Source organism: Danio rerio, chromosome 7 (assembly GCF_052040795.2).
Source record: "Danio rerio strain M-AB ecotype USA chromosome 7, GRCz13ab, whole genome shotgun sequence".
NCBI lineage: Eukaryota > Metazoa > Chordata > Actinopteri > Cypriniformes > Danionidae > Danio > Danio rerio.
Window position 1 is genome coordinate 26,331,702 of NC_141027.1, and position 288,358 is coordinate 26,620,059.

Genomic DNA, 288,358 nt, shown 5'->3' on the forward strand with positions numbered 1-288,358 from the left:
ATGTTTGCTAAAACCGTGCATGGTAGTTGATCAGTATTCTGGTTAGTAGATTAACCGTTAGATATGCACATTGGTGAGAATCTACGGTTAATAATAAACACAGAAATCTACACAACAGACAATCAGATCACTGTCTACGTCTAAACTATGTGTCTTTACTTACAGCGATGAATGTTTTCTGCTGTTTTTCTAGCGCCATATGGAAAGAGGGAAAAACAAAAGGTCTCATGTGGAGAAATAAATGCTCTTAGAGTGATACCACAGTAACATCAAACTCAGGTCATGAATATTACATGCAATAGGGATGGAACGGTTTCATGTAAACCATGGTAAAATTCAGATTGTCTGTATTTATGTATTATTATGAAATAAAAGCAATAGTAATAATAGTAATTCAATTTATTATGCATTTTAATTACTGTTAAAACTAGGGCTGCACAGCATCGATATCGCAATGTATACGTCCACAATAGTCACTTCGCATAGATATGTACTATGCAAGTTATTTTTATTTTAACATCTATAACCATAAAGCATGCACTGTTTCACTTTTATCTTTGCTTTATTGCATTAATCTATGCTTGTAGTTTGTTTATTACAAGTTATGCAGGATTCACTGCTTTACAAAATCATCCCAATCAATCAAAATGAACACGTTTGATGAGACTTTAGGCACCAATTCTCATTATTGCTTATTAGCATGCATGTTATTGAGATATTGGCTGCTTATTAATACCTATAAAACTCCATAATCGGCACAAGCTTATTCTACATCCCTAATGCACTAAGAAAACTTACTTAATATCTGTTAAGGAGCAAATTAGGCAAAAGTCACAGGTAATGGTTTGCTAATAGCGAGAATTGAATCTTATGAAGTGCTGAATTTATAAATCCTTTCCATACTCAACCATTTGGTGAAATTGTTTAGATACAGTGGATATATAAATGGATATATATATGTAAATGGATGTTTCCCAGTACTGGGTTGCGGCTGGAAGGGTATCCGCTGTGTAAAACATATGCTGGATAAGTTGGCGGTTCATTCAACTGTAAAGAGCTCTGAACAATAAAAGGACTAGGCCAAAAAAAATGAATGAATAAAATTGTCTTGTTTGTAACATTAATAATGAAATTTTATTGAATTATTTATATGTTTTTTTATTATGCAATTACCTGAACACTGTTAGACTCGAGAAAACAATAAAACATTGTTTATTTAAATTGTATCTTTTTTTAATCATACTGATATCTGCTTGTAGATCAGTTTATTGTATTTTATTCAGATGCACTTCACTATAGAATCATCCCATCATCAATCTAAATTTATTCATTCTTTCCAAATAGAAATATTCAGGACATCTGGTGAAATTTTATTCATATCGCAATATATACTGCAAAATAACAAAACATCATAATGTTAGATTTTTTCCAATACCGTGCAGCCCTCAAAACATTCTCTACGTTTTTTGGTTTAATCAAAAACTAGTGTTCTCTGAATGTTGCAGGGAGGTTATTGTGTAACAACCCAATGAGAACCATCCATGAATGTTCTCTTGTTGTAGAGGGAACGTTCTACGTACCTAAAGAAAACTTTTCTGGCTTATCAAGGGAAACATTCTGGGAAATAAAAATTGTTAGCCGAGCTGGAATTTCAGACAAGCACTGTACAATAATATCCCTTTAGTCTTTTCTTCATCTAATATTCATTGATGTTGTATGATGTGCTGGATATTATCTCTAACAGCAGCATTTCCTTCCCTACTTAACCGATTAAACAGAGGAAACACGCTGTGCAATTTTTCTATAAATGAATATTTCTGAGACAATGACGACGATAACCGCAATGAAATAAACAATGTGGGGTTAAATGCAAATATTGTGTGACTCACAGTTCATCAGAAGCAACTGGATAAGCGTTTCCGGGTCGAAATAAAAGTCAAAAGACAACTTTAATGCAGTATCAGTTCATATCCGATGAAATATGAAGGAGATACTCCGTATGGACGCCGAGAAGTGAATATTGCGTTCAGCTTATAAATAAACAGGGTCGAATTAACACGTCACAATCCAGCTGTCAAACTGACCGGTAGTGAACAAACGTTTTATAATCTATAACGTTTCATGATTTATGGTGAGAGATAAAAACCACACAAAGCGTCCAACCTGGGGGTTTGGGTTTACGTTACCAGAGGCCCGACAGGTGAGATGTGAATCTTCAAACAGGTTTGAGATGTCTAGGTGGCTGACTATACAAACTTAGCTTTAGCTAGCTAGCTCTGTCTTGAAAAGTGCACATTAATGTCGCTGTAAAAGTGTAACTTACCATTTCGACGGCTTGTTGAGAGCAGTCGGGTAATGTCTGTGAACAGCAAACCGCTTTTTGGTAAATGCCGCAGGATAAATATCAGTACATTTCTAATTGACTGCTCGTAGTTTCAGAGCCCCATTGAAGCAGACCGGAGAAGCGCTGTCCGATTCGCGGACTCTTTTGAGTCGGATCTTTTCAATTGAACCGATTCGTTCACGAATTTTTGGACGAAGAACGAGCAATTAATATTAAAATCAAACTTAACAGCTATGACAGTTAAGCCGTTATTAAAATGTTATTTATAATCCGCACTAATATCTATCGTATTGTTTACACATAGCCTACTATCTGTTATTACTTATTCAGCAGAACCAGTTTAAGTTTAATGGGTATAAGTACACATTCTAAGTGTCCCTAGTAATATTTTTTTGCAATATTTTATTTATTCTATTAAATAGGGTATGAGTGTCAAATAACACTATAAATAAGAAGTGCATTTCATATCTAATGAATAAATACTAATTTAATAAAGAATAACAAATTTAATAGTTAAGTGTATTGAATAAAATAGTTACAACAGTATTAAGTTATCAAAAAGTTGTAGCTTGCTAATGAATTATTAGTATGAAATATTTACTACTCAGAATTGAAATTCATAAATGTGAAGGATAGATTGCCTTATTCAATGACAAACATATGAAAATAGTTGTATTTAATCTAGGCTATTAAATGAGTTACTATATTAAATGTGCAATAGTTTGCCATAATCAGTAGTGTCATAATAAACAGCAGTATGTGTCAACAAAGTTTTATAGTATGCTTTTACAACTGAGATGTCCAAACTTTGGCCCGCAGGCTAAAGTTGGCCCATTGTAACTTTTGATTTGGCCCACCATCCCATCTGAAAAGAGGCAGAGAATGATGGAGAGGGTTGGGGCGAATTCCTTTAACAGAGATTTTTATTTCTGATTTAACGTAACTTTTATGTTTGTTTGTTTTCTTGCTGAGCTACAACAAACCAAACTGAAAACTAATGACTCAATTAAATGCTGTAAATAAATATTTTTTAAGGTGCAGCCTGACTAGTGTAACACTGTGATTGTTTTTACTATAAGAAGTTCGTTATAAAATTAATAAATATTCTGCATTAGTTAATATTATAGAGCAATGTTTTCTAGTTATTTTTAAATATTAAATACATTATTAAATCACCATTGGCAACTTTTATTTAATAGAGTTTGGTATATTAAACTTTAGCCCACCACGCTCAATCAAGACAAAAAAAAAAGTTTGGCGACCCCTGTACAGCACAGTTGATTATAACATGACGTAAAAAAAAACCTATTGAATCGGTTTCTTGAATCGAACTGTTTGGAAGAACCGACTCAACGAAATGAGCCGGACTTCCCGTCACTACAGAGCGGCAGGTGGCGTCATCTCCACCAACTGCAGCGCGCATGCGCTTTGCGTATTCCTGCCTCAAAGCTGTCTTGCAGAAAGTCCTCGTGCTGCTTTAAAAAAGAGAAACTGATTTCTGCTTCCAGCAATAACTAGCAAACGTTTTGTGTTTCAATCGCAAAGTAATGAATCAGCTTTACAGTCTATCTTATGAAAACAGTTTTACCTCTTCTCTGACATAAGGCCAAGATATTCAGATGTTGTTGCCATGACAAAACAGGGGGCTGATTCAGGTTGCCATAGCAACGGAGATAGGCTAAGTCAAATAAGTTTAATCTGTGTATGATAAAGGATAATCCACACTCCTGCTGCTCATTCGCAGTCACACAAATAACGGCAGCTCACCACAACGCTATTTGTACTGCAAAAACACCTTTCAGCTCGTGCTAACCAGTAATTTATCTAAAACTATTAGTCCAGTGGTCTGCCTACGCAATTCATGCATCTAAATAGGGCTGTAATGTATTTGACTCTTTACCGTTGCCAATCTTTGAACACAAGATGTCGCCAACTCAAAGCCATTTAACGGGATAGTTCACCCAAACGTGAAAATTCTGTCATTTATTCACCACTTGATCCAAACCTGTTTGAGATTCTTTCTTAGCTGTTGAACATACAAAATTATTTTTTGAAGAAAGCCTGAAACCTGTGATCATTCCATAGTATTTGTTTCCTATGAAATTCAAATGTTTAAAATAATAATAATAATAATATTAATAATAATTCCTTATTTAGCGCTTTTCTGGGCATTTATGTGCTTTCCTCCTCATCCACCATACACCACACAACAGCTGATTGGTGGAGAGGAGACAATTATGATATGGGGGAGAGAGGGTTAGAAGGCCATGATGGAGAAAGGCTAGTGGGCAAATTTGGCCAGGATGCCAAGGTGAAAGCTTTTTCGAAGGACATCTTGGGATTTTTAAGAGTGAGGACCTTGTTTTAACATGTCGTTTGAAAGACAGCGCTCACCGAGCAGTATAGAGTCCCCGTCACTATGGGTTCAACAGAAGTAATTAACTCATAAGGTCTGGAACCACTTGAGGGAGAGTATATATTAATTATATATTTCCGGTAAATAACACGAAAGCACTTTGTGGTCGCATAGGGTCACTTTTATTACAAAAAAGAAACAATTTTAATAAACAGTCTTCAAGAAAATATGGCCTTCGACAATAAATTAATATAAATACTGTAAAATACAACTTTACAAAAATATAAAAGCACATTAAACATTAGACTGAACACAAGCGTACAAATAATTCACTCTTCAAACTGTTAGTGCATGTAGAACCTTTCTACTGAGGCTTCAAATTCATGTTCATTCATCCTTGATGTTTCAGATATATGCCTTAAATGGTCATTATTTGTTTTCATTTTTATATTTTATGTCTTTCGTCCAGAATACATAATGAATAACCATATATACACATTTGGCAGTCCAAGCTATGCTGAAATAGCAGATACAGAGGGTTCAGCATTCTCCAACTTCATTTTTAAAAGAGACTTCTTGTCTTCAGTAGTAAGTTGCGGGCAGACACGTCTCCTCGGTTCATCTGCTTGTATGGTTACTTCTGGCACAACCTTGGTCTGTTAGTATTCCTGGGGCTGGGTGAGTTGACCGCTAAAGAGCAACGCACCTGTGAAGTTAAGCAGGGGATATTATGAATGAGGAAGCCAACTAGCAATCAAATAAAATGTACACTGGGATCTATCCACATTCATCAAGATTAAATTGTAAGTAGAAACACATTAAATGAAAGCACAACTGACCAGTGGGTTTGTGTTGAATGAGGAAGAAGAATGGCCGGTCAAGTGTGATTTCCTCCACAGCCATACGGGAGTAGATGACGGCCGCTGTGGAACCACAGAAATAATGTAAAAGATGCATTTTGGTGAAACTACAGCAATTAATATTTCTAATACTACTAAATCTCTGTTGCAATTAAGAGTTTATACCTGTGGCAGATGAGCCTTTGGTTCCTTCTTCATTCACTTCAAGTTTTACTCTCTGAAGGACCTTGGATACACATAAAGGTTCCTCAGCTGGTGGAGGAAAAGGAGAGAGAAATTATTATATTGACAACATATCAGCTAGGGCTGTGTGATATATCATTTGAGCATCGATATCACAATTTGTGTATCTGCAATAGCTACACCAGAGCACATGAGAATTGTGGAGTCATTACATTTTAATTATAATACAGTGAAAGTTTATTAACTGTGTGTGTTTTCAAGGTCTGTGTGCATTTTAAGCAAGTTTAGAGCATTTGGTCACAAATTATTATTATGTTTGAACAGGGTATTCGCAGGGTCTTAAAAAAATCTCAAAAGCTGAATTTTAGGCCTTAAAATGCCTTAAACTTGCTGAAATGTTGTGTTTAGGGCTTAATTTTTTACAGGCCTTAATTTCCTTTGTTCATGTATAGCTAACCAATCTGGCCATCAACACCCATACAGTCACCAACAATCCATCTCAATAAAACTTTTACCTTTTTATTTAAAAATGGCATTTAATTACTTTCCTTACACATTTGCTTAAAAGTTCTCAGTTTATTTAGTGCTGAGGACACTGGTCTTAAAAATGTCTTAAAAAGTCGAAAATTTAACTTGATGAATCCTGCAAAAACCCTGTTGTTGCTTTCACAAAGATGAACTGAATTTAATTATTTATTCAACAAGACTATACAGCGTAATTGTACATTTGATCATTTTATTTCTGTACCTGAATTCTGTTAAACTCCATTATTTGTATCTTTGCTTATCTATGCTTATAGTTTATTTTTATTTGTTCCCAAATGCTCATCTGTAGATCCCATACAAAATCATCCTAATCAATCAATCTAAAATTGTTAATTTTTCTAAATAAAGCTATTCAAGTGATCTGGTTAAATATCGCAGTATAAATAGCAAAACATATAAATATCAAAATATCTATTTTTTCCAATATTGTGCAGCCCTAATATTAACTAAATGGCTACAAATGTTCCCAAACAAAGCTGTTAATAATTCCTAATACTCACTAGTAATGCGAGAGAAATCAGCTCTACTCTGGCTGAAAATGTCTCCAAGACCCATTCTGCTCAGTGTGGACTTCAGATCAATTTCAGTATCCATGGAGAACCTGAAAATATAACATAAGTTAGGCCTCCTATTTTACATGTTCATCATCACAACAGAAAATCCCAAAGCTTACAGAAATAGATCAAGTTGGTTACCTTGGAATAGACAGCTGTTTGCTTATCTTCCTCATTTCTTGTCTCCACTGGTGGATCCTGCTGCTGCTCAGCTCTTTGTTCAAGGCAGACAGAGGCACGTCCTTCTCAAAAGGTGTCACCAGGAGCATACTTATCGACTCCCCCTCATAAGGTATCTCGATGACGTCATAGTCCACGCCATCCTTAGACACGAACTCACCTAAAATAAAACAACTTTGTAAATAACAACAAAAGTTCTTGTTTTCTCACTAACCCATCACTGAAATTCTTTGAAACTCACCATAGTTGAATTTTTGAGTGGTTGTCATCATAGGAACAGATACAGCACTGCCATTGACTGTGTGGAAGAGCTGCTCTCGAGTGTTTCTGGGGTCAAATGGTGTCTTCCAGACCCCGTGGAAGTGCAGGGCATTCAGGAGGACTAACCGTGTCAGTTCACTCAGCACTCCAGATGGGAGGAACTCAGAAATCATTCCTAGGATGATGACAACAACAAACAAGTTTAGCATCTTATATAGCGTATGGTGAGCTTATATTGGCACGCAATCCTTTTTTATCCAAAGAGTTGTACAAATGAAGAATATCAAAGGCAGTTTAGTCAAAATAGCATACACACCACCAGTGTGGTCAGACGTCCAGGAGTTGATCACCTGCCTGGCCATCTCTGGCTGGCTGAAGTCTATCTGGTGTGGGACGCTCTGGAAGGCTTTGCTCAAGCTGCGCCTAAAGACCTTTTCCAAGATGATCTTCCGGTCAACCATGACCCCGCTGGCCACCTCCACTCCATCTTCACTGGCCAGATCTCTCTGAAGAAGCCTCTGCAGTTTGGGCATTCCTCTTTCTGTCGGAAAGAAAGAGAAAAGCAACATTTACATATCACATTCAGAATACATTTTTATTTAACAACATGATAGTTTTTGTTTAATCTGAGTCGCTTTTATTTATCTACCTTGCAGAGAGTAGCCCATCTTGGAGGCGAGCAGTTTTAGAGTAGCGCCATAGGCACCCATCTGAGCCATTCCCAGCACCGAGGCGATACCATATGGAGAGAGAGCCAGATTTCGATCTGGAGCAGACTGGACGGCTTCAGCAAACACCTGTAGCCCAAAATCTGTCTGTTTGTCCTGGATAAGGTTGCACAAGCTTGATGCGCAAAGGGCAAAGATCAGTAGCACACTCAGGCTCTGCATTCTGAATATCTATTGAAAAAGACAGAGAGAGAGAGAAATGTCAGCGATTATTGTATATTTCTGGGTGACAGTGAGGGTGTGTTCACTTAGCATATTGTTCAGGACAAAAAATGTTTCAACCTCCTCCAAAAAGAGAACAAGCTCTTTACTTTCCCTTGTGAAAATTCTCTCTCATGTGCAAGACTCAACACCAACCACTCAAACGCAATACCACGCCGTCTCTGTTTGCTTGTCTTGACTCACTCATATCTGGCGTGTTTATGTAAAGACTACCATAGCACATAATCTTTGACTTTAAACACTAAAAATGACAGTTAACCCAATGCTGAACATTCTATCATCATTTACTCACTATTAACATGTTAAAAATTTAGGGTTCTTTCATTTATTAAACAATTTGATTATAATATTATGATTTTAAATTATGATATTTTGATGAATGCTGGAAACCTGCAACATTTGATTTTAATATTTGGACAGTCAATAGTTACAGGTTTCCAGCATTCTTCAAAATATCTTTTTATCTTCAACTGAATAATAATAATAAAATAATAATAATAAATAAATAAATAAATAAAAAAAATAATAAAAAAAAATATATATATATATATATATATATATATATATATATATATATATATATATATATATATATATATATATATAAAATCATGAAAGTATGAAACCACTTGAGGGAGAGCAAATTGAGTTAATTTTCATTTTTTAAAATGTGGGAAAACCCAATTTTAAAGTAAATTATTTTTTGGTAAAGTGTACAGGTCAGACCACCTAATATTTAGCTTTAAATTATTAATAAATATTAATTGCTTTTTGCACATGCTTTTTACCCCCAGAGCAAACCAAAATGTCTCCAATTAATCGATCACAAGTGAATGTTACCAAAATTGTACTAGAAAAGTTTGACTCTCGACTGAATAACAATCAGCCCATATGTAACATTAAGCCTACGAAATGAGACAGAACAAGAACACAAAGTTACCTTAAAGATGCTTTACTTCTGTAGAGTTTCTCTGTAATCTCTGTAGATGTAAGGCGTTACTGTGATCATCCAATGCAGTGGAAGCCTAGAGCTGCTCTGTGTGCCTGCCAGGAGCTCGGTCTCTATTTAAAGGACTCTTGTCCTCCCCCTCAGACGCGCACGCACTAGCGGAAGTTATGATGTCATATCGTCTGCTTTTCATTCCCGCTCTCCGCTTTTCACACAGACAAACATAAACACTATTTTTTCAACGGTGTCTCTCCCCCTGTCTGTCTCTCCTTTCATTTTTACTAGACTGTTAAACAGTTAAGTCATACATTTAGTCTGACAGAGACAGCAGTCACAGCACCTCGTTCAGTCATTAAAACTTTGTAAAGCGTTTGTTTAATAAACAGTGTTGAGTACAGGGGCGCCCCCAAGGGGTGGCCAGGGGTGGCCACGGCCACCCCACGGTAAACTCTGGCCACCCCTGTGGCCACCCCAATATAATTTTGCTGTTGACATTATTGATTTAAATGTACTTATAAATTCCCAATATTTAAATAAATAAATACATAAAATGCAGTCACTAAATTATTGTTGGTGTTACTGACCTAGCTCTCCCCCTCTGGTTCAATGCTGGTGAAAGCAAACTGACGCATGCGCGCAGAAAACCATTCCCGCGCGCCTCACGCACTCCTGTGTGAATCCCGGTTGGTTGTTTCCATGCACGCCAATAAAATAGGCGCCGCTCATGTGCCGTGAAACCGGAGTAACAGCCTTTTGTGCAGAGGTGTAGGCACGCAGCGAGTTTTTAAAGTCGACTAAAGTTTATATAATATGATGATTACTAAACATGGCTTTAAAGCAGAAAGGATGGATAATGAGTCAGGGAGGTAAGACTTCATAACATGATTTCTCAGCCATGATCTGGTCTAAGACCACAGATAATTCTTTAGAATTGTTATAATTAATTTTCATGCAAAAGGTTTCTTAAGTGGTCTTGGCATATCACTCCAGTTGTTGTTTTATTATGTTGTTTGTTATGTTTATTAAATAACAAATCTAACAATTCAAGGGAGGTGGGGTGTATGGGGTGGTTTGCCAGGGTGTCATTTAAACTAGAACCGCCACTACCCTCCCCGATCGTCGTTGACAGCACGCACACACCTTCAATAGACAACAATGGCAATTTAATATTTACCTTAAGGTACAGTATATCAATAGAAGAAGCTGCATTAATAAAATGGCTCAAAAACTAATATGGATAAATGATATTATTAGGTAGGCTATAGTGAGTGTGTATATAGAAATGCCTTTTGTTCAGTTTGTTCATTTGTTTGGGTTATTATTTACTCATTATTCTTTCTTTTTTTTCGGCTTAGAACCGCCAACCTATCTAGCACATTTTTACACAGCGGATGCCCTTCCAGCTGCAACCCATCACTGGGAATAATAAACTCATTAATCTTCATTAATTTTAGACTTGTCATATAACGTATGATGTACAATAAAAGCATGTAAAAAAAGAGTATATATATATATATATATAATATATATATAAAGTGTTTTTAAACTAAACATAGATTTTTATTTGGTTTGACCATGTACTTCCTGAATTATTTCAAGGAATAAATTGCAAAATTTAAAGAATAATTAATTAAATGAATAAAAACTACATTATTTCATTTACCAGAAACAAAAATATAACATTACACTGAATTCATTATTTTTTTAGTGTGCCACCCCAAGATTTGGTGCGGTCTCTTCTGGCCACCCCTAAGAAAATTTTCTGGGGGCGCCACTGGTTGAGTAAATCTTAATCTTTTAAAATGCCTTCACGTTAAAACAAGTGACCTAGTGTTACTTTAAAAAGTAACTTATCCAACAATGTCAATGAAGCACACCATATCCATTTGTGTTTCTGTATGTATTAATAGTATTGTGCTTATTTTATTCCAGATTAAAATAAAATACAACAGACAGACTAAAATGCTCAGCTTCACACAATCGATTTGTGTTGGAACAACATGAAAGAATTAAATTTACTTTTTAATTTTTACTATTTTATTTGGATTAAACATAAACAATTGTCCCAAAAACTCAAGAATTGTGTTGTTTTAGCTCATTTTAAATAGGTAGTTTGAACAAACACCAAACATGTAGAACGACAGACAGACAGAAGGACGGAGGGATGGACGGACAGAGTCCAAAAGAGATCATTGTAGATAATAAATAAATAAATAAATAAATAAATATATATATATATATATATATATATATATATATATATATATATATATATATATATATATATATATATATATATATATATATATATATGTGCAATTCACTTAATTTGAGAATCACATAACTTGATAATAATATCAATTAATTTTATATAATAATTCTGTCCAGAACAAAAGATGTGTGAGAAGGCACACTGAAATTAATTTTAATAGAGCTACATTGACAGAACTGGATGAGCTGACATCTATGTATGCACCAAAAATAAAAGTTGACCTAATCCATCTTATTATCACACAGTCCAGCTAGCAGCCTCACTATAAATATATAGTCTTCATCTGGAGCAATTGAGAACATTAGAGCAAACCCACTGACTCACCTTTAGGGAAAAGTGATGCATCACATGACCATACATGGCTCTACCAAACACACACATTCCTTCACACACACTCATAAAGAAAGGCCACATTCCCTGAGCATAAGGAATAGTTTGGCGTATGGGGACAAAAGGACTGGAGACATGGAAAAACTGATGATGAAATAACTTCTAAAACTTTCAAGTCATGTCCTATGAGCCCAATGAGCTTCATCATCAAGACCAAACATGCTCAGGGAATTCTGACAAATGTGTCTGCATTGAAACATGCCTACAAAAACAGGTAATTCATTTAGGGAATGTTAAAGTACTTACCAACTGCTTTAATGGAATACAACATGTGTCTGCTTAGCAACGAACTGTAAAGGCGAGAGCTTTGAACCAGACAATGAAGTGTCAAAATGAAAATTCATAGGCCATAAAGTTTGTATACACTGTAAACATTGTGTCATGCTTTAATCGAGTTCACAGATGTTTTTGGTTTTCATGCGAGTTAAATGCATTGTTAAATCTCCCTCGCCTCTCTGCCTTAATGCATTTACATGCTTGATGTCTTCAGGATTTACAGTCATCCCCTTTAACGGCCTACATATAAACTACAATTAGTACTGTCATGGATAATTTTATTAGCACCTAAACAATGACATAATACAGATGTGTTACTGTAACTTTAACTCCCTCAACATGTGTCATGTTTCCCTGTCAACAGAGTCTCGCCTCCAGTAAACCAATGTATGGAACTCCATTTCTCACTGAATAAGCATGAGAGCTCAGTTCGCTCAGTTTCACTGTAACCACAGGCAACCATCCAAGAAACATTTGGGAAAGGAACAAGCCAAAACCACATTTTGGACAATTTGGAGAACTTTTTATGCAATATACAAATACTCCAGATTCCGGCCCAGAGAAGAACAAAATGAGAGTTTTTTTATTAAACATAAAAATAATACTAATCAGCAGAATGATGTGTTATTCTCATCTAGTGAAAATTTATTTTTCTTTACATTTTCTATGGTCAATATAAGTTTGTGTGAAAAGGAAAGGTTTGGAGTTTTCTCCTTTTGACAGAAATCTGGCTCTAATTGACTACCATCAGTAAAAGTGATGGTATTTCCTGAATTTAGTTGCAACATCTATTATGACAAACAGACTAACATGTGGTTGTTTCATAGATCTCTTTCTCTTTCCCAGAAAACAGAATTCAACTGATCTGGTGTATGTTTTTTTTTTTTAATTAACCTAAACAATACAATCTTCAGAAAAGTTAAGAAATCAATATTTGGTGGAAAAACTTTCATTTTAATATCACAACAAATGACAACAATTATTATTTTCTTAAAAATTAAATAAAATAACATGTTATGTAACAGTTTAATGACTTTTAATAACCATATTTTTTTATTTTACATTTACAGAAGAAAACAAATAGACATTTTATTCAAATACAAAACTAATGCAGAGAATCTTTTGAAGGGTTTTTTTTTTTACGTCTGTAGAACAAAATGTAAATAATATGACAATATCCAGTCTCTCTCTCACAGAAAAAACTCATTCTGTGCAGTTTTTTAGGCTTTTGAGAAGTAAGGACATCAGCAATATCCTTATAATTCACCATGTCGTGTAATACATGTGCCATACCTATATACACAACCTGACAAAAGTCTTGTTATTGATCCGAGTTGTAAGAGCAACAAATAGTAACTTGACTCAGTTGATCATTTGGATAAGTGGCAGAAGGTATGAATCATCTGTTAAACTGCATCCCAATCATCACAAATACTGCAGAAGACCTATTGGAACCCGCATGGACCCAAGATTCTCACAGATATCAGTCAAGTTTGGTGAAGGAAAAATCATGGTTTGGGGTTACATTCAGTATGGGGGAGTGCGAGAGATCTGCAGTGTGGATGGCAACATCAACAGTCTGAGGTATCAAGACATGTGTGCTGCCCATTACATTAAAAACCACAGGAGAGGGCAAATTCTTCAGCAGGGTAGCGCTCCTCATACTTCAGCCTCCACATCAAAGTTCCTGCTTGCAAAGAAGGTCAGGGTGCCCAGTCACCAGACATAAACATTATTAAGCATGTCTGTGGTAAGATGAAGGAGGAGTCATTGAAGATGAATCCAAAGAATCTTGATGAACTCTGGGAGTCCTGCAAGAACACTTTCCTTGCTATTCCAGATGACTCTATTAATGTTAAGTGACAAGACTTTAATCTAAGCAACTTCAGACCTTACTGTCCAAATTAAATAATGAAAAATCAAGGCAGGATTGTGTTTTATTTTGGTAAAATAAGCGTATTCTGGAGGCTTTGCCTTTCATATAAACCACTTCTGATGCCAAATGATCAGATAGATGTCAAGTTATTATTTGTTGTTCCTAAAACATGGCTAGGCTACAAGTATTTTGTGAGTGTATGTACACCACCTCCATTGTCATAAAGTATCTCTAAACACATATTATATCGCCTTACCCTAACCCCACCACTAAACCCAACCTTCACAGGAAACCTGTTGCAAATTTCGATTAGATTTTTAACAGCTTTGAAGTACAAGGACACAAAGTATGTCCTCATAAACCACCTCAACATTGTAATAGTTTTACCAATGTAAATTTACAAACTGTCCTCTTAAACCACCAAAAACCAGTACACACAGAAACAAGATAAAGTTCAGATTAAAGGTTGTTTTGAAAGTGTCATAGGATAAAAGAGTCATTTATATGTAAAATATGTCAATATATATATATATATATATCAAAATGTCAAAATTTCAAACACTCCAGAACATTAAACATGAAATGAAATCTCTTCTATTAGAAATGTGCAAAACAAACATAAATGAATCACCAGTACACTGTGACTTATGGTTGGGTATACTGTTCTATGTCTTTTCTCACCCTGACCTTCTCATTTGACCTTTGCTTTAACCACAGCACTGTTATATTCTGTTGTCAGGGAGTAACAACAAGCAGAGTAAAAATAAATATTGAAGCTTTTGTTTGTGGTCTTCATGACTAATCAATGATAAACTTAAAGTGAAGAGTGGGTGACGGACAGCAGATGTGGTTAAGATGGCCCTAGAGGAAACACCACACGTGGGAGCATCTTTTGCGGAGAGATGAAAAAAATCGTAGGAATCTCAAAATTAAAACCAACACGCCTTCAGAAACATGAAATCACTTTATTAGAGCCATCGAGGAGTATAATTCTTATGTGCTGATCAAATATAGACTTTGCTAATGAGTTGAAAAAGGAAACACAGATAATGAACTTATGTCTACTCTTGGGAGGATTGTTACAGTTTATTTATATCTGCATTGCACAAAACTTCTGATATCTCACGTGAACAACACAGATCAAATTTTTTATGCAGTGCCCATGGAAAATGCCAGCCATGCTGAATAAGGCTGTCTCTAAACCAGTTCATGTGGATTTATCTATTCTAGACTAAATAAGGGCTGATGTGATAACAAACAGGGAATTACGAAAGTCAAATGTTCTCCAGATGTGCTTTTGTTCCATCTTTTGAGTTCAGTTTTTCTACTATTTTTTTTAAATAAGCAAAATTAGCATTTCTTAAATACACTATATTTCTATCCCTCGTCACTTCTTTTTCACTCCTGTCAAACATTGCAAACAGCCCCAACTTTATGGCCTTCATGACATCGGAGCTTCTCTTTTCTATTGGCAAATCGTTTCTTTTTTAAGGTTTGTCTTTATTCCGTTTATAAAGGTAATTTTTTCATAAAATTGAAATGATAAGGAAGGAGGAGTAGACGACGGAGCTAATTTTCTAACATGTAAGTAAAGTGAATAGCACTCACACAAAGTCTAACAAGAAGCTCATAAGAACTTTAGATACTGGTAAGGGCAACAGCCCCTTTTACACATACAGTCCTTTCCTGAATTTGACGCCAGTTTTCCGGAAAGAGATCAAGAGTGAACAGACTCGTTTTGAAAATATTGGTAAATAAGTTTCGGTAATTTTTCGGATATTTACCAGTATTACTGAGTGAAAGGGGCTATTGACAGGGATCATGATTAAGACTGGACACATACACTAGGAAACACAGGAATAATGCACAAGGACTAATCACACTAATGACACGCAAAAGGAAACAAAGCAACCACATGACAAATCTTGGTAACACTTTGTTTTGATGATCCATTTGAGTTTTAGTAGACTGTCTGCTTAATATCTTTTAATACTGCTCCTTCAACAGACATTTAACTGATTATAAGAAACTTTGCAAGTACATGTCAACTTACCCTAACCCAAAACCCAACCTAACAGTTTACTTATAATCTAATGAGAATTAGTTGACATGTAGATGCAATGTAACAAACGAACCATTAAAATAAAGTGTGACCCAAAACTTTAACTGGATCCTCATTTATTTGATCATAACTACATTAATTTATTTCAACAAATTTACTACAGCTGCTTCGCCCATTGCATCAAATGACATTCCACCATTTCTGAAACTCAGGCCTTCCAAAAAATCCCAAATTTAGCATCATAATTTAGTTTCATAATAGTCTTCCCTGTGGTGGCTTTCGTATGCATTAAGCTATTATGATCTTTCGGACTTGAACATACCGTTATCTAATAAACACTCATGCGGCTCTTTATTGGGTCACCTTTGAACTACTCATTAATATGTATTGTTAATGTCTTGTAAATATTCAATCAGCCAATCTCATAGGAGCAACACAATGCAATTAGTTCAAGAAGATCTTCCAATCTAAGAACGAGAATCTTTGCCAGGATTTTTACATCTACTTGAAGAAGAGAGATAGGACGGTAAGCCCTACACTCCAATGAATTTTTATCAGGCTTTAATGGAAGAAAAATTGATCCCTGGTGCAAAAAAGAAGGGAGATACCATTAATTAAAGAGTCTTAAAAAACAGAGGGAAGCAAAGGCAAATTCTGAGGCCCCGGAGATTTTCCACTTTGCATTTGCGCAATAGATTTTGAGATTTCATTCATTCATTCAACATGCAAACTGCACTCAGAAACACCAACTGACCAAGGCTCGAACCAGCGACCTTCTTGCTGTGAGGTGACAGCGCTACCTACTGCGCCATCGCGTCACCCATTTAGAGGTTTCATCTAAGCTAATTTTCCTGGTTTATCATCAAACTCTTAAACAAGATGTGGAATTTGAGCAAAAACTGCTCTGTGGAAAAAGTTTTATATTCAGATTGCAAAAAACTGTTAGCAAAAAAACACAATTTGTTCAGAAAGCTTTTTATTACACTCCCAAATGTAAACAGAGTGAGACATTTTTTTCTCCACATAAATAATCTTTAAGTGTTTCCCAAATAAGGATGAAGAAATCCCATCTGTTGAATTGGTTTCAAGAAATAGAGAGAAAAATTGATATTTTCTAAAATAAACTCAACAAAATAGCTCTTACATATTTCAAGATGATTTTCTGAAGTTCAAACCGAGCATCAGAAGAAGGAAGAAATTTTGTTTTAGGGTATTCTGAATAAACTGTTATAATTATTTCACTGCTATTCCACCATTATAAAACTGCTGATATACTGGAATTGTTATCACACACAACCATACAGACAATATTTGAATGAAAACGCCTTGTTGTTGCCAGAGGTCAGAGTGCAATTAGATGAGCTACAGCAGCAGAAAAACACTGGTGACACTCCTGTCAGCTAACAATAGACAATTGAGCCTACAATTCACACAAGCTCAAAGAAAAAAGGGCTGCCTGCTCAGATTAGTCATGATTTTTTGCTGTGATATTTGGATTGTAGGATCAGAATTTGGTTTAAACAACATTAAAACGTGGATTTCCAGCCTTGTATTGACAATTCAGGTGGTATAATATGTAGAGGACATTTTCAATCCGGACCAAACTTTACATTTTTTTATTGAATTTTTAAAACCAAAATGAGGTACAACTTGGTACTGGCAAAATGTACGTACTCTTATAAAGTGTTGAGTGTATATCAAACATCTCAATATATTATGACAACCAGCCAGATGGGTTTAGGAAGGGTCAAAGTTACAGTCTGATTCTCTGGAGTTCTGTTTTCTGATCATGAGCACATGAGTAAGAGGAAAGAGCTGAGTGAGTGAGTGAGTAGAAAGATGAACGGATGTCAAAGAATGCTGTGTAAGTGGAACATGGGGTATTCCCTGACCCCAGATCATCAGACCACAAAGAAAGTGATGATTTACACCTCGACAGATCATGACTTTACATTCTGCAAAGAAAGTGAAAGTCAATTCAGCAAGAAAATGTTCAGTATGTGTTTTAAATAGGACTGTTAGAGGTAGAACATCAAAGTAATTCTATAAAATAAAACAAATCTTAAAATAGAAAACAGAACAGAATGTGTTTGTCCCTTTATTCTTTTCTTTTTTTTTATTAGTGATACATTAAAATAGTGTTATAGTTTTAGGGAGCTAGGTGACTTTTTATTTTAGACTGACCAGAATATAGAAGAGTGAAGAGTATTAGTAATAGAAGGTCAACAGTTGACAAAAAGTATCTTCAGACAACATATATTTACAGAGAAGAAAACAATTATTTATCATGTCACCATTTTTCTCAGAAAACATATTTCTACAGGTGCTGTTGAATTAAAATTCACCCCGGATGTTGGTAACAACTAAAGAAATCCACATATGCAAAGAAAACAAATTGAATTAGTTGACAAATGAAGTTATGTGTAATGAAATGACGCAGGAAAATAGAATTAAACACATGAAGAAAGGGAGGTGTAGAAAGGCAGAGAAAGCCCAGACAGCAGCTGAAATCTGTCAGTAGTTCTACAGCAACCCTCAGCCCTTCCTCATTGTAAAATAATATTAGCTGCTTCAGACCAACGTCTACATTTCCAGCATGATGAAGATAAAGCCAGGGTGGACATTTCAGCAAGACAATAATCCAAAGCACAGCAACGGAAAATCAAATGCTTTCAGAGAAAGAAAATCAAGCTGTAGAATGGCCCAGCTGTAGAATGGCCCGTATGCTAAATAAAGATCAGATTTGATAGATGAGACTCACAGAACCCTCAAAACTTTTACACTTTGTTGAAGTCTGTGAAAAAAAAAATCACGCCTGAGCAATGCATGTGACTTCATTCTCCATATGAGAGGGGTTTTTAAGCTGCCATCACAAAAAAGCCTTTTATATAAAGTATTTAACATGTTTCAGTAGTTCAGCCCTTTCTCCATGTGTCATTCCATTGCTATTAGAAATAACTAATTTTACTGATTTGTTTTGTTTTGTTTTATTTTTATGTTTGTATTGTTTAGGTTTAACCAAAATCTGGTTCAATTCCACGTCAACAGCTCCTTTAGAAATAATATTTCCCAGAAAAAACATGACATGTTCAATACTTGTTTTTCCTGCCACACACAGACACAGACACAGACACAGACACACAGACACAGACACACACACACACACACACATATATATATATATATATATATATATATATATATATATATATATATATATATATATATATATATATATATATATATAATGTATGTCATTGTTTATTTACCCTTGACCAGTTTTTTGTTTTGTTGAACACAAAATAAGATTTACTGAAGAGTGTTGGAAACTTTTAACCACTGACGTTCATAGGAAAACAATGGTTGTTTCCAACATTCTTCAGTTATCTTTTGGCTTCAACAAAGCAAGCAAGGGTGAGTATATGATGACAGAATTTTCAATTTTGGGTAAACTATCCCTTTAAAGCTATAATACATGAACTAATACAGACACAAAAAGCTCTTGCTTATTGACTGTGCCATCACAGCACTACTTTAAGCAACAGATTAACCACAACTTCCCTGTTATTTAATAATTTGGTGTAAATGATCATCTGAGTTTTATTTCTGAACAGTGACTGCATCTAAAGAACAAAACTCTTGCCAAATGGATAAGGTACAGGATATGACCAATCAGGAGCGAGCATTGCCTTAGACAAAAACATGTCCTGTGTCTCACCCTTGAGCTCCAAGAGCCACAACAATTTTAGATATCAAGGTCTACAAAAACAGCCCAAACCTTGAGAGCTTGAGGTGACAAACAGGAAAATTGAGCCATCAAATAGGACATGCCATGAACCCTTTAGCGTTTACACTAAACTGCATGTTTCTGTGAATGTGTGATGGGTGTTGCTGATGGGAAGGGTGGAATTTTTTCGTAGGCCAGACAATGACTGAGTATTTTGAAATAGATATGCTAATGTTTTTCTGTTGAGAAATGTCAAGCAGGCATCTTTTACTCAATGCCCCAAGTATGTGTAGATATGAGAAAGAAACCTTCGGGGACTTTAAATGTGTCTTTTTATTTTTGTATATATAAGTTGAGCATGATTTACGATTTTAGAGCATCTCTATCTTTTGAAGGTGAGACATTGCAGAAAAAAAAATCATTGTTTTTATGCACCTGTCAAGTTTAAGATTTTGGCCAATAGAAAAAAAAACATATATACTCACATTTGTACAGCTATCTTTATGGGGACTTTCTATTAATCTATAGATTTTTATAATGTACATACTGCATATTTTATACCCCCACCCCTAAACCCAACCCTCACAGCAAACATTCTGCTTTTTCCATTTTTAAAATACTTCATTCTGTGCAATTTATGAGAAAAAAGTGTCCAAAAGTATATATATATATATATATATATATATATATATATATATATATATATATATATATATATATATATATATATATATATATATATATATATATATTGAAGAGGTCAAAATTGACTGGTATTGCTGTAATTTCAGGGGCAACACACAGGCACACACACACAGTCATGTAAAAAAAGAAAACACCATATTGACCTTATTTTACAATAAGGAAGTGCGCTCGTTTTTGTGATGGTTTTAGAGCTTTTGATTCAGTTAACCATGGAAGTAATAGGAATAATGAATGGCAGAAAACGTCAACTTGGTTTGAGTGTGTAGTTAAGTGTTTTCATGATGATATATAAAAAGTAGAATAATATAATAAGCAAATATCAGTTTGAAACATCAAGCAGCATAACAAGCTGTTTTTAACATCTAACAGTCAATGGAAGTAATGCCAAAAAGTTAGTTTTCCTGATCAGGACATAATAAAACATCATCTGGTCCTTGGTGGGTCTTAACATTTGGAAAATAAAAACTCATATGAACATGACTGGATGTTTATCTAGAGTAGGGGTATCATGTTTAAATGATTTATTTATATTTAGAGTTGAAATCAGAATTATTAGCCCCCTACGTATATGTTTTTTTTTCAATTTCTGTTTAGAGAGAGAAGATTTGTTTCAACACATTTCTAAACATAATCATTTTTAATAACTAATTTCTAATGACTGATTTATTTTATCTTTGCCATGATGACAGTAAATAATATTTGTCTAGATATTTTTCAAGACACTTCTATACAGCTTAAAGTGACATTTAAAGGCTTAACTCGGTTAATTGGGTGAACTAGGCAGGTTAGGGTAATTAGGTAGGTTATTGTACAATGATAGTTTGTTCTGTAGACTATCAAAAAAATTAGCTTAAAGGGGCTAACAATTTAGACCTTAAAATGTTTTTAAAGAAATTAAAAACAAAGAAATTTGTTTTTATTATAGCTGAAATAAAGCAAATAAGACTTTCTCCAGAAGAAAAAATATTATCAGACATGCTGTAAAAAATTCCTTGCTCTGTTTATTTAGGAAATATTTAAAAAAGAAAAAAAAATCAAAGGGGGCTAATAATTCTGACTTCCACTGTTTATGCCAAATGTTAAATGTCAGAAATCTCTGTAAGTGTATGCTGTAAATGAAATTTCCCTAAGGGGACAAATAAAGTTAACTAACTGACATACAATAATAGTTTATTTAAAAAAATTATGGAAGCTAAGATTGAGAGACCATGGGACACAGTATGATTCAGCTGCCTGTATAGAGCCATTTTAATCAGCAATTATTTAAAGTTTTATAGTAAATTCCCAGGTCATTCTGGATGATTTTTTTCTCACTGTTCTTTTAAATGTTGTTCTAGTTTCCTGAGGTTTGTGGGTTTCTGTTTCTGCACAGAATTTCAGTCAGTATGAGGTCTGGGCTTTGACTGGTTTATTGCAACACCATCACCATGATTTATTTTTTTGTTCTAGAGGTCTTATGGTTTGTTCAGTTGCAACTATTCAAACTTTGCTGCCATGTTTTTAGAAAGTAGAGGCTTCCTTCTCAATTCAAACATGCCATACTGTCCAATTGACAATAAAAGTGATTTGATTTTACTGTCATAAACTTGAGTTGTCTGTTATTGTTTTAAAATGTCTGATCTTAAGCTGAGATGAACCAATTCCTAACATCCCATATTTGCTGGGATGTTAGGAATATTAGTGTGTGTGTGTGTGTGTGTGTGTGTGTGTGTGTGTGTGTGTGTGTGTGTGTGTGTGTGTGTGTGTGTGTGTGTGTGTGTGTGTGTGTGTGTGTGTGTGTGTGTGTGTGTGTGTGTGTGTGTGTGTTTTCAACATTTCCACTTCCTTACTGTAACCACTTACCTAATAATTAACTTCCTAAGTGTGGAATAATGGACTTCTGATTGTTTGGAAATAGACGTACTGCCTCTCAAAAACCGATGACAGAAACAGTTGCTTCTCTGAGATCATTGCTGATGTTGGCATTATGCTAAAATAACAAATTGACAAAACATCTGATTTAATAGAAATTCTTACACTCGCCGATGATCAGTTAATTAAATAGATTTGAATAGCAGTGCTATGGTCATGTGTAATTAGACTTCATCTTCAGTGTTCAGTCTTTTGTACAAGAGATTACACAGCCTTATTTGCATATTTACCTAACATTTTACAAAATTTTCATTGTTAACAATTTCCAGAAGAATTTGCAGTAACTTACTGTAAATCAATTACAGCAACCATACTGCATTTACAGCTCCGTTTATCCTGCTGTATATGTATTTACAAAATTTGATGAATATCTTTCCTGTAACATATACAGTAATTCACAATGCAACTTTAAAATACAATAAAATATTGCAGAACTGTCCTACAGATACAAAAAACTTTATTGGTGTATAATAAAAAAAATGTTAGCATTTCTTAATGTAACCAGTCTACAAGTAAGATGATACTATTTTTTTTTACAGCACTTAAGGTTTCATTGTCAAGTACTCACACATATCTAAAGAATGATTATGTACTATGAATGTGAATGATGATCAGTTTTTTTTTTCTTCACAATTGTCATAATTTAACGCCAAGACTTTTGAGGGGATCTGACAGTAATGTCGCTTCATACAAGTGTGAGGAACAGTTTTTATTACATGATTTCTACTACTTGTGTGTAATTACAAAAAATCTTGGCACTTGGAAATCAGTTTTGAAAAGTTTGCATTTGTAAATGTGTACAGCTAAATCAAGGCTGCCAACAAGAGGCTTTTTCTTCCAGGTTACATAACTGAATGCATAACTTGGCAGAACAAATATATCTGGCAAACCCAATACACCAAAAAATAAACATCTGACTATACTAGTGCCTAGAGGCTGTATGCAAGAGATAATTATTATTCTGGAGATTTGAGAAATGATTCAGAGCCAGTCTTGTGTGAACCTGTTTTGTGGTTGCGGTGCCAGGAGTGGAAACTGTGGTTGCTGTCAAAGAACAAACTGTGGTTTGAATCTTCTCCTCATCTGCACGCATTTCCACAGCCTTAGTGATACTTCTATTACATACACAGACTAAAAAACCATGAATGTATTACTTTATCTTAATAACACTAAAACAGACACACAGAAACCCCTAATGTATTTGTAGGTTAAAATGAAAGCATTTTGCAAGTGTGAATAGTAAAGTACTTTTACATTTTGGGTGACAGTAAGTTTAAACTTTTTTTACATTGTTATTTTCAAAGAAACCTGAAAAAAATATATATATCAAAGCTTTATTACCTGTCAAAAATTCCATTTGAGCACTGAATCAGCATTTTAAAATGATTTCTGAAGCATATTGAATATTAGCCCCCTTTCATACTGTATTGCTGTAAAATTACCAGAGTGATTTTTACCTGTAAACTTTAAAATGCATTGCTTGCACTCAGCAGAATTACAGCAATTTACTGATAATGTCACAAATTCTCCTTTTGGAAAATTCATTATTTTTTGAAAAGGTTCTGTTCACACATTATCTATGCACAGTGATTAACTGGTAATTTTCCAGGGAAAAATCAGTTTGTGTAAAGGGGTTTTTACTTTTATTGGAGTTTTATTTTTATTTATACGAAAAAAAGTCACACTTTATTTTGATGGTCCATTTGTTGAATTTAGGTTACATTGCATCTACATGCCAACTAACTCTCATTAGATTATAAGTAGACTGTTAGGTTGGGGCTATAGGTTGGTGTTAGGGTTGGGGTAAGGGTTAGGGTTAGTGTAAGGTGACATGTACTTGCAGCATTTCTTATAGTCAGTTAAATATCTGTTTAGCAGCAGTATCAACAGATATTAAGCAGACAGTCTACTAAAACTCAAATGGACCATCAAAATAAAGTGTTACCGAAATAAACAAAATATTATTTATGATATATAAAAAAAAATATGAAAGTACGGTTCCCACATTTTCATGAACAGCAGATTCAATGACTTTCAAGAACTTTTCATTTGAACTTTAGGGACTTTTAAGAACGTCTAATTTTAAATTTTCAATAGAATTTTCAATTGAATTAAAATTTAAATCAAGCACCTTTGTAATTCATACCCCAGCATATGTAGCCCCATGAAAGTCCTTACTGGAACTGTTAATAGGGTACATGCTGAGCTATTGTTTTTCCCATACTAATAAACTTCCGGTGACCTGTTGTTGTGAGCTTTTTATTTTATTTTATAAGGTTTCTTTTGCAGCACCCATGTTGTAATGTCATTAAAATACAATCAGTTAAAGAGATTTGGCATTCATTTAGTTGCTCAAATGTAAAACGAGACAATAAGCCGTTTACTCGTATGTGCCTGTCAGAATCGGCAGGCTAGCGCAGAAGCTCCATTGAATATACTGGGGTAAAATAAATGCTCATATTGTAAAGACATGGCAGGGAAAATGTAATTTAATGCTGTGCTTCTTGTACAATCTGAGACCCACTTTATGTCAGATATCACTCAGCCAGTGGAGATCGCTGATTTTAAAGATAACAGACATTAAACGTGCCGAATTTGCAGAGGCATACAGTTTACCGGACACGATTAAACCAGGTTACTGTCAAATTTAAAGTCCTATTCGCATGCTTTGGCATATACCCTATTTAACATTTCACTTACACTTAATATTTACACTGAAAATGTCAAGTAATTTTCAAAAAGTTTGACCGTTTTAAAAAGTCATATTCAAAGAACTTATAATGACAAATAATAATAATAATAATAATAATAATAATGAACTAAAATCTGGTGATAATTAAACGCGGTTTCTGAAATATTGACAAAAATGTGCTCTATATGTCAATGTTATTGTGCAAAATTAAATTTAAGATTTTTAATTTAGGAATTTCTCTGTTTTTCATCCTGTATTTAAGTAAAACTGTTGAAATAAAACCATTAACAAATTTAGTCCAAGCAATTTCAAGGACCCATGTTTGTTTTTAAGTACTTTCCAGGCCTTAAATCCATTCACTCTTTTAAGTACTTTCAAGACTGTAGAAACCCTGTATCCATCATTGTTAATGTAACACAGTTTCAATATTGTATAATCTATTGTTTTTAATTTTGTGTTGAGGTGTCTGGCAAGACATTCTTCATTATAGACAACTAAATTGTATTCAGCTAAAGTATAAAGGAAAACAAGAGCATTTGTGAATGAGCTGCATTACTGCAGAATTGTATTAAACATTAAAGATACAATAAATAAAATATCTATATAAATAAAATAAAATACATTTTAAGAGTCCAGATCATGCCACTTTCAACTTCTATGGTTATTTCACATTTTCACATACAAAGAATCAGTTTTATTCTTTGAGTGTCTTGTTTGGGGAATCTGAACACTTTTGGTACACTTCAGGCACACATTTCAGGCACTAATATATAATCTTTACATGCCAATATGTTTCTTTAAGCAACCATTATGGAGACTTTAGGATCAAACTTTGCCTATTGAAAGACAGACCTCTCAAGCACACAGATTAAATCCAAACAAACGCAGACTTACTCAGGTCACAAGATGTAGATACACAACTTAAACCAGTCTTAAACCCTCACCAATAACCCTTACAGACACATATCAAAAAGACATCTTCGTGATTTCAAATTAACTAGAAGACAAACATTGCGCTCTAGACATCACATGCTCGCCTGCAGCATGTATGTGCGTGTATATGTATGTGTATGTGTGACTCAGTGTTTGCAGTCTGCACGGGAGCTACTGAATCACACTGTTCTGCAGTAAATATGCTGTTGTTTGTGTTGCTCTTATCTCTTCTTACCTTGATTCAGCTTGTTTCCCCACACTCACTGTCTGGACGGTTCAGGAAGTGTTCATCAGTCTGGAGAAGGAAATATCATTAATTGGCAACATACTCTCTGTACACTCACAATGACTTTTGACACGCTTATTCGGTTTGGAGTGTGACTCGGATTGAGTCATCAGCAGGTACAGTATAGTATTTTTATTATTTATATACTTATTTACTTATATAGTATGAGTAAAGAATTTTTTATTATTTCAAATATTTCACAAATCTAGCAGAACCAAACAATTAAATAATGTAAGTTTACATTTTAATGTATACTTACTTACATTTCATCATTTGGTAAAAAATGTAATTTAAATTTTTTCCACTTCATCAAAAAATGACTACAAATGTGGTAATGTGGACAAATTAAAAATTAAACTAAATAACATGAAACGTAGATAGCGTGGTGAAGCAATGACATTAATTGAATTATGTACTTTAACTCAAAACGGGATCATGAAAGGAGCATTCAAAACAGGCCCGTAGCCAGCCTGATGAAAGGGGTGTTTTTTTTTTTTTTCAAAAAGTGGACCATTTTGTAGTTATACGCCTCAGCTTCTATTTATATATGAGATTTAAATACTGCATTTTAGTGACATTTTAAGCCGTTCTTGTTTTTTTTTTTTTTTTGCTGAAATAGCTAGTCAGATGTCATCATAACCACACTTTTTGATGTACTAAAAATACTTACTAAAAATTTGCAATAAAGAAAAATTAAAACAAGTATTATATTTAAAATACAAATTTATTATATAGATGATTAAGAAAAAATAGGAATCTGAAAAAAAGTTTAAAAAAAAATTTGCCTACTGTCATTTATTAGACAAAAAACAAACTGTCCAGCACATTCAACTGTCCTTAGTCACAATTTGGGCACTGCATTAAAAAATAATAATTAAAACATAATAATAACAATAATAATAATAAATAAATAAATAAATAAATAAATAAATAAATAAATAAATAAATAAATAATAAGAATAATAATAATAATTAATAAGAATAACAACAACAATATTAATAGCCGTTTCATTCCGCTATGGTGACCCCAGTTTAATAAAGCGACTAAGCTAAAAAAATGAATGTATGATTGAATGAATAATAATAATAATAATAATAAAAATAAAAATAATAAAACAATAATAATTAATTTTTCTTAATTTTTCTAGCCTCTTTGGTAAAAAAGTACATTTGAAAATTTCTGGATATCAACAATAGCCAAAATATATTTAAATTCATTTAATTTGTTCGCAATGAACACAACGAAAGAATGTTTCTTATCGTCTTTAGCATTAAAAACATATATCTGGGATGTTTGGTTTAATCTTGTTAAGTTTTTTGGGTGTGATGCAAGTACGCATTGCCCAGTTATGTTGGATCATTTTTAAATCTAGTATTAATTGACAAGTTCTGTGCTTAATTCAATTAGTTTAATACACAAAGGTTTAGAATGTGTTAGTAGACTTCCTTTGATTGGTGTCAACAAAAAGAAGAATCATAAATAACTAAATAAATGAATTATGCTGCATGCACCTTATAAAATGCGTCTGTATAATCTAAATATGGGTGAATGTTGTTATTTGATTAAATGTGTGAGTTTATAAGTTCATTAACAGTGAATTGAACTTGAGTAAACTTTGCATATTTTGTTACTTATCAAAACTTTTACAACTTCACCGGAAATAAAAACTCATGCCCTTACCATTGTTGTGAAGCACAGAAGCAATAAGCATACTGTATTACTGTGCATTGCAGTGCATAATTCCTTGTTAAATATGTATTTAATGGAGAGCAGCCTTGCATAAGACCTTATTTAATCCATTAAAATGCTTGCTCATATTTTCCCAGTGCCCTAAGAGGTGACTACAAAACCATGATGATTCACATGGACTCTTCTGTGTGCTTAAGGCAGAGTGGAAAAAGATGGATCCTTGAGATGCCAGAAACACCACAGAAGACATACTGTTCTACCAAGGACAACCTGGGGAAAGTAAAATGTTGAGTTGCTTTGCCAACACACTCACACAAACAGGAGGTCACTGCCAAACACACAGTACACAACACGTGCAGCTGCCTCTGCTATATTAATCAGAGACATGTGAAAATATTTGTGCGAAAAGAAACAATGCATGGAAAAAATCGACATGAAGTCAATCCAAACAAGCCTGAGAGGAGCTCTGTTTTGGGAATCCTGACCTTCTGCTGAGCAAGCTCAATTCTGTGTGAAGTGATTTTTACAGCCTACTATGACGCTAAAGCTGTGCTGACTGTATTGAATTTGACAATAAAGTCACTGATTAGCACAGTTATTAATTTGTCAGTAATGATTTGATTTGTTCTCAGTATCTATGCATTTTTCCCCTAAATCACAGAAATGTCTATCAACTGTCAAACTATACATGCAGACCTTGAAAATTTAAGCCAATCCAATCATAGCAGTGGATGTTTACTTCTAAATCTACAATTCACCATTATTATTTATTGCTTTAAAAATTATGTTTTTTAAAGTAAAAATAAAATGAAAAGGTGAGAAAGAGTACAAAATAAACACTGTTACCCCTTTAGGTCCTGTGAAGTGCTTTGAAATGTGCATTTTTTATTCAATGTTGTGATCTCAACTGAAAGATAAATCGAGGGCGGGGCATAAATTAGCCCCTTCCCTTTAAAAAACAGCCAATAGCGTTTAGTTTTTATCACAGCTCTACCAGTGGTTGAGGTCTAGCGTATCAAATAAAAAGAAGTCTTGAAGAGGCGGGGCATGTCGGATACTAGAGAGCATTTGATTGGCTAAGATTTGATGAGATACTGAAGTATGAGGTGACATCAAAAAAAAAAATGCTGATAATTCAGGCAGTTTTATTTAATTATTTTTAATTTATTTATAGATTCAGTTTTTGTTATACTGTATCTTCTAAACTCACTGTTTTGGATTTTATTCCAATTTGATCCTCCTTACACTGGCTGCCTGTTAAATTCTGTATTGATTATAAAATATTGCTTCTTACCTATAAAGCTTTAAACAATCTAGCTCCTGTTTATCTAACAAACCTTCTGTTACAACCTGCTTTTTAAGATCTCGAAACTCAGTGCTTCTGGTAGTACCTAAAATAGCAAAGTTGAGTAAAGGAGATCAAGCTTTCTCATTTATGGCTCCTAAACTTTGGAATAGCCTTCCTGATAATGTCCGAGGTTCAGACACACTCTCTTAGTTCAAAACTAGATTAAAGACCTATTTATTTAGTAAACCACACACACAGAATGCATCACATAATGATATGACGCATGAGTGTGGTCAATACAGGTGAGTGGGCTTGACAAACCACCTATATAACACACTCCTCCAGTCTTAATGTAGCAGATATTCTGTTAGAAATACTCTTATGCTTTACCACTTTGTTTCACAAATTGTTGATGCACTTCATTTTTGCATCTATTGTTTATATACACTATGAGCAGCAGCTACGTTCATTTATTCTCTATTTCCACCAGGGGATACTCATCCCGGGGCCTCTAGAGATTATGCAGTGCCATTGATGCGATCCAAGACCTGTGAAGAAATGATGCCAAGGTGTCCATAATCCTGGACCAGGCCATATCCTGAGCTGATGCTGCAGCGGTCATGGAGGAGCGGAGAGCAAGAGGCTTATTCCTGAAAGACCACAGTGACAGACAATTCTTGGCATTGATCTCGTGGGCCAGCCTGAACACCCGCTGGTGACCTACTCACACCTTCAGTTCTCCACGATGGATGTTCACCGGCCAAAGGAGAAGTGGTCACGCTAAACTGAGCTTGGTTTCTCCAGAGGTTTTTTCTTTCACTTTCGTCAATTAGTGAAGTTTGTTTCTCGCCACTGTCTCCACTGGCTTGCTCGGTTTTGGAATTGTGGAGCTGCGCATCGATGGATTTGCTCTTCAGTGTTTGGACTTTCAGCTGTGAAATTTAAACCAACTCTGAAAACTGGACTGACAGTTTCAATTCACTAGAACTTTTATGTTAAGCTGCTTTGACACAATCTACATTGTAAAAGTGCAATGGAAATAAAGATGAATTGAACTGAATTTGAAGCACACTAGCTTATACATATCCTTAAAATTAACAAACTGAAATCAACATCTAAGAGTTTTTATTTTAATTTCATGGGACCTTTGAAAATGTGTATACTGAGCTTGTCACTTGCTTTGAAAAAACAATCATATTCAAACAGCACACATTCAAAATGATTCCACCACTGTTCATTTCTCATTTAAATGTGTTTATCTACTAGAATTACTTTTTGACTGACTATAAATGGCATTTTAACAGACAGGTTTATGAAGGTTTGAACTAAAGCACGATTTGTTATTATATATCTTAACATAAATACCCCATAAATACTGTGTTTGTCTTACTCTCAATTTCCACACGCAAAATGACATGGAGCCTGAGTCTGATTTAAAAAGTCCAGTTTATATTTGACTCACTGTAAAAGCTTTGTTCTTTGTTTCAGTTATTTTTCTTATCGGCATTTCTATTGCATCATACAGCCTTATGGTGAAATTAGTGGGGTTTTTATATGCATTTCAGACGAAAGGAGTGATTTTGCAATAGTGAAACTACTCTGTGTTTGACGCCACTAAGTCAGAAACATTTGCGCCGGGTAACCTTCTAATGTTTACACATTTCAGAATAAGCAACACAAATGTAAAAAAATAAAAATAAAAAAATAAAAAGAATATGTTTGCTCGGAACAGAATTATCTATAAAGCAATATGCTAAATGTTCCTTAAGCTGCCAAAAGTGAGCCCTTTCTTCAAATATATTGGTGCATTTAATGTTGAATTTCTAAGCAAATTGTGTGCTTGAACGATTTTGAATGAACGCTAGTCAATATACAGTTGAAGGCAGAATTATTAGCCCCCTTTGAGTTTTATTTTTTTTTTTAAATATTTCCCAAATTATGTTTAATAGAGCGAGGAAATTTTCACAGTATGTCTGATAATATTTTTTTTTCTGGAGAAAGTTTTATTTGTTTTATTTCGGCTAGAATAAAAGCAAATTGAATTTTTTAAAAACCACTTTAAGTTCAAAATTATTAGCCCCTTTAAGCTATATATTTTTTCAATAGTCTACAGGACAAACCATCATTATACAATAACTTGCCTAATTACCCTAACCTGCCTAGTTCACCCAATTAACCGAGTTAAGCCTTTAAATTTAACTTTAAGCTGTATAGAAGTGTCTTGAAAAATATCTAGTCAAATATTATTTACTGTCATTATGACAAAGATAAAATAAATCAGTTATTAAAAATGAATTATTTAAAACTATTGTTTAGAAATGTGTTGAAAAAAATATGAAAGATAAACAGGGGGGCTAATAATTCTGACGTCAACTGTATAATGAAATAATAATAATAATAAATTATTTCTCTTTACCTTATTTTTCTCTGCATAAAGTAGACCTAAATCCCATATTTTGAGAAAAGCTGTATTTTTTTTTTTTTTTGCCAAGAAAAGTCAGTTACCAAATTTATTGTGTTTCTCTTCCAATATTACATTCCTAGTGCTTTATTATGTTCCTCATAGTTTAATTAAACTTTTGGTCTGATGTGTGTGTATATACTGTTCTGTAGGAAAAAATTTATTCCAGAAATAGTAGTAATAAAGTGGAGACAACACTTCAGATTCAGCAGAGTTGGAATAAACCCTAAACAATCTTAAACTCAAATAATTATACTGTTTTAAATGTTGCCTTTAGACTTGCCTTTTGATGTGAATGAAGTTGCTCCTGGGCTGTTGACACAGCGGTTCTCTCTATCTCTCTATGTCAATGCAGTTTCCACACCATTGATAAGAGGGTTCTCTGTGCCACTTACCCATCCCAGGGAGATCATGCAAACTCCACACAGAAATGCCAACTTACCCAGCTGAGAGATACAGCATCTGGTCAGTTGGTGCATATATATATATATATATATATATATATATATATATATATATATATATATATATATATATATGTTCATAGTTACTACAACCTGTATATAATGTTCATAGTACATCCATCTGTAAATATCCTCATAGTTTTTTCTATAATTGCCCTTTAAAACTTATACCTGTATGCGGCACTTGCTGCCATTGCACTCCTGGTTTGACCTTAACTGCATTACCTTGTACTTATACATTTGTGATGACAATAAAATCTAATCTAATCTAATAATCAATTGTTATTTATTATGCTTTATTAATAACGGCACACTTGTCTGTGATTTCACACTATGAATTTGTAGCGCATTACAAATAATGAGCTGGAAAATAAAATACTGCAGCTAAAAATAGTCAAGCAGGAATGTTAAACATATTCCAGAATGATGCATAGAACTTTTAAGTAATGACTTTACACTGCACCTCTGGGACATTGTGGTGCACAGGATATTACATCACTTGGAAAACCAGTGGCTCTGGGAGAAATTAGAAAAATGTGTAGAGAAACAAAATGTAGAGTGGAATCATCCGGAAAAGAGGAGAGGGGGGAAACATCTGGAAGCAGTTAAGCATATGGAGATCAAGCTTAAAGAGATAGTTCACCCAAAATGAAAAGGAAATCATTCAATCTCCCTTCTGTGGTTTTAAATATCTATAAATGTTAAAGTCAAAAGAAGATGTTTTGAAAAATGCTGGCTACTGGGGCCTGTTCATTCATATTTGGGGAAGAAAATACTATAGAAGTCAATGGGTCTCAGTCAGTAAGTAATGTTTCAAACATTTTCATATGTGTTTTTTTGTTTGAAATTCAAACAGCAGTGAGTAAATGATGACAGAATCTCTTAAAAGTTATTAGGCCTGAGAATTGTAATACCACAGTTCTAAAATCCAGACATTGTCATATTAGAACTATTAAAAACCCAGGTAGCAAAAAAATATGGCCCAGATTTGGCATAAAGCTGGCACAGCAAGCAATTATCCGGCACTGGCATACAGCATGTGGTCAAACATGGAGTTTGGCAGAGGTGGCACACAAGACTTGGGCCAGATATCAAATGTAGTATTTGGCCCAGATTTTAAAAATGTATATGTGGGCCATGTAAGTTTGGCCTATCTTGACCCACTTTTAAATTACATTTAAATTATTTTTGAGTAAAGAAAAAAATCTTCTAAAAGTGCAGCCATAAAGCGAAATGCTTCACGAGTCCATCAAAATTATTCCAGTCGTAACACACACCAACACATCAGGCCCAGTTATGGGTTATTAATTTGGCTGAGACATTGCCCAGATATGGTCCATGTTTGGCCTTTGTATGGAAGCCAGACTTGGTCCAATCATGGACCGTAATTCACTGTGGCATGTGGACCAAGCAGAAGCTGATTGTGTGGGCCAGGGAAATGTTGCTATGAGCATGAAGTTGAGAGCTAAGATGATACCTAATTATGGGCATGTTACTTCTTTCTCTTTGTATCATAGTAATGTAGTGTGACAAACTTGGATTGGCTGTGTGATGCTTCATGTAGTCTAGTTATCACCTTCACTTGTTGTCCATGTGGTAGATCTGAATCTTCACTTCTTCTGTGATGATTCAAGCTTACAAAAAAGCAGAGCGCCGGTGAATAAACCGAGTGTGAAATCTATTAGGATGAGAAACGACTTTAAAATTCCTGAGCGATGCGCCTGATGAAGGGGATGAATGAATAATTCGTGGTCGCTCTTTATCTCCCATAGACTCTATTTCTGGGATGGCGACATCAGTGAAAGTTACTTATGGAAAAAACACGGTGACTCAGAAATGCGCTTGGATTATGTGTCTGTATTGTTCCTCTTAGTAAGTTAATCGTGTGAGTGTTTTCACGCAAAACACGTTGGTTAATCGTGATTTCAACAGGTTCACGTTATTGTGTGTCAGACTGTGATAAGGCCTAACCACAAAACATTACTAAGCTCTGCGTTTCTTGCATGTTGGTGGTCATTGTAGGCGTGCTGCCACCGCGTGGATGGAGCGTTATTAACAACCGAAATAAGAGAAATAATACGGTTTCTTTGACTGGGATTCCGTGAATTTGTTCTTTTATCGAATTTCTGATTAATGTATCTTATTTAAGCGGCTTCAAAGTTGATTGAGGATATATATTTAAAGCTTATAATCCACTTAAATGTGGCTTAGCTGGATCGCACATCAATATTACGGATTGCGGCGGGAAAGTTCCGACGTTTCTGGATTAAAAGTGTGATACTAGAGTTGAAATATTTGAGCCTAAAAATTTCTACAGGATTAAAAATTTATTCTGAACGGATAGGACGTTCTTGATAGCAAAATTCCGACTCGCCGACACAAGGCGCCGTGGCTTAGTTGGTTAAAGCGCCTGTCTAGTAAACAGGAGATCCTGGGTTCGAATCCCAGCGGTGCCTTTTCGTATGTCAGTGTTTTGAAATGTCAGGATATCCATTGGCTGCGATACTCTTCTAGATTATTTTGACTATGCTTAGAATAAGCAGTGCCTTTGTGGCGATTTTAAAAAATGATTTCTATTGTGACATCAGGAACTGTATGTACAAAACATTCTTAACATCTTATCACACTTATTTGACAAAATTACTGAAAAAATAACAGAGGGCAACACGGTGGCGCAGTGGTTAGTGCTGTCGTCTCACAGCAAGAAGGTTGCTGGTTCAAGCCCTGGCTAAGTCAGTTGGCGTTTCTGTGAGGAGTTTGCATGGAATGGTTTGCATGTGGGTTCCCTCCGGGTTTTCCAATTTCCAAAGACATGCACTATAGGTGAATCAATAGGCTAAATTGTAGTGTATGTGAGAGAGTATGGCAGTTTCCCAGTGATGGGTTGCAGCTGAAAGGGCATCTGCTGCGTAAAACATATGCTGGATAAGTTGGCAGTTTATTCCGCTGTGGTGACCCCTGATAAATAAAGGGACTAAGCTGAAAAAAATGAATGAAAAAAGGAAGTCAGGTTTGGAATGATGAGTGAGATTTTGGGTGAGATTTTATAAATATTATGTGAAGCACACATAACTTTGGTTTGGTTTGGTCTTGATTAGATGACAGCAAAACTTGTTATTTTAACACACTGCAAGCAAATTCATGGAAAGTTTATTATTTAAAAAGCAGCTTATGACAACCAACAAGATTAGTTATCCAGGGGGACTCTTAAAATAATGTTTTGATGAGAAGTTTTATAAAAATAGATGCAAAACATATTAGTCAAAGTATTAACAAATTTCTAAAGTCCTAGTTTGACTTGGTGTATGTCTGGTGTATAAACCAAGTCCACTGCTCTATGTTTATTAGCACCTAAATGGTCACGTTATTGTTTAATCATAGCTTATATTTGTTTATTAACAGCCAGAGGCTTCTGCAGCTGCTGGCCGTTCACATCATGCACCTTCCACTCCATGTTATCGAGGACAGTGAAGTTGTGGGTCTTGTAATTGAGCATGTCTCGGGCACGAAACACCTTGTTGGATTCGTACAAGTTGCTCCAGTAGCGGGGCAGGGGCTTGAACCCCCCGAGATGGGCGAGCTCGTCATTGTAGGCCCACTGCTCTGAATCCAGTTTAAGAATATGACGGGTGGCGATTCCACGGGCCCGACGGGCAGCAATGTCCAGCTCGATATCCTTTTCCATATCTTCACGTGATGGCAGACGGAAAGAACCATCCAACACTGACAGGACAAACTGAGACTGGGGGGAAAAGTCAGGATTTTGTTTTATTTAAAGCAACTTAAAGCAAAAGAATAAATTGTTGGTGAACTCAGTTAACTAACCTGAATGTGGAAATGTGGGAAAGGGCATATGGCTCTGCAGATGCCCACAATAAAGAGGGACGGGTAGGCTGGAGGAATTAGGAACTTATAGAGGGGCCAGACAAGGTGCTCCTGCACTTTTACACCCACTTTCTCATCTAGGAATGGGAAGGTGAAGTTGTAGCCAGTGCAAAACATGAACACTTCTGGATTGGCCTTCTTGCCATCTTTGAACTCCAGAGTGCCATCGTCCAGCACAGAGGTGACCGGAGGAGCCTGCTGGACTCCAGGAGGAAGAGGACATGTCAAAGGCTTCTGTCCATGACTCAAAATCACCTGGAGACAAATAATGATTCATCTCTATTATTAGTGTACTATAATATTGTTTTCAACCACATTTCTAGAGGACCACCAGCTCTGTTTCTGATACAGATCATCAGCTCATTAGCAGAGATTGAAAGACCTGTAATGGATGTGACTGACAAAGGAGACATCCAAAACATGCAGAGCTGGTGGTCCTCCAGGAATGTGGTTGAGAAACACTGCTATGATATATACAGTTGATGTCAGAATTATTAGCCCCCTTTGAGTTTTTTTCTTTTTTAAATATTTCCAAAATGATGTTTAACAGACTAAGGAAAATTTCACAGTATGTCTGATAATATTCTTTCTTCTGGAGAAAGTCTTATTTGTTTTATTTTGTCTAGAATAAAAGCAGTTTTGAATAAAAAAAATAAATTTTAAGGTCAAAATTATTAGCCCCTTTAATCTATATATTTTTTCAATAATCTACAAAACAAACCATCATTATACAGTGCCTAATTACCCTAATCTGCCTAGTTAACCTAACTAGTGAAGCCTTTTAAATGTCATTTTAAGCTTTAAGTATAGAAGAGTCTTGAAAAATATCTAATCAAATATTATTTACTGTCATCATGGCAATGATAAAATAAATCAGTCATTAGAAATGAGTCATTAAAATTATTTGTTTAGAAATGTGCTGAAAAGATATTCTCTCAGTTAAACAGAAATTGGGGAATAAATAATTCTGACTTCAACTGTTTACTGTATAATACTATACTACTATATTGTTTCTCAACCACGTTCCTGGAGGACCACCAGCTCTGCACATTTTCCATGTCTCCCTAACTAAACGCAGCTGATTCAGATCATCAGCACATTAGCAGAGACTGAAAGACTTGTAATGGGTCTGACAGACAAAGGAGACATCCAAAACATACAGTGCTGGTGGTCCTCCAGAAACGTGGTTGAGAAACACATATAGTATACTATAGTATTATATAATATTCGATATAAGCATATGGTAGTATATAAAATAAACATATATAAACTAAATAACATAACATGTTGATGTCCTTTGTCAGGAATTTGAGCATGAATAAATAAACATTACTGGCTAGAATACATTGCAAATCTCTCTTAAAAGGCAATTGACAAATTACTACAATATAGGGCTTTTCATGTTGCGTCTAACTCTGGATTACATTTAATAAAGGAAGGAAAACCTTTCACACTTGGTAAAGGAACATTTCACACTTGTAATTTAAAGCGTGGTTAAACCAAATTATTCCCAGGGTTAGGATTTTGTGCTGTAAACCTTCTGCATTATGGACTCTAACCTAATGTGGGAAATAATATGTTATTGAATGGTTACAAAAACCAACCAACTGTCAAAAGAGTGCCTAATAATTGCATATTTTTGCCAGTCACGAAAAACACTGTATCTAGTTTTAGGGTCTGAATTGGATTAGATTGTGTTAAATTGTGTTATCTGGAGTGAAAAAGAGAGTGTTTTATTCTTATCTTTGTAGTTTGAAAAATCTATTCAAGAAAAACTTGATAGCAGTTTGCAATCAATGATCTGATGCTCAGAGCCTTTATGGAAACATGTTGTGTTCATGTAGTCATTGCCATGATAAATCTCCATTAAAGATTTGCACTAAATTTGTAAGATATTTTCAAAATGTAAATTACTACTGTAGTGCTGTAATGTAAAAACAACTGCAAACAAATGCAAATGAAACCTCCTTTGTAATCTTTTCTCTAAGAAAAATAGCAAAAGTCATGATGACGGTTGTTGCTTGATTTTTTTCAATACTGTATCACAGCTAAAAATGTAATCAATTGTGTGTTATCCAAGGCCATGAAAGCCAATTTCTCAAAAACAAAACAAAAGAATCTTGTATATCAGGTGACCTGTAAATGTGGGGGGGAAAGTGTTTCTTTTGCAGTATGTATGTTTCTAGATTTGCATGAAAAACACAACATGAAATGCAAAAAAAAGTACAATAAATGGAAGTTCTGCAAAACTGTTGTGAGCAATATAATAGTTAATGCAAAAGCAAATAATGGCACCTGACAACTCCCAATACACAAAACCTACAGAGAGGCAACTAGTGTCAACATGTTCAGACAGTAAATTGGGTGGGAAATTGCAAAGGACATGCGCTGCATTCTAACCCTAAGTCAAAAATGTATAAATCGTTGATTATCATTATTATTATCATCATTATGAATAGATGAACAATATAATCACTTTAAAACACCTTGGCATTAACGTTGGAGAGCTCCATGGCAATATCCAATCCCGAGAGACCAGCTCCCAGCAGCACCACTGACTTTCCTGCCAAAGGTTCAGCACTACGGTAATCATGACTGTGTATCAGCGCCCCTAAATAAACAGACAATTGGACATGTACAAGTAGTTCAAATTACAAGCTGTACAAACTAGAAAACATATAAAGCACACTCCTCGAACCAAGACTGCTTAATAATTTGCAATATTTTCATATAAATTACAAGAACTTCAAACCTGATCAATTATTGAATTATGCTTACTAGACATACAGTTGAAGTCAGAATTTTTAGCCCTCCTGTTTATTTTTCCCCAAATTTCTGTTTAACGAAGAGCAGATTTTTTTCAACACATTTCTAAACATAATAGTGTTAATAATTCATCTTATTTGTAATAAATCTAAATCATTTGTAATAGCTGATTTATTTTACCTTTGCCATGATGACAGTAAATACAGCTTAAAGTGACATTTAAAGGCGTAAAGAGGTTTATTAGGTTAACTAGGCAGGTTAGGGTATTTAGGTAAGTTTTTGTACGATGATGGTTTGTTATGTAGACTGTCGAGCTTATAAATAATAGGGGCTAATAATATTGACCTTAAAATGGTGTTTAAAAAATGTAAAATTGCTTTTATTCTAGTCGGAATAAAACAAATAAGACTTTCTCCAGAAGAAAATATATTATCAGACATACTGTGAAAATTTCTTTGCTCTGTTCAACATTATTTGGGAAACTGTGAAAATTTCTTTGCTCTGTTCAACATTATTTGGGAAATATTTAAAAAAGAAAAAAAAATTCAAAGGGGGGCTAATAATTCTGACTTAACCTGTATATAAACACAATTAGCTCACTGTTAAATGTGAAGTAATATAATAATGATTAACCAAAATTGGATCTACTCCCAACCAGAGCTAAGCTTCTTTCAAAAGCATTTCTCAGTAGACCACCGATCTGATAGACTGATAACATGTTGCAACAGTAACAGAATTACAGCTTTAGGAATCTGCAAGTCTCAGCACATATCGAAGTTGTTTTGCCGCTAAGCACACAGATACTTGGTTCGCAAGACATCAGATTCTTTTGATTGACTCTGGAACAGCAAGAGCCTATTACGCAATACATGAAAGCAAAAACCTTTGAATTTCTCCAGTCCAGGTATTGCAGGGATGTAGGGGTCATAGAAATGTCTGCAATAAACACACAAAAGTCATTTGTAAAACTCAATTTGTAAAAAATGATCTCCTTTTATTATATAATAGAATCATACCCAGGACAGCTGGCACAGTATATGAGTGAAAGTGCAGTATAGTTTCATTGCATCATTAGTTACTGTTTAATCTCCTGTACCCGATGTCCTTATTGATCCAGGCATGTACATTTTAACTATAGTGCAATGTAGGAAGCTTTTCTGCGTGTTGCTGAGCACTTACCCGTTACACACCATGACAGCATCAAAGCGCTCTGTAGTGGATTTGCTGTGGTCTAAGCCATTATTTGAGGTGACGTTCCATGCCAAACCATTCCACCCATCCTTCACGGAGACTGGGTTCACTGAGGCCACTGAGGTCCCAAACTTGGTGGCAGAAAGAATTACACAAATTAATACTCTTGTATACAAGTATCCACTAACTCTCTAGTAATTTTCCACAATTCCCGTAGACCATCAGTGAATATACCATAAAGATAAGGTGTGTGATTTCTGACTGGTCATAAACAGCACAATTAATGATTATCTATCAAAACTTTGGAAAAAAAGCATGAACATGAACAACCAGGTGAGATTAAAAAGAGAGAGAGAGAAAGAAATGAGAAATGTGTTGTGTCTCACTTGTATGTAGTCCCGAAGGCGAAAATGATCACAGTACTGCTCAAGGTACTTTCGTACCTCGGTGTGATGGACGAAAGAAGAGAGGTGTTTTGCAAAAGGAAAGTCAGGGAAAGACATCACCTCTTTGGGAATATTGGTTCTGTAAAGCGAGAAAAACAAATGACATTATAAAACTACAGTACCACTTACTAGAAAATATATTGCAGTTTTAGCCGTTTCAACAAGTTGCAATTATTTTTACTATTACTATTAACACTATTATTATTATCATTATTAAACACTTCACCTTTAGTACAGAATGGAAAGAAATGTAGCAAAAACAATATATATGTGTGTGTATGTATACAGTTGGGATCAGAATTATTAGCCCCCCTGTTTATTTTTTGCCTCTATTTCTGTTTAACGGAGAGATTTTTTCAACAAATTTCTAAACATAATAGTTTTATTAACTCATTTCTAATAACTTATTTATTTTTTATCATTATTATTTAATTTATTTTATCTTCGCCATGATGACAGTAAATAATATTTGACTATATATTTTTTAAGACACTTCTATACAGTTTAAAGTGACATTTAAAGGTTTAACTGGGTTAATGAGGTTAACTAGGCAGATTAGGGTAATTAGGCAAGTTATTGTATAATAATGGTTTGTTCTGGAGACAATCGGAAAAAAAAAATCTTAAAGGGGCTAATAATATTGCCGTTTAAATGTTTTTTTGTTTTTTTTTTAAACACTGCTTTTATTCTAGCCAAAATAAAAACAAATAAGACTTTCTCCAGATGAAATAATATTATCAGACATACTGTGAAAAGTTCCTTGCTCTGTTAAACATCATTTAGGAAATATTTAAAAATTTATATCATGCAGTGTGTGTGTTACTGTGCAATAAAACTAACTATTTCACTTACAACCACCATATAAAGAGATAAATGCTGGCCCTGAACATTTCACCTGAGGTCTCTGTACATGCTGCTGTGAATCGGTGAGCCATCTTCATAGTGTCCCACTTTTTCCTCATAGACCCAGGTTCCTCCGATGTTCTTGGTGAGCTCGTAGACCACCGGCGCCGCGAAGGTGTCCGGGCGGGAGAGCAGGTGACGGGCAGCGCAGAGTCCCGCAGCACCGGCGCCGATAACAGCCACACGCAGCTTCCTTACGCCGGGCATTGTACAGCACACTACGGGTATGAAACGGAAAGTTGACACCTGTCAAAACAGACGAAAAACACTTTGGTTAAACCAGTCTGGGTGGAGGCAGATCACAGTGATTTTAAATCCCGCATACTGTAGGATATGAAGCTGGTCTCTACAGCTGTCCTCGGACGACCACCAGCACCGGGATCCGTCAGTCTCTCAAAGCGGACGAGACTCAATACTCCGCTAATTTTATCGAGTGCGCGCTGGAATCTGTCCAGCTCACCGGCAGCTCAATCATGTTAACCCTTTGTGCTTTGATGGCACTTCTTTTTCATAGCAAAAAATAATAATAATAATAAATAAATTAATACTAATTTAAAACTTTTTTTTTTTTTGTACCTATTTAGAGAGAAATGTTGCATGTGAAGAATTTCTGGAAGACCCTAGGCTACATAGGAAGTCAGTTTTACATAGGAAGTCAGGTGATCTCTCGACATGAGACAAGCTTTCTTTTTTATCAAAAATATCTCAAAAGTCTAAAACTTGTGCTTGGGTTGCCACGTCCACGGCAATTTGGTTGCTTTTAAACTGTTGCCATATTTTCTTGAGATTCTCCCCCTTCTGGAATGATAACACTGCGCTAAATCATGAGTTTAGTGAAGGAGGTGAACTGCCTTTTACACATAAATTAAGCTGTTTGACTACTAGCATAAATCAGGGTACTGACTGTCACCGGTTATAGTCAATAGGTGTCAGTGTTTCACATGCTTTTACGCGTGCATATGGATCTGCATACAGTATTGTAATTTATTATGAATAATAAGGCAATATTCAAGGGAACTTTACTTTTTTTCAGTGAATGCCCACACCTAAGGCCAAACTGCTTCTGGATGTAGAACTACTTTAGCTGTGCATTTATCTGAACATAGCTTAAAATATTCATCAGCCAATTTACAAATACATCTGATCAACTTATGAGTGCCAAATGAATAATAATTATATCTACATGATAAAATATTAGAAAATAAAGCAACATGGGTTGTAACGGACAAGAGGCGAGGCCCGTCGTCAGTTATTATCCAGAAATCAGTCAGAAGTTGTTAAAGAGTTTTTACTTTGATATTTTGCTCAATTTGTCAAATAACTTCAATTCAGCATACACTGATACAAAAGTTTAAGATGTTCTAGTGGATTTTTAGATACTTGGATGAACAGTTATATTTTCCTTTAGTTTTGTTTTTGTGCAAACTTGGCAAGCCTTTAGTACTTCAACTCACAAACTAGCTTGCATGCAATTACCACCTTACTTTCCAATCTTTTTTTGTGGGAATGAGCACTTTTGTGAATGCTAGCATTCTTGTGGAGCTAATGGCTGCAATTTTTACTTCCTCAAAATAATAAATTATCGCTGCGAGCAGGGTTCGAACCTGCGCGGGGAGACCCCATTGGATTTCAAGTCCAACGCCTTAACCACTCGGCCATCGCAGCACCGGTTCATAAACAGGGAACTTCCTGTTTTGTTGTTGTTAAACTACACAAGGCGTACTAGCTGTTTACAAAACAGAACACAACATAATGGAACCGCGAACGGTCCGGTGTAAAATAGATGTAACATCAGTCAGCCTTTGCTAACCCAAATGCACACCGAATTCTGTGATAATGTTAAAATGATTTTGAAATAAACTATTTCCAAATCATTAAACAAGGTATTTTGTATTCAGAGACAATCGAGAATTAATCGTACCGTAAAATGAGGGTGAAAGAGGCAGCTTCTGTGGACCTCCAGAAAACAGACACTGGCCTACACTTTTAGCCGTTTTATCGAGCGCGTCACGTGACACCTTTGGTTGCCAAATGCCCTCCCCGAGTATAATTTTGGACTCAAAATTACGCACTGGGCAATTTTTAAATCAATAAGCCAGTTTGTTTCTATACTATTTTAAAATGAATAAATTATTTGCTACCCCTCAGTAAATGAACGGTTTCTTGTAAATAATTAAGATATCTGAAAGTAACAAGTTACGAGCTCGCGTCATGGAAACTTCGTGAATGCAGGGGTTTCGCACTGACCCCAGAGACATCTACCTTATTACAGCCCTTCTTATTGTTGTACTGGGAACTAGAAGACTCTTTTTGTTTTTTTTCCATATCATCACCATTTAAGTCTATAGCAAAACCTACAGATTTCTTCTTTATCGGCTCCTATAAGCTAAACTCAAATTTGATTCCCTTGTGTCTTTTTGTAACTTAAATCATAGAAGTTGTGCATATTTTGAGATCTGAATGTAACAAATTAACTTTAGCTGCAGATATACAGATACAGACGGACAAAGCCTAACTGTCAATTGTCATATACAACAATGCTTGTGCGAACACACATACACTCCATTAGGTACACCTGTTCAACTGTCAAATATATATATATATATATATATATATATATATATATATATATATATATATATATATATATATATATATATATATATATATATATATATATATATGTATATATATAATATTTAACTGCTATTAAAATATATTATTAATTAAACCTCTCTTCATAAAATTTATTAAGGTAGCTAAATTTAATAGTTAGACCTGTAGAGAGGGGTTTGGGTGGTTTGAAAGAGTCGAAGTATTAATATGTTTGAATTTTTCTTATTAATCAAATGGCCAAATTCTGACTGAGGAATGTTGAATGTACTGGCCAGCGTATTGTCTGTAGGCTTCGGTCCTTCATTTAAAACAAGTTTTAACCTATTTCTAAAAAAAAAAATACAAAAATTTGTAATGACATATGATAATACATTTGTATCTTAAAAATAAGTATCTTTTGACATTTTTTATTCTAAATTTTCATTATTTATAAAATTGTAATATATAACTTACAGTTTAAATTCCCATGGGTCTGATAGTGTAATGTAAAATAATGTTTACTAACTGACAAAGAAAGAGTTTAATAAATACTTCTGTTTATTTTAGCCATAGTGCAGATGATCTCATATATCTGTATTATTAAAGGATGGAGCACAGGCTGTAGTTTTTCCGTTCCACCACATCCCAAAGGTGCTCTATTGGATTGAGCTCTGGTGACTGTGGAGGCCATTTGAGTACAGTGAACTCATTGTCATGTTCAAGAAACCAGCCTGAGATGATGCATGCTTTATGACATGGTGCGTTATCCTGCTGGAAGTCGCCATGTTTTGATCCATCAGCCGACAAATCTGCAGCAACTGTGTAATGCTATTATGTCAATATGGAACAAAATCTGAGGAATATTTTTAGTACCTTGTCGAATCGATGCCACGAAGGATTAAGGCAGTTCTAAAGGCAAAAGGGGGTGTAACCCAGTACTAGTCAGGTGTACCTAATAAAGTGGCTAGCGAGTGTATATATAAAACACATATAAAAAATTACTTTTGATTTACAATGGCAAGCTATATCTAAAAAGTTCCGTGCATGCATGTTTCAGTCATCGTCCAGTAGGCGGAGGTATTTCACAGACATAAGGATCCATAATGCCTGGATCAACAGACATGCCCATTTTGATGTCAGCATCATGAAAAATTTAGAAAGAGAAATTATACAGAAAGCATTCATTCATTCATTCCTTCATTTTCTTTTGGGCTTAGTCCTTTTATTAATCAGGAGTCCAGCTGCAACCTACCCTCACACTCTCATTCACACACATACACAATGGACAATTTAGTTTATTCAATTCACCTATACCGCATGTCTTTGGACTTGTGGGGGTAATTGGAGCACCCAGAGGAAACCCACACCAACATGGGGAGAACATGCAAACACCACACAGAAATGCCAACTGACCCAGCCGAGGCTCGAACTAGCGACCTTCTTGCTGTGAGGCGACATTGCTACTCTACACAGAAAGCACATTTAGTGCAATTAAATGTTCTAATTTAATGTTTTAAATAACTAAGTAAGTAAAATTATTATTACATCATTTACAGTAATATTTTTTTCAACATATTTTCAATCAGAAACGAACAAACTGGTATCCCATAACTTAAAGTCTTTGATATTATATAAGCCAAGTTTAGATTTCTAATTGTTTTCTAAAGTAGTTTATGCAGATGTAATGCCGAATACAAATATAAAAGTCAATATATAGCTAGGAAAATAAAAGAAACTGCTTTAAGAAAGACAAACAAAACAGATACTAGTAGATACTAGTGTTTTGAACTATTCTAGTAAAGTGTATTATACTGTGAAATTCTTCTCCACACTGTAGTCATACCATCGTGAACTACTTAACTGTAATAAATACTGTAGTAAACTTTAGCTTTTACTACAATAAACTGTGGTGTACTGTAGTATAATATACCATATAGTCATAGAAAACTACAATATATGCATTTTCCTTCGGCTGAGTCCCTTTATTCATTTGGGGTCACCAGAGCAAAATGAACCACCAACTTATCCAGCATAAGTTTTACACAGTGGATGCCCTTCCAGCCAAAACTAATTACTGGGAAACATCCATACACACTCATTCACACACATACACTATGGCCAATTTAGCTTACCCAATTCACCTGTAGTGCATGTCTATGAACTTGTGGGGGAAACCGGAACACCTGGAGGAAACCCATGCGAACACGATGAGAATATGCAAACTCCATACAGAAATGCCAACTGACCCAGCCGGGACTTGAACCAGTGACCTTCTTGCTGTGAGATGACAGTGTTAACCACTGAGCCACCATGTCGCCCTATATAAAATATATATCATTTAAAAACACATATAATTCAATAAGACTTCCATATAAACAGTTTTTGCTATAGTTGTTCGCTGTAAACAGAAAGGTAACACAATAGCGACAAACATATCATAATGTGATTTAACATTGGGAACAAAACAAAGCCCTATACTTGCACTACAGTCTACATATATAACCAGCCACATATACAGTATAATTGATCAATCTAGACCTAAAATAAATAAAATATGCCTGTTATGTGATGCTATTCCGCAGTAGCTATAACAGACTAATAAAGAATAGGGTGAGTCAGAAAGTGACCCCGATGGACTGTAATGACAGTGGTCAAAAGTAATATGCCAATTCAATTTGTGACTAAACTGGTCAATAAATGTGTCCTTACAGCAGGTCTGAGCGAGTGTGAACCGCACCCAGAGTCACACACACACACACACACACACACACACACACACACACACACACACACACACACACACACACACACACACACACACACACACACACACACACACACACACACACACACACACACACACACATACACAGATCAGCCAAGTGGACCTTTTTGTACAAAGATCAATGAACTCTATCCACATTTCACAAGTGCATTGTTTAGTTCTGTTGCTGGCAACCATATACGGCATAATAACCAAACGCAATGCCAATTAAACCTTTACAGCATTTTATACACGCTACAGCCGTAAAATTGGAAAATCAGATCAGCTTCTGTTAATGAAGGTTCTTTAACAATACCATAGAAGTAAAATTGAAATGCTGATTTAAAACCACAAAAGAGAAATTCAGGTTTCCAGTCAGTGTGTGTCATTAAAAGCTGCTCATGTCCACTTTGACTTGAGATTCTGCAATTTACTTATTTCCTTTTTTTTGGAAACAACAAGACACATTATCACATTGAAGTGTGTCTGCAACAACATTCAGTTAAACACAATCAAATACAAGTAAACTCATTAAAAGTGTTTGAAACTAAAGATTGCTCTTTCTCAAACCTAGAAAGTTTACAGCAGATTTTTTTAGCGTCATGGCCCGGTTTTTCAAAAGTAATCCACTAGGATTTTGGATAACGGATTGGATCAAATCTTTAAAATGGGTTTTCACAATCCAGACCAAACCTTTAAGTTGGGGGTTTCAGACCTTTTTTGTAGGATTTGGATCACTTTGATCTAATAAATGGTTCAGCGTGGATTTCATGCTCAAAATGTGCTGAATACTTAAACAAATGTATCAAATAATACTATAGTTGGATCATGCAGTACCTTACAAGATATCCTATTAATTAATAAGGTTTTAATTGTATTTGTTTATCCATCAGGCTACAATGATTAGGTAGGCTTAAACGTATTAATCCTTCCGGTATAGGCCTACACTCTCAGAAAAAAAGGTACAATGAGGGTACAATTTTGTTCCTAGAGGGAACAAAATATAAAATTGTACCTTTAAAGGTCCCATATTGGTCCTTAGGGTACAATTTTGTACCCAAATGGGCTATAAAGGTACAAATGTCCAGATTTAGGTTTGAAAGGTACATTTTTGTACCTTTTATAGCACATTTGGATACAAAATTGTACCGTAAAGCACCAATTTGGCACCTTTAAAGGTACAATTATATATTTTGTTTGCCTATAGGAACAAAATTGTACCCTCAGCTCATGATAAGATCAAGACACTATATAACACTAATTTAAATGTATTAATACTAAACATTAATACTAAAATACATAATTTAAAAATATAATAAATAAATAAATTGATTGAATTAAATATTTTAATAATAAAAAAAAATTTCATGTATTTAAATAACATTTTTTTTCTCAAAAATGTTAATAATTTAATTTATAATTGAATGTAATTTTAATAATTAAAAACGTAAATACTGGTCTTTGCTTACTGTTTAAGACCCTATAGTTTATGGGATGTAGAATAAGAACCATGCAGAGTGACAACATCTTCATACAGGTGGTGATGTTGCTGTCTCTTTAAGAATTTGGCTTGTTGAGACGTTATAGTAGTGTTTGTTACTGAGGCGGTCCGTCGAGTATGCTGGCTGTTTACACAGAACTTCGCACGCTTTTCAAAGAAAAGTCTATTTTGGAGTCCACACTTTTCAGGTAAGAATGTATTAAAGATATATTTTCATTCTCATTTTTACATGTGAAGCCGTGTTCTGTTGATTTTGTCTGACTCTCGGGTCTCGGCTTTCCCCCGCTTTAAGTGCTCCGGGCTGGCCTGCAGGATGGAGTTTGCTAATATGTCTGCAGCTTATTAAAGAAGTTAATACAATGTGATATCGAAGTCACCGAGGGACATAACGTTATAGACGGTGAGTACTATATGCTGTTTGTTTTCTCGGTGTAAAAGTTCCCTTTATCGCCTACGTTACGTATTCGCGCCTTATATCTTACGTTACGTTGCTGCTTTATTTATAAGTCTTGCCACGGCGGAATATAATCGCAACCCAAATAGCAAAATACACTCGGGCCAGCAGAAGCGAGCCGACGCTGCCGTATCCGTGCACCGGAATCAAGCCGTGACCCGTGAGTAATGTGCGGTGTGGCCCGGAGCTCGCGCGACTAAAGTTTTCATATACCTTGATATAAAACCTTTTGTTATTATTAATACTGGAAATTTGTAATTATCGATAATGTTTTATAATTTGAGGCCATTTTTCTAGCCACGGTTGACCGCTGAAATGTAATTTTAGACGGTTATATAAGTTACACCGCCATTTTGTGAAAAATCACAATTTTGTCACTGACAAAGCGACTGATTATGTAAACGTGGCTAACGTTAGTTACAAACGTGGCGTGTGTATGCTTGTACATATCTTCGTTTCAGTGTCTAAGTTACATTAATGTTGAGGAGTGTCCACAAACTCTCATGTCCAGAATTGGTGCTTTACTATCGTTTAACGTTATACTTATGTTAATGTAGAATTATTAACATACCATGTTGTATAAATCGACGTTTTAAGTTATACTTTGTTCTTTAATGTAATAATTTGTCTCATCTGTTCTGAAACTGGTACCTTGAGCTATTTTACCTATTTTATTAATATCTCAAAATAAATAAATAGTTATTGCTTTATCTTATTGCTTTCCAGAAGTTTTTGAAGTTTCCAATTGTCTTTCAGGACAAGATTGAACAACAGAATGCAGCCTAACAGCATCAGACCAATGAAGGCATGTTATATGAAAGCATGGCTAAGTTACAAGATGTAAGTATGTCTCATTATCTATACCATGGTTTTAATGGCTTACATACTATTTTAAATTTGTAGGTTTTTACTTACAAACAACAATAAGTGTACACCCACATGTTTAAAATTATTTTCTAGGTTTTCATCGAAAGATGAGAGATCAACTGAAGAATGCTATGGACCTGACTCTAAGGTACTCTTTCTAAACTTTCTCCACTTGATTAATATTATTTAATTCTAGCTTTGGATGGATTCATTCATATTTGTTTGTATGCCACATCTTATGTTCCAGGAATTGACTTTACAGCAGCACTTCTCATTTTGCCAGCCTTGTTAAGCGAGACACTTCAACATTTCGTTGTGCTCCGGTGCGTATGTTGTTTTCTGTTTAGTATATGCTGTGATAAATGCATTTTAAAATGCTTGATATTCTTTATATTAGGATGACGCAGTGGGTAGTGCTGTCACCTTACAGCAAGAAGGTCGCTGGTTCGGCTGGGTCAGTTGGCATTTGTGTGAGGAGTTTGCATATTCTTCCAGTGTTCGTGAGGGTTTCCTCCAAGTGCTCCGGTTTCCCCACAAGTATAAAGACATGCGCTATAGCTGAATTTGGTAAGCTTATTTGTCTGTAGTGTATAAATGTGTGTGTGAATAAGTGTGTCTGGATGTTTCGTAATACTGGGTTGCAGCTGGAAGGGCATCTGCAGCATAAAACATATGCTGGATAAGTTGGTGGTTCATTCCACTGTGGCGACCCCAGATTAATAAAGGGACTAAGCCGAAAAGAAATTGAATGAATGAATGAAATTTATATTAGTCTTTTAATCTGTGATACTTTTTTTTTTTTTTTTTTAATCAGTGAATATTAATTATTTTACTTTCTATGCATGTTGATTTTCTCTTCATCAGTTATAGAGTGAGGGATATTAATGTAATTATTGCTTTGTCATTTACAGTGAACCATCTTCACCACATCCAACAGTTCAAGTACAGGAGGAGGCCACTGACTGGACAACTGTGTTAACAAGACGAGTCACGGCAGTCTTCAGAGTTGATGGGATTGCGATTGGCCGGGCTAATGATGTGGACGAATATACATTTTTGACATATCCATCTTATTAGAAGAACACCTTGATGTTTCTGCAGTGGAATGTTTTGAATGAACGGTGGACGGTGACAAGCCTCGATCTACTCCAGTTACCAGAGTGATCAACCTTGTTTTTTGTTTCTCGACATGCTCTTGGGATAATCACAATCATCAAGTTAATCCAGCACACTGCTCTCATTCAAGCATAAAGCAAATTTTTAAATAACTTGTGCTCCTAATGACTATCAAAGAACATTTTCCAGATATGAGTGCTTTACATGTCATGTTTACCAAAAGCATAAACACATATTGTGTTACAACAAATTACAACTCCACTTGAGGATGATGAGGAGTAATCTACTGGTGTTGAGGAAGAGGCTACTGATGTATTTGGTTTTCTTCACTGTTGAAGCAATTTATAGAGAAACATTGCCTTCATTCTGAAATTCAGAGAAAATATTGATGACAAATTATTTATTATGACAGAGTATTCTGACTAAAGACAAATACTTTGGACTTTATAAAGTGCAGATGATGTAGCCTGTGTAATGTGTTTATAAATCTTAAACAGTATTCTTGTAGTCTTTGTATTAAGGGTAGATTATTTAGTTTTTATTTGTTATCTAAATTGTTCTTTTTACTGTTTTACATGTCTGCTTTATACTTACTGTGTAATTTTATTTCTTAACACATTCAGTTGTGAGTTGTAATGAAATATTTCTACATTAATAAATAAAAATGGACATCTGTGAACCAAAATATTTTATTTATTTATTTGTGCATGCAGTCACCAAAAGATCAAAATGCCTGGGTCAGTACCCTGAAAATACTATATAATATAAAAAGGTACATTTTTGTACCTTCAGTGTCTAGGGTACAAAATTGTCCCTTAAAGGGTACAAATGTAGAAGGTACAATTTTGTACCTTTAAATAGAGGTACAAATTTGTACCCTTAAGGGTACCACCCCAGTGACGGGCCATTTGTACCCTAAAAGGTACAATTTTGTACCTTTTTTTCTGAGAGTGTACAGCAAAGTAGAAAGAGTTTGGCCTCATAAAATAATCACAAAAACAGCTGTCACAATTGACCAAAAACAATACATTTTATTCTATCACTAACTGATATATATGCATATATATTCATCACAATAGAAAATATTTTTGTTTTTAGAATATTTATTATTGATGCATGAAATAATTGCAGAATAACCAAAAAAGGCAACGAATGGCAATCACCGATTTTTGAAATCACTTTTAACAATTGCAAAAAGAGACTGAAAGGCCAGAAGCACAGCTTTGTCTAGCAGAAGAACAACTGACTCTGACCAAACTGCAGCAAACCAAGGCCACACTTGAGATCTGCCTCCGAAAGGCTACCCTCAAACAAGCTGGTCTGTCTACATCAGATGAAGAAGTCTGGAATTATTATGGAGGTTTTGACATTAAGTCTTTTTTTAATCTTTTTGTAAAAAATTAAGTCTTTTGGAAACTTGTTATAAATATCCTCAATGTACAGTGTTTGTGGGTCTCAGATGAGCAGACTGCTGGAAGAGGATGGGGTGGGGTCTTTCTTGTTTTTACTTTTTTTTTTTAAATATGTGTGTTTTCAATTTAAATAAAAACAAAGTTTTATTGAATGCACACTGGCTATCTGCTGGTTGCTCTTTACATATCTAGAGTTCTACATTGTGATTTCCTATTCTGTTTGAGCACTGGTTATCCAGATTTAGTGATCCTGAAAAGTTCATATCCAGATCAGATTGATCCAATCCGATGTTGCTTTGAAAAACTGGCTCAAAAAGTAAGCTGGAATACATGATCACGGATCGCAAAAAAAGGATTACTAAAACCGGATCAATTTTATCTGGATTAAACCTTTTTAAAAAATTGGGCCCTGGATACTATTCCAGATTTTATACCCATTAACCTTTCTGATTTCATTTACTTTAATTCACTTTTCATTTAAGGTAATTTAGATTTATTAAATGTTATCTTGTTTTTAATTATTTTAGTAGTTAGTTAAACTGAATAGAAATGGCAAAGATTTCCTTGTAAACTAACACATTTTTTATCAATATTTTTCATTAACATTTATTTTCTTACAAGTAACACAAATAATTTCGTTTTAGATACAGTAAGTATAATGACATTATTAAAGGTCTGTATAAATTATTTTAAAGTTGTTATCGGTTATAATCCAGACCTGTAGTTAGCCCCACTTTTGTTTTTTTCAAAGCCAAATCATCCTGGAATCATCTATTAATGTACGATATGACACTGTAGAGATCAAAATAAGACAAAATATTTTGTCAGATCAGAAATCACAGATCTAGAGCTCCCACTACAGCAAAAATCCGTAAATCCATCAAACTATCACAAGGGATAAGAGGATTAGAGATCTCTGACATCAAGAAAAACATCTTGAATAAAGAGCCGTCTATTTCCAACAGTTGTCAAGTTATTTAACACACAATTCTCAAAGCAACGGCGCTATATAATTCATGTTTGTTTAACAACCAGTCACATTAGAAGTCTCTTAATTTATCATTCTTTGCCTCTCATGACCTGCTGTGCTATCTATAATATGTCTATTTATATTTTTAATATAAAATACACTCACTCAATCATTATCCTTTGGCTTAGTCACTTATTTATCAGGGGTCGCCTTTAACCATCAGATAACTCATGGCAAATGCTTTATGTAGAACATACAATATGTATAAAATACTCTATACCAACGGTGCTTCATTACAGTTACATTTTAAATGCCTGGTAATCAAATTACTCTAACATCTGAAAAGTGTTTGAGATGACATTGCTTAAAAATTAAATGACATTTACTTCATTTCAACATTAATTAAAACTGTCTGTTGCAATTAGTGTAAACTGGTGGTTCTTCATCTATGACATCTGCAGACCAGTTAGTTAAGAGAGAGAAAATGGAGGGACAGAGAGAAAGATGATTTTACATAGTCAGAAATAAAGATACAAAAGCTGTCACGGGGCAGTATACCTTTTCAAAAGGTTTTTACAGATTTACACTGGTATCTCAAAGGAAAATTTTTGTACATGTAGTGTATACTTTTGTACCTTTAGGGTATTATGAGGTATAAGGTATAAATATCTAACTTCAAGGTACAAAGTTAGACCTGATAGGTATAAAAGTGTACAGTGACAGCTTTTGTAATTTTATTTCTGAGAGTTTACTTTTACATCTGAAAAATAATGTAATAGCACAGTGCAATGCAGGCTATGTGTGTACCTGCAAAAAAACATATATTTACACCCCCCTTGCAGAATATGAATTCATTCATATTTCTTTTGCCAAGTCCCTCCATTCATCAGGGGTCGACACAGCGGAATGCACCGCCAACTTATCCAGCATATGTTTTACACAGCGGATGTCCTTCCAGCTGCAACCCAGTACTGGGAAACACCCATACAACCCTTGCATAATATGTCGAATGGTAATAATTTCATCCAAATAAGATTAAAAAGATGAATAAGCTATTGTACATAACAGATGTCTTCCACTGAATTCATAAAAGCACACACCCTTGAATCGTAACTATATGCTATTACCTGGATATAACCCACAACTGCGAAAGTTGTTTGAAGTTCACAAATCTTAGTTGTTCTTCAGTTTTCTAACATTTTCTGAATATTATAACAATGGCTAAATCATTTTTTATTCGCAGTAAGAACAACTGAGGGACCCAAACACACATATTACAAATGTAGAAAACATTTACCATTCCCTGAGATGGAAACACAACGCATTTAAAACAGGGGCTGTAAACTTTAGAACATGATGATGTGTCTATTTTTTCAATTTTTTAAATATCTTTTTTTATTAAGAACTCAATAAGTACAAGCAACTGTTCATATATTTTATATAACATCATGTTTCCTTCTTGAGCATCATTACAGATTTTTTTTTACTTGACTACATCATTGCTTATAAGACATCATGAAAAATGAATGTCTAAAAACCAAAAGAAAAAAAATCCTGTTAGATGACATTTTTCTTTAAAGCTATTATATTATTTATTTTTAGATTATTATATTACTTAACATTACAGAGTGTTCAATGTTTATAACTTTAACTGGTTTGTTTAAACTGGACCTGGCAGCTGAAGTTCACCAATGAGAAGCGTCACTAAACAGTACAACTTGATAAACATGCATTATATATCTAAAACTCTGAAATACTGTATATTCTCTCTGCACACATAGATGGTTTCTTCTAGAATACACAGTCCAATGTAATTTTGACAGCATATTGATTGTTTATGTTGCTAAGAGTGGTTGCCAAGAGCATTGTGCAGTGAAACACAGATATGCTCCGTCATAGCCCTGCGTTATCTTTTATGAAACACAGCTATTGACCAATCAACATCAAGGACCGGAAACTAAAGGTTTTATAATCTATATTACCAGTAATTTGAAAACTTCTGTTGTAAAGAATGTTTTGTGGACAGGAAAGATTCTATAATTGCTTCATGGAATAATCAAGGTTGAAAAGGAACTTCTATATTTTAATGCATTCTATTGTACATGCACTTTCATATGTCTAAAGTCTTTTATTGTTGGCATGTCTGTGTAGATAAAAATCTGTCCAACATCAGCATTAAGAAGCAATTTGGTCATATTTGAATGTTATTATCAGCATATATCATTGTATCTTCACTGTCTTCAAAATGTAATAATCACATTTAGATGTTTAATAATTAATATCTAATTTCAGATAATATATAACAGTCATCTTTGTTAAAAGGAAAACCAAAGTAAGAATTCAAACATGGAGCAAAATTAATCCTTACTGCCATCAGTGCCATGTCTTCTATATGTTTGCTATATTAAGAGAACAATATAATGCTTTAAATAGAAAATGCTGAATTTTATGCAGACTTCTGACCAAAGATATTCAGGTGTGTCTTACGACTGCTGAGAAAACTCAACAAACATACCTGCTTATATAAATCTGAATTTATAAGACTCTTTTCAGCAAATATACAATCCACCATTTCACTGTAATTCTGAACAAACATAAAAAAGCTCAGAATTAAAAACAGGTCCCAGTACCGTTCTGGTGTAATCACATGATTTTAAAAGCTATGCATATTGTAGGAATTATTAAACTGAAGTAAAGCTGTAAAGATTTACTCATTTAAATTTTAGAAAATCAAGCATATCCTTTAGAAAACGATGTCATCTGAATATACTGGAATTTACTGCTTGATGTTTAAATACAATTCAGACATGAAACTCTTCTGTTCAGCTGTTGAGCACTAAGAATTTAGCCTCCCTCCTACTTTAGCACAACCTGTCTACATCAGTGTAAGGCCCTTTCACACTGAACGTGATGCAATAACCTGAGACAAATCTTTGATCTTCAAGCTCAACATAAATAAATTCTTGTTTACATGTGAGGGGGCACACGTGCACACATAGGGCTCAACCTGTGCAGTGCACATGCCCTTTTTAGTCTTGGATAGAAAGTGCCCTTCCAAAATGATCAAAAGTGCCCCCGCGACGCGGCACACTCTCGGTCCCGCTCTTCAGTAGGCGCGTGACAACACCGGTCTGAGTACGCGCGCGACTACACAGCTTATCAGAACGCGCGCGACAACACCGCTCTTCCCACCCCCCCCCCCCCCCCCCCCCGCTCTTCAAAAAATTTATCCTGCACATGCCCTTCAGACGGTCTCTGCACGGTCCTGGCACTGACCAGAATAATGAATAGAAAATTTTAACTCTCACCCTCTAAATAATATACAACAGTACATAAGAAAAAGTTCAAGTAACCAAACTGTCATGCTTTTGACTCTAATAAATTAATTTACTATTTTTTCTTGCAATGTCTTGCCACATAAAAGTTGTTGCCATTATTGTTGTTGTTCGTGCTTTTGTTGTCACTGTGGCTTATGTAAATGTACACTCTTCCCTCATGTACACTTGCACACCTATCTTCAAGGTGATCATTTTATTGCACTGATTGACTATTAGCTGTAAACAGACCATGCCGTACAAAACATAGAAAAAAACAGTAATCATAAGCATAAAGAAACAAAGTTGCAAACAAAACAATGCTACCAAAAACCCAGCCTATAATTTTATTACAGCTCAATAAAAAACGTTGTTGAAGCCCAAAGTCACATATTATATCTGAACCTGGCAACTCCGTAAACAACTAAAACATATGGGGATATATACACAGGTTAACAAGCTAGTGAGTAACTAAGATGGTGGAAACCCAGGAAACAAGCAAGCAAAGGAGTTTAAATTTAAACTTATTTCCTTTCTATAGCAATTGTCTATGTCACCCGTTTGAGTGCCCACCCAACATGCTAGAGGGCAGTCTACACATCACATCTGCCTCTGAACTTAACTACATATCCCATCATGAACTGCACTCACACACTAGTTGCAGATATGCCCTTTATTTAGGGTGCTTTCACACCTAGACTTTTGTTTCGGAACCTGTCTCGTTTGCCAAGTTGGCAGGGTTTGTTTGACATATGTAAATGGGTCCGTGACAAATCAATTGATTCGAGATCGCCTGAATGAGGTGGTCTCGGCTCGTTTGAAATGAACTCGGGAGCGGATTAATTGTAGCAAGACTCTGCAAAATAGACTGTGACAATCTGATCAATGTTAGGAGAGTTTACTCGCACGGACTTTTGATCCATTTAGAAACTTTTCCGTGTGAAAGCGAACCACACCAAGAAGAAAGAGCAACACTGTAACAATTTTAATCTCTGTTTCAGAACAAATGAATCGATTCACAGGTGTGAAAACACTCTAAGGCACTTAGCAGAAGCTCATCATTACTGATTACTGAGACTCTATATACACCACACACACACTGATCCAGTGCTGTCCATAGTGAGCATTACCAAGCATTTTTCTGTGTTGTCTTGCCATGTTTTCTGACCCATTGTTTGTTTACAGTATGGTGAAATGAAGCTTTCTGAACCAGGGAACTTTTCAACTCAATTGTATCGGAAAAAAGTTTGTTACTCGAAGCTATCCAAACCAGAGCTCAATAAGGACCCCTGCTGGTTAAAGTGTGACATTTTGACAAAAATGTCAAATGCTCACAAGCGACCAACTCAATCATGCATTAATACAACAACAGTAATGTAAACAAATGACTCAATTACTGTATTTTTTTACATAATAGGAATGTTATACACCATGATTGTAGTAAACTTCAAGGTATTCAAAAATAAAGAGAGGCTATGGAAGAAGGTTTTTGTACTGCACTCGCTAGCTGGCCTTCATTACATACTGTACTACAATATACTGTGGCATTCTTTCAAAATAATACGCTAATAAGCTTTAGTATGGTTCAAAAGCTTTTTACTATAAATTACTATTGTATTTTAGTTGAATTACTGGTGCGTGGGACCGGTGCAGTGCTTTGAAACAGTAGAAATGTATGTAATCGACAAATAATCTCTTGCTATTCACTTTACCAACCCACGAGAGTGTTGAAACTTTTTAATCAAAATTTGAAGCAATCACATGAGTATAGGCGAAAATGAGCTTCAGATGTCACTGATCTTGCGATTATGGCAAAACGAATCAAGCTTCAGTACACTGCTTCACTGAAAGATGTATCTTTTTTGAATACATGCTTTGAAGCCTGGGTCCCCAACGTTACATCACTAGTTTACGGTTTATGTTGTTTTGCTGCTTGCCTCGACCTCTTGACCTGTGACTTCGACTACTCTTTTGGATTACCCTTGCTACAGTTTACCCCTGTATTAAACATGCCAGCCTGATTGTTCTCAAAATAAATCTGCATTTGGCTCCTCAACCTGTTGCTACCCAAATCATTACAAGTACCACATTTTTGGTGTGTTCTTTTTTACCATTACAGTAAGTGCTGTTTAAATTGCTGTACAAGAAATTTTCATCATTGCCCTACATTGCGCACTAATGTTTATATATGGAAATAAATATTTATGGGAGAAAATTAAACCATTACACCTCAATTAGTTATTTAATACTTTTTTTAAATATAAAATCATTTTATACATACAATTTTGATTTCATTAAAATGTTGCAACCTCGTTTTTTTGATGTCAGTTATTGCCAAAACACGCATTAGCAATAGGCTGAAATTTTCCACGTGGGAGGTAGTTTTGCTATGACAATATACGCATTGATTTATTTTTAAATACCAGAAAGCACATGGACATACTCATAAAAAGAAATAAAAGGAGGATTTCCTTGAGAAAGCAGATTAAAGTGTAGGTTGTGTCTGTGTTTATACAGTATGAGTCGGAATATGAAGACGTATTGTGCGCAAAGGTCATGATTAAATCATGTGTTGATCAATAGCAACAGTGAAAAGGCTTTGGTGCAGTCATGACTCAGAAGACGACAATCTACCACAATATACCATGGGACAAAGGTTTAAAGTCGCTTATCGCTGTAGTTTCCTAGGATCAAGCAACTTATGTTATAGGCAATAAAAATAAAATGTTCTTTACAGCACATATAAGCACATGTAGGGATCGAATGTATCGATATAAAGTAACAGGTAAAGATGTCTATCTGCATTGCCAAAGAATTTGAGGGATGATTTCAAAATGCGAATGATCTACAGTAACATTATACACCTAAATTCTTCATATTGCAAGCCTTTTGGGTCAAACTTTATTTTAAGGTACAATTATTGATATTATCAAATCATTTACTAAGACTTTTAGCTCAATAAACTACTAATTCGCTGCTTATTAATAGTTAGTAAAGCAGTAGCTGTGTTTAGGTACTGGGTAAGATTAGGGATATAGAATAAGATCATACTTTATAAGTACTAATAAACAGCCTACATTTTAATAGTAAGCAGGGAGTGAGCCAGTAGTTAATAGTAAGAATTGCTGTTATTAAATATTACCCATATTTCTAGGCATGTAGTATATTGATTAATGTTAGTTTTTACATACACAGGCCATCAGGAACTTAAAATTGACATTAAATGTTAGCAATGCTTAGTAAGGCTGCAATAATTTGTTATAAAAACACAAATCCGATTGTTCAGCAGCCATTACACAATAATTATCAATTTTCAACCTATAATAGCTTAAAGCTATAGTTCACCCAAAAATGAAAATGACCTCATCTTGCTCAGGTGGTTTTTAAAACTTTATGAATTTCTTTCTTCTGTTGAACATAAAAGAAGATATTTTGAAGAATGTTGGTTGCTGACAGGTAGGAAAGTAGGAGAAAAATTACTATGGAAGTCAATGGGTGCCAGCTACAACTATTTTTCAAAATATCTTCTATAAGAAGATATATATAGTATTATTATTGGTTTTTTTTGGTCCTTCATGCATCATTGACTTCTATAGTGAGAAATAAAAATACTCAATCTAGAAGTGAACTAATGAATATTTAAATTAAAATATAAAAATGTTACATTTTACATTTTTTTTAACTCTCCCGGTTGCCAGATAAATTGAGGTTCACACATTCAAGGATGGTCTAGTAACTTTATTGACTATATTACAAACAAAAAATCATATTTTTAGGATAATGAATTCATAAAAAAATGACGACTTTAAGACAAAAATCTTAAAAGAAGTTTAAAATAAAAATGTCATGACAAAATAAAATTCAGTACAGTATTATATGAACAGTAAATATTATTATATAGTTCATATTCATAATATATATAATATTAGTAAAATATAAGAAAGAAGATTAAAGAGAAGCGTGAGTAAATGATGACAGAATTATGTTTTCCGAGTGAACTATCTCTTTAAAAAATGCTGAAAAAACTGTTTCAAGAAGAATGTTGCACAATATCAGTCAAATCACACTCATGTCTGCATAAATGAAGGTATATTTAACGTAAAAAATGTTTTTTTTTCCAAATGTCTTTCCTTGTATGACTGTAAATCCATTAATTTCCAAGACATTTGGGTTAAAATGATGCATCACTAAGCAAACAGATGCAAAAGTTTCACTTGCAAAATATTTCACATTATGAAACTTGGGAAGAACAAACATCCTTAAGCCAAACTAAATCCCCTTATTAATTCCAGTTTCTTCAAGCACACATTTCTATTTGTAAGTGTTGAAAAAGACGAACTATACTTTTGAGCTGAAGGTTCCAGTATGTACTGTATGCGGGCGATTCACTAAACTTTACAATAAAGTCATTAAGACACATTATGTAATGCGGATCAGTATGCACAGTCAGATTTGTTAAACATTATACAAATCATTATGATGTTTGTTCATGGCGTACTAATCACAACAGTTCTTTAGTATCTGATATCTGGGTAAGCCATTTCAACAAATGGATTGCGATAATGAAGTATGTGAAGAAAAGGGTGATCTTTTATGGTGAATTTAGCTTAATTTTTCTCTTTCTTCACACTTTAGTGGCTCACATTGATGGGCTGGACCTGATTCGGATCATCGTTCTCAGGGCGCCTCTTTTTACAGGCATCATAAACATATACAGACGTTATCAGAGAACAGGGTGGAATCTCGGCGACATAAGTGTGATTCCCACAGATTAACATTAATTTAGCACCAGGAGTAATACTCAAGATAAGAGTCATTATCTCAGTTGACAATTTAGCTTTTGTTAGTTGATAACTTGCCTAAATAAATCTGAATAACTGAAACTGAATGGATCTGTTTCTAACTTTTATTAAAAAACATACCAGCGTAACATTTCCGTTACTTATTTTTGAGATACTAACACATTACTTACTTCTCAGCGATGACTGCTTACTTCTCAGCGATGATACTAATACTTAGTCTTTAGCTGCTAGCTCAAATACTTTAGTACTTATCAATAACTACTTACAGTGGGGAAAAGAAGAACTCAATACGTTGTGTTTTTTTTCTGGGAAAATTATTTCTAAAGGAGCTGTTGACATGGAATTAAACCAGATTGTGGTCAAATTAAACCAGATTGTGTTTCTCTGTAGGAAGGAACATAGTTGTGGAGATATGACTTTTCTAGTATGTTTGGTAGAAAAGGCAGGTTTAAAATGGAATTTTAATGGAATTGAAATGAATTTACTAACTCTTAGGGATCAAGCTGTGTTTTTTAAATAAGAGGCTTAATGACAGCTAGTTTAAAAGTTTTAGGAACATATCCTTAAAGTAGAGATAAATTCAAAACGTTAAGCACAAGTTCAGAAACTTCTGAAAACAATTGTTTTAATAATAGCACAGATTTTGATGAATTTATCAGTTTAGACAGTTCCTCCTCACATACTGCTGAAATATTATTAAAAAAAATGGAGTTAGCTTGCTGATGATACACAACTATCTCCTCTCAACCTGATAATTTGTATGAATTTAAGAAATTAACAGATTGTATAGGTGATTTTAAAAATTGGATGACTAATAACTTCTTATTACTAAATTCAGATAATACTGAGGTCTTGCTTATTGGACCCAAAAACCTCACCTGCAAAAACCTAGAACACTATTTAACCCTTGATGGATTCTAGTTCAGTCTTCATCTTTGGTCAAAAATTTGGGGGTGATTTTTGATACAGTCTGTCGTTTGAAGGCCAGATTTCAAGCATCTGTAAAACTGCATTTTTTCACCCTAAAAATGTTGCCAAACTTCGAAATATGCTATTATTGTCTAATGCAGAAACGCTTATTCATGCTTTCATGACTTCTCGGTTAGACTATTGTAATGTGTTAGTAAGCGGCTGCCCTATTGGCTTAATTAACAAACTTCAGCTAGTTCAAAATGCAGCTGCTAGAGTGCTTTCTAGAACAAAGAAAAATGATCATATTACTCCAGTGCTTTCATCGTTGCATTGGCTCCCTATTAAATATTGTATACATTTTTACATTTTATTGACTACTATACAAAGCCCTGAACGGCTATGGCTTATCTCCCCAGTATTTGAGGGAGCTCCTGGTGTACTATAACCCCTCATGTCCACTATGCTCAGTTAATTCTGGACAACTGATTATTCCCAAAATATCAAAATCAACTGTAGGCGGTCTCTTTCTCAAATCTGGCACCTAAACTTTGGAACAGCCTTCCTAGCACAATTCTTGAAGCAGACAGACTTTGTCATTTTTAAATTAGATTAAAGACACATCTCTTTGCATTAGCATACACATAAGACACAAATGCTTTTGAAATCCAAATCCTCGATGACAAAGGGCAAAAGGTTGCTGAAGAACTACTGAGAGATTTCAGCTGCTGTCTGGGCTTTCACCTAGAATGGCTGAGAAAGCCCAGATAGCAGCTGAAATCTCTCAGTAGTTCTTCAGCAATCCTCTGCCCATCATCATTAGTAAAATTAATATTTAACATCTAGATGAAAATGAGACCAGAATGGACATTTTAGCAAGACAATGATGCAAAACACAGCCAAGAAAATTCTCAAATGCTTTAAGAGAAAAAAAATCAAGCTGTAGAATATATATATATATATATATATATATATATATATATATATATATATATATATATATATATATATATATATATATATATATACACCTATCTAACCCCACCAATCCTACACCAATCCAATCCTTCGAGCTGGGATCAAACAGGCAACTTTCTGCATGAAGTCGGTTGCTCTAACAAGTCTAAAGACCATGGCCTCTAGCGTCTGTCGCTAAAGCACTTTTTTGGGTTCAGAGGAGTGAGGTTTACCTGCACAGCACTTTACTAGCTGGCCTCTGTTACACATGTTAATATTTTAGAACTATATATTACTCAAATGACTATTTCATGAATGATGCTTAATGATGTCAGCAATGAACTCCCAGTGTTGTCAAGAATACTTAAAAACGGACTGTACAAAACAGTGATAAAACACATGGGGGATTCCTGCTCTGAGAGCTGAAACCAAAGGTCTATGTACTGTATGTGTTGAACTCCACTGCATCTTCTGATAAATGTTCCCGCCCATAGGATCTAACACGGGGAACACACCCTGGTCCTATCACAAACAGTTACTGATTCACTAAAACTGGTTTTGCAATAAGCCATGTAAAATAATATTCATGAAAGTGATAAAAACTGATACACACCTCCACATGCCCTGCCTAACTGACCATGCAACCGACCCTTTATAAACTCATGAAGCGTTCTCACCCATGTCTTAGTCAACCTAACACCATCCATTAATCCAGACATGGGACGTCTGGAGTTAATACTAGTTTTAATATGGATAACAGGTTGCTTTACCATTGAAGACAACAAAAACAGGTGAGATTCTCATAATTGAATCAGTAATTCGGCATTGTATATGAACAGTAATGTGGATTTCAATCTTCTATTAAGAGTCAGATTTAGTCAATTATCTGATGTACTGTACTGGCTGAAGAATGTACATATTCTAATCAATTATGTTTGTATAATATGCAAATTCCTATTATATGCAAATGCATTTATAATAATAATATTATATAATATATAATTCATAATATTAATCTATCTACACCAAGTATATGATTTATTAAGTACTGAATACAATAATTATTAGTGTAATTTAAGTAGAGCCGCATGTTTCTAAAAATAACTTACATTTGAGACATTTAGAGTGTTAGAAGGTGAGGCAGTGGCGCAGTAGGTAGTGCTGTCGCCTCACAGCAAGAAGGTTGCTGGGCTGCTGGTTTGAACCTCGGCTCAGTTGGCGTTTCTGTGTGGAGTTTGCATGTTCTCTCTGCCTTCGTGTGGGTTTCCTCCGGGTGCTCCGGTTTCCCCCACAGTCCAAAGACATGTGGTACAGGTGAATTGGGTAGGCTAAATTGTCTGTAGTGTGTGTGTGGCTGTTTCCCAGAGATAGGTTGCGGCTGGAAGGGCATCCGCTGCGTAAAAACTTGCTGGATAAGTTGGCGGTTCATTCCACTGTGGTGACCCCGGATTAATAAAGGGACTAAGCTGACAAGAGAATTAATGTTAGAATGTGAAATATTTAGATTGTAAAACGTAAAAAGTTTAGCTGTTTCTCAATTATATTCACAGCACTGATGAATTATCAAAGCATAATAGTTCCTTCTGTACATGTCTTATTTAAATGTAATTAAACATTTAACATCTAATTTAAAAAAGCAACTTTGATCTTACACTGTGATAATCTGATAATTATGATGGAAACAGCTGATAAATGCTACAGCGATGACTGCTATTATGTAATTGAATTACTCCACTTTTATGTCTTTGTAGATAAGAAATTCTTGAAGGATTTTGCAGCTATTTAAATCTTTTAAAAGGAAATAAATGTTTTAAAATTTTTATTTTTGTGTGTTTTTATAGACATGATGTGACAGAGAGAAATGCTGGTAAGTAAATGAAATTTATCATAAGCGCAATGATTAACTAGGGAATTCCAACCATTGCAATTTTTTCTGACTTTATTCATTTCATTCTTTTTTTAATATTCAAGAACTTTTAAATATAAATAAAAAACTACAATATAATTTTTGATATTTTTCCAATTACTATCTTATCCTACAAAACTGCAAATTTGATTAAGTCCATTTATACTAAAGAATATTGTGCAGAGACTTTGAACTGTTGCAAAAAAAAAAAAAAAGCTTTGCACAGCACAAAATGTTCGCACATGCATGCAATCAAGCAAAGACACATATGATTACAAAGTGACATGGAAACTGGTTGTAAATGGGTGGAGTACAGTAGGCCCCCATAAAGCATATCTAAGGTCCATGTCCATTACTAACACATTATAAACATAAAGAACATTTATGGCATGTAACACAGGATCAATACACCACTTTTACTTGTTCCTCATTTTAGGACTGCTTTTGATTTTAAGTGAAGTTTATTCATAGACTAATTTTGAGAGGATCACTTGCTTATGATTAACCACAGCTCGTCCTGTATTAGCAACGCATGCTTTCACCAATCGGATGAGTCCTAACTCACTATAAATAATCAGTTTCTTACCTTGGTTATCTTTGTCTTGAAGAATCCCCACTTACACCGCCCTACTCCTCCCTTCTTTCCTCGACAGGGTGGCATGGCAGCACAGTGGTTAGCACTGTTGCCTCATAGCATAAATGTCATTGGTTCAAATTCTTACTCGGCAATTAGATGTTTTTGTGTGGAGTTTACATGTTCTCCCTGTGCCCATGTGGGTTTCCCCCGGGTTCTCCGGTTTCCTCCTACAATCCAAAAACATGCGTAATAGATAAACTGACCAAACCAAATTGGCACCGTTGATGAGCTCTTAATCAGCAATTCCTAATTGCCATTAGCCATAAAATAAGCTCAAACTCCCCTTTTGCCTTACAAACGAGAGTGAGACCCAGGCTCAAGGATCTTATGAGCTCAGGGCTCTCTAGGAACAGTATGCCAAACATGGTATATAATCAATCATTATAGCGAATCGTGAACTCTTGAAATAAGTAATCTAAAATCAGAATTCTTAGTATAATCAATTCCAGGCAACGAAAAACATAAATGTCTTATGAAATATCTGTCTTTCAAACAGTGCTGGCCTCCTGCGACTTCAACGATAATGACGACCCTTTCTGCAACTTTCAACAAGACACAGCAGATAATGGTGACTGGACACGACATTATGGACCAACTCCAAGCCAAGGCACTGGACCTGATGGAGACTATCCAGATGGAAGTGAGTATAAGTGCCAAATAACAAATCACAGTCAAAATGTACATTCACTGTCCAAAGACATGCAGCATAACGTGTTTCAGGTAACCTATGTGAACACTTTTTGCTAATTTCCATTCTCTCATTGATTGTAAACCAAACAATTCTCTGCCATAGATGGGTATTACATATACCATGAGGCTGACAACAATATAAATGGACAGAAAGTACGCCTTCTCAGCCCAACCATAACAAATGGACCTGCAGAGATCTGTGTACAGTTTGTTTACTTCATGTATGGTGTTGATCATACTAACACTTTGACTGTGCTGGCCAAACGACCTGGCTCTGAGGAACAACTGTGGCAAAAAATTGGCATACAGAGCCCGTCATGGCTTAGAGCTTCCATCACAGTGCCCATACCAGCCGGACAGACTGCTCAGGTAAGCATAAAGCTTTAACGTTTGAAATTAAATACATACTCTGTATGTTTACCGTTCTGTAAATCATAACTCATGTCTGAGTACACTCCCTTCAAAGCTGTCAAAGTATCATGGTCAATTTTCCTAAAATCCCTGACAACACCGATTTAGAAGTTTGTGATGACAGAATAAATTTAGTGACTCCAGCAGTCAGTTTTAATGTCATTTTTTTTTTTTTTTTTGCTTTTAGATTGTGTTTCAAGCAATGCGCGGGGAGTCTCCATTTTGTGATACTGCTTTGGATAACATTGTGATCAGCGAGGGAGCCTGTGCTGGTACTTTATACTACCTTTATTACATTACAAAGATACACAATACATAGTAGAATGATTTTGTATATAATGTTGCATTTGTTTTTATACAGGCTGTATTGCAGGGTGTGATTTTGATGATGATAATTCCTACTGTGGCTGGACAAATGAGGTATCTGATGATGCAATCTTTGGTTGGGAGCACTGGACCGGACAGACAGATACACCAGACACTGGTCCTGATGATGACTTTTCCAAACCAGGATGTAAGTCCAGCATTTCACCCTGTCCTTTGATCTAGATAATGATTTTAGTGCTGCTTTTATCTTAACAGTCACTATATTGTCAAACTGTTTTCAGTGGGGTCGTACCTGTTATTGGACTCCAGCTCTAGTATCGAAGGGGAATCTGCTCAGCTCTGGAGCCCTTCCACATCAATCTCTGGTTGCCTACAGCTGGACTTTCATTATTACATGTACGGTAGTGCTGCCAACATGGAGCTTAATGTCCATGCAGTCACAGCTGGTAAGATTCACAAGTCTTGGATTTAAAGTTGCTCTTTGGTGTTGAAGTTTAAAGTCTGTAAGTTCAAAGGCCAATATTATGTTTTAGGTGGGGCACTTGGAGTCCCAATTTTCAGTCTCAAAGGAAACCAAGGTCAAAGCTGGAAACTCGCAAGTGTTCGCTACACTGGTACACCTGGTACAGTGCAGGTCAGTTGTATTCTATGATTTGCAAATGATGCTTGAGCTTTGACAATGACCAACAAAATAATAAAGCAATTACAATTTTCATAAATGTTGTAAACAAGTTGCATGTTTACACTGTAATTCATATTTCATTTCAGTTCGTAATTGTAGGCGTTTATGGTGAAACAGTCCAGACAGATATTGCAATTGATAGCGTCTGCATTACCACATGTATGGGTAAGTATCAAAATCTAGATGCGCTTATTGTCATATAATACATCGTTCAAAGATAATACAGTGGTTTATTGATTGGTTTCATGTTTTATTTTAGTAACCCCAACAACACCTAAGCCATCCCCACCACAACCCACTACACCTAAACCTACAACGCAGAGTCCATCAACTCCAAAACCATCCACACCCCAGCCCACTACACCTAAACCAACAACACAGAGTCCATCAACACCAAAACCATCCACACCCCAGCCCACTACACCTAAACCAACAACACAGAGTCCATCAACACCAAAACCATCCACACCCCAGCCCACTACACCTAAAACAACAACACAGAGTCCATCAACTCCAAAACCATCCACACCCCAGCCCACTACACCTAAACCAACAACACAGAGTCCATCAACACCAAAACCATCCACACCCCAGCCCACTACACCTAAAACAACAACACAGAGTCCATCAACTCCAAAACCATCCACACCCCAGCCCACTACACCTAAACCAACAACACAGAGTCCATCAACTCCAAAACCATCCACACCTCAGCCCACTACACCTAAACCAACAACACAGAGTCCATCAACACCAAAACCATCTACACCTCAGCCCACTACACCTAAACCAACAACGCAGAGTCCATCAACTCCAAAACCATCTACACCCCAGCCCACTACACCTAAACCAACAACACAGAGTCCATCAACACCAAAACCATCCACACCTCAGCCCACTACACCTAAACCAACAACACAGAGTCCATCAACACCAAAACCATCCACACCTCAGCCCACTACACCTAAACCAACAACACAGAGTCCATCAACACCAAAACCCACAACGCCCAAGCCAACAACCCCAAAGCCAACACCACCAGGTAAGTTTGTTAGTTTTTATATTTTTTAAAAATAATTTAATGTATAGATAAACAGTCCTTAATGTCTTCCAACAGTGAACTGCCCTCCAGACTCAGAGTACATTGAGTGCGGCCCAGCCTGTATTCCTAGCTGTGCAGAACCTTCCACCAACTGCTCTGGTTCTTGCATCAGTGGCTGCTTCTGTAAACCAGGCTTTGTTTTCCGTGGCCGGCGTTGTGTTCCTATTGAGCAGTGTGGATGTCTGGATGATGACAACAATTACTTTGAGGTACAAGAGTTATCATTCTTTTAATGCTGCACTTTAATCCAGTTCTAGAACCTCAGACTTGATTCTAAACTTTGGTCTGCATTTACTCTCAGCCAGGCGAGATCATATTTGGAAACGGCTGTTCAAAGTTGTGTCGCTGTGCCGGCAACTACACTTTCGACTGTGTGGACAACACCTGTGACCCTGTGACTGAAGAATGTCGGGAGGTTGGTGGAGTGCACGGCTGCTATCCTAAAGGTAAAAACAAACAACTCTAAATACAAAGGACATTGCCAGTCAAAGATAACTGTTTTATTTGACACAAAGGTATTTTTCACTCATAGGAACCTCTACCTGCATCGCTTCTGGTGACCCCCATTACACCACCTTTGACAAGCGAAACTACGACTTCATGGGAAACTGTTCTTACCTGATGTCTGAACCCTGTAACAGCACAGATGTGCCTTACTTTGCCGTATACACAGACAATGAGAATCGCTACAACAATCTTCATATCAGCTATGTAAAAGCAGTTCATGTTCATGCACTGGGGGTGAAAGTGTCTATTCTGAAAGGAGGAACTGTGCAGGTAAAAGAAAGGAACAAAATTTGCAATGTTATTATTAAGGAGTTATTCTCTTTTTGATATAAGCAGTTAAGCGAGGCACATTCAAATGAGCAACTGTCTACTTTTTCTCAGGTTAATGGTACCAATGTCAACATTCCTCTGAGTCCTGTTGCTGGTGTAGATATTTTTATGTCCGGCAAGCACTACACAGTGGCCTTGAACTTTGGAGTCACAGTTCGTTATGATGGAAACCACCATATGGACATTAAAGTTATCAAGGAGTGAGTTTGATTCTTAGACAAGTCTTAGAACTTTTATAAACTGATTCACCTTTAAATGTCTCTGTGCTTGTGATCGTTCTACAGTTATGAGGACAAACTCTGTGGACTGTGTGGAGACTACAACGGAGACCCTCAGGATGACTTCCAGACCCCAACTGGGGAACTGGTCCAAAGCCCCAGTGACTTTGGTCACAGCTGGAACACAGACCCTGAGTAAGGCCCACCATTCAACGCATTCAATTTAACATCTAAAATAATTACTTAAAGATGACTTACCTTTAATTCTGTCTTTCAGCTGTAACAAGCCAGAGGTCGGCCCAAATCCAGGATGTACAGATGCTGAACAGGAGTTGTACGAAGGTCCTGCTTACTGTGGCATCATATTGGACAACAAAGGACCATTTGCTGTTTGCCATCCAAAAGTCAACCCCAATGTGAGAAAATTAGTTTATTTGTTTTAGTTCATAATTTTAACTATGCAACAGATACTTACAGATCATAATCTCATGTGTGTATAGGGTTACTTCCAAAACTGTCTGTTTGATGTGTGTGAGCTTGACGGAGCTCATTCAGCATTGTGTGAAGCAATAGAATCGTACGTCAATGAATGTCAGGACCGCGGAGTCACAATTGGACCCTGGAGAAACAGCACCTTCTGTCGTAAGTCTGAAATAATAAAAATACATATTGTAATTTTACAAACTGTGTAAATAAATCATTAAAGTCACTTAATTATTACATATTCTTCTTCTTCAGCTCTGAAATGCCCACCCAACAGCCATTTTGATTCATGCGCCCCAGTTTGCCAGCCTTCCTGTAAACCAATTCCACCAAGTCAGTGCACCGGACCATGTTCTGAAGGATGTGTTTGTGACCCAGGTTACATCCTCAGTGCTGGCCAGTGTGTGAAGGAAAACACATGTGGCTGCAGCTATAATGGACATTATTATAAGGTGAGGAAAACATGTGTTATGAACCATGGTTTGTTAGTCAGTTAACTGGTATTTGTAATCAGACTAACACTGTGTTTCCTCTCTACATGGATTTAGCCAGGTGAAGAGTTCTACACTAAAGACTGTGATCTGCTGTGTAAATGTGATCCTCCATTTGTTACCTGTAATGCTGCTGACTGCCCACCAATGGAACAATGCGATGTACAGGGCGGTATAACTGGGTGCTACCCATTAGGTGAGAACTTTTATTTTTTGCACACATTACATAAAATATTACATTGCCCATATTCAACTTTAACTCTTTTCTTTATCTCTGTTCTTTCTAACCAGGATCTCAAGACTGCATCATCTCTGGTGATCCTCATTACAATACATTTGATGGCAAATTCTACAGCTACATGGGCACTTGCACATACACATTGGCTCGCACCTGTAAAAACAACACTGGTAGGTTATGGCCAAAACAAAGTATTAAAACAAATCACAATTTTCTGATTAAAGCAGTTTGGTTATTAGTTTATGTTTGTTCACTTTAATAAACCTCTATAGATTTAAGAGATAAGATAATTATCTCCCTTTTAAAAAACAACTCTCTCTGTTCTACAGGCCCCTGGTTCTCCATAGAGGGTAAAAATGAAGAGAGAGGAGCTTCTGGCGTTTCCTACCTGAGAAAACTGTATGTGACTGTTGACGGTATCACTGTGACAATGATGAAAAACCAGAGGACATTGGTCAGTATTCACAGCCACTCTTATTAACTAATTATCACCAGTACAACCCCACTTTTAAAGGAAAATAACTAAAATTCATAGTTCTTCCATCTTTTCAGGTGTAGCATTAGCCTTTAATCCACTTATTTTCCACACATACAGGTGAATGGACTCAGGGTGACTCTGCCTCACTCTCCATCTCCACTCATTTCTCTGTCTCTTGCTGGACAATATGTAATCCTTACAACTCCCTTTGGCCTAAAAGTGCAGTGGGATGGCAACCATTATGCCAAGATCTCTGTTCCCAGGTACTGAAACTTTGAAAACAGTCTCTTATATGAATCACTATTAACCAAAGCATTTGGGAGAAAAACTTAAGACCCACATTGATTTTTTAAGGGTTACATGTCTTGAGTAAATTCTTCAAAAAGCATCTCTGGGGAAATGAATCTCTTTACATTAATCTCTTTCTTATTTATTTTTTCAGCTCCTACTATGACCAGATGTGTGGACTGTGTGGGGACTATGATGGAAACCCCAATAATGACTTCACTAAGCCAGATGGCACCCAAGTTGACAGCTCAAAACTGTTTGGCGACAGCTGGCAAACTAAGGAAGATGAGGACGCAACGTCAGTATCTTTTACTCTTCTTCATTTTATCAACAGTAGAAATAGAGCAATGATTGAGGATTAGGTTGACTTCATATGTTTGATGACAATGTTGTGCTTTTAGGTGTAAGCCTGACCCTGGACCCCAACCACCCTGTGATCCTGTGCTGGAGGGTGAGGTGTCAAAACCGGAGAACTGTGGGAAAATAACTGACACAAATGGACCATTTAGGTTAGAACATGAAACAACACTTTTCAAAATACTGATTATAAAAAATGTTGAATCCTTTCATCTAAAATGAAGTATCATGGTTCATAAAATATTAATGTTCTATTCTTCATACTCTTTCTAACATGACACATCAAAACACTTGTAGTGCTAATTTACTGAACTCTTTCTCTTACATTTGCTCCTCACAGAGACTGTATCAAGGTGGTGAACCCGTTGCCTTTCTTCCAGAGCTGTGTGTTTGATATGTGCCGCTATCAGGGGTTGCAGCAGGTTCTTTGTGATCAGCTTCAGTCCTACACTGATGCTTGCCTGAGTGCAGGTGCTCCTGTCCATCAGTGGAGAGAGCCAGACTTCTGCCGTAAGTCTAACCTGCCTATATTGAGTCACATTGCATATGGAGTTTAATGTTTTAAACAGACGACAAAGCAGTAATGTGTGGCAAGTCTTACAATGTCCATGCAAGACTTACATTCCTAATGACAAAACAGTTTTCAACTTTCATAACATAGAAATGTAAAGAACTCAACTGAACAGGTTAGAATAGCAAAGCTAAACTTTTTATCATTTAATGGCATTTGCTCTCATTTTTCCTACAGCTTTGGTATGTCCTCCAAACAGCCACTACTCCATGTGTGTAAGCTCCTGCCCAGAGACCTGTCTGGGTATCAATGGACCACCGGGCTGCAGTGAAAAGTGTGTAGAGGGATGTGAATGTGACCCCGGCTTCATCCTCAGTGGCAACAAATGTGTTCCTGTTAAAGACTGTGGCTGTGTGGATTCTTCAGGCTCCTACCATCCAGTGAGTTTAACACTGGGGCCAACTCTTGAGCCTCTTGCACTGTAGAATACATGTTTAAAATGGTATATGATCAATCTTTGATTTAAACAATGGAACCATGATGAACTATATTCATTTCAATGTGGTGATGTTTAGGTTAACGAGAGCTGGTATCTGGAGGGCTGTAAGCAGAAGTGCACTTGTGAGGGAGGAGGATCTATTAAGTGTTATGACACTAGCTGTCTTCCTGATGAAACCTGCCAACTTCAAGATGGAGACTACATCTGCAAACCAAGTGGTAGGTTGTAGTACTAGTTATGCATGTTTAGAGAACATGCAGTTTAGTAGTTTAAAAAGTTTACTTGTCATATCATAAATATACAGAGTACATGGTACTATTTTTAAACCAACTCCAGAGTGTGTAAAGTTCTTCAACTATTCCACATTTTGTTTTATCTCTGTCCCTCAGTATTTTGTTTGGTAATAAATTACACAAATTCATAGGCATTCATGTCTTCCAACAGTGAACTGCCCTCCAGACTCAGAGTACATTGAGTGCGGCCCAGCCTGTATTCCTAGCTGTGCAGAACCTTCCACCAACTGCTCTGGTTCTTGCATCAGTGGCTGCTTCTGTAAACCAGGCTTTGTTTTCCGTGGCCGGCGTTGTGTTCCTATTGAGCAGTGTGGATGTCTGGATGATGACAACAATTACTTTGAGGTACAAGAGTTATCATTCTTGTGATGCTGCACTTTAATCCAGTTCTGGGAAGTCAGACTTCTAAACTTTGCTTTGTATTTACTCTCAGCCTGGCGAGATCATATTTGGAAACGGCTGTTCAAAGTTGTGTCGCTGTGCCGGCAACTACACTTTCGACTGTGTGGACAACACCTGTGACCCTGTGACTGAAGAATGTCGGGAGGTTGGTGGAGTGCACGGCTGCTATCCTAAAGGTATTGTACAAAACTCCCATGATCTACAAATACTATATCTGATATGAGAGAAAGGTAGCAATGCTCAAAATCCAGCATGTCTGCATGAGAATCAAGAACACTGGTGGATCTGCTAAACCAGTCCAAACTTGATTGAACACAACACTAAAAGGATGCTGGTCCGCAAGCAAAACCAACAATAAAATACAAGCTATAACAAGCATTGAGCTACATGGAATTAATGTTGGTTCAATATCAAATAAATATGAATTATTTACTTTTTAATAGTTGCATCATAGCTCGTATATACCCAAACACAAGCAATTTTATATGATCTCCTATATTCAGTATTTTAGTTGGAATTTATTTTATTTACACAAAAATATTTTTTCACTCATAGGAACCTCTACCTGCATCGCTTCTGGTGACCCCCATTACACCACTTTTGATAAGCGGCGCTACGACTTCATGGGAAACTGTTCTTACCTGATGTCTGAACCCTGTAACAGCACAGACGTGCCTTACTTTGCCGTATACACAGACAATGAGAATCGCTACAACAATCTTCATATCAGCTATGTAAAAGCAGTTCATGTTCATGCACTGGGAGTGAAAGTGTCTATTCTGAAAGGAGGAACTGTGCAGGTAAAAGAATTCAACAAAAGTTATGATGTTTCTATTAAGGAATTATTAATTCTTCATATGTAAAGTGTTATATCAATGCATTTAGGGTATTCATATTTAGTAGCACATTCAAATGAGCAACTGTCTACTTTTTCTCAGGTTAATGGTACCAATGTCAACATTCCTCTGAGTCCTGTTGCTGGTGTAGATATTTTTATGTCCGGCAAGCACTACACAGTGGCCTTGAACTTTGGAGTCACAGTTCGTTATGATGGAAACCACCATATGGACATTAAAGTTATCAAGGAGTGAGTTTGATTCTTATACAAATCTTAGAACTTTATTAACTGATTCACTTTTAAAATGTCTCTGTGCTTGTGATTGTTCTACAGTTATGAGGACAAACTCTGTGGACTGTGTGGAGACTACAACGGAGACCCTCAGGATGACTTCCAGACCCCAACTGGGGAACTGGTCCAAAGCCCCAGTGACTTTGGTCACAGCTGGAACACAGACCCTAAGTAAGGCACCATTCAATTCAATTAATTTTATATCTAAAATTGTTATGCTTTCTGTTAAATCACATCATAGATAACTTACCTTCAATTCTGTCTTTCAGCTGTAACAAGCCAGAGGTCGGCCCAAATCCAGGATGTACAGATGCTGAACAGGAGTTGTACGAAGGTCCTGCTTACTGTGGCATCATATTGGACAACAAAGGACCATTTGCTGTTTGCCATCCAAAAGTCAACCCCAATGTGAGAAAATGAGTTCATTTGTTTTAGATCATAATTTTAACTATGCAACAGATACTTACAGATCATAATCTCATGTGTGTATAGGGTTACTTCCAAAACTGTCTGTTTGATGTGTGTGAGCTGGACGGAGCTCATTCAGCATTGTGTGAAGCAATAGAGTCGTACGTCAATGAATGTCAGGACCGTGGCGTCACAATTGGACCCTGGAGAAACAGCACCTTCTGTCGTAAGTCTGAAATAAGATATGTCTCAACCATAAACTTTAAGTAATGAAATGAACAGCTTGTCTTGTGTCTCTCTTACCATTTTACAATGATGTGCCACTAACAAACTTTCTCTTCTTCTGCAGCTCTGAAATGCCCACCCAATAGTCACTATGATTCATGCGCCCCAGTTTGCCAGCCTTCCTGTACGCCAATTCCACCAAGTCAGTGCACCGGACCATGTTCTGAAGGATGTGTTTGTGACCCTGGATACATCCTTAGTGCTGGCCAGTGTGTGAAAGAAGACACGTGTGGCTGCAGCTATAATGGAAATTATTATAAGGTGAAGAAAACCTATAAAACAACAAATTTATTATAATATTGAACTATGGTTTGTTACACTCGGAACTAGTGTTTTTCATCAAACTAACATAGCATTTCCTCTCTGCATGGATTTAGCCAGGTGAAGAGTTCTACACTAAAGACTGTGAGCTACGGTGTAAGTGTGATCCCCCCGGCCTTACTTGTAACACTTCTAGCTGCTCACCAATGGAACAATGTGATGTACAGGGTGGCATAATTGGCTGTTACCCATTAGGTAAGCACTCTATTTCATTTAGTAAAATTACTTGCAAATAGGTCTAAGCATCACAGAAATGCTTTAACTATACAGATAATTCGTTATTCATTATACAATATACTATTTGGGGAAATACTATAGCAAATGTTAAAACTGTAATTTCTCAATCCCTCAGGATCTGAAGACTGTGTCATCTCTGGTGATCCACATTACACAACATTTGATGGCAAATACTACAGTTACATGGGCACCTGCACCTACACACTGGCTCGCACCTGCAAAAACAACACCCGTAAGTACATGCCCTGAAAAAAATAGAAAGGTCCGCAGTTAACAATGAGTTTACAGTGCTGTGATATTGGCTGTTGTTAGGAATCACACAAAAATTCTACTTGATTCACTGTACATAAGACCATCACTTAAAACAGAATTTAAAGAATTACAGATCTTTAAAATCTTTACACTAAGCAACACTTTTGCCTCTCTTTTGGGTCTACAGGCCCCTGGTTCTCTATAGAGGGAAAGAATGAAGAGAGGGGAGCATCTGGCGTTTCTTACCTGAGGAAACTGTACGTGACTGTTGACGGTATCACTGTGACAATGATGAAAGACAGAACAACATTGGTCAGTATCCACAGAAGTTATAATCATTAAATTAATTCTGTAATTTTTGATATAAGGAATTAGGATTTAAAGCCAAAAGTCATATACTATATTAAAATGTCCAAGACTCACGAAATGGGTATAAATGTTCTCAAAAATAACTTCTTCAGACTGTTCTTAATATGCTCATAATCCCATTTGCCTAATTAATTTTCAGTTTTCCAGTAATAATCTTATATTTTAAGCAAAATAATAAAATCGCACAGTCATTCCTTCTTTCAAAGGTTGTTAGTCGTTAAACCACTTCTCTTTTCCACACATACAGGTGAATGGACTCAGGGTGACTCTGCCTCACTCTCCTTCTCCACTCATTTCTCTGTCTCTTGCTGGACAATATGTAATCCTTACAACTCCATTCGGCCTAAAAGTGCAGTGGGATGGCAACCATTACGCCAAGATCTCCGTTCCCAGGTACTAAAACTTTGAAAACAGTTTAACCCTTTTATATTTTGTATTTTTTGTATTTTGTATTGAAGCTCTGAAAAAGGCTTCCACCAAACATACGCATGACTTTGTTTTTAGGTGTTTGGCAGGAAACTCCAAAACCAAAATCTTCACGTTAATCTCTCTCAATGATCTATTCATTTTGAATTTTTCAGCTCCTACTACGACCAGATGTGTGGACTGTGTGGAGACTATGATGGAAACCCCAATAATGACTTTACTAAGCCAGATGGAAACCAAACCAACAGCTCAAATCAGTTTGGTGACAGCTGGAAAACTGATGACGATGAGGACGCAACGTCAGTATCTTTTACTCTTCTTCATTTTATCAACAGTAGAAATAGAGCAATGATTGAGGATTAGGTTGACTTCATAAGCTTGATGAAGATGTTGTGCTTTTAGGTGCAAGCCTGACCCTGGACCCCAACCACCCTGTGATCCTGTGCTGGAGGGTGAGGTGTCAAAACCTGAGAACTGTGGGAAAATAACTGACACAAATGGACCATTTAGGTTAGACATACTAAATCTCCAAATACTTATTACAAAAATCTTGAATTCCTCCTCCTAAATTGTATAAGCTTGGGTTTCAAGCTTTGTTTTGAACATTATAGAATTACTAACAGTTGCTAATTTACTGAACTCTTTCTCTTACATTTGCTCCTCACAGAGACTGTATCAAGGTGGTGAACCCGTTGCCTTTCTTCCAGAGCTGTGTGTTTGATATGTGCCGCTATCAGGGGTTGCAGCAGGTTCTTTGTGATCAGCTTCAGGCCTACACTGATGCCTGCCTGAGTGCAGGTGCACCTGTCCATCAGTGGAGGGAGCCAGACTTTTGCCGTGAGTCAAATTCTCCTGTGTAACGTTGCATAGCAAAGTATAACATTTATAAATAAAGCAGGGAAATCTGGCAACCTACATCCAAGCAGGAATCACATTCCCAATGACAAAACCCTTTTCAGCTCTCTTCAATGTATAACATAAATTATTGAAAGGAACAGAGAGTTTAGATTAACAAAGTTATATTTGTGTGAGGATTATCGTCATTATGTGTATTATTCATGGGGCTTTAATGGTCAGAGTGGTTAAAACAGAAAAGTCTTCACAAAGGGATGGGATCATGGGACTTGAAAACTACATGCTCTATAATGCGTCCCCGCTTAATTTTTAGTTTCACCACACTTTAATATTATTTATAATTTTTTCTATAGCTCTGATATAAATAATTGTGTATTATTTTTTCCTTCAGCTCTGGTGTGTCCTCCAAACAGCCACTACTCCATGTGTGTGAGCTCTTGTCCAGAGACCTGTCTGGGTATCAATGGACCACCGGGCTGCAGTGAAAAGTGTGTAGAGGGATGTGAATGTGACCCCGGCTTCATCCTCAGTGGCAACAAATGTGTCCCTGTTAAAGACTGTGGCTGTGTGGACTCTTCAGGCTCCTACCATCCAGTGAGTTTAACACCAGGGCTGACTTGTTGGCCTCTTACTCTGTAGAAGAGATGATTAAAATGGGAATAGATCGAACTTTGATTTAAACAATGAAACCATTATGAACGATATTAATTTTAACGTGGTGATGTGTAGGTGAACGAGAGCTGGTATCTGGAGGGTTGTAAGCAGAAGTGCACTTGTGAAGGAGGAGGATCTATAAAGTGTTATGACACCAGCTGTCTTCCTGATGAAAGCTGCCAACTTCAAGATGGAGACTACATCTGCAAACCAATTGGTAACAATTTTATTTTGTATTGGTTGTGCATTAGTTTATACATGATAAAGTTTTGAGCAGTTGTGGCACAATCTTTCTGGAATTTATTACTTCATTTTTTTACCATTGTCTTTAGATATTTGAAAAATATTTCTTTGGCGGCCCTCATTATCTTTATCAACATACCACATGAATTAATTTGGCATCTGTTCCAACATGTTTATTTAGATAAACAACCTTTAATGTCTTCCAACAGTGAACTGCCCTCCAGACTCTGAGTACATTGAGTGCGGCCCAGCCTGTATTCCTAGCTGTGCAGAACCTTCCACCAACTGCTCTGGTTCTTGCATTAGTGGCTGCTTCTGTAAACCAGGCTTTGTTTTCCGTGGCCGGCGTTGTGTTCCTATTGAGCAGTGTGGATGTCTGGATGATGACAACAATTACTTTGAGGTACAAGAGTTATCATTCTTGTGATGCTGCACTTTTATCCAGTTCTGGGAAGTCAGACTTCTAAACTTTGCTTTGTATTTACTCTTAGCCAGGCGAGATCATCTTTGGAAATGGCTGTTCAAAGTTGTGTCGCTGTGCCGGCAACTACACTTTCGACTGTGTGGACAACACCTGTGACCCTGTGACTGAAGAATGTCGGGAGGTTGGTGGAGTGCACGGCTGCTATCCTAAAGGTATTGCACAAAACTTTTAACTCGTAATACAAAAGATATTTATAGTCAGGTTTAAATGTATTATTTGACACAAAGGTGTTTTTCACTCATAGGAACCTCTACCTGCATTGCCTCTGGTGACCCACATTACACCACTTTTGACAAGCGAAACTACGACTTCATGGGAAACTGTTCTTACCTGATGTCGGAACGTTGTAACAGCACAGACGTGCCTTACTTTGCCGTATACACAGACAATGAGAATCGCTACAACAATCTTCATATCAGCTATGTAAAAGCAGTTCATGTTCATGCACTGGGAGTGAAAGTGTCTATTCTGAAAGGAGGAACTGTGCAGGTAAATATACTATCATGTAGACAATGATCTTATTATAGATATCATTTGTGCACCTGATTTAGTGGCACATTCAAACAAACAATTATGTTTGCTTTTTCTCAGGTTAACGGTACCAATGTCAACATTCCTCTGAGTCCTGTTGCTGGTGTAGATATTTTTATGTCCGGCAAGCACTACACAGTGGCCTTGAACTTTGGAGTCACAGTTCGTTATGATGGAAACCACCATATGGACATTAAAGTTATCAAGGAGTGAGTTTGATTCTTAGACAAGTCTTAGAACTTTTATAAACTGATTCACCTTTAAATGTTTCTATGCTTGTGATCGTTCTACAGTTATGAGGACAAACTCTGTGGACTGTGTGGAGATTACAACGGAGACCCTCAGGATGACTTTCAGACCCCAACTGGGGAACTGGTCCAAAGCCCCAGTGACTTTGGTCACAGCTGGAACACAGACCCTAAGTAAGGCACCATTCAATTCAATTAATTTTATATCTAAAATGATTATTCATAGATAACTAACCTTTAATTCTGTCTTTCAGCTGTAACAAGCCAGAGGTCGGCCCAAATCCAGGATGTACAGATGCTGAACAGGAGTTGTACGAAGGTCCTGCTTACTGTGGCATCATATTGGACAACAAAGGACCATTTGCTGTTTGCCATCCAAAAGTCAACCCCAATGTGAGAAAATTAGTTCATTTGTTTTAGTTCATAATTTTAACTATGCAACAGATACTTACAGATCATAATCTCATGTGTGTATAGGGTTACTTCCAAAACTGTCTGTTTGATGTGTGTGAGCTGGACGGAGCTCATTCAGCATTGTGTGAAGCAATAGAGTCGTACGTCAATGAATGTCAGGACCGTGGCGTCACAATTGGACCCTGGAGAAACAGCACCTTCTGTCGTAAGTCTAATAAATACATAGCAATTAAAACTCAATTAAAACCATTTAGAGGGATTGACTTTCCCACCATACTCTTACAAATTAACATTTTTAAGTAAAAATAAAAATTGTGATTACCACTTACACACACTCCTTTTTCTTTAGCTCTGAAATGCCCACCCAATAGTCACTATGATTCATGCGCACCGGTTTGCCAGCCGTCTTGTACACCAGTTCCACCAAGTCAGTGCACTGGACCTTGTTCTGAAGGATGTGTTTGTGACCCTGGATACATCCTCAGTGCTGGCCAGTGTGTGAAAGAAAACACATGTGGTTGCACCTTTAATGATCATTATTATAAGGTAAACAAAACATGTGTTTTAATATCAAACAATGGTTTGTTTTAGTCAATTAACTAATAGTTTTCATCAGACTAACACTGTGTTTCCTCTCTATGTGGATTTAGCCAGGTGAAGAGTTCTACACTAAAGACTGTGATCTGCTGTGTAAGTGTGATCCTCCATTTGTTACCTGTAATGCTGCTGACTGCCCACCAATGGAGCAATGTGGAGTTCAGGATGGAATAACTGGGTGTTACCCACAAGGTAAGAACCATATATAAGCAAGTGAATAGCATGGTCATAGACTTCACATATTCTTCATCATTTAAAAACTCTTCTTTTTACAATCCCTCAGGATCTCAAGACTGTGTAGTCTCTGGTGATCCTCATTACAACACATTTGATAGCAAATTCTACAGCTACATGGGCACTTGCACATACACACTGGCTCGCACCTGCAAAAACAACACCGGTAAGAGATTGCCAAAGACAAGTTTTACTATTCTGCTGTGACATTAATGCTTTGGTCATCAGTTGGTTTTATGGAGTCACCCAAAAAAATTCTAGCATTCTTACAAATGATTCTCAAAGTACATTAAATGCCTCAAAAACATCCAAAAATATTGACATTAAATACGAATTTAAGTCCTGACAAAAGCCTGAGTCACTTCCCTCTCTGGTCCACAGGCCCCTGGTTCTCCATAGAGGGTAAAAATGAAGAGAGAGGAGCTTCTGGCGTTTCCTACCTGAGAAAACTGTACGTGACTGTTGACGGTATCACTGTGACAATGATGAAAAACAAGAGAACTCTGGTCAGTATTCACAGCAGCAGTCATCATTACACCAAGTCATTCAATAATCTTGGATAGAGAACTGAGATTAAGTCAGCAGATAAAATATATTTTAGTCTTACATTATAATCTCTTAGATTATATAACAGTATTGAGACACTGCTCATATCTTGAAATGTTTTCTGTCAATTGTGCTAAATCCTTTCATTTGTTTTTCATTTTTAAAATAATTAAATAGCCGTACTAATGAAGCCAAAGAGCAAAATCTCTCAGTTCTTCTTTTAGAAGTAGCATTAGCCTTTAATCCACTTCTCTTTTCCACACATACAGGTGAATGGACTCAGGGTGACTCTGCCTCACTCTCCATCTCCACTCATTTCTCTGTCTCTTGCTGGACAATATGTAATCCTTACAACTCCGTTCGGCCTAAAAGTGCAGTGGGATGGCAACCATTATGCCAAGATCTCCGTTCCCAGGTACTTAACCTTTAAAAACAGTTTCCTTAAATTAATCATTATTAACTAAAGTGTTTGGTAGAAAAGACCCACATTGATTTTTTAAGGGTTACATGTCTTGAGTAAATCCTTCAAAAAGCATCTCTGGGAAAATAAATCTCTTTACATTAATCTCTTTCTTATTTATTTTTTCAGCTCCTACTATGACCAGATGTGTGGACTGTGTGGGGACTATGATGGAAACCCCAATAATGACTTCACTAAGCCAGATGGCACCCAAGTTGACAGCTCAAAACTGTTTGGCGACAGCTGGCAAACTAAGGAAGATGAGGACGCAACGTCAGTATCTTTTACTCTTCTTCATTTTATCAACAGTAGAAATAGAGCAATGATTGAGGATTAGGTTGACTTCATATGTTTGATGAAGATGTTGTGCTTTTAGGTGTAAGCCTGACCCTGGACCTCAACCACCCTGTGATCCAGTGCTGGAGGGTGAGGTGTCAAAACCTGAGAACTGTGGGAAAATAACTGACACAAATGGACCATTTAGGTTAGACACACCAAATCTCCAAATACTTATTACAAAAATCTTGAATTCCTCCTCCTAAATTGTATAAGCTTGGGTTTCAAGCTTTGTTTTTAACATTATAGAATTACTAACAGTTGCTAATTTACTGAACTCTTTCTCTTACATTTGCTCCTCACAGAGACTGTATCAAGGTGGTGAACCCGTTGCCTTTCTTCCAGAGCTGTGTGTTTGATATGTGCCGCTATCAGGGGTTGCAGCAGGTTCTTTGTGATCAGCTTCAGGCCTACACCGATGCCTGCCTGAGTGCAGGTGCTCCTGTCCATCAGTGGAGGGAGCCAGACTTCTGCCGTGAGTCAAACCTGCCTATATTGAGTAACACAGAATAACATGTAGAATGGTTTAAACATCTAATAAAGCACTAACATCTGGCAACTTACAGCCATGCTAGAATAACATTTGAATTCCTAGTGACAAGCCTGCTTTTAGCGCTCTCTAATGCACTATATGAATTATTGAAATGAATAGAGTTCAAGAAGTTGGAATAGGAAATCCAGAGCTGAACACTTACCTTAACTTAGCTATATCGTTTTGATTATTTATGAGGCTTTTAGGAGCTGAAGACAGAAATGCTGTCATAGAGGGATGGAGACAAGGAATTGGGAAACACTCTCTATAATGCATCCCTAATTTGATCTCAGTTCCACCATCATTTAATGGCATTTCCTCTCATTTTTCCTACAGCTCTGGTATGTCCTCCAAACAGCCACTACTCCATATGTGTAAGCTCCTGCCCAGAGACCTGTCTGGGTATCAATGGACCACCGGGCTGCAGTGAAAAGTGTGTAGAGGGATGTGAATGTGACCCCGGCTTCATCCTCAGTGACAACAAATGTGTTCCTGTTAAAGACTGTGGCTGTGTGGACTCTTCAGGCTCCTACCATCCAGTGAGTTTAACACTAGGGCTGACCCATTGGGCTCTTGCACTGTAGAAGACACTTTTAAAGTGTAAAACTTCCATAAAATTACAGAACACAGCGTGATTAACAGTAGTTTGACAAATACATACAAATAAATGGATTTTAAAAAGCCACATATGCAGACCTCTTAAATACTAAAAACATTTTTTTTTACCTTACTTTTGAGAAAAAGTGTCAAACTAATTCATTCATTTATTTTCCTTTGGCTTAGTCTCTATTTCAGCCACCTATTCCAGCATGTTTTACGCACCAGATACCAGGGATATAGGCATGGGCTGGTTTAAGTTTCTGCCGGTATGACAGCCTTGGATAAAAATTTCACGGTTTCACAGTATTGTGATTACTGCTGTAAAATACATTATTTTTAAATGGTTTAGTAAAAAAAAAAAAATTATATATATATATATATATATATATATATATATATATATATATATATATTCTTTTTTTTTTTTTTTTTTTTTTCCAATTGAACACAATATATTTCCTTTGAGAAAACATTCATAATATGTTTGCACAGTAAACATGTCAGGCTAAATAATTTAAATAAATCATTATCTTCATAAACACAGATTTCCTAACAATACAAGATTACAATAAATGTTTTTTTTTTTTGCAGACTTTTTATTTATTTATTTATTTTTATTTATTTTTTTTTTTTGCAGTTTTATTACCTTGACTGTTTCAAAGCCTTAAAACCAGTTATCGCCCCATGCCTACAAGAATAAGTATCAAAGTGTTGTTCCAAACTTCATCTATTATCTGAAAGGGCTTAAAAAACTAAACACTAAACCAATACAAAGAATAAAAAATAAAAGTTTCTGTTACCTTTTGCATTTCTGTCGAAGGTGAACACACACATCTATTCATTAATTCATTCCTTTAATTTCTTTTCGGCTCAGTCCCTTTATTAATCTGGGGTCGTCACAGTGGAATGAACTGCCAACTTTTCCAGAAAGTTTTTATGCAGCGGATGCCCTTCCAGCTGCAACCCATCTCTGGGAAACATCCATACACACTCATACACTACGGGCAATTTAGCCTACCGAATTCACCTGTACCACATGTCTTTGGACTGTGGGGGAAACCGGAGCACCCGGAGGAAACCCACGCGAACGCAGGGAGAACATGCAAACTTCAAAAAGAAACGCCAAATGACCCAGCCAAGGGTTGAACCAGCGACCTACTTGTTGTGAGGCAATAGCACTCGGCATCGCCCCACATCTATTCAATGTCTGTGAAAAATGTCAGTCTCCCAGCAATCCTCCTCATCCACTGCTGGGTGAACATGTTTAAAAACATGTTTTTAAGTTGATCGTCTTACTTAGCTGCTGTCATTCATGCTATTTTTCTTGTACAGTATTTCTTACGTTATTCACGGTTTCTCCTCACCTTTCTGTGATTTATTCGTTGTGTATGCATACCCAGAAACCAATGAGCTGGTTTAAATTTGGATAGTGCGAAGACAATTAAAATAAATAATAACTTAAAATAAATAAATAACTACATTTCAGACTAATTAATCATCACTGTTCTCATTACACTAAACAAGACGCTTGTCGCCTCCTATTGGCGTAATGAGGAATTTTTTATTGAACTTATTCAAATGAATCGAATCTTTGGCATAAATCAAATTTAGTGGAGTTCAGTGCAGTTTATTTTAAAGTAATTGAAAAATACAAGTTTCCCCGAGATGGGTTGCGGCTGGAAGGGCATCAGCTGCGTAAAAACTTGCTGGATAAGTTGGCGGTTCATTCCGCTGTGGCGACCCCAGATTAATAAAGGGACAAAGCCGACAAGAAAATGAATGAATGAATGAATGAATGAATGAAAAATACAACAAATGGGATGTCAATTTTTGACATTCATAAAATTGTGGTCATTTTTAGGTTGACGAGAGCTGGTATCTGGAGGGCTGTAAGCAGAAGTGCACTTGTGAGGGAGGAGGATCTATTAAGTGTTATGACACCAGCTGTCTTCCTACTGAGAGCTGCCAGCTTCAAGATGGAGACTACATCTGCAAACCACTTGGTAAAAACACTGTTTGAGACAAACAGTTGGTTTAACATACACATTTTTTTTTCACATACACCAATGCAGCTCTGCACAAACATGTCAAGACATCTTATTATCTCTCATTTTTAAACTCTTTCTTTTTTAGGTTCAGGCATTTGCTCGGTTTCTGGTGACCCTCATTATACCACCTTTGATGATAAAGTACATCACTTCATGGGTGCCTGCTCCTACACTCTCACCAAGCCCTGTAATGAAACCTCCGGCATGCCATACTTCTCTGTGGAGACACAAAACGAGCACAGAGACAATAATAAAAAAGTGTCGTATGTAAGATCTGTTATCGTCAAAGTTCACAACACAACAGTCATTTTGGGCAAGGGCCGCAAAATACAGGTGAGAGACATTTCCGGGGATTTGTGAAGCCTAATTAACAGATTAGAGGGGATTAGAAGAGCAGTGCATTCATTTGCTTACCTTCGTCCTGCAGGTGAATGGAGTTCAGGTCACTGCGCCTGTAACACTTTCCAATGGTATTAAGATCTTCATGAGTGGCAAATTTGTGGTGCTTGAGACCAACTTTGGACTGCGTGTCCGCTTTGATGGAAATCATCATGCAGATGTCACCCTGCCTTCCTCTTACAACGGACTGTTATGTGGACTTTGTGGTAAAGATAGCACACTAAGTTATCATGTAGCAACTTAATCTTAATAGTTTGATGTGCTTAATCCTACTTACTATATTACAGGAAACTTTAATGGTAATCCTAATGACGACAACATCAAGTTAGATGGGAAGCCCACAGACAGCACCAATGAGCTTGGAGAGAGTTGGCAGGTGCCTGATGACAGACCAGAGTAAGTGAAAGCACATGCTTTTTTTCTGCTAAAAATTCATGCACTTCCTGTCATCGAAGCTTTAATCATTCATGCCTGTTCCTGTCTGGCACAGTTGTACTCATGGTGGAGGAGACATTGAATGTGACGATAAAATCCAAAGTGAAGCTCAGAAACCTACTAGCTGTGGCATGATCACCGACCCCAATGGTGAGCATACCTTCATAACATTTAATGAACAAGTACATAAAATACTTCAAGGGCTTAATCATAATGAGAAAATTTTCATCTGGCATGAGTGAAAGCTATTGTCAAAATATCAGAACGGGACACATGCTATAGCAAAAACATTGATGAAAAACCTCCAGCAGCTGATGTAGAGATGTGGTGCTGGGGAAGGAGGGGGGCAAATATTTATTATACATAGATTCAAATATCTATTTAAGACTTTTGACTACAATTGTAATATTTTTCACAATGAATGTTGCCAATGACTTAAAGGGGACCTATTATGTAAAAATCACTTGTGGCAACAGTGTGTGAATATATCCAGCTGCTAATGGTACAAATGAATTAATTCTATTCATCATCTTTCATAGAAACAGTCTGCAGATACACTGATTGAAATTCTCCCTCTGTACATGTCTTCAGAGGGAGAATGTGCCGCCCATTAGTGAAAAAGCTCTCCCTCATTAACATAGACAGCCCTAAGTGAGAAGCAGTCGTCCACGATTTAGACTTTTCACACCGTACCTGCTGAAGATAATGTCAGTGGCTGAGAAGATTATAAATATGGAGTTTTAGGATGCACAAATGAACACTGTAATCTCCATAGACTGCCTTCTTCTGAGCCACTTTTTTGACATTTTCAGTTTTTCACAAAAAAAATGTCCGGTTTTAAATCCGCCGCTATGCTGATGCTTTTGTAGCTCTGCCCTCTTTTAAAAAGAGCATAATCTGATTTTAAATTCGGATCTAAATGGGACAGTTTCGATGAGTTTTAAAAAATATTTGTGGGGTATTTTGAGCTGAAACTTCACATACTCTAGGGCAAGGGTGTCCAGTCTTGGAGGGTCGGTGTTTAACTTCCTTCAACACACCTGCCTGGAAGTTTCTAGTATACCTAGTTAGAGGTTGATTCGCTGGTTCAGGTGTGTCTAAAATTGAGGTTGGAACTAAACTTTGCAGGAGTTTGGACACCCCTGCTCTAGGGACATCAGATACTTATTTCACATCTTGTAAATAGAAGCATCATATATCTCCTTTAAGGTTAAATTCACCAAAATCCTCATACTGCTCTGTTAAACGCCTTTATTCCAGCACATCTGTTCATTGCATTGTGCTGTTTTACAGAGCTGTTCTTATGACACATGACATCTGTTTTGTGCACCATTAAAAGCCTATTCATCATTCTTTTCCCAGGAATCTTCAAGCCTTGTCATGCAGTGGTGCCTCCCGATCCTTACTTTGAGAACTGTGTGTTTGATCAGTGTGGCACCGGTGGTGCCGCTGTGGCACTATGCCAAGCTATTCAAAGCTACGCTGACCTGTGCGCTCAAGCTGGGGTGCCAATTAACTGGAGGAATAACACCTTCTGTCGTAAGTGTTCCAGACCTACAGGCCCTTAAACCTGTCATTAACTGTATCCTGGTTACCTTTTAAAGCCTCAGCCTTTTTAGTGTGCACCCTTCAATTAGGGAGCCACCAATGAGTGCTGTTTCTTTCTTTTGTTCCTAAATTGGCCGTGCTAAAACAGTTGCAGTTATGTGTCTCTCCATCTCCACCCATAGTTTCACATGCTTCATTCTTTATTTTCTCTCCATTTTGATCCTTTCATTTCGTTCATTGCAATGGTTTATATAACAGCGCTCTTCTGTTTTCATTTCTTCCAGCAATCAAGTGTCCGGTTGGCAGTCACTATGAGCACTGTGGTTCAGCATGTCCAGCCAGCTGTCAGGACCCTGGATCCGAAAGCACCTGTACTGAGCCCTGCGTTGAGGGATGTGTGTGTGACCCTGGCTTTGTCCTCAGTGGAGATGAGTGTGTGCCTTTCAGAGAGTGCGGTTGCACTGACAAAAACAACAACTACAGGCCTGTGAGTTGATCTTTGAGGAACTGAATGGAACTTTCAGTTCAGTTTTGAATAATTAGAAACACAGCATTGTTACAGGACATCTAGCACAGTTTTTACTTCTAGTTTAAGCTACACACCCCTGTGCAGTTAATTAATAATTCATATCCATATGTTGTTTTTTTGTCAGGTTGGAGACAGCTGGTTCACAAAAGATGATTGCACCGAGCGCTGCACATGTTCACCTTTCAATACTGTGACATGCGAGGCATGGCAATGTGGTCCTGCACAGGAATGTAAAGTCAATGAGGGTGAACTAGGCTGTGTGAACACAGGTACATATTGCTTTAATAACAAAATCCATCTACAGTATCTGTTCATGCATCTGTTTGTCTGTCTGTCTATGTATTAGGGATGCACTGAAATGAAATACAAATAACCGATCACTCTATAATTGTAATCTGATAACGGACGTATAGGCATATGCAAAACTTACTTATTTACGTCCAGAGCTGTTTATAGCTAAGTTGGTGTTTAGCCGCACCATTTTGGCGTTTCGTAAAGACACATTTTTCGAGGTGAGTTGTTAGCCCAACACTCAACCCCCAGTTTACACACACACTACGAACAATTTAGCTTACCCAATTCATCTATAGTGCATGTCTTTGAATTGCGGGGTAAACTGGAGCACCCAGAGGAAACAGACACCAACACGGGAAAACATGCCAACTCAACACAGCAACCTTCTTGCTGTGAGGCGACAGCGCTACCTATTACGCCACTGTGCTGCCAAAACGCAAAACTTAACTGCAGAAAATTGTAAAGAAGCAGCAAGATCTTTTTTTTAAAGGAAAAACTCCCACAGTGTCAACTTCTAATTATCCTTCTAGCATAAGCTACTAAAATGTGCACCTGCTGCGTGCAACATGTCATGTCATGTCATGAAGGCACCACTCATGGCCAGCAGCACACACCTAAAGCAGATCATCCAGCAGAAATAATCCATAATTTATGAACCGATATTATTTTCTTAACATTAAAACTATGCATTAAACATAAAAAATAGACATTTATCAGCTGGTTTCGATATGGTGGCCATTTTGCATTACCAATATCTCATTATCTCTCTCTTTACACTGAATCTGTGTTCAAATCTTTTTAATGCAATTATGCTAACTGATCTTCTTTGCAGGAGTGGGCATTTGCCACATCGCTGGGGATCCTCACTATTACACCTTCGATGGCATCATGCACACCTACATGGGCACCTGTACTTACACACTGGTGGAAGTGTGCAACACCTCTATGGTGACACCCTTCACCATTGTGGCCAAGAACGAAGAGCGCGGCCAACCAGAAGCTTCATATGTTCGCTCTGTGACCGTCTACCTGCCCACTGCCAACATCACCATCAGCAAGAGTGGACGAGTTCTGGTGAGTGGCAGAAAAAAGATGAAGAATTTATTGCATTTGTCTTCTTCTGATTAGATTTGGGGTAAAACCTTACAATAAAAGTATAAACATGAACAGTTTAACACAGGAGTTCATAAGTAGTTAATGGTGATATGCCCCTCCATGTAAAGTCATGATATAATTATAGATTAACAGCTTATGAGATCTTGATGGTTACATTTAGCTTAAGCCTAAATGTTAATTAATACATTAACTAGCATGAACTAACAAGTAATTAAGGTAGCCATTATTTACACATTAAAGTCACGTGACTCATGTTGTAGTTAAAGTTCATGATTAACAGATCCATTAATTCATCATTAATTCAAAATAATGTTAAGTTTGCATATTAATTCATCATTATTCATGTACTGTTATTGTAAAGTGTTACCTACTTTGGAATACAACTGTCATATGTGACCCTGGACCACAAAAAGTCTTATACCCAGTCTTGTTTTGCCTGGGTACAGCTTTGGCAATATCAAAATATATATTCACTAAATTATTTATTTTCCTTTAATGCCAAAAATCATTAGGATGTAAAATCATTAGGATTTAAAATAAAGATCAAGTAAAGATCTCATCCCTTGAAGATATTTAGTAAATTTTCTACTGTAAATGCCTCACAATATTTCTAAAAAAAATAATCATTTGGATAACTTTCATTTTTTAAATATATATTTTTTACTTTCTTAATACTTCTATTTAACTGAACTCTCAGATTCCAAATAGTTGTTTCTCTGCCAAATATTTTCCTATCCTAACATCCCATTTGTCAGTGTCAAAGGTCATTTATTCAGCTTTCAGATGATGTATAATAGAATTTAAAAAAATCAACACTTATGACTGATTTTGTGATCGATAATCACATATAATAATAGATAATATTTCAAACTGTATGAATTTATTGATCATTGTGCTAAATCTCTTACTTGTACTCTTTTCTATTCTAATAGTTGAATGAACGCAGGGTAAAAACTCCATATGACATCAATGTAGCCAAATCACGAGTGTTCACCAGTGGAGTGAACACCATACTAGACACGGACTTCGGCCTGATTGTGAAGTTTGATGGAGTGCACCATGTTGAGATCACAGTGCCTGGAGACTATTTCAACAAGGTATGAAACTCCCGATCTGATATGTACTTATCAGTGCAAATATACAATTAGAATAGCCACAAAAATAAAGTCCACTCCTTTTCACTGTGCGTCTTCAGTCAACCCTGACAGAGTTTAACTCTAAAAAAAGTGCTAACTCTGGCACAGCATATTAATAAGTGTGGTCTATAATCTTGTCCTGATGTATAATGAATAAATCAGAAGGTTTTGTTTATTCCACAAGCTTTGGTTTATTTTTCTGTCCTTTTTGTTAAAGGTGTGCGGGATGTGCGGTAACTACAACGGAGATTCCTCTGATGATAACTTAAAGCCAAATGGCAAACCAGCGAATAACTCTATTGAATTTGGTGACAGCTGGAAGGCAGAGGGTGACAGTGATCCTGGGTAAGTGTTAGTTCATTCGGTTCCTCTTCACCCCCTTCTATAATTCAGTACTAAACAAACCTAAATAGATAATAAAATTATAAATGTGTTGAATTTGAACTCAAAAAAAGAATTACCTGCTTGTTCAAAATGCTTATTTGAAATAGGCCTGGAAAAAAAATCCCAATTATTGCAATTTTTTGTGACAACTTAATTGTTTTATGTTCAATCCACTTAAATTTGTAAAATAAATTAAGTTAACTTAATTGATTTTTGTTTGGACAACTTGAGTGAATGGTGGAGAAGCTTGCAGTTTTTACATTGTAGTTACTGTAACTAAAATTACTTTTCTGATAAAAAAGGGATTACTTTTCATTTTTTGGTAACTTGATCAAAATTACTGGGTGATCAGGTTTCCCCTAATAAATTAGTTATATTATTAATTATTAATTTCTAATTTATTTTTCATTTTAATTTGTTAAAAAGACAAAATTAAAGAGATTTGAGAAGATTACATTTTTTAAAACAAAATAAGATAAAAACATAAACAAATTAAAATTAATAAGAAAATAAATCAATCAGTAATAAGTATTTATTTCAATTCATCTTTATTTGTATAGCACTTTTTCAATGTAGATTGTGTCAAAGCAGCTTCACATAGAATAATATAGTAAACTGAAACAGTGTCAGTTCAATAGTAATAGTAATAATAATAATAATTCTATTTACTGTTATCTGCTGTGCTGTTGTACCAGGAAAAAAGCAACACTGTGTTGTCATTTGTTTTAAGTACTTTTACATCATATAGAAATATATCTAATGTTCATTGTGTGAGGCAATGCAAATGCAATGCAAGTAGCGCGATGCAAATGACCCACAAATCAGTGGGTCATTTGCATCGTAAACGGTGCAACCCCATAATTGGTCCAGGTTACCAGGGACTTATTACCGATGGACAGGTGTTGATATGTGACTGCAGACGATTACATTAGGCTGCATTAAGTTCCTTACTTTTTTTTATCCCACCACGTTCACATCACTTTGATTTCTTTTGTCTAAAAAAGAAATATCTCATATTAACTCTCTTAATACATTTAGCAGTACCGTATAACTCAGAGTAATTGTATTTTTTTGTTATACAAATATATTGCTAAATAATTATATTTTTTAAGTAAAGAAGGTTAAATTCATGAAGTATTGCACATTTAAAGAAAAAAACAATTGAATGAAAAATGAGTTGATGAAAATATAAGGTATGCATTCTTAGAAGCAGAGTATTTGTCTCATATGTTGGATAATATCAACAATATTAGCCTAAAAACAATGAAAGAAGACATTTGTCAATATATGGTGTGTATGAAATGTTTTTAGGTTTTTAAATGTTCATTTTTATATAAAATTGAAAGTTCCTGTTTAACTTAATTTAAAAGCATTTAAAGAGTTTAATACCTACTGTCTATGCATTGAGATTAATCTAGATTTGAGTTAGTATTGAGTCAAGTAATTAAATTGCTTATTGAGTAATTAAGTTACTTTTCAGACACAGTAATTACAAAATTAAATTGAAAGTAAGTACAACTGAAATATAAGTTATGAAATTAGTAATGGATTTCTTTAATTCTAATTACTTTGTCTCGTTCCACCATCCGCAGCTGCCAACCTGATCCACGACCTGACGACAAACCAAACTGCGACGAGAGTGAAGAAGAAATCTACAAGGTGCAGTGCGCTTCCACTATCCTGTCTGATCGCTTCAAGCCCTGTCACTCTCTCATTCCTCCCGAGGCCTTCCTGGGGAACTGTGTCTATGATATGTGCGAATATAATGGCATGCAGTCGACACTCTGCGATAACGTGGAGGCTTACGCTCAGGCCTGTCATAGCGCTGGAGTCACTATCAGCTGGAGGAACAGCACCTTCTGCCGTAAGTGGAAGAGAAACAGAGAAGTAAAGTAATGCTGAGCTGGCTGACAGGAGGAAGAATCATTTGTGAAAATGAAACAGAGCCGAAGTTTTATGCAGATGAAATTAAGCATTTATGAGATTCTCAGTTGATAACCTCCAGGCATTATATAAATATTCATGGATTTTTCTGCACATTTTAAATGTGTCTGAATATGTCAGAAAATCATTTCTATTCGGATTCAGTGTTTTAAATGTCTTTCGTTTTTTTTCCAGCTCTCCCGTGCCCACCCAACAGTCACTACTCTGAGTGCACACCTCCATGTCCTCCTACTTGTGCTGACCTCTTCCCCATTTTCTGCCCATTACCACCCAATAGCTGTGTTGAAGGCTGTCAGTGTAATGCAGGTTTTGTGCTAAGTGATGGCAAGTGCGTTCCTCTCTCAAGCTGTGGATGCGTTGACAGCAATGGAGAGTATCACGACGTGAGTACAATTTGCACCTAAGTACCAAGCAAAACTCAGCTTTTCTCAATTTTAGCTGAACAATGATCACTTTTAATGTTTTATAAGCAGCAAATCATCATATTAGAATTCAAATTAGAAAAACAAAAGGATCTCCTAAGCCTATATATACAGATATGTATACAGTGCTTATAGAAAATCATCATACCTTACTACTCAGATTACACCCTGCTTTCAAAAGAACTTCAGGATAAAGTTTTAAAGAGGCAGAGGTTAGGAGAAAATTACTAAAACATTTCAAAGGTTGGAATGTAATTTAATTTCAGGCTGTATAACAAAGTAATTATTTCAAAGAGGTGTGATGATTTTTAACAGGCACTATACATATATATGAGCAATATCACACGAGTAGCAGTGCGTGCGATGGCCTGTGGCTGCAGGCTTAGTGCCTTAGTGCCCCCCACCAGTGTTGATATACAGTCATATCGCACTGCTACGAGTGTGATATTGAGTTTATACAACAGTTCAACGGCATAATCGTGCGTTTAAAAAAGAAAATTTAACTTGAAGAGTTTCAAAAACTCTTGTGCGAGAAATTACTGACATTTGCAGCTGACATCAGAACAGGAAAAACCATTGTCAGTTCACAAGCGTCACTTTAGAGCTAGGATTTGAATGATTCTCCAACATCATATCTAGCATGATGACAAAACAGGTGATATTTGCTCGCATATTAAGATTGAGGCTGAGCGGCATAAAATGCCATCAATTTACAGAGATTTTTCTGTATTTCTCTGTTGCAGTCAGGTTATCACAATAATTAACCACAAAAAAGGTAAAGCAAAGCAAACACTACCAGTTTCTGTGGCATAAATACAGCTCTACGAAATACAAAAGAGAGAGATCGACTTAAAATGCCATTAATTTATAAGGATTTATTCTGCTGTAGTTTAAAACTTACGCTGAAAAAAATAATCCGACGCTCTGAAATTATAAATATTTTAAAACAGGCACTATCCTTATAAATAAACTCCATAGTTGCAATCTAAACAATTACATTCTCGACTAAAAAAAGCCTCAAAAGTACATTATGTTGTCTAACAGCAGCAATATTTGTCCAACTGTAGTGTCCTCTGCTTGTATATACATAAATAAAAGCACATTTTTATATGCAGTCTGTAATCAATTGTATACAAATGAAAACCAAGAAAAAAAGTTGATACAAACATGTATCAGATACGATGAAAATTGACACCATAAAGTCAAACATGATCAAAATCAAAATATAAAATTGGAGTGGGAAAATAAGAGTAAAATTGTCAATTTTTTATAACTCTTAAAAAGATTAGTTATTTTAATTTGTAATAATATTTTTTTGATAAAACAAATCATCCTCAGTAAATCCTTTCTAGCATGGCAAAAGAAAACGTCAATGTGCTTTATGCCATAAATGTACTTTAAAGATGTCTGAAGACATGCATAGACAAGCACAATTTTTCTAACTCTTCTAGTCATATTTAATTTTTGTAATTGAATAGTGTATAAACATGATGCTTGAATGTTATAAAAAATGCTGACTGCTTTCATTACATACGTCACAATATATTATAATAATGGGTGATTAATGTTTCAGGTAGGAGAGGCAACCCAAACATGCAACAGATACAGTAAAAATAGACACCTTGAAGTCTTACTTGGTTAAAATAATAATATTTCTTAGAATTTTATAATAATATTTTACAGAATTATACATTTTACTGTATTTTTGATCAAACAAATCTGCCTTAGTTAGTGCTTTCCAGCATGACAAAAGAATTCCCAGCTATAAATGTCCAAACAGAAAGATTTTGGACTATTCAGCTCAATTGTTCTACCTCTTCTAGTCATATTTTATTTTTGTAAATGAATAGTGTATAAACATACTTAATCCTTGAATGTTGTAAAGAATGCTGACAGTGCTTTCATTATATCTGTGACAATATATTATAATAATGGGTGGTATATGTTTCAGGTGGGGGATTCCTGGATAACAGACCGCTGCACACAGAAATGCACCTGCAGCCTTGGAGGACTGTTGACCTGCAATGCCTTTGAATGCAATGAAAACTCAATCTGTGATCTTGACAGCAATGGAGACCGTTACTGCAAACCCGAGAGTGAGTTTAAGAATTAAATGACTTAAAAATGTATTTACCTCAGACCATCAGATCAATTAAAACTATGTATTTACCATAAACAAGTGAGAAAAAAGGGAAGAATTTAATTCTTGTATATCTGTATATGCATGTGTTAATTGTACAAGCTAAAACTATATAGACTATTGTAAACAATAACAATGGTCCTAATTTATTTCCTGTTGTACATTTTCAATTTCTATAGCTTCCAAAAATGCAAAAAGGTCCACATATTGATAAATAATGTTATGGTAGCTGTTTTAACATGAAGTTATGAAGTTATGCCTTGTGTTACAGTTATGAAATAGTTTGATAACAAGCAGAAAATGTTAATGGGCCAATAACATGACCACATTGAATTGGTCTATATTTGATTTATATATCTGTATATACACAGAACTAACTAACGTAACCTTCTCTTACTTCTGACAGAATTCGATGACTGCACAATTGCTGGAGACCCTCACTATCGTACATTTGACAAATACAATCACCACTACCAGGGAGCGTATACCTATGTGTTGAGCCAAGACAACAATTTACCCAGCCACCTCACTCCTTTCATGGTCCGCGGCAAAAACCAGAGGCAGGGAGGCATCAGTCGGGTGTCCCTCCTGCGCGAGGTCTTTGTGGACGTGTACGGCATCACTGTTCGCATGCAACAGAATAAGAAAGTGCTGGTAAGAGAGTCAATGAACATGTAATTACACACAATCTATATATGTGACCCTAGACCATTTATATTGCACAGGCATATTTTTGGCAATGCTTAAAAATGCATTGCATGGGTCAAAAATCATTAGGATATTAAGTAAAGATTATGTTTGATTAGCATATTTAGTCAATTTCATAATGTAAATATATTAAAACTTAATATTTGGTTAATAAAATGTTTTGCTATGTATTTAATTTGACTTATTTAAAGGTGATTTTCTCAGTATTTGATTTTTTTTTTAACTCTCAGCCTTTTAAATAGTTGTGTCTGAGCCAAATTTTGTCCTATTATAACAAACCACATATCAATGAAAAGCTTATTCATTCAGTTTTTATATTAAATGTGTGGTCCAGGGTCCCAAAACACCATTACTGCTTAAAGTAGCAACTGTTTTCTCAGTAGTACACAATAGTATAATACTAGTACTGTTTTCCTCCATCAGGTCAATGAAGAGAAGGTTGGTCTACCATACAGTCCTGTACAGGGAGTAAGCATCAAAACAAAATCTCGCTACGTGATGCTCACAACTGACTTTGGCCTTACTGTGCGTTTCGATGGCAGTTCCCAAGGAGGTACAAGACCCAAACCTCAAAACTCACATTTTATCAAGCATTTTTGAGAAAACAGATCATGACGCAAACTCTCTTTCTGCCCTAAAGTGGTGACTCTGCCAAGTGTATACAGGACTCGAGTGCTCGGTCTGTGTGGTAATTATGACGGACGCACCAATAATGAGTACACCAAACCAGACGGCACAGTCACCCGCGACCTCAATGTGTTCGGAGACAGCTGGAGAGTAACTGACAGAAGTGCAGCGGCTCTTCGTGCCACATCCCTGCCAAAGATGGTGCACCTACACAAGTATGTGTTCTGTCCAAAATTAAATGCTGTACACTAAACACTGTGCATGCATTTGACCATTTAAACTATAAATCAGACTTTCATGCCAGTAGTGCTTACTTTTTAGATACTTGTATCTTTCCCTATTAAGTACTATTACTTTTTTGTTAGTTAAAGGTGCTTAGTCATTCAATACTAGTATCAATTTAAAACTTAACCTATTCGTAGACATTAGTTCTTATATACACTCAAAATGACTTTTGCTAATTTAAATTGAGTTGAAACAAAACAACTCTCAAGTTTTTTTTAGGGCATAACGTAATTGTTTTATGTTCAATCCACGTAAATGTGTAAAAACGATTAAGTTAATCAATTTGTGTTAGGACAGCATGAAGGATTTGTGTGGAACCCAGCATTATTCACAGAGTAGTACACAGCAAAATCTTTACTCAGTTCAGAGAGTATTTGGTATCTCTTTATAATAAGGCAAACAGGTTAGTAATAATTTAAGCTGCTAGTAATTAAAGTTTGTGGAGTTGCCTATTAATTGAGTTGATCCTCTGCTGAGATTTTGAGAGATTCAATGTTTGTATTTCGGCTGATTTTATCTGAAGGCTGGCTCACACTATGTGATTTAATCCTGAATGATTGTAGCATGTCAGACTCCATGAATATGTTGCTGTATTTAAAAAGTTGCATTGTAAAAATTACTGTGTATTTTACAGTAAAGATAGAGTACTGAAAATACAAATACAGCGAGAAAAATGGTGCTGTAAATGTAAATACAATATGTTTGTTGACATTGATTTGCAATAAGTTACAGTAGATACTACAGGAAATTGTTAACAGTGTGGAAAACATGGTTGTGAACTATGAACATTTATGGATGTGTTTAGTTGCCAATTAAACATGAAGGTAATCGCATTAATCACAGAATAAACTACTTATTTTAAAGAAATAGTACATAAATACAGAATAGTACATAAATATGAATGCACCTTGAACAAATTCTCTAGTCATAAAAACTAACCTATAAGGAATCATCAGAAATGGTCTGGTATAATCCTAAGCTTGAAACTCCTGTCTTCTGAACTGTTAGGCGAGAAGTGGAGGAGGATCCAGACTCAGGGTTTGAGACGACAGGCTGCACAAACGCTCAGCTGGAGGACCTGAACGGAAACAAACAATGTGGGGCTCTTAGTGACCCTGCGGGTCCTTTCTCTGCCTGTCATGCTGTGATCGATCCAGAAATCTACATGGAGTAAGTAATGTGTGTGTGTGTGTGTGTTTGTGAGTTCAGTAGTGGGTATCAGTGTGTATTTGCATTGTGTCAGATAATGATAAACTGTGCTTACAGTACCAATACACAGTCATTAATGATCTTGTGTGTTTGTGTGCATTGCAGGGATTGTGTGTTTGATCTGTGTGCTGAGCAGGGCAGTGAAGTGCTCCGCTGTGAAAACTACGCTGTCTATGCTCGGGCCTGTCAAGACCAAGGTGTTACACTGGGGCAGTGGAGACAAGATCTCAAGTGCGGTATGAGCAAAACATTATTCTTCCAGTCTAGAGTGATTTACACACTTTCTCTTCATTAAATAATCCTAAAAAAACAAAATCATGCTTCTGAAAACCAAATGAATACTTAAGAATGATTTCTGAAAGATTGTGCAAAATAAGAATAAGGTATTTGGAGTTTACAAAACACAGCTTTCAAAAAAATGTTTCAAAGCTTTATGTAAAGTGATAAAAGTAATATTTGGTAATATTAATGTATGGAGATTATTTTGTGGAACTGGTAAACTTAAAAGACTTTAATTTAAATTTATAGAATTTAATTTAAATATATCTCAGGGTTTCTGCAAGTTCAATTTAAGTCAAATTTAAGACTTTTTAAGACCTTTTCAAGATCCTTCTGAATAAAATTTCAGACATATAACACTAAGCACTAAGCATGTTTCTAATGACCAGTGGAAAAGATTTTTAACGGTCCCCTTCAAAAATATCTAATTTTGTTATTTCTTAGCCAAATATCTTAAATAATGTGTTGAAACAAGCAAACTCTGGTTGTTTACATGGACTTAAATTGAGTTAATAAATTTGACTTTTGTTAAATGTTTTTATTGAGATGTATTGTTGCTGATTGGATGAGTGTTGACCTGGGGTCCAGTTCTTCATACATGGATTACTCAGTTAGCTGGATTTGGTTATTTATGTTTGGACATGATCCAGGACATGATCCTTTTCGTTTTTTCAAAACTCATCTGAAAGTACTTGACTTTTTAGACACAAAAGCAAACTTATTTAAAGTACCAGTTTTAATACAATTTGTGTATGATAATAGGCATGGACAATGTTTGACTTTTTAGGAATAATAATTTATACGGTCGTGCACATGTTTTTACAGCTAAAATGAGCTACAATGAGTAGTGTATGAGTGTGTGTGGATGTTTCCCAGAGATGGGTTGCGGCTGGAAGGGCATCCGCTGCGGAAAAAAAAAAAACGTGCTGGATAAGTTGGCGGTTCATTACGCTGTGGCGACCCCGGATTAATAAAGGGACTAAGCCGACAAGAAAATGCATGAATGAATGAGTTAGTTATTCCCTACGCCAATTAAGAAAATTGAATATGCTAGGCTACTATAATAAAGAAAATACGCTCTAAATGTAAAACTAAATATCTTGCTAAATACTCTTGTCACATCAAAGTGTAAAGCCTGCAGCCCACAAAAAAGTGGAAAGTTATTGTGTATCATAATAAAAAACGTTTACTACAAATGTAATATTGCTCACATGAATAATTGAATATTAATTAGATGAAGGCATTATGCAGCTTTGCTGTCAGCCAATCGCTGCATTGCTGATTATGATTCTGTGGATTGATAGATCCGCATGCAGTGATCTCAGATCAGTTCATCCAGACATTTTATTCTGATTCACAAACTTGTTTGAAGAACCAAATTAGCCAGAGATCAGTTATCAAGATCAAAAGATCCTGCAGGATCTTCCAAATCAAATTGGATCATTTAAGCGACGTACAAAAAACGGACCCTTGATTGGAAATTTAATACCTGATTAAAATGATTTAAGACCTATTTCAGTGAATTTAAGTCTAAAATTTAGTTTTTGAAATTTAACACTGTTTAAGACCTTGCAGACACACTGTATCTATGTCAGGGTTACTAGATCTCTGTAACAAAACCATTCCAATGATCCTATCCACATACCAAAACTCATCATATTCCACTCCCACACAACCATCAGACATTTCTACAGCTGGTTATGCATTACACACAGTTTGGTACTAATACACAGTACGCCCACAGTGAACTGTAATACTCCTGAAAATCAAGATGATAATCCCTGCTTACTATCAAATGGTCAGACAGAGATTTATGTTTTATAAATGATTAAAATATTGGTATCTGGGATACAGCGAGTCTAGAATGGTAGTGAACAGCACTGAACACACTGTGGCCAAGAGAGCTCAAAACCGCTGCAAGAAACAAAAAATAAACACATGCAAAAGGAAAACATAACAAACTGAGAAAATATCTTCATCACTTTGATGAAACACATGCACACACAAATTCAGAGAAACGTGCTGCAAATAGCACTGTATTAAAATGTATCTGGGACCACAAAAAGAGACTGTTTCCTGTATAGATTCAGTGGTTCATTTATTGTTAATTGTGCAGTTCATCAGATTATTAGACTTAAGATAAATAATAAACAGGTTCATTCCGCTGTGGCGACCCCAGATTAATAAAGGGACTAAGCCGAAAAGAAAATGAATGAATGAATAAATAACAAACATCAAGGAACTGTTATAACCAGAACATTAAAATAAACAAAAACCCAACTATCAGATCTCCAACAACACCGCTGACTCTAAACAGGAAGCAGCTGGGTTTTTCACTTTTTGTAATACCCCGACACATTTACATTGTGTCTGTGCTATTTGCAGCGCGTTTCAACATTTGAATGTGTTTAAAGAATTTGTGTGCGTTTAAGATCTCACCGTAGATTAGACATTGGACTATTGAGAGTATTCAACAAATAGAGGCTCGGACATTCTACATGTACATAACAAGTGAATAATTGACATTTACATCATTTACAAGCACAAACTTAACTCAATCACCTGTACTGTCCTGATTGCGTGTGTGTTTGTGATCACCTGTAGGTCTGCAGTGTGGAGCCAACAGCACCTACTTCGCCAGTATGACTCCCTGCCCGGCGTCCTGCGGAGATCTGGCAGCTCCATCCGAATGCGAGCAAACGCAGTTGGTGGAGGGATGTCAGTGTAACGCCGGCTTCGTCCTGAGCGACCAGGACTGTGTGCCTTACAGCCAGTGTGGATGCACTTATCTCAATCGCTACCATGTGGTGAGTCTATTGACGCATGTACAAGACTGCAGGCGGTGATGTGAAATGAATTGCACAGAAAGCTAAAACAAGACTTTGTTACTCTACACAGCTCGGGGAGATGTTTGTGACTGAAGATTGCGCACAGAGTTGCGAATGTACAAAGACTGGCGCTGTGTGCCAAGCCAAGGGCTGCCAGGAGAACGAGATCTGCACTGTGTTCGAAACCAAACTGGACTGTTATAGAGGTGAGCTTATTGAGACTAACATTCTTCAATTCAATTAAATTTACTTTATTTCTAAAGCGCTTTTACAATGTAGATTGTGTCAAAGCAGATTAACATAGAAGTTCTAGTAAATAAAAACTTTGTCAGTTCAGTTTTCAGAATTGAAGTTCAGATCAGTTTAGTGTGGTTTAATTTTCACTTCTGAAAGTTCAAACACTGAAGAGCAAATCCATCAATGCACAGCTCCACAAGTCCAAAACCAAGCAAGCCAGTGGTGAGGAACAAACTTTGAAAGACACCAGGCTCAGTTGGTTGTATTTTAGGGGGCACATTTCAAAGTCATTTTAGTCTTTTTTTCATGCATCACTCTGCGGTCTTCATAAACAAGCTAATTAAATAACTTAAACTCAAAATAATCTTCCCTATTAATTTATTTGACAAGTAACTTTGTATTTTAGTAGAATAACACATTTTTAACATTTTAAGTACATCAAGGCACATTTTTGCATCTGTAAACTTTAACAGCTTTAACAGATACAGTTGAAATCAATTTATTTTGCCTTCCTGTTCATTTAAAATCTTCTCACAGTAGTTCCTATAAAAAAAATAATATATATATATATATATATATATATATATATATATATATATATATATATATTGGAGTCATAAGTCTTATTTTTTTTCCTCTTTTCATAAAAAAACTATTTTAAAGTTATTGTTATTTGCCTCCTTAAAAAATACTGTATATTTTTGATTGTCTACACAAGAAAACAGTTATATAAAAATTTGCATAATTATTGTAACTTTCCTAGTTAACATAACCTAGCTCATGAGCAAGCTTGTTGACACAAGGTCATCTCCCCCCTGGCCCTCTGAACTATATATATACAGTTGAAGTCAGAATTATTAGCCCCCTGAATTCTTTGTTAGTTATAATGGTTAGGGTAATCAGGCAAGTTATTGCATAATGATAGTTTGTTCTGTAGCCTATTGAAAAAACAATATAGTTTAAAGGGGCTAATCTTGACCCTAAAATAGTGTTTAAAAAATTTAAAACTGTTAAATATATAAACTGAAAAAATATTATCAGACATACTGTGAAAATGTCCTTGCTCTGTTAAACATCATTAAAAAATATTTCAAAAAGAAAAGTCAAAGGGGGTCTAATAAATCTGACTTCAACTGTATAGAGTAGACATAAAAATTCTCAGTTTATGGATTTCTCCATATATTGTATTTACTAGGTACTAAATAATGCTTTTTTATTTATCTTGTTGTGTTGTGTTGTATAAACATTTTATGAAAGTGGAAGTTTCTATATATGACATTTCTGTCATATTTTACTCACCCTCCACTTGTTCCAAACCTGTTTGAGTTTCTTTCCATTTATGAAAACACATACTCTTGGCATCCATATTACTGAAGCTAACGGCTGCTTTTGTGCAACATTCTTCAGAATATCTTGTACACAAGAAAGAATTTCATAACAGTTTAGAACCAGTTGAGTGAGTAAACGGTGAAGAAATTCCTGTTTTTGGGTGAACTATGCCTTTAACTTGTCTAAAAACATGAAGTCACTTTTAAGGTTAGTATTTTCATTTGATTCGTGGAAAAATCCATGAAAAAAATGTGCCATGCTTTAGTGTAAGATTTTGGCAATTTACAGGAAACAAAATACTTAAAATCCACAAAGAAATGGGCATGATAACATCACATATCTAGCAGGTCATTCATTTGCTCATTCGTCATTTACAATTTGAAGCAGTTCTTGTCACGTTTCGCTTTTGGAATTATATTTAGCCAGTATAAATCACTATTACTCCATTTAAGAAGCACTTTAGTTCAGTTTGTACTGAACTACGCAGTAATAAAACTTCAAAAACGCATTTAATCTGCATGAATAACAGATAAAGTAAAAGATGACTAGTTTGCATCCCTGTTGACAGTGCTTTGCATTCCCTGCTAAATCTGAACTCCGCCTCCTTCACTCTGATTGGCCATCTCAATTCGTTTTACACCGACAAGCCATTTAAAGGCTGAATGTGTAAATGTCATTTATAGAATCGTTTTGTCACCACATAGTCAGCAGAGTCCAGCAGAGCAGTGCAAGAATTTCAAAAACATATCTGGGCTTTTTTTTTTATGGAGGACCAGGAGTGCCAGTTAGAAATAAAATGAAGAATCAAATGATCATGTGTTAATAATCGAAGCATTAAAATGTGTATTTAAGTCACAATTTAAATGAACAATTAATGGACAAATAAATATCCTTCACCTACAAATGATACTAGATTGATATTATGTTGTCGGAATATGATCTGAGAGATGCTTCAGAAAAGTAATGCTCTGATTTATTTCATTTGTTTTAGTGAGTCCATGTTTGAGTTCGCCCTGTCAGAATGATGGCACCTGTAATGATAAAGAAGATGGTTCTGGCTACACCTGCATTTGTGCTGAAGGGTTTGAGGGCACAAACTGTGAGCTCTTCGAGATCCCCCCTAAGGGAGGCCTGGGTAAGTGGACATCTAACCGAGTAGCGTTTTCATGCTTAAAATGTGACCATATTTTTAAGTGATGTCTGATATTTCTTGCTTCCTCTGTTATAGATAAAACATCGATTATCTTGATTGGCGTCCTTGTGCCACTCGGCGTCCTCCTCATACTTACAGCAACTGTGTGCATTTACAAAAAGTGCAGGTATTCAAGAATAAATTGGCCAACATGCACTTGAAAAAGACTTTGAGTTCATTTTTATTGGGTAAACTAATATTGGAATTCTTTTTTCTTTAAACAGCCGCAAGAAAAAGACTTACGATTCAAAAAAATTTGAGCTGAGCAAAAAGACAGGTAAGGCATCGTTTTCTCTTTCATTCTCAAACACATGCAGCAAAAATGATGAATCGTGTAATGTGAGCGTTTGTGAATGTGTCCACAGCGCATCCCTATGAAAGTATGGATAATGAGAAGAAGCCAGCAGCGGATAACAGTGTGCTGAAAGCTACTACGTTCTGAGGAGAAACTTCCGTGCTTTGACCTTGATATGCTACTATGCAAAGATTTCGTTTATATTTATTCATTTTCAGTGTGACGTGACTGACAAACTTCAGTTAACATATCGTTTTTTTCAGCCTGTAACTTATTTGTAAACTTCATTGTGATTTTGTTTTGTGTGTGTTATGATTGGGGATTGAGTGCAACGATCAAATGTCCGTATTTGAGTATCTGACGTGAAATAAAATATATTTTATTTTGGAAAATATCAGCTGCATCGTTTTTTTTACCTCTTAAATCAAGTGCTATTTTGGGGTTTCCACTTGGATTTGTCTACCCAAATTTAAAAGCTTCCCAAATCCACATCCAGGGGTGTAAATGCAAACATTTAGTATCATTTTAAAGAAAACCCTTTGAATTTTTATAAAACAAAAAGTGATTAAAATAACTGCATAATGCTGTATGAACCCCTCCAAAAAATAAGTGCTTTTTTTGTAAACTAATTTTCAGGGTTTGTACGGGTGCTGGAAATCCTGGACAACGCTTGATTTTTAATATAGTGTTTTCAAGGTTAGAAAAGTGCTTGAACCTGCTTGAATTTGAAATTGCAGGGCTCGAAATTGCGAATGTTTTGGTTGCATATGCGCCCGAGATTTTATCTATGCAACTCAAAATATATTTGGGAACATTTGTGTAAGTGCATAAAATTGTTGCCGTGCAAGTCACGAGATGTCAACTTTAGGTGGATAGAGACCAAACTTAAAAAGATACTTCATCCAATAACTGAACTTTTTTTTTATTTACCATTTTTGGGTAAACTATTCCAATAAATCTATGCTCCAAAGAATTCAACAATTTAAGTTCAAACGTCATGATTTTTATTTTTAAATAGCACAATGGATTTAAATGTAAAAAGTACCTCCAGCATATATAAACATAATTTACCGTAGTTGTTAGGTGCCAGAAAAGCATAAAATGCACCTGGAACGTGCTTGAAAAGTGCTGGAATTTGAAGTTGGAAAATGTGTAAGAACCCTGAAAAAAAACTTTAAAAGTGTACCTTTTTTGGTTCCTGCACATGTCAGTAATCATAGTAATAAAGAAAGATGTCTCAATCATGATATAAACAAAAGTTATTCTATTCCAACTGATGAGAGAACGAAATCAATTATGGGATATTGGGCTAGTACAGACCTTTAAAATTTAAAGAATGTGGAAGTAAATGACGGACCCGGTACCGTGTACGCAGAGTTTAAAAGGCTTTTAAAGAAGTCAACGAGACGATTTATGCCCTGACTGCTTTTATTCGTCTTGTTCAAGTGTAACAATCCAGTTTCCAACAACACACATTTGCAACACTTTTGTTAACACTTTAAACAGTAATGCAATTGAAGATGTAAAAAAAAACAAAAAACAAACAGGCGCAAAGCAGCAGTTCATAGAAGAGTAAAAATAGTTTCGCTTGAACAGCCGTCTATATGATTGAGTGCCACAAGTACTTTCCTCCAGAAGGGCTTCTTGGCAGGTCTTGGCAATTCAACAAATGCAAAACACACAATACAAGCGCAATACTCCACCATTGATCAACTTCTAACCTTTATACAGAGCGGGAGCAAGAGCTTTCTTAATCCTGTCAGTTAACAGCTGCTCTGTGATTTGCCTTGTCAAGAGGTAAAAGCCAATGTTTTTTTAAGTCCAAAGTAATCAAGTAGTCCTTTTCCCTCAAAAAAAACCAAACAAACAACAAAAAAATAAATAAATAAAGTGCTTTAACAAAAATAAACATGATAGTCCTATTTTTGTACCAGTGAAATGCACTCGTATAATGCCTTGCCTTGGACAGCTTAGCTAACGTAATAAACATTTTCAAGCATAACTGCGGTAAAGGGTCTAATTTTCCCAAGCCATCTTTCATCACAAGTATCACATATTAAATAATATCACATAGGAAGGAACAGAAAGAAACTGGCCGAGATTGAAATTACAAGTGAAATATGGGTTGTGAATTTGGAAATGGAAACACATCACAGTGTTTATAATAAAACATCCACATCCATAATATGGAATAGGGTTTACATTTCTACAGAATGTTATTCAGTTCAAACTTCTGCGTCTGAAAATTTCAAACATTCAAGATCCTACAGCTACGGGATAAAAATAAAAAGAATACTTGGAAATTTACAGTTTAAAGTTTTGTATTTAAGTACAATGTGTTCTTAATTAATTGTTATTAATTATTGTTATTTAGAGCAGTGTTTCTCAACCATGTTCCTGGAGGCACACCAACAGTACATATTTTGGATGTCTCCCTTATCTGACCAATTCATTTCAGGTTTTTGAAGAGGCTCTTCTAATGTTCTGGTGATTTGATTCAGGTGTGTTTGAATAAAAAGAGATTGAAAATGTGTACTGTTGGTGTGCCTTTAGGAACAGCGTTGGAAAACACTGATTTAAAGCATTAAATGAGCATTAAACTATTAAACGATAATCAAATTAATTTAGAGCATTAAACCTGGTCAAAATAACAAAAAGTGCCACATTTTCAGAAATGTTTAGAAATGACTATTTGTTGGAATAACCCTGATTTTGACCAATTACCTGTTATAGTTTAAAGTGAAACACTTAACTAAAGTCTCATCAGACCTTAAAAGAATAAAACCAATACCCACACACCTAATAAATTCAGATGGTTTCTTCATTTTTTCCATAAATGTATATTGGGACACAACATAAAACTGTGCAATATTGCACAACATAGGACAATATTCGTTTTTCAGTCCTCAGGATTAGTCAGTAGTCATCGCATGTAAACATTGGGAAAAGAAATCCATCATTAAATGGCACACAATGGAGTGACGCTTCACGTCAGTCGCTTGTTTATCATAAATGCGACTGTACAGCCTAACAGACGCCAACCATACATTTCTTCTAGCAGGAAAGAGAGAAGCAAACGAAAAGAGCAGATCACTCCAGCAGGAATGTGTCAGAAAGAGTAAGAAAGTTCAAATGGAGGAGCGGAAATAAAATGGCTTCTGCCAATAATACGAGCTCCATCTTCATGCTGATTTGCCTGCTTCTAAGGCATTAGACGTTGTGGTTGTGTGTGAATAACCCCGTACAAGCTTGATGCACTGGAGTGTCAACATTAAATAAATATCATTTTAACAACATATACACATTACTAATGAGTAAGGAATCATGGTGACTTTCTGCACTAGCTACATTGTAAAAAAGGCCAGGGAAAAACCTTCCAGTGTACAGGACTGAAAAATAAAGGAAAAGTTCAGCCACAAAAAAATGTACCCACCATTTACTCAAATAGTTTCTTTGTAGACCACAAAAGAAGAATGTTGGTGACCAGACAGCCTTTTTACTTTGTATTATTGTTCAATTTGTCTGTTAAATACCTTATTTTGTGTTCGACAGAAGAAAAAAACTCATATAGGTATGGACAATTTTGAGTATATAGTGGGTACATTTTCATTTGTGGGTGAACGGTCTCTTTAAATGAGCCTCCTTATTGTTCACAGGCACAACATTGCAAACCATCTATCAAGTAATAAAAAAACAACAACAATAAAAGCACTTAAACCAAGCGGAATGAGAGGAATTAAATATGGGCAGAGAATGTTGGCAGGTTTCAGAAAAGAAATGTAAAGACATATGGTCCAATAAGTATGGGAAAGGGGAAAAAGTGCATTTGTATGGATATGACTAGCCCCAGGTGGAATCTAATCACTATTCAGTTTTAAACTAGATTAGGGAGAATCTAATCTATGAAATGGATTCAAATATGGTGAAATGTGCTAAATGGAGTTCTTTACTTCAACTAGTACATCGAACCATTACTAATTTAGTCAAAATATTGAATAGACATTCCAGTGGGTGCTGTACAACAACCAAGAAATAATGACAGAATCTTCAAATTTCTAAAACAAAAAAAAAACTATGGACACTTGTGCACAGATTCCATGTGGACTAACCATAACCATCCATTCTCTCCTTAAACAGCAATCAGTAGACTTTTTAACTTGTATAACACAAGTTTCAAAACTTCATGACTCCAGTGAACTGTCCTATGAATAAATTAGAAAAACCTATGTGTGTGTGCGTGTGTGTGTTTGCTTCTTTTATCATTCTTTCAGTCAGACTTGTCTAAAACAGTAGCTGCATCCAATGATTCAAAATAATCAGCATGTAAACAATAAATGATGGTAAAAAGAACAAAATAAATACATCATAAATTTAAACTGAAAGACAGTGGACGTTGAACCACTTTTCGTTTTACATTAATTCGTGACATGGTTCTACAATGTTTGTGTGTTTGTGTGTGCATTTAGTTGTGGGAATCGAGTACCAGCACCTTGCATTCACGCTTGGCAATCTTGTCGAGTGATAAGATGTTTCTGTCTGGAGGAAGATACAGCGGTCGACCAACAGGAGAGCCCACTGGAGGAGTGATGGCCCTGCGCTCCATAACACTGCCTGTCCTGAGAAAGACACACACACACACACACATCAGTGCTGCATACATGACATTGGCATGATCTAACAAACTAAACTGAACCACCGTAAAAGTCTAAAAGAACTAAATATTCTGTCTGTCATGGAAAAGCTGTATTTTAACATTAACAGTTTAACAGCATTTATTATTATTTGTTAAAAACATTCTTTTCTTCTGCAAATAAAAAGTAAAAAAAAAATGCAACAGCTTGTTTATTTATTTTTGCAATAATGCCAAATTTTTTTTTACTTGAGAACAATTTCTAAAATTATTCCTTGCTAAATAAAATAAAATCTCACTGACCCCACAGTTTATACTGTCAGCTAAAAAAAAATATCAGTGCTTCCCACACATAGACTTCACTTGGGCGGGCCGCCCAGGTATATTACCGGCCTCCCAAGTAATTTTAGTGATATTTTTTTTTCTTTTTTTACTATTATTAACATCCTTTTACACTTTATTTGTAACCCCCTCAATATAACAAACATTCATGATCGATTAAGTAGTGGAAAATCCTCTCTCATTTGAGTTCTGTGTGCACGAGACTTGTCAGCACTCCGTGCTTTGCAGACCCACAGAGATGTGCATTTGTAGGAATTAAAAACCCAGCCCGGGTTTCTAAATCTCCTAAAATGTACGGGATTAAATTTTTGCTTTCGCTTCCTAAAGCTCGTATGCGTTTTTGCATTACTCTTTTATTAAAGACTTTATGCTTGGCTTCACAGCTGTCGCGAAACTGAGAGAAAAAGTAAACAATAGATTTCTTCAGGGCACCTTATTTTACCGACCCGCCTCCTCAACCCCCCTCCTCCTCCGTCCGCTGTTCACTTGCACTTTCTTCTGCGACTCCCTAACCCTTTTCACTTTCATTCACAACACCCCTCCGCCATCCAACGTCCCGCCGCTCTTTACTTTCCTCCGTGACACTTTTGTGTGTGACATCTTTACATCCTTGCCAGATCTGTTAACCCGATCTGTTCCAGGACCTCGCAATTCACAAATTAAGCACAGGATTCTTTAACCTAAATGAATAATTTACTGTATACTCAGAAAGGACAAAATGACTGGTCTAAACTGGCTGCAAAATATTTGTACACCCTTATTAATGGTTAATTAACGCATTAGCCTTTTTTAAATAATCTACAAGTTTTAATCTTGTAATTATGATAATTTTTAGAGATGTTGTCTATTGTTTATTAAATTGTTTGTCGTTTTTTTCTGTTTTACTGATTTTTTTATTAATTTGATGATGTTACTATAATACATAGGCTATTTTATTTACATATCTATTATGCTTTGACATTCAAGTTTGCTTTGAACTTGAGAAAAGGAGAAGCAGATTTGACCTGTCAGCGGATGCACATGGCTCCTGAATAGAATAAAAGTGAAAAATAGTTCTTTTATTTCAACAGTCTTTTTTACTTTAACCCATTGAAAAGAAACAGTGTATAACAGTGTCATAATAAATACAACTATTGTTAAAAATTTAATTATTTTTTGTTTGTGGTATATAGTTTTATATGTGATGTGATGTGGGTAAATGTTTCAATCTGGCTACCACTGCAAGTATATTTCAAACCTGTGGAAATCCCTGAATATTATTATTATATTATTGTATATTAATGTATTATTAACTGAAATGTCTTAAAATTGTGTTGGTTGACAGTGCATCTTTGAACACACTCTCTATCTGTACTCTGTAGTATTTTAAAATGCTGGATTTATAAAAACATTGTTAATTATATATATTATTTTTTTCATTTTTTATGTTTGAAGTGACATCCTATTGTCAAATTATTAATTTATTAATGTAATCTCCCTAAATAAATTCTCACCCACCCCCTAACACAAAGGTAAGCAGAAGTGTACTTCAGTTGTCAGTGTGTGTGAGAGAGAAACTTGGAGACTGCACCATATTTATAAATACACCTTATTTATACTTGTGTGTTTGTGTGTTTCTTGTTGTACCTTGTGAGGTGAAACTTGGATGGTTGTTGATGTGAGAAGGACTGAGAGCGGCCCAGACTGAGACTAGCCTGATGTCGGTCCAGGATGTCTCTGACCGCTGGACTTGACGGGCTGTTTTTTCGGGACAGTGGACGGGCATCAGGTGGAGGATTGGACACAGACGCTGTGAACTGGAGCTTCAGCTTCATGTGCTGACTTAACTAAACACAGAGAAGGTAGAATAGCAGATATGGGGGTATAATTGTTAGAAAAGAGTAAGAGAACATTAAATTACTCGCATGAATCTCACATGAACTACACCATAATTGTGAGGTATTCTTTTCACTATTATTCCAAACATCACTTTTAATCCTGGGTAAAGACACATGTAACTTTCTATCTGAAAGAAGTATGAGAACTGCAAATTATCCAGGGTTATGAATAATGAAACCCTGCTTTGGAGCGGAGTTATCAGCACATTTGTGGTGATGATGCAGAAATGCAGTCTTGTTTGTTTAGTGTTAAATGGAGCAGTGTTTACTTGTTGCTGTTCGAGGCTTGGCAACAGAGATAGCCAATCAAAAATTGATCAGGGAGGATTACATCACATCACGAAATGCGTGAGATGTAAATAGCAGCCGGTGGGAAGTAATGTTAAAATCTTCAAAAGAAAGACATGCCATAAGATGGTTGCCTGCTGTTCAACTATTCACAAATGTGCAAATAGGATTGTTAACCTGGGGTTAAGTAATGCACATTGTGAAAGTAATTGAAAGTTAATGAGCATGTTATTAGTTAACAACAGTTATGTTATGTGCAACGTGATTAAAGATAACCCAGGATTCGGTTTGTCCCGGGTTTAGGATGACCCAGGGGTAACAATTTCAAGTGTAAAAAATTTTTCTATTGTTAAAAGATGGGCTTGGTTGAATTATTTTTAATTGTCAATTAGTTTTTAAATATCCAGAGGAAGTGGATGAAATCAGTGACAAAAAGTTTCTTAACTCTGGCCTAACTAATAAGTATTACGTTGGGATAATTGATCTGGTAATGGTTGAATTAATAAAGGCTAACAGCAATCTCTTTAGGCAAATGCTGGTCTCTGACTGGAAACTGAAAACGTCTTATTTAAAACTCCACATACTGCAGGCTTGCTGTGGTGGTTGATGGTACTGCGGTCTAATGTACACTTTCTGCATTTACACTGCAGCACCACCAAATATAAAGTGTGAGACGAACATCTAATCTTGTAAAATGTGTGGTCAGCACTGTGTGACTACAAATTCGACAGTGTAATGTAATATTCCGAATACTTTATTTTTGAGCCCTTTATTTTGCATTGTAATTATTTATTCATTTGATTAGTTGATTTCAAAGAAACTTTAAATGTTATGCAATTTATCATGTACTTTGTCTTTATTAATGAGTTATTAAAATGGTCACAATGTCCCCTTGCTATTTTTTTAACGTTCATAATTATAACTTGGAGAGTGTGGCTGTAGTTTGTTTTATGTGTACACATTTATGCAAATTTTATACTTTAAACATTTAAGAATATGTTGCAGCATTTTTCTGCAATGTATACAAATCTAATAAATAATATTATTTTTGGCCCTGAAACCATTTCCTCCATGTATTCAGTAAAAGCATGTGAGTAGTCAGTTAAAGGCGTCCATTAGTCGACAGTGTTCATTTGGGAGCAGCGCTACATGTAAATCCCTCGACGAGTCTTTACCTCAAAAAGTCCTGCTCGGAGAATCTGGAAGGCCACACTGACGGAGAGAGTGCTGCCTTTTCGACAGTATCCCAGATTACTAAGAGGTGAATGACACACCACTGCATTCACTGCAGGATCTTCTTTCTGGCCACGACCTGAGAGGAAATTGATGATCAAAACATGAAGGAAATACCATTGAAAGCAAAGAAAATAGTTTGAGGCTCTGATCTGAGAGAATACACATGCACCATATGAAACCGTTTGTAATCAGGCCCTGGTTTTACCCTGGCCTTGTCTTTACATTTCTTTGATTTCATAAAAAAAAGAATCTTTCATTATCAATAAAATGGCACAAGAATTGTCATAATATGTGTGACTTTACTCAATCACAGCATAACATTATTTGTGTATTACTTTTTTGTATTCTGTTTATGTTTTTTTTTCTGACTTTTCCTGCTATACTTGTCTACTGATATCCTTCTCTTTGTCCTTTTTTGTTTATGTGTGTATGTTCAGTAAAACCAATAAACAAAGAATTAAAATAATATAAAATAAAATAAAATAAAATAAAATAAAATAAAATAAAATAAAATAAAATAAAATAAAATAAAATAAAATAAAATAAAATAAAATGGCTCAAATGTCCTAAAATTACAATAGACCAGAGGACAAAAAGTTCCAACATCCTCAAACCTTCTTTTGATAAGGATAGAAGAAAAGCTAAATTAAGATCCTGTTATTTATACCAAGTGACTGTTGATCTGTAATGCAGTCAATATGATGTTTGGCTTCATGTAGTCTTATGTCTTTAATGTGCTAAGCCTGACAAAAGCCCATTACATCATAAATACTTGAATACTTACAGCCGGAGCCTCAAACTCAAGATTATCAACATGGACAAGCATGAAACACACCCTTTATGAGCAAATAACATTTAGTAACTTTTGCCTTTGCTCTCCACTTTGCTTTTATCAGGCCTGTCTCTGATAGTGTTGCAACACATTTTTGTTTATCACTGTTTCATTAACTTCAAACGACACTTAGTTTATAGGCAGTTTTGCATTTGTTGACACCTTTTTTACCTTTATTGCTTTATTCTTACTTCGATCTAAGAAATCTCTTTTTATCTTCTTTAAACGACTGTTATTATTGTTAAGTTTTAACACTTTTTTAAACAAATAACAAATAATACAAATAATCTACAGCAAGATTATATATACATATATAATATATATATATATATATATATATATATATATATATATATATATATATATATATATATATATATATATTTGAAAGATTGAATTAAAAAAATTAGAAAACTCAATAAAAATGTATTATTATATTAACTGAAAATAACTGTATCATGTACAAGTATTATGTTTTCCATAAATACAGTGAAATTGCTTAATTGTCCCTTGCACTTAGCTGAAATTAAAGTTTTAAATAAACAAACAAACAAACAACCATCCCCACACACACATGTACACATAAGTTTTAAGACATCTGCCTTTACATGCGCACAAACTTGAATAACATCCCAGTCTTAATCCGTAGGGTTTAATATGGAGTTGGCCACCGTTTGCAGCTTTAACTCTTCTGGGAAGGCTTTTCACAAGGTTTAGAAGTGTGTTTATGAGAATTTTTGACCATTCTTCAAGAAGTGCATTTGTGAGGACAGTCCCCTTTAATTCATTTTTTACAAATGCTGTATTGGGTTGAGATCAGGACTCTGTGGAGGCCAGCCATGTTCCTCCACACCAAACTCCTCTTCCACCTCTTTATGGACCTTGCTTTGTAATTACACACTGATTCATAATCAGAGAAAGGGGCATTCATCAAACAGTTCCCACAAAGTTATATATGAAACTGTCTAAAAATCCTGGAATGATGAAGCATTAATAGTTCCCCAAATCCCCCTTCTACCAAACTTTACGTGTGGCACAACAGAAGTACTATTCCACGGCTAATATTGAAGAGTGATTGGCTTTAGAGTCCAGTGGCAGCTTACTTGACACCGCTGCATCTGACAATTTGCATTGAACATTTTTGCAGTGGTATAAGGTAGGGCTGGGCCGATAAACCATAATATATCAAATCATGATCAAATTTATGTCAATAAAACAATGATAAGCTCTGGACTTTTTTAGTCAATATTGATCTAAAAACCAATCGCACAGCAGATATGTGCAACAATAGGAATCTAAAACTGTGTTGATATCAGAGATGTACCGAAATTATGTTATGACATTTAATGGACCCTCTAGTTTTTGTGGCTTCAGTCATTGTTGGGGTACTCTTTTAAATCTGGAATCAATAACAATGTATATCTAAATATATAAAGTTATCGTTCAATATAGAAAATAATTATTGAGATTGCATTTTTTGCCATATCACCCAGCCCTACTATAAGGCATGCAGCTGCTTGGCTACTATAGTTTGGAGATCTGTAGTTAATGACTCTACAGAAAGTTGACAAATTCTGAGGATCGTGCTCCTCAGCATACACGGACCCTACTCTGTGATTTTGCATGGCCTACCATTTTACAGCTGAGCTACTATTGTTCCTAAAGGCTTCTAATTTGTAATAATACAACTAACAGTTTACTGTAGAATGTTTAGTGGTGGGGAATTTCACAAATGAACTTACTGTACAGGCAGCAGCCTATCACAGTACCACTTCTGAATCCACTAAGCTCCTGAGAGCAACCCACTCTTTCACAAATGTTTGTAGAAGCAGCCTGCAATCCTAGGTGATTGATTTTATACACGTGGCCGTAGAAAAGATTTTTTTGACAAAAGAGACAGAGTGTGTGTGTGTATGTATGTATATACAGGGTTTCTACAGATTTCATCAAGTCAAACTTAAGACATTTTTAAGACCTTTTGAAGACCCTTTTAAATGTAATTTTAGACTTACACAAGGCTCAACGCTAAGGATTTTTTTCTAATGGTCAGGTTAAAACATAAAAAAACATTAAAACTACTTTTATTGTACGAAAGATATTTAAACCATATTTTTATAAATAGCAATATGAATAGAGCAGGTAATTAGTAATTAGCTGGTAGTTAATAATATAATAAATAAACTTTTGTTGGAATGATAGTGATTGGATGTGTGTTGGCCTGATTGGGTGTCTTTACATGGACATAGGAAAATTAAGACCTGTTTAAAATGATTTAAGAACCACAAAACAACATTTCAGTAAATTTAAGACATTTTAAGACCATGCGGACACCCTGTATATATTACTATTAACTATATTACTATTACAGTTAACTATTTCATTTTCAGTGTATTTCAGTTTATTTCAAGCAACAAAAATTAATTTTGGTTTCATGCTTTTAGTTTACCAATAAAAACCATGCTTCAAACAGATCCACTAAGGTTAAATAGTATATTGTTTGAACATCTATATCACAACGTGTGTATTTGCAATAAAAACCTTTTAGATTGTTTAATAAAGATTAAAAAAAAGATCATATGAAACATACATATATATATATATATATATATATATATTTTTTTTTTTTTTTTTTATACAATGACAACCATGTTTATTTACAATTGATCTCTCAATTTCTGTACTTGAACATTGTTAGAGTCCCCAAAAAACCATAGAGCATTGTTTATTTGTTTTTGCTTATATTATTTTTTTAATGCAGAACTACTGCATAAAAAAAGACTTGATCATCCCAGTCAATCTAAATAAATGAAACCTTACCAAACAGAGCTACTTACATAATCTAGTGAAATGATATTCATATTGCAATCCACTTGTTAAGTCGTGACGTATCGGTGACGTATGAAATACTGTTTCCAGGTCCAAGCAGCTATTGATTTGAATAGAGAAAATATTTGTTTATGGCCACTTTCTAGTCATATCACAAATTAAAGTTAATTTTACATAAAATCGTGGTGTACACAACAGTCACTGGACTTGCTGCATCACAAATACCAAAATTTTAAACAATTTATAAAACATTTATCACTTTCTGGCCATCTGATATTAGGCATGATTTTATTTTATATATCGCTTTTTTCGAAAGTAAAACATCGCTTTTTAAATATTTATTATCTCCATTTGCTGGGCCTCCCCATATAGTTTAATATAGAGCTTAGACCCAGAAGCTGCTTTGCATGGCGTCACACTTAATATAGTGGATAATGGATATATTTCACAGCAAAACGAAATAATCGCAATGTAAAATTTCTCCAATATTTTGCAGCCCTAATATAGACCATTAAGGCACGTACCTGACATTCAACACATTAAAACAGGCAGCTGCACGTACATCATAAAACAATCTTCCTCTTCTCACCTTCAGGCGTCCAGACGAGTCTGACTGCCAGAAAGTCCTGCAGGTTGTTGAGTAGTGTATATCGCACCCGGAAGTTCTCTCGGGTCCTGACTGCACTGGGACAGCTGGCGGTCATGATGAAGCGCGGCCGGTCCAGTCTGATGCTCGGCAGACTATAGTGAGTGTAGATGGAGTTGGTGAAGGGCAGTTTAGACGTGGACCACTGTAAAACTGCAACTAATGGCACCTCCAATCCCTGCAGCAATAAAATATATGACTTCAGAATTCAATAAAAATAAATTAACAACATTAATAGTTGTAAATAATAGCAAAAATGACAAATGAAATAGATTTCTGTCTAAAAATGTGAGTGTCGCTCACCTCATTTGAATCATCCTGTGGCTGGTTATTGAGCTGCAGCTGGAAGAGGAAGTTCTGCTCCTCTAGAGCGCTGAGCATGCTGGGAAGATGACTGGACTCACTGTCCATTCTATAAAATGATGCCATTGCAACCTCTCCTGACTGATGACTGCAGGAGATAAACAATAAGATAAACATGGATGTAAACTCTCTCGGCTCATCAAGCGTCGGGATAATGTTTATAGCAGCAAAATATATTTTAAACCAAAAAACTACTAAAATCTAACTATTTACTGAATTCAAACTAATTCTAAATTCAAACCAAACTTAGTTAACTAAATTAACTAACTGCTAAATATTCTAAATGAAATATTAACACATTTACCTTTGGAGGATGTTGTTTGCCTTTGTACTGACAACATAAGAAAAACTAAAGCTTCATCAAGAGTTGATTGTGTATTCAGTTCAATTCAATTCAATTCAATTCCATTTGTATAGCACTTCTCACAAAAATTAATGTTTCAAAGCAGCTTTAGAAATGGTGCCCATTATTGCACTACAATCAAATTAAGCTTATTAGTTGCCATAACTTTATTAGTGACTAAAAACTTTAATAATTAACTAGTATTTAATAGATTGCAAAGTAGTGTAAATAATTTTAGAGTCACTGATTTTGTTTGTTCTGCTTTTTCTGTATTGGAATAATCTACCACTTAACATTAGAGTCCTACCTTAGCAAAATTCAAGTTGCAGTTGAAATGCTGGTTAAAATGCATCAAGTGTGCGACCATTAAGTGGGGGTTTATCATTTAAATATTGATGCAGTTAATTTTGTTTTGATATTGTGTTTACGTTATGTGATTTGTAATTGTTTTTCCTGCCCAGGGACAGTTGTTGCTAGATCAGATATGGTTGCGGCCAGAAGTTGACGAGAATTATTTATATTATTAAATTTCCCATTAATTGTGTTTTATCAACGTCTACCGCTACTCCAACCATCATAGTAATGTAAAAACAGTAGTTGTACAGAGTATTATTGATGTGATCTATAAAATTACCCAATAAATTGTATTGTTTTACCGTCTACCCTACTCCAACCTTAAACCAACCATCACAGTAATGTAAAAATATATGAAATATTGTTATACAGTGTTACAAAAATGATGCAATATTGACTTTAAACCAGGGACTGCAGATTAAATTTACTTATGTAGCCAATTCTGGGGCAGTCCTTTGATTGTAAATGTCCTTTGTCAAATAAAGAATTAAAATTTAAAAATACAATAAAATAAAAAGTATATTAACATCAAATGGGGAAATGCTAACATGTGCTTTTATTTATTTATTTTTAACAGCTTGTAATGCACAATAAATATTTTACTAAAGGTTTAAAATTTGGTTTTGTCTAAAAGAAACAGTCCTGATAAATGGTTAAGTCAAAATGAAATTAAACCAAGTCATTTTTTTGTTTTAATTTTGCAGTTTAAAAGCTTTGTAAAGTTAAAGTTAAAAGATTATTAAACTTCTGCTTACAAAAAATAATGCGTGTGTGTGTGTGTGTATATATATATATATATATATATATATATATATATATATATATATATATATATATATATATATATATATATATATATATATATATACATACTTTTTTTTTTTTTTTATTCTGTCTAAAAACCTCAAAGGTAAATTTGGCAAGGAATATGAGATTGTCAAAGCAAAATATGACAACTAATAACCTCCAAAAAGTTACACACTAAAATAAACCTTCAGAACCTAAGGACTGTTAAATTGTGTAACTTTTTTTCTGTTGATGACTGAGACCAGCTACTCTGACAACAATTTAATGAAGTAGAGGGGATGGTTTTTATGTGCACTTCTTTCAAAATTGTAGAATTCATCATTGATTTAACAAGTGTGTGAAGTCCCACATTTCTCCCTTACCAAACATTGTCCACCAGCAGCACTGATCCATCTGGCATCATCGGTAAGTACGAAGCATTAAAGTTGGGTAGAATCTTGACATCACGCACACACACTTCCTCTTGCGAGCTCCCGTTTAACACTGAAACAGTCAGATGTTCATATCTACATAAACAGGATGTCTGTCACACAAAGATACAGGAAACCATGAAGATCAAACAAAGTGTTAATACAGAGCACCTACTGTCTGACAGTTGAAACATTCTACAGCAAATTCACTATCGCAAAACTTTGTTTAGGACTTTGAATGAAACAAGTATTATATTTTTCCATATGTAAAGTACTTAAACATTTTTGACAGATTAAAAGAAAGAACAATATTAAAGAGTCATATATGCATTTCAAAATGCACAAACAAACAGTGCATCCTGACAATATTCACAGCTATTGACTTTTTCAATAATTTACTATGTTAATAAAAGCCACACTTAATTATAACAAATTAACAATTATATGCATAGTTTCTACAAACAGTACTGCATGATGACAATGTAAAAAAATGTTTGTTAGAAGTATTTGTAAAATAAAAAATGTACATAAGGATTCACCATTGCTCAATGTTTTGTTTAAGCACCCTTGGCACAAATGACAGATTCAAGCCTTTTTGAGTATGATACCACAAGCTTGGCATCTATAGACAGATGTGTGTCTTTCCAAAGCATGAACAATCAAATCAATTTGCTATAGATGGATTTCGATCAACCTGCAGAAAAAAAACCTCAAGAATAATTAAGATGGAAACCAAATGCAACGGAGCTCAATTTTGAGCATCATAGTAAAGGCTGTAAAAAATGTATGGGAAGTTTACTTCTAAACTAATTTCAATAGGATCACTTGCTTATGATAGACCGCTGCTGGTCTCGCATTAGCTAACGCAGGATTCACCAATCAGATAATTCCTAATAACCAGAGTTTATTACTTTAGTTATCTTCGGCTTGAAGAATCCCCCCTTCCACCCTTACTCCTAGTTTCTTTTCCTCAATAAGGCAGCACAGCGGCCCAGTGGTTAGCACTGTTGCTTCACAGCAAGAAAGTCACTGGTCCAAGTTTCTAACAGGCCAGTCAACGTTTCTGTGCAGAGTTTACACATACTGCCTGTGCTTATGTGGGTTTTCCCCGGGTTCTCGGGTTCCCTCCCACAGTCAAATAGATTAATTGACCAAACCAAACTACCATAGATGAGCTCTTAATCAGCAGTATATCTCTCGATAGCAATGCCTAATTTGTCATTAGTCAGAGCAGGGGAGTTAGCAGGAAAGTTCTTGAGACCTAACTGAGCTCAAACTCCCCTCTCACCTAGCAAATGGGAGAGAGCCTCAGGCACGAGGATCTTATAAGCTCAGGGCTCTCTCCCGGGACAGCATGCCAAACAGGCTTTATAATCAATCATCAGCTAAACGTGAACTCTTGATGTACATGTAATTTTTAGCTTTCTTTCACATTGGCTGTTTCTCAACTCAAGGAATGCAGAGAACCGACTTGCATTCTCATGGAGACCGATCTTTCCAAGTCACCTCGGAAAAAAAACTCAGGAGACCGCGAGAACAGAGAACGCGTACTGTAAGAAATAAGATGCTACGTTCTTCCTGATGATCACATGACCTTCATGCATTTTTAATGGAAAATTATTCTAACATTACAGCATTTTTAAGATATATAAATATAAACTGCAAAAAAAAGCCTTACATATATACGTTGCACAATACAAATAGAATACATTTTAATATGAATTTCGGCAAATAAACACCCTTAATGTGTTTATGCCTTTATTAAGATTTTCATGTTTACTTTCATCGTCTAATTTAGGGAAACTCCTGAGATAATCAAGTTATATCTCTGAATTTTATCATAAAAATGCTGTGCTTCCCACCTTCTTTATTCAGTCACAAAGACTTTTGGAACTTCTACAGCGAGTTCTGCACTCAAGCTGCATAGATGCATCCTCGATATCAAGAAGACATCCCGGTTCTTTCATGTGTCCTCGCTTCTTGTGGTCTTGAGTTTTTGAACTGAACTTTAGCAGTTGATAATGATGTTACACAACAACACAAGATCGATTAAGAATGCATATTGGGAAACAGCCATTGTCATTATGGGGTAATGATTGTAGAATGTTTGAGAAATATATTGAATTTCATCTATTTTGGAATGAGGCTGAAACATTTGAACCCTATTACTGACTGTTAATCATGGTTTAAAAGCATCTTTTATGAGAGTTATGAAAACAGAGCTGGCATTACCTTTGAGAACAGTTAAATGTCTCCCTGAAACAGTCATTTGCTGACACTTCACTGTTGGGGGCGGCAAGACGTTCAGTGTGGTGCTGACTGTTGGAAAACAACAGAAAATTACATCAGAATAAAACACAAATTAAAGCAAAGTTATACAGTTCAAAATGTCTTTTTAATTAATGGCATTTCAAAAGTGTGTGTTACACAGCAGAAAAAACAAATGACACGGTCAAGAATATAATAGAACAGCAGATTAAGCGGCAGAGAAAGGAGAAATAATGAAAAGAATGAGACGGCTATGAAGTGATGAGAGAAAAGGCAGATCCCCAAGGTCCTGAATCAATAATGCCATTATGCAGTGTTGTGCTGAAGGAAGCAAACGCAAACCCTGTGCTTTGAAGGTGTTCAGGTCCTGACGAAATGTTTGGCAGGGGCTCTTTTGTTGGAGGATGCTGAGGTAGCCATGTTCCTGGATCTCAGCTTTCTCTTCTTCTTGCTTCCACACAGTTACAATTATCTGCATCGAGGTAACACGCATGCACGCACGCACACACACACACACAATCAGAAGTGTTAACAGCAACACATGCATGCACTACAGTTGCAAACTAAATCTCACACTTCCGACTCCGAGTACCTTTAAACATCCTACTGTATATCTAAAAAATATTTCACTACATTGTAACATTATCACTTTAAATATATAACTAAATTATCTAACTGCTTTTAAACAAAACTCTTACATACAAAGAAACGCTTACATTTGCAAACTGTTTAAATTTTGAATAAGGGATGAATCATTTTGAGCGCAAATGAATTTCTTGCACACACACACACACTCACACACATACACACTAAAACTGCTTTGCTTAAGAATCATGCAAACATGCACCACGTGTCAGCAACACAAATGTGTCAAAGAATGTAAGACTGATGGTTTTAGTTCCTTCCTGTTCTAATTATACCAAAGTACACAACCTTATGAATGTACCAAAGAACACACACACACACACACTCTAACATACACACACGTCATCCTACCTTCACTTTGAGAGTGTTGACAGGGAGCTTATCCAGAGACACAGTCAGAGGAAAGATTACTTCATCGCTTAAAACGACAGGCTCGTCCACAGGAGACTGAGGAACCAAAATAAGACATCTACGGTGAGAGACTGAAGGAGATCAGACACTATGCTATGTTGTACTGCGATAACGTGTAGTCTTGGCCTTTAAGGGCTTCATGCAATGGCTTGTAAAGTCTGACTTTTGGTGCATTTAAAATGATTTGCACTATGAGGTGTGACTAGCAAGAAAGCAGAGTAAATAACAGACTAAGCCCTCATTTCACATTGTAGGTTTGCACCACCCTTACCTATAGTCTGTTTGGGAAACCAAACAAGTGAAAAACATGAAAGCATTAAACTTTTGCTATGTAAAAAAAACACATCTTCCTATGAAATAATAACCGTTTACTGCAATGTGTGACATAATTGGTTATAAAGAACCTATTTGACTCTCAAGATGTAAGTTTGCAGATGTTATTTAGGTTGTGTGTGGTTTCATTGTGCTGGGGTTTACAGGCTTTACCAGGGTTGGTGGCAAGCAAAAAGCACTGAAAAAACACTGGCTTGCTATGAAACCTACAGTATGGTGATTTCAAAATATAAAAATTAAAAAATAAAATGTAGTAAAATGCTGACTTTAAAGCAAATGTTCGTATTCATGGTGTTATGCCACTTAATATGCATATATTCAATTTAATATTCTATATGCCGCCATTTCATGGTGGTTATACAACTTATAAAACTGTAATAAAGTAATAATTTAAGAGCAACACAATTATTTGTATTTTAATAGATTTACAGATTAAACTAAAAAGTAGATTCTAGGTATGCACCAATCAATTGTCCACAGATCAGTATCGGCCGATGATAATCCCATTTAATGACTGGATCAGTACTTGCTGATCTGGCCAATCTCATGAACCAACTGCAAGTGATTGTTTACGAGTTTACATGCAGAGGAAGATGCACATGCACACCTGTATATTATACATCAGCAGCGCTACAACATGTGAGGGGGTAATTGATGTGTGAGGACATAAGCAATCAATGTGCTTGCATCCCAGCAGCTAAAATAAATACAGATGTGGTTCTGTGCAAACATTCTGTTGCTGTCAAAGGTTGGAGGTGAGCAAAATAACTCATTGGCCTTGCATGTATGTAGGCGTTTTTACATATAAGAAATGAAAGTTCTGTGTTGCAAGTTCACTAAAACCTGTCTGGAACATTTTTGTATATTTAATTATATAACTTTTGTAATATACTTATTGAAACAAACCGTATTTATTAGCCTATTTCCTTTTAGTTAGGAAGCAATATATTTATCGGTGTCCACTTTAACTTATGCATCAAATATGCACTTCAAACTTTACTTTAGTGAGACATGTTGAATTCTTCTTCCATAATTTGCAATGTTTCTAAATTGCACTGTCAATAATTTTCCTTAGCAATTTTTTTTTGTCCGTTTTTTCTATTATTTTTTGCTCCTTCTGACCATGACATGTCCTCACTGAATGGTTATAAAAGACGTGTAAGGAATTATATCCAACATACTTTATTTATATAGGTAAGGCTAAATCTTATGATACTTGAGGGAAACTGCATTTTAAAGCTTAAAGCATCAGAATGGGTACTTGATATTGCCTGATCACCTTGACAAGGACTACTCGGTATAGGATGCAAAATCCTGATCGGAGCATGCCTAGTAGGTTCCCAATTAACTGCAAAGAAGGTCGATCCAAATTTAAAACTTTAGATAAAAAAGGCCAACACAGAGATAATGAAGGCCTTGAAGTCAAAAAAAAAATTTTTGAGTGTGTTTTACTTCTCTTCTATAGACTGATATAGTTCATATGTTTTATATTCATGGCTGATTCTTATTTGTTTCAAAAGTATCAATGATTTTGAGTTTTAGATGTTAGTTTATTTGTGTGGACACATGAAGTGTTTAATAATCTTGAATCAGTTTAAACTGCAGCTGGTTGTTCATATTTTGACTTTTTGTTTTTAACACCACACATTTATTTATCAATTTATCACGGGTGAACCTTTTCTGTGAAGCCTTATTAACTTTTCAGGGTTCTGCAGGTTTCATTAATGCTAAATTCAGTATTTATAAATATCAAGTTCAAATATTTAAGGAGTAGATGAAATGTAGCTACACATCAAGCAGGACTCAAAATGTGAGAATAGCTTAACGCTTGAATATTTCAACACTACACTACATTACTAGAATATGGAAATAACTTACGTTACTTGTTGATTGCACTACAAACACCTCCAGTGATTTTACTTTGTTTTCAATGCAAATATCATAATGGGAGGTCCTGTTTTAAAGAAATGTATTCAAATAAAATGAGTTTATGCTTAAATTCAAAACAAATATCTGCCAATGGGGTCTGAACAATATACGTGGAAAAACACTATTTCATTCCAGTTGGCAGATTATTGTTATTGTCTTGAGCATAAACTTCTTAGAAAAGGACTTCATGTCTTTTCTTTGCATTTTTAGATATTTGATTCACACTTGTTAAATAACTACTTTTTATAGCTTTATTTTTACATTCTTAGGGGATACGTTTTGGCACAATGTCTTCCTCACTGAGTAATTATTTAATAAGTGTGAATCATGACCTTCTGAGTGAATTATTATCAAGATTATTAACAAGATTATCAACAAACCAACAATTAAAAAAAGCGCTAAAGCACAGTGCATGCTTCATCACTGTATTTGAAAACAACCTTAAATACTTGATCAGTACTTGATTTCTCGAAGATTGAGTGCATTCCTATTTATCAATGAATTTCATAGTGAATAAACCATTACTAAATGCACCTACAGGGATTTAAGGGAACGTTCACCTATAATGAACATTCATTCACCTTCGGCTTAGTCTCTATTTTAGAGGTCACCACAGTGGAATGAACTGCCAACTATTCCAGCATATGTTTTATGTCGCCGATGCTCTTTCAGCCGCAACCCAGTACTGGGAAACACCCATACACTCATTCTCTCACACACACACACACGCTCATACACTACAGCCAATTTACCTATAGCACATGTCTTTGGACTGTGGGGGAAACCAGAGCACCCGGTGGAAACCCACATGAACATGCAAATTCCACACAGAAATGCCAACTGACCCAGCTGAGACTCAAATCAGCAAACTTCTTGCTGTGATTTGACAGTGCTAACCACTAAGCCACCGTGCCACCCCTATAATGAACATTTGATGTAAATTTCTTCACCCTAATCTCAACTAAGAGGTGACTTCATTCTTCAATAGAAATAATTTTTACCTGAAACTGTTTTCCATGGTTATGTATACTGAACAGCTATCTGCACTTTGAGAGTCAGAAAAACACATAAAGGCAAAAAAAATAAATAAATCCTTGTGTCTCCAGATGACACCTCGAGGCCTTATGAAGTGAAATAAACTGTGCAAAAAACTGATCATTAAAAACAACACTATTATCTTTAATCTGCAGCCTAAGCAGTAATTTGAGCATGAACACCTTGTCTCAAAATGATGTGTGTGGACTCACTCAGAGCTGATGCTGTTTGTTTTGTTCAGCAGGATGTGTTGTATTATTTATTAAAACTGTACTTGTGCTAATGCTGGATGCTGCAGCCTATATAAAAGTGTTTTCCTCTGCTACCTTATTTAGTAAGATTTTCTTTTTCACAGATTATAAACATTTAATAAACATTATTAAGCAACAAGAACCCATACATAGGGGCGATATGGTGGCTCAGTGGTTAGCACTGTTATCTCACAGCAAGAAGGTCACTAATTTCAGTCCCGGCTGGGTAAGTTGACGTTTCTGTGTGGAGTTTATATGTTCTCCCCATGTTTGCGTGGGTTTCCTCCAGGTGCCCCTGTTTCCCCCTCAGTCCAAAGACATGCGCTATAGGGAAATTGGATGAACTAAATTGGCTGCAGTGTGTAAATGTGAGTGCAGGGGTGTTTCCCAGTGCTGGGTTTTAACTGGTATCTGCTGTGCAAAACATATGCTGGAATGGCTGGCGGTTCACTGTGGTGACTCCTAAAAAATAAGGGACGAAGCAGAAGGAAAATGAATTAATGAAATCATATGTATTTGTCTTAATTTGACATGTTTTAGTCATTTTAATGTGTCAGAGCTACTGACTTCCTAAACAGCTATGGTTTCAGCTGCGTTCTAGTTAAGTTTTAATGGTAAACTGTCCCTTTAAAGTCAACACTGCTGTAGAAACAAGCAGCATTAAGCTCACATGGCAGCATTTTGGATTACAACAGCAAGCCCTTTTCTATAACCACTGCACTTACAAATTAGGACAGAAACTTGTAGGATGCCAAACATAACAAAAGGCAAACACGCACACACATCCATCCATAAAACATTACAACAGGAAATGTCAACGTTACTTCCGTGTTGACACAGATCAAGATCAGGATTTGAATGTTAATCAGATATCACCCTCTCAACTCTATGAGGAACAGCTATCCTCCATCATACAATGTGGTGTGTTTATCCAAGCACCTGCACAGGAGCTCTGCGGAACTCCCTCACACCGTTGCCTGGGTTGTTGTGAATGAGCAGCGGTTTGCACTCCCTGAAGCCCCGGTACCTCGGCCCCCCTCGCCCCGGGCAGCCCACCGCCTCCGCAGCATCATCCTCGTCTGTGTCCTCCACGCACTCGTCCCCGCTGCTGTGGTAGTCGTGGTACAGAGGCTGTGTGCGCTGCCGGCTGTCGCCAGGGCTCACGCTGGCCACGGCGCTCAGAGAGCCGGCCAGCTCCCTCCACGAGCGGCTGCTGTGCTGCTCTGAGCCGCAGCTGCCATCACTCGAGCCGGACGCGGACTGGGAGCGCAGGACCAGAAGAAAGCGCACGGTTTCCCCGAGGTAAAGGTGACTGCGGCGCGGAAGAGTGCGGTATTTAGCCGGGTCCGACAGATCTGAGATGGGCACCGCCGGGAAATACATAAAGTACTCGCATTGCGATTCCATCATCAACACCATTGACCATCAGAGAGCGAGCGCGCGCGCACTGCAGGCAGACGCACAGCCGAGGTATCCGGTTAGCAGACTGTAAACAACGCTCCCATTCAATAAAGAGTTGCTTTGAATTCATCAAACGCGCGCCAGCTTCCGGGTCGGTTATTATTAGGGTTGACTGGAACTCATAAAAATTACATTCGTCTTATTTTGCCCCATTTTCGCTCGTCTGCCAGCCCAGTTGACGTATACAATACATTCAAAGTGCGCTATATGACAGGCGAGCTTATCGAGCTCAGATGAAGTAGAGCGGACGACAGACGAGATTAGTCGACTGTCGATGAAGGTCAACTTTATTGTCTATGTATAAAGGTTGGTTTTAGATCAGTTTTGTGATTTGTTTACTTTTTTTACTGTTTGTTGTGGTATGTATGCAGCTGAAATATATAATATTATATCAAACAAATTAACATGTATTTAAAGGTAGATAGTTAATCTCCCCCCACAAATGGAAAATCTGTCATCCTTTATTCTCTCTTCACTTTTCACAAACCTGTTTGAGTTTCTTTCTTCTGTTCAACATTAAATATATTTAAAAGGAAGCAGGCAACCTGTAACTACTGACTTCTGTTGTATTTGTTTCTCCTACTGTGGAAGCCAGTGTGGTGAGGGAGTGCGGGGCACAAAGTAACACTTTTTGGTTTTGGTCAAATAATGAACAAGTAATGGGGTTAGACAAACCCTATTTTTTACCAACAACACACAAGCTTCTCCTGCAAATAAGCACTGTTGGACCTGTGTTTTCTGCGCAGTATTGCCAAAAATGGCAGTAGTAAAAATGCTACTAGTCAATTTACCCTTGCTACTACTCTATTTACCCTGTTAAGTTGTAACAGACAGAGGGTTATATAGTTGTAACATGTGTTTATAAAGTCAGATTTCACACAATTAATTTAAATTCAGTTTACTTTTTAAATAGTATATTTCCTCAGTAGGTTACTGCAACTCATTTTTTTTACGCTAGCACAGTATGTTTATTTATTTATCTTCTGAATAACCACATTCTGATGTATTTGCAATATTATCAATTATTATACAATAGATTTTTGCAGTTTTAGCAAGACAATGTTTGTTTTCTATTTTTTTTTAAATATATTAAAAATGTCTTCATCATTACACTCAAAATTCAAAAATGATTTTGTTAGTTTATTTGGTGTTATACAGTGTGTGGTTAATGTGTAACATCCTGTTACAACTAACCAAGTTGTGTTTTCCTCAAACTAGCAAGCAGTCACTGTGTGTTTTTCACATCTTTAAAAATGGTTTCATCTTCTAGCCTAGAAGACGGTTCTCACAACAGTATAAGAGTTTACGTACATACTTTCACAGATTTTTAAAAAATAAAAAAATATTGACTATAATAAAAAATACATTTATGCTGCAAAAATGGTTTCTCCTGTGTTTCTCATCCATATTTCACCAAACTTTTTCAATAATTGGCAGGAAGACATCTGTTGACACAGTGGTGAAAACCTCAGAAGCATGTGATGGTTAACACTAAGCAAATACCTTAAAACTCTGTGTTACATTTTACCCTGCGTGCCCCTCTCTCCCTACATGTTTTCAGCTTTCTTCGAAATATCTCCTTTTGCGTTCAACAGAAGTGAATAGTGTATACATTTTCATTTTTTGGTGGAACTGTCCCTTAAAGGTACAATTCAAAGGATTGAAAACAACCATTTCTTTAGTACTTTTGAAGCATTTCTTATCAAGGTTTTAAAGCACAGGTCTCAAACTGGATTCCTGGAGGGCCGCTGCTCTGCACAGTTTTGCTCCAACCATAACTAAACGCAGCTGATCCAACTAATCAAGGTATTCAAGACTACTGGAGACTATTAGGCAGGTGTGAGTTGGGGGTGGTTGGAGATAAACTAGGGCTGGGCCGATAACCAATATTATATTCTATTGCGATACATATTTGTCAGTAACAATAATAAGCTCTGTACCTTTTTACTCTATATTGATCTAAGAGCCAATCACACAGCAGAAATAGGAATCTATAAGTGTGTTGATATTGCCCTACTTTAAGCACAGTCTGGGAGGGCTTTTTTACTTTCTTTTTTTCCCATTGTATCTTATTTCCTATTTTTCTATGTTACCTTTCGACTGACCTATCTTTTCCTGAATTGTGTGATGTTTGTGTATGGTCAGAGGGGTCCAGTTTCGCTGCATGTAACAGTGTTGTGACAAATAAAGGCTCATTATCATATTAGAGATGTATCTTATGTATTCTTGACAGAAATATGTTATGCCATTAAATTAACCCTCTAATTTTTGTGGCTTCAGTCATTGTTGGGGTACTCTTTAAATCTGGAAGCATTAAAAGCTTATATTGAAATATATAGTTATTAGAAAATATGGAAGATAATTATTGAGATTGCATTTTTGCCATATTGCCCAGCCCTAAGCTGTATTACGGAGACCCAGAAGGGAAGTGATGGTGGGGGAAAAACGGGTGGACAAAAAAAAATCTGGGTGGGAGAAAAAAAAACAGAGTTATAGGAAAATACATATTTGAAAGTTTTTGTATTACTTTGTAAAGATGTTTTTCCACAAACACTTCCTGTTCACTTCATACATGTCAACACTCTCATTTGTGCAGGGATTCACTATTATATCCCACGATCATCCTATCATTAAATAAAAAAATTGTCTGCATTCACTTTCTTTCCATTAAAGCTATGGTGTCAATCATCACCCTTCATATGCAACCTCTCAATCAGTGAATTCATGTATAAGCGTTGACTGACCGACACGCTCCAAATGATAAACTGATCCCAGATCAGCTTCAGTACACGCCAATTAAAAAGGAGCGAAAGTGCAGGACACTTTCGTATTCGGGTGTGTGTTTAAACAGACAAATACACTAATATTATCTTAAATGAGCACAAACAGTTACAGTAATTGAATGCTTTTGTTAGCTTAATGATCTGTGCATTCTTAAAATGACGCCTTTTGTTATCAAACAAAATAAAATGAGAGATTTATTTGCTGCTCTTCACTTGTTTGATAACAGAAGTGTCATTTTAAATGGCAAGTACAGAAGCTGATCTGGGATCAGTTTATAATACAAAGTGTGTCTTTGCATTCCCTTGGAAAACATTCTCGCGAGGGAACACAAAAACTTTTTTAAAATATATTTTCCCATTTCTCTTTATTTTAAAACTTTTTTTACTCCCATAGTTCTTTTTTCTTCCGTCCATATTTTTTTTCCACCTATTCAACCCCCTTTCCCCTCACCCCGCCTAAACCCCCACCCCGCCCCACCATCATGTCCCTTCCAGGTCTACGCACTAAACTGTGCAGAGCTGTGGCCCTCCAGGAACTGAGTTTGAGACCAAAGTTTTCTCTAAACCATTATGATTTTTTTCTTCAGGATTCTTGAATGAACAGAAAGTGCATAAGAACATTAACTTCAAATAAGCTACAAGACTTTTGTAAGTATAAATGTATTCAGTGTCATATTTGATCAGTGCTTTGTTTCTGAATAAAATGATTAATTTCTATTAAAAACTAGTACTTTCCACAAAAATGATTATTCAACACTAGGCGTATTAATAATAGAAAGTATTATTGTGCACTAAATTGTACCAGATTCATTAATTCACTCATTTATAAATCCACTGTTTATTTTTATGCATTTTTTCCCTCTATTCCTCAGCCATTATATTTACTTAGCCTGTTTGATTTAAGCCAGCTTATTATATTTACTGATATTAATGCATGCATGTTTACTTTGAATAATGTAATAGAAAGCTAAACACAGTTGTCTTTGAGAGTATTATTAGTTCTTCACGTGCTCATTAAGTTTTTATTTGCAGATTTAAAGGTCACAGGTGTGGTGTGAGAAGCATTCATGAAAACACATATGCAAACCTACAGTTCCAGCCCATTTTTCCATTGTGTTTTAATCTGTGAATTAATTCTGAATCCTGTACTTTCAGAGATCCTGATAAGCCCACCATGCTATAGGAAGACATTTAAAACACACGCATCACATGTAAAATGTAGTTTTATTTTACTACAGACAAGTAAACCAGGTTCATCACAGTCAAATATTTACAGACGTTTCCCCATATATTCAAGTAACAAAGAAAAATAAATATGGTAAACAGGTTTAAAAAATATCAATGGGAAAACTGAACATGTGAAATCACAAAAGTGCAGACGAGTTTACTTTCTCTGTTAAAATGAAATGACTCAAACTGATATATACATTGTATTCATTAAGTGTCCATTTTTCTCATTCCCTTCTGAGATGATAGTTAATGTTAAATGGATCAACCAAGCACCATCTGAATTCATTTTTAATCACTTAATAAAACATAAAATGAGTGACAATTTTTGACGTATTCCAAGCACAGAAAAACCACCACTTCTTTGGTTTATCTTTAAAATGCAGTACCACGGGTAACCTAAAGACACGTGAAGACACTGAATCTACTGGTTTGTAATGCATGACACACAATATTGCCAGATTTTATATCTTCTTCTTATTCTTCTTCTTTTTTTTTACAGTTTCTGTAAATTAGCTGAATGAATGTAAAAGCTATTAAACACTCACTGGCCACTTTATTAGGCACACCTTACTAGAACCAGGTTGCCTTTAAAACTGCCCTAATCCTTTGTGGCATATATTTAATAAGTTACTGGAAATATTCCTCAGAGATTTTGGTCCGTACTGACATGATAGCATTACTCAGTTGCTGCAGATTTGTCGACTGCACATCCATGATTTGAATAACCTGTTCCACCACATTCCAAAGGTGCTCTATTAGATTGACACCAGGTGACTGTGGAGGCCATTTGAGTACAGTGAACTCATCATTTTACTGTGGCGTTGACACGATGCTCAATTGGTACTAATGGGCCCAAGAAAATATACCCCACACCATTACACCACCACCAGCCGCCTGAACCGTTGATATAAGGCAGGATGAATCCATGCTTTCATGTTGTTGATGCCAAATTCTGACCCTACCATCTAAATGTCTTTGCAGAAATCGAGACTCATCAGACCAGGCAACATTTTTCCAATCTCTCTTTTGTCCAGTTTTGGTGAGCCTTTGTGAATGGTTAGACCGGTGTACCTATTAAAGTAGCCGGTGAGTGTACATCTTAAGCTGAACAGGAAATAAATGTTTAATTTCAATTTAGGTTGAATTTCTTCACACAAATAGCATTTTGTTCAAAGTTACTTGTTAATTAATCAAAAGGAATCAAATTACATTAACCTTAATAGGCTAACTACATTAGTTTTTCTTTTATAAATATAAAAACAATTCAATGCATTCTATATTAGTCCATAGCTATTTTTTTCTCTTTTTAAAGAAGATCTGAATTGAAGTCAATACTTATGTTTTTAATTTAGCTCCATCAGTAACTACTGAATGTGTTTTGCAAACGCAAAGCTACACTGTGAATGAAAAAAAGTCTATGATAAAGATATTTAATTAGCTGGAAATAATACAATGCAAGCTAAAATGGAATAGGGTATTAAAATGCACATCATAATATGTAGTTTTTGTTTATCAGTTACACAAGGAAATGGTTGCTAAGTACAGCCATGCTCTAAATCTACAATATACAATAAATGATGCACATAAATAGGCACACAACAGTGAGCATACTTAGTGTTGTTGTTATTTTTTCTCAAAAACACCTCACTTGGAACACCTAAAATAAATTAGTCTGCATTGTAAGATGTCGTCTTGCTCTGTGCATTGAAATCTGCATACAAAAAGCTGGCTGTTCGTATATAGGGCAAATAGCACAGTGCATTTCAGTCGAATTTCTATTCTACGTTTGTTCAATACTCACAATAAGAGGGAAAAAAATCTTTTTTAAGAGTATAAATGCACTAGATACACAGAAATGTATACAAAAGCATAATAAATATACAGCAAGCTTTGATATTAAAGCACTGCGTCACAAAGATACTAATTGTAAGGCAAAACAACCATTGAGTTTTAAAATTTCTGGTCGACTTTTCTGGTCATTTAAAATGTCTATGGCAGGCCTTGGAATTACAGCATACCATGCCTATGAACATTTACCATTCCTTTTTAAATAGAATGTTTATTCAAAACATGAAAATAAAAAAGTGAAACTATCAACCTCATGAGGTAAACCGATTGTTATAGGAAGTGCACTGGCCAATTGATACGTTTGGTAAATGCAATCTCTATTTTGCCCTTTCTTAAAAGATCATCAAATTTCACAGTGTTAAAACTGGAGATGTTAGCTGTTCTCACAGACACTTGGGATAGTTTATACTGTCATGAAAAATCTACCAAACTGTAGAAAGACTGCTGTCATGTCTTCTCTCACTTCCTGGTTTGTAAAACCTAATATGTGACAAAGAAACCAAAGGTTTGCATTGTATTCCCTAAATAAAAACATTGTCAGCGTTTCTGTTGAACAACTACCCAATAAACGGAAATAAAGTTAAATTCCAGTCACCGTGAACAGTACGACTGTTTGAATCTTATGTTGCAGACAATGAAGGGTTTGTGTTTCCACTGTGTGGAATTTCTTCATGCAGCAAACGTATGTTCATATTCACAACCGCCAGCTAATTAGATGCAAAAGAAACAACCTTTTTTTGTTAGTGACACTGGATGTACACCAACACTACTGTTCAAAAGTGGGGATGGTAAGCGTTATGTACTTAAATTAAATAAGACTCAAGAAACAGCAAAAACTGTAATGTCTTGAAATAATATTACCATTTAAAGGGCACCTATTTTACAATTTATTTTTTTAAAGATTTAAGATAAGTGTTTTGTGTCTCCAGAATGTGTCTGTAAGGTTTCAGCTCAAAACACTCATCAGATTATTCATTATACCTTTAAAAAATATTGATTTTTCTGCTCTGAACACTATGTAGCTGTTTTTTTGCCTGTACCTTTGATGCTAGTTCTCCCCACCCACTGTTGCTCCGTGCCTGTCAGAGTGTGCCTCAATCTCTGCCTCAGCTGCGTCAGATAAACAGCACAGTGACAGACATGAAGGAAGCAGATAACATTGGTGAGAAATACTACAGTAAGAACTTTAAATGATTATTTGATGTATGTTGTGGAGTTAATTCAAGCCTTTCTGCAATGATGAGTTACATACAATGCCGTTACAAAATTCATTGTAAAATCGCTGTAATTCATTACAAACATGTTTTAAAAACGTTTTAAGCTTGTAAAACTCGTTCTTGATCAAATTTGATGATGATTGATGATCACAGTGAGCTGAACAGATATTTTAATCCCAGTTGCTTTGGATACATCCTGTCTTGGTGACACGATTATTATACATGTTACTACAGAGACGTGTTAATATTTGGCTATGAGCGGGGAAACCGCACTCCTATGTTACGTTGCGGTGGGTCTCAAATTTGGATTTGGGTCATATTTTAACATCAGGCAATTAAAAGAATACTTATTGTGTTTCTATGACTCCATTATAACTGTGGACACACAAAACCTACACACAGTTCTGTCCAAACAGCTTACAAAAGATTATTTTCATCATAGGTGCCCTTTAAAATACTTTTTAAAACTTTTGTTTTGTGATGGCAAAGCCAAATTTTTTGCGGCCATTTCTCACCAGCCTTCATATATCATGATGCTCATGACGAATGTCTTATTGTTGGAAAATTGCCATTTTATGTGGAAAAAAGTCTGAAGTAACATTACAAATATATTTTATTGCATCCTTCCAAAATAAAAAAATATATACACTGACCCCAAACTTTTGAACAGTAGTAGTACCAAATTTACTCTAGAAAGTGGTGTTGTTTAAAACAATGCAACCACTTACCATGACCAATACACTGCTAGGTTGCATACTTGTTCCAACCATGACTCATCGTGGACAGAAAAGCAGCATTTTCTCACTTATCTCCAATATCACTTTTCATTTCACCACCATCTGGCATATTCATACCTTTCTATCACTCCAGTCACTGCTGTACTTACAGACCTCTTCTTCTCTCTGAAACTTTGCTCTACAAAATAAGAGTGTAGAAGGGCAAGATAAGGAAGAGTCAATGACAAAAGTGGTGTGATTTATCTCTTGGAATCCCCTCGTCTCCTCTAGTAGTGCAGCACAGAGGCCCGTGGAGCCAAAATGGGTCAGAATTATTGACCTTGAGGCAAAAAGGTGCAACTAGCTCACTATCTATCTAAGTCTTACTTTTGAATCAGCCTGCTCTAATGATTGATTCCTAAACATAATAGTCCCATCCCAGTCCTTTTCCACCAACCTCTTTCCTCCATGGTCGTCAGCCCTGAGAATGGAGGACTCCCTCTTTAACGGAGGCCCTCCTGCGAATGAGGGTTGCTGGGCTCTTGGGAACTGCCGAAGATCCAGCAAGTCTTTGTATTGGATCTCAGGCCTGATCATGCGAAGACAAGCTTCCCAAGTGGCGTTGTTCAGTCCCGATTGTAACTCGTATCCCAAGATTTTCACTAATCCACTCTGGAAGGGGCGGATTGTCTTGTCCCGGATACGACCGGCCTCTATGGGACGTCCGCCGTCACGTAAGCAGATGCGAGTGAGAACTTCCCGTTTGGTTCGAAGCAAGGCCACCTCGGTCTCCATTCGAGAACGGCCAAAGCGTTCCACTTCCTGCCAGAAAGTGAGGTTGAAAGCTTGGTAAAGGTGCCAGTCTAGTGCGTTCCACTCACGTAATTTCACTCTTTGCTTGTCTGTTAAAGCCAAAGGAGCTATAAGCTTGCCCACCCATGCTGATCTCCCAGTGGGCACCTGCTGCCTGGCATTCAAGCTGAAAGAAACCACAGCATCAAGCGGCCAGCACAGAGCGTGGCGGAGCAGCACCATAGACTGGTCAAAGTATTCGGAGAGAAGAATGAGCTTGAAGTTGCGACGAACTGCAGCCACGCCACGCTTAGCCAATGCTAGGCTAAAGTTGGCCGTATGATCTAGACCAAAGTCAAACCACATCAGGTTGCGGGCATAATGGTTATTGCGGAGCCTTGGGTCATAGTACTTGTAGGGGTTGTCAGCAAAATCACCCAGTCCTTTGGCACGCCTAAAGGCAGGGGCAACGTTTTTATAGTAGGCGTAAGAAGATTCAGCTAGAGCCACAGGGTCTCGAAGAATGGAGAAATAGAAGGTGTCAGGTGGCATCACCTTCTCAACCTGTAACAAAAGTAAAAAATCAAATTAAAAAAGGGAACATATTCAATCAAGCTCAAACACTGATTATAAGGTACTTGACAGGTTTGGTTCAACTTCTTATTGCTATTAATCTTATTGCTCTGTTCATTTGATTAAGTCTGAACGAGGCCTGGCCGATTAATCAAAGGCGAGAAAAGCTGGTTCTATTAAATCTCCAGCAAGTGCAGATGGAGCAGCGTTTATTACACAGAGTTGGAGAACAACGACAAGCTACACAAAATCACATATAAAATCTAAATTGATTTATTCAGATGATAATGAAATCAAGGTAGTCATTCTACAATAATGACCAATGTTTGCATGGCTTCTCAGTGAGCTTCGGCTGTGTGCAGTAAGTGCTGCATGTGAAAATACTACATTTAATAACATGTTTTTACTCCAAACTCACTTCATAATCAAGTGTTTGAAATAAATAATTTTGTGATACGATTCTATAGTCATGTGATTCTAAGTCAAATTAAATCAATGAAAGCAGTTATATCTTGTTTATATTGCAATGTCAAGGGCATTTTCTGGTTTTCTTCAAGTTTGTAGTTTCTGCATGAGAGCACTCTGTGGCCTTTGAAAGAGATTTACTACTGAACACAGAACTGTGCTTCCATGAAGAGATGTGCATGACAGTCACGCTTATGATGAATTGTGTTTAATTGTGATTAATCCCCCAGTCCTACTTTAGTAGGAGAGAAAAAAATCAATCCATCGATGCATCATGATTCTTTCTCAAATGATTCTGAAATGATTCTCAAAAGTTCAGAATCTATTCTGTATTCAAATTAGAATATGACTGTGTAGGCTTGTGTGGGCAGCAAGCTAGAAACAGAATAATAAGTGGCGACAGGCTCATATACGTATGCTTCTGAAATTCTACATTTGGACAAAGATGGACAAACTTAATAATTTAAAAAATGTCAAGTAATAAAACATCACATTTGCTGCAGTTCTCATCCCGTCTGCAAACAAAGAAAGAGCTTGTTCATTAATATAATTTTGTTACTAAATCAGATAATAATACTTTTTTTCGGGAATCCTATGGGTCACAGGATTCCTGTGGGATTCATGCAGGATGGGAGTCATCTTTACTTTTAATCACGGGACTGGGACAGTACAGGATAAAATATTGACAGGAGCAGAGTGGAGCGTGAATTAACCAATAGGAAGATGACGAAAAAAATGCACTGCCATTTTGTAGTTTTGTTTTAATAAGATTACAATGTAACGCAATTAAAATGAACTACACGACCCATAAGCCATCAGTGCTGGAGGAAGCAAACATCCGCTGAGAAACTGATGTGGTCAAGAAATTATTTGCACAACAGAAAAAAATAGAAAAATATTTAGGTTAAGACTTGTTTTGGAATCGGATAGTCCCTCTCAGGATCGGAATCGGACCCTGAAATCCCTAAAGATTTCAGTCCCTTTAGAGTCAGTCCCTAAAGAGTCCCTTTATTCATCAGGGGGCGTCACAGCGGAATGAACCGTCGACTTGTCAAGCATATGTTTTTTGCAGCAGATGCCTTTCCAGCCACAACCCAATACTGGGAAATACCCATACACTCTCACATTCACACACATACACTTCTCTTTAGACTGTGGGAGAAAACGGAACACCCGGAAGAAACCCACGCGAACACTGGGAGAACATGGAAACTCCAGAAATGCCAACTGACTCAGCTGGGACTCGAACCAGCGACCTTCATGCTATGAGGTGACAGTGCTAACCACTGAGCCACTGTGTCGCCGATTTCATGTAAAATGTAATTGTAAATGTAAGATCCCCCCCACAACACCTACTGAACACTGCCACTCAAAACAAACAAGCAGACTAAAACCTCTAAAAAGGTGGGTCTCCATCTGCTTCTAAACAAACTCTAGTGTGGCTAGTCAGAAATATGACACAGATCAACATCATGTAGTCTGATCTAAAATAGCATGTGATGTCACAGCACCACAAAGCTTTTCATTTGATGATGTGTGAAGACCCAGTGTATGTTTCAAAAACTTGGTGCTTAAAATTATGACCAAGCAAATAAGTGTGGACACATTTTTGTAGAGGATCAGACTTTAAAGCTTGCTTAAAAGATGCTATAAAAATATGAATCTGCAATGAGTAAGTTAACAGGGTATATGCAGAGCTAGTGTTTCTTCCCAGACTGATAAACTTCGGGTTAGCGGTTAGCGTGACTTTTTTCAATTTTATACGGTTCCTTTTACAGCATCGATGTTGTGATGTAATTAAAATATAATCAGCTAAATAGATTTCGGCATTCATTTAGTTGTTCAAGTGTAAAACGAGATGAAAAGCCGTTTACAGACAAGCGCTCGTCCGGATCAGCAGAAGAGCACAGAAGCTTCATTGAACATACTGCACTGTAAAAAATGTCTGTGATTTCAACTGTAAAAGACTGTAAAAATACAGTAAAAATCTGTAACCTGGTTAACAGTATGTTTCCTTAATATATATGGTGAATAACCGTAAACTGACTTTCCCAAAATTCCCTGTATGGCACGTTACTTTTTATGCTTTTTGTTGACATTAATATGGATCTTTTTAGTTGTTTCCCCATCAGTTATGTACATTAGAGATTTATGTTACATCTGATGTTGATAAACAAAGTTTATTTTATGACTTTAATTTTTTGAATGTACCATATTGGTGTTTAGCAGCTGTGTGAATGACTCTGAGCACCTTCAATACACTGATGCTTGTTGGAAAAGTTGTTTGCGATGAGCATTGGTTCATTATGTAACGTTCTCATCAACACCTGCATATGGATGTGTTAACGTGTCTAACTGTGTAACAAAAAATGTGTAGGTGTTGGTAACTCAAAATACAGACATATTACATCAATAAATTAATGAAATATGGTAGTTTACTGTAAAAATGCTAAATTAATTTTACGGTTTGTACAGTATTTTTAATGGTAAAATACAGGCAACCACAGCTACCTTTTTTTACTGTTAATTTTACGGATTTATTTTTTACAGTGTGGAATAAAATAAATGTTCATATTTTAATGACATGGTGCAGAAAAATTTTATTTAATGCAGTGCTTCTTGTACATTCTGAGACCCAATTTATATCGTATATCAATCAGGCAGTGAAGATCATTGATTTTTAAAGAAAACAGACCTTAAATGCGCAGATTTTGTAATAGAACACAGTTCACTGGAAGCGTTTGACTCAGGTAACTGAAAAATGAAAAGTCCTTATGTATACTTCTGCATATACCCTATTAGTTACCTGGTTAGAAATAGAAACACAATAACAAAAGCTTTAAATTGCCAGTAAAAATCTTAATATTTTAATATTTTTTTTTCCATATTAAAATGATGCACCACCCTGCATTGCTTTCAAAATCACATATATGGATGCGCCTGTGTCCTTATCAAGGCAAACCATGCAAATAGCTTTGTCACATTTGCTACTGATTGATTTGCCTGCAGCCTGAATAAACCTAAAACTGACCAAATGAATACAGTCAATGTCAAAAATAACTGCAAAAGTAATTCTTTGTACTATTGTTTGGTATTTATTGGTAGTAAAAGGATAGATTAACATTTTAATTGTTTGAGCATAAATCTGTCCAATAAAATGCCATGTTCTGTACCTCTGGTTTGTTGAACCGCATGTGATTTCCCATGATGTCAAATTCTCCCACATGAGGGCTTTTGTATCCTTTCACCCTCTGGGCAATAAAGGGCAGCGGGTAGCCGAACTGATAGCCAAAAGGCAGGGCAAATTTAAGGTCCCGCTCCTCACCAAAGCGATAGAGTAAGTTAAGAACGGTGCTGCTTGCCGTCTTGTGAGTCTTCAGGAACATGATGTGGATGTGGGGCTGACAGGAGCCCAGAGAGGAGCCTTGGGTGTTATCAGAGGGAAGAGAGTAGAGGGACTGAGGCCTCTCCGGCTGCATCCAGCTAATGGAGAGACAGAGCAAAATACCCTAAATGAATCCTCCGTTCCACTCAATATACCAAGAAAAATGATGAGTGAATGAAGAAGAGAGAAAGAGATTCACTGCAAGCACAAGAAACAGAGGAAATTAAGACAGAACGGCCTGTCAGGCTACAGATAATTACACAAGAGCGATAATTGGAATGAAGTGATTAAGGAAGAGAATAAACAGTTTCAAAGAGAATGAGTGAGAACAGATTAGCCTCAAATAATGAATTCAGTGATATTCTGAGTATGTGATGTGCATAATCATTTATTTAAGCCAGGAGGCATGTTATAAATCATTTTAATAAGCAAAACGAGAATACTGTATGAAATTACAGATAAAAAACAAATACTTTATAAGGGGCCAATACATCCAGGAATGAAAATTACATAATTCCAAGTATAGGTGTAACTGCTCACAGTTAATCCAGTTCGGAGGGCACATGAACCGTGGATTAATAACTTTTTTTTTAACTTATAGGTTAATCCAACATTTATTTGCATTTAATAAATGTTTATTAATTGCAGAGAGATTGCCTCCCGTGTCATTCAAATCACATCTATGAAAGCGTTTTGGCTTCCCTGTAAAATAGAATGATGAAAGAAAAGGTTGTGGTGGGACCTACCTAAATGCTTTCTTAGGTTATTTATTAATGGTGTTTCTGTCACTGTATGTTTAGCCTGTATTAATGCATTTAGTGTACAGCGGCACAATTAAACACTAAAAGATCCTGATCTCAATTCAAACACACGCAACATGAATGATAATGATTTGCATATTTTTAATCCTTCGAAGCGCTGCATTCAAATCTTCGTTTGATTGAGAGATATTCAGCACCATTTACACTTTTTCAGGTAGTTACAAACAATTAAATAACCCAGAAGTACTGGGAGAACAGTTTATAGTTCAGATATAAACACTGCTGTTTTTAGGGAAAAGATTAAAATCACAGTGACGTTGGTGAATGTTGTAGCATTTACATTGTGTAACCAATGGGTGGCGACAAACAACCATTAAAATGATGTCACTGAATAGGTATTCAAAAATGATCCACCTATAATGAAACATGAAGTTTTATGTGTGAATTGTTGAATCATTAATTGAAAATAAATATATGTAATGTTGTACAAGATGTTAGATTTCTATATTTAGCATTATCGACAACAGCAGCAAAAGGTCATTGTTTATTTTGAATATTTTCTTTTTTTTTCAGCTGGTTCTTTCTTGATTTTTATTTTTAACAAAAATGACAGGTTCTAAGTTCTGTTTGTTAAAATTAATGTTTTTTTAAGGAATGTATTCCTTAGAAGAGTCTATTGGGCACAATGCCATTGATGACTTTTACAGTTTGTTAATAGCCTAAAGCATTATCATCAATCCAGCAGGAAACTGTAAACTTATTTAAGCAGCATTATATCTTAAAGGGACAGTTCACCCAATAGTGAAAACTGTTTACTCATCTTCCACTTGTTCCAAACATGTTTGAACTTCTTTCATCTGTTAAACACAAAGATATTCCATAGAATGCTGGATCAAAGCACACATTGACTTCCATAGTATTTTTGTTTGTACTACAGATGTCAATAGATGTTTTTTCTAACATTCTTCAGCATATCTGGTTTTGTGTGAAAGTTTTTGTTTTTGTTTTTACTATCTGACTAATGCAGTTTTAAAAATATGGTTAGCATGTTTCCAATAAATGACTTTATGTACTGGGTAAACAAAAATGTAAAGAATAGAAAGGAGTTATTTGAAAAGGAATGAGGATGAGCAACATTTTTCATACCTCTTGTTGAAAATGACTCCCAGAAGTTGCCCTGCAAAAGCGATGACAACAAATACCAGGAGTGCTTTCCATATGGGCCCCAGCCGATAACATCCCAGCCACCGCATTCTCCTATTAGCAACAGTAAATTACGGTTAGCCTCAGTCGTGAAATTGTGCAAAACAGGAGAGTATGACATGCTGTTTTAACCTATAATCTGTAAACCATATATATTATTTTTAATATATAGTAGTTAACATTTGAAGTGGACCATCACTGTTCATCAAAGTTGTCCTTAAACTGTTGAACAACACTCATTCTTGTACTAGGAAAATTTTGAAAAACATTTTTTATTCACCGCGAATGTTAACTAGTGTATATTCCGTTAAGTATTAATAATTTGTTGGCTACTAGTGCATATTCTTTAGATGCTACTACCTTTTTGAAACATACTACTAACATATCCAATAGATACTCTCGGATTAAATATTATAATTTATTAAATACCAGTACTCACTCATACTACCTTTTAAATAGAGACTAGTAGTTTTTGGTCACTTTAAATAAGGTTTCTTTTGTTAATGAATCTACTATCATGAACTAATAATGAATGATACTTAATATAAGATAATATAAGATAATGGTACAGCATTTATTAATCGTTGATCAGCATTTACTAATGTATAATTAACATTCAAATTCATTTTAGTCATTGCACTCTATGTAAACATGAACTAACCATGAACAACTTTATTTCTATTAACTAACATTAACAAAGATCAATAAATACTGTATTAAATGTATTGTTCCTTGTTTGATTACGTTAGTAAATACATTAATTAACATTACCAATAATTACAATTCCTAACATTTATATGCATTTCTGGACACTCATAGCTATGTACACATTTTTGGGGGTAAATCTCCTCATCCACTACCAGACTGCAGCATCCACCTAAATGACACCAGACCATACACTACACAGCAGCTGATTGGTGGAGAGGAGACAGAGCAATGAATCCACTTAAAATATGGGGATGTTTAGGCTTTAATCTCTAATCTTTAATGTCCATGATGGACAGAAGCCAGTAGGCTAATTTGGCCAGGATGCCGGGGTACAATTTCGAAGGATTTTTAAATCAGGGCCTCGGTTTAACGTCTCATCTGCTCACTGAGCAATATACTGGGGCGTTAGGACTCACACAGACTACAGGTTGAGCGCCCCCTGCTGGTCTTACTAACGCCACCTCCGGCAACAACCTAGCTGTCTCATGTGGCCTCCCATCCAGGCACAGCCCTGCTTAGCTTCAGTGGGCAAAGATATGAACGTTGCAAAGAGCTAGCTTCTGGTTTAAAAAAAAAATTAATGCAACCATTTTAAAGTGTTACCCTTATTTTAATTGAACAATTAACGCTTAGAACAATTTTTTACATTTTTGCCATTGACTTGGGAATCTGTCAATAGCTATCCAAAAATGCTAATTAACTTTATTCGCAAAACTGGAATATTACATTCAAATAAAGCAGCGTTTTCATCCAACGAGTCAAAGCAAACAAAATTGTCACTACCTGATGAACTGGCGCCAAATATCAACAGTAAACGTAATTTGCTGCAGTACGAGAAGCTGCATATATCTTTTCCTCATTTAATAAATGACTTGTGCCACAGAAGACAAATGCCGACATGCAATCCTTGATGTTGATGGTGTTTGAAGGCGTGAGATGCTGAGCGCAGATGCTCTTGACAGTTCAGTAGGTCATTAATAATATAATAACACTAATACTTGAATGGTTAAGGAGTGTTAGAATGACCAAAATAGCATTTCAGATGTTCTACAATGTGCTCAGCCGGCTGGTTTATCCATTCACACACATTTCTATCATCACATGATCTCTTATAACAATGTCACATGACATTTTTTAATGCGCATACTGGAATTTGTTTAGTAAAAATGTTTCCATCATAGTTTATGCACATCTGTTCTTATCGACTAAAAAGTTTATCCTACTCAGTTATGCACATTTTCAAAACTTAAGCATCTTGGCATTTCCATCAACCATTTTTTATGCGCATATTTAAAATGCACACAAAAAATAGGTGGATGGAAACGTAGCTATTGAGATATCAGCTATTTGGTTTTGATTCCAGTTGTGACTTTTACATTTTTTTGATACTATAGTTAGTTATTCTCTAGTGCTGTCGCCTCACAGCAAGAAGGTCAATGATTTGAGCCTCGGCTGGGTCAGTTGGCGTTTCTGTGTGGAGTTTGCATGTTCTCCCTGCATTCGCGTGGGTATCCTCCGGGTGCTCCGGTTTCCCCCACAGTCCAAAGACATGCGGTACAGGTGAATTGGGTAGGCTAAATTGTCCGTAGTGTATGAGTGTGAATGGGTGTGTGGACGTTTCCCAGGGATGGGTTGCGGCTGGAAGGGCATCCGCTGCGTAAAAACATGCTGGATAAGTTGGCGGTTCATTCTGCTGTGGCGACCCCGAATTAATAAAGGGACCAAGCCGAAAAGAAAATGAATGAAAGAATGAATGAATGAGTTAGTTATTCTTGTGGAACTACTTATTCTTGTTGAAATACTATTACCTGTTAATACATTTTTATTGCATAGTAGTATTTATTAATTAGATACTACTTCATGTTTATTAGATGAAAATAAATACAGTTTATATATTCAGTGATAATAAACTAATGTTTAAACAGCTTGCCACTGGGTGAAATGTTCAATAGAGCGCAAAAATGACAAAAGATCATCAACAGGGAAGCGTGAAATGTGAAAGTGAAGAAATGCAAGGCTGCGATTAGAAACACAATGCTGACATTACGCGACTGCAAACGCAGAAGAAATCCGATCCTGAAGAGACAAACGTGCGGGTGTATCGAATTCACACATAATAAACAAGCACAAAAAGATGTTGTCAGAAACTCTTTTCCATGCCTTACGCCTATTATAAATCAATCACCCAGGATTCCCTGCAACGCTGGATTTATTATCCCAGTGCAAACAGCTCTTTTCCCCCAATACTGCAAAGAGACATTTTATTGCGTGTATGAATGAAAGATAAACAGGCTTGATGGAGAGGATAAGATGCAAACATGGCCTTTGTTTCTGTACACCTGCTAAATAAAGAGGCAAGTTGCAGAATCGCTTCGGACAAAGACAGCCCGTGGCTGTCATAAATCACAGATTGCGCCGAACAGTCGCGCTGAGCCTGACACACTTACCGAGCTGACCGTCTGAAAACCATGGTAAAACCCGGCCCGTATCACTGTAGATCGGCGCTTGGCAACAGCCACGGTGCATCTCGGCCGATGCCTTTCAAATCCGCCCGTCGCCCGTGTAACAATGCAAGAAGAGCTCCATCCGAGTAATGCCCGACCGCGCAGCCGTCAACAGCGGTCAGACCTCGCCTGTTTGACGGGCATGTGCTCCTGCTCAAGTCGCTCGGAGGCAGCGGTAGCAGGTTTGGGTGAAGAAAAGAGACCGCTTTGTGTTTTGGCCAAGTGTGGGCGGGTATAATGCTGCGTGCTGGTGTGCGAGGCGAGGACTGACGTCAGACTGGCACTTTGCTTACCAGCCTTAAATCCTGATTCTCAGGAAAGATAAGCACGGATTTTGCTTAAAGCGGGGAATGAAAGTAAAAATCAGATCTATGGACGTTACCAACGAGGAAAGCGGCATCCTATAATAGAATTATATCAGAGGCACACATTCACAGCTTGTTTGTTTATTTATTTGGTAAGACGTTAGATATATGTTATTACTGGCTTGAAATTAGGCAAGGTGAGTTTATTTTTATAGCATTTCATACACAATGGTAATTCAAAGTGCTTTATATAAACAAGAATTATAGAAATAGGAAAATAAAAATTATTAAAGTAATTAAAAAATGATTAAAATGTGTTAAACAAGTTTAAAAAAGAAAAAAAGACAGACATATTAACATGTTATATCAATGCTGCTAGTGTTGACTTTATAATGAATAATTCTGCATGACTTTAACTTATTGAAGCTATACAATTGTCTGACATGACCACATTGATGATTTTCTGCTCTGTTATGATCCGTTAATGTTGGTGCTTAATCATTATTCACACTTTACAATAAAGGTTTCATTAGTTAACGTTATAATGTATTTATTAACATAAACTAAGAATGAACATTATATGTAAAGCATTTACTAATAATCAGTTTATCATTTAGTAATGCATTATTAACCCTTTAACTGCCCCACCAAGAAAAAAAATTGGATTGCATTTCTTAGCTGCTAATGTCGCTAGTGAACACACTTAATGAATTCTTTTTTTAATACATCCCATAATTTCTAAAATATCAACCTCTACCAAATGGTTGACATGTCGGTTTATGGTAAAAGTACCAGAATTAATACATCTGTTAGAGTTGAAATATTACAAATATTTTTGATGTCTTTGACAATTCAAAACATGAGCTGAAAACAGGGCCAATTGACTCCACAACCCAGCAGGTGGGAATGCGTGAAAAACCAGTTCCTGCTGCATTTCCATCTGAGTCTGCTGAAGCTCGGCTTCAACCACCCCAACTCACACATATGGTCATTTCAATGTTTGAATGCTCTAGATTAACCAAACTGACTTTAACTATCATGTTTGATATCATTTGAAATGTCTCAATGCGATTGGTACAATGGTCTCATTCTCTCAGAAATAGACATAATCAAAACAATAAATATATAACTTCAGGCATCTTTTGAACCACTGTTAAGGGTGTGACTTTTCCACAGGCAGCCCTAAGAGTGAATGCCTTTTGTTATGCACACACCCTTTCCTTGAGGGGATTCTTGGATTATTTAAGGTAAGGTTTGAGAAAGGCTCAGGGCGATTCTGCCTAACCAGATCAGCCCGTAACATGGAGCTTGCGCTCCACGTTATGTAGCTATAATTTGAAGTCAGGTATGCATCTTTTCATCTTGGATTTGTCTTTGATAATTTGATGTTTTGTATTGATCGTTTATGAATTGACTGATTGAATTTGGCATAATACATTTACCTGACTAATAAATTATGTTTTGAATTATTCAAACCTCGTGTTATTATCACTGGTAAATGTTGTTGTCCATAGCACTACAAGCCACTGTACAGGTTAGTAACGGACTAAAACATGTTAGACGGAGCACCGTGGCACGCTATACAATGTTGTTAGAGATCCGACTAATAAATTGGCATTAATTCAAGTATACTTAGACTGCAAAAGGCCAACTATTTAGAACAACACAATATTGTTGAAACTAATTTAAATGTGGATATTTAGGCCTTCATCTACAAACGTATAATCCTGCGCGATTATTATTAAAATACTTTGTCTTGATTAAGTAGATAACAGATCTATGGGGACCACATAAAAATCTCCTAAATTGAGTAAGTATAGGGTTCTGCCACATTAGGAGAGTGGTTAATCGCCTCTGTTTAATGACCAAGACTGACAAGCTTGTATTAAGAGATTGTATACCCGGCCGGTGCAAGACTCGAGATGCTATAAGAATCTGAATAAATGAGAATAAGGTATAATAACAAATCGAAAGAATATTCAATCATAATCCAAAATAATGTGAAAGGAAACAAAATAACTTTATCAATGTTTTATAATTGGAGTCAGATAAAACGAGGATAAATATATTAATATTCTAGACCACCTCATACTAAAATTGGAGTCAGATATGAGTTAAGTTTAATATAGATGAACATTGTGCACTGGAAAGACCGAACATGCAGTGAACCTTCATCCACTGTTGGATACCGTCATTGGACCAACTGGGTGGACTCTACACATCTAATATGAAAACATGAAGTGTAAGATTAATTTATTTAAAAACATAACAAAAATAAAACAAAATTAAATACTAAATCATCTTTATTTTTTGAAGTTTGCTATAAAATATTCCAGATTCCTATTTAACACGTTTTCTTCTTACTATCCTTTGCAATAAAACCAAAATCAAGTGTAGTAGTGCAACCGGACTATGTTTGTTTTATTTTTTTGTAAACCAACATTGCTGTATGTTTAAGCCATTATTTAAAACATTCATTTAATCATTTTCTTTTCGGCTAAGTCCCTTTATTAATCTGGGTCGCCACAGCGGAATGAACCACCAACTTATCCAGCACATGTTTTATGCAGCCGCAACCCATCACTGGGAAAATTTGTTTATAAAACAGTCATTCTTTAAATTTCTTTAACAGTTATTAATTAAAACAGTAAAAATAATAACCATTTGGTAGAGCAGACAGTTAAAGGGTTTAAATCCAATAACATTAACCTAGTTGTGTATTAACAAGAACTTACTATGAACTGCTGTATTTTCATTAACCAACAAAGATGAATAAAAACTGTAATAATTGTATAGTTTATTCAAATATATAAACTAATGAGACCTTATTGTAAAGTGTGACCTTAATAACTGTTCTCATTATCAACTTTGAAATAGGTTTGCTTTAGATTTGTTTGGAAACTATGATACATTTTATTTTCAGGATAATTATTTTATATAGTTATATTTCATTATTACATTTAGATATATATATACATATTATGTATTCAGTATTATATAATTTATTATGTAGGCTACAAACAAACAAACAAACAGTGGGGTTAATGTTAGTAATTGAATTATAATATTTAGGGTTTATTTATTAGCAACAAATATTTAATTATGATTATTGAATGCTAATTATTGAAAATTAAAATGGAAAGTTACGGATTATATCCTAATAAAACCTGGCAGTCGATTTTAAAACATTAAAATCAATGTCAATAATATGCCTAATATGTAGCATGCATCAATTTAAACCAAAAACTCGTAAGTTATTCAAAAACCTGTTTATATAAACGCATGAATACACAAGTTGCATTGTGATTGTGTTGCCAGAAGCAAGAGCAATGCACAAAAGACGTGCTGAATAGCCATGCAGAAAACATTGGCATGCGCTCGAAAGATGTAATTAACTAACACCCCCTCACCAGATGAAATCTAATAAAACTGCAAAACTGCTTTAGGGATTCTTGAGATGGCAAATAAATGACAAACAGAACAAAAAATGACGCTCACTCAATAATCTTACTGCAGAAGCATCTCCACGTAGGCCATACCAAAAAGCTTCTGAATGTTTAAAAACGTACCATTAGTTAAAAAAACCAACCATTAGTTTTCAGTTCAGTTACCTTCATTTTTGTCATTCAAAACATCACAATAGATTGTAATTCAGAACGAAATTACGTAAGAACATAAAAGAACATCAAAACACTATTAAAACCTAACATAACAAATAAGCTTTTGTAATTTCATATATATATATATATATAACCCAATTTTAAAAATCATATCTGGTTCATGTGATTCAATCACAAGTGGTCAGCTGAGACAGATGTTGTGTTATTAACTGTTATTTACGTGACCACTCGTGATTGTATTTATTTTTCCAAGTGAAACAATTCTGATTTCCTGCATTTCATAGAATATCAATGTTTTTCAACAAGCAAATTGCTGGCAGTACTCCAAAAATAGGCATTAATTATGGAGATATAAGTGTGATGCATTTTACTCTAAGCATTTATATCTGTTTGCACAATGTATTTGTGTATGATTTTGTCTGAAAGAGTCTGGAAGCCATGTCCCCTTCGCTAATCTTTACATAATTAAAGCTGTTTCAGTTGAGTTCACAAACTGTCCAATATTCCATACCTTTTAGTTATGCTAAATAAGGAGCATAAACTGGAACAGGAATAGAAGTATACAAGTAACCAACCCAGGCTCATTCTGATTACGTATCCCTATACATTTCTGAAGAGAGCAAAATATGTCCCAGGCCAGGAGGATCTTTTTCAGATCTCAAATTTTACTTGCGAGTGCCATTCGCTCCTGCTCTTCTCACGTAAATCCACCAAAGGCCGCTGTCGACTGACTGACCAACTGACCGATCGCCACACCCCTTCCCTTTTCCTAAACCCAATCAATAGTATTTTAAAAAGCACCAATTGACCCACCCACCCCCTTGCCTAAACTCAAACTACAGTGTTTTAAAAAGCAATCCAGAGAAAGAAAAGCCCCCTGATATTTACCATGTTTTCAGATTTTACCTCAATCCCACTCTGTTGTTTAATTGGTTATTTTTCTTTTTAGCTTAAATTTTTGTCTTAACCCCTTTGTGAAATCGTTCTTTACCAGACTTCAAACCTGTTGTTGGCGTCAACTCAGCTCTGCATCTCAAGTCCGCCGATGTACATGGCGAGCCACTGGTCAGCTGGTAAGCGCGAAATGGAACAGCGTCATATCACCCCGTAGACTTCATTTTAAAGATGAAACGCAGCCATACGTACTTCTGTCTACATAATTCACGACCTCCAGAAATGTATTTAAGGCTACATTTTCAGAATGAGTCTATGCAGCAACTAACAAAATTGGGATACCTTAACATTTTTTACACACAAGGGGAAAAAAACTTATAAGTCATTGTTAAAATGTTGATCTAAAACAAATAAGATTTAACTTCTCTGGTTCTGTGTGTCCCTCTCTGACAGCAACCAGCATTTCTGGCATATGCAGTGATGTCTGGTCAAACATGATAGATGATAACAGCGGACTTTTGCAAAATGTTAGTGTCGTGGTGATTCATAAACAACAATGGCTGTTAAAATGATTGTTTTAGCTCATATTGTGCGTCTAAAATGCATCATAACATCCTAACAGAAAGACTTGCATGTCTTCATTTTTTCAGTTCTTTCAGCATCAATATCGCAATGTGCACATTAGTCACATTGCAAGATCTGCAATATCAATTTGAGTTTATAGGTGAGCAGGAGTTTTAACCATAATACAGTAAAAACGTATCATTTTAAGGACTTTGACTGCTTGAGAAAGAGAAGAGCTTTAAGATTTATTAAGGCACAAGTAACTATGTACCTTGTAACATTAAAGGCTAATTTGATAGAACTGTTAATATGATGAAGACTATAGTGTTATTTTACATTTGCTTATTCAATTTCTACCCCTGAATACTTTTTTATAACGAATTATACGATCACCTCTAGAATCATTTCAATCAACCTAAAATAAAGAATTCTTTCCAAATAAAGCAATCTGGTTAAATTGTATTTATATCGTAAATTTATTGCAGAAAAACAAAATATCGCAATGTCAGATTTTTTTCTTAACCGTGCAGCCCTAATTTGTTACATCACATACACAGAGCCTCTTTTATCCACAGTAGTTCGAGAAATAGATACTGCTTTGATTGTGAGATATTCAAAATGCATCATTAAACTATTCTGAGCTTAGCTTTTAATTCCAAACACAACCTGCTTGAACCAAGAATAATCATTGATAAACTTAGGAAAGGGTTAAGCGAATTAGAATAGTGTTTATGGTGAGCTGTTTACATAAATCTTGTATTATAAAAGACAAATTGCGTGACTCAACTGAATACACAAACACTCTTCCTTGTGTGCGCTTCTTGAAGCCAAAGGAGAAGATGACACACATTACTTCAACTATCTGCCATCCATGGCAAAAACACCGGTATAACCTGATACCCTGTTTACCCTGAACATTAACTTGACAGACAAACAGAGTGATCTGAGCATGTTTGTATTATGGCAAAATAAGAAACAATGGAATGCAATGTTGAAAGATGTTTTCACTAAGAATCATACAATGATGCGTTTAAGAGTGAGTATTTGTGTCAATTTCAGCAAGGCAGACATCAGGTTTAGATTTGCTGCATCTGGTTTCATGCTATCCAAACACTAGATGAACTTATTTGATAGCTATTACCTCTTCAACCACACTGAGCGTATTAATGTTCTAAGTACATTTTGTTCATTTGTTGTGAACTGGCTCACCAATTTTGTACAGTTGAATTCAGAATTATTAGCCCCCTTGAATTATTAGTCCCCGTTTCCCCAATTTCTGTTTAACAGAGAGAAGATTTTCCAACACATTTCTAATCATAATAGTTTTGCTAACTCATTTCTAATAACTGATGTATTTTATCTTTGCCATGATGACAATAAATAATATTTTGCTAGATATTTTAAGATACTTCTATACAGCTTAAAGTGACATTTAAAGGCTTAACTAGGTTAATTCGGTTAACTAGGCAGGTTAGCGTAATTAGGCAAGTTATTGTATAACGATGGTTTATTCTGTAGACTATTGAAAAAATATATAGCTTGAAGGGGCTAATAATTTAGACCATAAAATGGTTTCTAAAAAATTAAAAACTGCTTTTATTCTAGCCGTAATAAAACAAATAAGACTTTCCCTAGAGGAAAAATATTATCAGACATACTGTGAACATTTCCTTGATCTGTTAAACATCATTTGGGAAATATTTAAAAAAGAAAATAAAACTCAAAGGGGGGCTAATCATTCTGACTTTAACTGTATGTGTCAAAATGTTGTACTTCTGGGTCTCTTAATAGACCTGCCTGCTGCAATTAGTCGCCGTTTAGCAGGCAGTTTTTTCAGAAAGCAGCGTACAGTACACTAATTACAGAAAAGGTGCCACTAGAGAACCAGGCTACTGAAGAACACAGTGTTGATACAACCGTATTCTGATTAATCGCTGCACTGTAAAAAATAAAACATTGACTCAAACAGCGTCGGATGTATTAAGTTACAAAGTAACTAGTTGCTGTAATTAAACTACTTTTCCAAAAAATAAAGTAAATAAATTATGTTTCCTTTTTTGGTAATTAGAGTCACTTATAACATACTTGTGTATAAATTCAACAGTTCTGTATAAATCAAATCAGAGAAGTAAAGTGACATTTTTTTTCAGAATAATTCCACTTTTCAATAAAAGAACATTTATCATTCATTAAGACAATTGCATATGCTTAATACAAAATATTGAGAAATTAATTCAGGACAATGTAAGGTATGACAGGGGAATGACAGATACAAGTCCTGTACAGTGGCCAGAGGAATTTTGAGCCATTCTCCTTGCAGGTTACTAAGTGGCTCTCCCAAAGTGGCGATGGGAGATGTTGAACTTCACTTTTGTGTTCATCTAACCACTCTGTCACCAGTCTTGCAGTGTGTATTTGTGCATTATCCTCCTGATACACGGCACCGCCTTTAGGATACAACCCAGCAAGCATTTTTGTTTTTTTAAGATGTCTAAAAGATGTTATATTGATGTCTAATAGACATCTAAACATAGTCGTCTTGGCTAAAAGAAGCTGTCAGTGAATATCTAAAGATGTCTAAGAATAGCCCAAAACTAGACTAGTCATCAAATAAACAGAAATTAATGACTACACATATTAAGGCTGTCTAATCTGTTTATTTGACGACTAGTAGTTTTGGGTTATTCTTAGACGTCTATTAGATTTTCACAGACAGCTCAAGTTTAGCCTTGTTTTAGCCAAGCTGTCTACATTTAGATGTATATTATATGTCTATTAAACACAAAATTGGGAATCTTTGAACCTGCACATGGTCCTCCAGAATGGTTCGGTAGTCCTTGGCAGTGACGCACCCATCTAGCACAAGTATAGGGAATGTCATTATATTGCAGCCAGAACCATCACTGATCCAATCCTATGCTTCACTCTCGGCATAAAACAGTCTCTAGGTGGTAGGCTTCATTAGGGCTTCTTCACACCGTAATTCTCCCGGATGTGGGAAGGACAGTGAAGGTGGACTCATCGGAGGACAGTACATGTTTCACATTGTTCACAGTCCAAGATTTTTACTGCCATGTATATTGACCCTGTGGAGCTATTGATGAAAAGCTTTGATGAATACAGGAGAGCTGATGTGCACATTTAATTCTGCAGTGGGTTTGGCAGCTGTGGTTTTACACTTTTTTGCATACAATCCAGGTTAGCACTCAGACACCCTTTTCAGACAGCTTCCTCTTGTGTCCTGTTAATTAAACAGTTACTCCTGATTAAACCTTTACACTCTGCTCTTACTGGTGAAATGTGCAATCAATGAAGGTTAGCCACCAGTCTGGTCAAATTTAGCCATTAAATCTCCAAATTGGCCAGTGTTTCAGTTTCATTGTCTAACCCCTGTATAAATTTAGTATTAAGAAATTTTGCATAATTACTAAACTTAATAAACTTGTGGACAAATGCAGGAGTGGACAATTCTCTATACATTTGCATTAAATATGGTCTCAGTACTTTGAAACCTTTTGATTATGGTACATATATTTTTCAAATTTTATAGGTTAATTTTTTTAAAACAAAACTAAAAGGTCCTATTTGACTCATATTTAAGAATTAAGAGTTTATGTGAGATTTATGTGGATTAGAATTTAGTTAAGTAATTCAATAAAAAGTGATTATAAAAGTCATTTAAATACAGTTGTAATAATGCAATTAGCAATTAATTACTTTTTTAAGTATAAATTACCCAACACTGGATTCAACTCAAAATTGTAGAGTAAGCTACTTGGGTTAAAGTTGCGTTAGCGAATCAGCAAATCTGTGCAGCAAGTTTCCTTACAATTTTAAGTTCATCAATGTTTTATTTTTTTATTAGTAATCTAAATGGAAGTTTTGTAAACCACATTTTCTCAGTATGATTTAGTGGTTTGCTAAAGCCAGCATATACACTTCCTCTGTGCTGTCCCACTTGTATTTAGTTTAGGTTAGACCGCAGCTTAGAATGCAGTGAGTCAAATGACACCCTGTCATGAGCCTTATGTCTATGCAATGTTTTTTAGAGTTTATGTTGCAAAGGTCCTGAAACAATCATTAAATGTACAACTGTACATGGTCTTGCCCTAAGGCCCAAAATTACAAGTGACAAAACACAAAACCAAAATGCTTGTTTCATAAATGTGACAAAGCATCCTTAAAGGAATTGTTCACCCAAAAAAAATGAAAGCTCTGTTAGAGCTGGGCAGTTTAACCTAAAATCTTGATTAATTGAACGTTTTTAACATTTGGTAAAAATCAGACAAGGGCTTTTCCTTTTTGGATTGCTTTTGAAAATTGTTGGTTGGGTTTAGGGTCAATCAATAAAACTGGTTGGGTTTAGGGAAGGAGGGGGGTGCAACAGTCGATCAGTCAGTCATTTAGTCAGTCAACAGCGGCCTCTGGTGGATTTACACGAGAACAGCAGATGCGAATGGCACTGAAAAATTTAAGACCTGAAAAAAGCAAACACAGCGGAAAACAAAAACTGCAAAAAACGTAGCTCCTTGGATGTATTTCACGGTCTCCAAAAAAGTATATAGAAGTATGTTTTCATAATGAGGCTGGTTTGAATTATTGTCAATGTAGTGCAAAGTAAAGCTCAAGAATAAGTCCATTGTCCTACTTGAGCAGAGATTAGATGTGGCTGCAAAGTGGCCGCAGAAGTAGAAATCAGCCACAGCCTTTAACATAACAGGGTCAGGTGACACGTAGGGAAAGCAATTGAAAAAAAATCGTCCTGGAAAATTTGATCGATTATAGGTTCTGAATGTCGATTTCCATTACTTTTGGATTAATTGCACAGCCCTAAGTTCTGTCATTGTTTACTACTCTTCCACTTGTTGTAAACATTTTTTATTCCTTCTTCTGTTTAACACAAAGGTAATATACTGAAGACTGTTGGGGAAAAAACAACTATTGACTTTCATCACATTTCTGTTCCTACTATGGATGTAAATGTCTGTTTAGTTTGTTTTATTTTTCTTCATGATATTATGTCCAACAGAATAAAGAAACTCAAAAGTTAAGAATTTAATTTTAGGTGATCTATCCTTTTAAAATTAAACATTTATTATCAATAATGTTATCATGAAATGCATTTATCGAATCTTTTTATTACTTGATCCCATATAAACAGGCGTGCCGCTGTAGTCTGAGTGTTTGGTTTCTGAAATGCCTATTAAAATTTAATGGTTCCACTTTTGCTTGTATTCAATTTTTCAGTTTCACTGCACAAAACACATTGTGGATGGCAACTCAGCACAAAGCATTTCATCCTAGCTAAAAGTGAACCCATACTTAATTTAATCTGGGTTGTTTTAAAATGTTATTTAATGAACCCTCAAAATTTTGTAGCTTCGGTCATTGTTGGGATACACTTTTAACACTGGAAGCATGGACAGCTTATATCGAAAATGTATATCGCTAATGTTCAATATGGAAAATAATTATCAAGATCGCATTTTTGCCGTATCGCCCAAGTCCTATCCGCTGAAAAAAAAAAAACTAGATATCAGCATAATAGGTGGTTCATTCCACTGTGGAGACCCTTGAAAAGCCAAAGGAAAGTGAGTGAGTGAGAATTCTGTCAGAACAGATGTGCAGCTGCAGCCCATTTCAACTGTTTTACAGGTTGGCTTATTGACTTACATTGACTTCAGGTTGTCCTTTACAAGCATGCCTATTTATAGACATAGAAACCCTATAATCGTTTAACCTCTGGCCCTCTTAGCATCATTGGGATGATTGGGCAAACAGTTAAAACAATCTTCTGAAGATAAAAAGGTGGAAATTATGCTTTTACATGCATAAATATCCATGTTTTTGTTTCAAGACGAAAAATGTAACACTGAGATAATCCCAAAAAAACAGTCTACTGTACATCATCAGGGAAATGTTAATGCACTTATTTCCACCCAATCCAAGACTAAAACAATCTGTTTTATAATGTAGATGATAATAATTATTTTTACTTCAGTCAAAATGTATAAAGGTCATTTATATGTAATAACAGGAGCACTTATAACATGGCGTCCTTCAAATGTGGACTGAAAACTATTGTTGTTTCACAGCTGTTGCAGACCTGTGATGTCACTGCATACAACAACCCAGTCTTTTAGAGCAGAACAACTGAGCCATTACAAAACCCAGCACAAAAACCCAGAAGAAAAGAGGTCAAGCTGTCAAGTAAATGCTAACAAACAAGTACTTTAAAAAGACAATATCTGCATTCAACAAAAAACTCACAACCTCTGACAAATGCATCTGTTTCTGATGTTGTCCTTCCATAATGCTCCTGATCTTTGCTTTTTCTGTTAAACATTAATCATCACAAAGGAAAGAAAACGGCTCCAAAAAGCCAATGTTTTCTATACAATTAAAAAGACAACAGAGCCAATTCTTCCTTGCTCATTGAAAGGCTGCAAGGCAAACATATCTTTTCCACTTTCTCCAATCACAGCATTAATTTTTCATTGCGGCGAGACATGTCACCGTTAGCTCACAGACAGACTCAACAAGTAAACACGAGGATAATTTTACCATGCAAATGCCAGGACAAGCCTAGTGTTTATCTTGCATAACAATTGCAATATGTGCCATTTCTTCTGTGGAATAAAGCCACTACAAAATGAAATGTAATCAATTTGGGCTGTGTCTGATTTTTATGAAGCTAACTATAAAATATCACCATCTTTATTTGCTGCTTTCAGTTACCTCTAGCAAAAGATTATTTTGTGACCTGGATTGGACAGTGCACTAAAAAGATTCCTCTCAAAATGCTTCTCTTATAAATGCGTACAGATATAATTGTCAGTGAACAATTACCTTTGGTCTGTTGTCTTAATAGTTTGCATATAAATCATATGGGTCTCTTTTATAATGCTTTAACCACTTAAACTCTGCTGCTATTTGGGGATTTCCACCTGGATTTTGCCTACCCAAATTTAAAAGCTTACCAAATCCACATAAAGAGGTGTAAATGCAAAAATTTGGTATCATTTTAAAGAAAACCCTTTGAATTTTCATAAAACACTATTGAAAGTGTTTAAAATAACTGTATATGCCGTCTGTGTTATAATAAACACCTAAAAAAAGAGGCACTTTTTGTATTTTTTTTTATAAACTCAAATTTGAAAGTGTACCTTTTAGGTTCTGTGTGGTCTAGCGTGCTGTAATTAATTTTGGTGGTTTCTGCACATGTCTGTAATCATAGGAAAGAAGAAAAAGATCTCTACCATAATCTATGCAAAAGTTATTGCATTCCAACTGATGAGAGGTGCTGTACAAGCCACAGAGACTGATCCTTGTTTACATATTTCACTATTCTTTTGTTTGATCAAACATAATTCACTGTATTTGGACCCCATCAGACATATAAAAGGATTACTTATGCACATCACATTAAAAACAGAGGAGAATGGCCTTGAAGGGCACAGCAAAAGGTAAGAGATGACAGCTGTCTGTGCTATCTGGGGCTGCTTATTGATCATGAATGTATTGTTTACGTTTCTGCGCCATGGAAACACCACAATTCATTCAACAACTGTTTGGCATATGAATATAATTCAGTAAAAAGAATGCTAGAACTGTATGAGCACCGGCAAGAGCTTTCATTTGAGCTATAACTTGTACATGTGTCATATAAAAAAATATGAACCAATGAACCAATGTTAAATACATAGCTCGGGTATCCAAAATACTGTGTATTTAAGTGTAAATAACTTTTATACAGTAAAATAAAAACCAAAGTGATGCCTATGTGCATAAAATATAGATTCTACACTTTCAAACGACACCACTTACAGGGGTCTGGTGCAACGCTAGCCCTTTAAATCTGAAAGCGAAAGTCGATGACGTCACAGAGTTTTAGTGGTTAAATCAGGGATGCCCAAACTAGAGCCATCGGATCAAAGTCGGCCCATGATAACCTTTAATTTGGTCTGCCATGCCATCTAAGAAGAGAGGAGGAATAACGGGGATGGTTTAGACTTTAGAGGTTGTCATTTCAAATCTAAACCATTTGTTTGGTGGTTTTATTGTTAAAAGTTAACTAAAATTAAACTTTTCAATTAAATGTAAATTACGCCCCTGTTTTAGCAATTGCTGTTTTTGGTTGGTCTGACTCACTTTATGGACTCAGTCATCAAATTAAAAAAGCTGTCCAATACGGAATGATGATTGCTAAAAATATATTCTTTGTCTATGGAAAAAGGCATCAAAACTACTTTTTAAATCCTGTCTTTGAGAATTATCTAGCTCTTTGCATTTAGAGAGACCTAGACACAATCTATCTGATAACATTGCTGGCTTCGAAGCCACCTGGAAACCCTTTTTTAATTATCTGTCAAATGCCAAGGATGACAGTTTAAAGGTATAATCCTGTCATCGTCTACAAGATCACCATATTGCCTGTGCCCACTGGCCTAGATGTGTAACATTATTGACCCGTGTATAAAACTGGAGGAACTGATGTAATAATGGTTTTAAAATATTTTTTGTTTTTTTGTTTGTTTGTTTTGTTTTCTGTCTTTATAATTGTTGTTGCTTTTTGTATTGCCCTGTGTTGCTTTAAGGTAAAAATAAAAATATTATATTAAAAAAATGGTGTAAATGAATCAGCCTTAGTTTAAATTTACATACTGTCACCCGACGAATGGACGACAAATCAAGGCAAAGCAGATTCTGCTTGACTAGTTTATTCAGCATTGAACTCCACTGTTATAATTTTAAATGGTATACTTTATTAGTGAATACAATTTAAAGTAATGTTTTCTAATGAATTAGGAAATTACCCATGGCAACTTTAATGTAATAAAGTTTGGTATATCTATCTTCAGCCCACAGCTCTCAATGATATTTGGTTTTCGGTCCTTTATACGAAAAAGTTTGGGCACCCCTGTTTTAAATGTTATGTCATGTGACCCCACTCTGTTAAGGTTGATTTAAACTTCTGCGTTAAACGCACAGGTGTGGCTCTCAAAAAATGAAACTACACATCACACATTTGCACTACACTTAAGATGATTGGAAGCTGCACCAGAGATGCCTTGAGGGAGCATATTTTCCATTAGAATAAAATTATTATTTACATTAAAGTATTTGTTTACAGAAGATTCAAGAAATGCACTGTTTAAAATATCATTTACAGGATATGCAAGAGTTATTCTATTTAGAAGAGATACTGCTTATTTTCTACTTTTAATATGAAAAACATTTTAAAAATAATAATTCTGTTTCCAAAAATGCAAGTTATTTATTTGTGACTGTTGGTTTAAGCAATGTGTGTTTTAATTTCAGTTGTTCAACGTTTATGTTCAATAAATAATCACAGATAGTAGATGTCGTGTGTGTTTCCTTCAATTATTTTAAAATCAAGTATTCCACCCTTCATTCAAAAATCTCTCACTTTTAATATGTGAGCATATTTACTCTATAAAAACCTGTCAGTGAACTATGAGGGCAAAAAAAAATTTAAATAAAATAATCGTTTATTATTAGTAATTGAGTTAATATAATAATAATAATCGCGATTTTGATTTTAGGCCAAATTGCCCAGTCCTATTCATAATAAACAATCTTCAAAAAAGTTCTCTTAAGAAAAGTTTACTCTTAAAACATTATCCATTAGTTAATGTATGATCAAACCATAAACAATACATTTATTACAGTGTTTGTAAATCTTTGTAAACGTCAATTAAAATACAGTTGTTCCCAGGCACAGTTTGGGATTTTAACTAGTAGATATTGAACTGTGACAAGTAGTAGGGTTGCACGGTTTACCGGTACTATGGTAGTATCGTGATACTATGGCTTCAAAATGCTGCCGGTGCCACTGTTTTTTGTAAACAGTAGTATCGTCATTAACAATCTATCTACAATACATAATGTTGCATGTGGAAAAGTCACTAAAATGCTCACACGTTTGTGCAACAATAGACCATTTTATTTCAATAATCTTTGGAGCCCTTTAAGGTCGCAAAATTGTGTAGAATTTGTGCTTTTTATGGTAGCCTGTTGCACGTTTTCTAACGCTTCAGTTTGAATCTGAATCAGTTTATTTCTGCTCCTGTCAAAATGATTTTAGTAGCTACAACAATCGCAACAATCTCTTAAAAAGAGCGACTCATGATTAAAAAACAATAGATGAAAAACCCAAAATAGAAAAGGAAACATTAAAACAACTCTTTTTGTAACAAATTTTGTTTGGTATAACTTGTATCTTTATTTTAATGTATTTTTGTTGGCCAGTTATCTACAAAATAAACCAAAATGAACAAAGTAATACATTTTAGGTGAAGTGACCTCCAAATAGTTTTTTCAGTAATAAGGAAATTTTAAATTAGATTCAAGTAAGCCTATTATAACATAAAATATAGTTTTTGAGTTATGAATTACAGTATCACAATACTATCTGGTATCATGATACTTTAGTTGGTATTTATCGTGACATGAATTAATGGTATCGTGACAACCCTAATAAGTAGATGCTTACATCCACTAACATTCACTAATTGACCATTAATTTCAAGTACATCCAAATATGACCTTCCACACAAAAACAACAACGACAGACTTTTTGGGGAATTTCATTAAACTAGTGTATCAACCCCTCGGTGAAAAACATCTAAATATCACCAGTTGGTCCATTGCAAAATCTGTGTGGAAAACTGGAAACTTGACATCAATCTTTTCTCAGACTGAACAACAGTTTAGCCTTGTTCCACAGTTAAACATGAGACCAAACACTTCTTCTGAAAACTTAGCAGCTGCTAAACAAGCTTACCCTCACTAATCGACCCCACAGCCGAATAATCTATGTACTAATTACGCGGGATGACTATAGCAACGGAAAAGCGCTTTAGGGTGAATGTCATTAGACCTTATGTTGACCGGACACGTATTCAATACAAATACACTGTTTATTTACTACAGCAAAACAAACAGAAGGCTGATTAAGGTGTAAAACTTGACCACAGTGTATGTGGTTAGTGTATGTGACCAAGATATCTGAATCAATCCTTCGTTAGAAGTTGCCTGTCACATGGACATCCCTAAACAGTCGTTAGTTGTGTATTTAAGCTCACCTAGAATGTGTCTCCAAAGCGTCTGTGCAAATTATGGCTGCTCCTTTTCTCCAGTAGCAAGGAAATGTTATTTCGCGCGGCGCTCCAGCATTCCCTGCGGGTCAAGCCTGCACGAGACTCCCGTTATCCACAAACTGCCTCTGTCTGCAACAAAGTTCTGCGTTCATTAGCACGAAACATCCACGAGGCTGAAATAGCTGGAGGTTCTTTAAACTACAGTACATGAGCTGTAACTCATTTAAGAAGTTCTTCGCGTCTGCCTTCAAAGACAATCCATCTGTCCCAACCCCCATTCATTACTGTATCCCCGTCTGTCAGTGCTCTCGTGCCCGCGCCGCGCGCTCCCTGCAGTCCGCAGGGAGAGTGTAACTTTATCCCCACTTCACAGCTGCATGCAGCATCTTAATGCCGTATTACTTTGAGTTCTATTGTTGCAACACAGGTGCAATAAAAAGTTACATTTGTGTTATATGGCAATCCTTTCTTTATTACGCTCAAGTTGTTTTTAGCATCAGGGAGTACATTCCTTAAAAACAAAGCTTTTTATTGGCACCTAAGGTTTCACAAACTGTAGCATATCTATGATATCCTTGTATTCTTTACAATTAACAAGCTAATGTTCTTAACTTTTTAGAATAACAGTTCTAATAAAAAAACAACTTTTGGAATCTTAATTTTAAAAAGGAAAGATTACACAAATATACTGTTCTAAACCAGTATGAGGTGGCGCAGTGGCGCGATTGGTAGCATTGTGGCTTCACAGCAACAAGCTCGCTGATTTGAGTCTTGGCTGGGTAAGTTGGCATCTCTGTGTGGAGTTTGCATGTTCTCCCCATGTTCATGTGGGTTTCCTCCGGGTGCTCCGGTTTTCCCCACAAGTCCAAAGACATGTGGCATAGGTGAGTTGGGTAGGCTAAATTGTCTGTAGTGTATGTGTGTGAATAAGTGTGCATGGGTGTTTCCCAGTGATGGGTTGCAGCTGGAAGGGCATCCGCTGCATAAAACATATGCTGAATAAGTTGGTAGTTCATTCTGCTGTGGTGACCCCTGATTAACAAAGGGACTAAGCGAAAAGACAATGAATGAATGAATGAATGAATGAATGAATGAATGAACCAGTATATTCTTGATATTTAATTGGTAGCGTTGACTTTCACATTATACCCTTTTCCAATGTGGAAGTCAATGGTCACTAGCAGCTGTCTGGTTACCAATATGTTCAAAATATCTTCTTTTGTGCTCAGAGGATGAAAGAAAACAGTGAGAACTAGATGTTAATTTCTGAGTAAAATGTCCCGCTTTTACACTTTTTAAAAACACACACATGTACACTACCTGACAAAAGTTTTGTTTTAGATACCAATTGTAAGAGCAACAAATAATAACTTGACTTTTAGTTGATAATTTGGAAAAGTGGCAGAAGGTAGATTTTTCTGATAAATCATCTGTTGAACCGCATCCCAATCATCACAAATACTGCAAAAGATCTATTGGAACCCACATGGACCCAAAAATTTCACAGAAATCAGGCAAGTTTGGTGAAGGAAAAATCATGGTTTGGGGTTCTTAAGAAAGGGGGCATGCAACAGATCTGCAGTGGATGGCAACATCAACAGCCTGAGGTTTTTGTGTTGCCCATTACATTACAAACCACAGGACAGAGCAAATTCTTCAGCAGGATAGCGCTCCTTCTCATATGTCAGGCTCCATATCAAAGTTCCTAAAAGCAAAGAAGGTCAAGGTGCTCCGGGATTGGCCAGCCCAGTTACCAGACTTAAACATTATTGAGCATGTCTGGGGGAAGATAAAGAAGAAAGCATTGAAGTTAAATCCAAAGAATCTTGATGAACTCTGGGAGTCCTGCAAGAACGCTTTCTTTGCCATTCCAGATGACTTTATTAATACGTTATTTGAGTCATTGCTTTCTCTAATGCACCCTGACTTTATATTCTATACAGTACATTATTTCTGTTAATTGACAAGACTTTTGTCTAAGCAAAGTCAGACCTTACTATCCTAATTAAATATTTAAAAATCAAGACATGATCATATTTTATTTTGGTAAAATAAGCGTAATCAAGAGGCCTTTGCCTTTCATTTGAGCCACTTCTGATCCCAAATGATCGACTAGAATTCAAGGTATTATTTGTTTTTCCTACATCTTAAATAGGTGACAAGACTTTTGTCAGGTAGTGTATTTATTTATTTATTTATTTATTTATTTATTTATTTGTTTGTTTATTTATTTATTTGATTATTTATTTATTATTTAAAACTACTACATTAATCAAATCAATGGCTATAAATATTAATAATAATTTTGCTAGAAACCTTTGTAATAATTTTGACAGTTGTGTTTTGTTATTTAATTGCGAGCTACAGTTTTATCATTTGCCACTTTAATACTGACACATTGGCTGTCAATGTTTTTAATTCATCTGCTGGAAAGAAACAAGGTAATGCTATTATTTAAACAGTTACAAATTCTCTTACAGAGGAATCATGCATGCATCACATGAGCTTAAATTTTTGAACACATTGTGTGGGGAGGGTGGTCACATGATCATGTTTTTCACATGAAAATGTTATTCCTCATTTTTTAATGACTATACACTTGAGTTCATTTGAATTGCTCTGTGATGTGACAAAATATTTTCTAAAAGCTGCCTTTTATTTAACTATGAGGTCACATAATGTAAAAAACTGCAAATGATTTGAAACAAAGTGTCCTGAAGTGTGACTGTGACATACTATACTTCAGTTATCTCTAGTGCTGTATACTTCTTGCTTGTTAGGCACTTAAAATGAATGCCCATGAGATCTGCTGCTTTGCAGTGAGACTGTAGAATTGTCAATTCTAAGGTTTGATGTGTCACTGTACTCCCAAACTATGCGACCCCCATCTGTTTCTCTCACATACAATATCCAAAGCCAGACAAAAGCCCCATTCATCTCTGCGCTCTTGCTCTGCCAGCTGATACTGAATAATGAACCTCAAGGGGAATCTGGGGATCACGAGGCTTAGGCTGCATTGTCTTAACTCATTTTTCCCCCAGTTATTTTTATAAGAATAGTCAAAGAACGAGCCATATACAAAAAAAATCTATATGTTTACACTACCTTAAAGGGGAAAAGGCAAACGGGAGAAAAATCATAGCACTGTGGTGTGAATTATGGGGCCAGTTAGTTGATGCATGTCAGCCATCACAGACTTGTTCTGTCTTGTTCAAACAACTCATTGCCATCTGGATGTGGTGAACTATACTAACCAGTCAAGTTAGGGAGAGTCCCAACACACCGATGGCCTTGATTAATTACATGTTGGGTGAAACAGCTGGAACCCTGACTCTAAAAGTAAATGGTCACTTAAATGGTTTTTGATGACTGCAAGAGAAAAAGTCTGTTCTGGCCACAAGCCTTAAAGGGATAGTTCACCCCCAAAAATGATACACTGTCTCTTCTCTGTATGCATCATGCACTTTATTAGCGCTCCGTGTTTCGGAAAACATCTTGTAATTCTTGGTGTGCTCTGCAGGTGAGTGGGCTTGACAAACCACCTGTAGGACACACTTTCTTCCAACCCAGGCTCTTTCTGATTATGTACCCCTATATACATTTCTGGAGAGAGCCAAATGCGTCCCAGGAGCTACGCTTTTTTGCGGGGTTTTTTTTCACAAATCCACTGCTGTGTACACTTTTTCAGATCTCAAATTTCTCTCGCGAGTGCCATTCGAGCCTGCTGTTCTCACGTGAATCCACCAGAGGCCGCTGTTGACTTACTCACTGACTCACTGACTGACTGATCAACCAACCAACAAACCAATACCCCTACCCACACCCTTCTCTAAACCCAACCAATGGTGTTTTAAAAAGCACCGATTGACAAGCCCACCCCTTCCCTAAACCCAAGCACAGCGTTTTAAAAAGCAATCCAGAAAAAAAAGCCTTCGCCTGATGTTTACCACATTCTCCGATTTTTACCAGATTCTCACTTAGTTATTTACTTGTTTATATTATTTTTGTCTTACCTGCTTTCTGGAACTGTTCTTCCCCAGACTCGAACCTCATCGCCTTGATTAACTCTGCTCTGCGTCTCAAATTCGCCAACGTACATGTCGAGCTATCAGAAAGCTTGACAAAGAGCTTTGAAAAACTGCAGAGACAAACTGGTAACAGCTGGTAAGCCAGAAAATAAATGGCGTAAACCTGTACAGTTTGAAATAACATCAGATTCATTCATTCATTTTCTTTTTGGCTTAGTCTCCTTATTAATCCAGAGTCACCACAGCACCACAACATCAACCGCCAACTTATCCAGCACGTTTTTACGCAGCAGATGCCCTTCCAGCTGCAACCCATCTCTGGGAAATAACATCAGATTGTCATTTCTTTTTTAGAATTACTTGCAAAAAAAAGTGTTGGAAATACATTTTTCATTACACATTTAAGTGCTGCATTAGCTGAATTTAAATGTCAAAGGTCTATTCAGGAAAAGAAAAAAAGGTCTATGCACTTTTTAAAATATTTCAAAAACTCAACTCTTTGCTGTAATGTAAAAAATGCAGGGTTCCACACAATTCCTCTATGTTGTCCCAATTAACACAAACTGATTACTTTAACTTCATTCTCATTTTCTTTCAGCTTAGTCCCTTTATTATTGGGTTGCCACAGCTGAATGAACCGCCAACTTATCCGCATATGTTTTACACAGCGGAAGCCCTTCCCGCTGCAACCCATCACTGGGAAACACCCATGCACACTCAATCACACACATACACTACGTCCAATTTAGCTTATGTAATTCACCTGTACCACATGTCTTTGGACTTGTGGGGGAAACCGGAGCACCTAAAGGAAACCCACGCGAACATGGGGAGAACATGCAAACTCCACACAGAAATGTCAACTGACCCAGCCGAGGCTCGAACCAGCAACCTTCTTGTTGTGAGGCGATCTTGCTACCCACTGCACCACCATGTCACCCCATTCAAGAGTTCACATGTAGCTGATGATTGAAAATAAACTTGTTTGGCGTGCTGTCCCAGAGAGCCCTGAGCTTATAAAATCCCTGAGCTCTGGGCTCCCTCCCGTTGCAGGGCGAGATCTCGATGACTCCCCCTCCTGCTTATTGTAGCTAAGTGTCAGATATGGATGCTGAGAAGGTGTACTCAGAGCTTGGCTAAAATATTTTGGATTAATTGTTTAGGGTGCTTGTTTTTAAACTGTGGGAGGAAACCAGAGAACCCGGGGAAAACTCACGCAAGCACGAGAAGAACGAGTAAAACTACGCACAGAAATGTAGCCTGGTTTAAAAGGGAATTAAACCAGGGGCATTCTTGCTGTGAGGCAACAGCGCTAATCACCGACCACCGTGTCGCCCATTTGAACGAAGGGAAAGTAGGGTTGGGTGGGGGGGTTTCTTCAAAATGAAGATATTGAGATAAGAAAAATCTGGTTATTTATAGTGAGTTAAGGATCGTCTGATAGGATAATTAATCATTAGCTAAGGTTGGAACAGCTGTGAACAATCATAAGCACGTAATCCTCTCGAAATTTTGTTTATATATAAACTTCAGTTATGATAACCTCATTGTTTTCATAAATTTAAGTGGACTGAACATAAAACAATTAAGTTGTCCACAAAAGTCTTTAGAATTGTGTTGTTTCAACTTATTTTAAATGAGTACTTTAAACAAGCAGCAAAAGTTTTATTTTTCAGTTTAATTGCAAATTTGTCAACACATACAAAACTCAAATCACAAAAAGAACTTGCTTGAATTTATGATCTTGAGATGAAAAAATGTGTTTGAGCACATACATTTTTAATCAACACTTCAAGTATAACTGGATCATAATCAAAATATTATGGATACCATGTGGCATAAGGAACATTGTCTCATTGTATTTGGAACTGTGAACATAACAAAGCTTTGGAAAGGAATTAGTCAGTGATGTCTAAAACTATTGGTAAAGAAATCTCTACTGGTCATAAAATATTAATTTTTGGCCCTCATTCATATTCTTGAGGATTTTTAACGGTTTGTAAACCTGTATTTACTGCATGCACGTGTACAAAGTGAAGACTTGCTATTTTAAAAAGAAAAAGGGCTCGTCCTATTTGCTTGCCTCAAGCAAACTGAAAAAAATCACTTTGTAGGCTAATCGCTAATCACTTTGTTTTTTCAGTTAAAATTGCTATTAAAGTTCACAAATACCTACAATGAAAAGGAAAAAACAATCAGGATTAAACGTGGAATGTTGCGTTTTAAACAACTGGAAAGTAAACTTGACGACATTACTAAATAAATAGGGTCTATTTATTTTTACAGACATCTTTCTTTTGTAGAAAACAGAAGCTATGTTATATCCATTAGGGGGCAGTCATTTTGATTAGTTTAGCATGTGGCTACAGTGTGACTTGGCGTGTGATTGATGACATCTAGTGGCTGTTTTAAGTAATAACATAATTTCCTCGCATTTTGGTAGCACATTATTTGCTATAATTCGGGTAATTAGTTAAACAGATCTTCTGATTTATGTGTTACTGATCTTCAGCTCTTTAGCCTGTTAAAATATCCACTAATAAATTAGCAACTAAAAAAGTGCGAACATTATTTAATTCAAGATGGAATGTTGGTTTATTATTGTATAAAATATGCTAGATCAACTAGTTTATGAGGCATAAGGTGTACAAAATAATTCAAATCTGAGTGACGCATTGGTAATGATTTCCGAAAACGGTTCTTTTGTTAACTTGAGAATGAAAGAAAAGTCTTTCTGATGTAGGCAACATATGTTTAACCGGTTAATGTTCAGTTCAAAATGTACTTACACATCTGTTAATATTATGTAATAAACACAAGTTCTTAGCAAATTAAAAATGTAAAATATAATAGCAAATTAAAATTGTGTAATATACATAGTGAATAACAGCATCTAATATGTACAGTGCTCAGCATATATAAGTACACCCCTCACAAATCCCCCTTTTAAATTCATATGTTTAATAGGAAGCTTTACAATATTATATTTGTGCATATACATTAGATTAGTCAGTACTGAAGCCAAATCTGGAGCTTAAGTAACAAAATAACTGATGATACTGGTCCAAAAGCTAGTACACCCAAATTTAAAAAGAGGAAAAATCAAGAGAAACAAAAAAAAAATTAGTTGAAAATTTGAAGGCTGTAATTTGTTTTTGCAATATTTCGCTTTAATTTAATTGTATTATCTTTCAATTTCTAAATATGTTTGGTGAATAAAATATAATTTTATTAAATATAACTGTTTAATAAATCGGTTTTGTTTAAATGCACCAAAATACATTGCCTATATTCACTGAGAAATTGATACAAATATTAATTTTCAAAATGGGCTGTACTCAATTATGCTGAGCACTGTACATATAAATTTATTTATTTGTATGGTTTGATGCATTAACTTGTCATTTAGAAGTTAATTTAGAAGTAAATTACAGCTTTGTAAAATAAAAAAGAAGCAAGAAGCTCATTAGTTATTTTATTATTATTATTTATTCATCATCATCATCATTTTCAAACATTTTGAGAGTACAAAATCAACACCCAGCTTGAATTTATTATTTTTTAATAAAGAAAACCAGCTTCAATATGAGGTACTAGTCAGACTCTTCTTGTAATATACAAGTATGGAGTATTTTTCACAAACAATCGTGTCAAATTCTGAATCGCTATTAGTGTTTTGCATTCAGTGTGAAGAAACATGCATAATCCAAAAAAAAACTCACCTAGTAAAACTATTGTTAAAAAAAGCAAAAAGTAAGGCATCTAAACAAGTGATCATCTACTACATAGTCATGTAGGGCAGCTTTGGTGTCATCTGTGTTCATGCCCTCATGCAAAACAGCATCATTTGCTTCCAAGCAGTGCTTTAAATGATAGCGCACGACCCGGTGGGACCCACTGTAACCCGATACGATGCACCCCACTGAATGGAAAGCACTCCAGCCTCCCAGGAGATCAAATGCAATGGAAACTATCAGGCCAGGAAGGGCAAGAGGAGGCCAAACAGGGGGGAGGGCAGGGCTGCATTCATTCACCAGGGCCTCCACATGGAAGGATCGACCCCGGGAAAGAAAGGGGGAAGGGAAGCCGGAGACTGAGGAGAAGGAGAGCTGGGTGGAGAGGACTGTTCACGGGGCCTGACCAGGGAGTGAGTAGGGCTGGAGGGTGGAGATGGAGACAGGTGGAGAGCATGGGGCTGTAAGGAGCTGGGCAGGTTTATTGGGGACTGGGTCGGGGACAGAGGGAGAGGGCTGGACGTCCCGGCGGAGCTTGTACCGCTGGGTTCGGTGCTGATGTGAGGTAGAGATTTGAGCAGGTGGTTTAGAAGACGGGCACCTAAAGTCTTGTCCATCCCAGGGCAGCTCAGAAGGAGGTTGTGCACCTCATGCATGCACTGGATGTAGCCGCTGCTGTACCTCTGGCGAGACTCAAAACCAGTGCCGGGACTGTTGCTTCCACCTGAAAAGTTATAAAAATATAAACATGAAGTGTGGGATCTACCATTTTTATTTTTTGATGAAGTAGAAGAAGCCTGTTCTGATTTGGCTGGTTCGAGCCTCAGCAGGATCAGTTGACATTTCTGCGTGGAGTTTGCATGTTCTCCCCATGTTTGTGTAAATTTCCACTGGGTGCTCTGGTTTCCCCAAGTCCAAAGACATGCAGTATAGGTGAACTGAATAAACTAAATTGTGTGTAGTGTATGTGCGTAAATGTGTGTTTCCTATTGATAGTTAGCAGTTGGAAAGGCATACGCTGCGTAAAACATATGCTGGATAAGTTGGTGGTTCATTCCACTGTGGCGACCCCAGAATAAAGAAACTAAGCAATCAATGAATGAAAGAATAAGTTAATACAAATATTTATTGAATAAAGTTTTGATTTTCATTTATTATTTGTGAATGACTTAATGACTTAATTTATAGCTTAAGTTATAGCATCATAACTTACATTTTCAGTGTTACGTGAGCTGACTTGCTGTGTTGTTATGATCAACTAGTACTCAATATTAATAATTCTTTTCAGTATCAATTTAGATTTTCTTATTTATTTAGTATTGTGGGAAACCGTGATTCCTTTTACCTTTTACAGGGCTTCTAAGAGGTTCATCAATTCAAATGTAACTTGCAAGTACAAAATGACTTTTTAAGACATTATGAATGACGTTTCAGATTTACACAAGGTTTGATGCTAAGGATTTTTTTTAATGGCCCAGAAAAAACATTAAAACTCATTAAAACAAATGTTATTGTAAGGAAGATAATTAAACCATATTGGTAAATAAACTTTTGTATTGCTGTTGATTGGATGAGTTTTTGTCCGATTGGATAGCTTTTACATGGACATAGGAAAATTAGGACCTGTTAAAAGTGATTTAAGACCTACAACAATATTTCAGTGAATTTAGGAGTTTAAAATGCCTGAAATTTAGCTTACGAATTTCAAGAGACCCCGATATTAGGATTCTTTGATAAAAACTTGGTCAAAAGTAAGAGCATTTATTTGAAATTTAAAAAATGACGTTATAAATGTCTTTATCCTCATTCTAATATAACAGAGTTCCTTGATTAAAAATAGCATATATACATGTTTAAAGGTAGTTAAATACACTTTAAAAATTTTAGTTAACTATAATAATCCTGCTTCCACTACGTTTATTAAAGTTAACTGAAAAACAAGCAAACTTCAGTCTCATTAAAAATATGTAAATACATAAACATACACACAACCGGGCAAAGCTTTGGGGTCAGTTTTTTTTAAAGAAAATTATTCTGTTCATCAAGGTTGTTAAAAGTTGTTAAATATTTAATAAAATGTTAAATAACTGCTTTCTTATTGTATGCACTTCAAATTAAATGATTATTGCTTTTATAAGTATTAAATTTATAATAATATTAGAGTTAACATGTTAATATTAGTGAATTATGAATTAAAATGTTAATATTAGAGTGATTTCTGAAGGGTCATGTGACTCTGAAGACTGGAGTAATGAATCTTAAAATTTATCATTAAAATCACTTGAATAAATTATTAAATTAAATCATAAACTACTTTTAAGGAGTTATTTTATAGTGCAATAACATTTCACAATTTTACCATTTGTACTGTATTTTTGAATAAACAAATGCAGCCTTGGTGAGCAGGAGAAGCTTATTTTAAAACATTTTCGACCGGTAGTGAACATGAAATAACCGTAGCTTAATATGTGTGAGAAAAGTAAAGATATGATGCACAGAATGTCTAACCCTGTCCATGACCTCTTTGAAGATTCTCCATGTGCTGAACTGTGATCTCCAGAACATCAGCTTTCTCCAGTTTAGATTGCTGTGGGAATTCAAATTATGATTTATTTTCATAAAAATGTTGAAATATTGAAGAGACATATATTATATTGGTGCAATGAAATAAACAAATGATCAAAATACCTCATGCAAATTCTGAGGTAAAGTTACAGAAGAAATATTTTCCCCACAATGATGACTCTTGTACATTGTCTTTATTATCTTTCGGGAGAGGTCTGTTATTTCCGGTCAAACAATAAATAGCTGGTTGAATAAAAGTTACTTGTACAAGAGTAAAAAGTAACGATGTACAATCCCTTAAATAACTTTAAGTCAGAATTTACCACGGGTATGAATAATTTGGATCTTGACTGTATGTATACAATGTGTTTATTCATGTAGTTCACTTACGTCCAAATTGTAGGCATCCACCATTATACCCTTCAGCTGCTCAAGGCTCGAGTTTATCCTCTCTCTGCGTTTCTTCTCTATCAATGGTTTCCGCAGCTAAAATGATAGAAAGCATGTGAACTATTCATAAGATATCCTCAAGGGATTCATTTGCTCCCAGGTTTGACTATACCAAGACTTACAATACACAAGCCAGTTCAGTAATGCATATATCTAAAGAGTGAAACAGTCGTTAGACATCCCAAATGAGGTCATATTCATGTCATTGTTTAACAACTAATGTAAAGTCTTGCCTGAAGCTTACTGCAGTTACTCTGACATTGTTAAAAACAAAGGTTTCTAGAACAGTTTCACATGCTGCTACAGTGAAAAGTTCCACAGTTATTTCTGTGGAAAAAAAAAAGATTTTAGTTATCTAAAGAAACTTCTGTAGAATGAAAAAGTTCTTTTGATGTAAAAAGTTGTTCATGAAACCATCGATGACAATAAGGAGTGCAGAGTTAAGTCAGTAGTAGTGGTGGTGGTGGTGTCATAGTTATTTAAAGGGATAGTTCACACAGAAATCACAATTCTGTCATAATTTATGTCATCATTAAATCATGCTCAAATTGTTCCAGACTTATAAAGACATACAGATATTTTAGGACTGTGGCTAACCCCACTGTTTCTGGTTTACTTCCACAATATAAAAAAAATCTTCGAAGTCATTTGGGACCAAAAAATGGTTACTTACAACCTTCAATATATGACAAAAAAAAATAATGCGATGACAAACTATGACATATTTAGCATTTTGGGAGGGCAAACTATCTTTTAAAATTATTAATTTAATCAATGCAGATCATTTAAAATGGATTAGTTGAGGTAACAAAACATGCTAGGCAAATTGTATTGTGCTGTTTTGTTGTATTGAGTTGTTTATGAAATATATCAAGTGATAAAGTTTCTCTATGAGCACTGATGGTTATGAACAAACTTTTACAGGGTTGTCTCTAAAATGTTGTTTGGAGTTTTAAAATGTATTTCACTTATTAATAGGATTCACACTAAGAAACTTTTAATAACTTTCACTAAAAGGTTCTTCAAGGAGCCCGAATTGCAACTGCAATTTGCTACTGCAAAAACTCTGTCGTAGAACCATAAGTTTGAAGAGTGTATTGATACTTCGGATATTTTACATTTCTAATTTAAACAGAAGATATTCACATTTCACACCGTCACAAGAATGAAAACTTGAACGTAAAAGCTAATTTAATAAATCGCCATGTGATGTTTATTTATGCTTTTATCATGGATACATAAAATAAAGTTGAATATTTCGCTAAAGTTCGCACAGTCATCATCAAACCGCACAAAATGCCGCAAATGTGACATTACCTTTCGCTCCTCTTTTGCGTTGAAATTCTTCTCCGGACCATTGCCCATGTTGGAGGCCGTCATTATTCTCCACCAGTATGAAACTAGTTCAGAAAGTTTCCCACGAGTGTGCACGTTTGGGTTGTGGTGGCGTGGTCTCGGTGGAAGCAGAAAGTACACAGGCTCACTTAACCTCGTTTAACATGTACCCATGCGCCCCCTCAAACCTCCACCCACCCAAATTACCATGACAATACACGGGTGCTTTCTGCAGCACAAATTCCCACAGTCTCGGGTTTGGCCTGTTAAATAGCGCAGATCCCACGTTCCACACATAGTGCTGGTGCACTGAGATGAGGCTCAGGGTTCAAAAGTTTCACTTCACTGGTGACTCGCTGTCACAAAATGTTACACGCATTTGATTCAGCTGACAAACATTTCTAGGAACATTTTCTTTCCTGTTAACCCTTAAACTGTAATATATATAAATATATATATATATATATATATATATATATATATATATATATATATATATATATATATATATATATATATATATATAGGCCTATATATATATATATATATATATATATATATATATATATATATATATATATATATATATATATATATATATATATGATAATATATGATAATATATGACGCACCTGTGGTACACTGCATGAAAAACATTAATTGAATTAACAGTTTTTAAGATAAGTGGTTGCAAACATTTTATAGTGGCTGAATTTTTACACAATTCCGTCATGTTTGTTTAAATTCAGCTCACATAAATTGTTTGCAACCACTTACCTTAAAAAAATTTAAGGTAAGGTAAATCCAATGATTTATTTAGTGACACAGAACAAAAAGTGGCCGTCACTTTAGACACATGAAAGTTAATCAATAAAATAAAATAGTTTATATTTCTTTTTAATATATTATTATATTCAGTGTTGGGAAAGTTCACAAAGTACTGCAATACAATATTGAGTTACTCCCCAAAAAGTAACTAGTTGCATTACTTTTTATGGTAAGTAATACACTTAATTTTACGTTACTTTTTATACCTGGCTAAGGCTGGACCTCTTACAGAACTTTTTTTTTCTTACTTTCTTTTTAAATAGAGGAGTGCAATAAACAACACACTGTATAACTTAAACCAATTTTAAAATATAATTTTATCCGAGAACTTCCTAACCTAGAGCTATATATATGCCATATATACATGATTGTTAAAAGTTTAAAGCAGTGTTTGCTATGTTGTACTACTCTGCAAAAAATATGCTCAATTATAATCAGACATGTGTTTTTATTTCATGGAACTTATTAAGTTAATATTGTTCTAACTTAATTTTAGAAGTTGAGCAAGCTGTTTTGAGTCAGTTTAGCATAAAGTACAAAATAATTTGATTCAACCTAAAAATTTAAGGCAACCAGGACTTTTTACAGTGTATTTAAGTAAAATTACTGTCCATTGAGATAATCCCATTTTCCTTTTTTTAATGCGTTCGAAATAAATAACACATCCTCCAATTGACTGCGTAATTCATTGTGACCAATTTTAGTTCAGTTATTTATTTAAAAGATAATTAAATAAACTAAAAAGTAACTCGAGTTACTATAGGTCTAGTTAATCGAGTTTTTTTTAAGTAATGCGTTACCTTACTCCTTACTTAGAAAAGTAATATTATGCCTTACCCCCAACAACACTGGCTATATTTCTGTAGACACCATTCAAATGATTATCTGCTTAATTCGGCCCTTAAGCTTAAAGAAAATATGGAATTAAATGTAGCCTATAAAAAAAGGAAACTGAAAACTTTTTAATAGCCATTAAATCCCAGGTGCAAACAAAAACAAGATATATCCCTACCCTCTACCCCAACAAAGACGGAGGATGGAATTGGAGGATGGTAACGTGCAACAATAGCCAAGAAATCTTAAGTTTTTAAGTGTTTTCACAGTGGGAGAACTACTATTATCTCCCAGTGTCCCTCCCCTTCCTCCACACCATCCCCTTTCTCCAGCCCTCCACATTGTTCTGTTCACCTACGGGACGGGCACACTCCACTGAAGCACGCCACGATCTCTCTTTCAGCAGTTGTCCGGCAATAATGACCCACAGTCAAGCGAATAATAGACAGGGTGCCAAATCCCTAATGGCCGTGCTAAAGTCTTCAGCAGCGCAGAAAAGCACTGCCCTAATATCCACTGCTCTAAAGTCCACAGGAAGACTCGTTAAAATAGGGGCGCATGAAGGAGATAAGCTTTTGACAGTGCTGTCACTATGCAGGCTAGCGGAAAATAAATAATGTTAAATGACCGAATTTTACTTTTTTGCATCCAAAAACTAACCTTTCCCAAAACGCTGCAGGGATTTATTAGTTTGTTTGTTTATTTTCTAACATATTTATTTGTTTGTTTGTTAATTTATTTTCTTATTATTTATTTACTTATTTATTTTCTTGTTTGTTTGTATATTTTCTTAATTTTTTATTTGTTTAATTTTTTGTTTATTTTCTACTGTATTTATTTGTTTGTTTTTTAATTTATTTTCTTATTTATTTATTTATTTTTATTTTAAAACAACTTAAAGATAAAGAGAATGTTCTATGAAACCAACCACGCCAGCATTTAGGAACTTATTTTATTGAATTAGGAATAAACAAATAAATAAATGTAACCCAGATTTTTTTAATTGAAATAATTTAGGTTAAATGACCCATTATTGTATATAGCAGTGTTTCCCAACCCTGTTCCTGAAGGCACTCCAATAGTACACATTTTCAACCTCTTACTAATCGAACACGCCTGTCAAGACACTTCAGAACAAGAAGAGACTCTAAAACATAAAGTTAAGGGTTCACATAAGGGAGATATCCAAAATATGCATTGTTGGTGTGCCTCCAGGAACAGGGTTGGGAAGCACAGTTATAGAGAGGGTTACACTAAACGCATGCACAAATAGCTTTTTTATCTCCAGTGTGCAAATACAGAAACTACAACAGATGTTTTAAAATTGTAAGAACCTCTTTTTTATTCAACAGCTGTTTTCAGATATATTGGGACAGCAGGTGAAGCACATTTTTACCTACTTTGCGCTAAAGTAATCCAAATTCAACTAAATTAAAATCCTTTCTTTGATAGATGTTTTATTAAATGTGGAGTTATTTAAAAACAGACAGTCTGTCTGATTGCTAAAGATATCACTAACTTATGAACAAACATTTATTTTTTAAAGGTTTGGAATTCAAAACATTAAAACATCCAATAAAAAAAAAAAAAAAAATATATATATATATATATATATATATATATATATATATATATATATATATATATATATATATATATATATATATATATATATATTTTTTTTTTTTACTTTTAATTAAACAGTTATTTGTATCGGTCATTTAAGGGTCACTAATAACTAAAGTTTTTCTCGAGTCTGATGTTTTGCATATTAATGAAGTATTTTTGCAGAAGTAGATAAATGCTGGTCCAAAATTTAATTCAGCTCTGCAGAAACTTCCTGTCAGCAGAAAGGTGTTAAAACACAAAACACAGAAAGTCTTATGCTTTTAATGTTGTGCAGAAAATTTATAGAAAAAGAGGACTTAAGTCTGAGGTGCGGCCAATAGAGGACTGGAGAATGATTGAAAAGTGACAAATTCCACGAAACTCCACCTGTTAATATCAGCTATATAAGCTGAAGTCAGGAAATGAAAGTTGTTGCACACCTCCTGAATGTAACTTTTGCATTGCATTGAGGATAACAGAATTCTGTAAATCGGATTATTCGTTTGTATCCAATAAATTGTTACAATTTTTGACATTACATAAAGGCCTCTTCTGACCTTTTTTCTTGAACACGCATGCAATTGATTCAATATTCCAACAATAGACACAAATTAAAACACTTTAAGAATGCTTTAAAATACCTTAAAGGCATAGTTAACCGAAAAATTTCCACATACTCAAGTGGTTCTAAACCTTTATTAATTTCTTCCCTCCTTCTAAACAAAAACATGTTATTCTGAAGAATGTTGGAAAACAAGCAGTAATGGACATCTATAGAAGAAATGTAAAAAATTATGGAACTAAAATGTTTCTCCCCAACAATTCTTTAGTACATCCACCTTAATGTTAGTCAGCTTACAGAACTAAGAAACTCACAGGTTTAGAACAAGCGGAGGATGTGTAAATAATTGATAAAAAATTGCTATAAAAACTAGAATGAAGAATCATACGTATCATTGTGTAAAATTAATCGAACCCAAGAACAGATGTTAGACAAATAGCCTATTTATTTTAACTTGAAATGCTTGCATTACACCTGCTTGTATTAGGCCAGGTACTGATGTACAGGCTACCATGTGCTTTTCAGACATTCCAGCACATCTGACCAATCAAATTGTGCTATTTAACTGAGGTACTGTAATCAAGCCCACAAATTTGGCTCATTTCACAAATATAACACAATAGCAAACAACAACAGTACATAATTAGTCATCACTCACTATCCTTAGGGCTTAGGGCCTGATTGGCATATGTTTTATTATTATTATTATATTTTTTATGCGATGGATGCCCTTTTAACATTAATACTACATTAAATTTATATGTACTAAAAATCAGTTAAGGCTAACAATGTTATCACGATATGCTAAATTAGCCTATTAACTAAATGTAGACCTATAGAGGAATAAACCAACAACAAAATTTATGTTTGTCATAAATATTATATGTATCTGACACGCAAATGTTGAATTAGTAATAATTGCGTATGTGAACTTGTCAATTCAATTGTTTAATAGCTGTTCAGCAATATTTGTTCAGCAAAATGATTAAGCATTCCACCAGGGGGCGCTCAAATTATCTTAATAACATTAGCCTGCACATATAGATGCATTGCCTGATAATGCTTTCTCACATCAATCCGGAGGAACAGATTTATACTTTAGGGTACAGTTTGAACGCAACATTTTTGGTAGGTAAATTTCAACAATTTGATTGTTTAACTGTATGCCTACTTCATGCAGTAAGAAGGGTTATAACATCCCATGTAGGCTACAAGTAGGCCTATACTTGTCAGTGTACCATTTCAGCAGCCTACTACTCCACACGAAACTGGCCTATATTTTAGTCTATAAAAATGTAACCTTTAAGCATAGTGGAAATTAAACAGTTGTAACCTTTGAAGTAGGCCTTAGCTATGAAGTGTTCAAATGTTGGGCACTGCATTTGAACTAAGAATTAAAGTATATCTATGAGAAGCACAAAAACCTTGTTACTTGTTTCATGTTCTATGCATACCAAATCATCCAAAAATTTCTTATTTACAGTAGGCTACCTTTTAACTTGCATGGCAATAAACACATTTCTGATACTATACTGAAAGAATGGTGCTTTATTATTTTTAGTTTTTACAAAAGCAAACTAATGTCAAACTACTTTACATTTCTTATTCTTTCTTACTTTTCTTTGAATATAACATCATAAATGGTAATAAAAATGTCATACATGTACCTACTGTTGAAGTCAGAATTATTAGCCCCCCTGATTTTTTTTTTCCAATTTCTGTTTAACGGAGAGATTTTCCTAGAACATTTCTAATCATAATAGTTTGAATAACTCATTTCTAATAACTGATTTATTTTATCTTTGCCATGATGACAGTAAATAATATCTGACAAGATGTTTTTCCAAGACAATTTTATACAGCTTCAACTGACATTTAAAGTCTTAACTGTGTTAATTAGGTTAACTAGGTTAGAGTAATTAGGTAAGATATTGTATGATGATGGTTTGTTCTGTAGACTATCGAAAAAAAATAGCCTAAAGGGACTAATAATTTTGTCCTTAAAATTGTCTTTAGAAAACTGCTTTTATTCAAGGCAAAATAAAACAAATAAGACTTTCTCTAGAAGAAAAATTATTATCAGACATCCTGTGAAAATGTCCTTGCTCTGTTCAACATCATTTTGGAAATATTTAAAAAAGAAAAAAAAATCAAAGGGGGGCTAATAATTTTGACTTCAACTGTATATGCAAGAAAATGGTAAATAATATATAATTTTTCTACCATTACAATAACAAATACATATAGACATGGTCAGATATTTTATATATTTCAGAAATCTGCATATCGGATTTCCTGTTGTTAGTGTGCATGGCTTCTTTTAAAGATTGGATAAAACAACAATTTAACAATATAATAGGATGCAATGTTTAAACTGTACAGTAATTTTATTTTAGATAAGGTTGCAAAAAAAATTTATTTGACAGTTTCATTTGTGTATCTTTAAACGAACTGGAACGAATAAAGTCGTTTACGTTCATTTTCCTGTTTAGAATTTAACTGAGCCTTTAATTGTCATTTATAAGGGATTTATAAAGCATAAATAGTCCTCACTTTAGATTAGATCACAAAACTAGGTGAAGTTGAGTTAATAAAGCATTTATTAACATACTATAATGCCTGAATAATAAGAATTATAAATGTTAATTTGAATAGTTTATTAATCATTTACTAACACATTCTGAACGATCCTAAAAAACAACCAACTATGCTTATATAACTGGTATGTAAATAATGCAATACTTAATTTAGTAATGAAAAATAAATCACTAACAAGATATGAAAGCACATTATAAATGTAGTTGTAAGTCAAGAACAAAGCATTTGTAGCTGCAGTTATAAACTGCTTACTAACGTTTATTAATGTAGAGCTAATGCTTAACAAATAATGAATTCACTGCTTGTTAATGCTTAATAAATGGTTCATAGTGTGTCGTTATTATAAAGTGTTACCAATTAAATATCTTTATGAATGAAACATTCAAGCTAGTAAAGAAAAAGTTTGCAAAGAAATTGTATGTACTACACTCTAAAAACAGTATTAAAAGTGGATCTTTGACTTAAGATTTTAAGTGCTACATGACACCTACATCTTAAACGATGGTGCGTGTTATGTATCACTTTAGAAGCAAAGCTCTGTCATTTTCTAAGAATTCACTGTCACAAACCTGTATGCTTTTCTTTTTGTGTTGAAGACAAAAGAAAATATTTTGAAAAATGCTGACAAGCTTTAACCATTAACTTCTACTGCATTTGTTTTTTCATTGAAGCCAATGGTTACAGGTTTGTAGCATTTTTTAAAACAATGTATTTTGTGTTCTACAGAAGAAGTAACCTCAAATAAGACTGAAACCAATTAAAGACGAGTATATAATGAGAAAATTTACACTTTTTTGCATTAACTAGCCCTTTAACCACCCCCAAAGTACAACTAAATAACCATTGCTGGTGCTATAAAGTGCTTATAATCATATGGGAACCAATTTGAGTCAAAGAACATTCTGTGCTTAAGGGCACCTCAACTAACACATAGAACTGCTGAATAACCCATTTATGTGTGTGTGTGTGTGTAAGAGAGAGAGAGAGAGAGAGAAAGAGAGAGAAAGATAGAAAGATGTGTGTTTGGAAACTGCATCATGAGAGGGATGTTTCATCTTTGCTTTAACAAATTAAATAAATATGTGGTCAGTATTAATCAATGAAACAAACTTGTATTAAGGTTTACACAAGAGAAGATCGGTATACTGTATGTTGCATTCAGATCAAAAAGGATGTGGTGAAATAGGGGAAGAGTGTGGAAACACACAGGAAAAAGGAGGTTTGGTGGTTTAAATTTTAGACACTTATACTCAAAACCAAACTTTTAAGCACTTAAATGAAACTAGACATGGGCTGATATATGAATCTAACGGTATGATAACTTTGAATGAAAATATCCCGGTTCGACAGTATTGTGATTACTGCTCTAAAATCTATTCTTTTTAAATGTCTGGGTTAAAAACTAAAACTTTTTCCCCTTTGAACTTAATATATTTTAGTTTAAGAAACATTTAAAATGTTTTAAAAACAGTAAACATGCCAGGTTAAATTATTAAAATGAATCATTGACTTCTGCTGTCTTTATTTATTTCAAAAACTCAGATTTCTTCACAATTTAAAACACCATCTTCGGATACCTTATCTGCTGGAGAAACTGTTGTCCTAAAAAACTAATAAATGTAAAAAAAATAAAAAATTAACACATACCTTAGGAATGGTATATACCTTACAATGGTGAGGTAAGGTAGCAAGTGATCATATCAAAGCTCCACACATGCTCATTTATTAACACGAAAATTTGAAAACTTTGCAAATGCATAAATGAAGAGTTAAGACGTTCAGATTTGATTATTTTCATTGCCTTTAAAGTGCAAATGTTCATTTCAGAAGAAAATGACATGGTTTTTGCACCTGAACTCTTCATATGCTAATATAATGAGTTAAACCAGTAGCTCTCAACTCTACACATTCCAACCCAGGCTCAATCTGAATATATACCCCAGTATACATTTCTCAAGAGCACTCAATGCGTCCCAGGAGCTATGTTTTTTTGAAAGTTTTTGTTTTTGCAAATCCACGAGAGGCCGATGTGTATGCTTTTTCAGATCGCACATTTCTTTCGTGAGTTTCATTCACGTCTCTGTTCTCGTGTAAACCTATCGATTAACAGACTGACCGAATATTTTCCTAAAAGGGATAAGGGGGGGGGGGGGGGGGTGGCGGTTGGTATTAGGACAATTCTAAGGGCCCATGCATATTATTAGGGGCCCTCGTCCGCGACAGAAACCATCCACCCCCTCGCTCTTTACTTTCGTCAGAGAGCCCGTGGTAGCCATGTTCTGACACTTTTATTTACTTGTTTATTTGTTTGGCTTTTGTTTTTGTCTTACCCGCTATTTGAAACTGTTCTTCAATGGACTCAAACCCTATCGGCGCGGTCAACTCCAATCCACGTCACAAGTCCACCAACATATGTAGCAAGCCGCTGGACAAACCTCTAACAGCGAAAAAGACGTCCATATGGAGGTAAAGGTTAGCTGGTAAGCACGAAAAGGAATGTCACCACACCACCCTGTATCATTCAATTTAAAGATGAAATGCAGCCATACTTACTTCTGGCCACATAATTCACGATCTCCAGAAATGTATATGGGGTGCATTTTCAGAATGAGCCTATGTAGACAAATTTTGTATGTCTTCTTAATTTGGCAAACCCAATTCAGATCACCATCATCTTTAACATACTTTTAAGCACCCCCCCCCCCCCCCCCCCCAACCCCCACCCCAAAAAAAGTTTTATAAAGTTATATATGTCATGTTTGATGTCACAAGCACATTCCAGTGAGAGTTCTTTGTAAAAGCAAAATTACTTACAAGGGCACATCAGTGGCTGAATGATTCAGTGGCTGATTACTTTCTCAGATACAGATATGAGCAAGCCCAATGCCTTCTGACTGGAGTTTATATGACACTTACTTTTGCACACACTGTGCTTTCTTGCACACGTTCACAACTAATCCAGAATAGTGAAAAGTCCTACATCTTGTGGTTTCCTTTTTGCTCTGTTGCAATACACATGAGTCACAGATGTGATTGATCTCGTTTCTGATCTACTTGCTTGCTTCCTAATAATGCAGAAAGCAACACGGGTAGAAAAAGGTGACAATTATGTTGTGAGTGGGGTTCGAGAGCGATTGTTTCCATCCGAGCTGTGAGTGTTTATCTGACATTTTTTACGTACAGCTTCAGCGACCATTTTTTTTCTGAATGTCTCTGTTGCGAAGTAGTACGCCAGAGGGTCCAGCATTGCGTTCAGGCAAGCAACCATGAGGCTGTACCGATAGACTGTTAACATTGAGTCTGACATACTGGAATTGTTAAACATATGAAGCAGCACAAGAATAACATGATATGGCAGAAAACAAAGCAGAAAGATCGCCAGGTTAGTTATTATCATCCTTTTAATTCGTCCGCTGTCTACAAGTTCACTGGTCTGAGCTGCTGTGCTTTTATTTAATGCCTGAATGAGCCCCCATGAGCTGATAATCATGACGGTTAGTGGGATCCCGAATCCAAATACTATTGTGGAAGCAAGAACACCTGCTTGAGTTGCGTAAGTAGGAAAAGCACCAAAACATTGACGGGTCGTATTCATTGTCATGTTCATTGTGTGCACTATACTGGAATTATTGCGATTACTTGGTTTTAAGTAGATGGGTAAACTTGCTCCAAGAGTTAGGATCCATATTCCCAAACATACGCACCATGCTTTCTTGCGGCCCTCGCGGACCAGAGAAGACAGCGGAAAACAGACTGCTACGCAGCGATCGAAGCTAATGCAGGTGAGGAGGAAGATGCTGCCATACATGTTACTTAGGAGTATGACGCCGGCAAAATCGCAGACCCTCTGGTGCAGACACCCCAAACCTGCATGGTAATAGATCCGCACTGGAAGCGTGCAAACCAGAAGAACATCAGCAAACGCTAGGTTAACCATGTACATGGTTGTATGTGATCGTGATTTTGTGTTGCGAAAGAAAATCACAAGCGCAGTGACGTTGAGAGTCAGTCCAACTAGGAAGACCATCGAATACACGGTAACAAAAAGCCAATTCTGATGGCTTTTGACTGTTGAATTGGAGCATGTTGAACTTGACATTGCTGTCCGTGGCACTTAGTTTCTTGACTAGTCTTTAATAGCCTGTAAAGATAGAGAAACAAAAGGTTTTGTAATGAATTTAACCCCTCCGGTTGGTTCTATTCACCCAAATCTGAGCAGAGCTCAAACCAATGTTTATGGCAGGTAGCACAGTTCCAACTTTAGTTAAAGTCCACAGATTGTCGTTTGCTAGTGTGTCTTTAAAGAAAAAGAACTGAGGTTTACTCACAAAGATCTTGCTAGCTTGCCCTCTTAACCTTACTCCTATCCGGGTCACGACACCAAAACAATTCCTCTGGTTCTGCTTGTAGGCGGATGCTCTCATAGGGATGCTAAAAACAACAGGGTCTTGCATCAGTCACTAGTGTGCCTCTACAGGCCGGGGAGTAAAGTTTATTTGCTAATTTCTCATTAGCTGGACTTCCTTCAACCCTAAACCTCACTCCCATCTGGGTTACATCATCAGTAGCTAGTTTCTACTGTCTAGCATAAAATGAGTGTGCTAGGGCCAATTGTAGTTCCACTAGCCCAGGGATGGGGAAACTTGATCCTCGAGGGCCGGTGTCCCTGCAGAGTTTTGTCCCAACATTAGTCAAACACACCTGAACAAGCTAATCAGTGTCTTCAAGATCACTAGAATCTATAAGCAGGTGTGTTTGATTAGAGTAGGAGCTAAACTGTGCAGGACACCGGCCCTCCAGGACTGAGTTTACCCACCCCTGCACTAGCCCTTCTGGGGCTTGGTCTACGCTTTCTCAGAGCTAATAGCCAGGGATTTTTGGTCTGCCAAATACCGTGATCTAAAGCTTCTACATTTATTAAGTCAGCCGGGAAGCAGCGACTAAACAAACATGTGTTTTTTTTCTTCTTGTAAAGAAGAATAGGTGCACTACACTCTCAGAAATAAAGGTACAGGGGTTGTCACTGGGGCAGTACCTTTTTAAAAGGTACATATTTGTACCTGAAGGGTCCATAATGGTATCTCAAAGGTACTTTTTAGTAACATTTGGGTACTAATATGCACCTTTTAGGTAACACTATGGACTATTCAGGTATGTATCTTTTAAAAAGGTACTGCTTTAGTGACAGCTCCTGTACCTTTATTTCTGAGAGTGTACAAATTAATAAATGACTGTTTATATTGTAAGGTAATAAGTTAATGCAGGAGTCGTGTTCTGTAGACCAAACCTTTGTATCTACCCGGCAAACACAATATGTTCTTCTAAAATGCACATGTGCTTCCAGTTTGGTTCACATCTTATTATTTTGTCAGGAATCAAATAAGTCTGTGGGCAGCTTTTTTTTTCCCTATGTGTTTTTTTTTTTTTTTGTAGCAGTTCAAAGAGACCCTAAGGGTTGTTTACACTTGGTCACTCCATGCACTTTGTTTTTAATCAGATAGCTATCGAATCATTAAAAGGACAAGTGTAAATGGCCTCCAAAATGCATTTGAGATGGATATAAATCCAATCGCAAACCACTTCAGGGGGATGTACTGGGATGCATGCTAAACTGGACAAGTCTAAAATACACCTGGTTGTTGAAACTGCATATATACAAACAAAGCAAGTCTCTCATATGATATATCTACTAAAAGACAGAAATTGTATTGAAATTGTACAAGCTGTATTGTAAATAAATTAGTCAATAATATCACTGAAATTAATTTAAAAACTGAATAAATCTAAATTTACACACATTTACACAAGTAAATAAATGAATTCAATAATGAGCTAAAAATCTGCGGAAGCCTACTGATTTCTGCAAGCGCTGATTCCGTGTGGGCCTAGTTATGGGCTATATTACAAAATAAGATATAAAACTGGGAATGCAACGGCAACAGCACGATATCTTTTTATTTATTATTATTTTTAATTAATTCTATTTCTACCAAGTTATTGATCGTTAAATGACAAAAATTTGTTAAATTAATAGCAAATGGCTGCATTGAAAACACATCACACGTGATGCTGTGAATGGAGGAAAAATAATAATCAAACAATAAGCTATAACATTTCTTGTTTAGAATGTTTTACTGTGATGATATATTATACACAAATGAATGTAAGCTCTTCACAGTTTTGAATTATGTCTTGCACATAACTGTACGAAAAAAATCATTTCATTTAGCCCTTAATGACTTATCATTGTGATATTATTAGCGTTTTAATTTATATTTGTGCCACCCTGAGGCATAATAACAAAGACAGTAAAGAGCACAACCTGTAGTGTCAAACGTAGGTTTTTAGGACATGGAAATAAAATTTTGTAACAACTTGTCAAGTTGCATCATCCTCATGTTTAGCAATCTCAAATTGAAATTTGCTCAATGATCGTGTGTAGAATTTCAACAAAGTACAGATAGGAGCTTGAGGTAAGAGCTTGTGCGAGTAAACCTTTCCTCCTACTCAAGGAGTTTAGAAACCAACCTAGGGTTAACACATGTTTTTTTTTTAAATGTCAAGTGAGATAAACAGCCTCATTAAGGAAACACTATGTCTTGAAATGTGTCAGACTTACACCCATGTTTTTGTTAAATTTATTGCAAAGTACTAGTACTAGTTTGCCTTTCAATATGTATTACATGAGTTAAGCATTGTGGATATGTTAACAAAATTAAGGTTCAGTAGCAAATTTAAAGTATATAATGCAAGTGTATATAGATTATATTACAGCATATACAGTATATAAACTTGCACACATAACACATCTTAAATGTACAGATATAGCTGCTGATAACCCAGAAACAAGCCATTTTAAATGGACCAACAGATAAGACATATGTCAGAAAAGTCAATCCCTTTAATATTGTTCAGTTCATCTCTGACATTTCCATTTTGACATATGTGCAGCCTATACAATCATTTCTCATTCAGACGCAGACTTAGATTTTAAGTGAGCAGCTGTTTCCTTAAAGTAGGTTGTACATTACAGAAAACTGTAATTTGTCAATAATATCCAATTAAAAAAGATTTGTTTGAACGGGAATTTGAATTTAAACTCACCGTTTGTGTTTCCTCCGAGAGTTTCTTCAGTTGGTACTTATGACGATGAACAAAGACACACGTATGTCGCAGTCTCATCTCGCGCTTCAGGAAATGCTTTTGTGGTAAAGTGCAGAAGTCTAATCATTTCTGCCCTTTTCTTGTGCTTCTTGAACATCTATGAAGAATGAACATATACATGCATAAAAACCCAACTGGTGTCTTTAATAACAGGTTGCATTTAATATACAATGAAGATTATAAAACAATGTAAAACACTTTTAAGTTTTAAGAAATTATTCAAAACATATCAAATAATAAATGTAACATTTTATTTTGTGAAAAGCTCAGTTATCAGAACTGATTGTAGCACAAAATAAAATAGCTCTAACATTTGTGAAGATTGCAGCAGTCAAAAATGAGTGGGACATTGTAAATGAAGGATTTCAGCACATGTGTGGCCTCTCGCTGCTCTGCTGTGATCTCAGTCTGCTCTTCTTCAGTCTCCTCCACAGTTCCTTGACTACTAAGTTTCTTAGCTATAACCGCTGACATGGCTTTAAGGTTTAGTTCAGGACTCTGGCTTGGACATTTCATTATTTTAGTGTTTTCAGCTTTAAGGATCTGCTTTATCTACTGTGTTGTGTGACACTGGTTACAGGATTTAATTACGACTATTATTTGAATATAATGATAAAGGTCTGTATAACTATGTAAAAGAACAAAATATTAAAACTGTTATTCTGTAGTGTAGTCTTGTATTGTTTTTCTGTTTTGTTGACACTGTTTTTGTCCTACTTCTTCTGCTTATTCTTTGTGTTAATGGCCATCAGCTTACAAAGAAACCCATACAAAATCACCACTCACTGTACTGGTGTTTGTAGCTGTTTCAGAAACCCCCGCCCCCTCAAAAAAAGTCCTAGACTCACATGTCCTGTTCCTATTGGTTTTCATATGTCATGCGTTTTTGTTCCTATTGAATGATGTGGCCATGTGACCCTCTTTTCATAAATGTGGCCCTGGACCACAAAACCACTCTTATGTTGCATACAGGGGTGGATTTAACCAATTAGTGAAGTAAGCAAGACATTTCTAGCCCCTCCCCCAAACATAAATTATACCTCTAACATTGATGTTTATTCAGTAAAATGTTAATATAATTATTACATCTACACAAGATTGTCTTTCACCCCACAATTATGGAGCAATCCAGCAGTCAAGATTTAGTTTTAAATAACAATATTTTTACAATTTATTTACTATGTACAGTTGCGAATGCGTTTTAAGAAAACAAATAATTTACAATGTTGATATTGCATTAAGATAAAACTTAGAAAAGGAGATTGAGTGATATATAAAATAAATTAAAACAATAAAAGTACAAAAAGGTGCATTTTAGGACTGTAGGGCCCTATGGCTGGAATTGCTTAGGGGCCCCGTATCACTAAGTATTCATCAAATATTTATATGAATCACCAAACACACATTGTATGGGTCAAAATGATACGTTTTTCTTTTATGCCAAAAATATTATAGAATATTAATGTCATGAAGACATGTAAATGTAAATTTATACCTGTAAATACATTAAAAATGATTTTTAGTAATGTCCATTGTAAAGCACTTCAGATTTTCTCAGTGCTTAAATGTTTTTGAACCCTTAGAATCCAGATTTTCAAGTATTTTTGTGTCACAAAATATTGTACTGCTAAAAATTGCTTGTCCGTGTCAAGTTGAATGAAAAACAAAGAGAAGGAACTGCATGTTACTAAATGAGCTTATAAATTATAATAAATATACACTACCGGTCAGAAGTTTGGGGTCAATGGGATTTTTAAATGTTTTAAAATAAGTTTCTGCTGCTCATTAAGGCTTCATTTATTTCATAAAAAACCAGTACACACTTTACAATTGTGAAATGTTATTGCACTATAAAATAACTGCTCAAAAGTAGTTTATCATTTAATTAATTAATTTATTTATTCCAGTGATTTTAATGATGAATTTTTAGCTTTATTATGTCAGTCTTCAGAGTCACACGATCCTTCAGAAATCACTCTAATATGAATTATTATTATTAATAATAGTAATAAAAACCATGATGACTGGAGTAATCCTTTCATTTGAAACTACATACAATAAGAAAGCAGTTATTTAAAATTATTTCTTTATTTTTTTTTAACAAATTACAATTGTTTTACATACAATAAATGCCGCCTTAATGAACAGAATAATTTTAGGTAGTGTATGCATTTATTATCAGCCTTTTTAGAGGATTTGAATGCATTAATGACCTTATTAAGATGCAATTCTAGAAATTGTAGATTTGGCATGATCAGCCAATCTTGTTCTGGATAAAATGGCCTCCTACGTCCTTAATCTGGACAACTTGTAAAAACTAAAAAGTTTGGCTGCCAGACAACCTGGTTTTGTAAAATATTTATGAATTTTCCAACATGTGCAAAATTAAAACCAATTACTGCAAAATTTCTGAAAGTGTTCGCTAAATTTTAATATATTTTCAAATATCTGATTTAAGTTTTTATACTAGGTTTTAGAATATATTTGACTCATGAAATATGCTTAAAATACTCTTTTACATCTGTTAAGAGATCTATTCCTGTTAGTAAGAACTAAGCAGTGACCTTCAAACTTAGGAAATAGGTTGTTCTCTAAATTTTATCTTTACTGTGTTTTCACTAAAACAGGATATGTGGTACATTTACCATAGACAATGATCTCTGCCTGACTAAAACGTTATTATCTGATTTTGTTTTAAATTAAAATCTTACACTATCTCCACAATAAACTGCAACTGGAACTGACTCTGTCTGGTATCGCAAGAGTTATTACTCTTGATAACCTTGCATAAATGTAATTCAACAACAAAAATAAACTCAAAACTGTTTTGTTGTTGTTTATTTACAGATAAGAAAATCATCTGTATACAATTTCTATTCATATAAAAACATACATTTGAACAACATTATAATAAAATTGTAATGTAATCTGCCTAATTCACAACATAAAATGAGCAAAAACATAATTCAACTTCAACATATTTACATTTATACAAAAATAGGACGCTTTTATCCACATGGAGTGTTTGTCAATCTATTATTCAATATTACATGTGCAAAATATATGGACAACATATAATGTTGGACGGTAGAGTATGTTTTGCAGGTCCTTTCTGACTTATTACCGGTATCACCGATGCTGTGTTATCTGGTGTCGTCCTGAACTTAAGCCTCCTAAAATGATAAAGCATAATTTAGACTCGCTATCAAAAAATGAGGCAAATCAATCTTACTGTTGCAATGCTATCAGTAATAAATGCAGTTAATGAGTAACTAAGTGACCTTAAGAAATAAAGTCACCTTTGAATCTACAGCACGTACCTCTTTGCGATTGCATGTACCACAAATGCAGCCGAACAGGCCGTTGAACACCTGGAAGCCACAGAGCAGCAGCTCTAAACAAGCAGCCACAAGCAAAATGGCAAACAGGCCCAGGTTAAACTCCACTATGTTTTCTGGCTCCTCGCAAATCGTCCAGGTGTCAGAGTTTCCCAGGTAGTTTTCAGTACTGTGCAAGAAAATAAAAAATAAATTGCATCAACAGTCATTTATTATCGCTTTTTTTTTTTCTTTTTATACAAATAATTCACCCAAAAATTAAAACCCACTCATTATTACTCAACCTCAAACGGTTTTAATAAGTTTCTTATTTTTGTTGAACTCAAAAAAAGATATTTTGAAGAATGTTGGAGATCAACAGCTATTAATATTTATAGCAGTGTCAGTGTCAGAAACATTGCTATATCAATAAATATTGACACTGAAATATTTAAAATCATACAATCTTGCTTTTGGTTTGTATCAATACTGTCTTTGCTCTCTTGCACACTCTGTTTTCATTAGAAGGGAGATTAATAATTGCTTATATTATTAAGATTTTGATGCTTTTGCTTTAATCAGAAAGTAAGATGAGATTGTACTAATTGATGCAATTTTTGTAGTATATTGCCTTTTGGACTTTTTTCCTCTTTTTTCACTTAATTTGCATAATTTTAATGTTGTTTTAATGATTTTAATAGTACCAAAAATCGATATTTTTCAAGGTATCCAAGTTGGAAACTCCACTATTGTGACAACAATACCGAACACCAATATTTTTCAAGGTATTGAATCGAAGTTAGAAATTCCAGTATCATCACAACACTAATAGTATTGAATATCAATATTTTTTAAGGTATCATATCGAAGTTGGAAATTCCAGTATCGTGATAACAGTACCGAATGTTGATATTTTTCAAGGTATCATATCGAAATTGGAAATTCCAGTATCATGACAACCCAAATAGTATCGAATATAAATTTTTTATAAGATATATCGAAGATGGAAATTCTAATATCATGACAACACTAATAGTATCAAATATTGATATTTTTCAAGGTATTGTTTCGAAGTTGTAAATCACTCTCAAGAAAACCTTAATTCAGAGTAGAAACAAATACTGTGGAAGTCAGTGATTACCCATTTCCAACATTCTTCAATATATCTTCTCTTGCATTTAACAGAAAAAAGCAACTTAAACAGGTTTGTATTAAGCACAAGGGTGAATGCTCACAGGATTTTTGTTATACTTTGGGCCTTTTAAATGAGATGCAGCAACTTCTTACCTGTTGTGGAATGGTCTGGTCCATTGTCCATTATCAATCCTGCAAACTGGCCCTTTAAGCAATGCAACCACAGCTACGGCACCGCTATAGAAGGCACCCACCACACCAATTGCTGCAAAGATGATGGACAGAAACATCTAGTGGACAAAGACAAAACAACAGGTCAGTTAAACCCTCACAAAAATGTACAAAAGAAAAAAAGTTTTAAAAGCGGTAAAGTGTTTTGAAAGATGCACTTTTATTTAATCTGTGATGTAATTTCAACTTTAAGTATGAAGGACATCAAAACTGACCATATGATTTTGTTAGCTCACATTGCTAGTTTTGTGGTGAACAATTCAGCTGTGGATAACATTAAAAAAAGAAGGTTGCTCTTCTAATCTTTCATTGAAATATGAAAATGCACTTCAGTTAAATTCTCAGATTACATCTGTCCAGCATTAAGCATTGTTAAAATTCATACATAACAACACCCCTACAACTGTCAGTTTTGACAACAAACAGAAATGGTGAGAATGAGGAGTCTGTTAGGTTATAATAACTCTCCCCAAACCCTTTTCCCCATCTTTCTGAAAGAAATGCCTAAACAAGTCACACCTACGGTTTTCTCTTTTAATATTTAAATTTTCTAGAAACTGCGCCACAATACGAAAAAAAAGGTTGCAGCTTCCAGTTCATGCGGACTTTAAACATAAAGACAGGATGAGACATAAAGTAGCTTCTCCCCTTTAAAAAAAAAAAAAACCAATAGAATTTTGTTTAACAATAGCTCTACCAATGAGAGTGGTTGAGCTCAAGCACATTAAATGAAATGCAAATGAGAAGCCTCTTTAAAAGTTTTGATTGGTCAGAATATTTGACGAGACGTAAAAAAAAATCATTGATCAATTTGGACAGAAGTGTCAAGCTGCAAGCTTTGGTTGTTTATATCTTCTAAATGCTAATTTTGTCACTTTTTTGGAGCACACTATATTTTAGATATCCTCAAGACTTACATATTAACATCTAAAAATATATATTTTGGTTTCACAAGGACTTTAAGTATTTGTTTACCTAGAAACTAACCAGTATGTTATACTGAATTCTTTTATGAAGCACAAAATTATGTTTTAAAACTTCTCCAACTGTTATTTACGCATAGAGTAAGAGTTAATGGTTTCAAACTTTTAAAGTTCAACGGCTAAAGCTAATGCACTGGCTTTCTTGAGACGTCAAGGCTGTAATGTGATGGTTAAGAAAGGCTTACATGATCTTAATCAATGGTTGCACTCTCTCCAATGATAAACATGAGGGCACTTCCAACTCTGAAATTTGAAATGCATCTAAACTCAAAAATTGCCATATTGTAGTTTTTTAAAACAAGTTGCTTAATACAAAACCTACATGCTTTTAATATTTCCTGTAGAAATGTAAAGTGCAGATCTGTAACTGCGACATGTTTCCAACTGAAACAAGATGCTAAATAGAAAGAAATGTTTTATTTCATCACTCCAACTCATAATATCTTACTTGCGACAAACAAATTTTTTGCGAGAGTGGTTTAGAATATTCTGTTAAAGCTGTCAATCTGATATCAAAGAAGGAAGTCCATTCCACAGAGAAAGCAAAATTTCAGGCTTTCATTTAAATCTGTGCGAAATGAAAGTTGCTGCAGACTTTTATTTCAGTCTAATGATGTATTAGCAACTGGTATGGAATACTGAGTAGGCGGCAGAGTTTCAGTTTTGCAGTTATCCTATTGTCTTTCACTCACAGCAAACTAACGGTTAGAGGCACGTGGCTAAGCATATTTCGCCCAATCTGTCGAACTAATTTCATCAAAGAAGATCTGCATAGCAGAGGCAAACGGTCAAATTTGAATTAGAGATTACTGAAACATGCAGCTTTCATCCTGTGGATTAACTTGCACATCTAAATTGTTCACCTTAAGAATCAACGTGAGCTAGCAAAATAAACACTAACTTTTGACTAATGAAGTTTGGAAAGATTACCATGGCCAACATTTCTTTCATAATAAACTAAACAATCTAGTAAAGAAACAATTATGAAGAGTTAATAAGTCCCAAAGCCTGCCTACACTTCTGTTACACACTCAAAAGTACATATTTTAAATAATAGGATTATTTAAACCTAATTTGACCTAAAATATAAACAAAACAAAAAATCAGTCAAATGAAGTTTCATCCATCAAAATCCTTATTTTTTCCAAGTTAAATCCATTACGGTAAATGTATTTTTATGAGGCTATTACATTTGTTGTCGTGCACTGAACTTTTAAAATAAAGTGAAAAAAGCTGAAGCTGTGGCCAATCTTACCCCACAACGGTTTGCACAGCATCCTTGTCTCCCAGTGCTATGAATGTGAATTGCAGGGATCAGCACCTAAGATTAAAAATCAGCAGACATATCAAACATAAATAATTCAAAGAGATGTAGCCCACATTTCAAAAACCGAAACGAATGCTCAGTTTGTGTTCACAAAAATAGAAACCAAGAAACCGAGCAGACAACACTAACATAAAAGTCAATTTAAAAGTAGTCATGTCTCACCAAGATGCCGCCTCCAACAACACCTCCCATGTATTTGATCTCATCTGTCAGACGGTACTCTCCGTCCGCATCCTCCACAGCGTAGTCGGTTTTAAAATCAGGGAAGAACAGAAAGATGTTGCTGAGAATGGACACTAGCGCCAACGGATAGAGACTGATGCCAATAAACTTGGCGCACTTTCCGGTACACATAATGTTAGTATTTTGTTAAACCGAGGATCAGAAATGTTAAGCCTTTCTTCTGGAGTGTGTTCAATCGAGGAGAAGGTGGATTATAAATACTGCTTTTGACCAGACAAACACACCTTTTCGACGTCAGACCACAACTGATGTCACACCTTTATCACACATTAGTGCTCATAAAAGTGACTGTACTTTGAACTGCCAATGCCATCCTGTCAATGAAGACTTGTTATTAGATGGAATAATTAGTGCTTTTATATACATTGATTTTGCCAACCCAAATAAATCAATGAGCGCATTGCTGGTAAAGATATATTTATCATTTACATGATTAGAATATTACCCTTTGATCCCAGAGCTCAGTCAATGTTATCTACTGTCAGAGATGTGTGGTTCTGGCTGAACTTTAAACTTTTCAGAGCACTTAAACAGACCCCACATAGTCTCTAATCTGAAAAACTATAAACCATGAGCGGAAACTCTGACCAAATTCACACTACTTAATCAGTAAGCTGTAGGTCTATATTTTTAATGTATTTTATGTAATGACACTGCATGTCAAAACTGTTGGGAAATGGATCAAAGTACAGATCCGTGAACATTTCTGTGTAATATTTCTGATGGGAAAACAGTTAAAAAGATATTGTTGACTCAAAGCTTTATGAATTTTGTCCTTTTAAACACAACAGAAGATACTGTATATTGAAAAATGTTGAAAGAAAGATTTTGAGGAATGATGAAAACCTGTAAACATTGACCTCCAAACCAGGAAAAACAAATGCTATGGTGTCAATGTTTACAGGTTTTCTTCAAAATATCTTTAGCATTGAAAAATTAATATAGCTTTGAAAGCACTTGAAGGTGACTAGCGAGTAAATTTAAAACGATGTGTAATTAACATTTTGTGTTATAGTTTGTGTGAGGAAAATAATCACATTTACCGGCCACCTTATTAGGTACACCTCTCCAACTGCTCACTAACACTAATTTTTAATTAGCCAATCACATGGCAGCCACTCAATGCATTTAAGCATGTAGACATGATCGAGATGATCTGCTGCAGGTCAAACCGAGCATCAGAATGGAGAAGAAAGGTGATTTGAGTGACTTTGAACGTGGCATGGTTGTTGGTGCCAGTCGGTCTGGCCTGAGTATTTCAGAAACTGCTGATCAACTGAGATTTTCACACACAATCATCGGGCAACGGTTTAATTTTTTAATACTGTTTTAGTGTGGTCAGCTGTGGTAGCATCTTTTAAGCAGATGAAATTATTTAAAGGTTCTATTACTTTCGTGTTTTAGGCATTGAAACCAAACTGTTTTTGTGTAATCTATTTTACATCTTACATGCTGCTTACTTTTATGCATACTTTACATTGTGTGCCCTTTGCTGTTTTGTTTATTATGCCCATACTGCTTGTTTGTATTTTCTCTGTAAAGCACTTTGTGCGCCCTTGTGGCAGATGGAAACAGTTGCTATAAAAATAATTTGAACTTGAACAATGGAAAATTGAAAAAAAACTTGCCCGGTCTGATGAGTCTCAAATTTCTGCAGCAACCTTCGGATAGTAGGGTCAGAATTTGGCATCAACAACAGAAAAGCATGGATCTATCCTGCCTTGTATCAACAGTTTAGGCTGGTGGTGGTGTAATCTTGTGGGGGATACTTTCTAGACACACTTTGGGCCCATTAGTACCAACTGAGCATAGTGTCAACGCCACAGCCTACATGAGTATTGTTGCTGACCATGTACCCATCTTCTGATCATCCACCCAGTGTACCCATCTTCTGATGGCTTCCTCCAGCCACATGACGCGCCATGTCATAAAGCATCTGAGACTGGTTTCTTGAACATGACAATGAGTTCACTGTACTCAAATGGCCTCCACAGTCACCAGATCTCTCAATCCAATAGAGCACCTTTGGGATGTGGTGGAACGGGAGATTTGCATCATGGATGTGCATCTGACAAATCTGCAGCAACTGCGTGATGCTACCATGTCAATATGGACCAAAACCTCTAAGGAAAATTTCCAGTACCTTGTTGAATCTATGCCACAAAGGATTAAGGCAGTTCTGAAGGCTAATTGGGGTCAAACCCAGTCCTAGTAAGGTGTACCTAGTAAAGTGGCCGTTGAGTCTATATTAGCAAGAATCTAAAGAATCTAAGTTTTCAGACGGGCTGAAATGGAATAAACTGAAAAGTAAAACAAATGATTAACACTCTTAAAAATAAAGGTTCTTTATAAGCATTGTTGGTTCAATAAAGTACCTTTAACAGCCATTAAAGTAAGACAGGTTCTTTAGATTATTAAAATGTTCTTTACACTAAAATTGGTTCTTTAAAACACACTCTCTTAAAGGTTTGAGGAATACAAAATGCTGTTTCTATTGCAATGCTCTGAAAACCCCAATTTGCAACCTCTATATTTAACAGTGTATATAAAAAAAGACAGACGCTGACTGTCGTCTTGGTTCGTTAACCACAACCTATTTACATAAACCTGCATGATAAAAAAACATGTGCAGGGACTTTACACAAACTCTTTGGCTTACCAATGTCAGATGGCATATGATTGTGAGATTAATGAACTCTATTTGACCCGAATGTTAAATAAAATGTGTTTTTAAAAGTTCTTTTGTTTTTGACAATTGTAAAATACAGTAAATGCATTATGCTAAACCTGGATATGAATCAATTTCTGAGGCATAAGCTAGACTGAATAAGGTTGGGACTGGGGGTGAGGCGACAAAAACTAAACTAATACTGTATGTAATTAAATTCGTAATCGGATATAAAAAGCATATACTGACCCTCTAATACTAGCACACAGTGTTATTTTTATTCCATCAAATTATGTTTTGCTTTATTTATTAAAAAACCTGCAATGTGCTACACTCACTGGGACATTTCATATATATTTTTTTTTAATCGTTTCCATTATAGTCATTTTTAAACCAATTCGGATAAAGGAGTCTGCTAACTGAACAAATGTAAATAATTTGAACATGTTATAATGTGAAATAATGTATCTACATTTAGGCTATGTCAAATGACATGTCCTAAGATGTAAAGACTGTTATTTTTCAATACAGCATTTGATAACCTAAGGTGCTTCACAACAGCAAATCATTTTCCCACAAACGACAAGCATTAAAATAATCCATCTATAGATTATTTTTTCCGAAAGCAGTTTTAGTATGAAAACTTTGACCTCATTAACTACTCAATTACATATTACAACTACTCCTGACGTCAATTGAATCAGTCATCGTCTGTCACATGGTTGAAAAAAAGATAAGGTCTAAATATAACTTCAAAGTCTAAATATAACTTAAAGTAAAAGCATACTTTAGGCTATAAAGCCACGAATAACATTCATGATTTAAGTTATTCAATTTTCAGCAAAAAGAACTGCGACCTGATTTCCACTGTATGTTATGTTTCCAATGGCCTTATTACATCAGAGTAAAGTGCGAAACACACTTTTTCCAGCCACATTAGCTTTTTGAAGTCACTTCAGACAGCCGGATGTGAAATACTTATGAGTAATATAAGAAGTGAATGCTCAGAGTCAGCAACAAAAAGCTATTTCTAAATCATAATCACACTGACTGGTGACCTAAATGAACGTGTTCTTCAATAAGGTCAAGATTGTTCAGGTAACTCAACTTCAGGTCCTGGATTTTGTCAGTGCTGTTACTCCCTTTGAACTCGAAATAATGGCCCGTGTCCAGGAATGATGACGTCAGCCATCTGTAACGCCATCTGCCGGTTGGCCTCTTGAATCTGAGGATTCTCACTCAGCTCTTTCCAAGAATCTTCATCATGACAGCGTTCAAACAAGTCTCCTGCAACAAGCACTGAACCCTCTGATGTGCCTTTCACCAGGACACTGACATCTCTTCCCATGTGACCAGGTGTGAAAATGATAGATACCTTTTGGATAAACAGGACCAAATAGGTGCATTAGCATTAGTGAATTAATGCACACATACACGAGTTATAGTATGATATGCATAATAATATACACAAAACTGTTTTATGATTTAATATTTTTAAATCTAATTTATTCCTCCTATTATATTCTTATTCCACAGTGTTGCCATAAAGTGCTTAAAATAGACAAAAAGCCATTTAAAACTTCTTTTACCCCTATGCATACAGGTTCTTTAAAAAAAAAAATCTGAATGTTTAACCTACACTCAGCGCCCACTTTATTAGGTACACCTGTCTAACTGCTAGTTAACACAAATTTCTAATCAGTCAATCACATGGCAGCAAATCAGAGCACTTGGACATGTTCAAGACCAGGGGTGTCAAACTCAATTCCTGGAGGGCCGAAGCCCTGCACAGTTTAGTTCCAACACACCTGTAGGTTTCAAACAAGCCTGAAGGACTCAATTAGTTTGATCAGGTGTGTTTAATTGGGGTTGGAACTAAACTGTGCAGAGCTGAGGCCCTTTTGGAACCGAGTTTGACACCTGTGGTCAAGATGATCTGCTGCAGTTCAAACTGACCATCAGAATGAAGAAGAAAGGTGATTTAAGTGACTTTGAACTAGGCACGGTTGTTGGTTGTTTCAAAAACTGCTGATCTACAGGGATTTTCACGCACAATCATCTCTAGGGTTTACAGAGAATGGTCCGAAAAAGAGAAAATATCCAGTGAGCGGCAGTTCTGTGGGCGCAAATGCCTTTTTGATGCCAGAGGAGAATGGCCAGAGTGGTTCGAGCTGATAGAAAGGCAACAGTAACTCAAATAACCACTTGTTACAACTGAGCTATGCAGAAGAGCATCTCTGAATGCACAACACATACAACCTTGAGGGTGATGGGCTACAGCAGCAGAAGACCACACAGCGTGCCACTCCTGTCAGCAAGAACTGCAAACTGGGGCTACAATTAGCACATCCTCACCCAAATTGGGACAATTAGAAGACTGAAAAAAATATGGCCTGGTCTGGTTTCTTGAACATGACAATGAGTTTACTGTACTCAAATGGCCCCCACAGTCACCAGATCTCAATCCAATTTGGGATGTGGTGGAACAAGAGATCTGTATCATAAGTGTGCAGCCGACAAATCTGCAGCAACTGTGTGATGCTATCATCTCAATATGGACCAAGAGTTCTGAGGAATATTTCTAGAACCTTGTTGAATCTATGACATGAAGGATTATGGCAGTTCTTGAAGGCAAAAGGAGGTCCTTCCCAGTATTAGTAAGGTGTACCTAATAAAGTGGCCCGTGAGTATATACAGCAGATCCAAATGTAGAATATTTATTGCCAATACTAAAGTATACAGGCCTATTTACACAGTATTCGTTCATTTTTACTAACTTCATGTTAGCCTAAATTATATCTACACGTTATCAAAATAAAAAGAGTAATAATGAGTTAATGCTCCAACTAGGGTTAACGTTACCCAAGATTCGTATTTAAGCTTTTTCCTATATGTTAAACTGTTCAATGAGGTTAATACATTCTTGAAAGTCTATGCATGTACCTGTTTGATATGAATAACTTACAAAGTCATCTATAGTGTACGGCTGTCCTTCAGCCAGCTGGTTTGGCAGATATTTATCTCTTACGCTTATGTCTGATCCCACAATTATTTTGGCCTCAGGAAACAACCCTAAGTTTCCCACGTGGTCCGAGTGACCGTGGGTTCCGACAACTATATCAACGCTGTCTGGTGTCAAACCCTTCTCTTTGAGTTTAGCCACGAGAAAGTCTCTGTCCCACGGACCGCCTGTGTCCACTAAAATAGTGTTTGGTCCAGTGATTAAAGTTATAGTGCCGTCTGCCCTGAACGCGCCGTCATCTTCAGCCGTACAGTAACCCTCCTTCAGCACTGACACGCTGTACGGCTGACCACAAATGTCGGAATTGATGCCGGATTCCGTTTTTCTTATTGAGCAATGCGTGGCCATTTGACTGTGTAGTATGTGATAATTTGAGCTCAGCAAAACAAACACATTTCCTCTTCTTTAGATATTTTTTGGCGGTTCAACCACTTCATTTTCAGTATCGCGCCATGAACTTGTACGGAAAGTCACTAAGGACAAACTATCAAGGATATGGCAAGCCGTTTTAACATTTCATCTAAAAGCAATATTACACTTACAATTTTATATATATATTAAAATTAAACATGTTATTTGAAAAATTACAGCCTTTTGAGTCATTAATGTGGAAATGAATTGTGCTTTTTCATTTTTCAGACATTTATCATTTTTATCTCATGATTTACATGAAGCATTTAGTTAGCATTACTTGTGTGACTTCCTTTAATGTTAAAGAATTGTAAAAAAAAAAAAAAAAAACTACAATATAAATGAATAAATTTAGACAAAGTATTAGCATTGTATTGTATTGATTGTCAACAGGTTAGATTCCTTTAGTAAAATGCACTTTCCATTAAAATTATCACTGGTGTTACTGTAAGTATTGTAATGTCACTAACACCACTGAAGATCATCGTTTTTCTCACAGGTGATTCATTATTGTCACTGGTGAAACTATTTTGTGATGTACAAATCTTTATATCTGCTGCACTCCGTATTTATGATTTATGGGATTCCATCATTACATGCTTATGATATTCATATATGTTTATAGCAAATGTATGGTTGCAGAAATTAACTAACATTTTGAAAAGACACTTTTAACAAACCTGATTAAAACAAATAAAGTCTCCTTATTTGTTTTTATGTAACTTTGACTACATAGAATGAAAAAAATATATGAAATAATATTATAATAATGAGGGTGACATGGTGGCTCAGTGGTTAGCACTGTCGCCTCACAGCAAAAGAGTCACTGGTTTGAATTCCGGCTGCGTCAGTTGGCATTTCTGAGAGAAGTTTGCATGTTCTTGCCGTGTTGCCGTGGGTTTCCTCAGAGTGCTCCGGTTTCCCCCACAGTCTAAAAGCATGCGATACAGGTGAATAGAATAAACTAAATTGCCCATAGTGTATGTGTGATTAAGTGTATGGATGTTTCCCAGTACTGGGTTGCAGCTGGAAAAGCATCCACTGTGTAAAACATATGCTGGACAAGTTGGCGTTTTTTTCCGCTGTGGCGACCCCAGATTAATAAAGGGACTAAGTTGAAGCAAAATGAATGAATATTACAATAATATAAAAATTATAACAATAATATAATCTTATAATACTATAAATGTGTGTTTTTATAAAGTCTTATTCATGTGCTACATGTCCTTATTTAGTAAATACTGGTTAATCTTTGGATATTAAAACCAGTTTAATAGATACTAGTTATTTATAGCTACTACAACTTATTTGTTAGATGCCATCTTTTGTGATTGTGACTAGAAACAATAGCTTGATCATCACGCCTGCTTTTTTACTTCTTATGTCTTCTTTTGAATGTTTAAATATTTTATGCACAATAAACCTGCCCCTTTATTCATCCACTAAAATCATTATTTGATGTAGCAGTGATTCTAATAGTTTTTGTAATGCTACTTTTTTATTTACTTAATTACAAGTAAATGTTTTAAAAATCAGAAGATTTGATATTGTTTAATACAGCAATCTCTAACAGCAATGTATATTACTGTTGTTTTTTTTTAACCATAAACAGTCCATTACATGTTAAAAAGAGGCTGTTGGTGATGACAAAATAGAATATATATATTTTTCTGTGTATATGTCAAAATGTGGCATTACAGAAACCAAACCAGAAACCTCCAAAAAATTCCTCAAAATTATGAATTTACACAGACTATTTAATGCAGCATATCATCTTTACACTCAATTCTGAGCAGACACAGACACGCTTTAGACTACTCTTAAATCATCTGTGTAAAGATGACTTATAGATGCAATCCAAAAGCATTACCATAAGTGTGTCTGTTAAAAGATTGTTACTCACTGTAAATTTTGTCACATAATTTGTAATCAGTAACTTTATACAATTCATAAGTAACATGCAGTGGTGGACAGAAACCAGGTTTATTTTACTTCATTACTGCACTGAAGTACATATTTTAATTCATTCATTTTCTTTTCGGCTTGGTCCCTTTATTAATTAGGGGTCACCACAGCGGAATGAACCACCAACTTTTCCAGCATATGTTTTATACAGTGGATGCCCTTCCAGCTGCAAGCCATCACTGGGAAACACCCATAAACTCTCATTCACACACATACACTACGGACAATTTAGCCTACCCAATTCACCTGTAGTGCATGTCTTTGGACTTGTGGGGGAAAGAGGAGCACCTGGAGAAAACCCATGCAAACACGGGGAGAACATGCAAACTCCACACAGAAATGCCAACTGACCCAGCTGAGGCTCGAACCAGCGACTTTCTTGCTGTGAGGCAACAGCAAGCCACCACTGGCCACCAGCACATTTCAAAATATTGTACTTTTTTCTCCACATCCATCTACCTAAATTGAAGTAAAAAGTTATTTTAATAGTGGCATTTGCACTGAATAAATCATTTGTTAGCTAATTGAACTGATTTCTGTAACCAAGTTAACGGTTTCCAGCAAACGATTCACCGATTCAAATGATCTGTTCAGAGTCGGTCTCCAGTAAATGATTCACTTGATTTTACAAACAGGGTTCAGCTTGGGAATGTGGTTTTAAAGGTTTTCACTTGAATCATCATGAATTATCAGTGTGGTTCTCAGAGTGTGACGTCAAACTTCCTGCAAAATAAACATGAAGGGCTTTTACTTTTATTTTTAAGTAAATTAAAAATCAAATACTCTTGTACTTTGACTCAAGTAATGTTAAAAATGAGGATGCTGTGTTTATACTGGAGTACGATCTTAACGTATCTGTTACTTTTACTCATGTGCCTAATTTGTGTTCTTCGTCCATCAAACATAGATGTTCAGATCAATGGGGACAAAAGATTACTAGTTAGATTTGCTACTAGTCACTAATGAAATATGCACTAGTATTTAAAGACCAATAGGCCTATATTAATATAAAAAATAAGGTATCTACTAGTATTTAATGAATAAGAATTAGTGTGTATTTAGGAAGGCTATTAGTAATAAATGAACAAAATCTAATAGATATTTACAAGTTAAACAGACACTATAGCATCTAAACAAAATAAGACAGTGCTTATAGAAAATCATCATACCGCTTTGAAATAATTGATTTATTTGTCATGCAGCCTGAACTCAATTATATTTTGAGCCTTTGAAATGTTTTGTAACCTTCTCCTAACCTGTGCCTTTCTACAATTTTATCCAGAAGGTATTTTGAAAGCAAGGTGTTATGTGAGTAAAGGTATAGATTTTGCCCACGCTGTAAAACCCAAAAGGCTAAGGTAACTTAAAGCATTTGAGGAACAGATAGCAACAAATCATTTAAGTTAAAAAACTAATCCTAATGAGTACTGTGAACTTACTCCATTTGAGTAAATGAAGCAATTTAAGCACAGTAAAACCAAGAGAAATCAAACCAACTGAGTATTGTAAAACCCAACAAGTTAAGGCAACTCAAACCGTTTGAGGAAACCGATTGTGTAAAAAAGTAAAAAAAAAATAATAACATTTTTGATTTGAGTAAATAAAATTTGAGTAAAAAAACTAATCTATATGAGTACTGTGAACTTACTCCATTTAAGTTGAAGTAATGAGGTATTTGAATAACTTAGGCTATAACTTCAACAATGAGTTCAAAACTCTTTTCAAATGAGTAGAAATAACTTTCAGTACATTTTGAGTTAACTACCCTCATTTAATTTAATAAAGTTTACTGTTGGGTTTTACAGTGCACGGTATGATGATTTTCTATAGACTGTAGGTGCATAAAAATAAATACATTTGTATAGAATAAATGTTAAAATGGCTTGCCATAGTAAGAGCTTTTTATATCGTGTTGTGGAACAATCGCGCCACCTTTTGTTAGCAGAAAAGACAGGTTCGTATTTTATTAAATTTAATAATAATAATAATAATAATAATAATAATAATAATAATAATAATAATAATAAATTTTGTGTGTATGAACCCACTCTTCAATCGTAAACCACTTAGCAGCACCACAAGTTTGCAGTGTTTCCACAACTAAAGGGATTTGAAATGCAGTAACACCCGACGCCACGTGACTGGATTTGACGTTTGCAATCATGGCGGCTTCTGAAGCAGTTGTAGAAACATCATTCATGGATCCTTTCAAAGATGTTCTGGTTAATTATTTAATGCCAGAAAAATGCTACGACGAGTTCTTTTTACAGTTCAATCTTCTGCACGGTGGGTTCACAACTGATTAACTTAGTTTCGTATTTGTCTCATAGAGAAATGTAAGGAGTTTCCTTAGGTACTTGCAACAGTTCAATGACAAACGGGATTTCTCTTCTCCAAAATATCAGCACATCTTTTATTTATTTATTTATTTATTTTGGTAATAACGGCATTATCCGCTTTGGGACCACTTTAAGAGAGGCATTGGACATTAACTGAAAACATTCCACGCAAGGAATTGTGGCTAATAAACTGTTCTCTGAGCTGTAATCGTGTCCTATTGTATTCAATTTATACTTTAATAAGCCTCGTCAGATGCATTACCTTGCGCTGTTGGAACGGGCGGAAGCTCATACATGTCCTAGCATATATTCGGCAATCATCGGACATTTCCGTAAAAGCTGACAAAACTTCCAACTCTTATGGTTTTGATTTCCTGCTATTAATTAGTTAAATGTTAAGTTAAAGTAAACGTCATTTACATTGTTACATGATTATATTAATTGAGGTAAAGTCGGTTTTTATATTCACGCATTGAGACTTTCTACTTTAAAAATATTAGCAGCCGATGACTATCAAAGTACAACATTGTTCACAGTCAAGTAAAGTGCTAATGCAGTGTATTTATTGAGTTAATGTATGTATGTTTACATGTGATTTCAGATCGAATATTCAAAGTACCATGGTAAACAATACAGGAACATGTCACATGTTGTCACTGAATGAATGTGCAAATATAAAACCAACTTTACCTCAATCATTATATTATACATGTAACATTCATTTAATCATTTTCTTTTTGGCTTAGTCTTTTTATTAATCTGGAGTTGCCACAGCGGAATGAACCGCCCATTTATCCAGCACTTGTTTTATGAAGCGGATGCCCTTCCAGCCACAACCCAACACTGGGAAACACCCAAACACACTCTTGCACATACACTCAGGACAATTTAGCTTACCCAATTCACCTATAGCACATGTCGTTGGACTGTGGGGGAAACCGGAGCACCCGGAAGAAACCCACGCGAACACGGAGGGAACATACAAACTCCACATAGAAACGCTAAATGACCCAGCCGAGGCTCAAACCTGCAACCTTCTTGCTGTGAAGCGATTGTGCTACCCTAAATGTATCATGTTATATAATAAATAATAATGTAACGTAGTTGCTGTGTTGTTTGTATTAGAAACATGGTCAGCTGTGTCTAACGGCATACAAATCATTGAAAAGTGTAATTTAGCTTCTTTTTTGTGTCCTTTACAGTGGATTGTCTGAAGATTGTAATCAGCAAAGGCCTGGGCATTGGGATCATCCTTGGTTCTGTATTAGGTAAGGAAATGTCTCCCATATCTTTACATTACTCACGCAAACAATGAATATCCTCTAACATTGATGTTTTTGTGCTCGTTTCTTTATAGTGAAGCTACCTCAGATTCTGAAGCTGCTTGGTGCTAAAAGTGCAGAGGGACTGAGCTTTAACTCTGTGCTGCTGGAGCTGTTTGCCATCACAGGCACCATGGCCTACAGTTTAGCCAACAGCTTCCCCTTCAGGTACATCTATGATGACGCTTTCATAGGCAAAATGATGCTTAACACTTTGGTAAACATTTGTACACGTCCACACACTGCATTTATAAATACCAAACAAAACTGCTTACTGGAAATTTCAAAAAGTATACAGTAATAATACGACCGGTATTATTTCTGACAGTTCCTGGGGTGAGGCACTTTTCCTCATGTTTCAGACTGTGACCATTGGTTTCCTCATACAGCACTATGGAGGAAAAACTATTAAAGGTAAATAAAAAATCATCTCATTACAATTTTGCAGATGTGTTCACACTGACTTGCTTCTCAGTTCATCATATGGTCTATCAAAATGGGAAAGAAAATGAAATGTTTAGTCCTGATTTGCTCTGTGCTCACACTGTCATTTTATAACTACATTTCCATTTAGTCATTTATTAAATGCTTTTGTACATCGTGACTTACAATTAAGGAGGCATTCAGCGATTCAACAAGAAGAGGCAACACATGGAAGTAGTGCTAATTATGCAAAGGAGTCGTTTACGCTCAGATAATTAATTGCTAGAGTTAGGAGGGAGTGTGTTATGTATCTTTTAAGAGAGAAGAGGGTTTCTACAGGTGGTTTGTCGAGCCCACTCACCTGTGTGAAGCTAACTTTATAAATGCACAATGTGTTTTTATAAGATGTTGACTGTAAGAGTGTCTGGTCTGCAGGATTAGTGCAGGAATCAGTTTAAATGACAGAGAGATGAGTGTTTTCTACAGGTGGTTTGTCAACCCCACTCTGTATGAGGCACACTCAGAATTGCATATTGTTTTGAGGTTGTTTTGTGGTGATCTGAACCTAAAGATGTTAAATTTAAACCTAAAGCTATGAATATTTTAGATCAGAACTTGGACATCCAAAACAGCGTGCTGGGCTAAATGTATTTATTTTGTCTGTGTGTGGACATGTGATAGAACTACATGTATGAAATGTGTAAATAATTCAAACAGTTTTTTAGTCCCAGATAAAGATCTGCTGTGAGGAGATGTTTCTGATGCCTATACTGTATTTTAATGGGCAACTTGTGCCAAGAATATTTTTTTTACTTTTATGGTTGCGTTTTATGATTTATTTTATAACAATTTGCACATATTGAGTTCATTGTAATCTAACCAAACACGTGAGACATGAAAACACCCTAAACTTAATTTATTTTAACGCTTTACTTTCTGGTTGCACTGTGATTATTTGCAGGTTTGGGCTTTCTAGTGGTTTATTTTGGTCTGTTGGCAGTCCTTCTCTCTCCTGTGACTCCCTTGTCGGTTGTCACTACCATGCAAGCCTCTAATATGCCAGCCATCATCTTTGGACGGGTAAGGTGGACTAAATAAACAAACATGTCAAAGCAACGAATACAGTAGACATGTATTTATGCCATTTTTTAAAATAATTGTTTCCCTGTGTCTTCAGTTAATTCAGGCCGGTACCAACTACAGAAATGGTCACACTGGGCAGCTATCGGCTATTTCAGTGTTTCTGCTGTTTGCAGGCTCTCTGGCACGCATATTCACTACAGTGCAGGTAAAACCCCGACAATTAGTCATAATTACACATTATTATGGAAAAGAGTTGCTTTTGTTACTCTGTACACATTTTTCCAGTCACTTTTGATAAAATGAATGCATCCTTTCTGAATTATTATTATTTTAAAACTCACTAAACTAATACTCTTAACACCAGAAGCACCATTGGGCAATCTTTACCTCAAATATACATTACATTTCAATAAAATATGAAAAGTACTTGAATTATACTAAACCTGGGATATTTACAACCTCCTGTTAAAATGGTTTAGATGAAATAATATGAAATGTATAACCATAAGTGCCAACAGGTCAGATTAACCTACAGTCTTGTGAAAAGGTGAGGACATCCTAAGAATTTCCGAATCAGGACATGAAAATGATCTGATATTTAGCAGGTCTTACAATTTGGATAACTAAACCTCAGATGAACAACAAGATCTAGCATAAACAACAATAAACCAGGCACTGCTAATCAAATGCCTTAAACAATCATGTTGTTGGTGCATTTTAAAACATTGCCTGTCCAATAGCTAAAGCTTGGCCTCAATTGTGTCATGCAACAACTCTCACAAAAAAGGCACGACCGCTTAGTAGATCAGAAAACAACAACAAAACAAAATCAATGTTGCAATAGTCCAGTCAAAGTCCAAACCTCTTCCTGACTGAAATGCTTTGACAAGAGCTGTGCAAAAAAAAAAACTCCTCCAGAATGATCCGACTGATAAGGTCATACACAAATGTTTACTTTAAGTAATTGCTGCTAAATGTGCATCTACAGGCATCATAGGATGTCCTAGGTTTGTCAACTATGGCTTGTATATCTTGGCTTTTGTGTTGTTAAATAAATAATAACAGTATATGTGAGGCTGTTTATTTTTTATATATGTTTTATCTTCCACATTTTAAGATCTCAAAAAAAACATATAATAGGACCGTAATAGTTTGGTTTTTTTATCATGATGTCCTGACACAGAAAACCGTGAACTTTAATAGTGTGTCCTAACATTTTCACGACTGTATATAATAGTTTCATTTTCACATGGCTTATGTTTTGGTGTTCTATGTTGACAACGACTTTCAGCCACTGATATCAGGTTATCAGTTTTAGCACAATTGTTAACAGAAGGTGATTTTTATTGATGCCAAACTAGTATTGGAAGCACTAAATGCTATGAGTGATGTTGAGTCGAATGGTATGAGTGTCTGCTGCATCCTGGCTATCAAAGTTGATATTTAAATAAATAATCATTTGATGACTTGAGTTTAGACGTTGCGAAAACATTCATTTTTTGCCAATTCAAAGAAGTATGTGCATGGATCAGGACGGTTAAATGATTCATGGCATACAAGATAATAGTGTACATAATTTTGTGTACTGTATATACACAAACACTCTACCGGTCAAAAGTTTGGGGTCAGTTTTAATTATTCATTTATTAAAAGTAAAAGAAAATGTTACATTTTTAAATACTTATTTATTAAATATTTTTTTATTACTTATTGTATGTAGTTTCAAATAAAGTTATTACTCCAATCATTATTGCTTTTAATTACTATTACCATTGATAATAATAATAACAACAATAATAATTCATATTAGAGTGATTACTAAAGGAGCATGTGACTCTGAAGACTGGAGTAATGATGCTGAAAATTCATCTTTAAAATCAATCTGTAATAAATTATCAAATTAAATTCTAAACTACTTGTGAACAGTTATTTTATAGTGCAATAACATTTCACTATTTGTAGTGTATTTTTGATTAAATAAATGCAGCCTTGGAATGCAGGAGAAGATTTTTTAAAAACATTTAAAAATCCTACTGACCCCAAACTTTTGACTGGTAGTATATGCATGTAACTGTTTCTGTACAGCTGTATATACAAAACATTGTGAACGTAAATATTATTAAAGATTCCATCATGAATAAATAGTGTTTGGTTTATTTAGGTATACCTATTATATAGTATAAATTATTTCTTACCTTAACTGCAACTTTCTTATCTTGACTTTGATATTTACATGATATTATTGTGTCTGTGTGTGTGCAGGAAACCGGAGATTCCCTCATGGCCGTCACCTACATAATCTCCTCCTGTTGTAATGGTGTGATCGCCGCGCAGGTCCTCTATTACTGGAACAGCAGCCCTGCGCTCAAGAAAAAGAAGAAGACTCGGTAGATCAGAGCGAAAGGCAAACTCGCTGACTGCTCAAGCCAACACACTGCACAGAACAGGGATCAGTTCAGTGATCTAATAAAAAAAAACGGTTCTTATGAAATTGAGCTCTGCCCTGAAAACACATGCATTTGTTAACCTATCAGTGCATGAGAGGCAGGTACAAATACTGTAAAAGTGTACACATTTATGTATTCCAGGTGCCCTAAAATGGACCAGAAAGCCAGTACCGTGAGGTACTGTAGGTATACAGGCTTTTCTTTCCCCTTTTAATTCCATTTATTGTAGTGGGTTGTTTAATTAGACGTGTTTTGAAGCTCAGGGAGTGGTGTTCATAATATTCCTGCTTTGGTTTTTTCAATCTTCATTCAGTTAAATTGCAATTTCTATTAAAACCAACTTAGCCATTCTGAATTGAACCAATCTGTGAGGAAAAAACAAACAAACATCCAGGCTGGGTTTTGTAGACCAAATTGTACCAAACGATGTTTTAGTCCATGCTCTCGCACGTATGAAAATATGTGTTGTTATTATATGCTGAAGGCAGTCCTACTGGAACATCAAAAAGGCTCTTGTTCTAATTGTGTAGACATTCAACCATATGGACACTATTCACGTCTTCCAGCACATATAACTGCTCATGTTGCTTTGGACTGTATACAACACATTTCATTGTGTTTTTGACATATTAAAGATTTCCCTTTAGGTTATGTAAAGAGTTAATTACTGTTTCTTGTCAATCTTGCAGTTGTACATGTAGCCATGCTGTTAAGTATCACCGTGACTAATGGGAATTGGTTAAATTATGAAATTTACTACGCTACAAGGCACTTTTTCCGGTTTGTTCTTCTAGATTTTACTATTCACCCATCAATTACAAGTTGTCTCATGCTGTCTGAAGTTGAAAGAAAAAGTTTGGTTTGAATGATGGAAATTGCATATTTGCACACAGTATGTTTGTGAATTTATTTCCTGTTTGCTCATGTATTGGTCTTTGTTGGTGTATTTCAGGAATGAAATATTATAATTTACTGTGATTATCATTTTCCATTTCTGAATTTTAGTTTTTTTTTTTTTTTTTTTTTTTTACCATTGAGCAAAACTTTCCATCAGATAATTGGTAGTGTTCTTTGTTTGCAAAGCATTTCCTCTGGTTTGAAAGGCTTTGGAGAAATAACAAACTGTTTAAACCCTTTAAATAAACGGTTTTATTCTTTATATGATTTGTTTACATTTATTTGGATGTGATTAATCTTTGCCCAGCAGTCATTTTTTTAAAAGTGGATATTACACACTGTAAAACCCAAAAAATTAAGGTAACTCAAACCATTTGAAGAAGCTGCTTGCTACAAACCATTTAAGTTCAAAAAGTAATAATGATGAGTACTGTGAACTTAATCCATTTGGGTAAACGAAGCAATTTAAGTACAGTAAAATCCAGTAAATGAAGAGAACTCAAAACAACTGATTACTGTAAAACACAATAAGTTAAGGCAACTCAAACCGTTTAAGAAAACCGATTGCTACAAACCATTTAAGTTTAAAAAACGAATCTATATGATTACTGTAAACTTAATCCATTTAAGTTAAAGTAATGAGGTATTTAATTAACTCATTACTTTCAACACAGAGTTCAAAACTCTTTTCAAGTGAGTAGAATAACCTTTCAGTACATTTTGAGTCAACTACACTCATTTCATTTAAAGTTGACTGTTGGGTTTTACAGTGTATTTAATTGTTTTGACATTTAAATACTACACAAATATTAGCTCAGTTCTGTTTTCATAGTAAAGGGAAAACAATTATGAATAAAAATATAAATTAATAAAACATTATTATGCAGTAATTAATGCTAAGTCATCCAAAATGAAATTGGAAATGAGATGGCTTGTACTGATGAACTGCGATACATTTTTGCACCACTAGAGAGAGACAAAGAGTCTTTCCTATTCTGGTTGCTCCATTGGTACGCTTTACCACACTAGCTGTGTCATTATTTACTTGAGTCGGGCAATTAGTCTTCATCTGTCATCACTTTTTAAAGAAACCTACAGTTTACAGCATAAAAGCATTACGGTATAGAAAGGCATACCTGCAGTACTGGTTCTGCCTCTAATTCTGTGGCGATTTCATTTAGTGGATTTCTAGTAAAACTAATGTTTTAACTCACTACAATGAACACATTTTCAACTTGATGAATCCTGTCTGTTTACAATTGGTTTAATCATGCTTTTTAAACAAATGTTGAATGATATATCTAGACCAGGGGTGCCCAAACTTCTGCAAAGTTTAGTTCCAACCCCAATCAGACAATGTTGAGATGTGTTGGAGCAAAAATCTGCAGGACACCGATCCTCCAGGACCGAGTTTGGACATCCCGAATCTAGACCGATGCTCTACTTTATTTGTAGATGGTCTTTCAAACCACTAATCTGTCATTTTTTAAGTTGCCTTACAAGATAGGTTCACCAAAAAGCGAAAATTATTTTATTAACTACTAACCCTCATAACATTTCAATCCTCTAAAGCCTTTTTTGTTTTAGGAACACAAATTAAGATGCTTTAGATTAAATTTGAGACTCATTCTCCATAGACCACAAGCTCGAGACATTAAAATCCTTAAAAGAAACAAAAATACATTGTCAAACAGTCTGTGTGACTATAATGGTTCAGCTGTAATCGTATGAAACTCCAAGAACAATTTTGTGCACAAAAAAACACTAAGCATTATGTCAGACAGGTTACTATTAGTTTTAGCTTACAGTTTACTAGCCATTAGACAACGTATTGCATTAGAACCAGGGCATAATTTGTGCCTAAACACGCCAGATCCAGCACCTCTGAAATCTGATCCGGCACCTCATTTTACCAAACCCCCTTCTAAACCGCCCTCCTCCCCATCCGCTGTTCACTTTCACTTTCTTCCACGACTCCCCAACCCTCTTCACTTTTGTCCGCGTTTAGAGCTTAACATGATTAGTTTAACCACTGAAGTCACATGAAATGTTTTGACAAGTTTTAGGTTCCTTTTCTGAACTTCTTTTTAATCTTTTGACCCAGAAGCACAAGAGAGCTCCAGGGTTTCATCTAAAATACTTTAAATTGTGTTCTGATGATCAACGGATATTTTTAGGAGATTAAAACAACATGAGACTGAGTGATTCATAAGAGAATTTTCATTTTTGATGAACTCATCATTTAACTTTAAAGTTCCGCACACCTCAATTACCTGTTTAGTTTCAATGTGACATTTAACATGGCAATTATTTCTCACTATAAGTGGCACCACTGAGTCTCCTTGTAGGTCCAGATGGGTTGGTTAGTCTAGATTTATAGAGCACAGGCAGACATAAACAGAGAAGAGCACTGGTTGAACAAGAGTCCTGATGCTCTCAGACGGGACGGGTGAATGCAAATGCGCAAAGATAAGCGATGGCATCTAATGGGAGTTTTTATCTAAATATATCAAGTTAAAGCAGCAAGAGCTGATGAAATATGTCTCTGATTTAATCACAAATTTTTGATTTCATTGTGTTCAGAATATTTTTAATAAGTTTAAACGCTAAATTCTTCACAAATACACCTACTTTTTGATGACATTTTGGATGATTTGGCCATAATTAAATCCATTAAAATATTTAATTAATATTATTTCCTTGTTCATAGTTTTTTGTACCTTTACTATGCAAGTAGAATTGAGCTCAAACTTATGTCTCAAGTGTCAAAACAATTAAATATAATATTCGGTTGTAAATAAATTAGTGATGGGCAAAAGGTAATTGCATCCATAATAAAAGTTTTTTTTTGGCATAAGATATGTGTGTTATATACACACTGTAAAAAAATTATATGATCAATTATTCCTCACATGCTGTGCTTTACGTTCATTGCAACAAATTAAACAAAGTTAATCATGTTCTAACTCAATTTTATAAGTTACACAAGCTGTTTTAAATCAGTTTAACATAATATAAGTTCAATGGACTCATAAGGTTAATTTGATTCAGCCTAAAATTTTAAGGCAACTAGGATTTTTTACAGTGTGTTTACTATATACTGTGTGTGAGTTCCACACAATGAATTTGTGTTGGGAAAACATGAGTAAATTAAGTTAACTTTTATCTTAAACTTAGTTTTTGTTTTGCTGATTTAAATAGATTAGAGATGAAACAATTAATTTGTCACCCCAAAAACTCAAAAATCTTGTTGTTTCTTTTTTAAATAAGTAGTTTGATCAAACAACAAACATATTTATTAAGAGTGTATATGTTTTTTACATACATTATTTTTTCCCCAGCACTAAAATTAATTTTTAAAACATTAAAAAAATACCAAAGAATCTTTAAATCCTTCAAAATGCTTATTCTCTATAAAAGGTTGCAGCATCTATTAATAAAATTTAGTTTTAGATAAAATAGTTTACATCTTCCCTTAAAGTCAGCCTGTGAATCGAACACGTTATTCTTTAATTAGTTCCATGTTTACAGCATTAAAAGGAAAGCATTCTTCACAGCTCACAATAAACACAGCTGCCCAAAAAGACATTATATATTTTCCTTTTTATATGGATTGCTCAATTAGTTCACATTCAATGGTTGTCTTCATTATGTAGGCTTGCTATTGTTATTTTATTGTTTTTGCTATGTAGGATGCATATTTTATTCAAATTTGCAGAGTCATTCAGTGTGCTTTCATGTAGGTGTTAATCTTGTAGATTCTACGAAAAGCATTCTTCATCTCCACCCCCAAATACAACCGGCTATTCTTGTCAATCGGCTCGGGAGTTCATGTCAAACACTCCTGTCAGTGCTTATGACAGACTGTTTTAATCGAATACATTTAATTATTAGAAAATTTAATTATCTGACAATTACGTATGAGAAAATCTAAGTATAGTAAATCTCAACTAAACAAACTCTAAAAACCAATAGTTCAATTTTTAAAAGACTTTTTTTAGCAACAAATGTCTATGATTTATCACAGTCATCTATGAAATTAATAGAATGATATTAGGAATTGTTTATTATCAGTTTATTAGACTGATTCCCAAAGGATCGTGTAACATTGAAGATTTGATTAATTATGTACTAATCACACTAAACTTTTTAAAATGAAAATTTATTCTCATAATTTATTCATTCATTCATTCATTTTCTTTTCAGCTGAGTCCCTTATTAATCTGGTTGTCGCCACAGCGGAATGAACCGCCAACTTATTTTAGCATGTGTTCACAATTTTAATGTTAATCAATTAAAAGTAAAATAACAATGAATTGAATAGGTGTGAGTGGGGCACTGATGGACACAGAGTACACACATGGATCAAATATTTCCAGACATGCTAGAAATAACAAAACTCGAGAAACATTTCAAATAGGTTTTTAAATAATTTTGAAGACCACTATCATTGAACTTTGAAATAATTTTTCATCTCAGTTTTTGCTGTTAATTTAAAAAAGAGATACATCTGCTGCTATTTTAATCTCCAGTTGGCTATTTAGAGAAGTTTATTCATAAACTAACTTTGAGAGGATCACGTGTTTATGATTGATCACGGCTGGTCCCGCTTTAGCTGATTGACTAATCCACAGTTTCCTACCTCATTTATATTCATTATGAAAAGTTCTCCCTACCACCTTACTCCTTCTCCCTTTTTCCTAGATAGGGTGGCACGGTGGCCCTATGGTTAGCACTGTTGCCTCACAGCAAGAATATCACTGGTTCAAGTCTTTACCAGGGCAGTCAACGTTTCTGTGCGGAGTTTACATGTTTTCTTAATGCTCGCGTGGGTTTCCCCAGGGTTCCCCGTTTCCTCCCACAGTCCAAAGACATGTGACATAAGTTAATTGACCAAATCAAATTGGCACCATATATGAGCTCTTATTCAGTACATCTCTCCATAGCAAGCCCTAATTCTTCATTAGCCATAAATTAGCAGGGGAGTTTTCTAGATCTACCTGATCTTATGAGCTCAGAGCTCTCTCCCGGGACAGCATGACAAACACTTTATAATCAATCATCAGCTAAGTGTGAACTTGAGAAGCTTTTAATGATTTGCTAACACGCAGTTGCTAATATATATATATATATATATATATATATATATATATATATATATATATATATATATATATATATATATATATATATATATATTTCAGTTGCAGATGGGAAACACTTTTATTAATAGAACAATTTTCTGAATGTGTTTTCTTCATCTGTTTGCCCACATTGCTTTGAACTTTGTTTCTACTATAGTTTGTACTGTGCTATTTGTACTGTGTTGACCATGGTTGCAATCTGTTCATTGTAAAAAATACTCAATTAAATTTTTTATTAAAAATTTTTTCATATTTTTCTAAATTGAAAAAATGTATTTAAATGTGTATTTATTCATTCATTTTGTTTTTAGCTTATTCCCTTTATTTATCAGGGATCGCCACAGTGGAATAAACCACCAACTTATCCAGCATATGTTTTACACAGTGATACCCTTCCAGCTGCAACCCATCATTTGGAAACACCCATTCACTCTCATTCACAAACACATACACTACGGACAATTTAGCTTACCCAATTCATTCATTCATTCATCCATTCATTCATTTTCTTTTTGGCTTAGTCCCTTTGTTAATCTGGGATCGCCACAGCGGAATGAACCGCCAACTTATCCAGCATATGTTTTTGACACAGCGAATGCCCTTCCAGCTGCAGCTCATCACTGAAAAACACCCATACACACTCATTCACACACATACACTATTGACATTTTTAGCTTACCCAATTACCCTATGGCGCATGTCTTTGAACCGGAGCTCACAGAGGAAACCCAAGCAAACGTGTAGAGAACAGGCAAACTCCACACAGAAATGCCAACTGACCCAGTCAAGGCTCGAAGCAGCAACCTTCTTTGCGGTGACAGCAATACCCACTGCGCCACCGCGTCGCCCCTTACCAAATTCACATAGCTTATTACTCACCTATAGCTGATGGCTTTTGCCTTCAAATTTGTGGGGGAAACTGGAGCACCCGGAGCAAACCCACGCTAACACGGTGAGAACATGCAAACCCATGCCAAGGCTCGAACCAGCAACCTTCTTGCTGTGAGGCGACATCGCTATCCAATGCACCACCGCGCCACCCCTAAATTTGTATTATTACTTTTTTTTTTTCTTCCTTAGATCAGCTAATTTAAGTTGTCATATGTCGCTTTAAATTCATATATTACTTCATATATCACTTTATACTCTTTATTTCAATGTGCTCAACCTACAGGCTATATTTTACTTTCATCTATATATTTATTTGTAAGAATAATATTGTAAAAATTATGCAATTATGCAATTATGAATCAAATGTGAAACAAGCGCCTATAAGACAGAGGTGCCCAAACGATTTCTTATGAAGTACCAAAAACTAAACATAACTGAGAGATGTGGGCCAATGATAAAACTGTATTTCATTAAAGTTGCCATGGGTAATTTTCCAATTTCCCAAATAATATTTAAAAATAAATAGCAAATATGACTTTAATTGTATTACCTAAAGCATCTTGTTCCATAATGAATTTGTTACAATAAAAACACTAGTATACACTGCTGTATACACTCAAGTTGCCTATGTCTTGTGAATTGTTACACTGCTGTCTAAAATGCATTGTATTACACAATCTATTTTTCCCTTATAATGTCTGTTGGGAATCCCTCGTAGTTCAGCCCACGCTCTTATCTCAGCTCACCTGAGATGTAGACTGTTTCCTCGACCTCTATCTTTAAATCAGCAGCTCTTAACAGCACCTCCTCATCTCTGTGCTTGACAAAGCGAAGGCCCACACAAGTCTATACCGAAAGATTGGCAACATTTTTAGCTTCCAGCTCCTTGTCAAACCGTACTGACAGTAGTAACATCACAGGTATGCCTATTAACATTGCATGTTAACTCTGAATGCATTAGATCGCAGGTGATGGATTGATCTTTTTTTTTTTTTTTTTTTTTGAATTATTAATGCTGAGTATCTTGTTTGAGTCTGCCTGTGCTCCTCGCTCTTGCTTGGTTTGCTGCAAGACCAGTCTTGCCCAGGGTGTGGTGCTCATTAGTGTTCACTGTCAATCACTCTTTCAGTGCTTCCTCTATTAACCTCATTAACCTGACACACATGTACACGTGCTCCATCATAGAAAGCCAAGGCTGCTCCCGATGGTGGCCTTTAACTTTAGGGGTCTCTATGATAGAACATAGTACATCAACTGATTTTTGATTTAATTCGAAACTGGTCCGAATTGTTTGGTTAAATGCCTAACAATAACGTCTTATTTGTTTAATGCTAATATGAATTAATGATGAGTAATATATTGATAGCTTGGCTGTTTCAACACAAATATAGATAAATATATAGACATATATACTCTCAAAAAATTACTTTTGCTGCTTGTTTAAACCACTTATTTAATATGAGTTAAACCAACATCATTCTTAGGTTTCTTGGGGAAAAACTGAATTGTTTTATGTATTACTTATTTTCCACTTAAATTTGTAAACATGATTAAGTTAACTTAACAATTTGTGTTGGGACCGCATGAAGGATTTGTGTGGAACCCAGCATTTTTTACAGTGTGAGTATAATATCGACCATAGGAAACATATATATAAAAACCCAACAGATGGGTTAAAAATTGGGTTAGGTTCGTCCATATTAAACTTAAGTTTTAATTTGAAACAACCTTTTGTAGGATGCAAGGACTAATAATTATTAATACTTTCACAATTTTAAGAATATTACACTTTAAAAATGCTGTTTTCAGCCTAAATTTGAGTCAATTTTAGATAAACCCTTTTTTTTATTTTTTACAAACAGTATAAATTTGACACAACTGGCTAATAATAGCACTAAAACATTAGCTGATACATTAATGCATCTTTATTTAATGCAATTTGTTAATCTTTATTACCATCAGATTGTAAAAACCAAATCAAAAGTTAAAGCCAAATTTATTGTCAATTCAATCAGGATATACAGGATATACAGAGATTCGAAACTGCGCTATTCTCTACAAATTGAGTATTTTTTGTTTTTTTCAGCAACTTCATCAAGATGTTTAACAATAAAAAAGTATAGTAAATGCTGAAATTACCTTTAATAAATTCCATTGGGGTACACTGTATATTGCTTATTGTGATTTTGTGTTAAATAATACATTCAACAAAAGAAAACCTAGTCTTATTAAATGTTGTATTCATGGTAAAAACACAAAATGCTGGGTTCCACACAATCTATTTGTGTTGGGACAACATAAAGGAATTAAGTTAACTTATTAGTTCTTACTAATTTAAGTGAATTAAACATAAAACAATTAAGTTGTCCGTTAAAATAACACTAGAGTTCTCTTGTTTCAGCTCATTTAACAAACAGCAAATGTAATTTTTTGAGTGCAATAATTAATAAAGCCCACACGGAAACTGCGCGCATAGAAATCTGCAGATTTCCACAGATATTTAGCCTATCTTTGAGTCTATTTATTTACTTATGTAAATGTGTGTAAAATTATATTTATTCAGTTTTTAAATGATTTCAGTTATATTATTGAGTAATATGTCATATCAATTCATTTAATTTATTTGCAGTACAGTTTTCTCTTTTAGTTATTATTTGAGAGACTTGCTTAGTTTACCAAATAAGTGGATCAAGATGGATTTGCATTGTAAACATTAAGAAAAAGTTCAAAAACGCTTAAGTTTTGAGCTACAATACTACCAAAATCATTCCGCATAAATCAGCAGATTTAAAAAAAAATTCTCACAAGAAATAGCAAAAAAAAAATGTCTACAGATTCTATCTGGTCCACTAATCATTTTTTATTGGATCAAAGCAAACAGGTTAAAGTACAAGCTCAGTACAAATCAATATTCAACTTTCTTACCTTTCTAAATAAAAAAATAAAAGTAATCTACAAGTGCTATCAAAGTTGTCTATAATCCAAAACAACTCATTATACCGTTGACGTTGCCAACTATGAGCTAAGTTAGGCGGGTAGACTACTGCTTTGGCATCATGCCAGTCTTTTGATGTAGACATGTTTTGTTGACAAGCGGGAATCACTGTGTTTCATTTTATGTCATTCTGAATGAATAAAGTGAAAAAAGTTATGAGGTACACACCTAGTGCCTTATAGAACAGCATCCAAATCTTGATTAAAAAAAAGAAAGATCAAGATACAGAATGTTGATAGATTTGGCAAAAACATCCCGCCTACTGTGTGCACATTTGTTGCTATTTCTTGTTTGTTCTTGCATCTTTTACTGTAAGGAATGCATGTTTTGTCCACACAAGCTGTTGTAAATGGCACACACAAATTAGATTTCTCTTTAAGCAGGTTTCATGTTATTAGCCTATAAAATTAAATTTGGCAAGTGGCAGACACAACATTGACTGTTATCGGATGGCCACCCTCCTCTTGTTGCGTGACAGGCAGCTCTTGTCTAGGCTGACTCACACACACATGCGTGTTTCCAGCCCTGGTGGCATTTCAGCCAACCGAAACGGCTCTGTTAGAAAAAAAAAAAAAAGAGGAAAAATTTTACGCCCACTCACTCACCTGTGCACACACAGCGTCTGAGGTATGACTGACAAGACATCAGATGAGTGAGTGATGAAAGATGTTTTGATGTAGACCTGTGGACAGATTGAAAATGATATAGAGTCTGTTTTAAGTAATAGCTCAGTCAAAAATGTAAATCATGTCATTTACTCACCCTCAATATTTCGTTCCAGCTATTTCTTTCCTGTGAAAGAGAGAAGCAGCACTGAAGAATGGTTATGAATGATTTTACCTCAGAGTGAATGACATTTTAATGAGTATAAACAAAACATACCAAACAATAAAAAGATGACACAACATCAGTGAGAAAAACTAAAAAAATCTAAATCTAAAATTAGAATGGAAATATTTGTTTACATAATTTTATCTTGACTTAAAAGTTTACAGGCAGTCTGGTGTTGATATCAATGCCCACTTTATTAGCTACATCTGTTCAACTACTTGTTAGCGTAAAGATCTAATCAGCAAATCATGTCTACAACCCACGGCATTCAGGGGGTTTGTCTGAATTGTCTCAATTGTCTGAAAGAGAATATATCCAGTGATAGTCATGATGAGTATAAAAATAACTTGTTGATGCCAAGAGTTAGAGGGAAATGATGAGACTGGTTCAAGCTGAAAGAATAGCCAAATTAAATAGTTAAATAAAGACTTGTTACAAGCAAGGTATTCAGAAGAGCATCTCTAAGCAACACACAAGACATTAAACCTTGAAGCAGATGAGCTACATCAGCAGATGATCACACCAGTGGCAATTTTGTGAGCTACAAACAGTAAACCAAGGCAACAGTTTGCACAAACTCATTAACATTTAACAACAAAAGATGGAAGGTTGCCAGGTCTGATAAAACTCATATTTCTTTGAAAACTTCAGATGATATAGGGTCAGATTTTGGCAAAATTGTGACATGAAACATGAAATCACATGAAATCTATTATGCTTTTCCCAGAGATGGGTAAAGGGCGTAAGAACCTGCTGGATAAGTTGGCGGTTCGTTACGTTGTGGCGACCCCGGATTAATAAAGGGACTAACCCGATAAGAAAATGAATAAATGAATCTATTATGCCCTGTTTCAAGGGTTCAGAATGCCGGTGTAAAGGTGTGAGGGATATTTTTTGGCACATATTAATAAAAACTGGGCTTTTTTGTTATCATGATTTAACCATTTTGTGATGCTATTTCCAACAGAACAACATGCCACAAAGTTTAAAATTTCTGATTGGTTTCTTGAGCAATATATTCAACAGATCTCACTCCAAAAAAAGAGCAACTTTAGGATGTGCCATAATAAGACATGTGCAGCCAACAAATCCGCAGCAACCCTGCGGTACTCTCAGTAATATGGACTAAAATCTCAGAAGTATGTTTACAAGACTTTGTTGAATCTGCTACAAATGATTTAAGGTTTTTCTTTTAAGAATAACATGAAATAAAATGGATATTTCACCTAAACTTAAATACTGACTATTTACTTACACTTGAGTGGTTTCAGAACCTCCTGCCTTGCTTTTTTACGCTCACAAAAGAATAAAGATGAAAACTGAAATCATCTACTTATTCAGAACAAATACTATGGAGGCAGGTGGCTAGCTTTCTTCGAAATATCTTCTTTTGTGTTCAACAGAAGAAACTCAAACAAGATTTAAAATATTCATGTATGTTTAAACTGTTTATCCTGTACAGAACAGTAAAATAAAAAAAAATAAAAAATTGACATTAAAAGTGTCAGTTCATGCCCATGATCGCCAGTTTTCTTTGCTTGTGTTTCACCTGTCGAGCAGTGAAGTCTGTGCGTGCAGGAGGGGAGCGGCTCCCTCGGAATGCATGTAAATAAATAATACGCACCCCCCGTTACTAGAGCAACCATTAATCTCGTTTCCGGATTTATGACGAAATAGTAAAAGGCTGTTAAGTTTATGTTAAACGTTTTATTTTTACTTAAAAACGCTTGTTGACAAACTAAGCACGAAAAACCCACCAAATATCTCGTACAAAGTTAGTCAATTGCTTGACATAGAGTTTTGGCCTTAATCTACAAACTGGCAGCCCACAGGAGTTTGTTGAAGCCTCACTGGTCGTTGCTAAGTGATTTTATGTTTCTCACCAGAAAATCCAGCACCCCCATCCCAACTCGACACCCACATTCGCCCTCTCAACCCCCCGGCATAGTCAGAAGTCGTAAGCAGAGCTCTTTTGAAACCTTGATATTTTTATTCTATAAAACAATTTTAAAAGTATTATTGGATATTGCTTTACTTACTTCTAACTTGGAAACTCGCCTGAACTGTTATCAAGGTAAATAAAGTACAGGCTCTTCCAGCCCCCCTCCCTTCGCCCTCCGATTAGCCGCAGCAGCTCTTACATTTTCATGAGAATGACATTAGGAGGTGAGGGGGTTAAACCCGAGGAGAAAACGGGGAGAAACGACGGCAACGCTAATTTTCCGCACAGCGGGAGGCGAGAAAAGGGAACAAAGTGGTCCAAGGGAGCCTCTCCGGATTCAGTGGCTTACTACGTACACCTGCGAACTCAAAAGCAAAGGACAATGTGCCTCCGAAACGGCCAATTACGACCGAGACAACAACCAGTTTTCAATCTGGAGAAAGAGGGTTATGCTGAGGTGGACAGTGAATCTGGGGGCAAAGGAGATGATGTCGCCTTTAAACCGTTCTGTTTTGCCCGTTTTCTTCACATCTAATCCTTTTATCAATTATATACAATTAAATCAGCCGTTTTTCCTATCTGGCTTAACTTAAAGATTGATGGATTAAATATTTTTTTTATTAAAACGTTAAGAAAAATAGGAAAATAGCTTAATTTGTGCTAAACAAACGCAAATAAAACTTTATATTGATAAACTGTAAAATAAATTATCCTTAAGTTAGCCTGATTAAAAATTTGGCCTTTTTGGATTTCATATTTATTCACTTATATATATATATACACAAATAATTTATTCAATTTACTCACCCTCAAGTGGTTCAGAACTAAATTTCTTTATTTTATTAACTACTGAAGATATTTTAAAGACTGCTGAAAACCCATAACCATTGACTTCTCTAGTAGAAAAAATACCATTTTGAACTGAACTTATGTTCAACAGAAGAAATAACTCCTTAAGTTGTAAAACAAGTAGTGACACTTTTAATTTTGGGTGAACAATCTTTGTGTTGTTTTTATTTTACTATGAGTCTCCAAAAGGTGAATAACAGCACTAAGGCTAAAACTGTCATTCAACCATCACCATTTCACTCACATTAAAAAGTTCATGGCTGACTATGAAAAAGTAATTTACCTCTGGCAATAGGATTGACAAATATTCATGTAATGCTGAAGGTCAAAGAGGACTGTCCTCAAAATTAGGACTGTAAACTCAAAATTACATACAACCGACCACTTTGAGAGATGTAAACAATAACAATGGTCCTTACATATTTCCTGTTTTACATTTTTAAATTTCCATAGCTTTTGAGAATCCAAAAAAAGTCCAAATATTGATAAATAATCCTATGGCAGGTGTATAAAAAAAAGGAATCATTGAATTGCTTCGTAACGATTATGAAATAGTTTGACAGCAAGCAGGACATTTTCATGAGCCAATGACATGACAACACTGAAATGGTCTACACAAACTTCAACAGAATCAAAACTTGACACAAAATGTTGCGTTGTCATTTTTTTATTCTGTAAAACGGCCCTTATAAGAGCCACAAAACCAATATACACTGTACAAAAAGGGTATTTACAACCTAGATTAAAATTATTAAAGAAAAAAAAAAAACAGCAAGCTGCAAACTCACTTCAATGGTAATGTAAACTTTTTTTCCCCATTGTGCTTAAATCACCATTCAATTAACAAAAACATTAGTATCTAACTGAACGAACTTTGTGGCAGCAAAAAAAAAAAAAAAAAAAAAAAAAGTCAAATTTAATTCTGACAGCCACAAAAATGCCACCTGCAGTTCAGGAGTTCAAAACTAACCTTGACATGACTTTGCATTTTGTTGACAAAAGGTCACACTGTGAAAAGAAAATTTCAGTCAAGTCCACTGAACTCACTGGTCAACCATACTGTAATGGTAGCAGCAGACTTAATGCTGTGGCAGAATGAGAAAGACCAGAGGAGGTAGAAACCCTTCTAGTCTAACGAAGTGCATTGACTGACAGCGAAGATCAGTGCATTCGAGTTTAGCCCTTAAGAGGGAAATGCTGGAACTAGAAAAACTCAACATTTAGCAATCTGCATGGCCAAAAACTGACCATTTACAGGAGTGCAATTACCTTGTAAAGACTAGAAACAAAAAGATTAGTTCACAAACAAGTTTGATACATGTGAAAATCAGATATTATTTAAAAGTAAGAAAAGTATAATGACTTTCTCCTCACTATTATGAACCCATTCAATAAAGGCAATCTATACCGTCATCTTCTCACTATTTATTTGAAGGAGGCCCTGAGATTGTCCAAAACACTTCGCTATACATCAATACCCAAACCTAAAGAAACAAAGGTCAACTTGACCAAACACTCAGTTATTCAGTGCGCTTAGCCAGTTTGGGTATAATAGCAGGATTCACAAAACAAAAACTAATTTACACTAGAGGTCACATGGTATGTCTATTACTGGCCATTGTGATTATTATTGGTTGACCTGTTTTCAGAGTCGCCCTGTTTTGTACCCCAATTAGGTTTTGGATCATGATTGCCCACTGCTGCATGAACAACGCATGTTCTAAACATTGCATGAAGCACAAAAGAACACTGTTTATAATTATAATAATTAAAAAAAACATATGAATTTAGGAAGAGGATGTCTGAACTGGAACTTGGAGGAAAAAAGGCTGACTGAATTATCCTAATTTCAGGAGAAGTTAGAAAATGAAAGGTCCCCGGTCAAAACACAGAAGACTGAAATGGTAAAATTTTCTATACAGTTTCAACACAGAACTTCAGATCATTCAAAGCGAGGAGGTAGTAAACAATCAGAAGTGTTCAGTAATCCACACGGTCTATGAGTGGCACTACGGTCCCAATAAGGATCCAACTAATAGCAGTTCAGGGAAAAATTTCCCTAAACTTCAGATGTGAGTGAGGGGAACAGTTCCACCAAGATAGTGCTGTTGGACACCAGGGTAAGCCCTCTGGTTTGAGCTTTCGCTGGTATCACCGCCTGGAATGTACATGCTAATCATGTCCCTCAGGTCCCCTTGGAAAGCACCACGGTGGTGGTTTGGTACTCCAGTGGGTGAATGCGACAGGGGTTCTGGTTTAACCATGGACATCACCGGACTGGGCTGCTGAGCACTGCTGCTGTAGGACATTTGACTGTGGAGAGGAAAAAAGGGCAAACATTGAAAGTTAAAAAAAAGAAAAGAAAATCCAGGATTAACAGCACAGAGAATCTGTATCTTTCCACACATAAACGCCTCTGCGTTTGTTCCAAAACAACAGGTCTATACAGGTTAAGCCAGCTTACTTGTGGTGACTCTGGGAGAAAAATCGGTAGACAAATGCTAAAGTGTGCAGTTATGATTAACAGGCAAACTGATAAGTGTGCAGATGTAAGGAGATAATCTAGACAAATGCCAAATGCATGAGTTGGGAAATTAAATTAGTCAGAGACCTTAAAGGGAAAGTTCAGACAAAAAACAATTTACTCACCCACAAGAGTTCATTATTTTCATCTAAAGATGATATTTTGAAGAAAACTTGCAACATGAAATCACTGATTTCCATAGTAGGAAAAACAAACACAATGGAAGTCAAAAGTTACAGGTTTCGAGCTTTCTTCAGGATATCTTGTGTGTTTAACAGGGGAAAAAGTAAATCAAACCGTTTTAAAACAAGAAGGGCGAGTAAATGGTGAAAGATTTATTTTGTTTTGGGTGAACTATCCCTTTAACTTCAAACATTCATAATTACAATTGCTTTTAGATGCCCAAAATGTGGATTTTCGCCATATGAATACAGTTAATAACATTCTAAGCTAAAACTTTCAACGTCTTTACACACACCTATTAAAACTGAACGCATTTTATGCTTAATGTCAACGTATTTATCGCTTCGCGCAATAGTTTACCAATTTTCATATATTGTCGAGATTTTAGTAGCCCTTTTCTCAAAACAAACCTGTAAGAGCTGGCGCTGTTCATGTAGGGCTGTGCCGCCGGGTACTGCAGAGCTGACAGATCGTACCGGTGAAGTTGCTGCGGGTATCCGAGCGCGTCCCCCTGCATGCCCATGTACCCACCGGCGTGACCCCAGCCGTAGCCGTCCATCCTCGGGCTGCCACCTTGTCCCTGCGCCACAGCCGATGCCAACAAGTTGCCCGCTGCAAGAGGATATTTGCCGACAGGATTGTCCTTCTTCATGAGAGCTTTGGTCTTGCGCCGGGGCTTATATTTGTAGTCGGGGTACTCCTTCATGTGCACCGCCCGCAGCCGCTTGGCCTCGTCGATGAACGGCCGCTTCTCCACGTCCGTTAAAAGTTTCCACTCCGCGCCGAGCCGTTTGCTGATCTCAGAGTTGTGCATTTTAGGGTTCTCCTGGGCCATCTTCCTCCTCTGACCCCGAGACCAGACCATAAACGCGTTCATGGGCCGCTTGACTTTGTCCATCGGGTCCACGCCTGGCGGACAAGCGGTTTTCGAATCGTGGTGCGCGTTTCCCACCCCGCTGCCCGGAGGAGACATGCCCGGGCTGTGCTGGAGGGTGTGGGGTGGACCAGCGGTCTTCAGCTCGTGCTCCATCATGCTGTACATCATGCCACTTCTCGCTTTGAGTTTCAACCGCGCAATGCTAAAGCAGCCAATTAAAAGTGCACGAGCGAGCCTAATCAGGTCAAACAAATCCGGCGCAGGTGAAGACTTTTGATTGTCTGGCTGAAGAAAGCACCCCAAATAAAAGCAGCAGCAACGAGGGAAATCTCAAAGCATTTAGAAAAGTTACTAATGCAAAATAAAGTAGAAAAGAGCGCGAAAGGAATCTCAGCTTGTTTGTGTCTGTGTTGAACTCTAGACAAGCCACTTGTTGAGCAGCGATAGTTTGCAATCCACGTTGAACCAATTGTATAATTGTATTCCACGTCTGGCCAATGAGCGCTCAACGCAACCCCTTTGCTAATTTGCATAACAATTGTTAGGGATGTGGCGTTTCTCGTAGGAGATCTGATCACTTGTTGCAAGAGGTAAGAGGCACGCAGAGAGCGAAAGCGAGGCTTATATTATTGTTTTTAAAGAATAAAAGTCGTCGTATTATATATAACTGTTGTAAGTGTAAGTCTAATACAATATTGTGGTAGATGTGCTCATGTTTTAATACGGAGTCCGCAAGCAAGCATTTAAAAGGTACACACATATGCTGTGTTGTGGCTTTCTTTGAAACTTTTTCTATGACTTAATTAGTTTCACTTTGCACCTTTACACTTTCTGTGTCTTCTATTGTTAGCTCTGAACCCGATCATCCTGGGGTCATGGGAAAAAGACCGAGCTCAGACATTTTCTGTTAAGACTTGTAGTTATTATTATCACAAAGTGGTTTATTTGTCTATTTATTAATTAATTAATTTATTTATTTATGAGTTTGTTTTCTTGGCTTGATTGATTTAAAGTCAGATGTTTTTACAACATGGCTCAAGAGTTTGCAAACATTAAAATGTTTTTTAAATAAATATCGTCAGCTTGATAGGGGTGTTTTTTTTTTTAAATAAAAATACAGCATAAACTGTATTATTGTAAAAATTATTTCAATCAAAATGAGCATGAATTGTCAGCTTTATTTCTCCCATGTTTAATGTCAAGTGTTGATTTAGTAACTATTTTAATATGCACATTTGCTATGCTCAGTAGTTGAGCAATTCTAGCATTATGGATGTGACATTTGCAGTAAAAGTCAAAACATAAATTCACAGAGAAAGTATACTTTATGTTAACATTATATTGAAAAATCAGTTTATATTTTCCAAAACTACTAACCACAGAGTTACGGAATCAGAAAAAATATCAATCTGTAAATATTTTTTATATTTTAAATGAGGAAATTAAACATGCGTTATGGATGTGACCAAAAAAGTCTGAAGTTTACAGTATACAACATACTTTGTGGAAAATCAGTGAATTAAACTGCACAACCCAAAAGAAACAACGGCAATCAGAAAGGTAAGAGTTGTCTCTCTAAAAACAAAAATGATTGATTTTATTTGCATTTATGAGGGAAAAGCTTTGTCACTGATGTGACACCTCTTAGCAATGGATGTGACAGATGTAAAAATGGCACTTGTGTGACTTTAGCAAATCATTATAGTTGTATAAACACATTAAAGGAGACATTTTTAAGTATTTTTAAAGTACTGTAAAACACAAGCCTACACAAAAAAACTAGAAACGGTTTTGCTATTTTGGTGAAAACTTAATTTCTTTTGATGGCATGGTTGAAATTTGCATGGAATTGCTCTCTTTATCAATGTTGGAAATACAATCTCCTTCATATTTTGGTGTAGATATACTTTTCAGTATTCTTTGAAGAATAGTAAGTTAACATTTATTTGAAACAAATCTTTCAGGAAACTATGTGTTACTGTCACTTGATCAGCTGAATTCCTCATTTTATAATCATCAGCATCAAAGATAAAATGCTTCTTTTCTTATTTTCTCTTTTTTTTCTTGTAACTTTTGAATTTCAGTAGCCCTACAACTGTTCTAAGAGTGATCGAGTTGTGTACTGAGCAGCATTTGAAATGGATACATTTGAATATCCGTTTTTTGAATATATTTACTCAACAATTATTTAAAAATATAAATAATATTCTACAATATTATTATTTCATCACTGATAATACAAATCTATCCTTGGTGAGCAGACTTTTAAAACCATCTTGACGTTTCCAAATGTTTTGTGTATGGATAAAAGCAAACAAGTAAGGTACAGCCAATTCATAATTATTAGGTGCTTGTTTTCAAGTCCTTAAGTAGCCAACAAAATGCCATTACTCCCTTTTGATGACAATTTATGACAAGCAACTGTCAGAAAATTCTATAGGTGTGTGATTTTCAGTGTTTGTAATTGCTTGAGAAAAGGTGTGGGTGCAAAGCTTTATGATGCTTTTTCTTTTCTTTGTAGACACAGGTGTGAGTGCTTGTGAGCTTGCAGGCGCTTTGTGAACCATGTTCACGGCCTCTGTTCGTGACTGACAGTTACGCTTTTATGCCCATCGCACCACAAATTGTAGGGCTTCATTCTTCCATATACACACAAAAATTATTTTTGCTGGATGTTCAAACTACTTATTTAAAATGAGCCAAATCAACACAATTGCTGAGTTTTTTTTGGGGACAACTTAATTGCTTTATGTAAATCTTTGTAATTTGTTTAAAAGTAATTAACTTAATTGATTTGTGTTAGGAAAACAAGAAGGAATTGTGTGGAACCCAGCATTTTTACAGTATACACTGCAGGGCTCCACATAATCAATTAGTTTTTTTGGACATAAAGAACTTAAGTTAACAAATTGAAGTGGATTGAACATAAAACAATTGAGTTGTCCCCCTAAAAAACATAATTTAGTTGTTTCAGCTATTTTTAAATAAGTACAAATAGTAAACATCATTTTTTGAGTGTATCTAAACATTTTTAGACAGATCGTACCCCTCTTTATGCAGAGAGTCCCACTTATTTTGCCATCCGCTTTCTTTGATCAGTTTGGTTTGTGACAGGAGAAAGTTCCTCTCAGAAATGTTACGTGTAGCTACAAACACTCACAGAAAGCTGAAAGACCTCATGTTTGCATACACATGTGCTCCACATGCCTCTCTCTGACTATTGTGTTGCTTTTTTGAACCAGTGTTTTCATGGGTTTGAATATGTATGTCCAAAACAAGTTACAACACAGTTGTTTTTCCAAAGCGCACACAAAAGATAACCACCCCATTCAGCCGGGCTGTAAGCTGCTCAAACATGGCTACCTGAATGAACCTGTAGAGGAGAATCAACACAGCTTCTCTGACTGAACTGTCTAGACTCCTTTTGCTTATTTGCCTTGATGCAGTTTTTTTTTACTGCGAACTTTAAAAGTAATTTTTATCTTAATCTGAAAGGTTTCTCATGTATAAGGAATTATTTGATATAACTATGCTTATGCACTGTAAAAATAAAAGGTTCCTATACACAATTTTGACAGATGTAAACAAAAACAATGGTCCCAATGTATTTCCTGTTGTACATTTTTTATTTCTATAACTACTGAGAATACAAAAAGAGCCACATATTATAAATAATGTTATGATAGCTGTTTCAACATTAGGTTATTATGAATGAATTGCCTCTTGTTACACTTATGAAATAGTTTGACAACAAGCAGGAAATGTTCATGGGCAATAACATGACCAAATTGAAATGGTCTATAGTCACCTTTTGGGGTTCTTTACAATGCCATACCAGCAGAACCCTCTGTAGGACCTCTAGGCAACCTTTCAAAAGGGACCCTTTCAAAATCTCTTTACCTGATTGTGTGTTTATAGATAAAATATATATAGAATTTTCAATAAATAATCACTTTTAATAATCAAAATGCATCACAATTACATTACATTTTAAATTGTACATTTTAGTGCAAACACTCAAATTTAAATAGTGTCTAATTTACTGTAAGAAACATATTAATACAAATAACTGCAAATCTGCTAAAAGTTGAAGTCAAAATGATTAACCATTTTGAGAAATATTTGAAAAATCACAGGAGGATGTTTAACAAACCAAGATTTTTTTTTTACAGTATTTCCTATCATATTTTTTCTTCCGGAGAAAATCTTATTTGTTTATTTTGGCTGGAATAAAAGCAAGAATAAAAGGTCAATATTTTTTCCATGGATGCGGTGATAAAAAAGAAAATCAACACTTCTTTTACTGAACTAAACAAACACTTGATTTTGTGTGCGTTCATGCAGCTTTTCTTGAATTCAAGACATTAAAATGCTTCTAATGTCCAAGATATTATTAATTATATAAATTATATCTGTAGGCAAGGCGAGTTTATTTACATAGCACATTTCATACACAATGGTAATTCAACATGCTTCACAAAAACAGGAATAAAATAAACAACTATGAGAAAACAAAAACATGACAAGTAAAAAAAGACATCATAGTGCAACCTGTGGGATGTGATATTCGGATGTGCTAAACAGATGTGTTTTAATTTAAACATAATTCTTTAATGTCTGAAATATAATTGACGAATTCTAAAATAAAATGTGTTTTTTGATTACAGGATTATAGAGAAACTATTTGGTCCGTGTATCATCCGTTCATTTGATTATTCCTTTTATTACGGAAAACGAAACATCAGAAAAACGATGAATATTTCGTTTTTCTGTTTATTCTGTAGGCAGAAAAAACGGAAACTCATCTGTTATTCAGCTTATTAACTTAAAACGAAATAATAAAACAAACACAAAACCAAAACGAAATAATGAGTCAAAAAATGGTCCGTGTACGTTTTGTTCATTTGTTTTCCATTTTCAAACGGAATAAAGGAAATGGAGAAAACGGCCGTTTTTCCGTTTTACTTTTGCTCACGAAAAAACGAGATTTTGGCTGGATTTTCGTTTTTTGGTTTAGGGCAGGAAAACGGATAAACGACTTTAAAATTCATTTTACACATGTAGGCGGTGCTGAAACGCCCACTTTCCTCTAATTGGTCAACCAAATCTGCGCTCGTGACGTCACCCTCAAAATAAAAGCCTTACACGCAGGCTTTTAATTATTATTATTTAATTATATATTAACTAAGTTTACATATTCTATCATTTGAACCACACACAGTTAGCAGGCTTACATTCATTCCGTATGTATAAATAAATAAAAACGTAAATCAGCAGTATTCTTAGACATTTGTCCTTAAAATAAGGTCATAGTTCACTGCCAAGCTTCTTGCTGCTGTGCACCTGATGCAGAGCAAAGAAAGCCATTTCCGAGCAGCACCTGGTTTACATGATTGTTTCAGAGCTATTGTAGGCCTAAATAATAGCCTACTCTGTATAAAATAATAATTTATTATTATTATTATTATTATTATTATTATTATTATTATTATTAGGCCTATTATTATTAGTATTGTTATTATTATTATTTACTTAGTTATTCAATGGTTGTAAGAACACATTGGACCCTGCATGGGGCTATAATAAATGGTACCATTTGTTTCTATTGGATTTTCTCCTATTTTAATTTAATATATGCCTTTAGCCTATTGTAAATATTTATTTGATAATTAATACTTTTTTATTGCAACGTCAAAGTAGGCCTGTCTTATTATTATTATTTGTTATTATTATTTTGTCATTATTGTTGTTATTATTATTGTAGCAGGGACATAGCCACAGGTGAGGCAGAGTGTGCTGGTGCCACCCAAAGTGGCATCTTGCACCTGAAAATAGATGCCTTCGCGCTCAAGCGCGCGCAAAAAACTTGCACAGGCAAAAGTAATGATGAATGTGTTGAAGGAAAAAAAAAACATTCTAATTATTTGTTAATAAAATAGTGCAACATTATTCTCAGTCAGTGTAGGCTGAAAAAATTAAGATCGCCAGCATTTCAAGGGTGGTTTTATTTTTAGTTCATTGCTGCGACGCGCTATATTTCACTAAGGCTGCATGAGACTGAAAGCGCATCTTGCTTATTTTCTCTATTTTACATACAGAACATATCATACAGTCCAGGTTCTACCGTTCTAGTGAGTGTGGGGCATTGCTTTACAGTGGTAAAGTGGATTATTTCTTGGCAAATTCAATATGATTCACTTTGTTTAGTAATAAATTTCATAGTTATAAAATAACTACATTTCAAGAATATGTTAACACTTCCAACTATTTAGGATTATTTATTGCATCAAAAGTAATTTCAAAGTAACATTAAATGTATGTATAAACTGCTTAATTTGTGTGTGTAAACACCTAAGATGCAAAAAGCTTATTTAGACCAGAATAGGCCTACTAAATGCAACGGTCAATGTATGTAAACTTATGACCTAAAATGTCTTAAATGACTAAATTTAAGTCTTTTTAAGTTTTTAAATAATTTAAGTTTAACATAAATGATTTAAACTTTAAACTTCAAATTAACAGAGTATGGCAAATAAATTGTTTATTAAATGGAGGTCAGGTGTCTATCTTAATTATAATTATTAAATATTATGACACTATAATTCAGTGGTGTATTGGAGAGTACGCACCTTTTAATTAATTAATTTTAAATAAGTGGTTTATCCTAAATAAAATGCAATGGGATCGGTGTGCAATGAATAGTTTGAAAACCCCTGGTTCAGACTAGACGAGCTAGCTGTCTGTGCGCTGCGCTAATAACTTGGCATTTGCTCTTTTCGGTGCTGCCAGATGTATTTACTATTGCATAAAATAATAAAAAAGGTAATTCGGTAAAGCGCGTGATGCGCACAGAAATAAGCGCACTATATGCATATGTCGAATTAAGTTCTCTTTTTCTTTAATCAAGACTTTTCCATTCGAGGAATTACAGTTAATAATAGCTTAGTCCTTATAAACGATCAGTTTATAAAATACACAATTTACGGATCAAGCCTAATGAAGAATAAGAAGAATATGCAACGCATTATGATCCTTGAATGATCAAAGCGCATTTATATAAACTATATATTTTATATAATCCATAAATGTTAAAAAACATTATACATTTAAAGTAATGGAACATTATATGTTATAAAATCTAAACTATTATTTAGGCTACAGGCTAAATAAAGGCGCCTTTTCGGGGCTGTTCATCGCGTGCGTCAAAGAAAAGACATGACACAATCTCTATAAAAACTTGTTGTTTATTTACAATATCTAAAGGGATATAAAACATCTAACATGCATCTCCATTCTCAACGAGTTTCTGTGTTCTGCATCCTTCACAGACCGAGGTCTCATTCCGAGGTAATCTGTAAATATTCTCATTTGGTTCTGGCACATTCTTGATTAAAGGTGAAACTGACCGGCGCAACGGATGATTTGTCATCTAGAGTGACTACAGTTATAATACAGGTTATGGAACTATTTCACTTTAATTTCATATTATTATTTTATTAAACAAACAAACCAGTTTTTGTTTTGGCTCTGCATGCAGCGTATTGAATCTTTGAAGCATTACACTTCAAATGTTATTCCTTTTTTTTTTTTATTGTATTTTTAATATTTTTAATTATACAACACAAAATTAGTTCTAAACAGATACATTTTCCTATAGGCTATGATGAAGTGTATATTTTTGTTCACACAGGTCCTATACAAAACTGTGTGGATGGATGATTTGTTTCTCCGTGAAAATCACTCATTTAATAAGCAAACCAGGCCAAAATGTTGTTTAGCTTGCGTCAAACTGGATGGACAATTTACAAACATATTGAATACAAAGGCTGGTTATTTTATGCAATGAGGGACAATAGGCCTATTACAAATTAAAGAAAATTATTTGCATATTAAAACGAAAATATATAATACAACAACAGATCCTACCTCGTAAGAAATGACTTTAGATAATGTAAATAAGCATCAAGTTTTTTTTTTGAGATTGTGTGTCTAATTCAGTAGTGTAGTGCGTTCGCGTGTTTCCTCCGCGTGCTCCGGTTTTCCCCACAGTCCAAAGACATGCGGTACAGGTGAATTGGGTAGGCTAAATTGTCCGTTCTGTATAAGTGTGTGTGTATGTGTGGATGTTTCCCAGAGATGGGTTGTGGCTGGAAGGGCATCCGCTGCATAAAAACTTGCTAAATAAGTTGGCGGTTCATTCCGCTGTGGCGACCCCAGATTAATAAAGGGACTAAGCCGACAAGAAAATGAATGAATAATGTGCAATACTAATTTAAAATACGTATCACTAACCTTATATGTGAAATAGCAGGGCCCGCTGTAGCACTTTCTCAAGAAGAGCAAATGTCAAATTATTAGCGCAACGCACATGTAGCGAGCTCATCTGTTTGTCGGAACTACTAGACACAATTTTTTATCAACTATAATGTGTTTAATTAGTTAATTTGAAATTTATTTCATTATTCCAGCAATAATTGTTGAGTGAAAGAATGCGCTAGAAATATGCATTGCGGCTCCCTTTATTGTACAGGCTTATTGCACTTAAACTTTTTTAGGTGCGGCTCTCGAATTAGTAAGGTTATGAGTAAATGTTATTTAAAATATTTAAAGCCTGCCATGTAGCCTACAATAACAGCAAATTTAATAATAAAAAATAATAATTATAAAAAATAATAATAAAAAATAATAAGACATGCCTACTTTGGCGTTGCAATAAAATAGTATTAATTATCAAATAAATAATTACAATATATAATTAAAATAGGAAGAAATAAATGAAAACAAATGGTACCCTTTGTTTTTATAGCAGGGCCCAAAGTGTTCTTATTCTGGTTCTGCTAACAACTATTAAAAAGAAAAAAAACACACCAAACAATAAAAACACTAGTAACTGATAATAATAATAATAATAATAATAATAATAATAATAATAATAATAATAATAATTATTATTATTATTATTATTATTATTATTATTATTATTATTATTATAAAGCCCTTGCTCTGAAACAATCATGCAAACCAGGTGCTCCTCGGAAATGGCTATCTTTGCTCTGCATCAGGTGCACAGCAGCAAGAAGCTTGGCAGTGAACTATGACCTTATTTTAATGACAAATGTCTAAGAATACTGCTTTACGTTTTTATTTAATTCATATATATACATCCGCAATGAATGTAAGCCTGCTAACTGTGTGTGGTTCAAATGGTAGAATATGTAAACTTAGTTAATATATAATTAAATAATAATAATTAAAAGCCTGCGTGTAAGGCTTTTATTTTGAGGGTGACGTCACGAGCGCAGATTTGGTTGACCAATTAGAGGAAAGTGGGCGTTTCAGCACCGCCTACATGTGTAAAATGAATTTTAAAGTCGTTTATCCGTTTTCCTGCCCTAAACCAAAAAACGAAAATCCAGCCAAAATCTCGTTTTTTCGTTTTCTCGTGAACAAAAGAAAAACGGAAAAACGGCCGTTTTCTCCATTTCCTTTATTCCGTTTGAAAATGGAAAACAAATGAACAAAATGTACACGGACCGTACACGGACCATTTTTTGACTCATTATTTCGTTTTGGTTTTGTGTTTGTTTTAATATTTCGTTTTAAGTTAATAAGCTGAATAACAGATGAGTTTCCGTTTTTTCTGCCTACAGAATAAACAGAAAAACGAAATATTCATCGTTTTTCTGATGTTTCGTTTTCCGTAATAAAAGGAATAATCAAATGAACGGATGATACACGGACCCTATTTCAAAACTTTTTTAAAAAATCTTATTGTTACACTTTCTTTATTTGACAAGAATTTTGACTGAATATTCAGTCATGATCACTGAGAAAATTGGATGTTTAAAAGGAGATTGAATTGCAGAATTTTGTCTTCAATTTAAAAATAATTCATCATCCTACTTTTGTGCCAATAAAATGTGTTTTCTTTATCCGTGTTATTTTAGATTGAGTAACTATTGTTGTTCATTAATATTTAAAATGGCTTGAATTCATGTTTATTATCTGTTTAGAATATTGATACATGTTTTTTATTTTAAATATTTTGTCTAAATAGTTTCAATTCTTCTTATTTTTTATTTTTAACTTTCAATTTAGATTTAGTTATTCTAGTTTTGGGCAACACAGTGTCACAGTGGTTAGCACTGTCACCTCACAGCAAGAAGGTCACTGGTTCAAGTCCTGGCTGAGTCAGTTGGCGTGTCTGTGTGAAGTTTGCATGTTTTTCCCATGTTCGCGTGGGTTTCCTTCGAGTTTCCCCCACAGTCCAAAAACATGCGCTATAGGTGAATTGAATAAACTAAATTGGCCGTAGTGTATGAATATGTGAATGTGAGAATGTATGGGTGTTTCCCAGTACTGGGTTACGGCTGGAAGGGCATCTGCTGCGTAAAACATATTCCAAAATATATGGCAGTTCATTCCGATTTGGCAACCCCTGATCAATAAGGGACTAATCCAAAGGAAATATTCTAGTTTTAAGTAAAAAAAAAAAAAAAAAAGAAAAGAAATTTCCAGCTGAAAAAAGTGTCTATTCTTGCATTTGCATTATCTTGTTTTACTTTTAGTAAATTAAAATAGCTCTGTTCTTTCTACATGTCATTTACAAACGTAATATGGTTATTATAAATATATTATACATTTTGATATTGTATTATTAACCTCTTGAGGAAAAAATTGTATAGTTTTAGCTAACTGCTTAGTCCTTCTTCATAATTTCTTCATTTTGAAAATGAATATTTTCGTCCATTTCTCAGTGAATATAAGCAATGTATTTTGGTGCATTTAAACAAAACCGATTTATTAAAGTTTTATTTTTTTAGTAATAATATTTTAGTCACCAAACATTTTTAGAAATTGAAAGATAAAACAATTCAAGCAAAATATTGCTAAAATAAACTACAATCGATAAAATTTCTACAAAATTTGTACATTTTTTATTTCTCCTAATTTTTCCTCTTTTTTTAAATTTTGTATTTAATATTTTTCTATAGCATGTAAATTTTGCTGTAGTAGTTATTGAACCAATATGGTAAGTTATTTTGTTAGGTAAGCTCCAGATTTAGACCAATCTAATGTATACGCACAAATATAATATTGTAAAGCTTCCTATTAAAAATATGAACTTATGAAAAGATTTGTGAGGGGTGTACTTATATATGCTGAGCACTGTACATTCTTTTACATCTAAATATTTAAAACTTATTGTACAATACAAATAAAAAAATGTACACACTAATAACTGAAAGCCCTCAATTGTGTACATACTGTAGTTGCAAAAGCGTACATCAATATTTTATATAAAATTCTAGTGATTTTTTTTTTTACTCTTCTTAAGAATGAGCATTCAAAATGTGATATTATGCTAGATTATAGCTTATCACTACCTTTTCTGAGCAGCTGTTGTGGTATTAACCTATAAATGTGTGGCAAAATATGACATTTTGATTTGAGCTAGCATGCCCAATAGACTTAAGAGAAAAAAAAATGAAGTGGCCCTAAAAAATGAAGAGACCGAGTTCACAATAAATCACAATGGGCCCCGAAGAAAGGAGGAGGACGGATGAGGAAAAGCTTGAGGAGAAGGGAGAATGGCGGAGATAAAGAAGAAAAGAGAGTCTGCGAGGGGAAGAGGGCAACTTGGAGAGAGTGCGGTTTGTCCCCGAGTCCTCCCTGACAGACCCAGTGAATGGGGCCTCTATTCTCTCCCTTCTTATGTAAATGCGGGCTTCAGTCTCCTAGCCATCCGTCACTGCACAGAAAGACCCTGGCAGGCCCTTTACGAGCCTCCTGCTCGCATAATCCCCGAGCCCACAATCATGCGCCCAGCAGGGGGAGAGGGGGCGAGTGGCAGGGGGGTTTCCATGCAGACAGTGAAAGTGTTCGGAAGGCCACCTACACTGAGCGCACATCATCAAAACATCTCAAATAAGGTGTATAGATGGAGGCGAGAGGTTGTTGATAGGAGGAAGAATGCCGGAAAAGAGGGAAAGATGGGGGGTGCGATCAATTGAATGGAGGGGGACGTGGGACAGGGGTACATGATGCGGGAATTAACATGGTGTTTGCGTGATGGACAGGTGAATGAGGGCCTCGGGGGACTTCGCTGGAGCCCATCTCGCTGAAGTGATCAAAAGTTGCAGCCGTGGAATCGAAATGACACAGGCCTTATGAGAGTGCGCATTGCTATGAGGTTTTTTTTTGGCATGTGTGTGAACGGAGGAGCGTTTGCTACTACGCCCGTCCTCGTGTGCTGGAATGACAGCGCAGGTCCTATTGGTATGCGTGCTGAGTTTGGGACACAGCTGAATGTTAGTTTCTGTGCTGTGGATGCAGGGGATGGGGTGCGTGTCTGCCCTCCTGTGGACAGAACTTGTTATTACAGGAACTTCTTACAGGATCAAATTTTCTTTTTGCAATTAAATTGGTAAAACTTACCACAGAATGCGGTATTATCACGGTATTGACCTAAGCTGCACAAAAAGGCTATTTTATAGGAATAATAACAAAAATACTGTATTGCTGTATTGTATTTTAGGTGTGTCCAGATCCGATCAAGTGATCGAAAATTGGACCTCATCACGCGGTTTCAGACTTGTGTGTGTATATATATACAGTTGAAGTCAGAATAAATAGCCCCGCTGAATTACCCTTTCCCCAATTTCTGTTTAACGGGGAGAAGATTTCTTTAACACATTTCTAAACATTATAGTTTTAATAACTCATTTCTAATAACTGATTTATTTTATATTTGCCATGATGACAGTAAATGATATTTGACTAGATATTTTTCAAGACACTTCTATACAGCTTAAAGTGACATTTAAAGGGTTAACTGGGTTAATTAGGTTAACTAGGCAGGTTAGGGTAATTAGGCAAGTTATTGTATAATGATGGTTTGTTCTGGCGACTATCAGGAAAAATATATAGCTTAAAGAGGCTAATAATTTTGACCTTAAAATGTTTTTAAAAAAATTTAAAACTGCTTTTATTCTAGTCAAAATAAAACAAATAAGACTTTCTCCAGAAGAAAAAATATTATCAGACATACTGTGAAACTTTCCTTGCTCTGTTAAACATCATTTTGGAAATATTTAAAAAAAGAAACAAATGAAAGAAGGGCTAATAATTCTGACTTTAACTATATATATATGACACCCAGAAACAGCAATGTGTGCAGCATGACATTACTTTGTTGCAGAGACGCTATTAGTTTAATGCCGGCAAAGTAGAACATGAAAGCAGCTTGAAGCAGAAAGTGCGAGTATGTCTGTGTCTGGAGGTATTATAAAGGTGATGACGACAACATAGCCATAGCAAACTGTGAGATTTGTAAACTTATGATTGCCAGCCAGGTATTTTAGGTTGAGCTGCTATTTGTTTCTATATTTATATTTACTGTTGCAATAAAGTCCAAAAGTGAAGAATTTATGTTGTTTATTACTTGACTGTTTAAGCCTCACAGAAGTGCTCTGTTTGTTGAATGTCAAAATAAAGTGAATTAAATAACAAATAAGGAACATCCTTGATCTGTTTCTTTGCTCTTTTATATTTTTTAATGTATTATAGTAGTATCAGATTGGGTATCGGAAGATACTCAAAATCAAATGACTCGGATTTGAGGGGAAAAAAACCTGATCGGGTCATTCCTATATACATGTTCAGAGAAAACAAATGTAAACAAACCAAATTAAATTGCAAAAAGATTATAAATTATAATAGGTAACACTGTCCAATAAGGTCTCATTGGTAAATGTTAGTAATTGATTTAAATTGACAGTGAGAAAAAGACATTTATTACAGCTGCTATGTTAATATTAGTACCTCTTCATCAGTTATGAACTGCATTTAATAAAATGATTACAACTTAACATGTTATTTTTCATTAACTGAGAAATTAACATCAGCTAAGATTAATGCACGCTTTTGCATTCTCATCTTGAGTTTAGTAAATAATAACTTTCATTGTTATTATTGACAAATATGAAAATGTTCATATGATTGACTTAGGTAGCTTTAAGTAGCTTTATTATAAAAGAGATTTGCTTTGTTTACCAATTAAGTGGATCAAATTTGATTTGCATTGTAAACATTAAATAGAAATTAAAAAGCTATTATTTCCTATTTCATATATCAATTTAAGGTTATGATACTCACAAGATAATTCTGCATACATTTGCAGATTTTTTACAAGATTCTGTGCAGAAATAGCCAAAAATGTCAGCAGATTCTGTCTGGTCCTACTTATTCCACAGTGTTACCTGTTAATGTACAATATAGCCAAATAAATAGTCACAGAATCAATATTCCAGCATCCAGTAGGCCAGATTAATGTCAAAATGTGAATGTTAAACTAACCAATTAAGTCTCCAAGCATTCAATGTTGTTATGAACATTGTATTTTATGAAGTATAATGTGAATATTCTTAAAACACTCTAAAAGTTTAAATAATAAATAGTCATTTATGGAATAAAACATCTTTGGATCAACTTAAATGGCGTAAAATGTCATTATAAAACAAGTAACTGAAAACTGTCATATATTAGGTTGAAACTATTTAATGCATTTAGATGTAACAAGTTTAAGTAATTCATTTAAGTTGCATTTCAGAATGTTTTTTATACTGTAGTTGCATAAGTACTTTGTTTAATATCAATAACCCATTTTTGGTTAAAGACAACAACAATGTAATGTGCATTTGTAGCATGTTTTTTGTGTACATACATCCAAGCGCCTTTACATTTGTGTAAGGGGGTCTTTCTCACCACCACCAGTGTGCAGCTTCCACCTGGACGATGACGGCAGTCAGACTCAGAGGACAACAGCACTAGTGCCTCACCACACACCATCTGCAGGTGAAGAGGAGAGACAGTCAGTAGCGCCCCCAGAAACTTTTCTTAGGGGTGGCCAGAAGAGGCAGCCCCAAATCTTGGGGTGGCACACACAAAACATTAACAAATTCAGTGTAATGTTACATTTTTGTATCTGATAAATGAAATAATGTGGTTTTAATTCATTTAATTACTCTTGAAATATCGCAATTTATTCCTAAAAAATCAATATAATTCAAATTCAATAAAATAAAGAAATCCATATTTAGTTTACAAACACTTTTAATATATACAGTATAAAAAACTTTTCAGTCAAGCTTTTATTGCACACTATATGGTACATGTCATGTCTGAAATTAATGAAGATTAATGAATGAATTAATAAAACAAACAAAGGCATTACTATATACACACTCACTATACAAACTCTAATAATGTCATTTATCCATATTCATTTTTGAGTCACCACAATATTACTATTACAGCTACTTTTATAAATGTACCTTTAGGTAAAGATTATATTGCCATCGCTGTCTTTTGAAGATTGATTTTTTTTGTATGAGTGGTCAATGATGATCTAGGTCAGTGCCACTAATCAATCCACAATATTTAGTGGCTGCTATTTATTTATTGAAATGTTGTGAATTTACGCAAGTACATTTAAATTAATAATATCAACAGCAAAATCATATTGGGGTGGCCAGATTTTATACAGGCGCCCCTGGAGACAGAGCCAATTCAGTGGATGGGGAGTGATTGGAAGGCTGTGGTTGGGAAGGGCAGAGAGAGGGAACTTGGTCAGGACACCAGGGTTACACCCCCTGTTTATGAGACGTGCCATAGGATTTTTAATGACCACAGCAAGTCAGGAGCTTGGTTTAACGCCTCACCCAAAGGCTTACTGAGAGTAAAAATTTCCCATCATTATACTGGGGCATAAGGACTCCCTTACTAACACCACACCACCAAAAGCAACCTAGTTTTTCCAACACTCGGCCAGTTTATTAGGTACACCTGTCCAACTGCTCGGTAACATAAATTTCTAATCAGCCAATCACATGGCAGCAACTCAATGCATTTAGGCATGTAGACATGGTCAAGATGATCTTTAAACCGAGCATCAGAATGGGGGAAAAAAGAAGATTTAAAAGACTTTGATTGTGGCATGGTTGTTGGTGCCAGATGAGCTGGTCTGGGTTTTTCAGAAACTGCGGATCTACAGGGATTTTCACACACAACCATCTCAACAAATTATTTACAGAGAATGGTCTGAAAAAGATAAATTATCCAGTGAGCGGCAAAAGAGCATGAACGCACAACACGTCAAACCTTACGGCAGATGGGCCACAGTCACCAGATCTCAATCCAATAGAGCACCTTTGGGATGTGGGGAAATGAGAGATTATGGATGAGCAGCTAACTAACATGCAGCAACTGTGTGATGCTATCATGTCAAAATGGACCAAAATCTCTGAGGAATATTGGTAACACTTTACAATAATAGTACATGAATAATGATGTATTAATATGTAAACTAAACATTACTTTATTATGTATTAATGAAGGCGCGCATCATTAACTAACTTTAACTACAACATGATTCACATGAGTTCATGTGTGAATGACGGCAACCTTAATTACTTGTTAGTATATGTTGTTAATTAATGTATTAATTAACATTTAAGTTTAGAGTAATGTAACCAACATGAACTCATAAGCTGTTAATGTATAGTTGTCATGACTTTACTTGGAGGGGCACATCACCTTATTAACTCATCCTTAACTACTCATGATCTCATGTTCATGTTGATGTTGACAGAACACTTATCTGCAGTTATTCAGTGTAAACTCACAAGTTAAACGTGCATAAAGAGTTCATGAGTGGTTAAGAATGGGTTAAGGGTGATGTGCCCCTCCAGGTAAAGTCACAACATAATTAGGCTGGCTTGTCAAAGCCAGACTACTGATATTCTATATAAACTTATTAGGCTGGCTTGTGTAGCAAGCCAGACTACTGTTATCCTATTAAACTTATTAGGCTGGCTTGTGTAGCAAGCCAGACTACTGTTATCCTATTAAACTTATTATTAGGCTGGCTTGTGTAGCAAGCCAGACTACTGTTATCCTATTAAACTTATTATTATTAGGCTGGCTTGTGTAGCAAGCCAGACTACTGTTATCCTATTAAACTTATTATTAGGCTGGCTTGTGTAGCAAGCCAGACTACTGTTATCCTATTAAACTTATTATTATTAATATTATTATTCTTCTTCTGAGACTAAAAATTAAACTCTATCTCGTCCTAGGCCATTCAAGCTATGACCATCAAACTCGGGTCAGACCTCCGAACTATTCTGACTCGAGTTGCTATATCTTTTCCGACTGATCCGACTTTCGGTTTTCCGAAAAACGTCCCGGGACCGTCGGAAAAATCCCATAGACGTAACATTGGATCAAACTTTGTGACCTCATAACTCCGCATCAGAATGTCACACAGACTTCTAACTGGGCTCATTTAACTCAGACTATCAAACTGCCAATGACTGATCACCTTTAAACTTTCTGGCCACGCCCTAGCAACCACTTTTGGACCCTAGAAACCGTCCCATAGACTTCCATTGCAAAAGACTCTCATTGACTTTACATTGGATCAAACTTTGTGAGCTCATAACTCTGCATCAGACTGTCCTACAGACTAATGATTGAGCTCATTTAACTCAGTCTAGCCAGCAGCCAATCACTGATGGCCATTTAACTTTTTAGCCACACCCTAACAACCAGATACTGCACCCTAGCAACTGTCCCATAGACTGCCATTAAAGAGGTTCAGACTGATATTGTCATGCTGCAGTGTGATAGAGACATGGAGGTTGTTTTTAACTGTTCATACTGGCAAGAAGCTTTGATACATCATCAGTCTAAGCTGTCAATCAACTCCATAGCAACAAAACAGAGTAACCTAGCAACGATATGGCACCAGCTATATCTCAGCATCAGAACATCGTAGAGAAGCGGGGGTTGGCTTGTTTGACTCATGCTCAAACACCATCCATCTATCTATCTATCTATCTATCTATCTATCTATCTATCTATCTATCTATCTATCTATCTATCTATCTATCTATCTATCTATCTATCTATCTATCTATCTATCTATCTATCTATCTATCTATCTATCTATCTATCTACTGTTTTAATCTATCTATCTATCTATCTATCTATCTATCTATCTATCTATCTATCTATCTATCTATCTATCTATCTATCTATCTATCTATCTATCTATCTATCTATAAACTGCTTCTATCTATCTATCTATCTATCTATCTATCTATCTATCTATCTATCTATCTATCTATCTATCTATCTATCTATCTATCATTCTTTCTATCTATCTATCTATCTATCTATCTATCTATCTATCTATCTATCTATCTATCTATCTATCTATCTATCTATCTATCTATCTATCTATCTATCTATCCATCATGCTAACAACATGCTAATTCATGCTAGAATCATGCTAGTTACATGCTAATTCATGCTAGAATCATGCTAGTCACATGCTAATTCATGCTAGAAACATGCTAATTCATGCTAGAATCATGCTAGTTACATGCTAAATCATGTTAGAATCATGCTAACAACATGCTAATTCGTGCTAGAATCATGCTAGTAGCATGCTAATTCATGTTACAATCATGCTAACAACATGCTAATTCATGCTAGAATTACGCTAGGAACATGCTAATTCATGCTAGAATCATGCTAACAACATGCTAATTTAAGCTAGAATCATGCTAGTCACATGCTAATTCATGCTAGAATCATGCTAGTCAAATGCTAATTCATTCTAGAATCATGCTAACAACATGCTAATTCATGCTAGAATCATGCTAGTAACATGCTAATTCATGCTAGTAACATACTAATTCATGCTAGAATCATGCTAACAACATGCTAATTCATGCTAGAATCATGCTAGTAACATGCTAATTCTTGCTAGAATCATGCTAACAACATGCTAATTCATGCTAGAATCGTGCTAATTCATGCTAAAATCATGCTAGTAACATGCTAATTCTTGATAAAATCAAGCTAGGTACATGCTAATTCATGCTAGAATCATGCTAGTAACATGCTAATTCATGCTAGAATCATGCTAGTAACATACTAATTCATGCTAGAATCATGCTAATAACATGCTAATTCATGCTAGAATCATGCTAGTAACATGCTAATTCATGCTAGAATCATGCTAGTAACATACTAATTCATGCTAGAATCATGCTAACAACATGCTAATTCATGCTAGAATCATGCTAGTAACATGCTAATTCTTGCTAGAATCATGCTAACAACATGCTAATTCATGCTAGAATCGTGCTAATTCATGCTAAAATCATGCTAGTAACATGCTAATTCTTGATAAAATCAAGCTAGGTACATGCTAATTCATGCTAGAATCATGCTAGTAACATGCTAATTCATGCTAGAATCGTGCTAGTAACATGCTAATTCATACTAGAATCATGCTAGTAACATGCTAATTCATGCTAGAATCATGCTAACAACATGCTAATTCATGCTAGAATCATGCTAGTCACATGCTAATTCATGCTAGAATCATGCTAGTCAAATGCTAATTTATGCTAGAATCGTGCTAACAACATGCTAATTCATGCTAGAATCATGCTAGTAACATGCTAATTCATGCTAGAATCATGCTAGTAACATACTAATTCATGCTAGAATCATGCTAACAACATGATAATTCATGCTAGAATCATGCTAGTAACATGCTAATTCATGCTAGAATCATGCTAACAACATGCTAATTCATGCTAGAATCGTGCTAATTCATGCTAAAATCATGCTAGTAACATGCTAATTCATGTTAAAATCATGCTAGGTACATGCTAATTCATGCTAGAATCATGCTAGTAACATGCTAATTTATGCTAGAATCGTGCTAGTAACATGCTAATTCATACTAGAATCATGCTAGTAACATGCTAATTCATGCTAGAATCATGCTAACAACATGCTAATTCATGCTAGAATCATGCTAACATTATGCTAATTCATGCTAGAATCATGCTAACAACATCTATCTATCTATCTATCTATCTATCTATCTATCTATCTATCTATCTATCTATCTATCTATCTATCTATCTATCTATCTTTTCATACTTTTTAAAACTGTTTAAATAAACTATTACCGTCAGGCTTTCACAAGCCAGCCTCAAAGTTTGTTCTCAAACTTTAAGAATCTAGTTATTCTTCTTCTTCTGAGACTAAAAAACAAAACGCATCTCCTCCTAGAGCTTTCAAGCTATTACCACCAAACTCACACCAGACCTCCGAACTATTCTGACTCGGGTTGCTATATCTACTCAGACTGATCCGACTTTCGGTTTTCCGAAAAACGTCCCGGGACTGTCGGAAAAATCCCATAGACTTAACATTGGACCAAACTTTGTGACCTCGTAACTTTGCGTCAGACTGTCGCACAGAACTCTAACTGGGCTCATTTAACTCAGACTATCAAACTGCCAATGACTGATCACCTTTAAACTTTCTAGCCACGCCCTAGCAACCACTTTTGGACCCTAGAAACTGTCCCATAGACTTCCATTCAAAAGACTCTCATTGACTTAACATGGGATCAAACTTTGTGAGCTCATAACTCTGAATCAGACTGTCCTACAGACTAATGGCTGAGGTCATTTAACTCAGACTACCAAACTACCAATAACTGATGAGCTTTAAACTTTCTAGCCACACCCCTAACTACCACATACTGCACCCTAGCAACTGTCCCATAGACTTCTATTACAAAGACTCTCATTGACTTTACATGGGATCAAACTTTGTGAGCTCATAACTCTCCATCAGACTGTCTTACAGATTAATGGCTGAGCTCATTTAACTCAGTCTAGCCAGCAGCCAATCACTGATGGCCTTTTAACTTTCTAGCCACACCCCTAACTACCACATACTGCACCCTAGCAACTGTCCCATAGACTTCTATTCAAAAAACTCTTATTGACTTAACATGGGATCAAACTTTGTGAGCTCATAACTCTGCATCAGACTGTCCTACCGACTAATGGCTGAGCTCATTTAACTCAGACTACCAAACTGCCAATAACTGATGAGCTTTTAACTTTCTAGCCACACCCCTAACTACCACATACTGCACCCTAGCAGCTGTCCCGTAGACTTCCATTACAAAAGACTCTCATTGACTTAACATGGGATCAAACTTTGTGAGCTTATAACTCTGCATCAGACTGTCCTACAGACTAATGGCTGAGCTCATTTAACTCAGTCTAGCCAGCAGCCAATCACTGATGGCCTTTTAACTTTCTAGCCACACCCCTAACTACCACATACTGCACCCTAGCAACTGGCCTATAGACTGTAATTAGCTGTGCTATAAAATGCTTATAATTCTAACATACTAATGACATGCCAATCATGCTAGCAACATGCTACTCATATGCTAATCATGCTAATGACATGCTAACTCATACTGGAAACATGCTAATGACATGCTAATTTGTATAAGAATCATGCTAGTAACATGCTATTCATATTCATCATATTCATATCTTTGCTTAGCAGTGTCCTATTGACTTGGGGGATGGCTCATCTGACTCAGGCAACCAATGAGCATCTTAATATGATAATGAAGCTCACAAGCCACGCCCCCAAATTGATTCCATAGACTTCCATTAAAATAGGCCAAGATGCATATCTTTGCATAGCAGTGTCATAGAGACATGGGGGTTGGTTCATTTGACTTAGACAGCCAACCACATTCAAGTGCACTCTGTAACCTCGCCCATAGCAACAAAACAGAGTACCCTAGCAACCATTCATCAACAGCTATATCTCAGCATCAGAACATCGTAGAGACTTGGAGATTGGCTCGTTTGACTCATGCTAGCCAACGGAACTTCCTAAATGCTACACATGCTAGCAGTGATTAGCTACATGCTAATATTGACTAGCCAAGTACTGTAACTTGCTAGACATGCTTACTAAGTATAAATGTTTTATCAAGCATGTATGTGAGGTTTGCCTAGTAACCAACCAGGGTACCCTAGCAACTGCCTAGCAACCACCCAAATTACCCTAGCAACTGCCTAGCAACCACCTAGCAACGGCCTAGTAATGCCTTAGTAAGGGCCTAGCGACCACTCAGGACACCCTAGCAACCGCCTAGCAACGCCTTAGCAACCACTCAGAATACCTTAGCAACCACCTAGCAACACCTTAGCAACCACCCAGCAACCACTTGGGACACCTTAGCAACCGCCTAGCAACACCTTAGCAACCACCTAGCAACCACACATAACACCCTAGCAACTGCCTAGCAACGCCTTAGCAACCACCTAGCAACCACTCAGGACACCCTAGCAACCACCTAGCAACACCTTAGCAACCACCTAGCAACCACTCAGGACACCCTAGCAACCACCTAGCAACGCCTTAGCAACCACTCAGAACACCCTAGCAACCATCTAGCAACCACTTAGGATACCTTAGCAACCACCTAACAACACCTAAGCAACCACCTAGCAACCACTCAAAACACCCTAGCAACCGTCTAGCAACACCTTAGCAACCACCTAGCAACACCTTAGCACATGCTAATTCATGCTAGAATCATGCTAACAACATGCTAACTTCATGCTAGAATAATGCTAATTCATGCTAAAATCGTGCTAGTAACATGCTAATTCATGCTAGAATCATGCTAGTAACATGCTAATTCATACTGGAATCATGCTAGTAACATGCTAATTCATGCTAGAATCATGCTAATAACATGCTAATTCATACTGGAATCATGCTAGTAACATGCCAGTTCATCCTAGAGTCATGCTAGTAACATGCTAATTTATGGTAGAATCATGCTAGTAACATGCTAACTCATGCTAGAATCATGCTAATAACATGCTAACTCATACTAGAATCATGCTAATAACATGCTAATTCATACTAGAATCATGCTAGTAACATGCTAATTCATGCTAGAATCATGCTAGTAACATGCTTATTCATGCTAGAATCATGCTAATAACATGCTAATTTATACTAGAATCATGCTAGTAACATGCTAATTCATACTAGACTCATGCTAGTGACATGCTAATTCATACAAGAATCATGCTAATAACATGCTACTTCATGCTAGAAAAACACTAGTAACATGCTAATTTTACTACAATCATGCTTATAACACAGTAATTCATGCTAGAATTATGCTAGTAACATGCTAAATCATGCTAGAATCATGCTAATAACATGCTAATCCATGCTAGAATCGTACTAATAAGATGCTAATTCATGCTAATAACTTGCTAATCTATGCTAGAATCATGCTAATAACATGCTACTTATACTTTTTCAAACTGTTTTTAAACTAAATAAACTATTACCAACAGGCTTTGTCAAGCCAGCCTCAAAGTTTGTCTCGACGAACTTTACTGTCTAGTTATACATTAACATATCATGAGTTCATCATGGTTTAATTAAGCATAAACTAATGTGGTAATTAAATTATTAATTAATAAACAATCATGTACTAACAAGTAATTAAGGTAGCTGTTATTCTCACATGAACTTATGTGAATATGTTGAAGTTAAAGTTAGTTAATGATGCGCGCCTTCATTAATTCATAATAAAGTAATGTTTAGTTTACATAATAATACATCATTATTCATGTACTGTCATTGTAAAGTGTTACCGGAATATTTCTAATACCTTGTTGAATCTATGACATGAAGGATTAAGGCAGTTCTGAAAGCAAAAGTGGGTCTAATCCGGTAGCCTACCAGTAAAGTGTACCTGATAAAGTGGCCGGTGAGTGTTGGGTCTACCAGCCAGATACCAACCAGGCTTAGCCTTGCTCAGCTTGGGCTGCAGGGTGACAGAATTATACATTTTGTGTGTAACAAATTAATAATTTTCAGAGCTTCAGACAAAATTTAACAGAAAAATAAGCAAATTTCTATTTTCTTTCATTTCCTTAGATAAAATAAATGTGCACGGCGTTGGAAAGACACGTTCCGGGCAGCGCCATGTTAGACTTAAATTACAGTCGAATTAACAAGTTTAACCATAATACGAGTTAAATTTGACTTATATAATTTTATCAACAAACATTTCTTTCCAATCAGTATTTGATCAACTGTTGCAACTTACTGAGATTTTCACGTTATATTTTCCATTTAGAGGCATGTCTACCTTCTGTCAAACAGGTCACATCCGGTTCACGGGTGACACTTGAAGACTGATGTAGCACAGGTGTATTTTGTAAACAGCCAAAAATACATTGTAGCATATAAATACATTTTTGGCATTTTTAATTTATTTTAAAAAACAAAATAAATATATATATATATATCCCCATTTTAATATTAATGTGCATTTTGATCAACTTTAATGTAGAAAAGTTGAAATGCGATTCTCAATATTTTTTTTAAAACTCCTTAGATTACAGATTATCAAACATCTGTATCCCCACCCACTACTGTTAGTCTAACATACATACGTCATGGCAAGCTTATTTATTCAGCTTTCAGATGTACACATTTTAAATTCCAAACACTTGTTTTGCGGTCCAGGGTTACAAAGTGAATATAGGATTATAAACATACATAACAGTGCACGACAATAACTAGACAGAATTGTTTTTATTGTATTTATATTTAAAATATTGAATCTCAAATAACTGTACACACCATTCTCTCGTGATCCCTGAGAAACGATCCTTTTACTGAAGACTAGTTTCTCCTATCACACCCACAGAACAAAAAAACAGCAACAAAAAAAAAGGCCTTTGACGTTTGTATTTTACAAGATCCAACAGTTGATTTATTGCAAATGAAGCCCATAATGAACGATTGAGAGGCAGCTTAGCATGTTAAAAATGGGAAATACCTTTATTTCAGACCATTAAAATAAATACTATACAGAGTCCAATGTAGAAAAGATTTAATACATGGCTTCTGTCTCAAAAAGGTTAATAATTATCACATTTGTAATAAATTTGTTTTAAAAAAATAGCACTGACCAATGTAAACCCCCACATCCAAACCCACCCAACAAAGACAGGCATTTTTTGAACAATACGAAGACATAATGATCTCTATATACTCTACTACTGCAGTTTGGTCCTTACATATTTAGACCCCTCCAACAGTTTGGTGAGGTAGGTTACAGGAGCAACACTCCCCAATAGGACTTTGATGCAGAGAAAAAATTCTGAGGCAATACAATGGTGGGTCATTCACCAATCATACAAACCCATTTCTAATGCCTTCAACCACCCGCCCCGCCAGAGTAAAGCCTATTTACAAAAATCAAAGAGCTACAGCCACGCACACAGGACAACACGAGATGTAACAGAAGAATTGGACCGCTGGAGAAAATGACTTGACCACATTTAGTAATTTTACAATCTGGTTTGCTCTCACAAACCAACTTCCTTTCAACCCAAAGCATCTTTCTTTTAGCTGATGCTTCTGTTAAAAGAAAAATGGCAGTGAATGGCAATTTGGAATATGTCCAAGTCCCCCATATTACACATGAATTATTCTGTATTTTACATCCTTTGCCCTGTGTTACAAAAAAGCAAATCCTATGTAAACAGTCACATCTCAAAAAATGGTTAAACCAACACTATCAAGACAAGCAGGGCATGTGTCCAATCCAATATATCAGTCAGTGCATTAACATTTACACCACGCATGCAAAGAAGCCCTGCAACACCTCCTCTTGATCAGTAGATGGCACCACTCAAAAGGGGCAAGATTAAATGAGCCTTATAATATGAATATTCTGAATGTCTGAATAATGGAGTATTCAGTGATGTGACCAACACACTGGATTTATAAAAGGTTCGCACCCTCAGAACTGACAGTACTTGATTTGTGAGGGGTTGCGTGAACAGGGATGTGGGTTGGAATGAGACTAAAGAGGGAAGGGGAGAAAAGGAGACAGGAGAGAAGAAAAAAAACAAACAAACAAAAAAAAAGGGAAAGAAGGGAAAAAAAAAAAGAAAAAAAGTCAGGTGTCTTAGATCAGATCAGCAACGTTCATGGGCATTTCCTCCACAGTGGTGTTGTAGAAGGTCTCGATGTCCCGGAGCGTGCGCTTGTCATCCTCAGTGATCATGTTGATAGCGACACCTTTTCTGCCGAAACGACCACCACGACCAATTCTGTACAAATATAAAACACTGTTAGCACATACACAAAAAAAAAAGGTAAGCAAATAAAAGCCAAGCACTTACCGATGGATATAGTTCTCTCTGTTGGTTGGAAGGTCATAGTTAATGACCAGGGAAACCTGCTGTACATCAATGCCTCTTGCCTGAAGATAAAATATACAAAAATCAGACCTTTGTGATTGCTTGAGGATCTGGCGAGCACATTATAGACAGAACTATACATTTGAGTGATAAATCTTGTTTGGAAAGTCCTTGTGGAAGATGATTTCAAAGCAAATGTATAGATGAAAGTGACCAATGATTTAGATCGAGAACGTAGGTGCACTAATTATTGTATACACCTTTTCTGAAAGATTAAAGCCATTGTGCTTGAAAAGTGTGAATGTCAACTGCTTATATTAGTGTTAAGGGATTTTGAGACCCCGTCACTGTGGGAGCAGTTTCAATAATCTCCCAAAGAACATGATCTCCATCACAGCACTGATTACTGGTGGAAGAGGGATCTTTGGATGTGAAAGCTTAGTGTGTAGATTTGCTTACCAGCAGATCAGTGGTGATAAGCACTCGGCTGGAGCCGGAACGAAACTCTTTCATGATGACATCTCTCTCCTTCTGCTCCATGTCACCATGCTATGAAGTCAAAGAAAGTGGAAAGTCATAAAAAGGAATTTATGAGCAGCATGAAAATGGTCATTAAATGTAAACAGTTGAACGGATGACAGTGAACAGATGGAAGACCATATCAGCTATGTTTTGAAACGGAGGTCTCAGATTACAGCCATCAAGATTAATTTAGAAATCCTATTCATTAAGTCAACCACTAAATACACTGGTCGACAGGGTTTAAAATGTTGAGCTGAACCATTGTAGATAACTCGCATTCTTACCAGTCTAACTCAAAAAGCTTACAGCACTGGTATAATTAAGATGTCAAAAGAACAACAAACAGGATCCCTCTCTGGATCTTTTCCCATCGTCTGCTTGCTTATATTTATATGGTCAACGCTGCAAGCTTACATTGTAACATTGACTGAAAGGATTAAAAAAAAAAAAATAAAGTTCATACACTAACCCATCCATAGATCATAACCTCAGAAAACAGGAAAGTGGCCAAAAGACAGTTTAAACCACTAAAGGAAGAGGTGTCTCACCGAACTATGATCCAAATAAATTAAATACAACACCATCAGTTATAAATGACCCACCCAATAACGTGTAGAGAGTCTATTTCAAGTAAAAAGCCTAATCATGATATGAAAATGTCATCTGCTTAATTAGTTATGAAGAGGGACTGAAGAGCCCAATCATTGTGGAGAGCAGCTTCTTTACTCTACCAAAGAACTTGATACCCATCACAGCACAGAGCGCTGGCAGGTGAGGGAACTTTGGTGTATTCAGGAAGTACATTTTAAAAATGACTGAAGGGGTTTGCTTGAGTGTTTGACCAGGTTTTGAAAATCCTCATTCGAGAAAACCTTTCACTTACCAGAGCAGAAACGGTAAAGTCCCTTGCGTGCATTTTCTCAGTTAGCCAGTCCACCTTCCGGCGAGTGTTGATGAAGATTACAGCCTGAGTGATGGTCAGGGTTTCGTAAAGGTCACACAATGTGTCCAACTTCCACTCCTGTAATACAGAGAAAACTGCTCTGTAAAAGGATACTTTTCTTTTAATTGAATTATATTTAAGATTAACCACTAAGTAGTGCCGTTTTCAGATTTAAAAGTTAAGATCAAGTTCCCAGAGTCCTACAGGCTCAAAATGCACTGTTGAGCAAAACGCTCATCAGACATTGAGCACTGCAGGGAGTCTGGGATCAGTTGACACGCATGGGGATCATCACAAAACAGCCTTATAACTGTCACTAATCACTGCAAACCATAAACATGACAGCTCACATTCCTCTCAACTCACCTCCTTCTCAACATTAATGTAGAACTGCCGGATACCCTCAAGGGTCAGCTCTTCTTTCTTAACTAGGATACGAACGGGATCCCTCATGAACTTTGTAGTCACCTCCAGCACCTCCTGAGGCATGGTGGCAGACAGAAGAATCACCTGTGAAAAAAGGTAAGACCCTCTATTAGGTTCAGGCCTCAAAATAAATTGAGACCATAAAGATTAATAGTTGGACTGATCAAAGCAAAAAGCAGCCATATTCAAACCTTTAATAAGTATGTATGTATTTTTTTTTATTTAGTGCCATGTCAGCAACCAAGGCTATCTTCATGGCAGGAATCTTTCAACAATAAATATACAATTTAAAAATCAACAAACAAAATAAAACAAATTAAGATGTGTGTTAATACATGATAAAAATTCTAAAATCTTTTCTGGTTTCACTTTGTCAAAAATGTCCTTAAAAGAGTTCATTTCATAAAAAGTCTTTCTGGAATCAGTAAAAGCAGGACAGTCCAGTAAAATATGTTTTACAGTAAGAGGAGTTTTGCAGCACAAACACCGAGTAGGGTTTTCACCTTGGAGCAAAAAACCATGTGTTATTCTCGTATGCCCAATACGACATCTGGTAAAAACTACTTGATCAAATCGATTCTTAAAATGTCTTACAATTCTGTGTGAAACTTCAGGTTGGATTTCCTTTATGAAGTAAAAAGTAAAACAAATATTTTTTTTTAAATTTAATGTCAGCTGCTTAAATAGTTATGAACAGGGACTGAAGAGCCCAATCATAGTGGAGAGCAGTTACTTCACTCTACCAAAGAACTTGATACCCATCACAGCACAGAGCGCTGGCAGGTGAGGGAACTTTGGCGTGGATGCACACAAAATAATATAGACTTGTTTACCTGAGTGTCTGTGGCCAACTTCTGAAAAATTTCATAGATTTGGTCCTTGAAACCACGACTTAACATTTCATCTGCCTCATCCAGGGCAAACATCTTTATATATTTAGGAGCTGGAGGAGAGGTGAAAGAAAAAAAAAAACGCAAATTAGCCAATTAAATAGAATTAAAAAAAAAGAACAAAACTCAAATTCTAGAATTAGACTTGAAATCAAGATGAACCAAATCAAGTACTTACAGAGATATCTGCGGTTGAGCATGTCAAACACACGGCCAGGGGTTCCGACCACTATGTGGGGCACATCAGCTTGAAGCTTCTGAACATCATTACGAACATTGGTACCCCCAATGCAGGCATGGCAAGTTGCCCCCATGTAGTCTCCAAGAGCCAAGACCACCTTCTGAATCTGAGGAGAACAGAAGAGAGTTCTGCATCAGCTTGAGAGATCAATCCCATTTAACATTCATTGCATCTGAAACTAGCTGAGCTCATGAGTCAAGTTAAGACAAGTATGTGCCCATAGCATGAAACAGTCTTTTTCTCACTACGTTGAGCCGACTGGGATGAATATGGCCTTCATTTCCTCTGCCCCTAACAGATATAAGCTTTGTGCCACTGGCAGGCACAGCTTTGCCCAGATGATAGGGGACACGTGTATAAAACTGAAACATTTGCAAGACTTTATCTTGTGTCCCTAGTGTTGAATGTGAAATGGTTCGCACCTGTTGGGCCAGCTCTCTGGTAGGTGCCAGAACCATAGCTTGTGTGGCCTTCAGCTCCACATCAATCTGCTGCAGGATGGAGATGGCAAACGTGGCAGTCTTTCCTGTGCCGGACTGAGCCTGTGCAATGACATCATAACCTATAGAGAGAATATTAATTATTATTATTTGGTGTTTCACAGTCGGTTACTCACTAAAGCCTTCAAGGAGTATGCCGAGGCAGTTTGTGCCCATACCATGAAACAGTCTATGCCTCACTGTATTGAGATGACTGGGATGAATATGGGCTTTATTTCCTCTGCCCTTACCAGATATAGGTCAGAGTGTCACTGACAGACACAGCCTTGCCCAGATGATAAGGGCGTGAATAAACAAATATTTTCGTTCAAGTAAATATGCCAAGCAAATATAGATGGATAGTTACATTTCTACATACCCTTGATACAAGGGAGGATTGCCCTTTGCTGAATGGCGGAAGGTTTCTCAAAACCATAAGCATAGATTCCTCTGAGAAGTGCCTCTCGCAGGTTCATATCATCAAAACTATCAACAATCTCCTTCCAGTTGCTCTGTAAAATAAATGTGATTTATAGTTGATTATTATTAACACACGACAACTCATTTTTTGCACCTGAATATAAATAGCTTACAAGTAACTATTTTATTACTTTATTTCAGGGTTGCATAATGTTTTGTTGAGTATTCTATGATTTTTATTGCAAAAAAAAAAAAAAAAGATTTAAGTATATATGGACTTCTGTAGCCTCTATAAATTGTATAACCGCCTCGAAATAACATGAAGCCCTGATTTTACATTTAAATTTGTGGACAGATCAAAGATAAGGAATTCATGACCCACTATGTTTAGTTATATGTAATATCTGTATCTAATTACTACCTTTATTCTATAGTGATTCCTGCTATCCATAGACACAAAGACGTATACAATATTGTGGTTATAAATACTTTAGGTGAAATGGCTCTTAAGAGACACCAACCTCAATGACTCCATCTGGCTCCATCCCCTCCGGGCCATTGTCTCTGGGTCTGCAATAAGAGGTTGTAATTAGTACATTGACAACTCATTTCGCAAAATTAATTTCTCAGTGCCAAAATCTGAACATCTCCAAAGAACACATTAACTGAACTTTACTACTGCATAGAATGTATGTATATATATGTATATATATATATATATATATATATATATATATATAAACCCACCCCCCCCCCAAAAAAATTGCTCAGACTGTGAGGCATAGTCACAGTCAATCTCCATTCACTTTCATTGCGTCATTTCCCACATACTGAAAGTAACGGTGACGGAGACTGTCACTCCACCTAACATTACTTTTTATAAAAATGGGTCCGACAGGTTTGTTTTTCGATGTTCATTATTGTTTAGTTAAACTGAGACAGAACTTAAAGAAACTGATATAGCAACCTCTGAAATCTACGTTACCAAGAGGCAGCCATTTTCGCTCAGCGCCATTACCAACGTGGCTCCACCGAGACACATTCATTCGCATATTCAACATTAATCTATTACTACAACATCCAATCTTATAAAAAACGTCACGAAACAGCATAACCACGCAGATTGATATACCATTTAATTAACACGCATGTTTCTCGATTATGAAGTTACAGTATATCAAGTTACATATTAAACAACGACACCGCTTCGCTTCTTTTTAAATCCATAAAAATACCACCCTTTAAAGTTATAAAATTTTAATCTTAGAAAATAGTTGGTTTGAAATGGTTGAAAACAGGCCTTGACGTTAGGCCTAACGTTATACTCCCAGACCACACTCCATTGTCTCGCCCATGAAAGGCCATGTGCCATACATATCCTCTCGATTGAGGGCTTAAATCTGCCAACAAAGTCGGTTTTAATAATGGATGGCATCCGAAACAATGTTCTCGAGTAGAGTACATAACAATGAATGTTGAAAATGTCCGCAATCGGTTCAAAACGAGGGAAATGAAACGGCCATGTGCCGCATGGACGCGCCGGTCACACGATGTACTGAAGCAGCGCGTGAGACACGTTGCGTCACAAGAACCGGCATTTTAACGGAACATCGAAAATATGGCACCAATTCATCTTAAAACACTTTTTAGTTAACATCAATACGATATCCTAAAACAAAACGACAAAATCGCAGGAAACTGGATTAAAAACACACTTTTCTAAACGATTTTAACGAGGCGGGAACAGGGCGAGCACGAACATGCCAAATCGGCAAATAATGCTAGTTTTTAAACCGCTAATGAACAATCTTTTACTACAATACATCTTAAATCGATAAGAATTCCTAATTGTTTTCCATAAATAATCAATATTTTAACAGATAGAAAAAACATTCGTCGAACACGTTATCTTACCTATCTTCATGTTCAGACGACATTATTACAAAGGACTGTAGACTGGCGGAAACGCGCAAATACTTAAACCGTGACGATGTTCAAAGTCCATTGATTGGACGTCTTGCCGTTCAGTCAGCCTGTAGTCCCGCCCAGTAACAACTCTCATTGGTTAGTTAACGATTGGCACCGCCCTATCATAAGCGCCTATTCATAGACGTCACGAAATGGGGAAAAATCCTAACTGGAACTTAAAACAAATTTCAAAGGAAATGTGATGCTTAGAAAGATACTTTCTAAATGGTAAATACCTTTTTAAATGACGTAAACCAACTACACGTATAAAAAAATAGCACAAATTACAGGTTTTCGTCGAAAACATTTTGAGTCCATTTCTTTATAGAATATGCTAACGTAAATAACGTTAAATGACAATACGAAGACCTGTTTGTTTTTATGATGGGTTTAAATGGACATACATATTTGAGTACCTTTACTATTTATGTCACTCGCTGTTGAAATGTTTCAAAATGGTTCTGACAGCATTCAAATGTAAAATCTTACTGGGTCAAATGTAAAATGTTACTGGGTCAAATAATTTGCTGCTGACTTCAAGATAGTACAGGACAACCCTCCCTTATTGCCCAATGTCTTGTCTTCCTCTGCATAAATGTCGAAAGTGAGTCATTTATGATTCACAGCTGTTGTTCCCATTTAACAGTTCTTACAAATATGAAGGCTTAAAACAGCTTACTGGTATTACTTCCAGTTTAAGAAAGGATGAGCACAGTACAAAGTAAACAGTGTGGTGATTCAGTAACCCATCATAACAAATTGGGCTATTTAAGTGACAAAAAAAAGCATGTAATTCTTGATGAATGCATCAATTATTATTTTCGCATGATGATTTATTAAAAACAAAACGGCAGACATGATTTGTTACTTGCATTTTAGCACAGTTACTCTCATGCCAACATTTCTGATTAGGAGTTTTGCAACAACTTTATGCGCAGAACAAAAAAATGAAACCCAACACAGAATGTTTGACTCAGGCAGCAACACACAAGGGCCTGCCTGGCAGTCAACTGTTAATAACCTCCGGTGTCTCAGTCAAGGCGTTGGGCTCCAATACGAAACCAAACAGAAGAGTTATACAAAACAAAAACACAAGTGACTTGAGGATGAAATTTCCTCAGTGTGGAGTCTCTCAGGCTTTTTGGACAAATGTATCTTTTTTTGTTTTGTTTCCCTCACTGGCTGTGCAGTCTTGACACGAGTATCACAGTGAGAGTTTGCAATGACACAGTTCTTTGTACATCATTCTCCTCAGCTTGGGCATGTCCTGTTGACTGAAGCTGAAGGGCTGGCCTAATGCAAGACACTTGCAATACTAAAAAGAAGGTGGAGAAAATAAAGAGAAAAAGAAAGGGTGAATCTTCAATGTAGAACTGAAAAAAAGGCATCTCAACACTGTAGTTCTTTTCTTCAAACACTTTAAAGCAGGGGTGTCAAACTCAGTTCCTGGAGGGCCACAGCTCTGCACAGTTAAGTTTCAACCCTGCTCCAACACACTCACCTGTAGGTTTCAAACAAGCCTGAAGGACTCAATTAGTTTGATTAGGTGTGTTTAAATGGGGTTAGAACTAAACTTTGCAGAGCTGCAGCCCTCCAGGAACTGAGTTTGACATCTGTGCTTTAAAGCAGTGGTCACCAAACTTGTTCCTGGAGGTCCGGTGTCCTGCAGATTTTAGCTCCAACCCTAAATAAACACACCTGAACAAGCTAATCAAGGTCTTACTAGGTATACTTGAAACATCCAGGCAGGTGTGTTGAGGCAAGTTGGAGCTAAACCCTGCAGGGACACTGACCCTCCAGGACCGAGATTGGTGACCCCTGCTTTAAAGGGTTAGTTCACTCAAAAATTTAACATTCGTCAATAATAGGGTATATGCAGAGCTAGTGCTTCTTCCCATACTGATAAACATCCGGTGAACGGTTTTACAGCATCGATGTTGTAATGTAATTAAAATATAATCAGTTAAAAAGACTTTGTCATTCATTTAGTTGCTCAAGCGTAAAACGAGATGATTTACATGCACGCGCCCATCAGTATTAGCAGGCTAGCGCAGAAGCTCCATTGAATATACTGGGGTAAAATAAATGTTCATATTTTAAAGACATGGCAGGGAAAATGTAATTTAATGCAGTGCTTCTTGTACAATCTGAGACCCACTTTATAACAGATGTCAGTCAGGCAGTGGAGATCGCTGATTTTGAAAGTAAACACACCTCAAACGCGCCTATTTTGTAACTGAATACAGTTTACTGGAAACGATTGACCCAGGTAACTGACAAATTAAAAGTCCTTCCGAATACTTTCGCATCTACCCTATTATTCACCCTCATGTCAATCCAAACCCCAGAGACCTTTGTTCATCTTCAGACCACAAATTAAGATGAAGTTGAATTCTGAGAGCTCCCTCATTCTCAATAGACAGCAACGGTCAGGACTTACTCAAAGTCCAGAAAAATACCAAAACCATAAAAAAAATGTTTTTTAAATTACTATTTCGATTTTAGTTTTTATTTATGTGGAGATATTGTTTGGAATTGTTGTTTTGAGATCATAAGCAGAACGACCTACGAACTCTACAAGAGCGTTGAAGATGGCTTCTGCAAACTATCTTCAGTACACTTTATTTATTTGAATCTCTGACTTCGGCTCTTCTTCATCAACTGACTGGTAATTTTTTGGGCTAAAACTGTAGAATAAAGTCATTATTTCTGTTTTATGAGTGCAAAAAAGTATTCTTGTAGCTTGATAATATTCTGATTGAACAACTGAAGGTATAGACCAAAATGTTTGACACACACACGTAACCTACTGTACTGTCCCACTGACACACTTTATAAGTAAATAACTATAAAATATAAATATATATAAAATATAGAACTGAATTACGGTCACAAGTAAAAATAAAGTGGCGTTTTGAAATTACAGAAAACCACAAACCTTGGTAAATACTACACAACACAAACTAAGTAAATGCAACATAAACGGCTCCCGAATAGAATCAACATGCAAATCAGCCAGCAGAGTATCAGTAACGTACTTTTATTGGTCATTTTTGTAAATTGCATGACTTACATACCTGCTATTTTCAAGCCAGTAATATGGTTTGCTCTTTATAATGCAATGAAGGATTGCGTTGTGTGTGTGAACTGTGTGTGAACAAGAAGAACGTTTTACTCTCGCACTTGAACCACATCTGACAGATTATAACTGCTTTACACACACCTTTCAAAGTTGTGTCACAAAAACACTCCGTAAGTCACTCAAAACGCTATTAAAACCCATTTTCGGATCGCAGATTACCAGTTGTAAACGCTGTAAACGGAAGTTCTAAACATTGTACCAGAAGAAGCTGGCCGCTATGGCCACGTCCAAGCAGCAGCCAAGAAAAAGACTAAATGTTCTGTTTTGAAGATTTTCTTTGTATTGTCTGGTTTTTAAACAAGTCAGCATCATTTCTGTTTATGGAGAATGAGGGAGCTCTTCGATTTTTACCTAAAATATCTTAATTTGTGTTCTGAAGATGAACGTCTCAGGAAATCGGAACAGCATGAGGAAGACTACTTATTGATAATTTTCATTTCTGGGTGAATTAACCCTTTAATTACAGTGTTTGTCTAATTTTCATATACTTTTTTGCTTAAAAAAATAGTTCAAACTCTTTTTAAAAAGGTCAAATTGACTAACTTTTGCAACTGGAACTGCTCAAACATTTGTAGTGTACTAATGCATTTTATCCATCTGAACCTCATGAGCCACTCATAAAACCTCAGACAGCACTATAAATGAAGCTGGTGTGTTTACAAACCTGCAGGACAAACGCACCACAATCACTGTCATTATTCTGTCTGCCAACATTCTGTAACATATAAGAGAGAGTCTGTTAACTTCGATTAAACATTTGTATACCATGTGAACAGCGACATTGGAAAAATAACATTCAGGCAACACAAGTAGCAGTTTATAGTCTCTGTAATGCCAGGACTCACCATTTTAAAAAAGCCCTTCCACCCTGTGAGAAAGTCTCTCTTCTCTTTTATCATTGCTTCTGCCTGCAAGTACTTAAAAATATGCTGTGGAGATTTAAAAAAGGTCATTTAGTTAGTTAAACACTTTATTATTTAGACAACACACACAATATCAAATAAATATCATAGCTGGAAGTTTTTGGCTGTAATTTAGTGCAAAATACTATATTTTTTGTCGGCTTGTACCTTGGGGCATCTGCGATTAAGGGTCCGCTGTGAATCAAAGTATGTGATGGAGCGCCGTTTAATATCAACCGAGACCAGAGACCAGTGCACTTCTAGATGAATGGGAATCAACAACAGATCCTTCTGGAAGATGTCCACCTGAAACATATTTGAACTAGTAAAAATCTATATATGAAGCTACTGTTTGGTATAAGGAATGGACCCACCCTAAATTAACATCTGATATAAAGCTGCACAACATTGGAAAAATCTAACATTGTGATATTTTGTTATTCTGCAATATATATTGTGATATGAATTCTATTTGGAAAGAATTGATCATTTTAGTTGATTGATTGGGATGATTCTGTAGGTGCATCTACATAAAACATAATAAACAATCTACAAATACAGATGAGTACATTTTCAAAAAAATGCAAATGAAATTAACCTTTTTTTATTGTTTTCCAGCAGTATTCAGATATATAGTGGTAACTGAATAATCAAATGTAAAATAATACTGCATAGTCTTTGTTGTAGAAATATTAAATAAAATTAAGCATTATTAAGGTTACGAATGAAACAATTTCTTTTGCCCGAATGCTTTTAAAATCCTCATACAGTCGCAGGCCTCAAAAACACATGCATATCATGAAGTATAATCCAGACTTAACACTGCATATCCTACGATGTGACCATTGTGAATGATCACATTGCAATATCGATGCTGAAAATTTATATTGGGCAAGCCTAATCTGATAGTACATGACTATGTTATGTCATAATGCAAGTCATACCAAGTTATTATAATGAATTTCTGAACTCATTGACTAATAAGAGGGTTTAAAGACTTTTCTTACGTTCTTTGTCCATCGTTTCACTCCATCATAACCTTTGGTCCTCAACTTGTCATAAAAGAAACTGTTGAAGAAGTGCACCTAAAACAAAAGAAACATAACTGGATAAATCAATCTATGAAATATTATAATAATATAGAACTATAACACCAAAAACAAGTTATTCATACACCAAAAACATAAAGGGCCAGATTTGCTAAAAGCCTACGCATTAAAAAGAACTACAGTAGGGACATGCAGTGAAACACTAGCAAAGAAAAGGTGTGAATAGTCATTTTTTTGTGGCCAACACTTACATTTGTATTTGGATGAAAAATTTATACAAGGAGAGTGTTTAAATGTATTTGCTATGTTCCTTTCCGCCTTTTAAGTGTGACGTCATGCAAAGCGGCTTCCGGGTCTAAGTGCTCTATCAAACTGTATGGGGAGACTCATCAAATAATAATAAACATTTACAAAGCGATGTAATACTTTTGAAAATCACAATAGCAATATATACATCCAGGTCTAATATCAGATGGCCAGAAAGTGATAAATTTTTTATAAATGCAGAAAGTTCAGAGACTGTTGTGTAAACCATGAGTTTATATAAAATTCACTTTTATATGTGATATGACTAAACATTCATATTTTTTCAATTCAAATGAGTGTTGGTTTAGACCTGGAAACAGTACTCTATACCTCACCAATACGTCACAACTTAACAAATGGATATAGAGGTTTTAATTGATTAGTTCAGTCAAAAATGAAGATTCTTTTATTAATTCTTACTTATTGTCATGTCATTTAAATTCCCTGACACACTCATTCAGCTAAGGTACATCGCTCTTATCCTCCATAGATATGGTCTGAGTCTAGAGAGTCTAGAAAATGAACCAAAAACATTATAAAAACATTCTATGTGATTAATGTGGTTCAATTGTAATCATACTAAGCTCCAAGAACATTTTTGTTCAACTGTAAAAACTCTGTTCACTTGCATCTTCTCTCCACATCAAGTGGAGGGTTTACTATGGGCAATATTGCTATTAGGATACATTTACACTACACTGTTCAAGTGACAAATATTTCTTTCGGCAATGCGGCACAGATCAGGTATGGCTAGGGCCAGACGGAATCTGCAGACATCTTTTGCTATTTCTGTAGAGAATTTAGTTAACAATCTGCAGATTTATGCAGAATTGACATCAAGTCTGTCGCTTTCATTTTGGAAGAGACTTCAGCAGAGTCTCAAACCTCCCTTAAATCTCATACATGAGGACTAAAAAAGCTTTTATATTGTCATGTAGCACAAGAATTTAAGCATGTTAGTGAGAGGGAGAGAGAGACGTAATCAATATAAACTAGTATAAAACTGTGGCATACGTCAGGTGCAAAAATCACACCATGGCCATTATATTAAGATGCCTCTTGGTTTAAAAAAGGCCTAGATTAAAAGAAGATTAATTGATTGATTGATTGTCTGTGTAAATGCAGACAATCGGATACAAGTCACTTTTATAAGATGATGTAAGCAGGTCAGCATAAAAAAAAGATAGCCACAAAATCAGAATTGACCATCAAGATCGGCAATGTAAATGCAGCCTTACAGTCAGCAGTGCATCAACCAAAGCAAGCGTTGCACTGCCCAAAGTAAACATGTACCCTGTTCTTATGTGGAAGACATTGGCAAATTAAGTTTTTTTTTTGGAAAGCAAATGTGTTCTTGGAACTTTGATTACAGTTGAAGGTCACATAGAGGGGGTTTTGACAATGTTTTTGGTTCCTTTACTGGACTTTGCATGTCTCGGGACCATTGCTGTTTATGGAGGATGAGGGAGCTCTCGAATTTCATCTAAAATATCCTAATTTGTGTTAACAAGATACACAAGGGTCTCAGGGGGATTGGAACAACATGAGGGTGAGTAATTAATTAAACATTTTTATTTTTGGGGTAAACTAATGCTTTAACCCATTTTGTGGCTGTGTTGATGGTAGATTACACACACCTTTTCATTACTGATTGCCATTGGCTCCTTTATGGGTTTGTGCCAATGCTTAATGTCCACTTTATTATATGTTTTGATTACTCAACAGGAATGGATATATGTATTAGAATACATATGCTTGAATTGCAGAATTAGGCAATTACAAAGAATGAACATGGAAAAAAAAACATTTCCAACCTTTTCAGGCACTGAATCCATCACAAGGTCTCCATACATGTTCATGACCTTCACAGATCAGACGAAAGAACAATAAGCAGGAATGAGAAAAACAGACAAATATAAAATAACGGCCAAGTGCTCAAGCAAAACTCAAAAAGACCTGGTCATTGAGCCAGTTCTGTCCATAGAGGGTGCTAAGGTCATCCATTGTGAGAACGTGGCGCTTGTAATTCACCCGAAATCCTTTCACCATGGCAGTCCCTGATGACCTCTGGTATGACTGAATTAAATGCTGTACAGCCATTTTCCTGTGGGCACATGATAAGAGAAACAGGACATTTGAGCTCTTCTTGTAAGGGTGTATGTGGTATTAGGTAAACACACAAAGACAGACAAGGTTAAATTTGAGATTGTAAAACATACATTCAAAAGGCAACAGCAAAGCTCCAAAAATGGCAGTTAATTATATTAAAAAGTCTGACACAAAGCATGTAATGTAATGTTTTGAGCACATTGCTCTTCATCAGACAGTGTTCATCACAATAACTTGCTCCTTTTTGTACACTTCCAGATCACATGATCTCCCATATTATCTCACAACAAGAGAAATAGAAAGAAATACACATTTATAAATTATACAACTTAGATATTCAAAACAATTTTTCTTTTTCAATCTTCAATTTACAACAATGTTTGTAGTTGTGAGATAATATGGGGGATCATGTGATCCGGAAGTGTACAAAAAGGAACAACTTATTGTGATGAACACTGTCTGATGAAGAACAGCGTGTTCAAAATGTTACATGCTTTGTGTCAGCCTTTTTAATTTAATGAACTGCCATTTTTGGATCTTTTGTGTTGCCTTTTGAATATATAATTTGCACTTTTTGCTGATGTGCACGCTTTTGTACATTTTTTCATTATATTTGAGATGTGCATGTGTGCAGACCTGTGTGTTTGAGAGAAATCCTCATTGAAGATGCTCTGCAGTTGCTCAGCAATATCATCTGCGTGTACAGGTATCAGACTTCCATACTTTCTAAGGTCATCTTCAATAAGACCTGGGAAATAAATTAATGCATGAAATATTAAATTCATGCACTATTTAAACAGGTAGACTACAATATTCAGAAACTAAATAAACTAAATGTCACTTTGACTGCACATTTGCTGTGAAGAACTATTTTATAATCATTATTGTATTTATTATCACAGGACAAACATTCTAATGCAATTCTAAACCAAAAAGGCATTTGTACCATGGACATAAGCCTTGTGCTCTTCTGTTAGGGTCATCTCAATCCTCTGAATGGTGGGCTTCATGGGCATTGAAAGATATTCTCGAACTCCACTCAGTGATGAAACTGACTGAGAATCCCCATAACCATTGTAAGCAGAAAACTGATTTTCTGTGGAGAGAATCAACATAATATAATGCAGCTTTGACTATAATTCAATCAGAGGTTTTCAATCTTTTAGATAGAGCCACATATAATTATTCATATGCTAAGGGCCACTCATTCCAAAATGTTGAAGGTAACCATATGTGGTTAAGTATAGACAGAATTCATCTAAAATTAAATGAGATATTACAAAATATTTTCAGAAAAAATGAGCCTCTATCAAGTATTATTATTTTCTTCTCACTATAGAACTGTACAGTTAGCTTATTATGATTTTTATTAACTGACTGATTATATGTACATGGAAACCTATTAAGAGCAACTGTCTACTAAATATATGAAATACTGCAAGTGGTCAAACTATATTTATTACACTTTCAATTAAAAGCATTTTGTTACATATAGGAATAACCTAGTTTTTTGAAACGGTATAAATATTTTAAAAGACAATAATTCAGTATTTTGGGGCTGCACATTGATCCTTTTTTAATGTCACCAAATAATCCTTGTTCTAAACATGCATGAAAAGACTGTTTTGTATTAATCTATTGTTATGCTGTAAAATATGGTAAAATAAATAACTGTATTGCATCTTTTTCAAACAGATTGTTCGCATTAAGATTCAATAAATACAAAGCTGTACAAAGCATATCAAAATTAAGCATGAGAATATTTTCCAGCACTTTATGTGTTTTCTTCCAAATTGGCAAAATTTTGTCACAGTCCCAAAAACAATGAATGAATGTACCTTTATCGTTTTTACATTTGAAACACAAGTCTGTGGCATTGGCAAACATTTTTTTTTAATACCACTGGTGTAAGATATATCCTTTTTATTATTTTTTTAAAACATATACATCAGTGATTTTCTCTAAACTTTTCCATCATCAATCTAAAAACCCCTGCTCTAAACCAGTAATAGGGGTGATTTCCAAAAATCGTATGCATTTTAATAAGCTATTAGGACTAGTTACCATATTTAACTCATAACCTACAGAAGATAAAAATATTATTTAATAGTTACATAAAAAACAACATAAAAATAAAAAGCCAGTTAATATTAAATGAAAAATGAATGACAAAATAAATGATGTGGTTGTCAGACATTTGCACTCTTTTGTGTTGTCTATATACTCATGTTAATATAGTTGCTATTGGTGTGTGTGCACCGTTGTGTGCAATGTTTGAATGTTTATAACCACCTACGAGGACAGTGGGAGTTGCGAGTCACATTGTTATTTTGGGGGTTGCGGGATGAAAAGTTTGGAAACCCCTGTTCTAAACAATGAGTGCAGAAAAAAAAAATCCTCACCTGTTTCTCTTTCACTTGTTGTCACTAAACCTCTTAGCGTCGATCCTTTGGTGTCACATCCTTTCTCTCGTTTCTTGCTGGCATAAAGGCTATACTGGCGCCACCTCCTTGCCCGCCGATACCCCAAAGTGCCGACCCACTGCGCCTGCTGTCTCCAGGTTTTCCAATTCTGCACAAGCCGATTGCGTAACCTTGCACTGGACCGCAGCCTTCGCCATCGATTCAGCCTCTGCTGCCGGAGACCATGAAGCCGCATCTGGAAAGGATTCTCAGAAAAGTCTCTGGCTTGTGATTTGGCCTCTCCTTCGGTCAAAGTCACCTGCTGCTGATAAGTATTAGCGAGCATTACATGCGGTTGTGACTCAAACGGCATCTGCCAGTCTTCCAAATCATCCTTCTCCTCCCATGGGGCACATTCAGAATCGATGTCTTCTTCATCTCGCTCTTCTTCATCCTCCTCCTCATCTTCCTCCATATCATCTTCATTCTCATCAAACCCAGCTTCTTCATCAAGCTCCACTGGTTCGATGTAGTCTTCGCTCCAGACTCGCTCTCTGTTGCTGAGTTTGAGGTGAATGGGGCTGGTGGCGTTGGGAGGGGAGTTTGGGTCCATTAGGCCTCCTCCCATGCCCGCGACACTGCTTGCCTCCTGGCTTACAGTCAAGGAGAGCTCACCCTGCCAGCGGTTCTGGGACAGGCTTCCACCGCTGTCTCTCATCGTCCACTGAACGCCCGCTACCTGCGCCAGCTCGACGCCTGCAAGAACAAAAGTGTAGATTTCAGTGTATTCAGTGTTCTGCTTTCTTTTGTTATGATCATTTGCATATGCAGATGTGTTAAGCTACATTATGCAAACTTAGCTGTTAGTCAGTTATAAAAGTGTTACACAAGTTAACTGGTGCGGTTACTTTTAAACACACAAAATAGGGTTCTAAGGTTTACCAGTACTATGGTAGTATATACTATGATACTACGATACTATGGCTCAAAAATACTGGCAGTGCCTCTGTACTTTGTAAATGGTAGTATCGTCATTAATGGTTTATGGAAAGTCACTAAACTGCTCACACAATTTTACAACAATAGACCATTTTGCTTGAATAGTCTGTGCTGTGGAGCCCTTTAAGGTTGCAAAACTGTGTGGAATTTAGCCCTTTTGTGGTAGCATATTGCACGTTTTCTAATGCTTCAGTTGGAACGCACATCTGAATTAGTTCATTTCTGTTGCTGCCAATATGATTTAGTAGCTACAAAAACCGCAACAATCCCTTAAAAAGAACGACTCAAAAAGTAAAGTTTTGAATTACTTAGGATTCTTACTTGATAAGACAAAAAAAAAACAATAGAGGAAAAACAGAAAAACATTGAAACACTGAATTAAATGTATTTTTGTTGGCCAGTTATCTAAAAAATAAGCAAAAAGAACTAATGCATTTTAGTTGAAGTCATGTGCAAACACTTTTTTCCAATAATAAAAGTATAAATTCAATTCAAGCATGCCTATAATAACACATAAAATATAGTATTTCTGACCATTTTCTTTATTTAATAGATTTTAGATATGAATTACAGTGTCGCAATACTACTTGGTATCACGATACTTCGGCTGGTATAGTATTGTAACGTGAATTAATGGTATTGTGACAACCCTAACACAAAACAGTAAAGAAATTGATAATATATTGCAGTTAATTATATTACAAGCTTCCAATTCATCCATGAATCCTAAAAAATATTCTACAAGAACTTTCATCAGACAAACAACATTAACTGATGACTGGAGTAATTGATATTAAAAATTTAACTTTTACCTAAAAATAAATAATTTTTGTAAATATTTAAAGTAGAACATTTTCACTAAAAAACACAAACTTTTAACTATATTGATATTTGTCAACTCCAAACTAAAGCTTTTACTATAGTTTTTTGCTGCAGCTTTGCTGGTCACATCAGACTTTCAAAAGCATTATAAATTTTAAACTGTTCAAACTATTATGATACTGAAGTAAGGTTGGTTTTATATTTCCACATTTGTTCAGTGACAACTTGTGACACAGTCCCTATATTTATATTGAGACTAAATTGCATGCGGTGTGAAATCGCATGCAAGTATGACTTCAAAACAACATTCGCACTATTTAACTGACTGTAAACAGTGGTGTACTTTGATGAATGTGAGAAATATGAGCTCCCTATGTAGAATTTTTCACTTTTCTTAAACTTTATTATTAAGGACAAAGCCACAATGCGTGTATATAAAACCAGCTTTACCTCAATGACTTGGAGAAAAAAATAAATGAAGATTTTTTTAACAGATATTGAGATTTGATTTACGATTTAATTTTGTAGTCAAGCTTCAGCTCAATAATCTGTAAGCAATGGCATCAATTCTGTGACAGCTCTTAAAAATGACCTGTTTTTGTTCGGGGTCTGTAACTTTGAAAGCAAAATATTCCCCTATTATCGACATGCTGTTTTTCTTTGATATTAATGTGTCTATAATGCTTCTGAAGCAGCAGACACCATCATCCCACTTGTCAGCGCTTTCCTGTTTCTTTTCTTTTTCTTTTTATTGTGGGCGTAGTTCGGTTGCACAATTTTAATTGGGCAGAATAAATGTGTGCTCACTTAAATGGCTAGTAAGACTATCATACACAGACGGCAGTCACGCATTTGCTCTGGGCGGGAGAAATTAAATAATACATATATATTTCATATTGCAGCCTCTTGTGATTAGCTAATTGCAACGTTTCAAATTGAGATTGCGATTCAATTTCAATTAATCGCACAGCCCCTATTATCTCTAAAGAAACGTCACTATTTACACAAAACCAAGTATTAGAGTTAAGACAACATGCATTCTCATGATATTTTAATAACTACTATGAGCTAAATTAATCGAATTTGTTAAATGTGCAAATATATTCATGTGCAATCATATGTATACATCATATGCAGATGTGTTAAGCTATATTAGATCTGTCAGTTATACAGTTCTGTTACAAAAGTTAAATAAATGTGTTGTTTTTTTACTGATAAACATAACAGTGAAGACATTGATATTATAGATGATTTATATTACAAATAAATGTTACTCTCATAAACTTTCCAGGTCATCTAAGAATCCTAAGAATGACTGTAATGGATACTAAAAATTCTACTTTTCCCTATAATAAAAGTGTATTACGTTTGTAAATATTTGAAATAGAAAACGGTGACTTTTAATTATAACGATCATTTTCTAAATTGTAATTTGTACTGTAATATGTAATCAAATAAATGCAGTTTTGCTAGTCACAAAAGACTTTCAAAAGCAGTGGTCTCAATCTCAATTCCTGGAGGGCCACAGCTCTGCAGATTTTAGCTCCAACCACCTCCAAATCCCACCTGCTTAATAGTCTCTAGTAGTCTAGAACACCTTGATTAGTTGGATCAGCTGTGTTTGATTACGGTTAGAGCAAACTGTGCAGAGCTGTGGCATTGAGTTTGAGACCCATGTTCAAAAGCATTACAAATTTAACTGTTCAAACTTTTACAGTATTTTACGATGACTGGAAAATGAAGTATGTTACACACAAATTCTGGAACATATCTACTTTGATATTATCTATAAACCAATAATATACTGTAATGTTGAAAAGCATTACATCTGAAAAAACATCACTGTTTACACAAAACCAAGAATTACAGTAAAAAGACAACAAGCATTATCACAATAATTTGACTATTACTGTGGATTAAATGAACCAGATTTGTTAAATGTGCAAATATTTTCCTGTGAAATTATAAAACACTGCAAACGCCGAAATGAACGGAGAACAGGTCTTGTATGGCTTAATATTTATTATGCCCAATCAAAGTATTTCAATAGCCACTTCTTATATAAAGACTAGTTGTTTACTGTGTTTTCCGATGACTATATTGACGTTATAAGATAAGAAAGTGTTGGTATTTGTAGCGCTCTGGCATGTGCAAATTCGCTAATTAGCTTACTAGCTAACAGCTACAAGCAGTACCTTCAGCAATACGCTTATTCCACTCACCTTTTACGTGCAATTTTACACCAGTATGAATTAAACACACGCGGCAGCTTTGCCTTTAATTTTCACGAATTTTGGCCAAATAAACCGAATTTTGCAGTACGAGGATCTCCACCTCAATCAATGAATACAGTCGCGCTCTTAGCACGAAACATAAACAGCAACCCTGCGCGCAGCTGATGACATCACTGACCTCATGTAATGGCGTTTCAGATACTGCCAAAATAAAACATTACAACTAAACACAGAAGTTAAATGGAACTAATGTAATTGATTTTAAAAAATGTAATGATAAATATATTCAACTAATTTACCAAAATAAAAAGTACAGTCAACTTCATCAAACGAAATGAGTGTAGTCAACTCAAAATTTACGAAAAATTAATTCTACTCATTTGAAAAGAGTTTTGAACTCAGTGTTGAAGGTAATGAATTCATTTCTCATTACTTCAACTTAAATCGAGTAAGTACAAAGTACTCATAGATCAGTTTTTTTAACACAAATAGTTTGTTGCAGTGGCACATTAGGTAGTGCTGCAAAGCAAAAAGATCGCTGGTTCGAGCCTTGGCTGGGTCAGTTGGCGTTTCTGTGTGGAGTTTGCATGTTCTCCCTGCATGAGTTTTCTCTGGGTGCTCCGGTTTCCCCCACAGTCCAAAGACTGTTTCCCAGAGATAGGTTGCAGCTGGAAGGGCATCCGCTGCGTAAAACACATTGCAATCGGTTTCCCCAAATGGTTTACCTTAACTTTTTGGGTTTTGCAGTGTGGGCATCCTTCATTGCCTTAATTAATTAATTAATTAATTTATTGTTTTTAATTATGCAAAAAAAGAGAATATACAATCACAGTACATTATAAGAAAATACAAAAAAAAAAACATTTTAAAAAATTATAAAAAACAAAAACAAACAAAAGTGGATATATACGTCATCACACATTAAAGAAAACACATCGTTTGCAAATTTCAGTTGTTTTTAAAGCCTTTTTTGTAAATGAGTTAGAAATAGTTTTAAAGTAACACTGCATTTCATTAAGTACTTAGTACATACATAGTACTTTGGCAAAGAAGGGGGGAGGTTGGAGGTTGATAGTTTATTTAGTAAAACTAAAGACTAAACCGTTATTCATATATTCTTTGAGTGTGAAAACACAAAAAGCTTTTGGAATAGCTTATATCTTTATATGGGTGATGGGCTCTATGCACAGCTAGTGTTTTTCAGTCAATAATGAACTTCTGGTGAAAGCAATATTGACTGTTTTCAATTTCATAAGGTTTCTTTTACAGAATCGATGTTGCAATGTAATTCAAATTCATGTCATTTTAATAGAGTGCTTCTTGTTCGGTCTGATACCCACTTTCCATTGTATCTCAGTCAGGCAGTGAAGTTTTTTTAATAGAAATCAGATCTTAAACGTGGCGATTTTGTATGGGATGACAATAAACCGGAAGCCCTGGGGCTGGCTAACTGAAATTAAAGGTTTGTGTGCAAATACCCCATTATATTGCTTCTTCCAGCCCCTTTCAACAAGATGTTATTTGTTACTATAAAGGTAAAACCGATATACCAGAGAACTACTAAAAAAAAAACAACTAAAATTTTATTTGTATGGGAAATATTTTATTCACAAACAAAGGTTTTTGAATTTGCAGCCTTCTTTTTCACAATTTTAATTGAAATTGATGTATGAATTAACTCACTAGATTAAAAGTGATAGATTCTTTGATTATTAAGATAATTATTTTGAAAATATCACGAATACATAAGTCCTTCTTTCCTCTTGCTATATTTGTGTTATTTATGTAGGTTTATTTATTTTTTTCCCTCTTTTATCCTGTTTTATATGTGTTTATAATATTATTTAACCTGATCTGTTAAGTTGGTTAGTTGGCGTTTCTGTGTGGAGTTTGCATGTTCTCCCTGCGTTCGCGCGGGTTTCCTCTGAGTGCTCCAGTTTCCCGCACAGTCCAAAGACATAGGTGAATTGAATAAGCAGAATTGGGCGTAGTGAATGAGTGTGTGTGTGTGTGAATGCAAGTGTGTGGGTGTTTCCTAGTGTTGGGTTGTGGTTGGGAGGGCATCCACTGCAGAAAACATGTGCTGGATAAGTTGGCGGTTCATTTCGCTGTGGTGACACCTGACGAATAAATGGACTAAGCCAAAAAAAAAAATTAATGAATGAATAATAAAACTAAACTAAACTCAAACATCCATGCAGCAAACCAGCATAATTTTTTTTTATTAAATCGTGTTGTGCCTTATGTTAATAATGTCCCAAATTATTTTAAATGCGCTAAATATATTTTGAATGAAACCGTAGGCTATACCAAAATATATATTTTGTAATATTTTAGGTTGATGCATCTAAACGTGATGAATGTCTGAAGTATCCATTATGTAAAATAGAAAATTTGCATAATTAGTCTTTTTTAGAAATATATTTAAAATGCAGAGCTTTAAAAAATAAAAGTGCTAACTAAATCAGTCACAAATATGAATGTATATGCTGATAAATATTAATAATTAAAATTTTCTGAATCAAACATCTTCTATTTATGTTCTAGATATGGCGAAAAAAGGAAAAAGGAGAAGTCCTAATGATTCACTATTGCATAACAATTAAGTTCAAGTTCAAGTTTTCAAATTTGAGTGTTTTCTAATGTTTCCTAGTTTAAGACACATTCACCTCCATTTTTTATTTAGTTTTAACATGGCAACAGCTGAAAGCAAATTACCAGGGTCCATTAAAATTAGTTATAACCATAAAAACTATTACTTACACAACACAAGTAACAATATTACATACAGTACATATATGTTTCATGAGGGAATCTATAACTGTTTACCTTCATCAGAGCTGAATTTCCTGTCCTCATTAATTTTGTTTGTGATCTTCTTGGATGTCAATTATCATGTTTCAGGTCTGACGTAGGCTAACTGCACTGCTACAGGCTGAATATTTCTAGGCCTGAGTCACAATTTAATGCGAAGGAAGGAACTTCAAATATTGCTCTAGTCTGCATTACATAATTTACATAATAACATACATCAATAATTTACATAAATTACCTTAAGCAGTTGACTCAAAATATTTACAGCAATTCTGGGATTTCCTTAGTTGTCAAAGATTATCATTATGCATCTTTTATCTGTTATTTATATGATAATTTCAGTTTGTTTCATTTACAAATATCTAGGTTGATGGCATTGCTCACAAGTTTTGTGCTCAAAAGGTATATTCTCATGAAGTGAAGTAGTTTGATTTCCAGTTTGTCAAAAGTCACTTCATTTGTTTCAGTGAGGCTTTCTAATGCAGAGATATATTGCCTCAGACTATGTTTTACTTACTTTTCCTTTAGTTTATGCCCTGCTTTACCCAGTATTGCCACAATAGAATGAATCGCCAATTACTCTGGCAATTGTTACACAGCAGAAGCTCTTCCAACATGCAACAGCCAATTACTTTATCCAGTTCACCTATATAGCATGTGTTTAGACTGTGGGGGAAACTAGAACACCCAGAGGAAACCCACACAAACAGTCGGGACTCAAACCAGTGACCTTCTTGCTGTGAGGCAACTATGTTAACCGCAGCCAATGTGCCATCCAGATTACGTTTTAGTGAAATAAATTTTCATAATTTTATATGTCCACCACTAAAATGTAATTAATGTTTTATACATTCCAGAGGATCATATGCACACACTCACAGTCAAACAGACATCACAAAAAGAATAACAAAAAATAAATATGAATAGCCTACAACATTTGTTTGCTACTGTTAGCATGTCCAAACCATGGTAGGCCAGGCCTACTTCAATACAATTTGTGGTAAATATGGTTACAGAAACAGTAAGCAAGCTGATCACATAAGATCTTTTTTTACTCTAAAGTGTGATTTGAATAGGTTGACTAAGGGTAATCTAAAAACATGATGTCACGTGCACATTTGCATACATGCGTGTGTCTCTTTGTGACAAGATGAAAGTCCATAGACTTCCAGCATAACCGGAAAGACCGGATCAGAGAAGCATAACCGAAAGAGGCACTCAGGGGAAAAAAGTCTCTGTTTTCCAGTGACTGTAACGATGAAGGACTTTATGAGAGTTTCTTCATAACGGGTGTACTAATTGCAAGCTTCCGTTTACACCCATTATTTTCATTTACGGTAGCTAATTATTAACATCCTTTATTACCACACTTTTTAAAAATGTATGACAAGAAAATGAGACATTATTTCCTGTAAAGCTTGATTATTACTTTTCCCCATTGTCACAATATAATCATATATAACAGATTTAAAATGTTGTATCTCTTTTTACAAAGATAATTAGTAAGAAAACCTTGATGTTGACAATAACCAAAGCAATATGCTATGTTGGGCTAATTGCAAATGAAAACAACCTATAGCCTACAGAAAGTTGTAAACCTGTTACACATTTATGATTAAATACAAAATAATAATCATAAAAATGCTGTTTTTAAGGACATTTTTGTAGTCTGTTTTGTATATTTTGTGTCCAAGCTGATAAAAACAGGGGGAAGGAAAAAGATTAACATCAAAATCTACAGATCTATCTAATTTGGGGAGAAAAACAACACTATTAGTCACCATTAATGTGATGTAACAGAAGAATCAATCCAGCATGTTATTGTAAACGGGGAAGTTTTTGTGTAAAGGGCGGTGAACGAGAGAGGAGGCGGAGTGAAGACCGAGTGCACTCAAGTCACAGACAGACGTCAACCGCAGTCTAAATAGTACCTGTCATTGTTTAAAAAACACTCTTACAACCTACAGATTAATGGTGGTAAGATTAATTAAACCAACTATAATCTATAACTGCGGATTAGTGCGAATTTGCGGGAAATTCACCGACAATGAACGACTTATAATGGACATCTTATACCTGGAGTGAAGAAAGTTTCGGCTGCGTACAAAAGCGATTGTTTTGTAAGTATAGTTTTTTTTGTTTATTGCAAAAACCTGAACTGCAAAATTATATATTTACTTCTATTACAAAAATGTTCGAGTGTCTAAATAGTTGTTTGTCAAAACTAAAGATTTGCAAATTATTTTTTAAGTCGTCATTTCCGCTTCGGTGTTACGTTTTAAAAGCTCACCTAGGCAACACAGGTTGTCCTTATCTCTTGTCACGGTTGATTTATAACACAAGCTGAAACCAACAGTATTGTTAATAGGTATGTTATCCTTACTTTAAAGAGTTGCGTTAAAAGGATATAGTTCACTCAAAAACGAACATTTCCTCACCATTTTCTCACACTCAGATGGTTCTAAACATATGAACCATCTAACTTGAAGTGTGATGAACACAAAAACAGATATTCTGAAGAATGTTGTGGGGGATCCCAGCCATCGATATAGTATTGGAACAAAAAGTACTAGAAGTCAATGGCTGCTGCTTTTCAACATTCTTCAGAATATCTCCCTTTGTGTTCAACAAAAGAAAGAAACTCGAACAGGTTTGGAGCAAGTGGAGTGTGAGTAAATGATGACAGAGTTTTATTTATTGTTTAACTAACATTTTAAATGTTTTTCTTATCAAGAATACAGTTTCTTTATTCCATTTTTTTGCTTAGCAAGGCTGTAACTTGATTCCCCCTACTTGAATTGTCTGTGGATGGTTCCATATTCAGTGCAAGCGTTTGGTTATATTTCTTGACATTACACTTACTGTATGGCACAAAACAAAATGGTCAGTCACCTTTAAACATTACAACAACTCTCTCAGATCACCGTGATATAATAATAATCAGTGCTGCAGAGTAATGACCCACATATTAAAATATGACAAACTTTGTGGGTCACAGGTCAGCTGCATATGTTTGACACATTTCTAACTTTAATTATACAGTATGTACAGGATTAGAGTCACACCTTTTGACAAAACAAACAAAACAACAAACAGAAGCTGTCGTTTGTTTCAAGGCACAGTCTGCATGTACACTCCTTTGTAAATAGACATTATTTTCTTCTTATAAGACCTTATTATTTGTTGACTACAATTCTGTAGAATTGTCAGATAAATCAGTCCTCCGGTTTCAGAGGACGCTGTATTAAATGGGAACAGAAGCAACCAAGCATGGCTTTATCCAATATGTTGGAAACTGAAGACTCAGTTCTGAAGACTTCGGTTCTGCAAGCTCCGTGCGCTCATGAAAGGATCTGATTTAGGAGATTTTGTGGGCTAAATTTAAACCCCGAGCCCAGAGTGTCAGACAGTCTACTTTTTCCCATGTCATTTGGGGTGTGGAATTTGGGTGTGTAGTCGGGAATGTTATTTTGATTTTTCTCCGGTTACCTGCTCTGACAAGCTCCCACAGTTCTAGAGCGGTTTCTTCATTCTGGCTGATTATTCACTAAAGGTCATGTGTCTGTGAGTTGATCTGGATGTTGTCATGGTTTGGTAAACACAGAAGTGCACAGAGTTTCTACTTGTCTCTCTGGACACATGTTGAGTGAACTAGAAGGTTCATGGACAAATTCTTGACAGACAAAAACAAACAAACATTTGTTTATTTATTTGAGGTTTAGTACAGTTCTGCAAGAACAGTTCTTTACATACTTATAGTGTGAAACCGTTCTCTTTGCCAATACAAATAAGTTGTAATACTTTAGAGAGTTATTCAGTGATCATTCATTGCATAATTGCTTTATGAGTTTGATGGCATTGAATGGGTTAATCATTCTCCTTTAGTTGCACATACCTGAAACCTCATACAAATTCCTAGTTCCTGGCTTCTGCTGAATAAAGTGGTTTGATTGGTTTAATAACTCATTTGCTTCCTATGTCTGTTAACATGCATGCTATTTTAATTATGCATTCTTTCAGTTTCGATTATTTGGAGTGTTCTTTTTTGTGTAGTTTCTTTGTAATTGTTGGTTGAATTGACTGGCAATTTAATGTATAAACATAAAAATAATCATTTATTTTTTTCTGTTTTATCTCTAAAATGGTCAATTTCTTCTCAAAAGTAAATAATTTCAATCAGCAACATGGAGGGCATATGAACCACGTTTGCTAAAAAATAGGTTCACACTTTAATATAAGGCTTGCATTTGTTTACATCAGGGGTTCCCAAAACTTTTCAGACCACAACCCCCAAAATAACAATGCCAGTGACCTTAAACACGACCATATTGACAACACAAAAAGTGCAACAGTCTAATAACCATAGGCTGTAATTTAAATGTATAAAGTCATTTATTCATTTGTTTGATTTAATTTTAACCTCACCTAAAGAAGCTGGTGGGCACAATGTTTTCAGCAAGTCTATTCTTGGTTTAATTTTTGAGACTGCCACTCACCCAGGGGGTTCCAACCCCCATTTTGGGAACCACTAGTTTACATTTACTGATTACAATAGTTAACAGAAATTAACAATGAAAAATTAGCAGGTAGCAGGGTGTTGTTAGAGTTGAAAGGGATAAGGGGCTTAGCCCAAAAGTAGCCCATACCCCCCCCCAAAAAATCTAATTCACCCCGCTAAAATACCTCCACTTTAAAAAAGTGATCTACTCTAATCTTAATGGATTATAAGTGGTTTTTAATAATAAATAAAGGGTTTTTGAGTTGACAGTCTTTTAACAATACTGTCGATTGTGAAGCTTTGTGACTTGTAACACCAAAAAGGAAAAAAAAACATTGATTAATTAACCCACATCTCATTTACTAGTCTGTTATGGGCCATATCATACCTCTTGAGCCTCCTGTCTTCTCCTGATTTGCAGTTTCTGTTTGTTTTTTGAAAATGTAATTTTCTGCATGTCTTCAAATCTGAAATATGATTTATTTTATTATGTGAGTTGTTATCCAATTGTATACAAAGCTACAAACATGTTAATTTGAACAGAGCGATTAACTAAGGTGTGTTTTAAAGATATTGGAAATTCTAAATTCAATACCTTGTGAAATATTCAAAATATTCAATAGTAAAAATATATACAAAAAAAGATCTATATGCTAGAAATAAGTTTACTTCAAATGTCTTTAGAGGGATATTTTTTTTTTCAGTTTTCCTCAAAATAGGGTGATGTGGGCATTGTAGCACTTTAAATGCATGTAATGCCTGTTTCATTCACACTTGAGCAGAAATTCCATATATGCCTCACAAAATTGTAGAACATACCAGGAAATCTCTAATATGGATGAAGGCATCCAGCTATTGCTGTAGTAGAATGAAAATAAGATCTGAATAAACATAAAAATGCTTTAACTGATCATTTACACGACTGCAACAATAAATGGTTTATATGCGTTCTTCCAGCCATCTTAGGTATTTTCATAAGAAAGTTGATTTATAATTCGATGCTAACTGACAGCATGTTACAGTAGAATATTGCTATAAAATAACTTAGTGTTTCTCAGTGCTGGGTTGTGGATGAAAGGGCATCTGCTGCGTAAAACATATGCTGGATAAGTTGGCGGTTCATTCCGCTGTGGCGACCCCTGATTAATAAAGGGACTAATCTGAAAAGAAAATGAATGAATAATAATAAAAATAATAAAACAACAGCAATATTAATAAAAAATAACTACATATAAAACTCAAGTAAAATGTTTACTTTAATGTTTTAAGTAACTTTTACAGTAATAAAATATGTGTGAAACCATATTAAATCACCATTCAGCATGGCAGTTATATATTAATGTTAAAATGAAATAACCTACTGACGGTCCTCTGCTTATTGAAATATAAATAAATATTAGTTACTATATCAATAAATAAATTGCGTAAAGCCTAGTAGTTCAAAGTTATAAGACTTAATAGAAAGTAAGGAAGTCAAGTATTTTGGGGTATTTTGATGGTGCTTCTTTTACAATATGATCTTTATTTTATGTATGCCTGACAAAATGTTTACAAAATGCTCAGTCAGTGTCACAGTCAGAGCTGTACCAGGCACTTTAAGAGGACATTATCCGCAAACCTCTGGCTCTCTTGTTTTTTTGATTGCTGATTGGCTTGCTGCAAATTCCCAACAGGCATCCATGACAACCAAGTGAGGCCTTTGTAAGGAACAGCCGTGTATTGTCTGTTCCAAAGAGACATGTAGATATAGTACGCTAGGCGTATAGAAAACTAGTACAAAACTGCTTACCAGTAAAAATGACTGTTTTAGGTCAATCTTAGGTTATATTTTTACTTTATCTGATTGCTGTGTTTGCTCTGTCTCAGAGTTGCTGCTTGAGCATCTAATAATGATGGATCATGATACTCAGTGGCTGTACCAGCTCCTGGCTGACGTGCAGCTGGAGAGATTCTACCTACGGATGAGAGATGGACTCAACGTGACCCGCATGGAACACTTAAGCTATGTTAAAGAAGCAGATCTTGAGCAGATTGGCATTAGCAAACCAGGTTTGTGTTCAGTTTTGTACTTTAAATATAAAAAATCTGTGTTTCTGTTCTGTGGAAGTGATCTGTGTGATGTTTCTGATAACTAGTCATTTAAAGTCACCATCAAAATCATATAAATTCTTATATTTTCAGGGAATATCACAGTTTATTGTAATTGATTTGTCATAAATTGCAACTTTTCAAAATTCTGATGATGTGTTTACTGGTGCGAGCGAGGGGACAAACTGTCACTCATATGAGATCAACCAATAAAAAGACAACAATTAAAATCATATCCATAAGGACAAATCAAATCCCGTCCTTCCTTTTTTTGAGAAGCTATTTCAGTCAGATGTGTGTCACAAAAGAGCACAAAACATTGTCACAACTTTATTTTAGCTTTGCATTTATTGTGGTTACATGGTACATATTTTTTGGCAACAGGACAGCGACGGTTATGGGAAGCTGTGAAGCGATACAAAACCAACATGCGAGCACGGTCCTGGATGGTGAAGGTATAGTATTTTACATAAGCTATTTGTTTATTTACTCACTTTGCCTACTTGTGAGGATAACGGGAAACGTGGATATTGGCTAATGTCTGTTTTCTGGCAGGCCACCAATGGTCGCGCTCCTGAGGGAAATGATCAGTCTAATGCTGCTGGCTCAGGCCAGGGGCCAGTCCGCGCACTCACCTGTCTGATCCAGGACAGGGAACTCCTCTTTGGAGACAGACTAGGCTCTGGTTCCTTCGGGGTGGTTAGGAAAGCAGAATGGCATACACCGACTGGAAGAGTGGTGAGTACTTTACACTAAATATGAGTACTTGTTTGTGCACTTTAAGAGGAATAGGAATAAATAGTGGCTTAATTGTCTTGTTTCCATCTTTTTTAAGTTGCCGGTAGCAGTCAAAACCCTGAGGAGTGGACAGGTGGACTTGGTGAGCGATTTCCTTCAGGAAGTGACGTCAATGCAGTCTCTGGATCACCCCAACATTATACACCTCTATGGTGTGGTACTTACTCATCCCCTCAAAATGGTAATCTTTACTTTTTGTGTAAATCATTATTCTTTTTGCATAAAATCATATCAATGCGCTGGTAAACATTATGTTCTAGCCAGCTTTACACCCTACTCCAGCCGTTTTGATAATCCTCCTAAATGGACTATATTGCGAGGAATTGTGCTAAAACATAATCAAATAAAAAAATAAACAAATAAAAAAGTAAACAAATAAATTAATACAAACGAATAACAAACAAATACATAAAAGTATAACTATAAGAAAATAAATAGGAAAATTTGCACTGTAATAATATTTTTACTGATATAAGATTATTTAATGTTTTATGCATATAGAAAATAAAAATGATTTACATCAGGGTTCTTGTGGATCCTGGAAAACCTTAAAATTTAGAGGGTTGTTTTCCAGTCCTGGAATCGACCTAGTATTTGATAAAAAAAAATTATCAAATGTCCTCGAAAAATCCTACTTTTCCTGGATTAATTTGTTAAATGATTTTCATGTTTTAATTTTTCAGTTTAAATAACATACAGTTTATAAGTCTAGATATTATGACAGCTGAGCTAGGTCGTGGCCTCTGCTGCACAGTGACAATTACATTTAAGTTTTGACCCTCTGAGGTTCCTCTAGCTCAGTGTTTTCTAAAACTTTTTCTACCATTCCCCACTTTGGAGGTAGAGAACTGTTCCCTGCCCCACCTGTTCCCAATCAAATAAACAAAATGTCTTGTTTTTCTATCATTTTCTTTTTCATGTCACAAATTTATTTATTTTGTATGTTATAGTCAATATATAATTTTATATTAGGGTTGTTCAATATTTAAAAAACAGATATCTCAATATGTTCTAGGATTGTGCTGATAACAACCATGACACAAACATTTCTGACATTTTATTTATATTTCTTCCAAAATGTCAATACAATACTGATTATTTAAAACAACATATTGAGAAACAGTGTAACAATTATTTAAAAGTGAAGCAGTCAAGCAAAAAAACAAAACAAAACAAGATTTATGATATTATTGTACACCCCTAACCACTACTGCCTCTTATCAGTAAAGTTTTTGCTCCTCTTTAATTTACATTTAGACTTTTAATCATTCTAATCATCCACTATGATTAGAATGATTACTGACCAGAATCAGCAAATCAGAGCACATCACACCTGTTCTCAGGTATTTACACTGGCTCCCAGCTACGTTCAGAATAGTTTTTAAAGTTTTAATACTTGTCTATAAATCACTTAATGGCCAAGGAGCTCAATACATTACAGATATGCTCACTGAATACAAACCCAACAGATCACTCACATCTTTAGGATCATATAAACTAGAAATTCCAAGAGTTCAGTCAAAGCAGGGTGAATCTGCCTAGACTGCTGGAATCAGCTTCCAGAAATGATCAGATGGGCTCCAACATTAGGCAAATTTAAATCAATACTGAAAACCCATCTGTTTAGCTGTGTCTTTACTGAATGAGCACTGTGCTACGTCCGACAGATCGCACTGTTATGTCTTTATTTTCTTTTTCATTCTTTTATTGCCTGTTTTAACACATTTTACTCTGTTTTTTATTTAAAAAAAAATTTTTTTATGATTATTTTTATGTTCTTGAACTTGTCTTTTTTTATTCTTGTTTATGTAAAGCACTTTGAATTGCCCCTGTGTATGAAATGTGCTATATAAATAAACTTGCCTTGCCTTAATATGGTAGCACGTATGGCTATCTACTGATTCAGTACTAAGCCTGTGACCAATGTGTATAACAATTTGTGACCTTCATGAATCAGCTGAAAAATGTCATGCAAATGTCCTGGAAATTTTTTTCTTAAAAAAGAGTGGAAACCCTTTGCATTTTTAATTGCCTAAGCACTGTCAGTTTTGCTGAAATTGAGACCAACATTTAAGTTATACACACACACAAACATACACATAATATATCATTGCATTTGTGACCAAATGAATGCATGCTCAATTCAGAAACATTTTTAAAAATCAGATCAATCTACTGATCATGGTTGAGTGATGTTGTGTGTCGATACTCTGAGGGATGACACAGTTATTTTTTTTATTTCTCAGGTAACGGAGTTGGCTCCTCTCGGATCTTTATATGACACTCTGCGTCTGCGCCATGGAGAATATCCTCTTTCTCGACTCTGGCTCTTCAGCACACAGATCGCTGCAGGTATGGAGTACCTGGAATCCAGACGATTCATCCACAGAGACCTCGCTGCCCGAAACGTGCTTCTGGCTGCTAGAGAGCAAGTGAAGATTGGAGACTTTGGACTGATGAGAGGTCTGGATGACAGGGACCACTATATCATGACAGCACACAGACGGATCCCTTTTGCATGGTGAGAAAACTGATAAAGTACATTTTTAGAAATAAAAATATGGAACTGGTGAGCTTAATTAGACATGCTGTCACTATTAGAGGTGCGCAATGTCTATGATGATATCATAATTTTGATTTTACAGATGTGCGAGCGAACATTATCCAGTAAACTTGGCATCATTTGTTTATATTTAAAAATCACTTCAATACAACAGCAGCAAACACAACTATCTAAATTATTCACTTAACTATAACATGCTACAAATGTTTTGTTTTTTTCTGCACCAATTAATGACTTCAACAAAAAAAATTCAGGGACAATTAAATAGTTTATATAGTTAAATAGTTAATAATATAAAAAAAAAAAAACATCAAGAAGCCTAACAACTGTACAGCTTACCAAAACAAGTCTTTCTATTGAATGATTTCACACGGCTGCCATTT

General features: G+C 35.5%; 16 protein-coding genes, 4 long non-coding RNA genes and 3 other non-coding genes across 45 annotated transcripts in view; 5 read left to right on the forward strand and 18 right to left on the reverse strand.

Annotated features, from left to right (window-relative positions):
* Window positions 1–2,484, reverse strand: part of ap1s1 (adaptor related protein complex 1 subunit sigma 1) — an 18,115-nt gene extending 15,631 nt beyond the window's left edge. For 2 of the 5 annotated variants that reach the window (NM_200309.4, NM_001328014.3), the window contains exon 1: window positions 2,324–2,484. In NM_200309.4, coding sequence (NP_956603.2) covers window positions 2,324–2,326 — 3 coding nt within the window. In that variant the 5' untranslated portion in view covers window positions 2,327–2,484. Of the gene's footprint in view, window positions 1–163; window positions 200–1,889; window positions 2,009–2,323 lie in introns of those variants that run through there. The other 3 variants (NM_001328016.3, XM_087258970.1, XM_087258969.1) reach the window with 3 other exon arrangements.
* A 2,375-nt stretch (window positions 2,485–4,859) lies between these two features.
* On the reverse strand, window positions 4,860–9,279 carry serpine1 (serpin peptidase inhibitor, clade E (nexin, plasminogen activator inhibitor type 1), member 1). Of its 2 annotated transcripts, none has more exons than XM_087258548.1 (9): window positions 9,175–9,276; window positions 7,934–8,183; window positions 7,601–7,825; window positions 7,265–7,459; window positions 6,985–7,183; window positions 6,790–6,890; window positions 5,726–5,812; window positions 5,540–5,623; window positions 4,860–5,406 (listed from the first exon to the last, which is right to left on the reverse strand). In XM_087258548.1, the coding sequence occupies exons 2-9, from the start codon at window positions 8,172–8,174 to the stop codon at window positions 5,360–5,362; spliced, it is 1,179 nt and encodes a 392-aa protein (XP_087114674.1). In that variant the 5' UTR covers window positions 8,175–8,183; window positions 9,175–9,276; the 3' UTR covers window positions 4,860–5,359.
* Window positions 9,280–17,659: 8,380 nt separating this feature from the next.
* Window positions 17,660–34,242, reverse strand: LOC141375368 (uncharacterized). 2 transcript variants are annotated; one of them, XR_015495698.1, is made up of 4 exons: window positions 33,793–34,242; window positions 26,263–26,322; window positions 22,334–22,460; window positions 17,660–18,014 (listed from the first exon to the last, which is right to left on the reverse strand). It is a non-coding gene; the product is annotated as an uncharacterized LOC141375368 (long non-coding RNA). The 2 variants fall into 2 exon arrangements; XR_015495699.1 differs by lacking the exon at window positions 22,334–22,460.
* Window positions 34,243–34,598: 356 nt separating this feature from the next.
* trnat-agu (transfer RNA threonine (anticodon AGU)) lies at window positions 34,599–34,672 on the forward strand. The gene has a single exon. It is a non-coding gene; the product is annotated as a tRNA-Thr (tRNA).
* A 571-nt stretch (window positions 34,673–35,243) lies between these two features.
* Window positions 35,244–43,435, reverse strand: zgc:77439. 6 transcript variants are annotated; one of them, NM_001197289.2, is made up of 8 exons: window positions 43,329–43,435; window positions 41,400–41,653; window positions 40,445–40,583; window positions 40,047–40,189; window positions 39,751–39,803; window positions 38,588–38,712; window positions 36,042–36,356; window positions 35,244–35,958 (listed from the first exon to the last, which is right to left on the reverse strand). In NM_001197289.2, the coding sequence occupies exons 2-8, from the start codon at window positions 41,612–41,614 to the stop codon at window positions 35,599–35,601; spliced, it is 1,350 nt and encodes a 449-aa protein (NP_001184218.1). In that variant the 5' UTR covers window positions 41,615–41,653; window positions 43,329–43,435; the 3' UTR covers window positions 35,244–35,598. The 6 variants fall into 6 exon arrangements, with proteins under 6 accessions (NP_001184218.1, NP_997966.1, XP_087115074.1 ...); NM_212801.3 differs by lacking the exon at window positions 43,329–43,435 and adding an exon at window positions 41,733–41,993; XM_087258948.1 differs by having other exon boundaries at window positions 35,351–35,958; window positions 41,400–41,625; window positions 43,329–43,377.
* Window positions 42,991–43,072, reverse strand: trnas-uga (transfer RNA serine (anticodon UGA)). The gene has a single exon. It is a non-coding gene; the product is annotated as a tRNA-Ser (tRNA).
* A 4,916-nt stretch (window positions 43,436–48,351) lies between the features above and the next one.
* LOC141375438 (uncharacterized) lies at window positions 48,352–51,389 on the forward strand. Its single transcript, XR_015495024.2, has 7 exons — window positions 48,352–48,455; window positions 48,560–48,667; window positions 49,478–49,561; window positions 49,682–49,736; window positions 49,836–49,911; window positions 49,986–50,155; window positions 50,500–51,389. It is a non-coding gene; the product is annotated as an uncharacterized LOC141375438 (long non-coding RNA).
* Window positions 51,390–63,716: 12,327 nt separating this feature from the next.
* Window positions 63,717–105,857, forward strand: zanl (zonadhesin, like). Of its 3 annotated transcripts, NM_001365358.3 has the most exons (85): window positions 63,750–63,859; window positions 64,910–64,935; window positions 66,108–66,251; window positions 66,405–66,670; window positions 66,900–66,984; window positions 67,074–67,226; window positions 67,321–67,485; window positions 67,573–67,673; window positions 67,808–67,886; window positions 67,981–68,763; window positions 68,839–69,032; window positions 69,125–69,269; window positions 69,356–69,600; window positions 69,712–69,860; window positions 69,945–70,073; window positions 70,156–70,294; window positions 70,379–70,520; window positions 70,617–70,813; window positions 70,910–71,048; window positions 71,144–71,260; window positions 71,420–71,544; window positions 71,686–71,831; window positions 72,011–72,154; window positions 72,258–72,365; window positions 72,554–72,723; window positions 72,962–73,164; window positions 73,300–73,441; window positions 73,668–73,861; window positions 73,950–74,094; window positions 74,474–74,718; window positions 74,857–75,005; window positions 75,090–75,218; window positions 75,317–75,455; window positions 75,540–75,681; window positions 75,805–76,001; window positions 76,118–76,256; window positions 76,414–76,530; window positions 76,738–76,862; window positions 77,167–77,312; window positions 77,501–77,644; window positions 77,748–77,855; window positions 78,013–78,182; window positions 78,592–78,794; window positions 78,930–79,071; window positions 79,307–79,500; window positions 79,589–79,733; window positions 79,826–80,070; window positions 80,173–80,321; window positions 80,406–80,534; window positions 80,615–80,753; window positions 80,838–80,979; window positions 81,124–81,320; window positions 81,425–81,563; window positions 81,655–81,771; window positions 81,987–82,111; window positions 82,421–82,566; window positions 82,741–82,884; window positions 82,988–83,095; window positions 83,253–83,422; window positions 83,816–84,018; window positions 85,941–86,082; window positions 86,213–86,460; window positions 86,555–86,732; window positions 86,814–86,922; window positions 87,017–87,111; window positions 88,324–88,500; window positions 88,794–88,996; window positions 89,163–89,307; window positions 90,165–90,406; window positions 91,381–91,545; window positions 91,802–91,929; window positions 93,561–93,832; window positions 94,087–94,295; window positions 96,286–96,430; window positions 96,881–97,128; window positions 97,606–97,735; window positions 97,823–98,024; window positions 99,103–99,264; window positions 99,409–99,539; window positions 102,187–102,389; window positions 102,481–102,616; window positions 104,968–105,111; window positions 105,205–105,295; window positions 105,393–105,445; window positions 105,534–105,855. In NM_001365358.3, the coding sequence occupies exons 1-85, from the start codon at window positions 63,786–63,788 to the stop codon at window positions 105,608–105,610; spliced, it is 13,671 nt and encodes a 4,556-aa protein (NP_001352287.3). In that variant the 5' UTR covers window positions 63,750–63,785; the 3' UTR covers window positions 105,611–105,855. The 3 variants fall into 3 exon arrangements, with proteins under 3 accessions (XP_087114684.1, XP_087114683.1, NP_001352287.3); XM_087258558.1 differs by lacking the exons at window positions 72,962–73,164; window positions 73,300–73,441; window positions 73,668–73,861; ... (12 more) ...; window positions 77,748–77,855; window positions 78,013–78,182 and having other exon boundaries at window positions 63,717–63,859; window positions 105,534–105,857; XM_087258557.1 differs by lacking the exons at window positions 72,011–72,154; window positions 72,258–72,365; window positions 72,554–72,723; ... (12 more) ...; window positions 76,738–76,862; window positions 77,167–77,312 and having other exon boundaries at window positions 63,717–63,859; window positions 105,534–105,857.
* On the reverse strand, window positions 81,104–85,618 carry LOC141375367 (uncharacterized). Its single transcript, XR_015495706.1, has 3 exons — window positions 85,444–85,618; window positions 83,643–84,057; window positions 81,104–83,437 (listed from the first exon to the last, which is right to left on the reverse strand). It is a non-coding gene; the product is annotated as an uncharacterized LOC141375367 (long non-coding RNA).
* An 857-nt stretch (window positions 105,858–106,714) lies between the features above and the next one.
* Window positions 106,715–129,193, reverse strand: trappc14 (trafficking protein particle complex subunit 14). The gene is made up of 10 exons (NM_001423811.2): window positions 128,229–129,193; window positions 123,682–123,777; window positions 123,028–123,157; window positions 122,650–122,736; window positions 120,370–120,490; window positions 118,444–118,591; window positions 118,084–118,318; window positions 113,776–113,912; window positions 112,062–112,261; window positions 106,715–110,079 (listed from the first exon to the last, which is right to left on the reverse strand). Exons 1-10 carry the CDS (start codon window positions 128,706–128,708, stop codon window positions 109,926–109,928), a joined length of 1,788 nt encoding a protein of 595 aa, NP_001410740.1. The 5' UTR covers window positions 128,709–129,193; the 3' UTR covers window positions 106,715–109,925.
* A 3,545-nt stretch (window positions 129,194–132,738) lies between these two features.
* Window positions 132,739–163,739, reverse strand: gal3st4 (galactose-3-O-sulfotransferase 4). Of its 4 annotated transcripts, none has more exons than XM_087259684.1 (5): window positions 163,427–163,739; window positions 143,667–143,777; window positions 141,548–141,857; window positions 137,002–137,900; window positions 132,739–136,743 (listed from the first exon to the last, which is right to left on the reverse strand). In XM_087259684.1, the coding sequence occupies exons 2-5, from the start codon at window positions 143,771–143,773 to the stop codon at window positions 136,677–136,679; spliced, it is 1,383 nt and encodes a 460-aa protein (XP_087115810.1). In that variant the 5' UTR covers window positions 143,774–143,777; window positions 163,427–163,739; the 3' UTR covers window positions 132,739–136,676. The 4 variants fall into 4 exon arrangements, with proteins under 4 accessions (XP_087115810.1, XP_087115808.1, NP_001313305.2 ...); XM_087259682.1 differs by lacking the exon at window positions 163,427–163,739 and adding an exon at window positions 146,879–147,125; NM_001326376.2 differs by lacking the exon at window positions 163,427–163,739 and adding an exon at window positions 146,879–147,353 and having other exon boundaries at window positions 136,329–137,900.
* A 7,196-nt stretch (window positions 163,740–170,935) lies between these two features.
* Window positions 170,936–175,694, reverse strand: her8a (hairy-related 8a). Of its 2 annotated transcripts, none has more exons than NM_199624.4 (4): window positions 175,536–175,694; window positions 174,159–174,254; window positions 173,712–173,790; window positions 170,936–171,927 (listed from the first exon to the last, which is right to left on the reverse strand). In NM_199624.4, exons 1-4 carry the CDS (start codon window positions 175,596–175,598, stop codon window positions 171,500–171,502), a joined length of 666 nt encoding a protein of 221 aa, NP_955918.4. In that variant the 5' UTR covers window positions 175,599–175,694; the 3' UTR covers window positions 170,936–171,499. The 2 variants fall into 2 exon arrangements, with proteins under 2 accessions (NP_955918.4, XP_087114953.1); XM_087258827.1 differs by having other exon boundaries at window positions 170,940–171,927; window positions 173,724–173,790; window positions 175,536–175,692.
* Window positions 175,695–183,472: 7,778 nt separating this feature from the next.
* Window positions 183,473–191,899, reverse strand: si:dkey-3k24.8. Of its 2 annotated transcripts, XM_087261118.1 has the most exons (3): window positions 189,088–191,695; window positions 186,312–186,414; window positions 183,473–186,124 (listed from the first exon to the last, which is right to left on the reverse strand). In XM_087261118.1, the coding sequence occupies exon 3, from the start codon at window positions 186,080–186,082 to the stop codon at window positions 185,090–185,092; it is 993 nt and encodes a 330-aa protein (XP_087117244.1). In that variant the 5' UTR covers window positions 186,083–186,124; window positions 186,312–186,414; window positions 189,088–191,695; the 3' UTR covers window positions 183,473–185,089. The 2 variants fall into 2 exon arrangements, with proteins under 2 accessions (XP_087117244.1, XP_087117245.1); XM_087261119.1 differs by lacking the exon at window positions 186,312–186,414 and having other exon boundaries at window positions 189,088–191,899.
* A 71-nt stretch (window positions 191,900–191,970) lies between these two features.
* On the reverse strand, window positions 191,971–196,551 carry tm4sf21b (transmembrane 4 L six family member 21b). Its single transcript, NM_001113340.2, has 5 exons — window positions 196,302–196,551; window positions 196,068–196,133; window positions 193,752–193,888; window positions 192,468–192,654; window positions 191,971–192,320 (listed from the first exon to the last, which is right to left on the reverse strand). The coding sequence occupies exons 1-5, from the start codon at window positions 196,491–196,493 to the stop codon at window positions 192,312–192,314; spliced, it is 591 nt and encodes a 196-aa protein (NP_001106811.1). The 5' UTR covers window positions 196,494–196,551; the 3' UTR covers window positions 191,971–192,311.
* A 2,160-nt stretch (window positions 196,552–198,711) lies between these two features.
* Window positions 198,712–202,553, reverse strand: mblac1 (metallo-beta-lactamase domain containing 1). Its single transcript, XM_087261120.1, has 2 exons — window positions 202,016–202,553; window positions 198,712–200,425 (listed from the first exon to the last, which is right to left on the reverse strand). The coding sequence occupies exons 1-2, from the start codon at window positions 202,418–202,420 to the stop codon at window positions 200,186–200,188; spliced, it is 645 nt and encodes a 214-aa protein (XP_087117246.1). The 5' UTR covers window positions 202,421–202,553; the 3' UTR covers window positions 198,712–200,185.
* Window positions 202,554–206,600: 4,047 nt separating this feature from the next.
* On the forward strand, window positions 206,601–213,218 carry mpdu1b (mannose-P-dolichol utilization defect 1b). Its single transcript, NM_001002130.1, is given in 7 exon segments — window positions 206,601–206,734; window positions 207,990–208,055; window positions 208,145–208,277; window positions 208,438–208,523; window positions 209,494–209,612; window positions 209,710–209,820; window positions 211,878–213,218. Coding segments are annotated over 7 exon segments (768 nt in total). The 5' UTR covers window positions 206,601–206,610; the 3' UTR covers window positions 212,007–213,218.
* LOC147835992 (uncharacterized) lies at window positions 211,845–253,332 on the reverse strand. 4 transcript variants are annotated; one of them, XR_015495713.1, is made up of 7 exons: window positions 253,251–253,332; window positions 252,894–252,965; window positions 243,921–244,045; window positions 222,752–222,781; window positions 222,595–222,671; window positions 219,741–219,840; window positions 211,845–211,974 (listed from the first exon to the last, which is right to left on the reverse strand). XR_015495713.1 is itself a non-coding variant. In XM_087261152.1 (7 exons), the coding sequence occupies exons 1-6, from the start codon at window positions 253,284–253,286 to the stop codon at window positions 219,789–219,791; spliced, it is 351 nt and encodes a 116-aa protein (XP_087117278.1). In that variant the 5' UTR covers window positions 253,287–253,332; the 3' UTR covers window positions 211,845–211,974; window positions 219,741–219,788. The 4 variants fall into 4 exon arrangements, 2 of the variants coding, with proteins under 2 accessions (XP_087117278.1, XP_087117279.1); XM_087261152.1 differs by having other exon boundaries at window positions 243,962–244,045; XM_087261153.1 differs by lacking the exon at window positions 252,894–252,965 and having other exon boundaries at window positions 243,962–244,045.
* sox19b (SRY-box transcription factor 19b) lies at window positions 226,265–229,621 on the reverse strand. Its single transcript, NM_131702.1, is given in 2 exon segments — window positions 226,265–227,924; window positions 228,729–229,621. Coding segments are annotated over 2 exon segments (882 nt in total). The 5' UTR covers window positions 229,364–229,621; the 3' UTR covers window positions 226,265–227,677.
* Window positions 229,768–243,456, reverse strand: LOC147835993 (uncharacterized). The gene is made up of 3 exons (XR_015495715.1): window positions 243,353–243,456; window positions 238,937–241,555; window positions 229,768–233,875 (listed from the first exon to the last, which is right to left on the reverse strand). It is a non-coding gene; the product is annotated as an uncharacterized LOC147835993 (long non-coding RNA).
* A 390-nt stretch (window positions 253,333–253,722) lies between the features above and the next one.
* On the reverse strand, window positions 253,723–261,260 carry eif4a1a (eukaryotic translation initiation factor 4A1A). The gene is made up of 11 exons (NM_198366.3): window positions 261,196–261,260; window positions 259,803–259,851; window positions 259,241–259,373; window positions 258,805–258,944; window positions 258,320–258,488; window positions 258,085–258,194; window positions 257,192–257,335; window positions 256,766–256,903; window positions 255,820–255,909; window positions 255,343–255,422; window positions 253,723–255,270 (listed from the first exon to the last, which is right to left on the reverse strand). The coding sequence occupies exons 1-11, from the start codon at window positions 261,216–261,218 to the stop codon at window positions 255,126–255,128; spliced, it is 1,221 nt and encodes a 406-aa protein (NP_938180.1). The 5' UTR covers window positions 261,219–261,260; the 3' UTR covers window positions 253,723–255,125.
* On the reverse strand, window positions 256,987–257,125 carry LOC137496279 (small nucleolar RNA SNORD10). The gene has a single exon (XR_015496708.1). It is a non-coding gene; the product is annotated as a small nucleolar RNA SNORD10 (small nucleolar RNA).
* An 804-nt stretch (window positions 261,261–262,064) lies between the features above and the next one.
* senp3b (SUMO specific peptidase 3b) lies at window positions 262,065–275,364 on the reverse strand. Its single transcript, NM_001083842.3, has 11 exons — window positions 275,203–275,364; window positions 271,160–271,915; window positions 269,704–269,853; window positions 269,394–269,505; window positions 268,605–268,752; window positions 268,463–268,510; window positions 266,301–266,378; window positions 265,462–265,599; window positions 265,237–265,320; window positions 265,056–265,106; window positions 262,065–262,564 (listed from the first exon to the last, which is right to left on the reverse strand). Exons 2-11 carry the CDS (start codon window positions 271,875–271,877, stop codon window positions 262,454–262,456), a joined length of 1,638 nt encoding a protein of 545 aa, NP_001077311.2. The 5' UTR covers window positions 271,878–271,915; window positions 275,203–275,364; the 3' UTR covers window positions 262,065–262,453.
* Window positions 275,365–279,899: 4,535 nt separating this feature from the next.
* tnk1 (tyrosine kinase, non-receptor, 1) overlaps window positions 279,900–288,358 on the forward strand; it is a 19,017-nt gene continuing 10,558 nt past the window's right edge. The window contains exons 1-6 of one of the 2 annotated variants that reach the window (XM_087259661.1): window positions 279,900–280,148; window positions 284,393–284,575; window positions 284,999–285,069; window positions 285,170–285,352; window positions 285,450–285,593; window positions 287,659–287,933. In XM_087259661.1, the coding sequence (XP_087115787.1) occupies window positions 284,416–284,575; window positions 284,999–285,069; window positions 285,170–285,352; window positions 285,450–285,593; window positions 287,659–287,933 (833 nt within the window). In that variant the 5' untranslated portion in view covers window positions 279,900–280,148; window positions 284,393–284,415. Of the gene's footprint in view, window positions 280,149–280,353; window positions 280,397–284,392; window positions 284,576–284,998; window positions 285,070–285,169; window positions 285,353–285,449; window positions 285,594–287,658; window positions 287,934–288,358 lie in introns of those variants that run through there. The other variant, NM_001080017.3, reaches the window with a different exon arrangement.

Bases quoted from the DNA above. Each gene is read 5' to 3' on its own strand.
- serpine1 (XM_087258548.1), bottom strand. From the start codon at position 8,174: ATGCAGAGCCTGAGTGTGCTACTGATCTTTGCCCTTTGCGCATCAAGC. The intron at 7,460-7,600 runs GTGTGTATGCTA...TCATCATCCTAG, and splicing joins GACGTCTGACCACACTGGTG to GAATGATTTCTGAGTTCCTC. The intron at 5,813-6,789 runs GTGAGTATTAGG...TTCCTCCACCAG, and splicing joins TGATTTCTCTCGCATTACTA to CTGAGGAACCTTTATGTGTA.
- zgc:77439 (XM_087258947.1), bottom strand. The intron at 36,357-38,587 runs GTGTTTTAAAGT...ATTTGTCTCCAG, and splicing joins TCTCCAACGTTAATGCCAAG to GTGATTTTGAGTCATGGACA. The intron at 35,959-36,041 runs GTTAGTTAACTG...TTTTCCCCCCAG, and splicing joins TCCCACATTTCCACATTCAG to TCTCAGTTTGTCCTGTCAGT.
- zanl (NM_001365358.3), top strand. From the start codon at position 63,786: ATGGGACGTCTGGAGTTAATACTAGTTTTAATATGGATAACAGGTTGC. The intron at 77,313-77,500 runs GTACTAAAACTT...TGAATTTTTCAG, and splicing joins GCCAAGATCTCCGTTCCCAG to CTCCTACTACGACCAGATGT. The intron at 102,390-102,480 runs GTGAGTCTATTG...TACTCTACACAG, and splicing joins ATCTCAATCGCTACCATGTG to CTCGGGGAGATGTTTGTGAC.
- trappc14 (NM_001423811.2), bottom strand. From the start codon at position 128,708: ATGGTGTTGATGATGGAATCGCAATGCGAGTACTTTATGTATTTCCCG. The intron at 123,778-128,228 runs GTGCTTGGATAA...TTGGTTCCTCAG, and splicing joins TCCGCAGAGCTCCTGTGCAG to TCTCCTGTGGACGAGCCTGT. The intron at 123,158-123,681 runs GTAGGATGACGT...ACCTCGATGCAG, and splicing joins TCAACACTCTCAAAGTGAAG to ATAATTGTAACTGTGTGGAA.
- gal3st4 (NM_001326376.2), bottom strand. From the start codon at position 146,901: ATGGTTTTCAGACGGTCAGCTCG. The intron at 143,778-146,878 runs GTAAGTGTGTCA...TGTTGCTAATAG, and splicing joins GTTTTCAGACGGTCAGCTCG to GAGAATGCGGTGGCTGGGAT. The intron at 137,901-141,547 runs GTACAGAACATG...CTTTTGTTACAG, and splicing joins TGCGGTTCAACAAACCAGAG to GTTGAGAAGGTGATGCCACC.
- her8a (NM_199624.4), bottom strand. From the start codon at position 175,598: ATGACGGCCTCCAACATGGGCAATGGTCCGGAGAAGAATTTCAACGCA. The intron at 173,791-174,158 runs GTAAGTGAACTA...GAATTCCCACAG, and splicing joins TGGATGCCTACAATTTGGAC to CAATCTAAACTGGAGAAAGC. The intron at 171,928-173,711 runs GTTAGACATTCT...ATAACTTTTCAG, and splicing joins TCAAAGAGGTCATGGACAGG to GTGGAAGCAACAGTCCCGGC.
- si:dkey-3k24.8 (XM_087261119.1), bottom strand. From the start codon at position 186,082: ATGTCAAGTTCAACATGCTCCAATTCAACAGTCAAAAGCCATCAGAAT.
- tm4sf21b (NM_001113340.2), bottom strand. From the start codon at position 196,493: ATGTGTACCGGAAAGTGCGCCAAGTTTATTGGCATCAGTCTCTATCCG. The intron at 193,889-196,067 runs GTAAGATTGGCC...TTTGTCCACTAG, and splicing joins GCTGTGCAAACCGTTGTGGG to ATGTTTCTGTCCATCATCTT. The intron at 192,655-193,751 runs GTAAGAAGTTGC...TTTCTTGCACAG, and splicing joins ACCAGACCATTCCACAACAG to TACTGAAAACTACCTGGGAA.
- mblac1 (XM_087261120.1), bottom strand. From the start codon at position 202,420: ATGGCCACGCATTGCTCAATAAGAAAAACGGAATCCGGCATCAATTCC. The intron at 200,426-202,015 runs GTAAGTTATTCA...TTTATCCAAAAG, and splicing joins CGTACACTATAGATGACTTT to GTATCTATCATTTTCACACC.
- LOC147835992 (XM_087261152.1), bottom strand. From the start codon at position 253,286: ATGCCTCTAAATGGAAAATATAACGTGAAAATCTCA. The intron at 244,046-252,893 runs GTACACTTTACT...CTTCACCTGCAG, and splicing joins CTCACCGGCCACTTTATCAG to ATGGTGTGTGGTGAGGCACT. The intron at 219,841-222,594 runs GTGAGTGAGTGG...CTTTCGGTATAG, and splicing joins CAGACGCTGTGTGTGCACAG to ACTTGTGTGGGCCTTCGCTT.
- eif4a1a (NM_198366.3), bottom strand. From the start codon at position 261,218: ATGTCGTCTGAACATGAAGATAG. The intron at 258,945-259,240 runs GTATGTAGAAAT...TTCTCTCTATAG, and splicing joins AATCCTCCCTTGTATCAAGG to GTTATGATGTCATTGCACAG. The intron at 257,336-258,084 runs GTAAACAAGTCT...CTTTTTTCACAG, and splicing joins AGTTGGCCACAGACACTCAG to GTGATTCTTCTGTCTGCCAC.
- senp3b (NM_001083842.3), bottom strand. From the start codon at position 271,877: ATGAGAGACAGCGGTGGAAGCCTGTCCCAGAACCGCTGGCAGGGTGAG. The intron at 265,321-265,461 runs GTACAAGCCGAC...AAATCTCCACAG, and splicing joins TTAATCGCAGATGCCCCAAG to CATATTTTTAAGTACTTGCA. The intron at 265,107-265,236 runs GTGAGTCCTGGC...TATATGTTACAG, and splicing joins GGAAGGGCTTTTTTAAAATG to AATGTTGGCAGACAGAATAA.